We start from the raw sequence: 288,358 nt of genomic DNA on the forward strand, positions 1-288,358 counted from the left end.
AGCACGAACAAACCAGAGCACTCAGGAGGTCAAGAGTTCCTTTGCCACATGCATATTGAACCCTCAGGTAAGCACAATGTGCAAAGCAAGACAACCAGGGTAAGAGACAAAGTGGTAAAAAAATAGGTGACACCATAATATTAATGCCAGCCTTTGTACTTGCCACACTGAAAATTCCTCTCATGAGCGCCCAGCTTTTCAGCTGAACAATGTTTTTATCCTGACAAATTCCCTTCTTCTAGGCCATTTCTAACAGGTAGACTGTTGTCAGTGCTATTCTTTCTTGCAGTCACCATTGGCAGCCTTTATACTGCTGTATTAGAATCTTTAAAGTTATAACTGTAATTTCTAAGGTATACAGTGAAAAGTAAAGACATATGGCTACCATTATAAAAATTCAGAAAATGCAACTATGTGGTTTTGTCAAGTGACCAGATCAACCAGACACATATGGCAGTTGCACCTCAGCCTTCGTTCTAGAGAGAATCAAAACCATGACTAATGGACTCCTTAGGTGAACAAATTTAAAACAAGGGTTTTGCAGGCGTGGGACCCTTCATGGCTGTGAGAAGGAGGAATGCTGATAAATGGAACCCAGGGGCCAATAAACAACTATTAAATTTACCACACCCAAGAAAATGAAGAATGTATGAACAAAGCAATAATATTTCCATTTCATCTTACCCCAGAAATACACAACACACTTTTTTTTTTTTTTTTAATCAAAGTGTGAATAAAAGGGGAAGTGGGAATGTGCTCCTTTGATACTTTAGAAAGGTCTAACGTAACTCCCCTGCAGTAGGGCCCAAACAGTATATTCCATGGCATATTTCCAAGAAAACACATTGTGTTGACACACGGATTGTGCTGATACTTTACAGTGCTAATATTCAGTTGCAATAAAACTACTAAGACCTTGTGTTTATCCCTACAGTCCATGCTGTGACTGTAGATCACACAGTGTTCTTTGGACTAGTGTGAAATTAGCACAGGTGTTATAATATAGATGCTATTTATAAATTGAAACATTTATAAAATGAAATATTTATAAATGTTCCAAAAATAACAGTAATGTATTATGCAATGGAAAAAAAAAAAAAACCAAAAAACAAACCAACAAGTAAACAAACAAAAACCTAACACATACAGACACAAAAAGAGAATTCCTGAACAACATATCTAACTGTACTTGGAAGACAATGAAGAGATCTGTGACCTTCAGGAACAAGACACAATTATGTTCTGTCAGACTCTGGATTTGCAGAACAAAATGCAATAATGACCTGTTACAAGTTTCTCAAAAGAAGAAAAGAATTACCTTTGAGAAGTTGTCTGGGGAATATTATGATAAGTGTGAGACAGAACAGAAAGAGATATATTTTCTTTGAAAGGATGAAGTGTCTCCTTAGGCCTACTCAGACCCAGGAAGGACGGGTATGGGGGTATGTCTGGCTTGCTATTTTCAGTTTCTCTTAAATAATTGTTTGAATGAGTTATAGAATCACAGAAACACTGAAACAGTTGAGTTGGAAAAGACCATTAAGATCATGGAGTCCAACCATGTACTTTGTTGTAAATAACATTTTGCCCTCTGATCTCCAGTCTTCTGTTCTGCTGGGGAAGAGAACTGTAGGATGCTAACACCTCCTAAATCCTGGGAAACTGAAAGTCAAGGTGGGACTGGAAGTTAAGACCCATTTTAAAAATGAGAAAATCGAATGAGTGTGGCAACCACTTCTGTCATGTAGTTTGATAATACGAACATAATGAGGTCATAGGTGCATTCTGCCTATGGGACAAAATTCTGTATATACCTTCTTGTGTAAAAACTTATTAGAAGCTATGAGGGAATGATCAGCTTTCTAGGGTGTTTCAAGTCTAGTTATAAATTCTGTAATAGGGATGCATAATTCTCTATGAGATTTATTTTGTAGGAAGATTTAAAAATATACATATTTTCTCAACCATATTTCTTACATAGGACTCTGCAAACCCATCTGCCCCCCTTACTGCTCAATATACCAGGATGGACTGCAAAAAAGAGAAGTTAAGAAACTTAGTTCAGAAGAGAAGCATTAGTGGGCACTTTGAGTGTCTCAAAGGAATTCATTAAAGCTCAGAATCTGGCCCAGTACACCAAGTGCAGCATGCTTGGAAGAATTCCTGTGGGCTGTCACATACCATATAACTGTTATGAGTTGAACACTGTAACAATTAAAATGCATTTTTAGTGCTCAAACTTGTAAAAATTAATAATAACAATAATAATAATGTAAAGTAACAAATAAAAAATATTTTCTAAAAATTTGAAACCTATGATATGATAATCTGTAACTTACTCATTTTGCCTGTGGAGAAAGCAACTTTTATCTTCTTTATAGTAACAATATTAAATATTCCCATAATGTCTTGTGCAGACAGCTATTTGAAACTGAAGATGACAGGTCACATTTACAAAATCAATAAAATATTAAAGGAAAGAGTCTTCTCATATTAAATGTAACATTTGGTACAAGGTCCAGGAAGTTGAAATACTGTTACTGCACTCTTAAAAACAACATGAGCCTTGTAACAATTAGAACTGATTATAATCAAGTTCAAGGTACGTGACTTTTCCCATGACCTCCCTAAAGTCTTTGGATGTCCTTCATCTTATGTTGATTCCCTTCCATATGCTTCCCTCAGCTTTGCATGGGGCTGACGTTTAGGTTAGACTAGGCTTAATGTTTTCATGGCTGAGGTTTCTGTGGTGTTTTTGTGGGGTTTGCTTTGTTTGTTTGTTTTTAAATGGGACACTTTACCACTGCAACCTCCTAGAGAAAACGCTTTATTTTAAGGTGGTGTGGGAAATACATAGCCATCATATATGCCAGGCTACCAAACAAATATTTTACAAAATTGTATGAGTTGTAATACCTGTCTTCCTCAAAACCAGTCTGTTGATTAGGTCTCAAACCATCAATTGTTATCAGTAGCTTGTCAATCTAATTGTAGCAAACGGAACTCCTGACAAGCAGCCTCTTCCTTCAAATCAAATAGTAAGTGCACACTTAAAGGATATTTTGAGCTTCAGGAATGTCTATTAATTTTAAAAGAACTGGAGGAGTATTCATACACTCACTATTTCCACTCTGTCTTTCAGAGTCCCTCACAATTACAAGAAGGGGACACCTGCTAGAAATAAAAATCAAGGACAAAAATAACCAATGGTAGTTTCTGCTAGATTGTTGCTTACAACTGCAGGAAGATAATCCATCTGATCATTTAATTCCTACAGTGCATGCTCTTTATGTTCAACATTAATATCTGCAAAGTTATTCTTGCAAACTTATCCTACTGGGAAAAGATTTGATTTGGATTCTTTTTATTGGAAAACCTCTCAGTGCGTCAGGTAAAGGGCTCTCATTTAAAGTCCAAATAGAAGGCACACTTCCTAACTGTCACTGTCATCTTTTTTTTCTGGAAGACTGACACTTAAAAACTTGCATTTGCATTTTATTTTTATTTTTGAAATTATATTAGTTCAATTTCTAGATATAAACAGAAAGTATAATTTCATTGAAGTCACTCCTTACATACTGGAAATTTGAGAAAAACAAAGAAAAGCTGGGGAGATATGCAGGGTGAAGGAGAACATTTTCAAGGTACACTTAGATCCAAAGAAAAACAATTTCCAGTATTTGGTCACTTGCTTTTAAAAAACAAAAAATAAATGTTACACTGATAAGGACAGTATGACATTTACAAACATGTAACAAACAATACATTATTCTGTTGTTGGCTAAAACTACTTCCTAAAAAGTTCACACATCGCAGTTCTCTGTAAGAAGATTTTTACTGCACAGTGCACATTGCTGTTCATGCACTTTGGAGTAATGAAATAATAAAACACTTCTCATTCAAGCTTCAGTTTAGTAATTACATATTTTACACAGTGATTGGGAATATGAACAGATTTAAAGCTGAGCTCAGGCTTAAGCACCTTTATGAATTAGCCTTCGTCAGAAAAGAAACAGAACAGAGAAGGAGAAAGTTAAATAATTGCACAGGGAAATTTAAAAGTGTTTGAAGATATTTTACATACTTCATACAAAGCAGACATGATGCTTATTTCATCAGTAATCCTTTCATGATCAGGTGCAAGATTAGAAGTGAATACCATAAAAGCAGAAGCAGTGAAAGGATGTTATTCCATTGAAGATAGCATGTTTTCTCAGCTTATTGAAGTTCAGTACATTGTGTCCTAAATTAACAGTTCACTGAGGAAACCAGAAAGAAAATAAAGAGATTAATTTTGTTTTTCCCCAGTGTGCATTAAATGTTTTAATAAAGAACAAGAGTCTAAATCTAAAATACAATAAGTACCTATCATGCACTTAGAACTGATGTGCTAGTGTCCAAAATTCAGATTTGGACAAGATTACTCAACTGTCGCTCACAGATCCAGATGTACTTGACCTCCATCGGTCTGAGAGCCTTGGGACCTGATTGATGTGTCAACCTAACCAGACTCCAGAAGGTCATTTCTCCAGCTCAGGCAATCAACTAGGGGAGTACCTTCAAAATACTCCTAACACATACATCTTTCACTAAAGCAGGTCTCCCTGTGCAACCATCACTTAACCAGTTAGCAGAAAATATATTAGTATAGTAGTATTGAGGCGTCCCTCAGTTTATATACAGCAAAAAACATGTCACCCCCAAAGTGGGACATCAGACCCCACTTTCCCTTCTGCAAGGAAGATTTAAATCTTTGCCACCTGGTCTGCAAGACAACATTCCAGCAGGGGACTCTGGGTTGCATGGAAGGATTCAGTCTGCTGCCCAAGTTCCAGGTCAGGTCATGTGTTTGATATGAATCAATTACAGCCATGTCTTATTCACAGCTTATTTTGGGGTGAGGTGTGTGGGTTGTATTCATATATATGTCTCTATTTATGTATTTATAAATATGTATATGCAACATATACAACTTGTTACATAGGATGTGGGAAAAAAAAGACAGAGAATGGACCTATTTTGGAGGGATCAGAAATGCATCTTAGTGAACAGGATTAAGAAGATATTTGAAAAAAAAAAAAAAATTAAGGCTTTCTTCCAGCCCTATAATCTGCGCTTACACACTAGCTCTAAAGATGTAGTTCTCATTAGTCCCAGCAAACCATAAGATAAAAAACAAAGAAAAAATACAAAATAAAGCACAGAAGTGATTTAAACCCGTGACACCAAGTATTCACTGAGTCAGTACCATCCTAGCATTAAGGAAAATGTTGCAAGTGACTGATGTTGACACTAAAGGAAGAGTCCAAATTTAATTCTGCGGATGGTTTCTCTATACATGCCTAATGATGTCAAGGCTTTTCAAGTGCAAAACACTTTAAACTTTTACCCAGCAACAGTTCTATTAAAACCTTGGAGGGTAACTAAAAAGTCATATCCCAAACATTTTTTTCCAGATAATTTTATGCTTATTTGATATATTTCAATTTCAAACCTGAAAGGAAATAGTTTCTCTACACTGAGCAGATTCCCATTTACTCTTATCCAGAGAGTATACACCTGGAACGTATCATTCACTCCTGCTTTTTTTGTTGCTGTACTGCACTGCAGGGCTGAACAGCTGACACTTAGATAGAATAAGCCAATGGGTGAGAATCAGCAAAGATATAAAAATGAGTACAACTTTTAATTCAACTTTGAAAAATGATCATTGCTGGGAAGCATTCGAACTGTAGGACAACCTCAAATAGAAGTTCAATTGCCATTTATAGAGTTTGGTTTTTTTTTCAGCGGTGCTTCAGTACAGTAAGTCTGAATAATTTTCTTAATATTTTAAAAAGATGTGTGGCACACAGTGGTACTACAGAATGGAAGAGGAATCATAGTTATCATTTCAGATGAGGTGTGTTGAAAGACCTAGGACTGATGCAGTTGGCAGCCTTGGAGTTTCCCTTCTTATTACTACCATCTGTGTCAACTTCAGTATCCATTACAAAGAGAAAAAAACAGGAGTGCTTTCTTGTGTACGTGACCCCATTTACGTGCAGACCTTCAATATCTGCAGCAGAGACTGGAAGTGTGCTCATTCTCCACTAAACAGAGTGAGAGATTCCAATGGCCAGATAACAGCTCTGTTTATCAGCTTGTAAACAACATTCAGTGATAAAATTGTGCTTTTCTTCTTTTCCATAAATCTTTCCTCTGCATTTCTTTTTTCCTACCAGCTGTCATGGTGCTGATGAAAAACAATCTCTTTGCCTTTTTGAACCTAATGTCTCTTATGACACCAATGTTTTATAAAACCTAAGAGAGCAATAGAGTAGTGCTTTAAGGCTTTTTGGGGTTTGTTTTTTCTTTAATAAAAACAATCACGCCAGCTGAAAGTAAGCAAAGAAAAATTATTGCACCTAATATGTGAAACTGTTGGCTTATAAATAGGCTTGGAAGTATCCTGAATTATTTCAGGGAAGTTAAGTGGACTGTAACCAACTGCAAGTTTAATATCCAAAAAAATACTGCTGATACTGGATTTTCAGATTTCTTTACTTAGTTTGTAAGAAGATGACATCATTTAAAGACTTACTGGAACAATTCCTGAATGGCAGCTTACATACACCTTTCGAACTAGACCGAAACAAAGAATATATAAATAGGTACAGCATAAGGCATGACTAACTATGTCGTGCTTGCTGATGCTGAAAATGTGATGTTTTTCTTAGCAGCATTCATAAAGTTGGGTTAAACTCCACAAAGGTGGACCATAAGATCTTTGACAGAACAAATAGTCAAGCAAAGAAAAGCAAATGAGGAACTGGGGGGGCTGCTTGTCACGTTAAAATGTCGGGTTTTTTTGGTTGTTGGTTTTGGTTTTGATTTTTTTCTCTATTAAAATTTTACCTGTTCTTTCTGCCTCTCCCATTATATTCTGTTATAATCAGTCCTCAAAAGAAGACTGATTAAATGCTTTTTTAATATAGTGAAATACTGATGTTCCTAGAGAACTATTCGAGGAGTACTCAAATGAGAAGGGGGGGGGGGGGGTAAGGGGAGTTATTTTTATATGAATTCCATTCCCATCTAGCAGAGAATCTAATGCATGTGAATTCACAACAGGCATCCTCCTATTGCAGTGTAATTGCCTGTTACAGAGTAATTTCCTGTTACTGAGCACAATCCCTAATGGAATATAATTGTTGCCCATCACATCCAAACCATTTTTCCAACAGCAAACCTTGCTGGATGCTTCACAGAAGGGGAGAAAAAATGACCAACTGAAGATGTGCCTCAGAACATTACTACAGAAAATTGAATGGTCCTATTGGAAAATTATACACCAGCCTGAAGTTTCACAGCAAAAGGCAAACTCTGTACTGTTTTCATGTCTTGGAAAATGGTCCCCCCCAGGTGAATATTGGAGAGGACAGCAGAAAGAACTAAGTATGCTTTAGTTTCCCCCCACATGGCTGGAACACCTTCCTATGTGCAGCATTCTTCTTTCTCCAAGGTGTATTTTGTGTCCATGCAGATAGGCTTAGTCAAAGGCATGATAGCTCATTCTTCTAAAGATTTTCTCAGGTAGGCGGCATGTGAACAGGCAGGAATAAACCATATGGTGCATCATCGGAAAATTCTGGTAGCAAAGTTTGCATTTCAGAGATTTGACAGAACATGAAAACTGAATGACAATGCCTATTTGGAAGAACAGAATTCTGAATTTGACAGTTAACTTGGATACTTATCTGGTGTGTTAGAGGTGGGTTTGCTTGGCCAGACTACACCTATAAGAAGCAGCAAAAAATGAGGGCCAAAGAAGTTATACAAACCCATTCATTAAAAAAAAACAAAGAAAGAAAGAAACCACACACACAAAAAAACCCAAAACAAGAAAAAAAACCCCACCCTGAGATTCAAAGAATTCTTCCAGAGCCAAGAAGAGTAAGGAACTGTACAGTTGCATTTTTATGCCATAAAGATGTAAAAAGGATCATAACTTCATATATACTCTTCAGACTATAGCATCTTAATTTGCTAAGTTGCAACAGAACAGTGAATAAAAATAAAAATATAATTTCTGGGTATACAGTCTTTTCACATCCCCAGCAGCCTGAAATTGTTACAACTATTACAATGGTTACAAAAGAACAAGAAAGTAATGCAATTTACATGTCTATATTATATCTTTAACTGGCAAGAAATTCTATTCAACAACCAGCCTTCATGATTCTTGGAATCAGACTTCTGTAACAGGAATATTGGCTGCCACTGTTCTATATCTTGAAGTAGCACTTGTCTAAAACACAGGCAGCTACTTTTAAGTGCCTGTATCTTCAGAAGTCAAGCTCAGTGAATGATTGTGTAAAGTATATCTTCAGATCTACTGACAGTATCCTATGATTACACCTACTTTGTGTTTGTTTTTATGTTCTCAGATTTTCTGATATTTTTTTTCTATGCAAAATTCTAAACTCCCATTCCCCGGGTTCAAGTGACAAATCTTGACAGTATTTTGCTTGTATAATTATTTTGACACTCCTGAAACAGGTGTTGGAATCTGTTTAATAAGGAACCAAGTAATACCAAAGAAATAGATTCCTCTCCTGAGTTCATTGTTGTCTTTCTCAAATCTTTTCTGTTAAGTCTTGTCTCATTACAATGTGTCAGAGGGTTATATGAATCTCAGTCTTTGCACAACTCACGGAAAAAGAAAAAGGTAATGCCTTGTTTCTGGAGCACTGAATATTCAGAATGTACTGGAAATTTAACAAAGTAACCATGCTTTCATGCTGTTTCATTAACCTTGGACAATGGGGAAAAAATGCCCAGAAACGTACATTTCATTAATAGGTGTGGTAATCTCTGAGAGGAAAAAAGAAAGAACGGAAACATTTCCAGTTCTGTAAATCAGCCTGACAGAAGCAGATGGAACCACGTCCTATCTCTGATAAAACTATTATCTTCATTGTTAGGGCTTTTCAGGACAGCTGCAGAGTTGAATATTATTTTTCTAGATGGGGTGTGTACAAGGAAAAATTAGAAGCACCTTGCACTGCTGCACTTGCCCCAAGAACTTATAGATATCTGACAGCATTCATTTGGCATGTGCTTGCCCATGAATGATATTATGGGAAAGTCTGATCTCATCTCATGGTGGGAGGCTCAACAGATATCCAAGATAAAAGCCAGAATAATTATGGTAGGCTATTTTAATGGCATTCTTTATGAACCCTACTGAGAAATTTGACAGTCACAAGAGAGTTGACACAGATCCTTGGAAAGCATCAAACTGAAATATCAAGCTTTGTGACTAAATAATAACTTTTCCTGCTAATCAAGTTATCCACAGCATAATTATAGGTGGGTATGGGTGGGGGAGGGAAGGAAAAAAAACTCACCTTAAAATAAAGCTTGCTTCCCCTTTGAAGGAGATAAGAAGGTCTGTAACTGTGTTTGGTGAAGGAGAACTTAGAAAATTGAGAGTTCTGAAAGTTTCCTTGGGGAATTCAGCTAGAATTGGAGACATTTCTTATTTTCTCCAGAGAATGGGCATTTGTTAACTGCGTCAGCAACTCTGACCATAAGAATTAGTTGGGTGGTACGCAAGAGAAGTAAATAGGGACCATGAGATGAGTGGGCTAGAAAATGTGTTGTCCTGTCATTATCCAGAGAAGCAGTCACACTAAATACACGCTGAAAATAAACATTTAATGGTGAACTAGATATGTATATAAATGTCAGTGTCCCTTTTGTCATTCACAGGCTCCTACCCACATGTAGGTTAATTACAGGGCATTTGTTTATGCTGATAACTATTCCATTACACAGTTCTTTCTCTATACAAATAGGAGAGGAGTTATTTCAAAAAAGGTAGTTAAATTACATATTTTCCCTGCCTAAATGTACAGTAATCTAATTTACTGTCCTGAGGGGCCCTCTATGAATATATTAAAATTAATATATTAATTTTATTTCTCAGGAGTATAATAGACAAATAAAAGTACCCAGATTGGTACTCTTACATGCAGGTGTGAAGACAGGTCTTACAGAATCATAGAATAGTTAGGGTTGACTAGGACATTAAGATCATCAAGTTCCAACCCGCCTGCCATGAGCAGGGACACCTCAGAATAAGCCATCTCACCCAAGGCTTCATCCAGCGTGGACTTGGACACCGCCAAGGATGGAGCATTCACAACCTCCCTAGGCAACCCATTCCAGTGTCTCACCACCCTCACAGTAAATAACTTCTTCCTTATATCCAATCTAAACTTCCCCTGTTTAAGTTTTAACTCATTACCCCTTGTCCTATCACCAGAGCCCCTAATGAAGTGTCCCTCCCCAGCATCCTTTTAAGCCCCCTTCAGATACTGGAAGGTTCAGGTACTGGAAGGTTGCTATGAGGTCTGTTATGATAGCCATAGTCTGCCTTCAGAAACGTGCTGATTTCCCTTGAAAGCCTTTACAAGAAATAATTCACTATTTTAATCATATGCTATACATGAATAGTCTAGAAATATGAAACTGAAAAACAAATGCTTATTTATCTTGGTTATAAATTTATTTTTTTAAAAAAAGCAATACGTATCCTTAGGGTTGGGAAAGGTCCAAGCTGACAGACTGCTGCTCAGAGCTCCTTTTATTTTAACCTGAAGAAAAAAACCACTGGGAACTTATTGTTCCGGTGTTTTAGGGTATAAAGGGTATTTTCGGGTATATTTATTTAGGCAGAATAAAGCCTATATGACAGCTTTATGATGTCAAAAATCAATTATTATTCATTATAATTTTATAATTATTATAATAAATCATAGTACGCAAAGATCACTTTAAGATATCTCTCCTAGGTAACCTCTGTTTAATTTTCAGTACTTTTTAATTTTCTTTTTGTTTGTAAGGTGCAAATACAATCAAGTACTATCAAGGTTTTCTCTTACCTTTTTTTCTTTTTTTGATAGATCATTCCTTCTTCAGGCTAAGTACACACACAGCTAGCTTTCTATCCTTATATATATAAATAAATGGTTCATGTAGTCACTTTGCTTTCCAATGCGTTTGGCCTTTTTCTAAAGAAAATTGGTTATGTGAATTATCCATAAGTATGATGTAATTCATGTAGTTTATACAGACATCCATTTGTTAAGTTTATAACTTCTTAAAGTTCATGACTCAAAAATATTCTTCAGTCAATGAGTTACAGAATACCAGTAACTCCAAGAACACTGAAATAACGTTTGCTACTGAAGTCACATTACAGATACAGAGCAATTGTTATTTTGCTGCCTAAACCACTGTTTTCCCTTTGGTGCTGTGGAATGAGATTTGGGTAACTGGGCTTGGTAGATCCATTCAGTACCTGAACATTGTAAATCAGGCCAAGAAATACAAGACTCTCAAGTGAAACTAATTTGTTTCACTCCCTCTGCCCATATAACCACTGACATCCCTTTGCATTTAATGGGTGTCAATTGGACTTAGATAACCTAGTAAAGATTTGACCCAATGTGCAAGTTCAGTTCACAAAGATCATTAAAACAGTCATAAAACAGAACAGAATCCACTTTTAAAGGCTTTATCCCGTTCAGATGCATTTCCCTTTTTTCTCTCCCTACTAATTTGAATAAAGAAGGGAACAGAAGCCAGGCACATCCAGGTTTTTTGGATGTAAAAGAGAACCTACTTGGATTTCACATTAACTGCTGTTTTGTAAGGTGAGCCCCCAACAGTGTCCATAAAGAGTCATAAACAGTATTCATTAATGTATTAAGATGGATAAGGTATGGTTTTAAACTAGGATAGGCATCATAGATTTTAGAAGATTTAAAAAGTAAGGAAAACTCCTTTTAAGCTTGAAAGAGTTAATGGGATTTACTAGCCCATCAGTGCAAAAAATGTATTCTTGTCAAGGAAATAAGAGGTGGAGTACTCATGCATTTGCGTATCACCCAGTGATTACACTTCAGGAAGCATTATCTTGGTTGGTTTGGGCCATCCCACTTCCGACTGGTGCTTCCTCTGCAACCTCCCATCCTTTCCCTGCTGTTTTATATGGAACTCCCCAGCTCCAGCACTTTCCTTATTTAATTCTCCCTAAGGGCATCAGCAGTGACTGAAGTAAACAGTGTGCTCTTATTTCCAATGTGCATGCATGCCAGAGAAAAGGCTCAAATTTTGGCTTCCTTTGTGGAAGCTGCTTCATGCCAGACTGCAAGTACAAAGGCACTTCAAAGAACATTTTGGTAATGCCTGAAATTCCCCTTGATTGATAGAGGCTCTGGCTCTCTGGTACCCTGGACAAACAAGCATCTCTCCAGCTTTACCCCTATATTCGCACTTCAGAAGCTGTTTTTAAAGCACATCTAAGTGAAAAAAAAAAAAAGTACCTTGTGCACTGTTGTAGAGATTCGGTTATTAAAATGGCCTAAAGGAGGGCTTTTGCAACTGGATGCAAATTGAAGCAGGCCTGAGCCGATACGAAAGTATGCTGGGGTAGAGTATGCCAGGATACTGAAGGTAGTGTTCAGTCAGTTTTGTCCTTCCATCTCACATTTTGTACCATGTGAAATTTGGCTGGATCTAGCCAAACACTTTTACGCTCAGCTGGTTGCAGCCCACTGCTTCTCAGATGAGTTCCAAAAGTCCCCAGCCTGATTTTGGGTTTATATCAGTACTGGCACTCCTTCCTTCTCTTGTAATATGATACAAACACCAACTACGAATCTAAACACCAGTACAAAAGGTTCACAGGTTTTATTCTATTTTTATTTTGGATATTCCCTTCTACATATCCCTTCTAGGATGAAGATGTATTTTTAATAAAATCAGACTGGGTGTGTTATGGAATGCACTTAAACATGACAACAGATACATTTCTTTTTATAGTGCCTGCTGGAGTTGCTCTGACGCTTCTTGTTGCTTGGGCTGCATTCACTAGAACATTCTGAAAATATAATAATTTCTGAAGATAATGGAATTTATTTCAGTCATAAGGTCAATATTTTCATGCTGAACTCACAAATCACTCCCCTACACACCCGAAGTTTCAAAGTGACATTTTGCATGTAAGTGTTCTGTGGTGTGATATTTTGTATTACGCTTCTGTGTCCAAAGTGAAAGGTGTTTTCAGAGCTGTTATTTATATGTGCTGTTTCAGACTAAACACGCTATGTGGGTAAGTACCTCAGAGTTTGGAAAGAAAGTTTTCCAAAGAGGTCCTTAATTTTGAGAAAATTAACAGGCAGTTCTTAATAAAACCCACTAAGCATATCAGTTGTATGGCTGTGAAACAGCAACTAGTCTAAATATGTTTAATGTAGTCTTGTCCATCTTTGAATAATTCATGGGGAAACACAGAATCAAGTCTGCTTCATAATCCCAAACATAAGCCAAATACATCAGCAGTCCTTTCACTAAAACTGCAGGCTGTCAGATGACATCAGACTCTGAACTGGTAGGGTCTTCAGTTTGCCAAGTCTTCTTTAGAGAGGATGGCTAGGGACTCAGTGCTGTTTTTATATCTACATAGACACCTCCTTTCGCCCCCAAGCTTGGCTAGAACTCTGTGAAGCATAAAGTTATGTCTACTCAGATCTAATTGTAGACTAAGGGTCTTTAATAATTTATTTTACCAGTCAGGCCTGCAGGGCATCTGTAAACCAAAAATATCAGTGGCTTGGGGTTTCAACCCTAGGTCCAAGATCAAGGGAAAGAAGACTTGTACCTGTTCTAAGTTCATCTTCCAAGTCTCTAGCACAGGTGCACACATATTATAAAACCATCTTGCTTTCCTTACAGTAGCTTACTATAATCATACCATGTAGAGTTTTCCACTGACAGATATGAAAAGCAATATTTCTTCTTTAACTGATGCAGCATTGGAGGTATGTGCAGTAAACTGAAAATATCATGCCAAATATCTAAAAGCGAACTAAACATAAAGCATAGGGATTTAGGTGTAGCCCTTTTTATTTAGGCACAAAGACCTACATTGTTTTAAGGAACTGAGCTTACCTTATTTCTGACTTAATCGACCCAGGTTTGAAATGTTATCAGAGAACTGTGTTAGAAAAAAAGAAGTGTTCACACAGTGCTGCACCCTTCCAAATAGGGTTGCCATAAAGAAAAGAAATTTATCTCAAAAGGGATAGAGAGGAAGGGAGGGGAAAGACTCTTTTGTTTGGATCAGAGTGCACTTGCCCGGCTTTAAACAGCTTAACTTTGATCCAACCTTCAAAACCCCGGTTCATTTGCTTTTACAGTGTCTCTATTTCTCATCTTTAATTCTAGTTTGCAGTCAGGGCATCCTGCCAAGGAGAGGAGGAGAGCTCCACACACAGTTTCAGTGTTTGGACTCAGAAATTCAGACCTTCATCTCTCCGACTTTGACCTACTGAAAAAAAGATCTACTGAATTTTGAGCTGATAGTTTGTAACATACCAGAAAAACAAACACACTAGCAGATACCAGGAGGAGAGACTCCTGTATGAACAAAACAGCACAAGTACACAGGAAAATGATCACATAAGATCCTAAAAATTAATGAGACCGAAAAAGCACTGCAGACTGATACTTCCTGGGCTTTCTCACGTGGAGGAATAAGCTGCTGTCTTGACGTAGGCTTCAGGAATAGCTTACAAATACAAGTAGATTTGTGCTTGCAGTAAGTTCAAACTGCCTGAAACTTCATCACTGTGCATTTGGAAACTGGTCTTCTGTGTTCAAAATGTATATTTAGAAACAAGGAAATCTTATACATTTCCTGGCAGCATCATCCTTTCTCTTGCTCATGAATATATTCCTCCAAATCCGGACATTGTGACTGTAAAACCTGGTGTGACCCTTTAATATTAATGCCAGGAAAGATGATCATGTCAGAGAATTCCTCTGTTTGTCAGCTTGTTTGTTTTTGCTAGAGTGCTAGAACCTCAGCCCAGCTTCAGAGCTTCACCAAAACAAACAAGTAAAAATAAAACCCCCCAGTCTGCATGAATAATTCCTCCTCAGTTGTTACAGAATGCCAGTTATCAACACATGGGGTTTTAATTAGTTGGAAATTAAAATCAAGTATTGCTTTCTCCCCTTCCTCTTTCTCCTTAAATCTGAGCAATGCTCTAACTGATCTTTCCTAGTTTGTGCCACTGGTGTTGCCACTTGTTGCACTAATTTGCAAGACAATGAAAGAAAATTAAGGCTTAAAACCTGGTTGAAGATAATTCTTGATGAAAAAGCTTATTTCTAGATCAAAATGGATGTCTTTTCAGTATTTAAAGCCAAATATGGTCAGGAAGCAAACAAGTAGACTGTCAGATATTGCAAGTAGCCTGAGAGATTCACACAGGATTTTATTGGCTTCAGCAGAGCAGCCTCAGCCATTTTGAGGCAACCATTAACCCTGCACCTTGCCAGTTAACAATTTTGCAGCCCCTAAGCACTCCAGTCCTTCCCCTTGAGATGCAGCTTTTACACAAATAACTTTTAAGCCACTGTGTGTGGCAGCAGAACAGCATTCTGAAGCTTGGCTGAGTGCTATCAGTGCAGTAGCAATGTAATTTGAATAAGCAAATACATTTTATAGGGCTTATAAAAATTGGATTATAAAACATAAAAGAGTCATTCACTTAAATGAAGCTATTTTCCTATATGCTTTACAGCAGAGAAAAAAGAAGCACACACGCATGAGTGTGTGTGTGTGTGTGTAAAAACTGGTTTAGGCTTACAGTTTATGTAATAGTCAAATTATACATGACAGGCAAAATTTTATTCTCTTAATTCCTCACTTCCTTCTTCTTGAAGCACACAAAAAAAGACAAAATATTTGCATGAAGTATCATAATGAGTGTCTTGGATGACAATTTTCTTACTAATTTTTACTCACCTATATGGGAGAATGAAGACATGGTTAATAACACTAACTATAAAATTGTATATGTGTATTTTAGTCATGCATCAGGAATCTAATCTTACAGTTTATTCAGACTGCAATAGGAAGTCCCATGTCTGCTTAAAAGATGGTACTATCTGATTCATTCAGAAAAATTAGAAACATTAGAAAAAATCTCTTGACAAAATTTACTAATAATTTAACAGCTGTCTTTTACCTGTATTACTTAGCAATTAATATTTATATACCATTAGAAGTGGTCTTTAATTTAGTGGCATTCAGGAAACAGGACAAATCAAATTTTCTGCCTAGCCCAATCCACAGGTTTCCATACTAGGCACTGACGCAAACACTGAAATCTACACTGCCACGTAACATGGCGAAACAAGTAATGGTGAGTCCCACAATAACTCTTCCATTGTTATTTCTGTCTATCCTAGTATTTTAGAGAGAAATTTGCATGTGCTTTTTCTTAGTGGTAGGGCCCTCTTTTCATTTGCAGAATGAGAATTTTTCTAAGTTCTTAATGTAGGTCACAGTAAGCTCTTAATGATGTATTAAACCAAGATGCAGCTATTAAGCTTCCCTTTAAAACATTTTCATTTCCTAAGCCAAGAGCCCTGGCTTAGTGTTGTAACTGTAAATGTCAAGTTCCAAAATTGGCAAGTGGCAAAGGTGACAAAGGATGGAAGCACAACACACCCATGATTCATTATTCATTGAGTGAGACATAACATTGGATGAGAAAACCAACAAGCCCTTTATACATTGAGCTGATTCATCTGTTTCTACAAAATGCATAGAAAGACCAATTTTTATTAGATGCACAGTAAGCGTAACTCTCACTCCACAAGCAAAGATTCTCCACCCTGCATCAGCATGGAAAGCTGGTGACCTTGTTCTGGTTTAAACCCAGGCAGTAACAAAGTACTCTGCAGCCACTCAACCAGCTGAAATCAACCACCTCAACCAACCAACTCAAGCAACCAGCTCAACCAGCCTCTACCCAATACCTGCAGGGAGAGACTAGGAGAGATATGCTGCAACTGCAGGCATCACATAAGACGATATCAGTTAGCTTATTTAAGTGTCTGACAGATACCAAAGCTGCTAGATCATGGCAACAGTTCGACTTCTCACAGCAAACTTTTTCTTATGCCACTGAAATCTTTTAATAATATTTCACTTAAGACAACAGTTCTTTAGTAGTAGAAGAGGAGAAATCAAACAAAGAGAAAATTACAGTTTTTTTCTTTATACTTAACATTCTGGGAAAAGTTGGTGGATATGATGGAGGTCTTTTTCTAATCCAGAAATGAGATGAGTTACCCTAATATGAAGTCCTTTCTTCCACAATAAATAGGCTTCATTAAAATAACAAGGGAAAACCATTAATTTAATTCTTTCCTTACTAGCTGCTTGGCTGTGTTCCTTTGCTTTTATCATGAGCAGCAATTCCCCCTTGTACACAACCCCCTTCAGCCAGCAAGTTTCCACATTACTATTGTAGGACTTGACTGCTGTTTAGCATGGAACTAACATTGGTATACCCAGCTTAAAATAATATTTTGCTGGAGTTCAGTAATTTTAGTCAAAGAATGTTTTATTTGTTTTCAGGTAGTAAAGTACTAATTTTTCCTCTTTATACTTGAGGGGAATTAAAAAAGCCTAGGATCATAACAAGCCAGGCCTTTGTGTTGCTTAGAAGATCTGAAGCCTGCTTTAAAAAAAACAACCAACATTCAAAATTTTCAAGACTCCAAGTCATACCTGTACTGTCAGAGCTGGAGCTTAGTACAGAGCAGAGAACAGGAGGCAGCCCATAAAGGAACCATTGTAAGGAAAGCAGCAGCATACAATTATGCATTTATGGAGGATTGACTGTTCTCTCAATTTTTTAATCAAGCTTTGTCTCAAAGAACTACGGTCAAATATCCAAGCTGCACCTTTTCCTTTCAAGTGCATCCTTCACTTGATTCCCAACATAATACATCTTTCTTTATAGACACTCTATGCTTTGTTTTATTAATGAGATCGCCTTCTCCCCCTTCACCACCCCCAATGCCTTGAATTGGGCTTCTTTTTTAATCTACCTGACTGATTTCTGTTGCCATTTTCCTCAGGACTCGTTCCCAGCACAAGAACTGTATGAGAACTAAACAGAACTACATTTTTAAAAAGCTTTTAATATTTGGGTCTTGACAAATGATTACGTTTTCTTGGATGCACCTTGGAAGTTACAGAAAACAAACAAACAAACAAATGACAGAAAGGAGGTCTAACTGGTTTTTTTGCCTTTCTCCAAGCATTTTTTTTTTTCCCATAAAGCAAATGTGGAACTGAAAAATGTGATTAAAAAGATCTACTTTTCACACACGCCAAGTGCCAAAGTAACTTTATTATTACAGCTTTTAAATTGATTTACCTGAAACTGATTTTCAATCTCTTTACAAATATTTTTGGGCCATAAGGGTGATCAGGGGACTGGAGCACCTCCTGTATGAAGATGGGCTGAGAAAGTTGGGGCTGTTCAGCCTGGAGAAGAGAAGGCTGCGTGGAGACTTCATAGCAGCCTTCCAGTATCTGAAGGGAGACCTGCAAGGTTGCTGGAGTGAGACTTTTCATCAGGGACTGTAGTGATAGGACAAGGGGTAATGGTTTTAAACAGGGGAAGTTCAGGTTAGATATAAAGAAGTTCTGTACTGTGAGGGAGGTGCAGCACTGGAACAGGTTTCCCAAAGAAGTGGCAAAAGTTCCATCCCTTTCAGTGTTCAAGTCCAGGTTGGACAGGTTCTTTCCAACCCTAACCATTCTCTGATTCTATGATTCTATGATTTTGTAAATCACAGCCAAATTGCTATATACTGCATAACTGCGCTACCTAGCTACTACCTGTGCTCATTTGAAATCACTAGTTTCCACAAAGAACAAACAATGCATTCTCACTTCCTCTTATTCTATCTTTAACAATAGCCAGAGCACAGAAAGTAAAATTTCACTTTTTTAACAGATAGCCTTTAAAAATACCAATAAAGAGAGAGCCTTTTAAACACCATATGATGCATCCATGATTACAGCACACTGTAAGCATTATGGTTTTAGTTTCAGCAGCAAAAATCCTTAATTAAGAGAAAAGAATACTTCTAACTCTATTAGGAAGACATACAATGACAGCTACATGCAATTTCTTAATACTTATAGTTTTAATTTATATTCTTCATAAGGGTTGGCAATGGAAACATGAAAGAATTCAGAAAAGTTAATCTGTAGTACAACTAACATGGGACAGGCTCCCTGCCTGATAAACAGATTGTGCCTGGGAACCGGTATTACTCGCCTAACATGGCTTTGTTTAAAAACCTTCCCCTGACACCCCCACTCACCTAAGAACAGCACCTTCCAGCAGGGGGAAAGAGGATGTTACTGTCCTTTTTAATGCAAGTGTATGCTTGATTTCATCATCATCAACAAAATACTTAAGCACATGCTGTGCTTTTTTTTCTTTTTTCTTTTTTAATTTCAAGTGTCCTCTTCCACATTAACTTTCAGTCTGTCCTTAGTATATTTTTTAGAAAAGAGGGAGATTTATAAATGTTTTAATATTCCTTAGAGATCAGTCAAAAGAGAAACCAGTTTTTTATTTTTGTCCATCTGTCCAGAAAGTAAAAAAAAAAAAAAGCAAAATGAAAAAAACATACATGTACTATTCTTTCTGAGGAGCAAGATTTGCAAGACATATTAACTTTTTCTAGACTGGATGACACAGCTGGAATAAAAAAAGATGGCTTAATTTCAGTTTTTCAGCATGCAAACCCTTCAATTCTGAAACAGGAGCAGGAGTCTTGCAAAATAAAAGGAATTGTTCAGTTGAGTTTTATTAAGTTAAGCATTTAGATGTTAATACCTAGGGAGCTCACAGATGATCTGAGCACTTGGGGCTTTGTGTGTTCAGCAGCCACAGCCATAGACCTTCTCCCCCACTCTGTGAGCAGGATATGCAGTGGGCAGCAAGCTGCCAGGAAGGTCAGTAGGAAAACACCAGGGAGCACTGAGGACTTGTGCTGCTCAGGAGCTGTGTTTTCTTAAGGAAAACCTGCCTTGCAGCAGGGTTGGAGGCTTTGGGGTTTGGGTTTTTTGTTTTGTTGGGTTTGTCTTGTTTGTTGTTTTTTTTTATGATGACAGAGGACTTTTTTTTCCCTTTCCACAGCTGGAGGGACAGATCCTATGACTTTCCTTGAACATTTTATCCTAATTTTACAAATCTGTATGTGGAACCAGTCTGTGTACACAAAAGAACCCATTCCTCCTTGCCCCCTTGAGAAAAATGAGTCATCAGGGGAACATACGAGCATCAGACCAACATGGTTTCCCTGAAAGAGGCAAGCCAAGCGTGTGGAACAAAAACTTAGGGACCTTTTGCTAATTTCACATATCTTGAACTGTAATTCTTATCTGATCCAGCTGAAGTAAATAAAGGTGCAGATATTAGGAAATATCTTTATTTTCACTGGAGCAGGAATAAGCTGGAGTATGTTTGCCTCTGAACAAGCAAACTCTGCTACTAATTGAGCTTAGCTCACTTGGATAACTCAGATAAAACACCAGGCATTCAGGCCTTGATGTTCATACCTCAGTTACAGAAACACAGGCAGAAACTATCCTGTTATTATAACCTACTTATATTACTTGCAAGTATGGATTCATGGCAGCTTTTCTACTTGTAAGAAGAGAGCTCCGAAATATATCAAAGTCATTTTAAAGATTCAAATATAAGTTGTAAATATTGTTTTGTTTTGTTTACAAGAGGACAAACAGAGACAAGAAACATGAAGACCAGGACAAAGAGAAGAGTCTGAAAGAAGCCAGTGACACCAGGAAACTGAATGAGGGGTTGTTCAAAAGCAGAATAATTTGTAACTCTAAAGCACATTTTCTTCAGAGTTGAAATAAAATGCAGGACTCCTGAAGCTCAACATGCCTTCACTATCAGCATGTATTTATGAAACTCAGTGACAAAAGGCATGGTTCACTTCCCTTTAAGGTCTGTGCTAACATCTGTGTTGAGCAGTTAAGACGAAAAGCAGAGTTTCCTCCTCCAGATCTGGAGCTGCTGAATAGTGTGTGTGCCTTCAAGCAACTTATCAATAGTTGTAGAGCAAAGCTAACTTACTTATGTTTCTTCTGGCGGTAATAGTGTTTTTTTAAAGTGATGTTATTATTCAGGATTTTTTTCTCCAGTGTGGGTTAGATGTATAACCAAGTGCACCGTAAAATGGTATAAATATTCTTGCAGTTACTACATGATCCGCTGTTCAAAACACTCCCAGTTTCAAAAGAGGTACAGGCTCTAGATCTCTAAGAACAGGCATTATAAGAAAGTTTTAAAATATTAAGATGGAACATTCAATTTTTCAAATATATAACCTGCTTTTTTCCATTTTTATTTTTGCATCCATAGACTCTAAATAATAAGGAATACTTGCTACTTTTATTTGTTCCTGCCAAAGTTACTGTGGGTAGGTTAGATCATATGTGAAGGAAAGAACGTGTAATCGCTTTTCTTAGGACAGAGAGACCTTTTCAGGGAGTTTCCCTTCTCAGGAATATAGGAGCTATTTTCATTCTAGAAATGATTGACTTACCCACTTCATGTTGCATGTATCAACTGGAAACAATTACCTTTTGAAAGAGGAAGTTTTCAATTTTAGTATGAGTGAGCACCATCTGTAATTTAATGCCTTCAGGCTGCCTTAACTAAAAAGTTCAATAAGTTAAAGCCAGGAAAAGGGAAGAGGGAAAAAAAAAAGAAACTTCAAATTTTTCCAGCAAAAATGAATCTTTTAGTCTTTTGTTTGCACACAGATGATTATGGTTGTAAGTATTGGGTTGGTTTGGGTTTTTTTTTTACCATTTCTGAGTTTGTTTGAAGTGTCGGTGCTACACCATTGTGAGGATATAGACCAGATGTTGTCATTTTGAAGTTCAGGGCAGATGATGGATTATCCTCAACATTGTTTATAAACAGAGTGCAAACATAGCGCCAGCATAAGCGCCTGACTTGCCTTTAATTTTGGAAACATTAAAAAAACCCCATACAATAGTTTCTGGTTCATTCAGAGAGTTCTAGAAACTCCATTTAAAGAAAAGTATTTTACATAAGAAAAAAAAGCCAGAAACATTCACAGAAACATTACGTCTGTACACCAAAAAAAAGCTTCCTTTTTTGATCTTCATACAAAGCACTTCAATAACAGGCAAATTGCAAAACATGTCAGTTGTCTTGGAAGAAATACCTCAAAATGGGTTCTTATCTGAGTCTTATCCTAACTAAAGCATATAAACATATTGTTGGTCTGCAAAGAAGGTCTGGAGATAAAAAGAAAACAGGCTTTCTGATATGCTTTTCAGTCCTACTGTTTAGGACAGGGCTGGAACTACTGTTTTCATGCAAGCGACATGTTTTTAGAGTATTTTAACACTTCTAATCACCTCCAAAGCCACCAGAGTTGTTAGAAGAATTCTTTTTTTTAAATAAATGTGAAAAAATTTACCTGAACTGTACACAGTCAGTTAAAAGGGCTTTTGTGATTATTTTATACCTTAATCTTGTTGTATGATATGTCATTTACCTGTGCTTAACAATTAATAGTCTATTCAGCCATCAGTTGTCTATTGATTGTCTTTTCCAAGAATTGTTTAAACTTCATCTCTGGATATCTTGAAAAACACCTTGCCCTCTCCTTTCTCCAAGTACATGTGTACCTTAGTTAAGGAACTGTATCAAGTTATGCAACATCAAGCTTTTGATATTACATGCATTCATTCTTTACCTGATCATTCATGAAATTCAACTATTTGTTGCTGATGTTTGTAGTGTCATTCTTGGTGAATCAATCATAATATCTACTTTCAAAATTTTTTTCTCAGCTACAGTCAAAGAGCAGGCCCCATTCCTTTACAGATTTAAGGCTGGGGAGGGTGGAACAACAAAGGGCAAACACACAAGTGGTGTGACCCAAGGGCTGCACAGCTGCTGGCTCACAACCACAGTGTATAACACAGAACTGTATACACCAGCTACAAGAAGCACAAAGGGAGAGGACTGTGTCTGGCAGACCTGTACATCATCACAACTACATTAGGTTAAGAACAGATTCTTTCTTTGCTCTGGAGGGAAAACACTGATCCGCAGTTAGGTAGGAAGAGAGACCTTGTAGCTTGGGAAAGAAAACAAGGACACAAAAGATAAAGAACTAAGCTCTCAGAGGATGATGAAAATATAATATGCAGGACTTCTCTGTTCCTTCTCCTTGTGTGCAATCAGCACACAATTGTGTGGTCTGAGTTATTCAATCTTCCAGCAGTTTTCCTGCTATTTGTCTTCAACTTATTATTACACTTGTTCGTAATGGTGTTCATCTCATAACAGTAACTCATAAAGACAGAGAAAACACCTACTCATCAAGACACAATTTAATTTGTATTGTGGTTTTATGAATGCTGGTGTTCTCCCTAACATCTCTAAACTTGAGGCCTCTTACAAAGCAGCAGCAAATGTGACAAAATAGGCTCAGGATTCAGTGCACAATTCAGTCAGGCTCATCCATAGCTTTGGCAAGAGGACAACTGTGCTTCAACCATTCCTCCAAAGATCCAGAGTGCTAACAATGCACAAGAGAACTTGAGATAGCACTGCTTACGTTATTAAAAGCACCACAGAAGGTCCCTTGACATAGAACTGCACAGGCTTCATGACAGTCTGCAGCTGGCATTTAGGAAGGAAATGTTGCAAGAGAGGAGTAAGTCAGCCTTGTCAGTGCCAAAACAATATCTGGCACAGAGATGGCTTTCTTTCTCAGGTGGGCTGCTTCCAAGTTAATGCTTCCTAAGGGAACTAGGGAGTAGCTGAGGATTTCTATAAGAAACTTTAACTTCTTCAATGCAATACATGAAGATTAATGCCCAAGAATGAAAGGAAACTATTTTCAGAAGCATAATTGACATTTTAATACATTTTGGGTGCCAAGTAGTTTATTTTTTCATTAAAATCTTGCAACACAGGCATCAAATATTTTGCAAGTCACATCCTACTCGTTTTCAGTGAGAAGTTTCTAAAGGAGTTTCTAAACTTCCAAGTCAGTTGTGAAAAAGTATAATATTACAAACTGGATAACACCTTGCAGGGCCTACAATGAGACCTCTCAAAAGAGCTCTTACTTTCAAAAAAGTCTTACTTTGATGAAGATACTTTCATGGCAGATTAAAGTAAGAGAGCAGCAAAAGATTTTGAATCAGGAGTTTGCTAAGACTCTGCAACATTTTTTTTTCCTGTGTAGATTTCAGTGGCATCACTACTAACAGTAATCGCCTTAAGTTGTCATGACAGATTCTTCATCTGACAGAAAGAACAGCAAATTAGTTCTCTGATCAGTCTTGAAACAGTCAATCAACAATAAAAAAACCTCCAGCCAGCCTGCCTTCTTTTATTTGCCCCAGTGAGGACTAACATGCTATACCATTTCTAAAAACAAACTTTAGAAAAAATAATACAATGAAGAAAACCCTGTCTTATAAATCTGCATTGCTACATCATCAGAAGAAGGGCTCAGAACTCAGAAGGGACCAGTCCTTCCATACAGTTCCTAATTCTGAACAAAGTCTATCTCAGTGAGATTGGAAAGAAGGATCATAAATCGTGAATGTAACTACTTTGCATGGTAAAGTACCACCAACTGTATCTTCCTCAGTCAGGCTCAGTGTCAAGACCAAGAAAAGCATTTTCAAATAACTGACTGCATTACAACTTACTTAAATAATGAATATGCATTTTGAAATTAAAAAACAAAAGCACTTATGGGATGTTACAGATTTTCCCAAATAAAATACCACAAAAGCCAGAAATTGTGTGACAGAAGCATTTAGTCTAACACCTTAAAACACACACACACAACCCTGAGTTGCTACCAAAATAATAAAAGGCAGCAAATACAACAACGGTCTCCAAATCCTGAAATTCCTAGGCAAATGAGTAGATGTTATACTGAAATGTAACATTATTAGTGAATTATTAATAACTGGGGTCTATGCAAACTGGATTAAAAAAAAAGAATTCCTTCTGGCAGTAATGCTGAAATTGTAACTCAAAATTCTGTTAATGCTTTTGAAACAGCCATGTAGCACTGTCTTAAACAGTTGATGGCAGACCTGAATTGTCAAGGAGTTTACATCATGGTCTTTATTAAAAGCTTTGAATGAATCATCTTTCACATAAGCATATAATTAGTTTGGGGAACTCAGGGCTTTCACAACATGTTTTAGCAAAAAGTATAAAAAGATTCAAAGGTTTAGACTGGTAGAGGATGAGTGCATCAGTAGCTACTAAGTATTTTGGTCCAAATACAACTTCTCATTCATAAAAATCTTACACAGCTAATAAGCTGTTTCAAGTTGAGGAAAAAATCTATACATTAAATACTCTTAACAAGCTGGGTTTATAGATATAATTTCTTAAGAATTTAGTACTAGGCAGGGCTGAATATATGATGCTGAACTAGATAGACCTTTAGCCTGACCCAGTATTGAGCTCTTATGTAAGTTTTAATTTTTGTCTACACAATTTCCTTTTCTCCACCCTCTTCTCTGCATCATCTGTCCATACCCTTTTGCAATTCCATTTGTTTTTAAATTATGTAAAACTTTTTCGTCACTTACTGTTGTTAGTTATCACTTGACTACACAATTTTGTTCCAGGCCACAAACTCTTCAGAGAACAGAGACTTTCCAAGAGCAATGTTATTTCCTTGATGTCACTGCACTGAGAAGAGGAAAGTGGCCAAGACATCCATTGAAGCTATCCTGTACAATCAGGATGTTTTACTTCCAAGTGTTTCTATTTGCTTTTTGCAACAAATGCATGAGAACATACACAGTTCTGAAGTCCTGAGTATTTTCTCTTAAAGTACACTACGCCTTTTCAAACTGGCCACATGGTTTTTCTCTCACTGATGTGCACTGGAGCATTGCCATTAGAAATCTTGCTACTCACAAGAATTCCTTTAACAGGCAGCATATAATCAAAATTCCAAAGAAATTTTTAGTAGGAGTGAGGATATGAATAATTCTTTTGCAAACTTTTAAGGTCAGTGAATTCATTGAATGCCTACTGATTAGCTAAGATTCCTAGAAGGCCCAAGTTACAGTTTATAATAAGAACACCAAGACACAAGTAAACTAAATTCAAAGACATTAGACTGACACTCAAAAATCTGTTATTGACATCTTTGACAATTTGGCAAGATCAGCTTCAGCAACCATTTTAAAGACAGTGTTGCAGGTCATGAACCCTAGAACTTCCTCACAAAGGTTAATCTGGGGATATTTTTCAGGAGTACAAAATATCTATTATACTCTTTATTTTACCTGTGACTGCTATTATAGTTCAGCTAAATTTCTACACCAACATATTCCAAAATGCTATATTAAAAAAAAAAAAAAACAAACAAAAAACCAAAATCAAAACACTATTATTTTTATACCTAAGGAAAAAAGCATACTGTTTGCGACTAAAATTATCACACTCTGGCTTATTATATTCAGTTGTAGTTCGTGGTTTCTGGGGTTTGTTGCTTACAACAGAACTGTCTGAGTCTCAAAGTGCAGGTTTTATACTATTTTGGAAGACATTCTGTCGTTCAGTCAGCTTTTCCTTCTGCTTAAAATGTGGATAGTTTCAGCTATACATATCACTTGATAAAACATTCAGTCAGTTTACCTTGTTAAATTAATCTTTCCTTTCTCCAAGGGACAGTTTAAAGATATTAATGTTATGACTTCATTAAACTTTCTGCCATGTAAATGCTTATGGAGAAGAGGAAAATAGAAGCCAAGTTCCCTTGGTCCTATTCTAAACTCTATCACAGGTTCATTAAGATGAGCTTCATTACCCATACAGTTAAGGGGTAGCCTCATTTACCACTAAAAATTGAATAAACAGCCATGTGCATCGGAAGACTGTTTCAAGAAACTTAATTGCAGCTCACAACAGCAACTCATCTACCTAGATTGAGCATCACTTCCTACCTCAGTTTTCCTGGTTTTGGTCCATATTCACAGCTACTGAGATAAAAAATATTTTTATGACAAACTAAGAAAAACATTATCTCTTCCTTACCACAAAACATAAAGCTGTTGAAAGGACTAGGGAAGAGATCTACAGACAATCTTCTGCTAATACTTCTCACCTGTGGATAATTTTGTGAGCAGGCTGCAGGTAGCACACTCACACATCACCAGTGGCAAAACACAAAGCAGAAAACTAACCTGAATATTACCTTCTAATCTTGATTTATCCTGTTTTACACCACAGTCTCACTCCCATAATAACATCCCCTAGAAAATTCAATTCTAGCCTCTGTCATTCTCGAAAGTCATCAGCTTCAGTATACCAGCTTCACAAGGCAACAGCCCAGGAAGGACCCAAGCACATTCTTTTCTCTGACCTCCAATCCTGCAAACTTTTTTTCACCCCTGTATCTTCCTCACACCTCTTCCCTGTAAATTAGGCAATCTCCTGGCCTAATAAAACCTTTTCTCATAAGCCATCGGCTCTGATCCTTTGTGAATGACAGATGTTTCGTCTAAGGGTTTAGTGTAAGATTAAATTCATCTAGTCATATGAGGAAGAATCAGATGAGCTCCAAATCTTGTCAAAGGTGAGTTCATCCAGGAACAATAGTTAGTGCACTTTTGATACAACTGTCTAGAAAAAAAGCTGTACAATTATAATATTGTTCTAAAATGACAAATTATATAAAAAATTTAGTACATATATAGAATGTCCAAATTTTGGGGAAAGTCACATTTTGCAGAGCTGCTAAATTGCCTAGGGAAATCAAGTATTTTGCTGAAAATTTATTTGAATTTATTTTTTCCTGTCTTTCCCCTTCCTGTGTTTATTAAGTATTCTCACAGGCACTGTAACACTTTGAAACTAGGTTCTTCCCAGAACGCAATAACAAGTATTGTTTTTGAATAAAGTAGTGAAATATATAAGCCTTAGTTTTTCTTGCCACCTAATGTTCTTCAGTTATTTGGCTGATGTATGAAACTGACCAACCATGCCAATAAGCAGAGATACTACTTTCTCCAATGATGTCTTAAAAGCAAAAAGTAACATATTTCTTTTTAAAAAGCTGATCTATAACTCTACCCTACAGGTACAGCTCTGTACTCCCTGTGACATGAGTTACAGAACCTAATTTGTGGAGATGTGGGCTGTCTCTGTTGGACTCAGCATGTCCTACGGGTAAATTCTGCATGTCTTTTATTTCCACTCATGAGTCATTTCATTCCCACTTGAGACATCTGATTCCGCTCCACAGGGGTAAAGATCTTGAGAAACCAACACGTTCTCTGAATTCAGTACCGGTGTTAAGCAGTTAGAGATTCATTCCTGTAATACCAAACATTAAGCCTCTCTCTGCATCTAGCCTTTATTATCTTGTTGAAACCCCTGCATAAAAATAATTCTGCTGAATTGATCAGCAAAAGCTGACGATGTACTGATGTGAAGTCAATAACAGGTAGATAATTGCTATCTTCAGTGTGGAGTGGCAACCTGATATTAAGGGAGAGGTCATATTGGAGGTAAAAAGCATAAATATCTATGGATTAAATTAATTAAAATGTTCAGGAAAGTGTATGTTCTTTTTCTTTCTCGATCTACTTAGATTTATTGGCAAGCTTACTTCAAAATGAGTTTATTTTGTTATAATCAGTAGTGAAATCAATGCTATTAATCATCGTTTTAAGTATTTACTTAGCACCATGTCCCATTTAAAGAAAGATTTGGAGTGCATTCAAACAATCTGAAGTTTTGGAAGATATAAATTAAACAAGAGAATGCCACTTTGCCTTTGAAAGAAGGTCTTAATTAATTCTCTAAAGTGTAATACAGTAGGTAAAGTGAAAATGAAAATTAATTGAAGTACTTTCTCCCATTGAAACTTTGTAGTAATCTTATCTGATACTCATGACCAAATATTATTATTAGATTTTAAGTAATATTTCAAAGAAAAGGATGTAAGAATGGAGAGGAGTGTGAGGGAGAGGGGAAACAAGGCAGGCATGTGAGGTTAAAATACCTATCTGAACATGTTCAGGTCAACACAGTTTAACACTATTTCTTTTCCACCATTTGAAAAGCATATAAACATGGGCAAAATAAGAGCTGCTGAATATGTAATTATTCTTAGCATGGTGCTGACCAGTATCACTAAGCATGTTGTATTCTTCCATGACTGCTAAAGCTATAAAAGAGCATATTCGAATGTCTGGAGTAAGCGTCTTCTCACTCTTTCCTCACACACAGAGGTGACAAAGGTCTCACATTGTCAGAATATAATTTTTTTATGTGTAAAGACAGAAAACCAGACTCATTATGAACAGGATACTCTTTCATTGCTGCTTGCTAGTAACACAGTATGGATGGCATGCTTCGGAAGTTCAGTAATATGTGTGCAGATACACATAGATGCATGTGTTTATATATATTTATATATACGAAGATCTGGAATTCATTAACTTTTACCTTTAAAATATTTTAATGTTAAAAAAGTTTTCTATTGTAACTTTTTTTTGCACATGAGGAAGGCTTGAAAATGTGGGCCTGACACACTCTCCTAAAAATCATTGTAGATATTATAAGACTCAAGACTTGGCAAGACCTGTAAAGATCCAACCCTGGCTGTCCCAGAAGATGCTGTCTTGTCCGTGTTTGCAATCAGGCAGGAGCAGCAGGTTTTCTCTCAGTCCATAGAATTGTTAGGGTTGGAAAGGACCTCAAGATCATCTAGTTCAAACCCCACTGCCATGGGCAGGGACACCTCACACTAAACCATCTCGCCCAAGGCTCTGTCCAACCTGGCTTTGAGCACCGTGAGGGATGGAGCATTCACAGCTTCCCTGGGCAACCCATTCCAGTGCCTCACCCTTACAGTAAAGAACTTCCCCCTTATATCCAATCTAAACTTCCCCTGTTTAAGTTTTAACCCATTACCCCTTGTCCTATCACTACAGTCCCTAATGAAGAGTCCCTCCCCAGCATCCCTATAGGCCCCCTTCAGATACTGGAAGGCTGCTGTGAGGTCTCCACGCAGCCTTCTCTTCTCCAGGCTGAACAGCCCCAACTTTCTCAGCCTATCTTCATACGGGAGGTGCTCCAGTCCCCTGATCATCCTCGTGGCCCTCCTCTGAACTTGTTCTAGCAGTTCCATATCCTTTTCATGTTGAGGACACCAGAACTGCACACAATACTCCAAGTGAAGTCTAATGAGATGCTGGTCTCTCACCTAGACCCTAGCTTTAATCCAGCCTTTCAAATCAAGTATGGCTCCAGCCCAGAGACCAAGCTTCTGCATTTTGACTGTTGCAGGTCACAATTGGATGTTTCAGCACCAACCCATCTTTATCCATGGTATAAATGATCTATTTTGCATTTTTGATTACAACCTCTACAGTGGGGGGAATCAGTTTTTAGCAAAGGAATGTAGTGGCCAGAGATTACTTAAATAGGCACAGTGAGAATTATCTGCAGTAACAACTTCAAGAGAAGTGAAGTACACAATTGCTGGAGAGCAATTTTTACATTATGAGCTTAATGTTACTAAATGCTAGTATATAATTTTATACAAAATAGGGGACATTGCCATGGCCACTGTGACCATGGTTTGTTTTGATACTGGTTTTGATGAAACAGCATGTGTGTGCACACATCTTGCAGAGAAGCCATGCCCCTAGGATCAGCCCTCTGCCAGTCATATCAGATCATCTGGCACAAGAGCAGAGCATTTGACTTTGCTTCATCCACAAATGATATGTTGACAGGACTTATCTTGTCAGAGAAGCAGGCAACAAAATCATAAATCTTGCCTTGAAGAGCAAACTACATGCCTGAGGAAGATTTTGTGACCTGTCTTTCTTCCTTATGGGATCCTATGTTTGGTCAAAACATGTACTTAGAACAGATGCCTGCATGTTATATTCTTTTCCCCACCCTGTTTCTTGAACATTTGATAGACCGTATCTTTTTTTCTCATCACTCAAGAAGTTAGGCTGGGAAAGGGGTGAAAGGTGATTGCATTATTTTATTTGTGATTTCAGACCACTTTTAATGCTGATGAATTTGACAGGAGGGCATATAACAGCAAATATAATAGATAAAATTTTTCCTTCCATATTTTATATGAATTAACACGCTTCTGAGGCTGCTTATCCATGTATGACTGCCATTTCTAGGTCTGAACAAGTATATGGCTGCAGAACTCAGAAGTGTCTGGTGTTTATTAACAACCTATATATGGCTTTTTATACTGTATTTTTTTTCACAAGAAAAAAAGATGTTTTTGTTATGCAGATAAAGATGTTTCTGCAAACACTGAAGTATTTGAAGGACCTGATGTTTCCAACCTTTTAATCCATTAAAAGCGAGTAGCAAGTCATTACCATGACGTTATGCATGCACATTAGTTATTGTAATGAATAAGATTTAAAAATGCTAAATTCTTTCCTCTTCCCTCTTAAGTTTGAATGATGAGCACAGAAAAAAAACAATCATCACTGTACACACAAGCTTCCTGATAACCCTGGAAATTGCAGAAAAGGTATGACTCAAGTTTTTCCTGTTGTGCTCTTTGTGATCAGAAAATTATTTTAATTGATCAAGGTGCTATGGCAACATATTGCAGATGTTTCTAACTAATTTTTTCAGTAAAATAATCACCTTCCAAATTATGATATTTATATATGGGTATAAAGAATATCGTCATAGTATCTACAAAAAATTCTGAACCTTGGTAAAAGCTATGCTTTTATTCACATTAATGAACTCTTTCAGTTCAGTAATTACAATTTGCCTTATATTTCCTACTGCAGAAGAGACAAAACAATGATTCTGTTGTTATCTGTTCACCAAACTACCATTCTCACTTGGAATGATTTTTAATACACTGTTAAAAAAAGAAAATATTGCTGAGAACCCCCAAAGATTATTCTGTTGTAAACAATTGTTCAGCATTGAAAAATCCCACTTCATTTTTTTAAATACGAGTATTCTAAAGGTGTGGCTGAGTTAGGTCTAGCTTCCCAGTTGAGCTCCAATGTAGCACCACCTCATTTACCTCCGCACAGGCCAAGTGATGTCAGTTGGAAGCAGGCCTAACACAAAAGTGGGGCTTTATGAATTCTGATCCAGCACTGAAGCTGTTATTTTACTTCTAGTTTTCAAAATTTGCATATACTAGTTTTTCACTCTAACATAAGTAAGACTTCAGTCACAATGGGCAAAACAAAACTTGCATTTAAAATGCAGGGCCTTTTACAGACCACAGTTCTCTTGAGGCTGACATAAGAATATATCAAATCTTAAACGTAGCCTCTAATTCAAGCCTCTCTTCCTCCACAGTTTCACTTTATTTTAACGGACTATTCATTGTTAAACTTTGAAGACTATTGATTAAAACTAATTCAGTATTTTTTATTGCAATATGGGTTTCATTGTTAATGCTGACATAAAGGTATATTAGAAACAAAAATACTGTAAAAATGTATATTGCTGTTTACATTGCTTACAATTCCTTGAGAACTTGCTATCTTCTTGACTAGTCACATATTGTATGGGTCCATCCTACTTTTACATAAGTGGATGCAGTCTTGCCACATTCTGTTGGTAATACACTGAGGGTATTGAGAAAATCCAACCTGTTTAAGAAAGCTGTTCACTGATTCACACATACAGACACAGTGCATTTCCTCCATCCGCTCATTCGTGATAACTATTTTTTAACATGCAAAGAATCTCCTTAGCAGATCATTTATAATTTGTGATCTACCCCTGCAAGTTTTCTTTTTTTTTTTTTGAGAATAATCACATATGAGAGCAATTCATAATTAAAGTATATGTAGACATATATTATGGATGATAAAAATAGAAGTTTATCTACAATTGTAGCTGCAAGGATCTCAATCCTACCGCTAGTAAGGAGCTCAAGTGGAAGCAGAAGGCAAAATGTTTTCATTTTTTCCTCCTAGTGAACAAGAATTAAAAAAATTAAGTACAAAATATATACACTATTGGTAACCAAAATAGTACATAATGCTTATTCACAAAAAGGACAAATTCATCTTTCTTCAGCAAACTTTTAAGAGCATTTATCCACCCCTAATTATACTACCACTGTTGAATTCATCACAGAACATCACTAAGTCCCAAATTCTTATGAAAATACATTTTCAAGTTTCATTTTTTACCAATTCAACTTTACAGAATTTGCTTAAACAAAGCAAGCTGCAGGTCTTTAAGATCTTAATAGAAGCTGCAGGTCTTAATAGAAGATACCAACTTAGCCAAATAAGAAATGACTAGAGGCACTAGACTGTGTGTGGTCATCTATTACATTATGCTATCATGCTTGCAGTCCAGCTGAGAATAAAGATAAAAGCTGCTGGTAAAACCAATGAGGCAAAATAATGTCCATAGAAAACAGATGTAATTCTTTACATCTATGATTGTGATAGCATTAATACTGTCCATAAATCACAGATATGATATATTAATAAAGTAAATACTTTGTTGATGATTATAACATTAATTAATTAGGAGCAAGTGAACTAACAAGGTGAATGAAGCACCACTAAAACAAAGCTACAAATCAATGATACAATTTGAATTATTACTCCTCTTTGTATAATAAAGAACAGCTGTTCCTGCCAAGAAGGATCAAAAAAATATATTACTATTACATTAAACAATGTCAAGACGTAGCTGCAATTCAGAGTAAGATGGATGGTAGGTGTTCAAAATACAGAAATTTGTCATAAAGAATGAAGTTTAATGCCCAAAGGTGAAACCGAGAGGGAAAATTAGATGCTGAAAGAGAACAGAGAATAGTATGCTGAAAGTTTTATTTTTTGTAGTATCTTTCAGAATCTCAGAAGAGCTTAATTAGTACTAACTATAAGGCTCCTTATGTAGCATTGGAAAGCTTGCAGGCATATTGATTCTACCTATACACATGCAGGCCTGATTGTAAGCATTCCTACTGAATGGATTCTATGTCCTCCACATAGGTGGTGTAAAGAAATGCAGACAAGTAAAACTAGGTAGATTAAATGACTCTCATGTGACAGATGACATCTGTGATGATGGCAGGAGCTGGTTTCAGGAGCCAGTTTCAGAACAGGAAGAAATGCACTTTTTATCTCATATTATCTGCTGTGGACAGTTGACCTAGAAGAGTGCCCTAGCCCAGGCAGTGGTCTGGCAGTGGACATCAGCAGGAGTGTGACAACATAAGGTCCACACCAGTATGTCTTATATCTCAGCATCATGGGCAGCTCCAGCCATTTGCATCTCCCTGACAGCCCACATCACATGCATGCTGTGGTCCCATCAGAGGTGTTGGTATAAGGGCTCATTCCCAGCGCTGTCTCTCAAACTCTGCCAGGTGACTGCTGTTCAGAGAGACCAACTCTGATTGCTGGTGTTGATGTCGTTGGGGATGTGGATGAGGCTTCCGCCTTAAGGCCTTTACATCCTATGAGTTATCCAAAATATTTCCTGATGAGAGGTGGTGTACTGCCCAATAATGTAAAAATATTTAAATTCTCTAGATTGAACAGGCCCAGCTCCATCACCCTTTCCTCATAGGGCAGATGCTCCAGATCCTTAATCATTCTAGCAGCCCTTCACTGGGCTTGCTCTAGGAGCTCCATGTCTTTCTTGCAGTGTGGAGCACAAAGCTAGACAGAATACTCCAGATGAGGCCTCACCAGGGCTGAGTAGAGAGGGATCATTACCTCCATTGAGCTGCTGGCAATAGTCTTTCTAACATGGCCCAGGACACCATGGGTTTTCTTGGCCACAAGAGCACATGGCTGCCTCATGGACAACTTGTCCACAAGGACATCAGGTACTTCTCCACAGAGCTACCTTCCAGCAGGTCAGCCCCCAACCTGTACTAGTGCATGTGGTTATTCCAGCCCAGGTACAGGACCCTTCACTTGCTTTTGTTGAATGTCAAAACATTTCTCTATGCCCATCTCTCCAGCCTGTCTAGATCCTTCTGAATAGCAGCATAGCATTTGGAGTACTAGTCACTTCTCCCAGTTTTGTATCATTAACAAACTTGCTGAAGACACACCCTGTCCTTTCACCCAAATCACTGATAAGTTAAAAAATACTGGACCCAGTATTGACCCTTAGGGGACACCACTAGTTACTGGTCTCCAGCTGGACTCAGTGCTACTGATCACAATCCTCTGTGCTCTGCCATTCAGCCACCTCTCAATCCACCTTACCATCTACTCATCCATCCTACACAATAACTGTAAGCCTGATTACAAAAGATTTTAAGGATTTTTACTCTCCCCTCCAAAAAGCAAAAACACCAAGGAGCCAAAACCTTTCAACTTCATCAGTATATCTATATGCATAGCTATACACACATGCATTTGCCTTATTTTGTGTCAATACAGACTAAGTTTGAAAGATCAAATGACTGGTCTGCGTTCATTTTATTAGTCACTAGCAGAAACAGGATAGTTGTATGAGATGTTCACACTTCTGGGCCTCTACTCCGAATGCCACAAGTACTTGGGTCTGTCACCTTAGCACAAATTCGGACTGTTGTCCCCTTCAGTGACTCTCTGGAGGTTCTGGAAGTTGCACAATTACAAGAGACAAGAGTCATAGTGTCCTATAACCCCCGCCATCAACTTCTATTACTTGTATACTTTGTATTTTCACTTGCTTGTAAAGTTCAGTGGTTTCTGAAAACAGCCAACAGTTGGTAGGAGTCTGTCAATAAAAATCTTGCTATTATTCCTTTAAGTCAATGCAATAAGTAAAGAATTTCTTTGTAACTATTTAATAGAAAAGGAAAAAGGTGGATAAGATTTTCCTTTAGATAAAGGAAAGATGTGTTTTAGATATAAATGACATAGGGATTTTGAGTTTTGATCTCTGAAGTAACACTTCCTATATGTAATGATGATCTACTTTAGGATTCAAGGAGATAAGCACCGGAGAGAGTTTTCAGCATGCCTTAAGGGTAGCACTACCTGAAATACGAAATTAAGTATCTATTGTATTTTCCAGGCTAAATGTTTTTCAAAACTAGAGGAAAATCTACCTTAGCCTCTGCCTTCCAAATGCTGTGTTCACAAGTAAAATCTATCCAGTTTCATTTCTCTCTTAAAAGTACTCAAATTCTGCCATCTTTACTTAGGATGAAATGCAGCTTACTTCATTAATAGTGCCAGTTAGTTTCCATAGAGTGAAATACAAGTATGACAGATTATATTGTCTGTCCTCAGCTGCACTTTCCTCTGTAACTTTTTTCCCTCTTTTGAAATGCAAGGTGTAAATGCAAAACAATTGCTGAATGGGCTATTTTGTATCCTAACAAAACATAACTAGTGACAGTTAAGTTTTATGGTATAAAAGGAAAATAAATAAAAGAAGCATGCAGTATTTGGAATGGATGTAACTACAGAAACAGAGAAAGGAAATTATCCTTTAGAGATCTACCAAGTGAACTGCTATGCTACAAGTGTTTCATAACATTTCTGTGGAGAAAGAAAATTACATTCTTCCAGTCATTTTACTGGCATCTTATCTTTCCAACGAAATTTTAACACCAAATAGATTCCCTTCTAATATGTTAGTTAATTCCATTGGCACATGTAATCCTTATTTTAAATCCAATATCCTCTAGCAAGGATGTTAATAAAATTATTATTTATTTTTTAAAATTAATTAATTAATTTTAAATAAATCAGTTAGATTAACCAATTAAATCTACTTATGGGAAACTGAAAAGAACAACAGTTCAGATCATAAATTTAAGTAATCAACTTTGATGCAGCGACAAAAATTTACGTCCCTAATAGTTGTGTCTATGTTATTCATTATTCCATTCTGTGTGGTTGGGATAAAGGGGATGTTTCCCAACTGACTAATGTTTTAGTAGCCTGCCTTGTATATATTTTTTTTTTGAGGTTTTCAAAAGTCTTCAGATTTAGCTGCCAAAAATTGGCAGACTTCCTTCTGAGAAGTCAGTATCTATTTCTGGTCTTAGTCCAACTTTCTGTCGGCAGGAATGCTGAAAAAGGCTGCTGAAGGCAAGAAAGATATTAAATATCTAGAATTTTGATTATATGGACATTTCCACTTGAGGCAGTTCAAAATATTTGTAGCCATGGGGTGGAATGCTGTTACAGATTAAAAGCTGATTAAGTCATATGAAAAACAGAGCACAGATAAATATTCAGCTTTCAAAATGGAAAAAGTTTAGAATGGAGGTGCTCCAAGCTCCAACACAGGCACAAATGTAATTTGATATACTAATATAGATTTAAAAAACGTGATTACCATCATGACAGTGTTTACTAGCAAAACTCTGCAGGCTGGCATGAGTCTAAGAAATACAAGTAAACACAACACTTTGGGTAAATAGTTGATATGGTGAGCTATGAATGATGTAAATACATGTTAAAAGTCTATCATTCTTAAGTATTAATAAAACTTACTTAGTATTTTAAGAAGAAAGTAATCTAAAACATCAATGGGTACCTAAGTCAAATACCTAGCTCATTCTCCACCAGAATCAAAAGGACAAACAAGATATTAATCTGCATGTTGAAAAAAATAAAAAAGGGAATTATGCAATGCAATTCTGATAATTAAAAAAGAAATCATTGTTCCTTAAATTATTTCCTTTTGATCCAAACACCTCCAGTGTACACTATAAGAATAAGAATGGATTCAGAAAGATAATTATTGTGGGTTTATGAGTACTCCCTCTAAGTACTTTGATGGTGGTTGGATTATGTGCATGTGCAAGAACGCAGCAAAATGGTTTTTGCTCCTCTGAAACAGTTTAAAGTGAATGCAGTTCTTTATCGGAGTTTTTGAGAGTGTATTTTATACAATGTTTTGCAACACTAAAATGGCTAAGACAAATGTAAAAAAAAAAGTTTAGATTGGATATAAGGAGGAAATTCTTTCCTGTTAGGGTGGTGAGGCACTGGAATGGGTTGCCCAGGGAGGTTGTGAATGCTCCATCCCTGGCAGTGTTCAAGGCCAGGTTGGACGAGGCCTTGGGTGAGATGGTTTTAGTGTGAGGTGTCCCTGCCCATGGCAAGGGGGTTGGAATTTTATGATCCTAAGGTCCTTTCCAACCCTAACTATTCTATGGTTCTATGATATTTTCAATTGTAGGACAATACCAGCTCAAAAATTAGCCAACAAATGTTTTCCAGTTATCAGTTGTCAGTGTCACTAAGTATCAGATGTCACTCTCACAACAATATCATAAGAGATTACACTGTTACCATCCTATACCAAAAGACATCAAAGCAAATGGAGATATGACCAACAGAGAACTACAGTTACTTATTAAATGACAAAAATCCTCTCAGAAACTGGGCAAAATTAATAGCAAAATACTGGAAGAGATATTGAACTGTAGATAACTAGTCTTCTACCTTCTTGGCCAATTCCAAATTGAGAGTTATGATTCGATATTAAAGAAACAAAGGGTTATATTGTTTAAATTTCTGTTATTATGAGTTTGGACGGGAGATGTTCTGAATTACTGAAATTTGACAAGCTAGACACCTGCTTAGAATTTCTGTGTCTTTAGCCAACAAACATATTTTATCACTATGGTTGCAAAAACAAATACCAACTTGCAAAATGTGGTTAACTGAAATAAAATTATTGAGAAATAGTATGACACACTGTCTGAATAAGATAAACCACCAAAGTACTTGAATAAAACTGGATTAAAGTGGATGAACTGATGGAGTTTACTGTCCTAACTGTTATAGCAAGATACCTTTTCTTCTAAATCTGAATTGCAGGACTGGGAAAAATTCCTGTTTCCTTGATCAAAGAATACTGCCACACCTGAACAAGACCCTGTTATGAATCATCCCCCTACTGTAACTTCTTTTCCGTAGAAAGAAAACCTAGACATGTGGGCATGAAGTGAACTGCAGCTTTATGAAATTCATCTGTTCTTCATAATTCTGTTCCATTCCTCCTCATTTTCTCTTAGTGAGTCCCTTAGCACTTACAGAAAATAACTTAAATGGTCAACAATAAAGTTACTCTATAACGGAACTGTCAAGCATAAAGACAACTTTTTTAGATGCTATAGGTCTGGACACAGTGGAGTGTTGCTGAATCTTTTTTTGTTTTGGAAAAACTATTTTTTTCCATTGATGGAAGGGACACTGTGTAATTTGATCTACTGACAATAGACTCTTGTTCCTTGATCACTGGTGGGCCACAGGTTAAAAACTGCTGGTGCAGCATCTTATTTTTCATAGCACATTGCGCTGTAATTTACAATTAACCTGAGGAGCATACTGGATCTGCAGTACTTGACAGGAATTTCATCATTTACTGCAGTTTTATGGAGAGTCAGATGTTTTCTTTTGGGGACAAATAATTCAGAGGGAGTCAAGGAAAGTTAAGTTTGAATAATATGTGTGTTTTGAGTCTGATCCAAAGCACACTGATTGTCAGAGTATTTGCCCACATATTCCTCTACTAGAAAAGATAACTTTTATAAGAAGCAATCATTTTAATGACTCAGAGTATAAACAGATAATATGAAGTCATAAAGGTATTTCATTTCTCTCCCCTGCAAATGCATTGCACAGCACTACGTATGTAGAATGAGACAGACTATTCACAGAGGCACGTTTCTATTCACTATAACCTACAATGGCAGAATTCAGTCTTATATGGATAATTATTATAATTATGTCTCTATATAATTTTTCTGTAAATATTTAGGTATGCAACATTTCCAGAGGCAATATACTAGTTTACATGGATCTTTGTTTGAGTTACATTATGTTCTTATTTACAGTTATCAGTCAAGAAAACTATCACTAAGTTATGCATAATTTAAATTATGCATAATGATGCTAAATTTAAATTATGTTTGCCTCACATGAGTCAGTTCCTCAGCACTTTTCATATCATTTAGCATCTTGTTTCTCAAATAAACTGTGATTAAGTATTTTCTGAATAACTGATTGTTAACCTGCTGAGTTTATTCTAACTGAAGGAACCCACACCTATTCTAGTCTGACTGCTGCTCTTACAAGACAATGTTCTACAAGCTTCTTTTCCAGGTAATTCATACCATCACCATGACTGAGGTACTACCCTACTGAATTCACTGCTAGCTTAGCCTGTCCACAGCAGAGGACATTCATCTTTTGTCTACATGTTGTTTTTGTATGGAATAAGACTCCAGACAGGGACAGGCACCTGGGTCTCAGTGACAAGGAATTGATGCTGGGTTCGAGTACAGATATCAGTTTATATATGAATGTAAAAATCAAACAGATAACCAAAGAAATCCACAGCTTCCTCCAGGCAAATGTTTCATCTCCCCTCTTTTCAGCTAAGAGAGCAGAGAAAATGTCTTGCTAAATTGTACATGGTTAGACCTGCACTTTGGGTGTTCTTAAGCACTATTTTGACAAACGCCTCTTTCCTCTCTCAGTTTGGAGGCATGATCTGCTCTGGAACTTATTTGTCTGCTATAATTACCATATGTCTACTGTATCTAAGCCATAATTGTCAATGTCTCACTGAATACACGATCAACACACCAGAAAAACTCAGCCTTGGTCAGAACACCTCTGCTCAGGCTCTGCACATGTTTGTGAGAAAACTTCTCCAAGTGGCAGATGTGTATTTTGAACAACATGAGAGTCTCATAGCCATGCAGGAGCACAGGATCTAAACCTATATTTTATTATCATTTGCATTAAAATAGTACATAGAGACTCTAGGTAGACAAGACCTCATTATGCTAAAACCTCTGCATACAAAATCAGAAAGTGACCCTAACTTAAACTGTATAAGGTTTATAACCCCAGACATGCGAATGAATCTCATTACAGAATGAAAATGTTCATTATTTGTTCTTTAATAGTCTTGTTTCATAAGCAAGGTACTGCCTGATTACAGTTCACCAAGATGTAAAAAAATCAAAAAAGCCAAACTTTACTTGATAAATAAAACTCTTGGAATATAGTTTTAATTTTTACATCACTAAACATAGGAAAAAAGGCTAATAAAGAAAGATACTGCCTGTGTTTTGTATTCACACAATCACTGTAAGTTGAAAGTAATTGTAAAAATCCTGTAAGAGTTATTGAATAATAACTACTGAATAATAATAGTCCAGGTTAGAATGCAGCATTATTCAATATAAAACATGGAAGTCTGTGCTTAGTTTAAAGTATGTGTAATCTTCTAAAGCAAATAAAATTTCCCCCTCCCCAAAAAAATAGTCATAGATATGCTTAGGTGTTTTTCTGGATTGTGACCAAATCATAAGCTTTTCTTTCAGATAGTTTTATTTCAAAATAAATTGTATCGATGTATGTCTTTATTTAGACTACCACTCAGAATACTTGTTTGTTTGAAACCAAGCTATCTCTCCATGAACTCTGTAAGCCTTGCTTGATAACTCCACCAAACACTGAAGAGGAAATATGACACAGCAAAGTGAACAGACTGGAATTTCTTCAGAGAGGACATAAACTGGGAGGGTAGGTGGATAGGGACAGACAAATCAATCTGAGGGAGGTAACAGTTTCAGGAATGCACATGTCTGGTTAATAATTCCATTTAATTTTATGGATATTTTATTTATGTAAAAGGCAATGTGAATTAGACCCTTTATTTGCTCATAGAAGCCTGGAGTGTAGGAAATGGCTCCAAAAGTGTGGAAAAAGCAATCAAAGTGCCATTAACAGTGAATGGATCTCTGCTGCCTATAAAATACGGGAACGACCAATGGGGAAATCTGCCAATCTTGGCCATTGACCAAGTAGTGGCTCCAAGGAAACATGTTTTAAGGACAAAGCAAGAGAGAAGTGATATACTCCTTGCTTGCCTACCTGGGTGGAAGAGTTGTGGTTTTCTAACACTACAAGGGAAAGAAGCACAATGAGTGAAAGCAGCCCTTGGCACCATGAGGAGAAGAAATAGAAAATAAAGATTAATTCCCGTCAGCATATAGTAATCATTAGACAAATTCTGCTGTCTTTTGTCCATATGTGAAAAAATATTGAATAACCATTTTAGCTTTAAAAAACCCAAACCAAACCAGCCAACCTAGCAACCAAGCAAAAACCAACAAGTCCAAACCTAATAAAAGCCCCAGACCCACAAAAGGAAATTGAGGGTTGGAGAAGACTCCTTACAATGAGAAAGTGAGAAGCTCACTCATTATTTTATAAGCAAGAAGATGACTCGCAATATATGACTATCTATCTGAAGGAATTACTGAAAAGCTCTTTAACCCAGTATGGAAAGGTCTAATTAAAAGCAGTAGCTGTACACCTGTCTGACATTGAAAAAGAGGCAAAGAACATTTCAGCAGTGAGACAACTTTATAATAGAGGTGAGAGGTTCTCTGTCTTTTAATGATGTTAGAACAAGACTGAATTTCACTGTGCACTCAAAATGATGTAAAGGCATACTTAAATCACAGCTAATTAATTGTGGTGTGTATATATATATCTGTATATACATAAACGTTCTGAACCTACAACTTATGATTTAGAAACACACCTTACTAAAAAAAAAACCTTCTGAATTTCTGTGTTCTGTAAAGTGACATATTTCAACACTGATGGAATTCATTTTTTTATTAAATTAAAGAATGTATGGAGTGTACTGAAATAATAATAATAAAAAAAAGAAGTTATTTTTTATCTTCTGTTTGTGGCTAGTATTAGAGAATGGGAGAAAGAAAAGTTACGTAATTCCTTAGGACATGTAACTGAGCCTTTCCCTGCTCAGTTTTACCTGGATGCTATGAATCTCAGCTTCCTCAGATTATGTCAACTTCACAACCAAATTCCATCACCATGTGGTAATGAATGGACAGGTTTTTAGCCTGTAGTGTGAGATCACAGTTTTCGCCTAACTTTAAAATTGCTATAAATTACCAAGACTGTTTTTTCAGTAGATGTGTTCACCTTTAAAGAATGTCTAAGAGCTATAAACAACACTTAACCACTTCATGATTGAACTGGTGGAACGAAAGCCAGAAGTCAGAAGCCAAATGCTTTCACTATACACCATAAACATTCCTTTCAATAAAAGAAACGTCACCTACTTTAAAACATAAGGCACACAGTCTTCAAGACATAACAGTAAAAATCCACTGTGAGGACAGCCTCCTTTGGTAGATCAGCAGTTTTTGGAAAACCTCAGAGCAAATTTTACAATGTTTAAATGTACTGATTTTCACAGCTTATCCTTCTGTATCAGCAGAGAAGCTAGACACTGGGTATCGTAAGGTCATTTACTTGAATATGTGTCAGGACATGGACCCATTGTCTCTTTTGTCTTTTCCTGTCCCACCAAAAGACATGAGCACCCCCACGTCAGGTGAGCACCGCCAGTGCTCAGTGAAGTAGCTATTTATAGTAGTAGTTATTGAACAGACATCAGTCAATAGCTGAGATTGGAAAGACCAAGTATCCCATTTGTTTAAGACCAAAGGGCCTGATTTTGACTGAGAAGGGTTAGGCAGTGCCCTCTTTAACAGTTTAGCTGACATTTTCATAGAGATAGTGACTTCTTGCATGATGATGTTCAATCCAAACAACTATAAAGAAACAAGAGAATCCATGCTCATAAACTCAGAGGTTAGGAACACAGGTAAAACAAATCCAGATTAAGATTATAAACTAGGTACTTTCACGATGTTCTAAATAGGAGGTATATATTAACAGTTTAAAGATGCTGAGATCCCGGATTAGTACCTTATTCCCTTTTATCACTGAATTATAGCAGTGTTGAGAGGCTGGGTCTGAGCACGATTTTGTTTATTAGGCACTCTACCAAATCCAGCAAGCAGACAGTCCCTCTAGTGAAGAGTCTGCACTCTGAATTAAAACAGCAACAGAGTAGAAGCAGCCAGGAAAACCAGGGAACGGAAGACATAAATTATTTATGTAAATGAATTCTGGAAGGAATTAGTAAATACCTAAAAGTAGAAACATTTTACACTCCCTGAAAGTAACAAAGCCAGGTCCAAACCAAAGCAAAATATACTTACATTCAGCACTTTGAAATCTAAATATGAGATCTAGATCTAGACTATTGGGTGCTTTTTTTTTATGTGTGCGTGTGTTGCTTTGTTGTTGTTTTTTTTTCTGAATAAACCAGGGTCAGCATCCAAAAACCAATATTAAAAACCCATCACTACAATTATTCGGAAAAACCCAACCACCCATCCCCTCAAAAAAGTCTATTTTGTGAAGATATAAAAAACCTTTACGTTAAAAGTAATGAAAAATACAGTTTACTCTTATTTAACTACATTACAAATAGTGGATGTCCCATACAGCATCCCTTGTGTTGAGCTGTATCACAGTATGTGCAGCTCTCTGGATTGCAGCAGATTGCTGAAGAATAGGTATCCCTCCTAGCAGAGCTTTGATACAGGATGTGAAGGTTACTACTGATGGGATACTGTTATTGGGCAGGTGAATATAGGATGATAGGGTGGTGAGGCACTGGAATAGGTTGCCCAGGGAGGTTGTGAATGCTCCACCCCGGCAGTGTTCAAGGCCAGGTTGGACGAGGCCTTGGGTGATATTGTTTAGAGTGAGGTGTCCCTGCCCATGGCAGGGGGGTTGGAACTTGATGATCTTAAGGTCCTTTCCAACCCTAACTATTCTGTGATTCTATTCTATGATTCTATGATGTTTAATTTTATTGCTTCTTAGGCCTTGGATCTAACCTGTTAGATAAATAATTTTAACTGATCCAGAACTGCATATTTTTGTTATCTAATTTTCCATTCCTTTTAGGGGAATTGCATAGAAAAGATCCTTTTCTTAAAAGATAGTCCTTTGCAATAAAAGGTCAGTGTCACAGACCCTACATTTACAGTCGGTACTGAAGAAATAATTAATAACCTAGATAATGTTTCATTCAACCATTTCTTGCAGCACTAGGAGAGCCAGAATGTACCTTATCTATGGCACTTGGTCATAATTCAAGTATTCACACACACCTCCCATACAATGTACCTGCATTATATTTTCACACAGTCTGTGTGAAGTTTTACATATGCATACACAAACAGAAAGCACACATGTAAACCAAAATTTACAGAGACTGAAGTTTTTCATGAAAATACACCAAGTACCAAGATAAGCTAAGAGTTCTGTTTTCTTGTGAAAATGTTAGAAACAGCTTTTTTGCCTGACCATCATGGAAAAAGATCCATCTGGGGTGCTGCAGCTTGAATTTTGTTGTATTTCTTTTTTTGGCTTTCTGAAGTGAGGGAACAGGTTTAAATAAACATTTTGATTGGGTTCTACAAGGTCTTAGAAAAGGAGTAGTGTATGAACACTGACGTATTTGGACTTTACGTAAAGATACTTTGCCATTTTTGAAGCCAGATCTAACCTTTGTATCAACAAATCATACACAAAAACTTCAGTCTAAGCCTCAAGGTAAGAAAACATATACTTAAAGGGATCCTTTGTGTTTGGTTTTTAAAATACACTCATTTACAAGCAGATTTTGAATGTCTGCCACCGACTAAGAAAATAACTTTTTCATTTATTTTTAATTTTCTTAAAGATGGGTCTCTTTTAGAAATTTATAATAATCATATAGTACGTAAAATAACTTACAAACACATATATTATGAGGTCTGACTAAAATTTACAAAAGCATTTTTGTTTACGCACAGACTTAATCTCCTTTTGAAGGGCTTCAGGGCATTTATACTGTATTTTACACAGAAGTAAATTTTACAGATCATACAAACGAGTTAAGCAAGTAAATAGGATGTAATTTAGATACTCAGTGTTTTCAGTTACTAAAGATTAATTCAAGGTGACATTGCTTGATACTTATTACAGGGACTTCTGAAGATCAATGTTTGCTGCTTTAAATCTCTGTTAGAGTTCATGGAAACTGAAGTAAGTCAAGGACCCCAAAAGAATCACAAATGTGTTTGCATCATAGTGCTTGGCTTACACACACTTATGATGACAAAATAGCAATTTTTGCATTCCTTCTATTGGTACACCATCCAGTGTCTGTATGTGGTCTTCAGTTATGCCTTTCCCCCCTCTTTCTTCATGGTTACTTCAAAGCCTCTTGCCCTTTTCTTTGTGGGACCATAAATCTGTGAGGTTGTTGTACTTAGTAGCAGAAAATTTGACCATCTTTTTTTCTCCATATACAATTTTGGATAGTTTCATCAAAATAAATAAACAACTATTTACAAAGACAAAAAAAAAAAAAGGAGAGAAGAAAAAACGGGGATAAGCTATAAATAAAGCCCTGTCTTTCGCTTGTGGAAGAACATCATTATTTCATTTTTTATAAACTTTCCACCCTCAAGAAACAAAAATATCTACAGAAAATCATAATGAAATTAAAAGGCTTTCTAAGGTTCATATTGGTCCTGTGTACTTTTTATTCCTTTTTTTCACCTACTGAATGATGAAATACATACCTGTGTGTAATGGCAGCACAGTGTAACCGAATCCACCTTCTTTGACTTGATGCAGAGCAGAAGTTCTCAAGAAATAAGGGTATAAATGAGAATAAAATCCCCAAATTCCACACTACATCTGTAATATGACACTTGCAATGTGTGGCTGTACACCATTACAAGCCAAAACTGAAGTGTAGTAATTTCTTTTTAACTCTTCCGAGGACAATTTACTTTTTTCTCAGGGCAGGAGTCCTGATTGTGCCAACATATTTTATAAATACGAGCAACCCTTTCAAGATCAAAGTAACTAGGCACAAAGAACAGATTTTCTCCATCAAATCTAATGCAAAAGTGTATACTTATTCTTTTGGGTTTAAATTTTTCAAATTTTCATTTATCCATATTTTGAATTTTGTGTGGATTCCTGTGTGTAAAAGTGACAACTCTGATCCCCAAAATAAGATTTGCCACTATAAACAGTTTATGCAATTCTGTGATGCTGTCAGACTTTTTTTCTCTGTATAAGTATGCTGCTATATGCAACCACAAATATTTGACCTTTCAGAGTAAATATTTTCTTAATAATGACAATTTTCAGAAGAAAAAAGTAGCAACCCAACCAAAAGTAGTGAACTCCAGAAAAACAGTTATCACAAACCCAATGACTCAAGTGATGAACAAAGTAGTATCAGCAATAAAACATTTATATTCTGCCTCTGGGATCACTGAAATTCAGAGAGACACATGAAATCAGCAAAGCCTTGTTATTTGGCTGCATGAATGACCACAAACATATTTACATCAGCTTATTCTCACCTGTTCAGTGCAGTGCATTGCTTCATTTGTAAAAGCTGGGTTTGAAAAAAGCTGCTTGATAGGCAAGGATAAGAACACACATTCAAGAAATACCCCTATAGTTGGAAACATACACATGTTAATATTATCTTTGTCAAGCAATAGGTTTCACAGCTTCAATTCTGGATTGCATTTGTCTCTGGAAAAAATGGATAATTTCATTATTCCCAGATTTATATAGCTCCTATCTCTTCAAGGCAGTGCTGGCAGCAATGTGGTGAGCCTGCATTTGAAAATCCTGTCATCGACCATCAATTATTCTATAATTTATTAAATTATTTTCTGTGGATACTGGTGCAAAACCTAGAAAAGTCTATGGAAAAAATGCTATTCAATTTACTAAGCTTCTTTTATTTGGGCTCTAGCATATGATATTCTATAATAAGAAATGGGCAAAACCTCCACACTTGGTGAAAAGGAAGTTAAAATCTTCAAGTCTGCCTATGCCGCTTGGCTAGAGAGAGCTTTAGCACTGAATGTATGGTGAAATCACTGTCTGAGAAGGAAAGGGAACACAACCTAATGAAAAGCAAACATTGATCTGCATTTATGTGTGCTGTCATTGTGAGTGAAACACTCATATTTTTGCTAAAAAAAACCCAAAACATTCTATTATTAAGCAAAAGAGGACTTTTGTCCAAAAGTTTGCAAACTAGAGAATATCTCTAACAGAAATTATGTGGAATCTGGGGTTTCACTGGGGAAGCAGGATATCTCTATGAACAGAAGAAAGGGAAAAGTAGATTACTACACAGTTGGGTAGGCAGCTTGGATGGTAAATTGTCCATTCTAATTGGGGAAATTTTGCAAAGGTGAAGAGAATAAAACTGATTAGTGAGAGACATTTCACGGCTGTAAAAACCCAAAATCTTTATTATTGTAAAATGAAGACTTTCTTTTCTTCTTTATTTTTTTTTAGAATTAATAAAATATTTTCCAAACCAATGGAAAAAAAAATTCTAATGATCTCTCTATCCATGAAAGCTGGAAAGTTTTAAAGTTATACTAGGCCAAATAAGTGATTTCATGAAAACTGAAAGCATGGAAATATATGCAATTTTCTCTAAGTGCTACAGATGAATATAAAATATAAAAAAAATCATGTCATTATTAAAACAAAATATTTTAGTGAGCCTTTCTGTGCTGAAAAATGTTGTCTGAGTTTCTCAAATAGACAGTCTTTTCCATCAGAAAGTCTTTTCCACCAAAGTCTTGACTGACCAAAATTTTCCTAAGAACAACTAACCCTGGGGAAAATTTTATTGAGAAAAAGAGCCTGACTTCTCTAAGGAAAATGATTGTTTCACAGTAAAACCTGAGCACATCAGATCAAGAGTGAAGATTTGTTACTTGGGAAATGTCATTAAGATGCCTCACATTCTAAACTGGGCTCCTCATGCCCCATTGGCCTCAGGGTTGGTATTCCCCAGAAGAAAACGTTTTCATTCAAGCTGAATCCTTAAAAAACAGTTCCTAAAAAGGGCAACTTCAAAGAAACTGTGATACAGTATTTTAAAAGAGTCATAATAAACTCTAATTTCTTGAATATTTAGAAAATAGCAATATGCATATGAGGATTGTGTTTACTAAAAGAAAAGTGCGTTTTCAATGATCAGAATGTGTAAAATACTTTGGAAGACATTCACAGTCTTATGTTGGCTCAAACTCTGCTTCTGGCTTCCAAGCAAAACTTCCATTGATTACAATGCCTTAGAAGAGGAGTGGACAGATTCTCTGATCCTCTGAGCTGCATGCAAAATTCTTCATGCAGTCTAAAGTCACCAGATTTGCACCCCCTAACCTAAAAAAGCAAAGGGAAGGCTTCTTTCTGGCAATAGTCCATAGTTTAGCTACGGCTATAATTTTCCAGCCTTATGACAAACTCACTTTCACCATTCAGCTACTTCCAGAAATTACATTTACATTGTAAGGCAGTGAGGAGGAGACCTGAGCAAGCACCGTCACACCATCTGGCCTCTCTTACCTTCTTTTCTTCCTTCCTTACTACTTTCTTTCTTTGCTTCTTTCACTTTCCTTCTTTCTTTCTCTAATTTTCAGACAGGGAGCACAGGCGTATAAGGAGCTGTATGGGTTGTCTAAGGAGGACAATGAGTGAATCTGCACTGTGGGACACACTGTGAGATGCAGACAGCTCACAGTACAGGTGGAGACATTAGTGGATTTCTTTTAGAGTAATGAACTGAGATAATCAAGAAGCATTTGCATTTGGCTGTCTACAGAACTCCCTTTCTAGCTGAATCGTGTTGACCATGAAGGTGAGCCAGGCTTGAAGTGCCTGCTTCATCAATTGAAAATAAAGACATCTCAACACTACTATTTTCAATGTGAACATGTCTTTTGCTGTAACAGTTTGCTCAGATCCAGCAGTGCAGAGTTTTCTCATGCATTTTGTATCACATTTCCACTGAACTAGTATCAGATAAACACATGGGGTGGCTGTATGGCACTTAAACAAATCTTGGTCACCCACTATTTTCATGTTTTGACAGATAACACTAGTGCTTGTTTATTCCACAAGCCTCATGAGAAGGTAAGCATCTGCACATATCTGAAAAGCAAAAACTCGTTGTTAACGTGGTTATATTTGAGCTTTGTACAGGGCATATAAAGATTAAAAAGCATAAATAGAAGTCAAGCATTCCCAAAATAGGCGCAAAAGAAGGGTTTATATGATCATATGTAGCAAAACTAATAAAGCTGAAATAGTGGTGGTCACTGAGTAGTGACTGCATACTTCTGTATTTTACAGCTTTAGTGTTAAACTTGTGTAACAACTAACTTTTTTCTTGTATTATGCTAATTAAATGGTTGAATCTCATTCTGTCTTAATGGCTGATGCTACAACAATGAAGGTGATGTAAATCTGAATTAACTCTAGTGGATTTTGAATGAAATGTGCTTCACAGTCTCATTTTTTCTAGCCTTAATCCCTCCTTCTATGCAGGGTAAAAAAACTAAACACCATATTTCATTGATCTTTCTCAAATCGTTGGGAGCATTAATGCTTGGTTTAATATATTCCTTAGGTTTTAATACAAGTTTAGCAGTAACCCCTGAACTACGAGTCAGAGCACTCCAGTCTTCTAAAAGTTGAGTCTCTCTAATAAATTGGATGGTCTCTGGTTTTACTGTTGTATTTCCAATGAGCCCAATTCTCAATTTACTAGAAGGCTCAATTAAGGGACAAATTTCTAAATACAAATAAAGGCAATTTTCACTGTGTGTTCTGCTCACCACAGTTACATAATACTTGATATCTTCAGAGGTACTTAGGTGATAAGACAGTTTGAAGGGTAACTAAATTAATTTTGATTTGCTACAGGCAAGTCTCTGCATCTATTCTGAGTATGGGTCTAGTCCCTTTCTCTACTATTTTGCACAGTGAAACCACAGGTCACCTGAATTGCCAGTACATGATGTTACAAGTTCTCATAAAATCTACCAGGTATCTCAAGGCACTTATTTAGCAATTATCCAGTTACTGGTCAAAATAACAAACTAATAAAACACATCAGTCTTTTTTAGGTGGTTTTATCAGCACTTCTCTTATGCCTCCATGCAACAGTCTATAATATATATATATTTTTTAACAAAGTGTTTAAATACAGTGTGAGATTTTACTGTTTGAGTGCAGTGGTATTCTCCTGCATGCTTAGAAAAGTGAGCCAGTGATGGCAACATGCAGTAATGCCCTGTAACCATGCTTCAACATCCTGCAGTGGGTTGTATTTTCAGCATGCACGTAAGAAGTTTCTACATTAGTGAACAGGGCTTTAATTTTGTCACTAATACTTCACTCCACAGGATGACAACAGATGTGCAATGTTAGGTGTCACCATTCAGAGAATATGCAACTACAAGCACAGAACAAAATGACACTAGTACATTGTCTGAAGAAGGTTAATACTCAGCAGTACAAGACATTCCCACCTTCCACAGGAAAATATCTCAGTAGCTACACTGATATCCAGTTTAATCTCCCTCATAATAGTAACTTGGCTGTTGATTCAAATGAGAACATAATACACTTTTTTCCTCAAGAGAGCAAAAACTTGCTTTTACAGAAATATTTCTGATCAGGAGAAAATCTTTATCACCATTCTGTGCCACCCCTCACCTGTGCACCCTAAGGGTGGCTTCCCCCCCTTAGGTTTCCAAGCCTTGTCAAACTTGTCAGCTGTAAACCCAAACCCATCCAGTTCCCTAACAATTTACAGTAAATCTTGGCATAACGTGACCTTTTTCCAGTCACATTCAATGACAAACACAGTATTAGTTACACCCTGATCATTTCAGACCATGTTTCTTTAGACAGAGCCCATTTTTCTCCATAAGGGATTATTTCACAGCTTGAAACCACAGAGATATCAATCATTTCAAAGGCAAGGGATGTGGACAGGTGAGAGCATTCCAAGTCCTCTTACAGTAGGAACTGGGAGTTTCTTCTCATTTTTTGTTAAAGTAAGATCCATTGTATGGCATAGAGCATCACAGAAGTGTGGTAATTTGTGCTACAAACTCATAGAAATAAAAGCGTAAAAAGAAAATCACTATAAATTTACAGAAGGAGAGATGAAGTTCTCTCATATGATTATGACTTCTGGTTTTGGCTGTCATCCTGTTAGTGCTTAATAAAAAGCAGCTCTTCTTTTTTTGGCAGTCCCATTCAGTGCTCCGTTTATGCCCTAATGTGATAGTTCAAAGTATATATATTGACGAAATATATTTTAAATGCAGTTGTGGATTTCCTCAGTATTACACCTTTTAGGAGAACAAGCATACAGACCGTTAGCAGACATGAACAGAAGCAAGCTTTAACTGCTTTAGTGGCTACACAGATTTCTAACAGTTTGTTGTGTACACTGAAGACCTAAATCTTGTTTGGGGCCTCCTTTTTTTCATCTAAAACAATCTCTGTGCTCACGTATTTCAGCCTGAGTTCAGAACACAGCAACACACAAAGAAAAAATGGATGCAATAATATTGAATGGGACATGATTTTAATGAAAACAGCCAGACAAATCCCCTATTCTACTTTGTTTATCCATCAATAAGCATGTGTTTAAAGGGTGAGCAAGAAAATCCAGTGAAGTTACATCACAAACACACACACATTTATAAGACTTCAAACTTCATCCCCGAATAAGCACACTGCACACAGCCTCCAGCCATGTGTCGGGACTTAGTTTTCACTGGCATTTTTGAGGTTTTAAGGCAGGGTTTGTAATAGCCAGCAAAAGTGATTAAAATGTTCAGGGTGCTCTGTTTCTTTATCTGAAGAAGGCAAAAATTCCTTGAAAAGACATAATCTGTCATTGTCAAGAAAAATATGCCATGAGAGGATATCAGTAAGAAATGTCCCATGGCTTGACATCTCTCTGTTTTTATGGGTTTGCTTTGGCAGGAAAGGATGGCACTCAAGGAACTTTAATCCCTTTTAAGAAAAATGTTATTTTTAGAATAAACAGAGCTGGATGTAATTCTTGCCCGGATGAGCTTACAAGGTTAATACTGCTCCATGCATGTTTAACGTTTCATATTTCCAGACTATAAAGCAGTATGGGATCATGACTAAATGGTGTTACCCCATTTTGCTAATAAAGAAATAACCCCATAGCGATTACTGACTGCAAACCTAATAGAAATTTTTTATCAATCTAGTTTTTTTGGATTTTTTTTTCCAAAAGAAAGTGATAAAAAAATGCTGAAATATTAAGGTAAATGAAGGATGAAGAAAAGATGTACAAGCTGCATTATCTCTGAAAGTGCAGAGGGATGGCTGCAGAAATCCACCCAGGCCATGTGAAAGGGAAGGCTTACATTCCCTTACTGAAGATTCAGTCCGACTCTTGATGCCAGGCCCATGTAAGCACCTATGCACAGCACAAGACTGCACTGTATAGGTAACCTGACCCACACTAGCAAAAGGCTAAGGGTCTCTACACTCATTCCCCTTCAGCATTGCCCTGTGCTACTGCAATAATTGCAGATGGAGACTGGCACATGACAAAACCTAGGTTTGGAAATTGAGTGGTGCTGTGCAGACAGATATCAGGGACACAGTTAATGCATGCCATGTGAGACAGAAGCAGGGGGTAAGAGCTTTGTCAGTGTATTTCTGCCCCTACCAAAACAGCTCTTAGAAGAGCTCTGGGTCACCAAGGAATAAGCAAAACTTGTTCAAGCAGCCTCCTAGAAGGGAAGCTTTTTCACTTTTGACAAAAGAACCAACTCAGTTTTCCATAAATGATAAGCCAACCTCCGGACATCTTAATTTCGTTTGAGATGTGTTAATTTATTGCCAGGATAAAAGAAAAACTATCTCTTTTTGGTCAGTATAATTTCTAGCTGACATGGCAAATGCCTTGTCATTGTGTAAAGGGGCTTCCTTCCACTCTTCTCTCACTACAGTTTTTATTGACTCTTTCCAAAAAAAGATCTAGTAAATATTTGCACAATCATAATGGAAAAGAAGAAAAGAATAACTGTTGCACACATGTCACAGGCCATTTCAGAGTAGCTCATTGACTGAACCCAGGCTGGGAACCACCACTCCCAAGACCAGTATCCATTGACACCTCTGCTCTCAAAAAGAAAACCATCACTTACTTAGGGAAACATTCTACAAGTGGGACTTATAGCAACAGGATTTGTGGAAAAAGATTTTTATTATTATTATTATTCTAATTCCAGTTTAAATGACCAGCTCTGTATTTTGTTATGAACAAATAAATTGCATTGGAGGGCATCCAATACATGGATCAGAGGATGAGACTGCACTGGAAATCCCAGCTACAGTGTAGGATAGGATTTCAGCTGAAGCTCTGTGAGGTGACTCCTGACTTGTTTAGGAGAGCTATTCTTTACCCTAAACAATATTTATGGTTTTCCAAGCACTGGTTTTGATGAATATTACCCACACTGAAGTAGAAAACAAGCCTGCCTTAGGAACACTCTTTGTTCTAGTCAGCAACTCAGTTTCCATCTCCTGATGGAAAATCGTAGCAATTGTCTGTCTCTCCCACCTCCATCTTGACTGTGGGAAAGGTCAAGGAAACCTGATATAGAAGCTACTTTGTTTATGAAGTTAATGGCAGCTTTTTTTTACTGATTGGCATAAGGAAGTAAAGAGTTTAAGATGATTAATCTCTTTTTAATTGAAATGAAGAAAGAGGTCCTAGGTTTACTATCTTAAATGGAGAGAGTCTAGGGGGCTTTCACCAGAAAGTCCAACAATGACTGGGGGATACTTAATATAGACTTTTCTGCTTTTGCAAGAAGAAATAATAGATTTAGTGAGTTATTCAAGCCTTAGTCTTTAGTTTCATGATATCACTGCTGCAGAGTCAAACACAATTCAAATAAATTTATTTTAAAATGAAGTAAGCTAATCTCTTCTGAAAATGGCATCCTGAATGAGATGACATGGATTGCTTTTAAATCTGGAAATATACATTCATTGTCTTATTCAATATCCAAATGTACATGAATGACTGCCCAAAAAGGGTTAATGTACAAAAACAGAGATAAAAAATAGGAAGTGTCAGATAAAGTGTGAATCTAAAGTATTCTGTAAATAGTCACACAGCTGAACAGCTTTGGCTATCATGTTGCCTTCTTGTTTTGTTATTTTCCAGGCTGATGAGTTGTTCCATAAGTGCACTCTAAGAAAAGACACTTTTCAACAGGACATCATTAATTTCATCTTTCCTGATAGTTTCTGTGTCGTTTCCATACAAGTCTGAGAATCTTGTTCTATGATGTGTTTCTATTTTCCAGTTACACTTGACTGAGACTGGACTAATGATATTGCTTTGGGGCTTGTTTGTTGCTTTGTTTGTTTGGGTATACTGCCCCAGAAATGAGAATTTGAATAAAAATAATGTATTCTAACATTTTATCCTAGGAAGTGACTGAATTACTGAGACTGAAGGGGTCTATTGTTACTAGTGAACACTTAAAGTCACTTTAGTGTTCAGGTATCTGAATGTCACCCATGTTGTCACACAGAATTTAGTTTCAAAGCTTATGACCATGAAACCAACAGGAGTAGACATAAAGAACTGATGTAGCTGTATGAGTAAGATAAATCAAGAAAATAAGAGGTTTGAGAATCTCAATGGCAAACACTGAAACAAATACTTCAATTACCTGTGATTGAGCAAATTAAAGCTACTATTGATAAGTTAAATTTAACTAATGTGTCTAGGCTTCCTATCCAGCATTTGAGAAAGTCAGTCAAAGCAATTCCCATTGTATGTACACCTGCACATCTCAGAAAAAAAGTACAGCTGACCACTATGTTCCTTCAGATCTGTGTTAAATGCCTCAGCAGAGAGGAGCAGCAGCCCCATTGTGTATAATAAGGCTGTGGAAACAGTTCCACCAATTAACTAGCCCATTTTCAGGTGGCCTGATAAAACTAATTCTACCAAATCAGATGTAAGGTTTTAAACACACATTACCCAGACAACTTGCAGGCATAACATCCTTTTTCAAGAAAAAATTGTATATTCTATAAAGAAAAGACCATTCTGTAGCTGTAGAAAAACCCACTAGTCTGCAAAGGACAGAATAAGAGGATTAAAATGTAAAAGAAAGCCCAAGAAAATAACCCTTCTTTGTGCAGCTGCCTGCCTGGGTGTTGTGATTTGCAATTCCTTCAGAGGATTTGCTCTCAGAGGCAGGACTGTATTACTAGCTAAATAGTCACTTTAAGAGGATGGTATTTCCACTGAAATAAATAAGTATACCCACTGGAAACAAACAAGCTTCAATTAAACCCTTCAAATTAAAAAGTATTATTCCAGTAGTTTATACTGAGATACAAATATTAATTTGCATTTTCTTATTGGTACATTTAATAGCAATCTTTAGTGGCCATGACAGTGTTCAGGGTAAAGATCTCTTGCAGGAAGATAGTTATTAGTTCTCCAGATCTACAAGATTACTTATTTACCCCATTCACTCCTCAATTGTAATTAGAGAAGCAGGAACTTCATACCATAGTGGTTAAACTGAACTACCACTAATCTTTTAATTGAAAATAAATAATGGAGAGATAGCAAACGAGCAAAGAAAACCAAAAAACACAGCTTCCTTACATACCTACACATCAATCCACACTTCATCAGTAAATATACTGGTACTAACTATGGTCTACCTAATCCTTTCCATTAAGACAGAATACTGAATGCCTGAAGAGCAGTTTGAAAGCTTGACCTGCACCCTACTGCCAAACACTTTCTTCACTTAAAGGGTAAGGGAGATTGATAAATGTCTCAGAAAGCTCTTGAGTGCTCCTGAGTGGTAGGCAGAACCTCAGGCAGCCAGGAATCAGTCACTTGTCAGTGTTATTTCCCATCTCACACCAGCTGAGCATCTGTTTCCAAGTCTGGCAGGCAGTTTCTGACTAAAACCCTCTTAAGCAGGTCTCTGCTTTTGACAAGGAACAGTGGCAGGGTGCTCCTGGGTCAGGCTCTGCCAGAGCCCGAGTGAAAGGAGAGAGCCCCTGCCACTTCATGTGTTTCCATGAAGCGCTTCTGCAAATATATGTGTGTGATCTAGAGGTCAGGACACTGTACCACATGTTTTGAAAACACGTGACATTTCCCATGGGAGGTTTAGTTTACCAAGATCAGCAACGGCAGATGAACCTGACACTATCTGTTTTACAATCACTCTGTTAGTTGAGGAGAAAGAGATGATGGATATGTTGCATCCCAGAGATGCGTTGTTCCCTCTTGCCTCAGGGGGTAGGGCATCTGAACCAAAAGACAGTTATGGACTGCTCCCCACTTTTGTTTGCCATCTCTACTCTTAGCGTTCAAAACAGCCACAGGCTGTCTGCTCTCATTTCAGCTTTATAAAATTTACATTTCTAGAAATTTAGCTTGGTTTTGTTGAGTTTTGTTTAATTAAGTTTACTTTGGAAATTACCAGATTACTTCTTAGGAGATAAACTTACTTTTTTTCTAAGGTGGTTCTTCATGTGTATATACATATATATTTATGATAAACAAAGCATCATTTGAAACAGAATACATCCTGTGTCAGATGTCAGTATTCCCCCACATTTCATGATATAATTAAAAATGTTTAATTAATTCAACACTGGAAAGTTGTAGAGAGCTATTTTGTTGTTTGTTTAACTTGCACTTTTAAAACTTAAGCCACTTCTTTGGCCATCATAAATATTATGTTTTTAAGTTAGCTGGCTGTCTTTTTAAATTACTTGTATGTTTATTCTTATTCCCTTTTAAATTCACTAATCCTTTAGATTTATTGAAAAAGTTTACTTATGTAGCCTCAAAGTAGCCAATGACAATAATTATTTCAATGTTGTTTGCTTTTGGGGAAACATAATTTGTGCCATCATCACAAAAGGTTTCATTTTATGAAAGAAAACACTGAAAATACAAACATTAAACATTTAAATAACTACTGAGGAAAATAAATACATAAATATACATTCATAAATCACAAGATTGTATGAAAAGACCACTGTAGTAATTGAGACTATCATCTCCTGTACAGCACAAGTCATAGGATATTCATAAATTCATTCTTGTTGGAATAAGTGCATGTCTTTTATTAAAACGTTATACTTAAATAAAAAAATTCTAGTGATGAAAAATCCACCACAACCCATGTCAGGGTAGTCCAGTGATTAATTGCCTTCATTGTGAAAACCCTTGAGTCATTTGTAAACTAACTTTTTTTCTATGGTTGGCTTCAGTATAAAATGTACAATAAAATTCTTAATTCACAGATGTCTAAAAGAATGTAAGATGATTTTCTTTCTGGAAACAATGGATTCTTCCTGAAAAATCTCATATAATCTGACAGGAATCTACTGAAATTATTAGAATCCTATGAATTCAGAGAAAAAAAAATATCTTTTCTCATTTGGAAATGCTGTTTTCCATGTGGTCAACAGCTTTACCACAGAATCATGCTTACAGCAATACACTTGCTCTCTCACAGGCACAGGTGCAACCTCAGAAGTTCCCACAAGGTGTACCTGCAGGCATGCACAGTGGCTGCAGGTAGCACTACTTTCCTGATTTGGGTGGCTCTCCTTTTCACAGTCAGGAACCATGACAGTCCAGCTAATGCTCTGCTGGTAATCGTCTTAGTGCTCCCTTCTTTTGCAATATTTTCCCCCATTTGTACATGAACATGGTGCCTTGCAGGCCTGGAACAGGTTGAGGGCTCATCTTACCAGACCATAGTAGACCAACACATAGCAAGGAGCAGGCGCCCACATTCCCTGCAAATGAGGAGTGGGAAGAGTCAGAAGGCAATGTCAGCAAAGCTGTATTTCCCTGATCCTGGCCCTGGGGAGAGGGTAGCATGGCCCTGGGCTCCCACAAAGCAACACTGCTGTGACGCCAGCAACAAAAAATAGATGCAGTGGTGCAACACTCAGAGAAACTGCTCACACAACTGCCCTGCAGCCACCCTGGCTATGTCCCTCTGTGCTGGGGAGAACAGGCTGGGCGATGCATCGAGGACAGATGCTCTCACAGGCAGCCTGTGCTGCTCCCAAGGTCCCAATGACCATGCAACTGGTCTTCAAACTGAGTCCTCATCAGCACAAAGTTAAAGCTGGACAAGCTCTGTCAAACTGCAGTTTTATCTTGAGAGTCCACAGGTTTCCCTCCACTTTTGTTTTGCTGTCTTTCGTTAAAAATTAATAAATTAGGACAGAATGTTAAGTGTGTACTGTGTCATTTCACAGGCGAGAAGCCTATTGAGATTGCCACCTATTCAAATTTCCCACAAATGTAATTCTGATACACATGGACTTTTATTTACTTCATTTGCATAGTAGCTCATCTCTGAAGTCATTGTAGAGGTAATATGTTGAGGTAATATGTTGAGGTAATGCACAACAATTTTAAATTATGACGTATTGAACAACTTTTAAATTAATCACATTAAATTTAATCACATTAAATCAATGACATTTAATTTAAAATTAATCACATTTAACATATCTGAAGAAATAGTAGCTCTAGATGGCAACTATTTTTTTTTTTTAATTGTATTGGCTTTCAGGTCTGTAAATCTAATGTGCATGTTTGAGAGGGTGCTGGTACTCTGCCACTGTACAAATCTAATTTGTGATGCAATATGTTTAGGTCTAATAAAATCACTTTCGTAAATGCACAGTGGCTCCAGCTTATCTATCATCCTTAATGTTGAAAGACATTAAGTTCATAGACTTTGATCTGAAACATTTAAGAGTATGTTAAGCACAGATCACTCTCAATACTATAATCTATTAAAGCAGAAAAGTAATGCTCTAACTGCTATAAACAGCAACAGAACAGGAAAAAATCCTTACATTTCATTGCCAAAATTAAAACTTCCCCTCACCCCCCCAATATTAGCACTTTAGTCAGAACAGCATGACTTTTCAAGCATCACTTAATTATGTTTAAATAGCACTGAAACTCTTCTAATTGAAGCATGCAGCACTAGAACACCTAAAGAGGTGTTCTGTTGAGCACTTCAGCTATAGAGTATAAAGCAGAAGTGCTCTTTTTTTCAGTGTATATAAAACAACATTGATTCTTGATTTTGGTTGCCTAGTAACTTTGTCTTTGACCTGCAGATCTGCTGTTACATCAATGAAAAGAATAGAAACTTTGTAACTCTTTTCCATGAGCACAACTTCAGCCCACAACCGCTGGTGCAACAGCTGTGAAATGTCTCCGCGGCATCAGTCAGCACACAAGGGCCTCTAGCGGCAAACGCTTCTGTCAGAGCAGTGAGAGGGACGCTGTGTACAGCACAGCGGGACAATCAGAAATTCAGCTTTTACTTTTCCCTCATTTAGACAACTTTTTGCCCACCTTTTGTTTTATTGTTTTATAGCCATACACTAAAATAAGCCAATTTTTTTGTATGTGCAGAGAATTTGCTGCATTTTTTTTTCTTTCCTAAGGAATAACCATAAAAATAGATTATTTTAAAATAAACCTTTACATGCTTTAATTCTGCAAACTGTCCTTAAAATACGGATAGAGTTAGCCCAAAGGCAGCAGTACACTCCTGAGCATGCCAGCGTTATGAAGCAGCAGATCACGGGAATTTGACTGTTTGTCTTATTTCACTGGTCAGAGGATTATGAAGCTTAAAGAATGAGGACCAGACTGACATTGAAACTCTCAGTTATTTGACAGGAGATCATTTTCGCAGCAGTGTACAATTAATGTGCCTATTACATAAACCCAAATGCTTGCAACACCTGCCCATTCCTAAAGGCCACTTGTTTCCTGCCAAGTTTCCAGAACTCTTAAGGTTCGTTCCAACAGCCTGTTCAATGATGCTACACCTTTAACACATTGAAAATTGGAATAAATTTCAACATAAAATGAACATGATATGCAGCTACAGGTGCTATTACGTGGATACATGAATATACCCATTCCATTAAAACTTCCCCCCCCCCCCCCAGTTTCTAAAAGAAAGCTGTCACTATCTTCATCTATGTGTCTTATCTTATATCAGATATTCACATCTTTTGAAGCCAGTCTGCAGAAGAATCCACACCAGAATTTTTTCCCTTTGGTGAAAGTGAGCAGAGACTCAAAAATAGGTTTGACTTTAGGGTGTAGAGAACCCTAAATTCTCATCCATTTATAAGGACATTTTCCTTCAGACCACCTCACATGAGGTCCGTACCTTTCAGGATGGGGAGGTCCAGATACACATTGGTCTGTAAGGGTTTTTTGCATAGAATAATGAAGTGATGCAGGAGCAACCTACCGATCTGAGCTGTTTTTCCTAATTATTATATGCTCCTGGTATATGTGTCATTCACCTTTCTTGCCCAGACCACCTTAACTAAAGAACACCCACAGAGTCTGGGAGAAACTCAAGTATATTTAATTAGAGAACATCACTTCGCAGTCTTTCACTGACACCTAGTGGTCAAACAGAGAGGGTTTCTGGGAAACGGTAGAAAAGCTACAGCAGCCAAGTACAGGCCCAAGACGTGTTAGTGGAGAGCATTTATCTTGCAGTAGAAAATGTTGTTTGCTTAACTGGATAAGAGCACACATGAAACTTAGGCTTGCAAAATCAGCAGGTCAAGTTCTGTGATTAGCTTCACTTGGACAATATCTAGTAAAGTCAATAGGAATCACAACCAAAGGAAGAATCTAGTCCTAGGAGAGGATGTGGTTTTTTCCAGGCTCATTCCTTTTTTCTTGGCCCATAGTATCAGACATTAACAACCCCTCCACTAAAAAGGGTACAAAAACCCCTGAAACAAAAACAAAACAAAGAAACATCTTACAATGTGATTATTGTTCAAGATTTCTGACTAAGTTTTGTTTATATATTGTAGAACCACACTTCCATTAAAAATAAAAATAAAAAAAATAAAAAAAAAAAGCCCTTACAGGCCTTTTCCTGCATGGTAAAGTAAGATAGCTGATCAGCTAACATTCTGCCTTATGCAAGCATCACAGCTGTCTTTGATACTAAACAGAGCTGGACACTACCATGCAGAGAAAACAGGGTTATTCTGACCCCCAGCTCTTTTCCAAGCCTCTGATAAACAAGCAGCTTAAAAGTTCCCTCTGCAGCACTCCTCCCTCCACCATGGCCAGGCACAGGCAGCATCTGCTTTCCTTGTTAGGGGATGCACTGGGCAAGCAGTGGTGGACACCTCCTGCTGGTGACAGGTAACCAGTTTGGGAGGGGGGGGGGGGTGGTTAAGAGCGAGAGCAAAAGCAATCCTTCTTTTCCCCCCTGCAATCTCTGATGTCTGCAGAGACACAAAATGCAGAGCTCCCCAGAGGTAACACAGCTGACTACACCATCATTATACATCCTGTGGGGTGATGCTGACATCAGTGATGTCATCACTGCCATTCACAGCTCTGGCAGACTGCAACAAAAACAGTATGGAGGCTTTCATACCAGAACCTCTGAAACACATCTGTGCTGAAACAATCTGGCAAAAGGATAACAGAGAAAGCCTCCTGGCAGTACAGAAGACTTGATGAGTGATGGGTGTGGATACACAGCATATTGCTGAGGAACAATAAGGATAAATGATTAATAAAAAAAAAAAAAAAAAAAAAAAGAGAGAAATCAAACTGAAAACCCCAAGACATTATCAATCTTTATTGTAAAAGCAGAGCACTGGTCCACACCACAGTTCAACCTTATTTGCTTAACTTCAGTGGGAAATTGCAAAAGCAGACATTTAATCAGCACACTCTGCAAGGAACTGCAGCTGTTTATTTCTCTTCCCCGGTGTGGTTCCTCAAGGTTTCAGCTCCATTATCACCACTGAACGTTGTTCACTATTACTGGGAGGAGGCAGGGAAAGTAGGCAGGTACATCGGGAGTGTGTACCTTGGCAGGGTGGGCGAAATGCCACTCTACTTTTAACCTATGCTGACTATACAGAGCCCTGGGAAGGGGGCTGGCTGCTCTCCCTGCTGCTTAGGGCAGTCAAGATGACAAGCTATTTTTAGGGAGCAAAGCTAGGTCATTTAGGAGCAGTGGTGGGTGTCCAAGCCTTCACACTTCTCCAGTTGCAGCAGGACATGCAAGCCTTATTTTCTATGTCTAAATTTTTGTTCCCTTTTGCACACTTAGCTCATCTCCTTCTCCTCTGCTTCCTATTACAGGAGAAGCCCGAGTCTGGCTTTTTATCTTTAGGTAACAACATTTGGTTTTGCCTTCTTTACTGACAAGCTGGCACCAAACCAATGCTCTGCCACACCGCCCCGGGAGGTAGGGTGGGTTGTGGAGTCAGCAGGAGGCAGCAGAGAGCAAGATCTGCTGCCTCTGGTAACTACTCAGGCAAGCTACCAACACACTGGGACCCAGCAAAGAGCTCCAACAGCAGCTGAAAAAACTGATGGCAAGTTCTATTTCTTTTTTCATATTTTTAATGAACTTGTAGACTATCAAAACCACTTTGCAGTCCCAGTACTGTGTCCTCAGCCACGCTACTATACAAATGTTATTTGTATAGTGCATGCAACATATTACGCAACAAGAAGACAGTTATAGGGCAAACGGAGCAAGCGGTTTGCTCTATTACTAATGTATTATGTTACATAAACTTGCCCTTTCTGTATCTTTCCAGAATAAAGATCACACAAATAAGTTTTAGCTTGAACTCCAAGTGGAGAATGCTGTAGGCTCAAAAAAACTAGTCTTGCATCATAAGTGGAAATAGCGCTACTTCCAATGACGTCAAATACTAATTCATATGGAAAATCTCTGCCGAGATGCCTTTCCTGCCTCTCATGCCAAACTACAATATACAGATGAGTAAAAGACTAAACAGTGACCTGATAGCATAGCACACAATTTTTGAAAGTTTCATTTGATTTACCCTTTATGCTTTTACTTCAATATTTCATGTATTTCAGGACTCAGAATCCCTGTTACAGTTTTCTGTTATGATGCAATGTACCGTATGGCCTGCTTCTCATTAGTGACTGCTTTACTGAACTAGAAAACAAAACAAGTATCAGGCTCCATCCTGAGGTGTTTGAGACTGCTATAATTCATAACTTGCCCATCTCCATTTGAAGCAGGCACACATCATCATGTAACAATTAGCAGCTCTTGGTTTTTTTTCCTTTTATAATAAAATGCATATTCTTCAAAACACAAAAGTGAAATTACTCTTGATGTCTAATAGGCAAACATAAAGACTTTTATTAACAGAGCACAAGATTCAGACAATTATAACAAGTACTTTTCATCCTTCACATTTTTATTCTTTCATGATTACAGGACTCACCTGCTTTCTTTACACTGCAATTGGAAGTCTTTTAGCAATTATGTTGAGACTGGATACAAGACTGAGATGTAAACTGGATGCTTCTGCAACAAGATCTCCACCATAGCTGAAACTATTTGGAATCAACCAAAGAAACAGCAGCACAACTTTACCCAAAATAATCTGAAAGAAAGGGTGTTTTTTCAGTTGTTATTTCAATATGAATTATGCTGGGTTGTATTTGGGTTATTTATTTATTTCTTTTTCCTTGAGGTATAAGTAAAAGAGGCTGAGAAAAAATGAACAGGAAAAATAGTATCAGGTTTTCTACTGTGTTTCTAATGAGATACCTAAAAGAAAACTCCTGAAGTAGTAAGACTGTATCTGTATTCAAATTTGGAAATATGAAGAGATATTTACATTTATAGTTTTTGAGATCTCACTATCTAGTTATATCTTACAGAGCCTATGAGCAAAAAGTCAGAAGTTATGGGTTTAGACATAGACGTTACTTGAGAAAGCTTCACAAGTTTACATTATGCAAGAAGTCATAGATACTGTTTTCCAAAAAACTTTGTTCCAAAGTTATTCATGAACTTTAAAAATCCTAGCCCTCATTTTCTGCTACGCTATTAATATAGCTCTGAGGACTAAAACTTAATCAATTTATTTTTCTGTTCATGTTCATGTTATAGTCAGGAATAATCTCTTTTTTTTTTTTCTTGTGCTTCTTAAATTAAAGTTTAGTTTTTCCAACTCTACCTCAGAGCACACAGAAACCTTTTTTTCCTTCCCTGAAATGAAGCCGTTCATACTTCAGCGTTGCTCACTTGTTTGTCTTGCCCTTTATAAAAGACTAATGAGATAACTGAGTGATGTAGTTTGGCTGCTATTCAGCTGAACTCAGGGACACAGATTGAGAGAGAGCAAGCAAGTGTTCCCAAATGAAAGGAGGAGAAAGTGCTTTTAGATTACACAAATAATCATCATTAGTTTTGTTTCCTATCAGCTGCTGAATCCAAAAGCTGTTTTACCCAGGAAGATGAATGAAACTGTGGAAGAATGAGCCACTTTGTTACTTATGACAAGCTAAATTTAATCCAAATAATTTTGATCTCATGTACAAGAAAATATAGCCCATAAGAGAGGTTGTACTGTCCTGTAGGATGTCACAATGCCCTAACTCTCTCTCTCTCTGTAAGCTGAGATTAAGTTGAAGAAAATCTTCATCTGCAGTCTCAGAACTGTCACTAAGTATCCGAGAAGCTGTAAAAATATTGCTCTGAATGTTTTTCTTCATTTCTTTTGTACCCTTGATTAGTTAACCTGGGTGATGGTTCACAAGCATCGCACTGGCAGGACAACTGCTGATTTCAGTGGCAGGCCTTCCATGTCACTCACATATTTTGAAGACAGTATTCACAATACATCACACCATAAAAGCTATGTGTGCAAAATTATTGAGGAAGGACTCCACACAAAGTCATTGTGTTATAAGACTAAGGCACAGACACATTTTGGCAAGCCGAGTGTTCTGGTTTGTTATCTAAGTAGGTCACATTTTAAAAGATTACTTTGAATATTTGCAAGTGCGAACTAGATTGAAGCCAATAAACCCCAAATTCTGAAAAAAAAAAGCAAAGCTGACCACATGAATCTGGAATATGGTCAAATCCTAAAGTGTTGTATTGCTCTCACTGGTCTGTAACTATCTGACCTTTAAGAATGCTGGGACGGCATAACCCTAGCAAGTCATTGGAGCTCTGCCAGTTCCTAACATATCTGGCCCTTGGGTACATTTATTTTCTCGCGACCATTGCAAAATGCAAGAACTACTGAATGTGATTTGTCAAGAAGGGGGGGAGAAATTAGAGTTCAAATGGTCAGAGCATCAAATCACAGTATGAGTTATCCAGAGTGAAATTCTACAAAACATGAAATGACCAAATTCTGGCTACGCATAGTAAAGACTTGCAGCACAGTTTTTAGTCCAGTCAGACTTAAGGAAAACTATGCAAGGATAATTCACCACTTCCTGTGTAGTCCATCTGTTTTCTTCACCAGTAAGATGAAGTCTTTAAATTTGTCTCATTCTGGGTATATGGAACAGTAACATGAGGGTGCCAAAGAACATGTCTAATGTTTGCCTTGCACAACATACAACTGAGTGGTAGGGTAATGTTAGTAAGCCTCTTCATTGCTTTTCACATTGAGACTGTGCAAAGAGTTTGAGGGTACCTGGAGAGAAACATGTCCCATTGCTATACAAATCTCCATGCACTGAGTGGACCATTCTGTATATATCTGTTTATGCTGTCTTTCATCTGTCCTTTCTGAGTCATTTATTCCCCTTCTTCACAAACTAACCTCTATAATTATGTTTCTTTAAATCTCATTAAAAGTAATGCATATTAGAAGTGCTTGCACTATCTATGTGAGCAGTAATAGGGCATAAACAAACTGACAGAAAGATTCATCTGCAGCCTGTTTTGAGCTAGAACAGGAGACCACCAAGAAAAAAGCCAGAACGCTGCAGGAAACAATGTTTGTGACTTGATAGCTTAGCTCCCTCTTAGTTTTACTGGTATCTCTCTTTGGTAGCTTGGACTAAGATAGCAAGTTAGCAATATTCATCCTGTGCTACATTGCCTCCTGATGTAGAGTGGTGGAGCTGAAAAGAAGCAGCATGAAGCTCAGCCTTATAACAGCAAGGTTTTTGAGCTGTTTTGCTACTCTGAGTACAGGGCAGCTGCTTTATATTCTTGCACAGCAGTTAGCCTGTAGCTGATTAGGATGAGCACAAATCAAACTCTATTCTAGTCCCATTTTGTATTGCACTACAAAGCTGCAAAATAGGCTTCTAAACCCCAGTACACGTTTTATAAATCATGAGAATGCTGTGGAGTTAATTTTTATTTATATGACGTTTCAAGCAAAGTACATAAACATTTGTAAATTGTATGTGGTGAACACCCTTCAAGTATCCAGCAGAAGTGCCACAAAAAAAATCTGGGCCACTCGATGCTAAAGACAAAGGCTAGTAATATTCAGTGATACCAGTAATTTGCTTCTGAAGGCTTTGATTATTTCAGTGTAGGGTGTTAAGAGAGTGCTAGATACTTTGACTGCCACACCTGAAATTTCAGAAAGAAACATTGAATTGTTGACACCATTTTAATTCAGCAACTTGAAATTCTGAAGTGCTGATGAAGAAAGCTGGAAGGTGAGACAGTCCTTTCCATAGGGAGTGCTGGAGACATGATCCTTCCTGAATTACCTTTTATTACAGAATTTGAGATGCTTGTAGCTCATAGTCTACAGAATAGTCTCAGCACTTTCTTCTAATTAAGAAGACTAACAGAACAACTAAGGGCAACTAAGATGATTAAGGGAGTGGAGCATCTCCCTTATGAGGAAAGACTGAGGGAGCTGGGTCTCTATAGTTTGGAGGAGATTGAGGGGTGACCTTATTAGTGTATATAAATATGTAAAGGGGGTGTGTCACGAGGATGGAGCCAGGCTCTTCTCAGTGGCAAACAATGATAGGACAAGGGGCAATGGGTACAAACTGGAACACAAGAGTTTCCACTTAAACTTGAGAACAAACTTCTTCTCAGTGAGGGTGACGGAACACTGGAACAGGCTGCCCAGGGAGGTTGTGGAGTCTCCTTCTCTGGAGACATTCAAAACCCGCCTGGACACATTCCAGTGTAAACTTATCTAGGTGTTCCTGCTCCGGCAGGGGGATTGGACTAGATGATCTTTTGAGGTCCCTTCCAATCTCTAACATACTGTGATACGGTGATACTGTGAACAAAAAAATCACTCATATAAGAAAATCCAGGTCACAGTAACATTTAAATATTGGAAAATTCAACAAATTTTAATGGAGGTACACAGGCCCCAGCATTTGGGGAAAAGTTGGGAGTATTTCTTCATCAAATGTACTCAGAATATATAGGTCTTCTATGATGATGATTGAAATATCTCCAAACTCAAAAAATAACATCAATCTCCAAGTATTCAGATACTTTAGTATGAACTACAGGCAAGTCTAATTAAAACCAGAGTAATTACTTACATGTCATTGTTGTCATGTATGCAGTGTTTGAAGAACTGAAACAATAATTTATCAATACTTTACTTCTAACTGCAAAAATATAATCACTTCAAAGGGAGTGATTAATCACTATTGTGGGAGGAAAGTTTAGGAGGATCAAACATTTCCTGCATTTCATGGAACAAGAAAAAATAATAGTGTGATTCTCTTCATATGAAACAAACATGGCAGGCCTCCACAGAAAACATGCCTTATGTGAAAGGAATAATTTAATGTGCTGGCCAATAGGTCTGTTTCTTTAAAGAAATGGGGGGAGAAAAAAATCTACTTTTCCACTCCTCCTCCCCGCGGCCCTGATATGTTGTGCTTCAGCACACCAAAGAGAAGTCAGATACGGGCTTTAGAGGAATACTTTCTCTGCTGAGAGAATAGTAGTACTTAGAGTCTTGATGGTACTCTAGGTTTTTAATACCACAGCTTCAAGGTATGTTTCACAACAACAGAAGCATCACAGGTGACCTGGAACCAAACAGAAATTCTGCAGGACATGGAAGCTATCCGGTAGAAACCTATATTTCTTTATTTTTATCACTTGACTAAAATGAAGCACAGCACTTCTGTGTGTGAGGTAGGCTTAAACTGAGTAAAAGTAGGCATGAGCTTCTGCATGGATCTGGAGACGTGAACTACAGCTTTTACTGAGGACATTTTAGCTTATACATAGTGTTTATTGTAGTCAAGGTAGGGACTCAAGAATGGTCAAGACACCCTGACTCCCATATCCCCAGGTTTTCCATCTCACCTCCTGATATGGTGGATGCAGGGCCCCTCCTCCAGAAGAGGCAGGGCAGCAGGAAGACAGATCCCCTCCACACCTTACCAAGCTCTTGCAATAGCTCCTACAGATATCAGCAGGAGAAACATCTCCTGAAAAAAAGTCTGTTCTGTTCCTTTATAATCACCTACCAATTCTTCTTTCTACTGATTATTTGACTATACCTAGCAGATGATCACAGACTTCTCACAATTGACATTATCACTAAATCACTCTGGTAAACTGGATTTCTAAAATGTGAGCTGCTCAGAACAATGCCTATAGTAGAAGATGTAACCCAGTGAACCATCATCACTAGACTTTCTGCCACCTGTTAGAGTGCCAACACACCATGAAGATAAACTTTAGCAGAGAATTCAGAGGCTCTTACATGCAAAAGGAATTGGTATTCTGACACAGATGGCAAGTTTTAAGAGAAAAACAGAATGCCTGGCGCAGTAAAGTAAGACACCAGTAAGGTGCGTAAGCCTTTCCAAGTTTCTGTAAATGCAAGCAATTCAGAACAATATTTTAACCAGATTCAATAAGAAATCCATGCGGTTAAGGTCAGTGTGTATTTATATATGTGGGGGCTTTTATCTTTACTACAGTTTTCTAATTTCAATGAAGTGTGAAGGGTCTCAAATAGAAGTCTGACAAAATACTGAGTTCTTACAAGATGAGGAAAATAGGACAGTGACTAGGAAAGAGTCTATTTATGCCATCACTGAGGCAAGTGTTAACTTATCTGTTATTATACAGAAATGTGGGAGGAAACTATGGGGAAACAGTACTTTCTACTGCTCATTAAGTTGAGGTAGTCTAAGTTGAAAAGAATGCCATAGACCTTGACTCTAGTACTCTTTGCCTTTTGTATTCTTTTTATTTGCAGTACATAAACATACTACACAAATATTCTAAGAGCATTACTTTATTCCTTATTAGCTAATTGACTATTTCTTACATCTATTTGCAAATTTGTAGTCAGATTTTTCATAGAATCATAGAATAGTTAGGGTTGGAAAGGACCTCAAGATCATCTAGTTCAAACCCCACTGCCATGGGCAGGGACACCTCACACTGAACCATGTCACCCAAGGCTCTGTCCAACCTGGCCTTGAATACCCCAGGGACGAAGCATTCACAGCTTCCCTGGACAACCCATTCCAGTGCCTCACCACCCTTACAGTAAAGAATTTCCTCTGAACTTCACCTATTTAAGTTCGAACCCATTACCACTTCTCCTGCCACTACAGTCGCTAATGAAGAGTCCCTCCCCAGCATCCCTATAGGCCCCCTTCAGATACTGGAAGGCTGCTATGAGGTCTCCACGCAACCTTCTCTTCTCCAGCCTGAACAGCCCCAACTTTTTCAACCTATCTTCATATGGGAGGTGCTTCAGTCCCCTGATCATCCTCATGGCCCTCCTCTGGACTTTTTCCAACAGTTCCACATCCTTTTTATGTTGAGGACACCAGAACTGCACACAATACCCCAGGTGAGGTTGCACAAGAGCAGAGCAGAGGGGCAGGATCACCTCCTTCGACCTGCTGGTCACACTCCTTTTGATGCAGCCCAGGATAAAGTTGGCTTTCTGGGCTGTGAGCACACTGATGGCTCACGTTAAGTTTCTCATCAGCCAGTACCTCCAAGTCCTTCTCCGCAGGGCTGCTCTGAATCTCTTCTCTGCCCAACCTGTAGCTGTGCCTGGGATTGCTCTGACCCAGGTGTAGGACCTTGCACTTGGCATGGTTAAACTTCATGAGGTTGGCATCAGCCCACCTCACAAGCGTGTCAAGGTCCCTCTGGATGGCATTCCTTCCCTCCAGCGTATCAACTGAACCACACAGCTTGGTGTCGTCGGCAAACTTGCTGAGGGCGCACTCAATCCCACTGTGCATGTCATCAACAAAGATGTTGAACAAGACCGGTCCCAACACCGATCCCTGACGTTCACCACTTGTTACTGGTCTCCAGCTGGACACTGAGCCATTGACCAGAACTCTTTGTGTGCGGCCATCCAGCCAGTTCTTTATTCACCCAGTGATCCATCTATCAAATTGATGTCTTTCCAATTTATTTGTACTATTTATTTTCTTGTACTCTATAAAGGAGAACACACAGTATCCTCTTTAACAGAGTTTTTAGTAGATAATGGTTATGAAGCATATTTGTCATTACACTTTGAAAATACAATACACAAAACACACTTCAGGTCACTTTATATATGTTGTTCTTAAGAACAGAATAACATATTTTTCTGGTTTATATTATTTTAATGTATGAAAATGTTTTATTTAGAAACTAAGAAGTTTCTCAGGTGAACACATAGATGTGAAGTCAGAATCAACAAAACAGAAAACTTAGAACAACGTTACAGTTAATTTAAGATTTTTTGCTGCCAATTTTCCCCAGTTATTGTACTTTCTCTTCCAAATGTTCCTTATTTTTTCCCAGCAGAGTCATTTCTGTATTCATCTTTGCCAGAACACTAGCAATTCTGCCTACAAGGCAATGATTTTTTTTTTCTGGGTTTCTCCTTTGCTTTAAGGTTTCTCTCATTGTGTTTGTCCATATTATCATTAATTTCTCAGCTGCAGTGCAATTCTGTAAGAAATGCCCTTATTGCCTCCATTTACCACATGCTTGTTTGGCTCAGTGAGCAGTTTTGGTGCATGTCATTCCTGCCAGAGAAGACTAAGGGGTACAGCTACATTAGAGTTTCAGCTGGATCAGAAGCATAGGTTTGAAGGTGCTCTCCTAAATATTACCAGTTACCATGCTTTGGTTCACTTTGCAGAGAGTCTGATGTGTGACAACACATGAGTAGTATTCCTTTCAGATGAAAGCACATGGGAAGATGAGTCCGCAGAGCACATCCCATATACTTATCTACCAAACAGCATTTAGTTATCAGAACCAGAACACATCTAAGACAAAGTGGAACACACTGGCAGATCTAGTATAGGTTTAATCCAGCTCTCTGCTCTATGAATGTGCTCCTACAGGACCACAATAATTGCTAATGTAGGAATAACATGTTCTAGAAGAGCTGTCCTGTGTTTGCACTAAAAATGCTGCAGACTAAGACATGAAGATGCAAGACAGCAACTGATCTTTCAGGAGGCTCCAAACCATAATGCACAGTGCAGACAGTCAGTTAAAACGGATGGTCTCAGTCAAACCCAAATTATAACATAAGTCATATGCAGGGCAGATGTAGGGGACAGACCTCAGCCCCACTTGATCTACTGGTCTGCTCTTGCTCTGAAATACTAACACAGACATAGCCAATGCCTTCTAACAATCCACAGCTCCTGTGTTTCTCTTTGTTAACCAGTGCTTCAGGACAACTTTTCTTTGCATGGTCCCCTTTCACAAGCCACACTCTTGTGTCTAATGGCTCCCAATCCCAAGTAATGATAAACAGGAATAAGCAATGATATATACCAATAAGACTAAATAGGAACAAGCGATGGCATGATTTCTTACTGCAGTGCAGTCACAGTTGAAGTTACAAGTTCATGTAATATCTTGCTTTGAGTATTCTTACTGTGTAGGTTTTCAGTACAATAACTTCCCTTTGCAAGTATTTTACCTTGTTTGCTTGCTGCAGCAAAAGACTGGTAACTTTTAGGGCAAGGTATGAAGTAAGAGTATTTGGTTTGTGTCAGTCAGAGTTTATGTGCATTTGGTTTTTATTTTTCATTTACTTCTTTACTTATGTTGGTGTTCCAGACATTTTCATCTCAACCTTCATTTATGGGGTATAGCCTATCATGAGTTACTTTCACATGAATGGTTTTGATTTCTTTTTAAAGCACATCTACTGGAATTCTTGCCTCTGAATATACCAGTGTGAATGACTAATTCTTGACCTTTATGGTGAAACAAGGTGGCAAAGGGTGTAAGGAAGGGAACACACTCTGCTCTGATCTGCCAGATGTGACACATGACTGTGCTTTCCCAAAGGATAATACATATAATTTTCAAAGCAGAATCGAACAAGAACCAGTTGTGCCATGCAGATTAAACTTCCTAGCTCAGTCCTCCTAAGTCTTCACTTTTCCCTCACTTCTCTGATTCCATTCTTCAGAAACTTCACCTAAGCTAGGTAATCTTTTACATTTTGGTTAGACAGAGACTAGGTGGAGCATGGATTCCCCATTAACTGAAGATGATAACCTGCAACATGAAGAATATATCACCTAAATGAGTTAGTCCTGTGCCAGCCTACAGTACATCTATATGCCAAGAGCAGATAAGCTGTATTTAAGACATCCATACAGATGATCATTTTACAGTGTAAATTGCTTTCGAAGACTTAGTGTCACCCAGGGGACCAGAAAATCTGTGACCACAAAGTACCTCAGTGTTTTTTTCTGGTATGACTACCTAATATTGTTTCCCATTGACTCTAATTGCCTCCAGCAGGGACAACAGTGGCATTCTGCCCTGGTCTGCAGCATCACTATTTTTTTATCATTTTAGTTAAGTCAGCACTTTTGCTGAGAGAGACCTGACAGTGATTTCTATGTAGATATTCTGGTTTGGTATTAATAACACTTAATTGCAATTGCAATAACAGCAAGGGTAATTAATACTCGTGTGGCAGTAAACTATATTCAGTCAAGGAACTGCACATCACCTTGCTAGACAAAAAAACAGGTCCCTAGTCAGCCATGTGACAGAGAGCTTCCATACAAAAATCGTTAAAACGCCAAATAAATTGCCAAATACTGAGCACGTGCAGCATGAGTAAGGAGGACTGACAGAACAGAGCAGGTTCCACAGTTTAGGGGCCAGATAGGATCTTGCTGGAAAATAACTTCTTCCTGGCTTTTGCAGAGACTCAAAAAGGCTGAAGTGGTGAACAGCATCATTGCACTGCTAGTAAAGCCTGATCCAAACTGTTGCCGCATCTCCTCAATGTGATACAGGTAACAAGACTCTCTGGGACTTCTTGATAGATTTGTAGCTATGTGCTAAACCTACTTTATGCTTGAGCATATCCTCATCATTTCCATCCCTTTCCACATACCTTCCCATAAAAGAGAAATCACTTTTTTTCTGCTTTGTTCTCCCACCAGCCCCCACTATCTCTTTCTTCTCACATTTTTTGCTGCAGCAGTGAGCACGGTCAGAGGCAACCATGTGAGTTCTCTAGCACCAGAACTGAGTTCAGATTTTAAAAGCTGAATGAAAGATTAGAATTCAAGTTTTCTGAACCTCTTCTGTTAGGTAAGTAGGTTAATATCTTAGCTAATGCAAAAGTGGAAAACATTGCAAAAAAAAATACAGCATATGAAAAAAATCACACTCTTTTTAGTGAATTTACTGTTTATTGTTGTAATTTAGTCTAATTTACACTACAACTCCATTTCCAGACTCAGCAATTCATGGCTCTAAATTTCACAGCTATGAACAGGCATCAGCATGTTTGAACAAGGCAGTATACAGAAACATAATTGTATAAGCATAGAATAGCCAGCTCTTACCCACAACTTACAGGCTCTGTTGCCTGCTTCTGCACTGATTTGCTCTCCACCATCCTCTGTACTTTCTTCCCCAGATACAGCAGTTTCACTACAAAGGGACAAACCAAACCCAGACTGCTGTAGCTTACTTCAGGCTTCTCCATTCAGTGGTGCTGGCATCTTCAGGGCAGCCCTAGAGAAAAAGGATGCTACAGACCCATGACACAAAGCAGGCACCACAACAGCACTTACTGCTGGGAGGAGGGTAAGCCACAGGGTACAGATATATATTTCTACTAAGAAGATAGAAAAAGTCAGAGCTTGTGCAGATTCTTGATGAAAGAGTCATATCAAGGTCACTCCATCCAAACCATCATGTCATAGGTTGGATCCATATGTCCAGTCATGAAAATATTGCACACAGATGGCTTGAAACACAGCATGGATAGACAAAAGCCCTGCAGAGTAAACTTAACTGTAGGTACTATTATTTACATGTTCCTCTTTATTGATAACTTACAATAAGTAAAGTAAAAATACTTCCTGAGTGTACAGTCAAGACCTTGGCCATAGCAAACTCTAAAAGATATAATCTCAAATTCACATAGGTGTTGCTGAGTGCAGTAGAAGCACAGAAAATCTCTACTTCCTATCATCTGTTATAAACATTTCAATTGTTTCCAAACATTTTTCATTGCATAACAAGTGATGTTAATGTAAATTTTTCCAAAGGAAAAGTTTTCAGGAACATTAGGTAAAGCTTCCCACTTGCGTGATCCCAGGAATATCTGAAGAGCCAATAAAGGATGCATTTCAGGAAAGGTACACATGCTCTCCAGAATACTGAGAAGTTTAGAGTGTGTTGGAAATGCCCATGACAGATAAAAGATTTCAACTAATTTATTCAGAGACTTTGGAAAAACACAGAATGGAGTTCTTAAAGAAAGGTAGGTACTCTTTAACACCTCTTCAGCACGGTGCCTTGGAAAATGTAGGTATTTAGACAAAACAGTCTTGTACTTTTTTGTCCAGTGTTTGTTTCATTTTATCACTAGTGGGTCAGGTGCAGTGAACATCTCATTTTACACGTTATTGCATAAAAGCTTTGGCCTTGGAGCACCTGTTGGAGTTGTTTAAAGTTCTTTCTCCTGGACACAAACTCTCTCAGCTGCTAGTAATTAGAAAAAACAAAGCAGAACTACCACATGGACACAGGCCCTGAAAGTGGAATGCCAAAGAAAGCAGCACAAATTTTACAATGCATGTCATATTTTTTCCCTTGGCGATAAAACCTTAGAGCACCAGGGCTAATGCCAGCTACTCCAAGTGTCAAGCAAACAACAAAATTTGCTGCAGGTCTCATAAGGTTTGATCGGAAATGGGAGCACCTAGAGTCAAACCATAATTCTATAAAATAACTGGATTTATAAACACGGATAGAGAGATGATCTATAAGAAAAAATGTGTTTAAAATTTTTGATCAAGTGGAAGAGGATAGTTTTCTAAAGTCTTTGCAGTTGTGGACCTGCATTAGGATTTGTTTAATTTACGGTTGTTCTTGTAAGCTGTGTCATCAGCTGGTCTTTATTTGTTGCTGTAAAAATACTTTAGAAAAGATTTTTAGATTATGAAATTAATGCATCTGTAGAGGATTATCTATTTCAATAATTTCATCTGTGTGCAACCAGATTTACTGACTAGAGCACATTTTCTCTGGCAACACGTAAACAACTTTAAATTTGGCTTTTATCACTGAAATTCAATCCAATTAGGACTGATTTCCACAGAAAAATATGGTGATTGTAATAGGAAAAGAGTCAATTAATTAAGTATTCTGTGCTGCACAAAGTAAACTTAATGAGACTGGTGATATGGCACATTGCATATAAAATATTTAAAAATCAAAGAAATAATATTTTAAGTAATTTACTTATGACACTTATAAACCTGTCCCAGGGAATTTCACAGGAGGACATACCAAATAGAAGCAGAGTCCTCAAAGGGTACTGAATATAATATATTATTCTGCTTTAGCAGACTCCTGGCCCCACTAGTCCTAGGTCAGTTTTCCCCTCACTCTCAGTCTATTTGTGGGATGAATTGCCTTGCACTTGCTGACTCAGCCAATGTGCTGCTCTGTCAGCTCAAAAACATGTTGCTGAAGAAATGAGCAATTTTACTGTCTCATAATGGTAAAACTAATATTTTAACTAGATAAGTTATAAACCCACTACGGCTAAAGAATGAAACTTCAGGATAAGACAAGCAATAAGGATGCTGAAATTATACAGAACACATATTATAGACCTGAAATATATTTGAATCCAGTTCTGGCTGATGAGTGAATGAAGAGATGTGAGTGGAATCATTGCCATTAGAAGATGCTAAGCACCAGGCAAAATGTGATTTCCCCTGAAAGGCCAAGCACTGTCAGGAAGCTGGCATTAACTTCACAGGACGTGGAGCTACCCTTTTCTGGTACCAACTTTTTTAAGCTCCTGTTTGCTTTAGCTCTCTTACCTTGGGTAGATCATGCTTAAGCTATGGCAGCAGGAGAATGAGGCGGGGGGGGGGCCCGGAAGACATGGGAAGGAAGTATTGAAGTGATGATGTTAAAGCAACCCATTCTATCGTATGATAAAGGTGGGCTGTCAAAAGCTAGGAGGAGGGTAGCTTTTATACTCAAGATCACTTGTAAAGTTTTCTAAGAGTCTTTGTTTTGACTACTGTATCAGAGGAGGAAAAGAGAACAGAAAAAAACACTAAAAGCAACTTGACTTAACAAGGTGAAAGTAAATGATGGCATGGCAAAGGGCTAGGAGTCTGATAACCTTATCACTTGTGTAGCAAGTCCTATCCTACTCACGGTCAGATCTAATCCCTTTCTAAAACAAGCACTGGAAAAAGATGAAAGAGCTGATATATCTCTAAAGGTTTAGCAGGTCCAGAGACAGAAAGCAGCCTTCTACATGAGAATAATATAAACAAAGGAGATTATGTGTTTATAATAGTTCTTTGAGGGAAGGCAACAATCCCCTAGTTGGCACTACATTAAAATGATTTTAATCATCCTAATGGAGAAGGTAGATGCTTTGTGAAAGAAAAAATCCATAATGATACTTTTATGAGGGGAATTATTCTCCCTTTCTTAAGTAAAAAGCCTCTGGTTTATATTTATTTTTTTAAGCACATGAAAAAGGAAAAATTTGTCCAGTATAGAACTGAGACTATGAATAACTCCAGGTTCTTGAAAGAAAAGATAAGGAGAGAAGACAGCAATTTTTGCTTCAGTGCAGTCTGAGGTTTTGGTGGGTGAGGTTTTGGTTTGGTGTTTTGGGGGTTTTTGTTGGCTTTTTTGTTTGTTTGTTTTTAGTTAAAGGGCAAGGAATGCTCACTTTGTTTGATCTCCACTTCTCAACAAGTAGGAGAGATTTTTATGAACACCGGATTCCAGATATTTTCACCTAGAATTCATCTTACCAAATTTAGAGGCAAATGGCCTTGCCTTTACCAGTTGCTATGCTTTTGCTGAGAAAAATCAAAGATCCAGTCAGATTACTCGTAATGATTTCACACCGGTAGACTGTGAAGTTTCACCATTTCCTGCAACTTTTTACTACTAGAAGCCACATAATCATGGTCATGTAGGTATAGATAGAGCAGAAGACAGAAAAAAAAGGTCCCTATGATAGACTTGACCTGTGCCCTTTGGACTGAGAGGAACAGGAGGCTCAGCCCCTATCATCAGGATCAATTATTAGGTGTGACTTCCAAATCAGGCCTTTCTTCAAAGATGCAACAATAGTATGCATTTCAAAGCTGCAATAAAAAAAACAGAAACTCGAAGACCTGCTGGCTGGCTCAGCTATGTGCTGCTTCTTTCCACAGGCCCCTCTCCTCTCCCATTCTAGAAACCGTTTTTCCTCTGCCGTATTCTGGCTGGTGGCCAACTTCAAGGCCCCCAGATTCAACAACTGGAGCCCTTCCACTCTAGGGCAATCACTAACATCGCCTAGCTTGTTCTCCTCAGCAAAAGAGAAACATTTAGGCCAACAAGGTTGTGGACCACCCTGCCTGATATCTAGTCATGCATGTGTTTATTTTTCAGTTTCTTTTTTACTTTGGTGTAATCCTAAATTCAGAAACTTCTGCCTTCACAAGATAGATGCTGAGACTCAAAGTCCAGAAACATCCAATAGTTTATTGAACCAGAGCCATTCACCAATCACTTAGACTTTTAAAAGAAATTTATCATGCTTGTAATAAAACTTTGTTATTACTGCAGATTAACTTGGAATCTTATTGCACAAAATAATAAATAAAAACATCTGAGGAGCAGATGATCCCCTTCAGCCCTGGCGTATAAGGCAGGGAACTCAACACTGGCAATTGCATAGATCTGAACTTGGCCTCTCTCTGCTTTGGCTGCATATATTTCTGAAGATCATAAAGCAAAAAATTGCTGAAGAGCATTCAGAACTTCGTATTTCTTCAGGATATACAGCAGACAGTGTTGTTGCAGCATGATATTGCTCTCAAGAAAAAAGTCTTCCTGTGTTCCCATGCTGCTTTAGATTCCAACTCAGGATGCAGCATGGTCTATAGTGACCCGAATAACAGATATCCCTCGTTTCAGTGCAATGAACATAGACCCTATCAGGCTACTAATAATACTACCCTCATCCAGCTGCATAAAGAGCCCTCCATTTGGACTCTGCAGTTTTTTTGAGTGAGTCCTAGATTTTAGAGTTACTAATTTTTGCTTCTTTTTAAAATTGCAAAAAATTTAACACTTATCTAGGATTTTGAAGATGGTTTTATTAAACTTTTAGGGTCACAGCGTTTCATTCATGTAGACCAACTATAAAATAAAATACTCAGGAAATTCTAAGCAAGCTCTTGTTTTCTTTCATACTTCTTCCTTCATCTTTCTTACTGTTTCTTATTGTCATGTATTCCTGCATGCTCTGTGCTCTTTATTACAGAGGTGAAAATATTTATTTTTTTTTTTCTAGTGGAGACTTTACAGAGTTTATGGTTGGACTCAATGCCGTAAAGGTCTTTTCTAACCTATCAGATTCTATGATTCTATGATCCTGTGATTTTTATATCTCATGTGTAGTTTTCCTCTTAATCACAGTAACGTTCTGAGTCAGGACCCAGGCCTCACCAACAATTTGCCAGATATCTAGCAGGTTGAAGATGCTATCAGAAATAATGTTGCTTGCTATTCTTGTTTCATAAAACTAGAAAGATTTCTTGCTAGATGAAAATGGATGGAAAAGACACCCACATATATAGGTTGTAACCTTGTATTTTCTGTCTGGCTCTAAAAGTTAGTGTCTAAATGATGTGGCAGATGTACCGAGTTATGGCTCTTGGGTGGGAAGCCTGGCCTATTTTTGACTACCCATCAGGACAAGTTTTGGAGCTACACCATCATCCCACACAGCCTAGTGTGCCCTGGCGGAAAACCCAGGTGTGTCACTGGGAGGAAGCTGTGGTGGACCTCAGCCTTCAGGGCACTTGCTGTGTATACACTTCCTGCCCTCAGCCAGATTGCAAGCACCTTGCAACTCCATCAATATTCTGGAAGATGTACATTGTCAGAGCCATTGAAACAGCTTTTCTCAGGAGAGCATGTCTTAGCACAGACAAGCAAGCTCTCAAGTCATTGCTTTGTTACTGATCTTGCTTGAAAGCAGATAGCAGGGCAGTGCAGCTCCAAGGCACAGTTTGTGTTACCGTTTTATGGCCAAGATTACGCCTCCTTCTCTCAGAATTTCTGTGCTGCTGTTGTAATAATGGTTTTAATATTCATTTAAATTTGTTTAAATAACTTTAGCAAGGAAAAAGTAGAGCAAGAAGAAGTCAAACCTTTTGTGAATGCATAACAGATGCAGTGGTGCATGCTGGGATGAATGCAGAACAGACTCGGACCTGTCATCACGCTCCTCACAGCCGCATTCTTTCCCCCGCTCATGTGGCCTACACCTGGCATAATCTGGCAGGGAGGCTTGTTAGGCCCCCAGGTTCAAAGCAAATGTTCATACCTTTGTTCCTGCCTGCAAGTCTTTTCAATTGTAACCTTTTTCCTCCCTGTCGTCTGTGTTGTCTTTTGCTAGTAGTAGCTCTGACTACATACGAAGATGGTTTTTGTTTGGGTTTTTTTGCTGGCTTTTTTTTTTTGGTATAGATGATACTCATTGAAACAGAGTTATATTAAAGTCACAGAGAAATTTAAGTAGGTGAAAGCATGAGGATTCTTTTCAATCTCTATATACTTGTTATGCTGCATGAGTACAGAGTTTTCTTTAAGATGTGAAAAGTCAGAACTTTATTCTCGTTTCAGTTTTTTGTTTGATTGTTTGTTTTTTTTCTCCAGAAATAACAAAAGTTTCTTCGATCATATTACGTAATACTGAGTGATAAGGGTTAATGATCCACCTCTAAGATATTTTTAAACTGGGACACTAGTGTAAATTGGCTGCATAATAATCTTAGGTCAGGCCTTTGCATAAATCAAAGGCTGTAAAATGGTGCTGGTGCACATTAACCAATCATTGTCAGAAAGTTCTAAAATATCTTACTTGCATTAACAGCCCTTGCTTTTTCAGGAAGGGTTTTCTTTGAAAACTGAGGGTCAAAAAACATAGGTCCCAAAAACCTAAGGGAAAAATGAAAAAACACACCCCAAACAACAAAATGACCCAACCCCCAAAAATAAACAAACAAGGACAAAGCCCAAACCTAAAAATGGTATAGCAAGGCTTGAACACACTTTCCTGTTGCAACTAAGCCCAATAAATTTCTTTGACTTAGGATCTATCATCCTGTCTGCTTCCAGATAACCATATTGCAATATGTTGATATGTAGCTGGAAGTCGAAGTGTAACTAAGAAGTATACTTTCTTTGATGTTTTCCCTATTGGCTTTTACAGTAGAATAGCAACACTAAGAATAAAGCCCACATGTAGCTACAGCAGTATTCTGTGCACTGAGGTCTATTTTAGAATATGTGTTCCTTCTGAATCTTTCTTGCAGCTCTCTCTCTGACGCACAATACTGAAGTCAGAACAAAAGTTGCCTAGACAATGTCATGTGACCAACAAATTCTACACCATACACTTCTCATGCTTTACAGATTCTACAGAATTTTAGTAGTGTACTGAAATTAAGATCTCAATAATTAGAAGTAGAAGACATTATGCGTGAACTCAGTAGTTGCCAGCAGCCTCCAACTTAGTCTGGAGGTGAGGACTGTCTCCTCTGACGTAATGCTTCCGTATGAATAGTTATAGTAGTGAGTGGTTCTAAATTCTTTGGTCAGACTTCCAACACTGAATGATGACTCATATCAGTATTCATCCACTGCATTATCTTCAAACAGCAGCTGCTTGAGAAAGATAATATCATTCTTTCTTCTTTGATGTGATATTCTTGCCATGACAATTTCATCACTTTTGCAATACTCCAGTCTTGAGGAGCAAGTTTGATTTTAAAAAACATAACATTTCTTTAAAAAACATCTGTGTGTAAGAAAAGCAAATACAGAACCAGATATTCTAATAAATACTGCCCTTTGAATACACAAAAGCCATGGAAGAGTTAATGAGTTAAACACGTTTGCATACACATGCATCTTCTACATGCATGCATACCTCTTAAACTAAGATGGTGCCTCTAAAAATTGTTAAGTTGAATAACTTTGAGAAGCAAATTATGTTTCAAGTGAACATTCAGGTGCATGAGGCTTAATCTCACAGGAAATACTTAATTCAAATCTATCTTTATAACACTGGAATGAAAATTCATCAAAATAGAAGGTTCAGCTCAAATTTAATATGAGGAGACAAGGAATATGAAGTAAATGAATGCTTATGTAACTTCCCAAATTTAAATCCTAGACAGTGATATGTGGGACTGGCCAAATATTCCCTTAGGTACTGTATATAATTAGGGAAGAGGAATAAAGCTTTTTGCTACTTTTATTTTCTCTAGATTCTTACAGCTGTGTAAAACTCACTTTCTTCCACAAGTTAGAACAACTTAAAAGTTGTTTTATATCTGCCTACCAGCTTGGGTTTCTAGGGCGTTTTCTTCATGCTACTCAAAATAGTAGCAATTTCCTGCAGTACACAGGTAAGGGGTTGCTTTGGTCACTTCCGTCACTGTCAGTGATGACAGTAACCTCACAGTGGTGTATAGCCACACATAAGGCAACTGAACTGGGAGCACTGGCTGTTGTCTCATCCACAGTGTGGGCTAGTTATGCATTTAATCTATATAACATGTCTGCTTATTATTCCATAATCTTAGAATCCTCTCTCATTCATTAATATCTCTCACCATTTATTCCATGCAGCTAAGGACACAAAGGTATGTTTCAATAAATTACTTTCTCTTCATTACATGCCCTCTTCTTTGCACCAGTTTTAAGCTTTAAAAAAAACCCCATAACTTTGGTCTCATCTGGCAGCACTGAACTCCAAAACAGACCAAGAATTTTGAACTGTATTGCTGACAGCCTACAGGAAATGTGAACCGGTAAGAAGAAGATGAAATCTAAAACATTTATTTAAGGCAGAATAGACTCAAATACATCCTCAACTATCTGATTATCTGATTACAATTTCAGTGTAGTCCCCTTAGAGAGCTGTGTTACTTCTTGTTTCAGCTGTAGTTTGTACTACTGAAAATTCCCTTTTCTCACTGCAAACAATGAATTAAGTCATACAAGAAGCTCATAATATCCTGTAACCTTCAGTAACAACAAACCAAATCAATAGGAAGATTTTTCTGAGCTGAGTTTCCCAGAGTTGTGCATTTTCTATGAGGTAAGATGGTAAAAGAGAGGAGAATTTGGCTCAAAAATGAAGGCTTTTAATTTCCTCTTACCATCAGATACAAGTTTCTTTGGAAAGACTTGCATAAAATGAGTACTGTCTTGAAATGTTAAAATACCTTGGAACAAAGTCAATTGGATCTTGAGTTTCCCTCTTTTATTCTGATAAAATGTAGAGGTGTTATATCCTAGCAGAGTGTAACCATTTGCATTTTAATACTACACATCAATTTGTGTTGCTCTGTAACTGGTAATGGACGGTTATGCTCTGTTTTTTGAGTATTTGGTACTTTAACCTATTTACTATAGTACTGTCACACTTCACACAAATATCTGTGCAGACACTAAAGATCAAGCTCATTCTCTAGTCCTCAGTTTACACATTTACCCATTGACTTGACTTTTGGCTCAATGTTGGGATGAGTTATTTGTTTATCAAGGAAACCCAGGTTTATAGTGACTTTCTCCTTTGATTGTGTGCACAAATTGTTGTATAATCAAACTCAGTTGCCTACCAACACAGAATAACTTCTTCTTTGAACTCAAACTTTCCCAAGGCATGACTAAGGAAGGCAGTAAAGATGCAGTGTCAGTGCACCGGTGTGAAAACAAGACACATGGATGACTGTCACTCTGGAAACATATTTTTAAATCAGTAGGATTTAGGAACTGTCTTTATAGTATGGTTATATGCTAAATGATAACAAGACTCAAGTCCCTACTATGTTTCAGTTGGCTAACATACTCTGATTGTACAACTGTTCTTACATTTGATAAAATTGTGTGTAGACAGAGAAGGCTGTCAAATATAGCATTTCTGTCAGAGGTTTATGCTACATCATTGCACTTGGTGAGAAGGACTGTTGATTTAAACCTCAAGGAGAATAAATACTTCTAACACAATTAAGTTTCACATATGCTCGGCTTATAAAACAAGAGGTTTTAACTCAATTCTGGAGAGTAAAATGATGAAAAGGCCAGCTAGCATTAAACCTGCAAGTCATATAATACAGTAAGCTCCAAATTCAAGATACATAACATTATACAAAAGGAACATGTTCAGTGTGTCTTCACAACTCTTATGTGTCTTGCCATGTGAAAAGCACGCATTTCTGGTGAGATTTTCTCTTTCTTTCTATGCAGACTTCCACTTGTCATTAGAGGTCATTATCAATTCTTTCAAAATTTTGACTACATTCTCATGAGTTTTTCTACACATACCATAGCAGCCACCCTTTTAACCAGTTCTATTGCATGCAGGAGAAGGTCTCCCATTAGGAGGAAACACATGCAGCCAATAATGAGGAGCAAAGATATCCGAACACCCACCACCTACCCTGCATTTCATTTCAGAACAGGAGGGTTGTGTGGCCTTCTTCCCTGTAAAATAGCCATTAGTCCAAAAGCATACATTAAAGCAACTACTTTTTCTTGCCATTTCTCTCTTCTTCTGATTGCCTCTCTCTTCCTCCTTCTTGCCTTCCTAGCACCCTCTCTACTCCCTCCTATTATTTCAAAGTATGACGGAGTACTGCAGTCACATCATATTTCAAATCTGATAGAAAACACTTGAATATCTTCCAGCAATATCTTCCATGCTTCATTTTAACACCTGTAAGAAACACCATTACAAGAGCCACACTTGATACCTTGTGAAAGAAAAATTGGCATTTGACTTTCCAAACAGGAAAGTATGCCAATTTATGGTATTAGACACACATGTCATGTTAATAGCAACTACAGGAAACCTAATTGGACAAAAAAAGTGTGGCATAAGGTACAAATAGATTTCATGTCTTTATTATTAAATTCCCAGTCCAAATTTGACTAAACAAAAAACTTTCACACATGAGGTAGTTATTATTAAACTTTATTATATTATTAAATATTTATAGACATGACGAAACCTCTCATTAAGCATAATGCTGAAGTGATAATAAAATTCATAAAAACTACCCCTTTTTCCTTGATTGCTGTCCATATGCTTTTGTCACCAACCCCCTTTTATTCGTCCTGCAGTAGTGGCATGGACATAAATGAAGAAAAATACTCATACACCTGTTGTTTTTATAACGTATTCAAAATTAATTTTAATTTGTCCTCAGAAAAACATCCTGGAAACATGTAGGTGCTTAAACCCACGTATTTGGCACACAACCAAATCAGATGCAGGTGGAAAATTCCTGTGTGTATTTTCTAAATTTAGTATTTACTTTCTTATAATTGCAAAGACCTTAGATTTAATAAAGAAATGTCCACAGTTCTGAGTGGATATTTACTTTGCACTTAAAATTGAAAATGGCAACTTCAGGTCTTTACAAAGGTAAAAAAACCCAAAGATTGCTGGAAAACCTGGCTTCTGGTTACTAGTTAACAGGAGCACTCACCTGAACTTCCTTAAATGGAGATTCACTCTTAGTTTTCATAGTGGTGTCTTGGACAACTTTAGGACTCTGCAAGAACTGCCTATAGAGAGAGACCAAAAGCCTATTGTCATTTCAGGAGCTTAGGGGATAGGTTACAGCAAGAAGGTGGCAGCAGGAATGTCCCAGGCATCCCACCATCCTATGGATAGGCAGCCCTCTCCTAGCCTGGTCAGGCTCACCATCACCACTGGGCTTCTTCTCTCATTACCATATAAGAACTCCTCAACAGTCTCAGCACCATTAGAACTGCAGAACTGATCATCAGCTGGTGAGCCAGCAGCAGCTGAAAAGTCTCCCACAAATTGCTCTTGAGCAGTAGAAAGCTATTTTTCCTTTGTGGATAAGGCATATTAGACAAATTGTGTAAGCATTTGAGATACGGCCTTGTATTATGAAGACTTTGAAGCAGCAACACAAATATTATACATCAACTAAAACGTCAGGAGATAGAGTTGGAAAAGATTAAGAAACGCTCTGGTACTAACAGTGCTGGTCTGCAGTGGTATCATATCTGTCCAAAAAGCTATGTCATCTAGTGTGGACAAAGTGTACTACAAAATTAGTGTTTGTTTATTTTTGAGGCAAACATGTCTTGGCCTAAATGGAAAGCTGCATATCTGACGTACAAAGATTATTCCTGCTGATAAAAGAAGCATTCACAAACATCACTAGTTATCTGAGGCATCTGACGGAGCAGAAAGGAGGATCAGTAAGACTAAGGGGAAAGTACAGCTAGAAGGCAGTAGCTTTCAAGTTTTACTGTACTACAACCTTGTGCTGTTGTCAGATTTTCCTTTTATCCAGAAACGAAAAAAAAAAAAAAATGCTTCTGATTGTTAAGGAGAAATCTAAGCATTAAATAAAAAGTGCAATTATTTTTAAGATAAATAGAAATTTAAAAGAAAAATTCTATACATACTAGCAAAAAATGTGATCTAATGCAAATGATCAATGTTCAGTATTTAGCAATAGAAAAAAAAAGTGTAGATAAAAAAACGGAAATAAATAAACATATCCACAATTAAGTGCTTATTCTTGAAATAAGAAGCCCCAAATTCTAACTAAACCTTCATATACTCCAGGTAGTTGGGAGATCAACTGATACTTGCCTCCTTGCTATAGAGTACAAAGCATCAGACAGAGATGCTCAGAAAAGATTAACCTTCCAGTTGACCCTTATGCGTACTACAGCTTAGGGGTGGCCATAGAGGACAGCAGGTGTGCAGGACAAGTAAGCATACTGTGGTTTTCTTTCCTTGTCTTCACACTGAGCTAAAATACCAATTGCAAAACCAGAATGTTCATTGTCCTATAAGCAGTTTTATCTTATGACTGATATTAAAGATTAGTGGAGATCAGATAACTGATTTTCAACAATACGAATGCCTACCAATCTGGACTTGAAATCAAAACTTACTGTGTCAAAAAAAAAAACCACCCACATGTATTTTTCTGCCATTTTCCATAAAACCAGAAGCTATTTGAATTTTAATGTCTGGTCTGTCTATAAAGTTGTAAACTCTACTATCAAAACTGCGGTTCTCACGAAAGTTTATAGCTAAACCAACAACACTACAGTTAAGTTGTGAGTTTCAGAAACAAAATAGTATGGATTTTTCTGAACCATGTTTATTTTTTTGCAGTGCCTAGAAGTACTCAAGAATGAAGCAAAACTTTACTAACCATTTCAGAACTTGAAATGTGCATTGATCCAGAATGTATTGCCAATAGAATAAAAAAAAATAAAAAAAATTAGCTCATCTGTGTTCCTGGAAATAAGGAAAATTTTAAACATCCATGCCTGAACAGTGAAAAATATCCCTATTTAGTAGTAACATAGCTGAAGTTCATAATAGTGCATACCATTGAGAAAATAAAACTTAATACAGCTGAATTAGTTCATTTAAATGTTATATCTATTAAAGAAGAGTTCCCTTTTTTACACAGCATAAGGCTAGTGCTTCCTCAGATTTGACCTTTTCATTTTGAAGACTGTAGTTTAAAATCCTTTTAAAATATATATATATCCTTTTGACTTTTTAGTAGAATTCACATGGCAAAGGTCATTGTTCTTCCTTTGGACTTCATGGCTGTGCTTTTGGGAAGGAGGCAGGGTTCTGCTGACATCCCTTAGCAGCTGAGGCAAGACACAGACAATAATTAGTTGGAACCAGGGTTTTTAAGTTCATTTCTGAACTTACTTCTAGCAGCATTTCATAGGCGAGCCAGCTTTTATTTTAGGAAACCATACTGTAGGTCCTTACATATAAGAAGAGTTGTTTGAAGCAATAAGGATTTCCTTTATCTGCCACTTAGAAATTGCAAAGACTGATCTGAAGGCCACAAAAAGGAAAAGGGTGCAATTTCTCTGGAGAGAGACCACCGAAAGGTAAAAGCCCAGACTGAAAATTCAGATTAAAACTTTTGTTCTACTGGTAGACTAATATCAATCAACTGATTGCTAAATTTTCATGCAACTCTGTTCTTTGGTCCTGATTTTCAATGTCCCAGTTCTAAACTGAAATAAAATGTAGAATACATGTTATTAAAATATCAATCATTAAAGTGATTAACACTACTGACATTCAGTATCTTTCAAGTGCTATTGGAAGAGTTAAAAATTTAATCACAGGAGAAAAAGTCCATACAAAATACATAATGTAAAGAGAGGGAAAGCAAAAATTCGGAAGTGAGAAGTAATAACAAAGGAAACCCCTTTATGGTAGTTTAAACTCTGATCCTGGAGCTGAGATAAGGGAATATAGAATAAAATTAATCCATAAATGACAATACTAATGTTCTCTATGTAAAAAAAAAAGGTCAGAATATGATCCATAAGGTAAGTTTAATTTGTTGTCAGTCTATGTAATTGCTTTTAATGTGGTGTAAAATGTGATTTTAGAGTAGTCAACACATGAAGTATGGTTTGCTTTATTTACATACTGTTGATGGTTAACAGTGACCACTGAGGTAAGACAAAAGACTGAAAACTGGTATTTATCATTTGAGGACAGGGCTACATAAATAATGAAAAAAAAATGCTCCTTTGTGACAGCATATGAATCAACGGAGAGGGTAGTTCTGCAACAACTTAGTATGGAGATAACTTTGCTTTCCGTATTCACACTGTGCACAACCCTACTTCTTGAGGAGTTATGGAAGGTGTAAAAAGCTTTCTGACAAGTAAAGTTATTGCTACAAGTTTTGGCTGTATCATCAAGTGCCTTCTCCCTTCTGCAGATGCCCTGTTAAAGAATCAAAAGCAAGCCACTGGTTCCTCCATGCTTAGAGCACTACATATGCACACAGACATGCATGGTGTGGTGATGAAGATAAGAGCTATATGTAAAATCTCTGAAGGTGTTAACATACAGCTGTCTGAAGGACATTTTCTGGGTTTGCTTGCTTTTTTTTTTGTTTGCTTGTGGTTTCTTTGTTTTGTTTCTTTTTTTTTTTTCCTTTTTTTGTAAAAGGTACAAAACGATCTTATTCTGTAACATGGAGAATACTTAAGAAAAACAGCTTTCTTTTCCATTAAGTAGTGCACACTAGCATTACACTTTAAGCCTCAGTGGACCCTTACTCTGTTATACAGAGACTACAGCAAAAAGTGACTGACATCTGAAGAATAAATTAAAGGCCAAGAATTGGGTGGTCTCCCTTCTCTAACTGACCTTAATGAATAGACACATTGTCTTCCCAAAGCAATAACTACTGGAATGTATCTTCCTCAATAGCTTTAACCTACTGACCATCTGAAGAAGGATTAATTTGTAATTATTTATCATGTACTCTTCTGTGTAAGCTGATAACTGGCATATATGAAAAAGAAGCCTCTTTGCACTCTTCCTTGTGCTGCCATGACAGTCACTACACTGATTTTGCTCCTCAGTAAATGTGAAAGCCTATACACAGTCCTTTCTAGGTGAAGCACATTTGGTTAAAGTTTGATATTGTTTCTAGTATCTGGATGGTTCAGGAATACAGGAACAAATCTGTTGCTGGAGAACCTTATGTGTAAAGTACCACAATATTTACTTTGAACACAGTCCTGATGTCACTAAAGTAGGAAGGTGTTATCCTTGATATCCATGCAGGTCTAGGTACAGACTGAGGTTTTCTCAAGCCTTTTTCCAGGATTGGTTTCAACAACCTGTACTTCCAACTCTACTACACTATGACAATATTTGCAGCATTTTACAGCATACCTTTCCAAGCACTGAAGAATATACAAAAATTTAGTATCATATGTAGAGTAGGAGCGAGTTAAACATGACATCCCTTTTCTATTAATTACAATACTTTCATCAGTATTATTCAAAACATAGATGTTTTTTCTAAGTATCAGTTCTATGCACAGTATTCTATATATTTCTTTACATCATTAATATCTCTGTTGTATATAAAATTGCTCCAATGTAAGTTTTTTTTTAAATGGGAAGAAAAAACAGGAGGTTGCAATCGATTTCCAAAATTATATTCTTGAAAAAAAGAATCCATTTTCAACAGATATTTCTGTAAGCAGATTCTAATCTAAAGGAGAAACTGGAAGACAAGTTGTAGTTTCTGGGTTTTCACTGAAAAGCTAGACCAAGTTCTCATTCAAATGAACTTTCCAAAAATGTTCATTTTTCTCTCCAAAATCTGCTTATATTTTGTCCCAAAAAGAAGCATTATTACAAACTTCAGCTTCCCTTAAACATTGCTAGTCGTGAAACGCTCCCCCTACATGATATTTCTTTGTCATCTAAAGTTGCAATCATTCTGCCTACAACTAAGTCTACGAGCCAAGATAGAAATGCCGAAAGAGGGCTGCCCAAGTTAAACAGGATGTGGTGACAAGTATCTACTTATTTTTTTACTTGATGCCTGAGAGAAGGTAGTATAAGCTACTGGTGTAGTTTAAAGCAACCATGAGTATTACTAACACCATCAGGATGCTAGCCCACTGAATTCCTACCTTTAACACCATGCAAAAATTTCCCACAACATCATGGGCTTCTGCCTATGTGTCTGACCTGCATCTGCACTGCTTTTCCTGCTCAACCTCAGCCCAGGAAACTAGAAAAATAGGCAAATGCTCTGAGAGTCAGATTAGTGAAAGCTTGAACTAGGCTAAATTTAAATATAAACACCTACGTCTAGGATCTAATTATCCATTCTAGCACCTCAATACCAAAATAATTCTATTTGAGTATCCAGTTTTGAACTTTGACCTAACAGTGTTTCTCTCACACTATTTCTCCCTGCTTAAACAATAAAATTACCAGTAAATCTGGTACTGATTTTGTTTGTGTCCAAACCATAATTCCTCTTTGAAATACATTCCTTCTACCTAGCTACATGCTGTTAAATAGAAAGGTGATCATGACCATTCAGTTTTTGTAAAATTAACACCTGAATGGTAGATTTGCAAGGCAAGAGGTTTGGCAAGAGGATTATACTACATAGCTGGTGCAAAGTTAGCATCACTGTCACAGTTGTCCAAGGTTTTAAATCTGAATGTGGCCAGTGTGAAGAAGACCTCTTCAGAAGCTCGAGCTTTTAAATGGGTCAAATGACTACAGAGTTTATAAATGTAATGACCCTTTTTTGTTGTTGGCTTGTTTGGGTTTTTTTAATAAACCTGATTCTTCAGGGTTGAATAATAGGGTGCTCATTTGTTGTTTTTTTCTTGCTTATGCCCTTGCTGTTTCCCCATTCTGTGAGCACAGCATTTAGCACCTACCCTGCCATTCACTCTCCAGAGACTTATCGCTTATTTTTGATTCCGTAAGCACTTCAGCCAGCTTTGACTGCAACCATTCAGTGGCCTAGATGATTCACACTACCCTTGAGTAGTTTCCTGAACATCCGTATCCCATTACTTATTCTGTATGATAGATGAAACACTCACTTTGTTATGCTGTGTTCATTTCTATACCTCATGTATCAAACTTCATAATAATGAAGCCATGTATCACATATTTTATATATTTAGTGGTTATGTTCATTGCAGCCATTTAATTTTTGCCTTAAGAATGCTTCTTATAAATCTTTACTCTGTAAAACACAATGACAGGGCTTTGGATTAAATGAGCCTGATCTTCAGCCATGGAAGGATAATTTTGTTTCACTCCAGTGGGATGATGTTGCTCGAAAGCCAATTCCTCTGACCTAGAGGATCTTCCCTGACTTCATCTGCCCTGTTGGACTTTTCCACTTTACAATTCACCGGGTAAGAGGGAAACAAAGAATAAAGAAGAAGGAAAAAAATAAGCACTTTTTTGAGGTTCCAGTCCTCCGATCCAAGGAATATTTAATTATTAAGGCAAAATGGAACTACTTCTCTGGAGAGGCTGAGAGAGTTTCACACTGTGGTTACGGTCCAACAGAGAAAACAGATAAAGGAAACCCAGTGTATAAATCTCAATATAGAAAGAGGTACCTGCTAAGCTGTTTCGAACAACATAAATAATTATACTTACTAAGTAAGTTAAAAAGGAATATCACAGTTTATTAGAAAATTAATTGTCCTTAACTAGATGTTTCATATTTCTTTAAAAATATCCTAAATTATTCAGATAGCTATCAAGGAAGAAAAGCAATATGGAATTCCCATAATAAATATGGTGCATTTATTGTGATAGTTTGTCCTAAATTATGCTATACAAACTTTCTTAATTTTCAAAAAACAAGGGGGAGGTACCCTAAAAAGAAAGAAGAGGAAGATATTTCTGCTAGAAAGGAGATTTTTAAAGCAAGGATGATTAATTAGTGGTGTTACATACACTGTGTACCTTTACCAGTGACATGTACTGAATCCAGCTGATAGGTCAAATGCACAAGTGAAGTTTTTTAATGAAAACAGATGCCCAGAAGATCCTAGAGCAGCTGTGTCTGCCCATTGCTCCATGTGTGGAACATCTTCCTGTTGCTTTGCAGTTCAGCACTCCCCCACTTCCAAGAAACTAGGGGCCTCTTAAAACAAGGTTGAAAGAAGAAAGGCTTGCTAGTCAGCTGGCAACATATCTGCATTTTTAAGCTATCCTGGATACAGTGGAGGAGAGCTTAGTTTCTGCGATGTGACTGACCTCTCTTAGCCAAGTTCATAGCAGTGTGAGCTATCAAATATGACAAGCTCCTGGCAAGCATTTGCATGCTTTTGGCCAGAATCTCTTCCAAGCCCAGCTGGGATCAATTAAACTAAATAATAGTTCTTGCAATAACTAGTTCCTACCACACTCTTCAGAAATTGCTTAGTGTTCAAATGTAAATACTGTTAAGTTCATACCTTGCTTACCCTTCCCCCACTTTGAGGAAACTGTGACAGAACTACAAATCTAAGATGTTTTAAGGCAACTCCTAAAGACTGAATAAGCAAGAAACATCACATGTGCAGGCAACATTCTTGTCTTTTGGTTTGCCAACACTAAATTGATTCTGCTTACCTGGTATCCTAAATATGAATAAAAACCCCATCACACATTCATTTCTCTAGACTTCATATTAAATGGAGGTGTCATCCATAACTGATTAGTAAACTGGTCTAACTAAACTGTTCACAAATCCTTTCCAAATTTAGAATAATTGACTGAAAACCATCTGTTGTGCTATAACTCAAGTGTTTCCAGTACCAGGTAATGTTTAGATTAGAACAAAGAACACTTAAATACAAGATCAGATTTTCCTGCTGGTTTTAGTACTGCATGGAGATTTGCTGTGAGCAGCATCAATAATGAGCCCCAACTTTTAAAAGCTGTAAAACAATATAATTGGAGAAAACACATTAATGTTTTTCATTACAACTGAAAAGCAGAATTATTTTCCATTCAAGTTAAAAAATAAGAAGTTGATTTTCACAACCTAAAAGTCTCCAGATCTTTCAAGAAGAGCCCATGCTAACACTATGCATCCAGTTACTTTCCCTGAAGCCAGACAGTGTTTGCACAGTTGAAAAGTTCCTGATCATTCTATCAGTTACAGAAGAGTACAGTTTAGAAATACTTTTTTTCTTCTTTTCTCTTTTTTTTTGTAATAAATGTAAAGTAGTTTTACATGCTAGATTTACAAAGCCTAATGTAACACTAAGAAAGCACTTGTTCTGCTAGGCACTTGAATGCAGTTGGATGGCTCAGCTGCTTAAAGTCCCTCAATGAATGGAAGCCAAAATTTTTATGATCCTGCAAAATGTCCAGTGCTACCCTGGAATAGCATGTTGTTTTGTCATTGCATTCCTTGGGTAATGACTTTCCCCACCAAGTATTCTCCCCTTATTTGAGGAGCTAGAATAGCCTATCCAGCCTAGGCTCTATCCACCACATACTGCTAACCTGACAGTCCTCCCAAGGAGCTTGTAGAGCTTCTGCAAGAAGTCAGATCAGATCTGAAATACTGTTATATTTTAGAAGTATAATTTCTGAAAATAATGACTCACTTTAAATAAGCAGTATGAATAACATAAAGCCTGTAGCCATATGATTTCAGAAACAACTGCTTAGCTTCAGAGTCAGGGAATGGCTGAAAACACCAAGCTTTTATCTTAAGTCCTCCTCTGAGAAATGATGTGTAAACACGACTTTACAAGCCCTAATTTTTATGTTTTTTTTTTTTTTTTTTTTTTTACTTAACCTCGGTGAGTATGCTCATTTCTCTAGAAGAGAGAGAGTTTGTTGTAGTTGCCAGTTCTGTATGTTGATTGAATAAGAAAGCTTACAGGGTGAAATCTAGAAAACCTCTACTACCTCAAAGGAGGAGGTAGCCTTTGAGAACAATAACAATATAATTCAGTGGGTAAGGATTAAACACTGGAAGTGTATGTTAATGCATGCTTTATTTTTTGTAGGACAGAAGTTAATCCCAAATATCAGCACATTCCAGTGATATGATTCCCCTTACCATAGCTTGTCTTCTGGTCCAAATATTTGTTTAAAGAACAGTTAAAAAAAAATTCCATTATTATTCAAAGGAAATCCCTATTCCAGTAAACTTTCCAGTGTAGGACATGCCATGCAAAGTTTCAGTTACCCTTTTAAGGGAAACTTCCACGTTGAGCTTCTAAGCTAGAAACCAAGTGACATGACAGCAACTAGGGAATTCATCTCCAAACCAGCTCCTAGCCTTAACCTCAGTCTGCTGGCCAGCTATGTTCTTCAGATGCACAGAAGAATGCTACCACAGAGAGGCTAGCCCCTGAAAAAGACTAGATTTTATTGTGCCTGTGTAGACCACACCAATTCTTCAGGCTCATATAGAAACTCCCAGTTGGGCTGAGCTTTTCTGTGTACCCTGAAAAGTGTAGGTAGATAAAGATAGAATTACAATAGCTGAGAGCAGATACAGTAAGGTGGCACAGAGGATGTTGGAAGGCTTTCACTGTTGGGGAAAGAGTATGGCAGTCTTCAAGAAACAGATCTAGACAAACAAATTGACACACACATGACATGGGGAAAACAAAAGCATATGGACTTAGAGCAGTGCAACATAGGTATGAGATAGCCAAACAGATTACTCATCCTGTCTAAAGAGTTTAAAAAGATATTACTATGGTACAGCCAGGAACCACAAAGAGGGAAGGGATTAGATTCTGTTATAAATTACCATATATCATACAGCATAACAGTCTTACTCCAGATTTTCACCCATGTGGGGACAGGGCGAATGGGAGAGGAATTAATAGAGGGATGCATAGCATGTAGTCAGTGATCTGTACTTCACAGAAACAATAGCAAGCACTTAGAAACTGAGATAGAAGGACAAATCAAATGAGACAACCCAGTGTTGCAATACATAGTAATAAGGAGAACAAGGGAAAGCTGAAGGGAAAGGGTCTGTGCCTGAAGTGGAGTGTGAAGCTTGATGCCTTGCAGTTGTGCTGCTGATTGCCCCTGACCTGGGGAGGAGATGGCCTGAGCTGTATCTGTTGGGGAAAGCTTCTGGGAGATGGGGTGAGGAAGAAGAGGCAGAAGCAATAGGAAAAGGAGCAGAGGATATTCTCTATCCCAGCATTGATGGGAGGTGGCAGGGGATGCACTAAGGAGGCCCCTTCCCTTGTCTGTTTCAGCACAGGGTGCTGCTCTGCCTACTTCTTGCTTTACCACAAGCTGGCATCATTCAGAAATTACTTTCTTGACAGAGAACAATGAAAGGAATAAGAATTGTTCAAATCACAGAAGCATTTGTATAGACCAAAACAAATCCAGACGAGCTGTCAAGCCACTTGAACCAGAAGGCAGTGCTTTACCTAAGGGAGGGCCCAGCACTGCTTGCTGCCATGGGAAATGCAAGTCACAATCATAGCATACTTTTACCTGCCGCACACTGGTCAGTTACATGTGCCAGCAAAATGTCCAGTAATGGCGGAAAGAACTTGAAGTTTCCTAAAGAGAACAACAGATGAGGAAAATGAGAACCTGTGCTCTTGGGTAGGGAGTTGGTCACTGTGACAGGACTTTGATTAGCTGTAGTTTTGCGAAGAACATAAGATTTGTCCTTAAAAGAATGGCAACAAAATAAGAAAATGGGGTGAGAATCTAAAAAATCTGGAGTTTATGGGCGCTGAAACTAGAATTGCATGTTGTGGTTTTCTTATTTATTCAAAGAAACTCAATGAAATTAAAAAGATTTGTAAACTGACTCTGCCTCTTTCTTTGTATCATCCTTTCTCCTGGTCTTGCTCTCAGCCCAGCAGCTTTGCGTGGGTTTCTGCAACAATGCTATATGGTCTGCAGGAAAAAGCTCTTTGCTTTTCGTCCTTCCTTAGGCCAGTGCCATGACTACTCTGTCTCCCTGCAGTCTTTCAGGTTCTGCTTAGGCAGCATGTGAGCTCATGCCCACAGGCATGCACACGTGCAGACAGGCGTATGCTGTGATCTCCCTCTTTCCACACCCCTCCAGCTCTGCACTAAGCACTCAGGCCACCTTCAGATCCCCCACTTCATCCAGATCCAGAGGACAGCAGCTGGGAAAAGACAAGCCAGCCCTTCAGCTTTGCTGATTCTGGAGGAAAGTAACGTGCGATATACATAGTAGTCTATGAGCAAATGAAACAGCTCCAGTCTCTCACAGTCATTGACAAAGGGGCTAAAAGTCAGTTGGGAAGTTATGGAATATTACATATCAGCAATATGTAGAAAGAAGCTAAAAAAACACCTTTCTAATTAATACCATGTGTAATAACCTATGCTCTACATTACATTAACTCTTTTCTAATAGATCCACGTTACATCCTCAATGAAAAACTAGTTTATAATCTCAGTGGCTATTTTATGCTTATAAAACATTACTTCCAAAGAATTTCTTTATTTTAGTATTTAAACTATTAAGGTGGAGCACAAGTTCTGGAGAAGTGAACCCTGCCTTTGGCTGAATCATAGTGGATGCCCTGAAGTGCATGGGACACAGAGAAGAGACAAAGACATGTCAGGAAAAGAAAGATCTATATTATGTCATTAAGCTTTCTGTATGCAACAAACTGATGATATATTTAAATCCACCATCCAATTCCTATGATGTGTTTTGCTTTAAACAGGAATCAGCAGACACAATGCCAAAATACCGAATATCTAAGTGTAGTGTAATGCACCATATTAGAAACAGTCTGGTGAAAGGAGGCAGGTTCTGTATGCATGAAAGGTACATTCTGAGATTTCTTTAAAGCCTGTGGAATGCACACTATATTGAAAAATGTCTGAAACTCAAAATCACTACATATATTTGTTGAAAAAGAAGTAACAAGAGCGGAGTCAGTGAAAGTGAATGTGTCAGTCCTGTTGCATGATCTCCTGCTGGTGCTGGGGCCTGGAACAGCTGCTTGACTGCCATTCCTTTCATCTGTGCAAGCTGCGAGTGGAAATTGTTACCAAGTCAGAAGCGCCTTGGCAACGCATGTGACAAATCCTTGGTAATCCACAATACTCATACTATTCCTTTCTCGCAAATCCATCGGTCCTTCCGCTGTCCACCCACAGGCTTAATACTTCAAAAACACCCGCATTTGTGCTTTCAATTTCCTTTAAACTACCTGTTCATCTAGTAAGAGCAAAATGTCCTAGCTGGAGATTTTGAAAGTTGTTTTCTAGTTGCCTTGGTGGAGTAGAGTAGCAAGATTTAAGGTTTTCCAGTCCTTTAAAATCTGCTTGAGTGCACACCAGGGGAGGGGGTGTAAAGGTGGGGAATTTGGCAGAGAGAAACAAAGAGCTGTGGACAAAAGGACTTTGGCATTTTTACAAGAACAACTGCTTCTTTCTTGGGTGCCTGTGGCTCCACGGTGCATCTCCCATGTACTGCTAGACATACCAACAAGTGAGACAAAGATCTTTCCACATCACTTGCTCTAGCTGCAAGAAGAATGAGTTTTCAGGAAGCTGGAAACTTTTAACACATGCAACAAGGGTTTTTTGAATAAGCTTTGAAAAAATATAAAAATATGTAAAAGCATTTTTTTTTCTGGTTTCCCTGCAGTTCAGCTAGCCCCTGTCTTTGATTCATACAACAGTATTAGAAGGACTAGAACAAGGACAACACTTGGGGGGCAGAATCTTTGAAAGGCAAAGTGCATATGCCTGAAGAGAGAGGAACACAGAGGTTATCAAGCAGGTTTGAGCCTGCTGTGAAAGTAGCACACAGTCCCTTCAGTCTTTGTAACTGGTTCAGTTATGTTTACCCAAGTGCCACAAGAAAAGTGTCAAAATTTGATTTGATGCTAAAATAGTAAACTAGGACTTTCCATCTCAAGAGCCACAGAGCCATCTTCCCCTATGCAGCCAGCACTGCCCTTATTTTTCTGACTAGGCTGTAAGCTGCACATGATACAGTGCAGCATTCATGCCGAGATGCTGTCCTAGGCCAATGCCATTGCAATGTTCAGAAGATAACATACCCAGTCTCACCTCAGGGACATCTTCAATGCTCTCTATTGTGTGGTGAATTATATTAACAAAAAGCATTGCCCAACTTCTCTACAGAGATCTGCTTTAGAATTTGATTATCATCTCTGATCTTATGGGATTTATGAAAACATATGATCCAAATTCCCTCTCCAATTCACCCACGGTGAGTCTGGTCAATGCAGTACTTCCATCTGCCCTCTGTCTTTCACCAGCAGGATGTAGAAGCACTCCTGACACATAGGCATGGCCTGGGAAGAGCTGCTACTGTCCTCAGTAGATCCACCCAAACTGCAGTGTGCAGGGTGTAGACGTTGGAAAAACTGGGATCTGGTCAGGCTGGTCACGCTCCATCCTGGATATAGGTGTTTTATACTACAGAGATTATAAATTGTTTCACTTGTATGATACCTTTGTCATTCTCTCATTCTACAGTATAAAAAGTGAACATATATACAGAATGTTGAAAACGAATGTATGGTCCAGAAAAATATAAAAACAAATCCAGTTTAAACAGGAAGTTATAAGCAAGAGAATAATTTTATAGATGTCCTAACAGCTTGCGAAGAGACATGATGCTTCATGTTTCATTAAAAAATTACATTAAAATTCTTCCCTATAAACAAAGGTTGACAATTAAATGTTTTAATGACCGCCCTTATGTATTAGAGAGTTGAAAAAATATTAAGGAAACAGAACAACCCCCCATCCCACATTTTACAATCACTTCTTTTAAAAATAGTTTTGCTCATGGAAGTATCTTTAATCTATAGAAAAGGATTAGGAGACAATCAACCAGAAGCTTCACTCAGTAAAGAGCATATAGAATGGATCTTTTTCTTCAACTCTCGTTACTCACAGAATAGCAAGTAAACAGACATTTGCCTGTGAGGTGGGCATCCAGATCTGGATTCTTATTGCATGGAGTGTTTTAACCTCTACTGTTTGGAGAACTGAATAAGTATTTACAAACAGATTTGGAGCAGACACATGTATAATCTGGGGTAAAAAGTTTGCATTCACTGAAAATTTTACCCTACCTTTGTATAATCACTAATCTGAGATTCACATTCTGAATTTAATGAAGAATACTATAGTAATGATAATAACTTCAGTGTTTTAGCCTCCTTTTGCCTGAGAAATAATCATACAGATTGCTTGTTTCTCACTAACTAGGAACAGGTATTATATATCAAACTGTAATGCATAATACAGCATCCTTGATGATGCCTAGTTTTGCTTAACCATAAAACATTAGCTTGACTAAATCAGTATAAATATGTATCTATAGTATAGATACATTTTAAAAGTCAACACTGGCACATCTGTAATAGTGTGGTGCTAAGCCTGACCAATATACCCTCCCTCTCTCTCAGAGCTCAGTAGCCCAGCACAGTAGCCAGATTAAAGTCAATTTGCCATTAGCCATCTTAAAATGTGGGTTAATTGGGAATCAGCTGTGCAGAGCTGCCCCTGCTGTTATGCCCCATTAATTTGCAAGGTCCACATCACAATGATTAAAGAAAGCTTGGTGGGAATGAGGAACCGTTAGGAACCACTTCTACCAAAAAAATCATCATCCCCTTCCAAACATGATACCATACATCACAGTTATTTTTCTTTTTTGTCTTACACATGAGAAAACTGTACTTTTTCCCATGATAAATGGCACCCATCATCTATAATTAAAACAAAATAATCATTGTTCTACACACATTCTTCTTTTAAGAAGATAGGTACTTATGATGGCTATTAAATATATCACTTGGGAATCATTCAAGTACCATACTGATGAGAACAGTGCGCAAATTAGGACAGAAGAGAAGATGGATAAATTGGGTGTGAATGAAGGATTTTTTTACTGTCATCTTCAACAAATTAAAGAGTGCAACAACAGAAACGTAGGACACACTGGCTACATCCAAGTACAGAACATGCAGCAAAGTAATATTAGTCTAAAACTGGAACTCTGTGGCAACCTAAATATACCTAGAAAAAAAATAAAATCAGAGGGTAGGAGTTCTTCTCTGTTCCTCAGAGATAGTTTCCTACATTTTCAGTAACATTTCATTCTACAACAATATATAATAATTAGTAATGCCCTGATACTCCCAATAAATAATTTCATCAGAAAATCCATTAATAATTTAATAATAATTTTCTGAATAAGCTCAGTTATTCTGGTAATTACAAAGCTTGAATATTAAATAAGCCAGTGTTTTAAATCATGTGGCAGTATTTCTCAAATGCAGTGAAATGTGACTCCTTTTTTTTTTTTTTTTTTTCCAGAAGTCCTGATCTGAGAATTCAGCTTGAAATCTATGGTGACAAAAGGGAAAAAAAAAATACATAAATAAATTAAATCCCTGTCTCTCATTCTCTTCCTTATTCAGAATAGGCAGACTCCCTGCAGCACTGCAAGAGAGAAAAAAACACATGATGCTGATAACATAAACTGGTGGGTGTTCTAGAATTAAAAAGTATGTTTATTTCTGTATTTCAGCATGTGAGTTGTATAACTTCAGCTGGTGAAAGTAAATTAAAGATGAGATTCACTGTTATTCACTACAAATTTTATTCCATAAAATCATCCATGTGATGTTCTTTTATTACTGATAATTACTACCTATGGCATTTTCGCTTGTTTCATTAGCCTCTAGTATTTCTGTCTTACTCACTAAAAAGATATAATAATATTATTGCACTGATGGCCTCCTGGAATCCCTGAACTTTTCCAGAACCACAAACCTGGCTATCAAAACATAGCCACAAGTGCTCCTTGGTGAGCAATAAAATATTCCCAGCATTAGCACTGGATCCAAGCTTTTATAGACAATTACAGGATCAAATAGTTTCAGAGAAAGACATTTTCAAATACTGTTTGTGGCTACCTCTGTCAGTGAATAGCTACTAGAAATACACGCAGTTATGAGGAAACACAGGCATCTGTACAAATAAACAAATACAAGTTGCAAGCTTCTTTGTGAAACCCAGAACAAACAAATCCTACCAAAGCCACCTACAGTACTGAGCAAACATCTTATTTCCTTTATTTAATACCTAATTTTGTGCTTCATTTATTGACTGATTGACACTGGAATGAAGTAGTTATTTGTGGGAAGGGCTTGAATTGTGTTATTTTCCTTAAAACACACAGCCTTTTTCCTTGATGAGAGAAAGAAATCTAACCCCTTTATTCCACTTCTCCTCCTCTGTATAAAGTCAACAAGTAAAGTTAAACTATGGAAGATATTTTCCAAGCAGCACCATCTAGCACAAGTTTGTCAGGCAATGGACTATCTCTCATATTGCCTGTGCATTTCATATATGTTCATGTTGCTGTTGGACACACCAAGTTACCCCCTGAAGCCAGTGGGATGCCCACTTAACTTTTCTTTTATCTGAAAAACCTATGCTTTTTCCATGACAATGATAGTTAAATGATTCATAGATTAGATTAAGAGGATGTTTCATAGCCATAAAGAGGTGCCTCTCCATGCTCTCTGACTTATGTGATTCAGGCATACCAGTTCAGCAACCTGTTCCAGTCTAAGTCTTACAGCTGTCTGTCACAACGGTATTTGTAACTTGGCATCAGTCAGGACTTTTGGATCTGTAGGAAGGATTATTTTTTTGTCCATAGAGAAAGTGAATTGGGCAAATATATTTTTGCAACAATAAGGTCAACAACAGAAAAATCTGGTGGACTTGGATGACAAATTATTTCATAAGTTTGGTTCATGCTGCCCATGTACTTTGGCTAAAAACCATGGGGAGACATTTTTAAAAGTAATGCATCATTTTCCTTGGGTAAAATGTCTCATCTTGGCATTTCCAAAAAAAAGTTTCTTTTTCACCTTAGTGTCCTATAAGTAACTCCAAAATGTATTCAAAGATGTGATGCTTAATCTCTGTCCTTCTCAACAGAGAGGGTTTGCAAACAGTCTGAATTGTTCCATAGCACAAGGCAAAAGCCCTCCCACAGTGAGGCCAAGATTTCTTGCCTAATCTTGTTGAAGCTTAAGGGCACAGCATATCAGTACAACTCTCTTACCCTCCAGCATGGGAGCTTCCATGTCTTTATCTTTCCTGACACTGCCTAAAATAGCACCAGATGCTCCTGGTGGCTGACCCAAGGATGTGAAAGGTTTTGCAAAACAAGAGTCTTCATCTCACTTCTTGCATTACCGTAGCTGTATCCAAAATGTGCTTCTACAACCTGCCTGCCTTATCATCAGCACCCTGCAGGGACTACTCCATGGCTCCTTGCTCCTCCCCACCAGACCGTGACAATAGTCAAGGCACTTGACAGTGAATGTGTGAGAGCAAGGGGAGCATATGCTAATGCACAGCAGAATGGGAGCCTTAAGCCAGCCCAGGAGGGACAGTACAGAAACTTTTACTGAATCAAAAGAGGAGTGGAATGACAAAAGCAATAAAATTGCAACTATATAAGCAGGATTAAGTTACCTGGTAAGCAATATGTATTAATTAGACGATGCTTTAAACATCTAAGCATATGGTATAGGATGTCCCTTTGGTCAGCTAGGGTCAGCTACCCTGGCTGAGAACCTTTCCAACCTTTTGTGCGCCAGGCAGCTCAGTGGTGGGACAGCATGAAAAACAGAAAATCCCTTGGTGCTGTGTGAACACTGTTCAGCAATAACTAAAACTTCCTTATGATACCAACATTGTTTTCATCACAAATCCAAACCATAGCATGATACAAGATGCTGTACAGAAAATTAGCACTATCCTAACCAAAACCAGTACAGAAATTAAAAAATGTGGAACCAAAACATAGGTGTTGATAATTCCTAAGTACATAGGTAGAAATAAGGTGTGTCAAAATGAAGTGAAATTGTGGTGGTAGTCTGGAAGAAGAATCTTACATTCTTTCATAGCTGCCTAGCAGCTAAATATGAAATTATTACTGCTCTTGCTCAAAATGCTTGACAGACAGTGTCAAACAAATTCTCACAGTGATAACACTATGTTATAATATTATCTCTGTACTTTCTGTAGCACTTTATAGGACTTTTATTGAAAGCTTGTATGTATATGCTGGAAAATAGTCATCACTCCAGACACTTTTCACTCACTCTTCCACAGTCCTATCATTGTTCCTGAGTTTCCAGTCTCTTTCGAAGACTTTCACATTCTAGACATGCTCACTCCTTGTTTAAACATCCTGTTCAGTAACAGCTCAACATCCCCAGTGATTCGTATTGCATTGCATTCCAGTCCATTCCATGCCTCTCCATTTCATTCCACCACCAGGCAACTCAGCAGTCAGGATGTGCCAGGGCAGGATAAAAAGAAGCAGCCTCCATCATCCCCTGGCAGAGATGGCCAGGGGCTGACTGAAAGCATCCAAGAGGAAGTCCTTGAGCTGCTGGAGTTAGTTACAGAGGGCTGAGGGAGGAAGAATCAGCACCTGGTTGAGGCTGCTGGAGGTTCTCTGCTGCAAAGCCAACTCCTGGAGGGACCAGCTTCTCAGCTCATCGGAGGGACAGCAATCCTTTTCAGCTGGATAAATGCAGCCAGACTATAGGAAGGTCTTCTTGAGGAGCACTACAGAACTCACCATCCCCATTCCCCATGGAGGCAAAGGCAGTAGGCTGTAAATAATAGGATGCAGAGCTGTTTCCAGGGATACTGGTGCTTTGGAGCAGCTACTGGTGCCCTGCAGTGGTAGGAAGGATTCTTCCTCCAAAGATCAATCAGGCCAGGGTCTTTCGGCCACTCTCGCAAGCCCCTCCAGGTTGAGGGAGTGTAGGGCTTAGGCATCTCTTGGGAGGTGTGACCAGCCTGTGGACCAGGAGCAGGTCTTGCTCACATGCCCAGGGAGTAGTTGATCACCAGTGCTGAGGTCAGAAACGAATTATCTCTAGGGGAAGACTGGCACAGGTCCTGGGAGTTTTTTGTCTTCCTCTAAGCATAGAGCAGGATCACTTGTCAGGGCTCCTCTGCTCCATCCTGGCTGGGTCACTGTCTGTTGCTCTTGCACCACAAAGGTGGCCCCTCATGTCCTGCAGCTTGGGGGGGAAGGCTTTTTTTTCTCCCAGGGATGACCTGTAAGTGTCCCCATGTTGTTTTGCCTTCCGCTGCAGCTGAGCACAGCCCCTTGACATGGCTCCTTTGGAATACTGTGGACCAAAGGCTGCTGCTCCTGCTCCACTCAAGTGGCCCTCATGCCCCACGTCCAGGGGGAGGAAGCTTTCTAGACTCCCAGGGTGGCCCCAGTGTGGCCCCAGAGCTTCATGCTTGTTCTCTGTAGCATTGAGCACATCCCGTTGCCAGGGCTCTCGCAGTCCCTCTGGGCCATTCTTGCCATCCACTGTTGCACTTCCAAGCCACCACCCTGGCTCTCTCTGGCTCCATTGCCCAGTGCAAGCTTGGAGCCGGAGTGAGCTCTGCCCTTTCTTTGTCTCCACTTTCCTAGGGGTTCTTGCCTGTGTACAGCAACCTGTGCTTGGAAGGGCTTCAGCCTTGCTGCCCCATCAGCAGCTGCCACTTTCCAGCTCTCCCTGTGTGCAGCACCAGAGCTGGGCAGGCACAAGAGCACTTTTCATTTATTCCTGGCCAGGAAGCCCAATGGCTGAGCAAGTGTTAGAAGTCAATAGTGTGCTTGTCATCGGTAGGTGTCATGTTTTGGGAAGTACCTCAGTGTACCACACACCTCCTCCTTCTTGAACATTTGTGTGTGGTTGATCCTGATGCTCATACTTCATGTTCTCACTCTTCAGAAGACAAGGACTGCTCGGCTTGTCTTTCTTCTGCTGCTTTCCATGGCTCTGTGGTTTTCCTTTCCCAGACTGAAAGCAATGCTTTTTCATGCTAAGCCGAAGAATACATCAGCCTGATTCCGGCTACACATGTGCATTGCGTTGATGCTTGTGAGCATCAGCTCTGAAACAGTAAAAAAAGCAACCAACCCCAACGAAAGAAACAAATCCCCATAAAATAACATAAAGTAATGTAAAATAAAACTAAAACCAAATGGAATCATAAAATAAAATCCTGTTTCCATTTGCAAGCTTTGTGATTTTATGCCCTTGAAAGTGGTTTTGGAGCTGAAAACCCCTGGCATTGCAGGACAATAACAGTCTTGTTATTCAACTCAGGATGACCATAGAATGGAATAGTGAATGGAATAGAATGGAGCGGCACAGAACAGCATGCAATGCAATGCAATGCAATACAGTGCAATGGAAGAGAAAGGAATGGAATGAAAAGGGATGGAATGGGAGAGAATGGAATGGACTACACTAGAGTAGAATAGAACAGAAATTAAGTAGGTTGAGCTATGTTATGCCTACAACTCTGGATGGCAAGTGATGACCTAGATCTAAGGCATCTGTCCATAAGGGAAAATGATCTCAAGCTGACAGAGGATAAATTTAAATTAGATATTACGAAAAAATTCTTCCTAATGTGAGGGCGGTGAGACCCTGATACAGGTTCCCCAGAGAAGCTGTGGCTACCCCATCCCTGGCAGCGTTCAAAACCAGGTTGGACATGGCCTGGGGCAACCTGGTCTAGTGGAAAGTGTCCCTGTCCATGTCAGGGTGTTGGAACTAGATGATCTTTGAGGTCACTTCCAACCCAGACTATTATATGATTCTGTGATTCTACGTACATGCACTGTATAAAGTGTCAGCACTGCTAGAAACTGTGGGAGCAGTTTTTTCCGTGAAGGGATATAGCATCTGAAACTCATGGCTCTTCTTCTTCACTTCTGCAGGCCTTGAAGGCTCTGATTTAAACACAAGAACCACAGCTGATGTTGACCAAACCTGAAGTACTGCCTGCAATGACACATAGACATTTTTAGTTATTTTCACACTAAGAAATGTGAGATTTTGGTAGAGTTATTTTAAAATGAAATGATTTCATAGCTTTAGAGGTCTGGAAGTTTCCTACTATTTGTCAGTTTAATAAACTGAAGATTTTAATAGAGATCTTTTAACAACACATGCTGTACTCTGAAGGTGTGAATATTTCCTAACTAGCCAAGTTTACATACGACTCACACAGGAAAGTCATAGGTTTCTTTATAGCCTGACAGTGAAATTTAGCTATAACTAAGTAATACTAATAAAATATAATCTTTAGGACTTCTGTTATGCAAACTGTAAGGTTGTGCTTTAGAAGAAAATAGGTAAAAGTACCTTAAATTAGGCTTCTAATTCCTCATTTAGGATGAGAAATTCCTCAATGTCCTAGCAGTCCACAAATCCCAAGATATTTTGCTAAATATCTCACAGTACTGAAAGGCAAACAATTTCGTTCAAAAGCCTCAATATAATATTAAAGCCTAATTTTAGATTATATTAAGGGTATTATAATAGCGATCATCTGAAAAGGAAGCATTAAAAAAAAAAAAAGGGAAAACAGCCGCTAAATTTAAGAAATAATAAAAACAAATCCAAGACCTAATAGTTTAAGAAATAATAATAAGATAATTTAAGACTCCAATAAGATATATGTTACACAAACATATGCTTCTTCCCTGTCACAAACCAAACTTTGTGGTGTGGGTGGTAGATACCCATCAGGGAGCAAGACACTGGAATTTCACCAGAATTTTAAATTTCCATTGGAAACTGAATGCAAGAAACATGGTACTTCACTGGTATGAAACAACCCCAAATTTCACTTATTAAAGCATTTTTTTCTCCTTTGAGCCACTATAACAGCACACGAGCATGTATGAAAAGGCCATAACTGCTCAGTAACAGCTCACAGACTTTTTGAAGAAATGAGGTACAGAAGTAATGCTCCTTGCTCTATTTCAACAGCAGAAAACTCAGGTGCAAAAAGAGAGGGGATGGCACAGACACTACACCTTTGCTTGCAGCTAAGGGCTCATGTCCAGGAAGGCTGAGCACATTGGCAGCAGCTCAGCTCCCTGGCCAACCGACACCACCAGCACCCTCACTCCATTGCTGCTGTATCACAGATGAAAAAAGGGCAAATCATAATCCAGGAAAAAGGCCCGAAAAACTCAGCCCAGGAACTGGCTGAAGTAGATGCTTCACATGGAAGCTGTTGGACCAAATCACTTAATAGTTACCGCTAGCAACAACAACAATAACTTCTTTGGCAGGGTAGAAGAGGAGGGACAACAGTATAATTTTTTGGCACTTATGTTTTATACATAAAAGTGTGTAATTGTAATAATTTCTTAGTTTTGTATTGCCTGAGTTGCTTAAGATATATAACATATTTTTTCAGACCAGTTCAGGACTAAGAAAACATATTTCAAGATTTTGCAGAGTAATCAAGCTGAGATCTATGAGTTAGCAACAAAAATGACAGCTGAAACAAATCCATCAGCTTTAAAATATAGTTTGTACTTAGCTGGGCAAAGCAAGTACCTCGGAAAAAAAAAAAAGAAAAAAAGAAAAAAGCAATTTCATTTGTAATCAGGATTCTCCATAATGAAACTGAACTTTCTTGTCAATTCTCTTGGAAATTTGGAATTGCATTATTTTTTTCCTGGACAGGGACTACAGCTAACGTAATCCTGGTTTTGCTCACACTGTGATCAGTGAGTAGATAAGCAGAAACAAGAAGCACAACTAGTCCTTTGCTTTCTTTTTGGTCACCCTCAGCTTTCATTTTGGTCACCAAGTCAGGTGAGTTCCTGATGCATGCATTTAGAGACATTTACGCAACTATTGTGTTGGAAGACACATACATCTGTGACTGTTGGGTAGACACTGGTAGTAAGAAATAACATCAATGAACATTCCAGAACATGGAAATGGCATCTTCATCAGAACAAAAGATGAATGGCAAAGGAGATATGACCAAGTGTGAAAGTATCTGGGTTTTGCCTTACACAAGACATCATGTAGCTAGAATTCAGACTAAACAAATAAAACTATCTACTTTAGATATGAAATTTTAGATTTGTGGAGCTCCTCTAATGTCTGTGATGGGGTTAAACTAACCACCACGTGCTTATGAAACATGCTTTGTGAAACAAAGAAGGGAAAAGTCAAAGAGAGCTTAGTGGTTCCTGTTGCTGCACTTATCCAACATTATGTTTGCTTCAACCCACAGCTCTCTCTTAGACTACAAGCAATCATTCAAGTTAAATTTCCCAGAAAGGTTTCAAAATTGTTTTTTACCACATTTGTTGACTTTTAATATTGTGGGTGTCAGGTTTAATTTTCATATTTTCAGTGCTGATTGCAGTTGGAGATGACTAGTCCCTCAGCACAGGTCTCCTAAGGGAAGGAGACTGCTGCTGGAATAGGGGAAGGATGCAGCTCTTGTCACAGCCCTTTCCTCCCTCATGTCATTTCCCCTTTTTTGCTCCATGGCCCAAACCTGTGTGAAGGGAAGAATCATCTCACAGCCTGACCAATAGGGCAGGTGCTAAAACAGTGATCTCAGGGTAGAAGTTTCACTGAATGCTCTCTAGCTGAAGACTAGATTAGTCCAACCTCTTCCCATTCCTTGCTCTCTGTACCTCCTCTGTGTTTTAAAAAATTGTCAGGGGTGAATGCATTTTATGTTGGACACCATCACTATGGGCAAGGGATGACCAGAGGATGCCCACCCAGCCAGGATCCTCCTCACCATCCTCTGCCATCTTGTTCAGATGTCCAGCACAGGAACTGTCAACTTAAAGAAGGGAGGCATCATGGTTTGAGATGGACAGGTGGAAAAGGGTAATTTTCATGTTGTACTTAGGGGTCTTATATTCCACTAAGCCCCATTTAAGTAATTTTTTTAAAGCTGGTCCTACATATTAATATTCCATATTTAATGGTTCTCTTGCTACTTTTCCCAGATAAATGAGTCTTGCTTGAAAAGAGAGGGGTTTCAGATATACCAGGGAAAGACTTGCTTTTCATACATCTTAAAGCAGCTGTGCACTCCAAGAGGAGGCTTTGTCAGAAGTCTGAGTGTGGTGATAATACTGCCCAATCCAGATAATTTTTTTTAATGGAAAATGATGAAAAGTCCCGCTTTAACAGGATTCAGACACTGGCTCTTGGAAACAGGCTTTGGTAACCAAAATAAAAAGGATCTTAGAAACTTTGATGGCCTCCTTCACTAAAGCCTGGCCAAGCACCTTCATTTAATAACTGAAGCTATCAGTTTACTTTAAAACGGTGGATCTAAATCTCCTTTCCAATACAGACACAAAATCCCTTGGCTTCACCTCCTGTAGCTGGAATTGGTTGCGAATATATCTGTAAAAAATGAGAGTCAGTGATGGTAAGTAAAGTAATTTTGTCATTATGAGTAGAAGATGAGTAGGCAGTTGATAATCCTCACATCCTGGTGTCAATACAGTGTTTATAGGTGGCAATGAAATCACTGTGACCTCAGGTAGCTGACAGGGTCCCCTGTGCAGCTGAATGAGCTGCACAGAAAGGGCTCACCTCTGTCCCCAGCTGTTTCCCTGAAACCCGACAAGCTTCCTGAGAGGTGAGCTCTACTTCACTGTAGGCCAAACATGTCCTACTAGATAAACTCAGAATTTAGCCCAGGAAAGTTTAGATCTTGATCCCCAACATTTTAGAGAACATCTTTATGCTGTGTGATAAAATAAAAAATGATTGAATTTTTTGGTTGAATGCAAGTATGTAATTTCTCATTAGAACACCTGTTTTATATTATTTTTAGAGAGAAATATTACAACTCAAGCATGTATTACACTTACACCAAACTGGATCACTGACTGCTGTAGGCTGTACAAAAGGGGCTGCAGCACCATTGTCTGTCAGGAATTACAGATTATGACCTTCATCTGGGTCCTCACCTCCAGGAAGTCCTCAGATCCCCAAGATGTATTCTCTTAAAGAATTCCACACAATATTCGTAAAATGCACCTTCAGAAATATTTGTTTCTACATTAAAATACACATGCATGTAACTTTTATCCTCAGTTGCTTAGGTCCCAAACATAGAAGATCACCACTGGGCCCAGGAAAAGAAGCTGACAGTGAAATTTACTGGAATAAAAAATTTTATTCTGACCACTAAAACAGGAGTGAAATTTACTGGAATAAAAAAATGCTATTCTGACCACTAAAACAGGGTGATTGAAACAAACATTAAAAAAAAAAAAGAAAAAAAGTGTGGAACCATCTTCTCCAGCCATAGGCAGCTGGCGGCTGAATTAATGTTCTTTTGACTTACAAATTAGCTACTTTATACAATCTTCCTTTGAAATCTGTTGAGCACCCACATGTTACATACTGTACATTTGGTAGATGGGTGGTTTGCCTATGTCTACGGTAGCTAACAGGTTTAAAATAAAGCAGACATAGCTGATTTAAGCACCAGAAGTAGGAAAGAACAGTTCTGGAGGAATATTGCACTCACCAGATTGTCTTTTTTCCTACAAAAAACACCAGAGACCTATGCTTCTAATACACAGCACTGGTTTTCTGCACAGTCTATCAGTGTGAGTAGCTTACTGGTTACCACAAAATCAAATGAGCTACTTTGTGTTAAGTGTATGGTAACTACATGGTAGATATATTGAAAGCCATGATTGCTATTGCACAGTAACTTGTGGTATTGGTACAATATTGCTCTATGAGATAATAGCAGGGGGCAAAGAGCTGCCTTGCAAGGAGGCTTGGAGGAATACCACAGTCTGACTGGTTGCTTGAGATGTCAGCCCATGTCGTTCACTCTAGCAGCACTAGATCAATATTATTGGCAGCTGGGTAATTACATTATTTTCAAATATTACAAAGACTAAAGGAGGTTATAAAATATCCTAAAGGGCAGAATTAACCCTTGCTTAAAAATCCTGTGAGCTATGCAAAATGCTTACATCCTGATATAAATGAGGGTTTCCGATGACCCATCTGAGAACTGCCTGGTCTATTACAAAGTTTTAAACTGTATTGAGGAATTTTACTTTTTGTTTATACTGAAGACACTTCATGTTCTGGCATTAGATAAATTGGTTAATTTTAACCAGCTGATGATGAATTCTAAAAAGGCAAAGGAAAATAAACATGAGAAATGAAAAGAAGCTGCAAAAGTAGAAGGGACCAGATCTTTGTTCAGTGTAAACCAAGGGTGACCTGAGGATTCACATGGAATTACAGTGCAGCATCCTTGACAGTACACTGCGTTTAACCACTTTCATTTGGGATTACATACATTTGTAGAATCCTGAAAAAATAACCCTATTCCTATAACTACTCTTGAAAGGATTTCTTGTTCATGTTAATAACTCAGTTTTAGTAGCAGAAATAAAAGGGTTATCTTTACAAAACCTCAAAAATGAAGTTATGTAATATTATGATTCCACTTTAAGCAAACAAGGACTTTGAAATAAGAAGGCAATGTGCATCCATCACTAAAGTTAACACCAGATTTCCAGAAGAGATGGCTTGTAAAAATAAGGGAATTTACATGCTGCAGATAATTACATCATTTTGACAAATGCTACTGCACTGGAGCAACACAGACTCTTTCTCCATCTTGTCTCTCCCTCCCATTTGTATCCATATTTAATTTAAATAGAAATGTTCTGAAAAAATTGAACCATTAAAAAAAATAATGTAACAAAAAAATACACAATTTTATTTCCATGAGTTCAGTGTGGCACTACATCTTCTTAAACCACTGTAGTGTTATGTGTGACTCGCTGCCCCAGTGCTTCCTGTTTCTGTTTTTATTCTTGAAAGAGGCACATTATGGACAAATGACATGATAATGATCAAAGGAGTCCTACTATTGCTGGCCAGACTGGGCCACTAACAGAACTGCAGCTGTATTTTGCAGCAAAATGGCTGGTTCTAATACCCCTTTCACACAAAGCTGCATCTTATTCCATAGAGAATTCTACTGTGACCACTGAATCTAATTATGCAGAAAGGCTGGGGCTCAACTAATTTTAGCTTTCGTTAAAGCTAGTCTTCTACCCTCGCTCTGTAATCAGTGAAAAGAGATGGATAAATTCAAAGAATGGTTTAGTTCCAGTTGAGACAGATTAAAGTGCCAGATGCGGAGGGTCAGGAATTAGTTGAGGCACAGGACATTTATCCACAGTGCAATCCTTAGCACAGAGGGCAGTAATTTGCATCAATAGCCCTGGTACATGCAGTCAGACTACCCAACAGCACAGGCTGATGCAAACTGGGGTCAGAGAGAAATTGTTACAGGAATGTCTATAGCTTCCTAATAGAAAACTCTTCCTTTTAGAAACTGCTTTGATTTAAAGCATGGACATGCAGATTTATGTCAGAGAAAGTTCCTTCTTTCATGTAGAAGGATGGCTGTAGTGAATGCAACTTTCCTTACACCATACCTGGTGAAGTGCTTTGTAAGAATGACTCTCACAAAATAAAAGACGATTTCAATAGCTAACATGGCTATCTTGAAGAGATTTTTCCAAATGCAAGTATAAACAGGTTAGATAAATTAAATCTTAGTAATGAAAGATGTTGTGTTCTTAAATTTTTAAGACTGAAATGCAATGCTAACAGCCTAGATTAGCTTACTTCACATTACACAAAGTTCCAATAAAAAGATGGAAATATACAGATATATAAAAATAAATAGATATGTAAAACTATCCCTGCAAAAGGTTTTTTTTGTGTTTTTATGATCCACCAAATAATTCCTACTACAAAATAAAATGTTAACAATAAAAACTGTAAGAGGCTGAAGGAATTAAGTTTCCCAAATAATTAACACCTTCTCTCCCTCTTTACTACTGCACAATTAATCACATTTATTTTATATAAATTTCAGTTCAGTCTCTGTGTTTTAATAAGCTTAAAAATAGGCCTGTGTAAGCTTTTTCCCCTCCCTCTTTCCCCTCCCTCCTGTCCCTCAGAACATTATTAATTCTACTCTCCTTAACATACTCTCTGAAATTCTTGTTGCTGATTACCAAAGAAAGAAGTAGAAAACATTACTATAAAAATAACCTGTTTTCCTTTTTCTTAGAAGAGAATATGAATTAGCATGCACCTCTACTCTTGGTTACTGCCAGGTCTAGAATGTGTACCTGCTCCCATAACAAAATTACCCACAAAACCATACAACTACTTCTTGTTCTCAAGTAGGAAAGGTAAGTGATCACTAAAGATAAACAGAACTAATCTCCGCACTCTAAGTAGGGAGGAAAATTGATTTTACATCAAGACATATCCAGGCACTGAGCCATATCCAGGCACCAGGTTGCCACATCACTTGAACATATTTCCAGAATCAAGTTAAAAAACTTAAGAGCAGAAACAATAAGATGACAATGAGAAAACATCACTGGTTGGTTGTGCTCTCAGAGGAACATCATGCTTGCACACCTCAGGGGGGTTAAGTGAAGAGACAAATCCTGAATGAACCCAGCTAGGGATGTCTAAAGACTAGGGCGCTCTCAATATTTCCCAGGATCAGACACTCAAAACTGCACTTCAGTGTACAGGTCCTACATCAAGATAGGTGATTACACTGGTGAACCTGCAACTAGTCACTACACCCCTGCATTTGAGTCCATATGTATTGCAAAGTGAAATGTGGAGATTACTCCTGTGAAGACGGAGATGTTACCAAAGACACAGACATTGGAGTGAGCCAGATGGTCCTGTGTATGTCAGAATTTATCTTGCTCTTTAGCACAGATATCTTTAAAGTTTAAAAGTTTATTCCTTGAGATTGCATTCAATCTTCAAGTTTGTACAAACGTTTGATGAGTTATATATTTCTTCATTTGCTGTTTAACTTGTAGAATAAGTAAATGTGTCATTGCTTAGTGAATTTTAGCCTCTCTTGGACAAGAAAATACTAACTGCTTTGGTTATATATAATTCATTAAGCTGTCAGGAATATTCCAGTATACTTTAAATATTCTACTACAATGTAAAGAGAAATATAAATGATCTGTACAAAAAAAAAAAAAGAAAAGCAAATTACTATTACTTACAAAAGTGAAATTTCTAGGAAGACACTTTCTTGCTGAGTGAAAAGTTACTATCTCACATACACTTCAAGAAAAGTAGAGAGCTCTGTCTTACTATAAAATACTAAATACCTTTTTTTTTTGGTAGAAAAAGACAACCGAATAAGCAACTTCATAAGTGAACCCTACAGGAATGCTTTTTATGAATAAGGGGTAACAGATTAAGACAAAATGGCACCTTCCCTATTTCCAACAGAGAAGAAAATATTTTACTCATTTATGTGACTATGAAAAATTTTGTGGTTCAGAGAGAAATACTGTACAGTTGTCATTCATGTCATCAGCTTAGACTAAATATTTTAGAAATCTATGCTGCTATTTACATTTAAATAAATTCCCCTCGATTTAACCCACTTGATGGAGTTCCTTTATGAGCATGCCTTTAATATGCAAAGCAGGAAAAGTCTAACTGAAAGCTAAAAGCCAAAACATTTACTTGGAACAAAGAAGTCACTAAGGTTATACTATCTTCTTCATCCGCGATATATTACATGCCTATGATACGTATCACTGTTCTCCACAAATATAGGTACTAAACTGTCTTTTGCATCTCTGACAAATCTGCGTGTCATGTTATCAGACAGGAAAAATACAACTCCCCAGTCTCTTTTGCATGGGATGAAAAAGTACATGGTAAAGGTTTGCATGGTTAAACAAATATAAGCACTGGTTTTGAGTAGGAATGAAAGCACAAATTATGTATAGAAGCTGTAGACATTCCACTTGAATAAGTAGTTCTTTGGACCATTTGCCATTCAATATCCCAAGGTTAGTATAGCTACTTGTCTCCTTGCAATGGAAAACATCAGGATTGCAAAGTGAAGCAAAGACAAAAGATTATAATGCTCACTTCAAAAAGGGTTTTCACGGAAAATGCAGGAAGTAATTTCCTCATAAAGTGATGTGCTGTAAAGAAGCTGTAAACACCATAGATACAACAAAGTACCAGCATCTCTGTAGTTTTAAAGATAAAAAGTTTCAAAAATGGAGAACTCGCGTTTTTGATAAAACTTGCAGAATTTGGAAGATGATGGATGTTACCAAAGCAACAGAGAAGTTAACATATATCAAAATCATAGGCATGATTTTGCAGAGTCAATAACTGTGTTAGAGCTGTACATGGAGAACATAAAGCGAATGCTATCAGTGGTATGATTCTAGATTTGTGAGAAAAAGTAAATTTTTGTGCTACTTTATGATGGTCTTTTTATGGCAAGTAGCATACTTTACCCCACTAGAACCTTTTCTGACTTCATTATATGAATCATGATTCACTGTGAGTACAACTCCTTCAAAGATTTAGAATAAAAACACTTTCCTTGCAGAGTCAGAAGGCAGTGGAGCCCTTCCTAGCCCATCCTTTTTCTTGGCACTCAGGAGCTGGTAAAAGTCATTTCTTTCTGCTGCTGCACCTTCTTTCTCCCTCCTTGCTCAAGGACAGCCTGTTTGTATGGAAATGGGAGTGAATTCAGAAAATGGAATCTTAAACAGTGAACTGGTCAAAAATGCTAAAAGCTCAGACTGTATGGTCAGATATGCCTGAAATTCTGTGCCCTTGTTCTGTTTGTTTTAGTAAAGTGGAAATAGCTTTACTAACCTTCAATGGGCTTTGGACCTCAATCATGTGTTATAATTTTAATACTCACTTCTGCATACACTTTAGGTGACAAACTGAATGTCAATATTCTAAGTGAACACTTTGTTCCCTGTATGACAACAGCAACCTGATGTAGTTGGCCCTGCTTTGAGTAGGGAGTAGATAACCTCCAAAGGTCCCTACCAACATGAATTATTTAATGGTTCTATATTTGCTTAAAAAAAAAAAATAGAGATTAAAAAAGGAGTGTTGTGCTAGCTGGCCAAGGATGAGGTGCCAATTCATCATTTCAGTGTTGTATTTTATGTAAGGCTATCTCCAGATTTGTGTTTTTCTATTATGTTCACTGCTACATTTTCTTGGAATAATGTAGCACTGTGAATTAGTTACCTCACATGAGACATGAGGGGCAACATGTTTACTTATATAAATACATCCAAATCCATACCATGGACCACCTCCATAAAAACTTTAGCTCTGTTTTGTTTTGGTGAGTGAAAGCATTATGTCGTATGGACAGGTGAATTGCATGTCATCTGGCAGTGTTTTACAGTGTTGGCGTGGGGTGAGAGTCCTTGCAATGGCAATAGAATAGGCAAAAAATAACAGAAAAAAAAAAGAAAAAGAGAATGTAAGGCTGCTCAGACACACAGCTTTAAGGAGATTAGAAGTTTTTTTCTGGTGGGTAGTGCAGTGCTAGGGTCTGGTGCAGTGCAAAGACTAAAGTGGCTTTTATTAGGGTTTTTTTTATTATTATTACAGAGAGACTGTTAAAAGAAATGATTATTAGGAGGAAATCTGAATGGATAAGAAGTCTCCATTTGTTAAACAAGTGCCAAGGACTATTTTGGATGACTATTCCAGTGCTGTGGAAAACAGATGAGGAATATGGTTACAAAGGATTCACTTTGCTTTGGAGGAACATAAGTAATTGGGAGAAAGAGTAGGAAAATAAGTGATTCAGGGGATATAGCAAGCATGAAAAATGTTCATGCATGGAAAGGAAATGGAAGGAAAGGACAAAAGCAAGAGAAAGCACCAAGCCAGACATTTAATCATAGAAGGTTATCAGGTTTGTCAAGCATGACATCCCGTTGGCAAATCCATGCTGACTATTCCTGATGACTTGCTTGTCATTCATGTGCCTGGAAATAGCTTCCAGCATAAATTGCTCTTTTGTTTTCCCAGAAATTGAGGTAAGGGTGACCAGCTCATTGTTCTCTGAGTCCTCCTTCTTGCCCTTCATAAACACAGAGAAGTGACATTTGCTTTCCTCCAGTCTTCATGTGTCTCTCCAGGTTATGATGACCATTCAAAGATTATCAAGAGCAGTCTCACACAGACACCAACCGGGTCCTTCAACACTTGTACATCCCATCAAGGCCCATGGACATATGTATGTCCAGTTTGCTTAAATATTTCCTGACCTGATACTTTCCCAGTAAGGGTAAAATTTCATTCCTCCAGATTATCCCCCTGGTCTCTGGAGCCTGGGATTCATAAAGGCCAGTCTTGCTAGTAAAGACGAATGTGAAGAAGGCATTCAGTACCTCAGACTTTTCTGCGTCCTGCATCTACAGGTCCTCCACTTTATTCAGCAGCAGAATTATATTTTCATTAGTCTTCCTTTTGTCACCGGTGGACTTTGGTCATCCCTTCCTATTCCCTTTGACATTCCTTATCACATTCAATCCCAATTGGGCTTTGCCTTTCTAACCCCTGTCTCTATGATCAGACAGTATCTTTGAATCTCTCCCAGGTTACCTGCCCCTGCTTCCACCTTCTTTACACTTTTTCTTATCTTTGAATTTTGCTAAGAGCTCCTTGTTCTTCCATACAGACCTCCTGGTGTTTTTCTTGACATTCTTCTTGATGGGATGGACTGCTATTCGATTGATTCATGCTTAGTAATACAGGGCCAACTTTTAAGAAGATAAATCTAAAATCATAACATGAAAATATGTTTCAGTTGTGAAAAAGAGCAATAAATATCCTCATTTTATTGTTCTGCATCTGTAAAATCTTAAGAGATAACAAATCACATATATTTCATGCTGGTTAAAAAAAAAAAAAAAACACAAATGAAAAATCTGAAATTTCATTCTGTAAGAGGTAGTACAGCTTTTTCATTCAAAACCAGAACAGATGATGACATTTTTTTTCGTGTGTGTCTGAAACTTTTGGGACTATTTTAATTCAGAAACTGCCTGCAGTACCAAATGTCTCATGCGAACTTTACTTTGGGTGAATTATACCCAGGCTCTTAGCAGTCTGTAATCCAAGGCACTGTTTGTTTGGCACAGCACAGCTGTGTGATCTTGGCACAGTTTTACTTAGAAAATTGCTGCTAGGGTGTGAGAACATACGTGAACCAATGCTGTGCAAGATAAGCAAAGTGAAAACCTGGACAGAGGGTAGCTGTCAGCAGATAGTTAGCAGCTTACAGATTCAAGACGAGAAATGCTGGCACAAAAAGGCATAAAACCTCAAGTTAAAAAAAAAAGCAACAAAAAAGCCCAGTGGGTGGAATAAAGTAATTCACTGCCTCTGTGGATCAGATGACCAGCTTCCCCACCACCACTGTCTCATCACTGTCTCATGGGGGACGTGAACAACACAGCTATATGCTCTGCATTCTAACCAGTAAACAATTGCTTAGTGTTCCCTGTTTGTGTGTATCTAACTTGCGTATAAAGTCACTCTACACAGAGGAAAAGATGCTTGAACACTACAAACTCCTCGCATTTGTCACTATCCAGAGTCATGTCATTTGACATAAGCCTGCTCTCTGACATCTGCAGGTGGATTTTAAAAGGTGAAACCTCTTACAGGAAGAAAATCCACTGCACAGGGGAAAATAGTAGTTTTTTTGGGTTTAGCTCTTATCATATGGTATAGCACCATAAGAAGGTGCAGGCTAACAGTCTGACTTTCAACTTAAGGAGTCAGCCTAAAAGTTTCAAATGTCTTCTTTCTTAACAATAAAACTGAATTTTTTGCAGGTAAAAATACAATTTCACTGATACTATATGTTCAAAGAGGAAAAATACATGGAAAATGTCAGATCAGCTCTAATTTCAGTTTCAGCTCTAAAATTCTTTCAAAAGTGAATCCCTTTTTCTTCTCATAAAAATAATGCAAATGTTTATTGATCTGTAACAATGCTTCAGCCAAGAGAGCTATAAGATGATCTGATTTTGAAACCAGCATACAAACCAGTAATGATACCTTTGTGTAAGTACTGCAGTGTCCTTTACAGCTGCTGTACAAGACCAAAAGCGCCTTAACGAGATCATCTCTGTGACCCCAAACTCATCTTTCGTTCACACAGGCAAGAGGCAGCAGTAGACCAGCATCAGTCCCAGTCATATTCTAATGAGCTCTGCTCCAGCCCCAGTCTTTCCTGATGGAAGAAGCTGTATCCTGTGGTTTCCCTCATGTGAAAGGCCAGTCTGCCAAAATTCCAGTGCAGACAGATCCCCACCAGCTCCATCAACAGCGTGGGATGCTGCTGGGAGGGTTTTCTCCTGCATGAGTCTCTATGGTATAACTGCATGAGGCCACCCTGCGCAAAGTACAAAAAAGATGTTTTGTAAAGCTGAAATGAGTAGGCAGAGAAAGTAAAAACATAACTTATTGCTGAGGCTGGTGTAAGGCATTTTATGAGTCATTACCTCAGAAGGATTTTATTGTGGTTCTGGGAAATCAGGAACTGGGAGCTCATTTGTAAGGCTTTCAGAGCTGCAGGTGGAATACTACCTTTAAGAGATGTATTCATGAAAGTCCAGACTGGAAGATGGCACACTAAAGCAAATATTGCTATATTAGTAGATCAGCCTTTATATTGGTAAAACGGTGCCCCAGGGAAATCTGAATGTTCTTTCACTTTCTGTGAATGAATTACATCATTCTTGTCAGAAGCTAATGATTAACTAAACATTTTACTGAATGTAGTTTTGTGATCCTGTGCTCAGGAACAAAAGTCACTTCTTGTAAGCAATACTGAAGATGCATCTGTTGTTTTTTTTTTTTTTTTGTGTGTTAATCTAAGCTCAGGAGTAATTGTAAAAATTGAACACTTCCTCATTATACACTTCACCAGTAAATCTTTTTCATAATCTTAAGGGTTGGGGTAGGCAGAAGATTAAAATCACCTTGTTGCACAAAGCATACTACAATCATACACCGGTACCTACAGTACAGGCTTGAATGGCTCCTGTAACCAGCCCACACACAGGGCCTGAAGTTTTACTCACAGCAGAAAACAGAGAAGGGAGAAAGAAAGGCTCTTTCTTCAAGACTGTTATACTGAGGCATTAATGAGTGTCTGGAGAACCCCAAGTCAGTGAGCCATGATAGCTCAATTTGAACTGAATTACCAATTTCGGAATTTCAAGCTGAAATTTTTTTCTGTACCACTCAGCTAAGGTGAGTGATGGCATTCCTCACTGCCCTGTACATCAGCCGTGACCTTCTCACAGGAAAATGGGTCAATGCATCATCTTCTGCCTTCAGCCTCAAAACTGGGGGCATGTAGCAGAGCTGATGCTTGGGGCAGTTCTGTGGAGGCAGAGTATGATCAGTGCTGGAACAACAAAAAAATTTATCAGCAAATCTTTCTACAAGTTCTGCTGTCTTACTGCTAGATAGGGACTATCAGAGGCTAAAGTTGAAAGAATTCCATGAGAAAGGCAAAAGACATCTTTAGTGCACTAGGGTTTCTCCCTGTCAAGTTTGAAGCTCCTCCTCCAAATAGTAATGGTACCATAGTGTTACTTTCACAGTGGTGGAAAAGTTCCTCTGGCCTATGTAACAGTTAAACCTTTGCCAGCAAAACATTCAGCCTAAGGCAGAAAACAATCATGGAAAGTTTCAGCCCAACCCGTTAATGTTTGGCAAAGCCATAATCAGTTTATAACAGAGGCTTGTAATTAGAGCGGGTCGGAACATTCTCAATTAAATGAAATTTCATCGAAATAGGCTGTTTCACCCAAGCCAAAACATTTTTTTCAGAGACATCTCTGTTTCCACAAAGTCTTTGCTGGGAAAGCTGAGAGAGAAAGCATGCTCACTGACTGTATACTGAAGATTAGGTCACTAGGGATGAGAAAGAGTCAAGTTTAGGGCCTGACTCACGTTTTACTCACAGCAATAAAAACCAGGTCTCTGCATCAGGAAGAGTAGGTACAGAGTAACCCAAATGCCAAAGTATCGCCTAGGCTAGGTTATCTAAAAAAATGACACATCATGAGAAACATGCTTTGATTATGATGTTGAAGAGATTTTATGTCTTCAGGTGTCGCACACAAAGTTATATTTTTAAACATTGTAAGTTCACCTAACAGAAAGCTGACCTCTTTCAGAAGTCTGCACTTCTAACAGGAAATGTTAGGAAATATTTAAACTTTTAAAGCTCCATTTAAATTGGCTAAAACTAAAGTTATCAGAAACAATTCCTTTTATATGTTCCCCGTAATTTAAACAGAATACTTTGCAACAACCATCATAACAGATTCAGAAATAACTCATGAGTGTACTTACAAAAGCATTTTACTGAATTTGCTGTGCAGTGTCATTTATCAGGCTAAGGTCCAACTAAAGCCCTCCCATACCTCATGTTGTGGAGGAGCTCCTGTATGGAGCAGCCACTGGTAGCCACTGGCAAAACAGAAGAGTCAATTAGCTTCTCCTTGTACACAAGTTCCCAAGACTGTGTGCAGAACAGAACATGTCAGCAGGGTATATACAGAAAACCAGACAGAGCGCTGCAAACAGAGAGGGGAAGCAAACCCTGCAAACTCTTACAGGTAGGAAGTTCTGCAGTTGAACAAACCAAGAAAATTTCTTTTATTTTCCAATGACGGTCAGTAAAAAGGGGGAAGATTCATATTACCAGCTGAAAAATCCTATTTTTCTGTTCTTACATATTTCACGTTTCAGACATGCAAGTGAATTAGGGTAGTAGCAAGAGAAAATATGTTTGCAATTAGAATGTATTTAATACTGTGGTAGGTCCTTCCATCAATTACAGTGAGGTTTGAGGTCTACAGGTCTTGTCCAAATAAAGAAAAGATCAGAACTGCTCGTCTCTAAAGGCATAAGCAGGAAGTCATTGTACTGCCGAGTTGAGCTGATGTAAAGCTTTACTTTCATGCATTAGTGCAGTGTATTTAATTGTGCAAATATTTTATTTCCTAGAACATCATGTTTGGTGCATACCTGCTTTTCTGAAGATTATCCAAAGGCTTTTGGACATAAATACTGGGCTTATACCATTCACTGCTCTACTATGTTATTGTACGTGCCAGCAGAAAGAAGTAATGTGATACAGAAGACTGGGATCATACTTAGACAATTTCATGTAAAGAGCAACACCAGCACATTTATTCTAAACACATATTTTCTCACTCAGCAACACTGGATCCTCTAAGTTGTTTGATACCTAAAACTCTAGATTTTTTACTAAAATTCTGTACCAAGGTTAGAAGTAGTGAATGTGCTTGTGTGTCTCTAATTACACCACTGAATTTAGAATTAAATATTAATTGAAACATCCTTGAATTTTCATTTGCTTAGAAGTATCAAAAAAGAACTATTGAAAAAAAAAGTGTTTTATTTGTCCTTTGGCAAGCGCGTAAATGTTAGTGTGGAAAGCTTGAAGACACCATACATCTTTTGAACTGAAGAAAAGTGCTTTTCTCAGAAAACAGGTATGTCGTGCAGAGCTGGTAGAGCCCAAGTATGTGATTTAGGTGCATTTTACCAGGAAAGGGAAGTGTTTCTCCAAAAGGCTGTGATACTTTCAATAACGAGGACATGTTGGCAGAGTGTGAAGTTTGGGAATTATTAACCTCAGCTGAAGCAAATAAAAAAGTGTAGGCCATAGTCATTCTGCTAGACATAGCGAAAAAGCAAAACAAAGGTAAGGAAATGTATTTCGTTTTACCCATGCAGTGGAATATAAAAATGTGAGTCACATGTTTGGCTGGTACACTGCAATAGGTATGCGCAAGGATTTGAACAAGGCAGTAGGAATACAACTATGTAATACAGGAAATGTCAAATAAAAATTGTAACTAGGGAAGAGGTTTACTCTCACAAGAAAATTAGTTTGATTCCATTTTTGATAAGTTACTTGTACCTGTCCATTTACTCCCAGAGGACATTCCCTAGTCGTCTTAATTTATATGCAACACCTTAATTCCATGTGTCTTGAGGTTCAGTATAGCCTTATTTCCGTGGGTGATCTGATGCACCCCTTGGGTACAGATTCTCCATCTATTAAACCTATATGGAAATCAGACATGATAGCTCAACTACATAGTTCCCAAATTCAAGCAAAAATTCACCCAAAAGGTAAATGCATTCTTTCCTGTCACTATGAAACTATTCCAATTTTCAAGAACCCTGAATTAGGAATTCACCTGTTCAGGGCCTAGTGACTGTAGAAGCAGACAGACACATCTATCTTTTCTTGTGTCTGTTACCCCATTATGTTACTGTGGTGACAACAATAGAGAACCCCTGATATCAAACCAAATTCCTAAGCTGCATGTATACTTAACCTGTTTCCACATATCACTCAATGTGCATTATAACCACCAGAAAAAATTGCCCTTCAGCAACAGCTTTTCACCCATGTAGATCCTCTGAATTCTAACAAGATCTCTCACAGGGTTTTTCCCAGACTTTAGCATTCATCACCTCTTTTTGCCATGGATTGTTCAGGTATGAGAAATTTAAATATTTACCTAAAGTGTTACTAACTCACAGGGCACAAATTAAGAAATAAATCTGCATTTGCTTTAGTGCACAGAGAATTATTTGGCCTCAGAGAACCCTTCCAATGTACAATATGTAGGGTTCAGTACACATTCAGTATCACTTCTTAGTCAACGTATTTGAAGCTATCAAAAGTGTTTCAAGCAGTCAGCTCTAGATACTGTTGCTAGCAAGCAGCCAGCTTTAGCCGTATAAAATACAAGTGTGTAATTACAAAGGCATGTACATGTTCAATCACACATAATCACACAATTATCAAATAAAAAGTCAATTAATGTAAATAAAGATGAGGTTTGGCACTTTTTTTCCCATCATTAAAAAGGATGTTATTTAGTGACATCATTGAAATACAGTATAATTTTTCACTCTTGACTTACTATCCATTTCAAATTATGCACAACAACATACTACTTTTTAAATTCCCAGTGTTGTTTGGTATGGCGCAAAACAAGAAAATATAGAGAACTCCAGTGTTTGACTACCTTTGCAGTATTTAATTTCTGTACCTTTCCTACTATAATAATATTTCCATATTTACTACTATAATAAATAAGTTTCCATATATGAGACTCACGGAAGATGCACAACCCTGAAAGTACATTTGTAACATCTTTATAAAACTCCAAGAATTATTACAATGGGAGTTATGAACTTACTATATACTCGTTATCCTTAACAGAAGAAAGTTATCAATGACAAGAATGGAACTGGTCTCCAAAGCATTACCTTGTAACATTTTCAGGGATCCTGAACAGCAGAAAAATTACTGACCATCTCAGAAGTGTAGAAGATTGTCTGTAGTTTATATGCCACCAATGAAAGAAAAAATGGGTCTGTGTTTTTTCCTGAACAGTTTCATTATTACTGATAGATCATTTTTTACCACAAGAGGTATGTCAAGATGATCATGTCAAAAGATTGACTTTGAATTATGGTATCTTCTATAACCATTTATGGCACTACTATAATAACCTCCTAGCCATGTGTAAAGGCTGTATTCCCCATTTTTTCTGAGAAAGGTGGCTTGTCAGATGGAAATATCCTATAGGCCAGATCTAGCCATTTGCATTATATGGATCCAATCCTAAAACTCAGTATATTCCACAACAGTTTCTGCTTGGATGTGCTTTTTTCTCTTGAGATGTTCAAAAAACTGGGTGCACAAGAGTGCAATTTTTCTTCAGTAGCTTTTATGGAAATAAAATTCAGTGCTCATCAATTGCAAACTTCAGATTTCTCTTTCAGTTAAACTTTTAGGGAAAAAAATATGGGTGTTACTGTGGTCATGCCTTAAAATGCAGCATTGTGTGTTAAGAATCAGATTTTGCTAGCTTTCAGGAAAAGCAACAACTTACAGTGCCATAAATATTTGTACAATATTTAAGTTAGCTCCATCAAGAATAATTGCATAGGCTTAAATAATGGGCCAATCCAATTGTCCTCATGGGATGCAAATTAAAATGTTTGAGGCAAAAAAAAAGAATCAATGTTCAGATTCTAGAAAACAAGTCACTCATTTAATATTCAGGCCAATAGCTTTTCACACTTCCTTCTACCTGAAAGCACATTTAATTTTCTCATTTTTTTAAGGCTTAAAAAATTAAAGCATAGTAAAGAGGAATTTAATCTCCTTAAAAGCTTTGAGAAAATACAGTTTCCAGGAAGAAGAAGTTTGCAAGTTCTAACATGCTGAACCAGATTAGTGTGGCATGTTTTCTGTTACTGGCTGGCACTTCTCAAAACCTAGGGACCACGGTTATAAACAAAAGCCTGGTGTCAAGCTAATGATTTCCTCGGATTTTGTGATAATTCCAGTATCTCATTCTGTACCTTAACGCAGCCATCCTAACGGCACCCATGCTGCTAGCACTTTTCTGGCTCTCATATACTTCCTTTTGTAATTTTAATGATTAACTTTGACAGAGATTGGTGTAGTTTATTAAATGTATTAATTTTAATATATTGATAAAGGCAAGAAATATAAATGTGAATGCATATATAGTGAGTAAATGAAATATGAATATATAACCGCTAAGTATCCAAAGAGTTCCCAGTTTTTTCTGAAAAAAAAATCTTAATTTACTGCCTTAAATTTTCTACAAGAGATTTGTAGCTTTCTATCAAAACAGAGGTGAAAACTCCTTTCACATACTGAGCACACACATAAAAGAACATGTGTTATTTATTAACAGGAGCAAGCATTTATTAAATTCTAACCTGGCTTTGAAAGTAAGATGACTTCATGCACAGGAAGAAGGTGTATACGATAAGTTGTTATTTCAGGATTGTTTTGAAAACATTAAAAAAGGGGGCTATACCTATTTTACATGCCAGTGTTAATCAACCTAATTTCCAGCAGGAATTTGATCAGTGAAAAGATGAAGCATAACCTTAAGGAAACCCTAAGCACCACTCATTTAAAACTCTTTATGGCATAGTAATGTTTCTGGTTTCAATACTTTATGAACTACAGAAGTGTCAAAAGATTTTTACAGTTTTTATTGAACAATCTGAAGGTCTATTTCAATTCTAATTCTAAAATGTCAATATTGGCTTGAACAAGATTAGAAAAATAATTCTTACTTCTTGATCTTAATCTTTCAGTTTATTCTGTCAAATGTTAAGAGGAGAGTGTAAACCACAGTAGTTACAAAAACTCAAGTAAACCTATATTCCACTGAAAACCTACCTATAGCAAGATATTATGTAACATTTTCCTGACATAAATATCCTGGTCAGATTGCCATCAGACTATTTCTAACTTGGCTATTTAGCATTTTTCCATTTTGTTATCCACCTCCTTCACCTAAGTAGATAGCAGTCTACATGATCTGTAAAGTAGTGATTTTCCCGAGTTTTGTAAGTAGAAGTCGGGCTCAGTAGTGCCTTTCATGCTCCAGAGTATTGTGGTAAGCATAAATGGAAATGCATAAGTACAGTCACTGGGAGCTGAATGAACCATAGGGAGAAGGAGAAACCAGCAGAGAAAATTTAAAAGTGAGTAAGAATGGGATTAGAAACACAGACTGGACCCAAACAACTTTCTTGATCAATCTGGCTCTATTTCTCTTTGCCTCTTACATTAAATCACTACACTACAAATGTATATGCTGCTCTTGTCTCTTTAAATTCAATGAGTAAAGTTGTCCAGACTTCCTCCCTCACTTTTCCCTTTGGCATTTTTCTCCGAAGACTTTTTGTAATTATCCTTGCTATATACAGAGAAGGTTTTTAAATGTAAAATCAATAGATGAAGGTGGAAGTATCCCTCATGGGCTAACAGATACAGAAATAGACAGATAGATATGTATACACACACACAAGCACAGATGCACACATGCATGTATATGTGCATATGCATTTGTGTATGTGCACATATATATATGTATATAACTATACACAGATACTTATGCAGACAAGTGCACAAGTGTGTGTGCAAATACACATGTGTGTATATGTATAGCAATATATAGACATATAATTATTGATATGTATAAACATACAGCCACCCAGTAAAGGGTATAGGGAAGAATGCCCAATTCAGGACATATAAGTGGCTTTAGGAATTTGCTGGCACTGCAGAATGTCTCTTAAAACTTTATCTGAGCACATTCACCTCAGCTTTTATCATTGTGCTACAAAGCTCTTTGGAATTCCTCAAAATAATGGAAGCTGATACATGAGTTGAAAGAAAAAGCACTATGATCGTGTACTTCATTATTAAAGACTTAACCTACACAAGCATGTTTGCTGTGAGCCCTCATGCACATATGAATCTAATTTGAACATGAGAAAGAACAGGGTTTGTAAGCATTCTGAAAAGCAGCTGTTTTCACTCAGGGGATATTTAGTATTTGTGTCTACATGTACTGATGACAATAGATGTCTCCTCCTCTTCATGATGGAACTCAGAAAAGTGTCATGTCAAAAATGGTTAAATACAATCTTACTGAATGTCTTTGAAAATATAGAGAGCTGTGAAATAGCTCTTTTTGCTCTTCAGGCCATGGATTTTTAGTGAGCACACTTGACATTTTCTTCCATCTATTTCATGGTAGGCAGAAAATCTTTCAAAGAAAGGAAAGGGTTTTCATGGCTGAGCGCAGGATCAGGCTGGAGATCATAATTACAATTACTCTCAGATCCTGAAGAAAATAAAAGCTGATTGGTTTTACTGGAAATGCCCTTTGACACCACCTACGGGCAAATCTACCTCTAACTGGCATCAATACTCTTCAAAAGGTTTTTATTTATCCATGATGAGCCAGCATTGAATAATCCTTATTCTCTCCAACCGAAAAAGAAAGTAACAGAATCCTGAAAGCTAATTCAAAGAAAAATGGCAAATTTTCACATCAACTCACTGCAAAAAAACATAATCACTCCATTTCGCTCCCTCTCAATCTCCTTTTGCATAGCCTTTTGCAGAAGCCATTCTATACTTATCTATGCTCACATTGCCTTTACTTTTTTTGATCATATTTTCCCAAGCAGCCTCCTAGTACATAAAAGTCACTAGCTTGTGAAGTCATCTTTGCACTGCAGAGAAATTAGGATGTGTTCCTCCAGAAAACTAGACCACTGATGGAATTTCTAGGTCTAAACTGCAAACTACTGTTTTATTTTAGAACAGCACTTCGTAAGCATTGCATGGAAATATTCTCACATAGACAAAAGACAATAGAAAAAAAAGTCTTGTGGAAAGAGTAGAAGAAATACAGAATAATGCTTTGCATATACTAGCCTTATATGTAGCAGGCCCAACACTGCTAAAACATTATTTCTTGGGTCATGAAGCAGGTCCATACAGTGGACATGCACCAGCAAAGGCTCCTCACCCAGTCTCTGAGAAACTCACAAAGGGACATAAAAAAACCACCATATCACTCTGGCTTTGCTCTTACTGTTTTTTCCTAAAATTACTAGATACACTTTCTTTATTCTCATGCAGTTTTTCGGAAGATTATCTCATTTTACTTCCCATGTTATTGTGTAGATCAGATTTTCTAAATCTTTTTTTTTTTTTTTTTTACAGCTACAGATACACTAAAATGTTATTAGTGTATCTATTCATTTACTTTCATGGCTTGACTTCGCGAACGAAGATTTGGGAAGGGCTTTTACCCATGCTTACTACAAGCGCGCTGATGACTAAGAAGGCCAATGTGAGATAGGCAAATCCGGCTACAAAAAGCACAGCAGAAGGTCTCCTTGGGTGAAACAGGTGGGGCGCAATTCTTCCTGCGTTGTCTTTTCTCCTCGAGACTAGTTCTTCGTGAACTCTCAAAGGAGTCAGCGGCATTATGTATGGTGTGCCTCCAAGTCTCCCGATTGGAGGCCAAGGTGGACCACTGATGGTAGTCAATATGGCCAAGGCTAAGGTATTGTTTCAGGGAGTCCTTATATCTCTTCTTTGGGGCACCTCTCCTGCAGCTACCGGTGGCAAGTTCACCGTAAAACACGATCTTGGGGAGGCGGTGATCCTTCATTCTAGAGACGTGCCCTGCCCAGCGCAGCTGCAATTTCAGCAATATGGCCTCGATGCTGGTGACCCCTGCCTGTTCGAGGACAGTGACATTAGACACATAGTCAGTCCAATGGATGTTTAGAATTGTACGGAGGCAGCGCTGATGAAAGCGTTCCAGGAGTCGCAGGTGATGACGGTAGATGACCCATGATTCAGACCCATATAAAAGCGTAGACAATACAATGGCTCTGTAGACACTGATCTTTGTACTTTTCTTCAGGTGTTTATTACACCAGACTCTTTTATGGAGTTTTTACTTTACATTCTTGTAATAAAGAACTATTTTAGCTTTTTCACAATAACTGAACAACAAATTTACCACTAAACAATAAAACGACCATTGAATTAATGTGGAGGTAATAAGAGGTGACAATTTAACATATGGCTGCAAATAAGGAGGTGTCTTCCAAACTTTCATGACCTCAGTGAGCAAGACTACCAACAAACTAAAAGTAAGGGAATGTATAAATAGGCATGGGAATATTATATGAAATAGAAGTAATTAAATTTCATTATTATAGTTCCCTGGTTTATAAAGAAGCCTGTAATAAGAATAGTTTGTCATTGAGGATGAAGATTACAACAGTCAATAAACAGAAGACTTTATGGTTTTAGTTGATGGCTGTTTTTTTAGTTCCTGCTAACTCACTGAGTGTTTTCAGTTAAAACTAACTGACATGAACTAAATGAGACTAATTTAAAAATAAAATAGAGGAATGTATCTTTCAAAATCATGTTACATTCACCTGTTTAACAGTATCATAGGTTGAAATAAACTGAAATTGTGTGACATCTTATTGATGGGAGAGTATAGCTAAGAGATGCTCATCTTTTAATCTCTTTCTGGAATACTTTAGGTTTTTCTCTGAGTCAATTCATATGAATCACAGCTCAATCTTTTTCAATGAGTTTAAAATCTTGATTACTCAATATTGCTTCATTTCTTGTCAGAATAGAGATGAATCAGTAATATGTTTTTAAATCACAATGGCATTATTTCACAGTTCAAGACTTTTTCTCATCCAAAGATCCCAAAGTTCTTACAAATAATAAAACAAATAATACATTTACAAAGAATTAAATATCAAAGTATTAGGAACCATTGAATGTGTCAGAGTAGTGCTCAGAGTGCAAGTTGTACAAAGAAAGGGATGAAAAGAAACTGAGTGAAAATGAAATCCAAGTATCTACTGGAAATATTCTCTAAATTATACTCTGTCAAGAGAAAATTCCTCTTCTGGCTAATAACACTGAGATTGATATTAAAAATATGTTCTTCTATCTCTAGTCCATGGTATATGCAATTTTGTAGATCATGGGCTAAGTTTCCTGCAGTGCTGCTTACACCAGCCCAGCATATTTTAATTCAGCAGTATTTGTTTGCATATATTATTTGAGGAGATACTGCAGAAGATTTTTTTTAAAGTGCTGACAGAAAACCAGCATTTTCAACATACAGGAAATTCCAGTGAAGCACTTTGTCTTGATATCAAATCAGGACAAAACCCCAAAGTCTATATGTATTTGTTTTCCTCACATAGCAAAACAGGCCCAAATTTTTAAAAATGCCAACTGTTCTGAGTAGTCTTAGTTAAGAATGACAGTAATTTGAAACAAAACTCTCATTAAAAAAATCTAGTTTCATAACCTGCATCTCCATTTTCCCTTTTGACTTCCTTGTACAAGTTTATTTCCCTGAGAATGCTGCCCCTGAACTTATGCAAGGGAAGATTCACCTGCACCTGCCTATTTCACTAGACACAAATATATGCCTACGGAAACATCCAAATTGCTTCCAAAACCACTAACCATGTATACACTTTAACTCTCATGCCAGATAAAATGTACTGTTGGAACTATCTATCTCCCTTGGTAGCTGAATACTGCAAATACTAATGCAAAGAGATTTTGGAAAGATGTTCACCATACTGGAATGGCTACCCTTGACTTTGTTAATAGATAAATAAAGTTGATTACAGAATACATAGCAACATCTGCAAGATAATTAAATATGTCTTTCTAAATTCATAAATAGCTGTTCAGATTGCAGCCTAAAATATGCATTAGCTATATTAGTATTGCTCACAAGAAAGTTAGTGAGATTTATTTTTATTTCGCAAGGGTTGACCAATGAGCAATGAATGTATCTAAGAAGTCTACAAAATACTTCATGAGTTATGCCTCAGATGTACTGTGCTCCTGAGATGGACTTCTCTTATGCAACTCTCAACCGTAATATTCTTTATAATTCTCCTGACTTTGTTTAACTCCACATCTTACACACAAAACTAAAAAAGCAAACAACTCCTTTTGAATACAGTGCTTTGAATAGTTCACACTCCTGGAATTTCAATAATTTGTATTATAAGATGTGACAAAATTCCTTTTGCAGTAACTACAGCTGTATTGTATTAAGCATAGATTTACAACACAACACACTTTTCCAGTATAAATCAGTTTGAAAAAGTCTTATCTCAGAGGAGCATTACTATTCAGTTTCTGGCCTTCCAGCTTTTGTGTGTTTAGTAATTTTCTAGATCATTCTACAAACTGTTATTTTTAACAGAAAGTGTATTTTGGGAATAAAAATCGTAGTATAAAAAGACCACAAAATGATCTCATTTCTGGTTTTAGAAAGACTTCCTACTTATACATAATCCCAATTAAGAACTGTCAGGATTTTTATAAAAACTTACTACCACAGAGGAGAATATTCCATTTGATTTTGATAGGATCAGATGTATGCTTATTGAATTTGTTTGCTTTTCAAATTTAATTAAGGTCTTAAAGACTCTTCATGAAAATATTGAAGGTGAAAGTGAGAAGTGATTCCTATACGATGGTCATGCATGCTATGATGTACAGAGGGGGTTGGAGAGAGATTAATTATTTTGTATTTTATTAGCTTCCTGGGGTTTTTTTTTCATTTTTTATACATACATGTTCATTTGATCTGAAAACTTATTGAGTCACTTTGTAGTTAGTAGTATCGTTTGTGTTCTCTGCCTTAAAATGTAATTTGGGGTGAAAAATCTTGTCCCTAATGAAAGCAACATCCACAAAACTCATCTGACTTGGGTAGGACCAAGACAATTGACCCTGCTGATTATTTTGTCACAGTGATGCCAATGCCTCTTTTTGTTTTACACTCCAGCTTTACAGCCCTGTGTTCTTAGCCAACAGACATATATATCATTCCTATGTCCTTGACAACTGAGAGTCAGTCTATGAAGTTATTAGGTTTACCACTTCAGCTGAAGTCTGAAAGAAGTCACAGTGCAGTCTGCAGAGAGATGGGGATACAGGCAGGGAAGCAGTGGGCACCATTTCACTCCCACTAGGCTGGGCAGAGTCATCACACGACTACAGTGTCCTACAACAGAGGACAACGTAGGTGCAGCAGCATCTTGAGTATGAAGGGACCATTCCCTTCCTGTATGGAGCAGACAGGCATGAGGAAGTATTTTCTGAGATGTTGCCTTTTTACAGTGCTGTTTCAGATGAAGCAGAAAACCATACAGTAGGCAAGCCAGGATGCATCTCCCTCTAAACAATCCATAGTGAATAACCATTTCCTTACATGCTTTTGATCACAGATTTCTGTGGACAGGAGCTCACTCTTACCAGATATCTGCAAACAGACTAACACAAGACTCTAATCTTGGTTGGGGTCTGCGAGTAAAAACCTAGTGCCAGAAATAACGGATTATTAATCTTTCCTAGGATGATTTAAATGACTATCAGAATATACAGTTTGGACTAACACAACAAAGATTCTTTCTTTTTAAACTTTAGGTTGTTCTTTTTTTTTCATATGCTTAAATAATTCAAAACATAAGTACTTACTCTTATTTTTTACTGCAAATGATATCTGTTCCTCATGAATTCACAGAGTCTCGTGCATGATATTTGCTATGCCTGGATACTTTCCTTTGAAACATGCGCTAACCAAAGATGAGCTCTTATTCTGAAACTTGACGAAAGTTTTGATCAGTAACAGAGTTGCAATGAAAGGGCTGTATTGCACAATATTTAAACTCACAGTCTGGGCAAAATTTTCAGTCTGAGGTTTTTGACTGGAAAAGTTTATCTGAACAGGGCAAGAGGAATATGAAGATACTGTACTGACGCATCAGAATTAGTTCATCCAAGACTAAGGTAAAGCTGCTGTCATTCCACATTTCCACAGCATTCTTTATACATTAGTTCTGTTTCAGTTTGCCAAACCAAAGACACAAAAAGAAAACAAAATATGTACTCACAAAACACAGCTCTTCCCCCCTCCCCAAAAAACATGTGTTTTCATCTAGTAACTTAGAAGTCATACGTTGCTTATTCAGAACATAGTAAGACTGTAATCAGAAGCAGAGCTGCAAAAGAGCCAGCCAGCAAGGCAGAAACAAGTTTCTTGCTCTCATGTCATATAATCCAGGGTGGTCTGCTGTTATCAACTTAAGGACCTGGATCTGCAATTCAAAGGCAGCTCTATAGGCAATGACAGCCACCAATAAAAACCCTAGAGCTTTTGAGCACTGCCTTCCATGGTTGCATTTCCCTCTTGCCAGTGCTATCAGGGGCTGTGCAATTGACCCAAGGAGACTGTATCAGGAGGGTGGCCACCATCTAGCTGAGATGCTGACATTGACGATGCTGCAAGGGGCCAAGGGATTTAGGCAAAACCACCTCCCACGCACAGCTGGAGGGATCTTTTTCCACCATTGCATTACCAGGTTGCAGGAAATGTATGCAAAAGTGCCCAACTTTTGGGACAGCACAAGAACTTACTTAAGGTTTTCTGAACGACTGCTGGGATTGTTCCCCCCTAGGAACTGATCTGTTCCTGAGAAGAACTTGACCATCTTGCACTGAAACACAAACAAGGATCTGATTAAGTAAAAAGAGTTTCAGATTATATCTGTGAGAGGTGTCAATTTGTGAAGGCAAGTACTTCATCAGGAGCCTAAAATACTCAAAAAGGCCTCTCCTAAGCTCTCCAAAGAGAAATAGCTGAAGCTGAGAGAATGAAGCTCTTTTTTCCTTCTCAGTTTTTAACTCTAAGACAAAAACTGGAGCTCAGTGCTCTGAAGGGTTGCTTGACTGAACACTAACCTGGTCCTCCCTCCATTTCTCCTTCCAGCATTGGCAAATGCAAGAATTTTTGCATTTGTTTGATACTTACATAAGAAAGCTGCTTTTTATGCCCACATAGTTTTTTCAGTGAAAAAACCCTTAATAGACTATTTGAAGGTAACTTTATAAATACATATTTCACTGGAAGATACTAGCATAAATGTATTGATTACAAAATCGTCTTTCTTTTTTTTCTTGCACATCTCTGATGGCTTTACCTAGTTGTCTTGTGGCCAGCTATCTAGATCTTTGGGCTGGCAAGTGCTTCTATGCTGCTCCTCTGTCAACACTGCATGCTTCTCACAATGACTCTTTTCTGTGGGGAACATGAGAAAATTTCATCAACAACCCAAGAATACACTTGACATCATTTCTCTTCTTCATGTTTTATCAATAAACCTAACCAGGCCTCCTCTCTGATTCCACCCTTTTCCTCTTCACATTTCCGTTGTAGACTTCAGTGCAGAGCTGCTGCAACTGAAGGAAAAAGAAAAGAAAAAAAAAGCTACTTTTTCCTCATTTAATAATTTTTTGCGTTCATATCAATGAAGGAGACATATGCTGTAAGAAGTATTTAGTCATATTTTCAGGAAGTTAATTACAGAATGTAAGCATTGCAGTAGCCCAGTCAGAACTAATGAGATGACTTGATGTTCCTTAACCACACCTCCTTAACACTGGAGGTTAATTCTGCTTCACTGCATGTTACCACATCTGTATATGAGGTATGAGAACTAAATTAATCATGTATCTTTATAGATAACAATTTCAAGGAGAGTCTGATAAGCAATAAATACTGAAAGACAATCCCTTAGAAAAAACATGGTACACCTCATAAGAATGTAGTATTAGCTGACAGCTCTGATAACAGCTTTACAACAAATCACATAAGATGCCATATTATGCCTTACACAATCTTTGGTGAAAATGTGGAAAAAAGGTTAATGGTCAGAGAGAGAGGGGTATCAAGGTTGGTGAGGTCTCCACCTAGGAAGTGATTTTGCATCTCCTGATCCCAAGTGCACTAATCCTTTCATTAAACTACACTACACTAAGGAAAGTGATAACAGATACAAACCTACACAAGATCAAATGTTAATTGCAAGAAAAATTGTGCAAATAAAAGCTCGTCTTCATCTAACATCATGTCAGAACAGACAAAACAATTTTCATGAATGAGACTATTTAGGGTAATTTCAATTAAAAAGGCAGGGAGCTGTGTTTTGCAAGACTCTTTGTTCTTTCATCTTTACATCTGGGTCTGCAGTTACATCAGAGATAGGACCAAGATAGTAGACAGAAAATAGCACACTCCCATCAACCAAAGTGCTGTCCAGCCACAGTGATGGAGAGACAAGTGGCAGCTTCTTAACTGTCAGTACCTGCATAAAGGGTTGAGATGTTTCTGTTCTGTCTTTCTGGATTTGCATTTGTTATAATGAAAAGGAATTAACATATAGAATATTTTCACTTTTTTTATCAAACCAAACTGAGTATTGTGTTTCTGGGTAACATCCTGATCACACTAAAATACCTAGAAATCATTAGAGGTTCTTGTCTGTGCAATTGATAAGGAATTGAAGGAATCATGTCCAGTAAGGGTACGACATGTGGTAAAACAGCAGGGTTCAACACATTTGGAGTTTTTTTCCTCAGCCGCTAGCCAGGGTCAAATCCTGCAGTTCAGGTGCAAACTCAGGGTGCCACAGTTTGAATTTAATGCCTTGAAGATCCTTGGGGTGACCCAAATTACAGGTCAGAAGTCAACAACGACCTTCTAAATGGATCTTAACATAAATGGTGAGAGAGCTACGTTTCACAGAAATAAGAACTACTAACTTGATTCTTATGTGTTTTTGAAGACCATATTTAAAGCCTGTTTTAAAAGAATTTGGTATTTTCATGGCACTTTAAAATGATTTGTACTCTTCATGTGCAGATTTGGTTAAAAATCAGCAAACAAGCAAAAGACTGAGAGTTTTCAAAACTCTGTTGTGTTAAAAAAAAAAGCAAGGAAGGAGGGATCAGAATGCATTGGTGGGAAAATAAGTTTTCAGAGGAATTCCTGTTATATATCAAATACTATTGGGATTTTTTTACATATGAAGTTTAACACAACAGTAGTAACATTTCATATTTATGTATCGTATGAGGTAATGGGCATTTGTCTCCAGGGGCATTTGAAAGATTATCTTTCTACTTTCTAAGGTATTTTTAGTCTTGGCATTTTAATAAACAAGGTAAATCATGAATTTTTAGAAGATAATACCCAAGCACATTGCTGTTCCCCATAGGAGCAGTTATTTCCAGATGACATGCATCCAAAGTGCCTTTGTTAGAGTACAGTATGAATTAGTAAATCTATAATACTACTGCAGGAGGATTTTCCCTGACTTGCTCCTTTCCCATGGAAGCATTTTTTTCTTGCCATCTGTAATATACATAAAGAGCTGATATTTAATTCTGTGGATTCAGTATAAATTAACTGAATTAGAAAGTTGAACTCAACCAAAAGACTAACAACCTAAATAACAGTACCTCTCAATAAGACAGCATGAGAAAAGACTGTATTTTCTCTCGACATTTGTTTGGGTTTGGTTTTTTTTAGTCTAAAAGTAAAAAAACATAACTATATGATTACATACATGTATAGTATAAATATGCCAAACAGTTATGCAAATTCTCCTCTAATATTGCTGGGAATGCCACCTTTAATCAAAATGGATTTTCCACTGTAGCTGTGCTGGGAATTTTTTAATGAACAATACAGTGTAGCATTCCTTAAAAACAAGCACTTCCTTATCAAGTCTGTTTGAAAACATATTTAATTTGTTACTCATATTTCTGCAATAATTTTCTATGGCATTTTGCCAAGTAGGTCAGTTTGATTATATGGCATACCACAGACTCTTTTCTTGATTGTATTCATTTAACTTACATGGTTAGTGTTTCATGTTTAATCTAAAATTAAAGGCTTTCTGTTGAGTGACATAACACTTCTGCAATGACTTCAGAAATACACACACAGTGTAATCTCCACGGCTTTGCAGATGACAGCACTTCACTTAAAAGCCAACCTTTTTGCCTTCTCTTTGTGACAGTAAGTGAATAGAAAGATGTCAGAATTTGTCTCTTCTCTCTCAGACCTTCCCAAAAGAAACAGACTTCCCTGTCTTGTGTTCGTGGGAGGGCTATGCGCAGCTGCAGCTCCTGATACTGGACAGAGCATCTCTTTCTTCCACAAACTGGCAATATACGGAATTTTACTTTGCAGGCCCATGCTTTTTTTTTTGTTTTGTTTTGTTTTGAGAAGACAGAACAGCACCTTAAAAGAAATCCTCACTTCTTCACAGAACCATTTATACCAATACCAGTTAAATTGATCACACCAGGATTCTCTCTTCTTCTTCTTATTTCCTCTATAGTCTCCTTCATCTACAAACTCTTTCATATAACTTAGTTTTCCTTACCACACTGCTGTGAATTGGTTCATACTGGCATTAGTTTTCATGAACCACCCATTACTATCTCATCTAGGCACATTGATTTGTTTTTGGAGTCCCACAGGCCAAAAATGCCTAAGAGTTATTATCATTTCCAGAGAAGATGAAAAGTATAATTTTGTTTGCAGCCACCTGCCAACTTAGAATTGTCGAAATTGCAACCAGCTTTTGATTTTAAAAGCCCACATTTTAATGATAGCCTATTGCAATCTCTGTTTTCCTTTACAATTCTTTAAATGCCAATTTTCCACCATTCATTCTCTACTTGGCACTCTCTCTTCCCACTACCTGGCACAGAGAACTCTAGCCTCGTCATTAACTTCATTCCATGGGGGTACTCCCAGCTTTGTGTTTAATAGATTTATGTTTTCATTTTGTTTGCTTTAAGTTGTTGCAAGAAGTACTGTAAAAAGAGACAATATCCTAGAACAATTTTGCAATTCACTCAAGATCTCATTGTTACTGAAATAGTAACACAAATTCTTCTGGACCAGAATTCACTGGTATTAACAGCAAATCTGAAAATAAAAGCAGTGCTTCAAGAAACAGCTGAGCTGCAATGGAAGAGTTGCTCTAACATTTAGTTATCCTTCAGTTATCTAAGTCTCCAACTTTTATAATAACAGGAAACAATCTAGCCTCATTCTATCATCTAAATCAGTCTGGTGGTGTAATGAAGTACCCAGTCTTAGTCATTTCAAACTCACTAGTTAGATGATATCTAGTGGTTAACTGCTAGTTCTTGAAGGTTTGATATTTTCATTATTATTTATCCAGGATGCCTCACATGCAACTACTTTTATTTAATTTCTTCCCTGATACTTCAAAGTTCTGTAGAGGGTGTAACTTCATCTTGCCTTCGGTGGTGAGGAGGAGGAAAAACTTTATTTAGAAAATCTCATTTACATGACACTGACATATAGAACCAACTCTTTATTGATGCCACTAAACATCTGATATCTTGAATGTGTGTGGCTTTCTCAATGCTGGAAAATAGTTACTGGCTGCCCCTGTTATTATAGTCATAAAGTTGTTCCAAATTTCCAGCAGTTGATATGATCTTCCTTTTTGTATAGCTGGTAGGAACATACATGAGAATAAACTCTAACCACATTGGAAAATCTATACAGAGAGCAGCAGATAAATGTACATTTGTTTATTGTGAGATGTCTGGGTTTATTAAAGTCACCAAGTGATGATCAAACCCAGAATATATACAAGTAAATTTAAAAAATCTCTTGGAGAACGCGAAATACGTCTGCAAAACATATTTGACAAAATCATCTAATAATCAATGACCTTAGTATTAAAGGACATTTTACAAGAGAAAAATGAGAGAAGTCAAATCAAAGTAAAAATGTGAAATACTGGCCATGGCAAAGTTTGACAATGGCCACTATTAGTTACAGCAGAACTGTTGAACAGTGACAGCAGTTAAAAACGTAGTTTGTGTGACTGTTCTGCAGTATCTAAGATTTACCAGGGAGACACAACTCATCTTTTGCACCACCGCTATAATTGTTTCCTGCTCTCAGGCTTTCAACACAAGAAATTAATTCCACTATAAGTGCCTTCTGGTCTGACTGTTAATTGAATCTCATTTATTTCAGACATGAAGCCTAAAGCACAGATTCACACTTTTTAATCACTGGATTTGATTCTTTGCAGGGAAATATTTGTTGTCAGATAAGCCACATTGCTTTCCCTCTATTTCAAAAGGCCACTGAATTTTAGTCCTTTGAGTATCTTCCCTGCATTAACATGATTATTCTTCCCAAAATAAGTTCTGGTGGAGAAGCTGTGTTAAAATCATAGCATTTTTTTCCTGACAAGAGGTTAAGCTGGCCACATGCTCTGAAATTGTGTTTATATAACTTTTCAGAGAGGAACCCTCTTCTTCCTTATTTCTACAAAGTCCAAGGGAGTTTGAAAGTGTGATCCCCCCATAACGTCTTTATAAAAGGCTGTGTAGAATTACTATTATCCTTATTATTCCCCTGAAAGTTGCAATTTGAGCATGCAATAATAGAAGAAAATATTTCCATTAACTCCTCTTACAGATGTATTTGTTCTACATAGCTTCAGAAAACTCAGTGAAAGAGATGACAAATAAGAAGGTGCATTGGTTAGAAAACTGAAACATTTCACATGAGTGTATGCACATCTCTTTGGAATTTCAAAGTCTTTTATCCAGATCTTCAAAAACTGTCACTGATTCTGAGTAAGTCTTTCTGCTCTTCTTCATAAAGCTCTAATAATGCAAGATTTATAACTTCCTTTAAAATATTTTCCCAGTTCTTTCACCTTAGCATATTGTACAGCAACTCACATAGCAATACATAAGGCTTTAAGTTTTCACTGGGATTTAATTAGGACCAGTGCCCAGGGAGCCTGGTCATTTACCTTACTATTGTAGCCTCTGCAAGTATACACACTCTAACTGTAGAAGGGTCTAACTGATCTCTATATTCTTCTCATTTTGGTTTCTCCACAATAATGTTAAAATGCATCTTGAAAGCCCTTCTTTCAGTCATCAGGGATGGAGTCACAAATACCTCAAAAAAAATAATAAATACATAAGTGGGGACAGGTGAGGGGAGCTGTTAGTTTTTTTAAGGGTCTCACTAAAGGTGGGCCATAAGTTTCTTCCTGTCTCTGAACTTTATTGAACAGCCTATGAGAGTGTCAGCTCATAAATCAGCAGCAGCAATATTGAAATACCACTGCTGCTTCCTGGTGTCTGGGTGCAGAGTCCTTCAGACACTTTCCACCCACTCAGCCTACTGGTAACTTGCATTTGGCCTTCAAAATAGTAGTGGTTGCCTTTTTGAACAGATATTTCCATGTCTGGCAGGGGAGTGAGACGGGTTCTTTTCTTGTCTTGTTTTTCATCAAGATGCGCGAGGAACAAAGTGTGATTCTGGAGCTGTCATTCACCCTTAAAATGTGTCTCAAACAGTAAAAAACATGGAAGCAGCAGCTTCCCATTTATCATTCATTACCCAGGATGAATCTTTGCTGGCTGCCTGAGAGCCCCATGATATACAGAGATTCCTACGGAAATGGAAACCTCTGACGACACAGAGAAGTTTTCTGGCACTTGTGCGTAGCTGTGATAGGCACCTGGGCCTTTACTGGAGTGCCTTGAAAATGCTTTTAGTATGACAATGCTGGCAAAGCCCCTTTGAAATGTCACTGTTTCACTAACTCTGGGAGCTTTTGAGTGCTACTTGCAACATGTCTAACTCGAAGTACCACAGAACAGAGCTTTCAGACAGCTGGAAGGCTGCAGTCCTCCTGCTCACACTTTCCACTAGGCTAACCTAGCCCAGGGGAATCTGCCTTGAGGACTGATTTTCAAAGAAAATAAATTTAAGACTTTTCTCACTTCTTTATGTCACCTAAAACCTTTCTTATTTTCCTGTGGTCTGCTTGTGGAGTTTTTACAGGAAGGCAGGTATGTCTGCTTTAGAAAATGTTAACATCAGCACTGCCACAGAAGCATTCTCTGAGTCAGGTATCATGCCAGACAAAATCCACACAAAGGAACTAACCCACAGAGATGTCATCAGTCTATGACACAACTGAGCTAAAACAACCATAAACTGTGATACAATTTTTCCAGATCAGTATTTTCTGCAGACACATCTCACACAAAATCCTGTTTGTTCAAAAGAACAGGTTTCTGTTAAAAGACCATTTTAGCTTGCCCTTTTGATAGGCCAAAGTTGCCTTATAAGATCAAAGACACAAAAAGGATTGGCAAGGAACAATTTATAGCAGTTGCAGACAAAATGAGGCTTATTAGGTTCCACTAAGCCATCAACAGCATGGTTTGATTGTCTAACCACGGTTTTCCCAGTCTCTGGAAAAACTGAGAGTTTCCTGGAGTAGACCATCAGAAACGATTCCACAAAAAATTCAGGGCAATTGACATGAAGCTCAATCTAAAAATTAATTACCTGCTACGAGGAGGATCTATGCATGCATGACTCCTGTTAGCTGTCCTCATATTTCAGCAAACTCTGCAATAAAGTATTGTTGTGAGACTATTTTTCATGTTGAGAGATTAAGTATTCAACAAAGACTTAGCTTTGAAAAGCAGAATTTCTGAAGAACATTTCTTAGAAGAACAGTTCAATGTGGTTGCTATTCAAGTGCCACATACTTTGATGAATCTGGCCACATCTCTGAAACATCATGACTTGAGAAACTCTTTGAAATCTTTGCTAACTCAACTGTATTGTATACAGTTCAATGTACTTATGTTACTTACAAATGAACACTTCTGTGGTATAGAGAAAAAAAAAAAGGCAATATTTCCCTTTTTTTCAATATATAGTTCAGAAGACTTCAAATTCGAAAACTAGCACTATGAAGCTATTCTACTTTCCCTTATTTAAAATTAAGAAAACAGATCTACTGTAAATAACAAGTATTTTATGTGCAATCAAAGCTATCCTTACAATTCTCTCAAAAATGTAACTACTTTAAATAAAATTGCAGATTTTGTTAATTTTTTGAGAGCCAAATCCCCTAAACAGTCGCTTAAGATAGTGTTCATGATACAATTAATGATGTCAGAAAACTAGCCTTATTTTTGCTACTTGTTTTAGTTAAGGGAAAGCTGTAGCTACAAGATAAGAAAATACCACATACCTAAAAAAGAACAAAAGAACCTTACTGATACATATTTCCTTTATTTTCTTTCTGGAAGCAGTGATGGCTGATAGTAGATTTTTTTGCAGGGACCTCCAGTGTTTAAAAGTTTTTTGTTCTGGTTGGTTTGGTTTGGTTTTGCTATGACTTCTAGATTGTGCTGCTTTCATACTTCTCCTACCTGTCAAAGATTGAGTGTCTTTAATTTGAAACCTTTTGTGTAGCTTATCATTTGACTGAACTTGAGGAGTGTCTGTTCCTAATTTCCTCTGCAATATCTCCCCTTTGATTGCAGTTATGAACGGTTCCAGGAGAACATGGGGTAAACCTGCTCCACCTTAAGTAAAAATAATCTGTTTATTTAAGTAACAAACCCTACTGGATATCCTGATGCATGTAATACCTTTACTATTCTCCTGAGCGAAGCAGTGCTAGAAGTTCACTTACTATCCATTCTCTAGGTTTTAAAGAGTCATCACACAAGTCAGGCCCATGTTTCAGACAAGTACAAAGTAGAAACCAAATTTAAGACTTACTTGGTACATTGACCCTATCCTACTTACCTTACATATGACAAACAGTACTTTGCTCATCATGACAACAATAGTCATGTGCGCTACTCAATAGGTCTAAATTTGGCCTCTAAATTTGGCCAAATTCATGGGACTAAATTCAGATACTTTTAGACCTCTTGGAGGCTGCTGAAGATTACTTCTGGCCTTAGGTGTTTCTAAAGCCTTATTCTCCATGTCCTAATGTAAGCACTTTACCTACCTAAGCAGGTAGTAGCAAGACTGGTTCAGAATTGCTGCATCCCGGGACCAATAATTTCTTTCCGTTGACACTAAAGACAGTCCAAACTGTGTGTCTCCAGCACAGGCATCTTAAGTCACAGGAGATGAATTTCTGTCTTTCTGTACCAGAGATGCAAAGCACAGCCTGGCATTCACATACAAACAGAGAAAAGAATTGACAAGAAAAAAAAAGACAGTACACATTTGAGGAGAAAATACTGCCTAGGAAATAATGTGTACGTGGTGGGCAGATCAGATACCTGTACCATTTATGAATTCAGTGCTCTTCCTCCATTGGAGGATGTTCAAGGGGCTGAGGCACAACCTTTCTGAAGCCCATTAAAACCATGCTGATACACTAACACTGTGAACTGACAACACAATTTTACTGCTAACGTGTCTTGCTGAAATGGCTGAATTATCCATGTCATAGCGAGAGATGATATGTCATATGGGTGCTATGTGACATCACGATATCATAAAACTGGTATTATGCAAGTCCACAAAGTTGGAGATGTGGTAGAATACCCCTTTAGTATTACCCCAGCATGTTAGGGAAATGGTGAGCTAGAAATGCCACAAAGACCACAGGTAGTTAAGAAACTGGTTTTGGACGTGAACACTTACACAGACCTCTGCCTGCGTCTAATCCAGCCCTGACAAAATATTTAACATATTTTCTGGGTGCTTCTGTCCTGACAGCCTAGTAAATTCAATCCAGAAATATAAAAGATGTAGCTGAGCACAGAAGTATTGCTGAAGCACAAAAATCAGCACCAGCCAACAAATCGGCATCAGACCTAGTAATAGCCTCTAGCCAGAGCTGCTAAGAGAAGTATTCCCCTCTGGCAATTTTAAGGAGAATTCCAAGGACAGAAGGTGGTCACAGGGGAAAGCAATAAACCACGGAAGCATCTGGCCCAGCTGGGAAGCTGAGTGCCCACAGGTAGCTAAGGTTAATGGGCTGGAGCATAGAAAGCAGCACTTTTGTGCTAATTCCTATACTTTGTTATCTCCCATATACAAGCACAGCTTCTCTCACTGTTAAGGCACATTATTCTCTGGACCAAACATACATAATGTCACTGTCCCTTGAGATAACATAAAATTCTCTTAATTGCACAAATGGAAGTCAGGTAAAGAAATCCACAGGTGATGCAGTTTTCTCATAACACAAACCCCACACTTCTGTCAATCTAACTAATCATATTTTTAATGGAGGTATCTCTCATAACATTAGATAATATCCATACTGCATTACTGAGGTGTGAGTAGAGGAGAGGAAAGTATGGACAAGTTTACCTTGGACTAACTTGTTCACTTATTAGCCACCATGTGTCATGCTTTGAGACCATCCGGAAAAGGCCTGGGCAGATGATGGCCATGCTTGCTATGATAGAAAGAATCTTAGAATAGCAAAGTTTGGAAAGGACCTTAAAATCATCCAGTTCCAACTCCCATGGGAAGTGACACCTCACACTAGACCATATTGCCCAAAACTGTCCAAGCTGGCTTTGAACACTGACTGGAAGCATTCACCACTTCTTCGGGCAACCAGTTGCATTGCCTCACCACCCTCACGATAAAGAACTTTTTCCTTATATCTAAACTAGCTATAACCTTACTCCTACCGGCAATCAAGCCAATTAGTTTTTTAAAAAGGTTCACATGTGTCTTTATGATTGCAGTCATACCTCATCCAACTTAGACTCTGTATTCTGCTAAAAAAATAAATAATGCTATAGTTTCCATCTGGCTTTGTATGGAAACATCTGACAGAGTGCTGTTATTCCGCAGAACCCAGCTCCTTATCCATAGCTCTGTCCTACTGTTTTTTTTAATGCCATTTGCATTTCTAATAGTGCTGATGTCAGTTTGACAGATATGATAGTTCTGTCATTAACCAAAAATGAGACATAACTTGTCCAAAGCCAGTAGATTTCACTATTATCACTTGCAGAGCTGGCAGTCTGGTTTGGTACACTTATCTTTCTTTCATTCTCTGGATGAAGTCAGACACTGAATACTTAATTAACCAAATGATTGTGGGAGTGCACATTTTCATGATGTATATATATAAGGTATGAAATGTTACAATCAATTTCCATCCTCTAATAGCTGGAAGGTATTCTGTGCAACTCTGCACTTTTAGAAACAAAGAAAACTATAGGTTTTAAGGGAGCAACAGAATGGTACCAATTGCTGAAGATGAGCAAGACATTTCTACTTGCTGAAATCATGAAGGGCAAAAGCACTCAAGAGCAAGTTTTGACCCAAGGAGAGGGCTTCATTCTATTACTTGTTTTTATAAAGCTGTCAGTGGGTCAATGACCTGGTTTCTCTGTATTATGTGCAGGATGATTAATTGCATCAAAGGCTGCCCCTTCAGAACTTGCCATGTCTTCAGTCCTGAGAATAAATGGATTTGGGGTATAAAGTTGAGCATTCAGAATATGAGTCCAGGGAACTACAGAATAAGGTTGCTTTTCATGGCATTGACTTCCAGTGTCACATAACAGGTGCAAGCACGGGTATCCTGTCACCTCAGATTCTGTCCGGCTGACAGAGAGAATGAGCATCTCTGTTACAGCCCTGCTCAGACCCCAGGGCAAGGAGACCCCTGCATTCTCTACCAACCCTCTGCAGGGTTCAAGGAGGCTGCACGCCAGAAGTCTTCTCGCTCCGAAGCAAACAATGAAAACAGGCGGTCCTTTGCTTGATGTGTCCAGCCAACAGGATAGCCAGGTGTGCGACTGACAGCCCCATTCGGAAGGGTAACTTGATCTCTCACAGGATATCCAGCCAGAGGAGCCCGGCAGGAATAGATCTCTTTCCAAGGGTATGTAGCCCAAAGCTATGAGCGAATGCTCAAGCTGAAACTAGTTCTTCCTGTGTGTAGTGTAAATCAACAGGGGAAGGTTTAAAATGATCTGTAACACACAATTTGTGCTTTTGCAGTCTTTTATCTTTCTAGTTCCCTAAGGTAATGGAGTAATTGCAGATAATTATTTCAGAGATTATTATCTAATTCATACTGTGAATCTACATGACAGATACTCATTTAGCCAACAAGCACAGATATTTTTAATTCCTATTCAGTCTCAGTTCATCCTTTCAAAATAAAATAGCTCACTACTGATTCCACTGATTCTTTGTGCTACTGGCAAAGTACCAAAAAAATTTATGTGGATAAAATGCTAGTGTTTAGCAAAATTGTGAATATGCCTCAATAAATTTGCTCTCCAAGTTAACATGAAAATTTAATATGTTTGCATTGAGTCTTTAGTATTAAGAAAACAAGGATTGTATATTTCATTTCTGACTCCTGAAGACAGAAGTAACATTATATTTATCTGTGTCTTTTCTATTTCTGTCCCTGACATTCAGATCATTATGGACACTTTCCTCATAAACTCCCTTTTTACTTTTTTATCAAAACCCCCTACATTTATTTTGTGACATTTTCATCTAGAACCAAAAGTACTTTAAAAAATATAAGAGCCATGTGACTGAGTTCCCAGCTGAACAGTTCACTATGCAGAAAGCTTTTGAACTTATGAGTTTACTAAACACAAAGAATAATTGAAACCATTCTAACAGCTTTTTAATTATTTATGTGATAGCTATTTTGGATGACTCAGAAATGTGTGCTCAGAACTGTTAAATTGTGCTTAACTTTTCTTTTTCTGATTAAAATTGTTTAATTGAAAAATAATTCTGTCCTTTCATGTGTATAGATCTATCCACAAGTTTCCCTTTGGATCGCAACTATGAAATGGTTTGAAAATTAAAATAGCCTTACACAATAAGTAAATTCAAATCTTACAGACTTAAGAATAAAGGCCTAGGCATATAATGTAATAATTATTATTTTTATAAGTTTATAATTGCAGTTCATTGTCTATATTAGTAGTTCCAACATTTAAGCTGCAATAACAATGTAATTAATTGATTTACTCTTCAATAGTTTTTTAACTGATATATGATCAACAGTGAATATTCTTTCCCATATTAAAAGATCTTATAGAGTACTAACAGCAAAATAATAACTAATGCATAAAGTGGAAATAAGATTTGGTATTAAACATGAAAGTGATTTTCCTTCAGAATTACAATTTGGCAATTCTTGTACTTAGCATACCCTTACATTCTTCTCCAGCCTTCAGCTACCCAAAGCCTAGGTTTTGGCATTTCACTTTTAGCTAGATTCACAGCTATATATGGGAGAAATGACAACACAGTTCTTCCACCAAGGTAGTGAAACTTATATACGAAAACCATTTCTGGTTTTCTGTGTTTCTATCCATATACCAGCACATCAGTAGAAACATGTGAAAATAAATAAATGCAATTTTGTTATTTCTTTTATACTCCCTGCTTACATTTGAAAGTTGACTTTAATTCAAGAAAGGATTGTAGTGCTCCCAGACCTTTAAACCATTATTAGTAAAATAACATTTATAAAGCAAAAGTCTGACAGAAATGCCTGTTCTTCTAGCTTACAATATGCCAGGTATTTTGGACTGACAGTCACTTTTAAACTCAGCTATTCTTCATTCCTTAGGCTGCTTATTCACTTCTCCCCCCCCCCCCCAAGTCACTCAGTTAAGAGAATGTTATTTGGATTTAGAGTGATGTTTTGTATACCTGGTTATAAGACTCAATCTCAAACTCACTAAATCCAGTTAGGAAGACTCCCACTGGCTTCAATAACTTTTGATTATGCTCTGCTTAGGTCACTGACCCTGCAGTTTCCCAAGCATATATATATATGCAAAATCCTAGGGTGGGGATTGTTGCATTTCTGAGCGTACGTTAAGACACAACAATCTGCACAGTGAACCAATCAAACCTCCATTGCAGGGGAAGCTGAGATACTGTCATTGCTTCTTATCTTTTTCTTTCATATTATATTTTGAAAAATTGCTGGGAAAGTAGCTTTGCATCCTCCTAACACAAGAATAGCTTTTAGAAGACAGAAAAAGACTATGAGCATCTTTGTTTCATGAGTCACCTTTAACATTTTTATAAGGTAACAAAATGGATAAAAACCACTTATGTTATTTTCAGGGTCATGGTTCAGTTTTACATCTTTTTTTTTTCCTTATTTGAATTTTATGCTTTACTGATAGCTGAATGAAATTAACATTTTGATTTTAATGAAGATCTCTGAAGCAACTGGAAACTATTTGCAATGACAACATTTTGCAGCATTGAGGTGAGTTTGGGAATATTATTAGAAACACTTTTTACTATTCACACATTTTATCAATTAATAAAGTAAGCATTTAAGAAATAGGTACATAAGATCTGAAGTGGAATAGCTACCTCAGGCTCTGCTTTACAGCACAAGCAGCACAACAGTGGAGTGGACAGGACAACACTTTTGCCAGGCTTTATACACTGAGTAGAAAAAGATGCTTTGTTGTCACAGTTCACCAAATACCAAAGAAAGCTTCAATCTGGGTGTATTAAAAATTCAATGCACTCTGATCAGATGTTGTGGTTGACTAAAGTTAACAATTTCCTTGCTTCCCACTCTATCGAGCTTGCATTTCTGACACACACAAATGTGTGAGCCCACCCTTTTTCCCAATCTCATCTATTTACCACAGTCAGCAAATCCTGTCCAAATAAGTGGCTTGTTGGCATATTGCCAGTTCCTTCAGGGGTGTATCTTGCTTGTACAAATGAATGTCCTGTCATGTGAAGCAGGGGGCTGCAGCCCAAGAGTCTGCAAGTTTCAGCAGGCAAGCCTCCATCTCAGACTCTGCAAGATAGATATTAGTTTTACTGCAGCTATTTCACTCAGCACCGTAATGGCCTTGCATTCTGCAGGAATATAATCCCTGTTGCTCCACTGATTTATTTTTCTCTTCTTCTGTGGAGTTGTTTCCTAGTCAATGTAAGTACGTACTTAACCTTGGGGTTGGAAGAGTGAAAAGTGTTTTGCTATAATTTTTCCTAATTTCACATCTGAAGTTCAATAAGCAAATGCAACATCATTGACAACTTCACATAAAAGCCATTTTCTTCAGATCATGCTGTTTATGTCATTGATTTTGCAATCAGATGAAACAGAGATGCTCGCCAAGGACTTCCCAGAGCATTAGCTTTCTCAGAGCCAGGCAGCCAGTCCAAAGCACACACTCTGATCCCCTCCAGCAGTGTGGATTATGACATCCATCTGAGGAGGGAATGTCAATGCTGCAGGGCAAGCACCCCCTTTCTATCCACAACTGAGGAAGCCTAGATAAGATGTCTGACTTACACACACCTGAGACTGGGCAAAGGAAGTCTCCTCGCACCTTTGCTATCTCCTGGTGCCCACTAACATGCATTACATGCATGGTAGCTGAATCCTTATAGTCACTGCTGGCATGCTCAGGGTGATATTCATTGCTGGGTGCTGCTGGTCAAACATGCAGAGCCACTCAAGCAAGAAGACGGGGATGTAAGGAAAAGCCTGGTAAAGGAATAGAGAATGGGAAGAAAGCTCACATAGGAGCAGGTTGATACATAGGTTGCTACTATGCATGCTCCCTGAGCAGTTCTTACATCAGGTGCAGCGCCTAACATATCTCATGGGGAGAAAGAAAAGCAAAGAGGACAATACCCAGAATGGAGCTGCAGGAATGCAAGCCAGAGACCGACATATCCAGAGTTTTGTCTGGCATGAGGCAATGGCTGAACACAAGTGACTAGGTTTGAAGGGCAGAGTGGAAAAGGTGTGAAGGAGAGCTGCCATCTGTGTTTTGCAGAAGCTTTGTTGCTGCTGAGGCAGGAATATGCTGTGCCTGTGTGTGTCTGACATGGTCTAATGCACCAGGCGACATCTTAAGTGAAAGCTGAGCTTGAGTAATATCAGCAAAATAGCAACTTCAGGCCGAAGAATGAAGGCAATATGAATCAGCTATCCTTGGACCACAAGACACCAGAAATACCCTGGATCCTAATCATACCATTGTGAAAACAACCGCTAATTAGAAAAGGCATAACACCTGCTTTTAATGATAGAAGCTTTTAGATAGTCCTCAGGGGAGAAAGCTTCCCCTGAAGTATCCTGGTATGTACTTGAAGATTATGTGGTTCTTGTCAAGATAAGAGCTAATCTTCTCCAGGGAAGCCAAGGTCCCCAGCGTGTCTGGAGAGCTGTCCTGTTCTGCACCAATGGCAGATGTACAACCTTTTGAGCTCTCGTACCAAAGTCAACCCATCCCAGGCTTTCCCCAGTTGCACTACCGCACTAGCAGGGAGGCTGTATGCAAACACAGAGTTGGAGCAAGACAATAAGATATTTCTGTAACACACTGTCCTAGGCTGGAACTCATCCCGTGCCAGAATGCACAATGTGCTCAATGCAGACATTAGAGAGGTCTGGGACATGGGTGCAGCTCTTCAGTGTCCTACATTGTACTTTGGGGAGGAGCAGAACCTGAGAAGAAGGCACCAGTAACACATTTACTCACACATCCCTTAAAATTATTGTAGTTGTCGTTTACCAAATCTATAAATAATTATTTTAACAAAGCAGCAGTTTAGATTAAGAAACATGGATTCCTCTCTCACAGTGCATGTATCATGTAAGTCATTGCCTTGAAATACCCAAGATTGTGAGTTTGCCACTTCTCCACATGTCTGCAGGAATTTGTTCCTTGCTCATAAAACCATAAGTATTTCCATCACTGTCCACCAGGTAACTAACTGAAATTAATTTACTTGTTATATTGAATGTGTGTTGGGCTTATGGCTGATTAGGGTATATCTTGAGGGCAGAATCTGATTATTTTTTTCCTACTATACAGTCTTTTCAGCGCCAATAATGGCTTGCTTGGGTAAATACTTAACTTTTACTGCGTTTATTTGATTGTGTCCACAGCTGGATGGGATATTGACACATTATTTTTTAATGTATATTCTACCTTTTAATGAGTGAAATTATTTAAAGGATTTTTTTATTTGCCTTTTTTTTTTTTAATTATTATTTTGTCATTATATGCCTGTAGCTTGAAACAGTGTTTGAGAATATGTCTCTGGCTTTCACTGTCTGATTCAAGTTACTGTTACTGTGCAAAAACCAATTCAGTTAAGGTTTTATATCCATGTAGGCATGGATATGTGCCATGTGGGCTTTTTCCTCTAAAAAGCATAGAGGCAAGCATGTAAGGACATGTTGAGGATGCACTGACAAGAAATATAAACAAGTTCTTTTCCCATCAGTTACATAAAGGCTTCTTGTTGGTTTATATTTGTTTCCCATTTTATGTTAACTTTGCTTATCAGTGTGCAGGCTCTCATACAAGTTCATTCTTCAGCTTATAATTTACTCATTGGAATTTGCAAGTAGCTTTAAATTGGCATGAATAATATGAAATAACATCCACATATGTTCTATCTATCTTCATGTGAGTTCAACAGTGTTTGTACATGTGGTATTTGTAAGAGAGAAATTTTACCTTATGTTTTGTTTTAATTAGCTTCTTGAATTTCTCTTACGGCTTATAGGATGCTGCTCTCTGGAAAGCATGCACAAACAAGTAGCCATGAAATTATATGAAAGTTTCTAAAAGAAAGCAGTCTGGATTTAGTATCCATTTAAATAAACATTTCCTATAGTTTGTCTGTTTTCCTACAGTAGTCTTCATAAATATGCCTAGGCCAAGATTTTAACACTAAGTCCAGGTTATTCTGAAATTTGCTTCCAGATAAGTAACTTTATTGAGTCTCATTTTTGTGTGCTTAATAGTTTTTTATTAATTCATTTTTTTATTATTTACCCAGGCATAGACTGAAAGACTTTAAACTTCTACCACCTTTTTTCTCGAGCTCTGCATACTCTGTAGGCTCAAGAACATCTCTCAATTCCCCAAACAAGATAGTGCTTACTGACATTATTTCAAAAAGTCAAAACAACATAAAAAAATACAAAATAAGAATTCTGGTTGTTCATTCTGGTTGTTTTCAACCATTAACTGTGTACGTTACTATAAACAGCATACATTAGGCTGAGTTTGCTTGACTTTTATTTATGAAGCAGTTGCTCCCCCTCCTCCCCTTTTACATAAAACAAAAAGAACAATTACGTGAAAGAAGGTCAGCAGTCTAAAAGATCAGAAGATACATTCTAGGAGTAAGAATCTGGAACTTTTTGAAACATTCTCAGTCTTTCTCAGCAAAAAAAAACATTTCATCAAAACAGTAAAGTCTGCAAACCACATTGTTTTCTAAAAATTTTAACAGAGAAGTTCAACTCTTTCCTTCAAGTTTGGTGTTTATGCCATAGTTGTCTTCCTCTTTTACTTACGTCCATGCACCAAGGTAATGTCTTTAAAACCTGTGCAACCTATATATAAATTGTATTCTATATATCTTATAAAAAATCCATTATGAAGAAGAGAGAATTTTAAAATGCCTAAAGTATTTAGAAAATATTTTTTTCTCATTGCTCTTTTTATTGTCAATGGATGGATTGAGGGTTTTCAGGGGACTATGACATGCACTCCTTTATCACTTTTTTCTCCACTGGCTATGGCTTTCCTTTCCCTCCTTAATACTGAAATGTTAAAAGATTTCATTTTATTTCAATTTTAGAAGCAAAATACACTGCGAAACTTCTAAATTCCTTGCAACAGGAACTGTTGTTTTAGAATATTCCTGGGAGTTCAGATGTTTAGAGTATTCTAGCCAGTTGCTCCAGATGGCGTGACTTGGGGCTAGAAATAAGGAACACATACTTTCCTGTTCATTCTTTCAGTTCTCATTATCTTCTCATTCTTCTGTTTCCATTCAGATTGGGAAAAGTAGGACAAGTTCAGAGAGTGTGCCCAAATCCAGTGTGAAAACAACAGCATGATATACTTTAATTGCAACTCCCAAGTATCACAACGCCACTATCAGTCGTAGAACCAGATTAATAATTGAGATTCGGAGATATGGGGGAAGTAATTCTGTATTTTCCAAGATTTACTTAGACATTTTTAAATACAAAATGCAGCGAGTTTTCTTGTTTCACTTCTATCCTTAACATAATATTTTCCACTCCCTTAGTACCCATAAATTCAAAGAGCAGACAAAAAGCCTTACATATGATTTCAGCTGAAGAACAGAAAAGATTTAAGGAACTCCCAGCTGCATGGTGACAATATGGCTGGATTACTAGTAGTGGCTCAGGCAACCCCAGTGAGAATGTAGCCTACTGCTTTCAAGGGTGAAGTGAAAGGACACTAAAATATTAACAGGTACATTAGTAATTTACTATTTTACTAATACATGAAGTGCACAGTGCATGTATGTGTGTACATATGTACCTAATTTGATATTTCTCTCTGTATGAATATATCTGTAAACTATTTTAATAAAAAATAGTTTTCTTGCCCTAGTTGCCAGGACTGGTAAAGAACAAACACATATTACATAACGTTTTATATTGGACCATGTTTTATAACTACTAGATTAGCTCTGGTTAAAAGTTTGAGCCTTACACAACCACTAGTTTTATTTCACACAGTTTTGCTTTTGATTTTTATGATCGCTTTGGGATAGGAATCATGTCATCTTCTATGTTTTATTTCAGTATAAGCATTTCTGAGCACAAGGCCAAATTTTAAACAAATGCAGGACAAAAGTGTTCCTTTGGACAGCATGATTTTGTAACTGATGTTAGCACACACCCAGGCAGCAGAATATACATTGATATGAAGATGGAGCCCTTATATGACATTCCCTCTCACTATGTGACTAGTTCTGTGACTGAAAAAGACCAAAGCTTGTTAAGTAATCAGAGGCACAGCTCTTGCCTCTTTCACCTGCAAATAAAACCTAACATCTTATTTCACATGGGATAAACAAAGAACAAGCATCAGTTTCCATAACCTACCTGACAAGTACTAACTCATTAACTGCTTCACCTCATTGGCTTGCAAATGCCAGTTCACTGCCTAATGTTAGTCATTTCTGGAATAGTGGAATAATAGGCCATAATTTCAATCTAAATAACTGTTGATAGTGTGCAGGCTTTTTTTTCTTTTTTTCCAGCCAAGAAGAATCACTCTCCACAACTTAATCTGTTGAGGACTCACACATCAGAAAAATTAAGGTGGAAACAATGTACAGTATAATGCAGCCACGAGGGGTTCCAGATGTCTTTCTTCATCAGTTCAAAGTATTTTAAGTGTGTTTTCTCAGATGCTATGTACAGATAAATCATTATGTATGATGTATATATCATTGTATATGTATGTCATTATGATGATAAATTGCTTATTGAGTGGTATCATTTTTTTTTCATGTAACAGTAGCACACACTTGTAGGATATCCATGAAGCAGGCATACAAGTAACTTCCCATGGAAACTGCATCATATAACACAAGAAAGTATGAAAAAAACACTTCGTTTGGGGTGTTCATATTCATAACACACTGTGCCAAAATGTCTCTGTTTTTCTTAGTCTGATAGGAACTTTTGAAGATGTTGCTAAAAGGGCATGGAAGGTAGGCACACAAGATGAGAGCTTATCACTATGTTAATGCATTTTTTTGTGACTTAAAGACAGAAAGCCACTGAAACCAATGTAGATCTTTCACATGATCCACTTCAGAAGTAAATCAAAAGAAATTTTCTTACTTGCAATGTATAAATAGTTACATTTTTATATTTGACTTATGGACTATACAAAGCATTTAGTCTGTTCTGCTTTCTAGTCAATAACTTAATACCCAGTTTTAATCATCCAAAGTTGAAAACATAGTGCTTTACACGAACATCTGGTGACAGTGACGAGAATAAAATGAGGAGGAAAAGAAAAACCACAGGAAACAGAGTTCATGGTAAACCTACTGAATCACATTTCTTTTTTATATTAATTTTGCTTTGTGCTGAAAGAAACCAAGGTTCATTATCTAGCTGTAAACAACCACCATTCCAATATAGCAAAGATTTACTGAATTTGGTACATATTTCACCAAGGGCTCATGTTTATAGAACAATCTGCCACTTAAATATTCTTACAGCCCTGTGGTGAAATTCCTACTCTTCACACGTCATATTTACCTTGTTCACTTGAGCAGGAAAGTATAACCTTCTTTCCATAATTCATAGACCACCACCATAGCCCCTATTAAAAGGAAAAGATTGCGTTCTGGGTTTTAGGTTTTGTTGATTAAAGCATTATTCATGGCAAATCACAGGCTGTCCCTTCAGAGGGTGTTACAGAAGCTCTAGATATAAGGCAAATTTACAGCTTCTTTGGGCAGTAGGTGAAGTTCTTGCAGTGCATTTGTTTAGCTAGATACACGTTGGGCTATCAAATTCTCCTTTTTGCTCTAGAACACAACTAGCACACTGACAAACAACAGATGATTACATTTTGGCAGCAAATTAGAGAATAAGGATCAACATGGGTTTTGCAGCATCCAAGGGGTCTTCATGGGATTGAAACCTGAAACTCTCCACATCTCAACGTCATGTTGCATAAAAAAAAAAAAAAGAAAGAAAATTCGCTTTAGAGCACTGACAAATACCCAAGTGCTTAGAGACAAAAACGACTAATGGATTACATCTCTAACACGATATTAACCACAAAAAAGTCATAATCAACATCAAAGCTCCTACAGCAACTTTATTACCCCTATTTTTAGAAAACCTAAAGGCCCCAAATCAGACTTTATAGTTTTGCTGGCTATTACACAGAGGTGGTTCAGTCCGGCAGCAGTAACAAAGGATAGGAAAAAGCAGTAGATTACCATTACCCCTCTTTTACAAGTGGGAATTGACCCACAGGGTGACCTGTGGTCATGCTGGACCGTGTCACAAAACTGGAAGCTAAATTGAAACCCAACTTCCTCCCTACATTTGTGTGATAAACAAATGCCATCTCAGTATGTCTACACTTCTATTGCATATGAATTTGCTCTGCCTGTAGTCCAAAGTGACGAACTCTGTGAGACTACAATAAGACAAAAATAAGAAATCATCTCTGCCACAGGTGGCACCCATGAAATCCAAGCGCTCCAGCTTAGACCTTGTATGCTTATGTCAGTTTAACTATTCTTTTTCTGCTTTCTTTGTCTTTCACATTTGGTTTATTTCATGACACTTGTAAGGGAGAAAAGCAAAAAATTTGACCTTTTTTATACAATGGTGATGTTGAACAACTCACAAATTCTTCCCAGCTACTGTTTTTGCCTGTTATATTTGTTACTGATTTATCAACCTGGGTACCTATTTACATAGACTGTGACTGCAATCACTTTTTCTAATAATTTAATGAATTACTAACAATTTTTAAAGTCAATTCTGCTCTCTTGAGACAATTGTCTTGAGACAATACTCTGACAAACTAAAATACTGCACTTCCAACCACATAAGCAGCCAACATTTCAATAGCATTATCTGTTAGTAAGAATGAGGATAGTCTTCATTAGTGCTGTGTGTTTCTTTCAATTACAGGATTATATTGTGCTTCCTCAGCTATCAACTGCTAAGACTTCACTATGAGGTTGGTGAAAGACTGGAACAGGTTGTGCAGAGTAATTGTGGTTGCCACATCCCTGGAATTGTTCAAGGCAAGGTTGGACGAAGCTTTGAGCAACCTGGTCTAGTGGAAGGTGCTGGTGGCTTGGAACTAGATGAGCTTTAAGGCCCCTCTCAAACCCAAACCATTCTATCTGAAACAAACTTTTTCTATAACTGCTAAAGTAGAGCAGTATTTTTTTTTCATGATGATGACACTGGTGAACTTTTTGTATTGTTGAAGTGAGACAATTCAACAGATGATAATGGCCTCGGCCATGTATCAACTCCCAAAATGTGAAGCTACACGGGGTATGGCTACGTGGCTGGTGCCAAAGGCAGGGGTTTGGGTTTTTCAACCACAGTCTGCTGTATGAGACACCTGGTTTGCTGTCGGCAGCTGGGATACACCAGTCCCAGAGAGGGAAAAGAGTTTTGGGGCAGGAGTTAGCAGGGCTTATTGACAGGGCTTTAAACTAGATATGAAGGGGGGAGGGGATTTATCTGGGCCTGTTAGGGATAAGCCCATGAGAAACATGCTAGGGCTTAAAGGATGGCAGACTAGGGAGGACTATTGTTCTAGTATTAATGAAGACCAGAAGGCTTCCTGCCTCCCGAGGGAGCCATCAGCATGCTCTGCTTGCTCCCTGAAATGCCTGTACACCAATGCAAGCAGCATGGGAAATAAGCAGGAGGAGTTAGAAGTCTATGTCCAGTCTAAAGGCTATGATCTAGTGGCAATTACAGAGACATGGTGGGACAGCTCACATGACTGGAATGTGGTCATGGATGGCTATGTCCTTTTTAGGAAAGATAGGTCAGCAAAGCGAGGTGGTGGAGTTGCTCTTTATGTGAGAGAGCAACTAGATTGTATTGAGTTCTGTCCAGGGACAGATGAGGAGCAAGTGGAATGTCTGTGGGTACGAATTAAGGGACAGACTGGTACGGGGGATAGAGTTGTGGGGGTCTATTATAGATCTCCTGATCAGGATGAAGGAGTTGATGAGGCTTTCTACAGGCAACTGGAAGTAGCCTCGCGACTACATGCCTTAGTCCTCACGGGGGATTTTAACTATCCCGATATTTGCTGGAAGACTCACACAGCCAATCATTCACAGTCTAGGAGGTTCCTCCAGTGCATTGATGATAACTTCTTAATACAAATGGTGGACAAACCAACTAGGAGAGAAGCACTGCTAGATTTAGTACTCACCAGCAAGCAGGGTTTGGTTGAAGGGGTGGTGATCAATGGCAGCCCTGGCTGCAGTGACCATGAGATGGTGGAGTTTAGGATCCTGTGTGGGAGGAATAGAATACCTAGCAAGGCCACAGTTCTAGATTTCCGAAGGGCCAACTTTGGCCTGTTCAATCAACTGCTAAGATAAGTCTCATGGGAAAGGGTACTAGGTGGTAAAGGGGCTCAAGATAGTTGGTCAGCATTCAAGGACCGCTTCTTCCAAGCTCAGGATCTGAGCATCCCAATGGTCAGGAAATCAAGTAAGGGAGCTAGGAGACCAGAGTGGTTAAACAAGGAGCTGCTGGGCAAACTCAAGTGGAAAAGGAGAATCTATGGATTATGGAAAGAGGGGCTGGCCGCTTGGGAGGAATATAGAACAGTTGTTAGAGGATGTAGGGAGGCAATTAGGACAGCTAAGGCCTCCTTGGAACTTAATCTTGCTAGTCGGGTTAAGGACAATAGAAAGGGCTTCTTCAAATACATAGAAAATAAAACTAACACAAGAGGCAATAAAGGCCCACTGCTGAACGAGGTGGGTGCCCTGGAGACAGAGGATATAAAGAAGGCAAAGGTGCTAAATGCCTTCTTTGCCTCTGTCTTTACTCCTGCAGACTCTCCCCGGGGGCCCCAGATTCCTATTGTCAGGACAAAGGAGGAGTTTGCTTTGGTAGATGAGGATTGGGTTAGGGATCAGCTATGCAATCTGGACATCTATAAATCGATGGGTCCGGATGGAATGCACCCACGAGTGCTGAGGGAACTGGCGGAGGTCATTGCTAGGCCACTCTCCATCATCTTTGGTAAGTCGTGGGAAATGGGAGAGGTGCCTGAGGATTGGAGGATGGAAAATGTCACACCAGTCTATAAGAAGGGCAAGAAGGAGGACCCAGGTAATTATAGACCGGTCAGCCTTACCTCCGTCCCTGGAAAGGTGATGGAACAACTTATTCTTGACTCAATTTCTAGGCATATCAAGGATGAGGGGGGTATTAAGAACAGCCAACATGGTTTTATGAGGGGGAAGTCATGTTTGACCAACCTTATAGCCTTCTATGAGGAAGTGACTAGGTGGAGGGATGATGGTAGAGCAGTAGATGTGTTTTTTTCTTGATTTCACTAAGGCATTTGATACTGTCTCCCACAGCATTCTCATAGATAAGCTAAGGAAGTGTGGGCTTGACGATCAGGTAGTGAGGTGGATCAATAACTGGTTGGAAGGAAGAAGGCAGAGAGTTGTGGTCAATGGTGCAGAATCTAGCTGGAAGTCTGTGACTAGTGGAGGACCTCAGGGGTTGGTGCTGGGACCAGTGCTGTTTAATATTTTCATCAACGACCTGGATGAGGGAACCGAGTGTACTCTCAGCAAGTTTGCTGATGACACTAAACTGGGAGGAATGGCTGACACTAAACTGCGAGGAGTGGCTGACACACCAGAAGGCTGTGCTGCCATTCAGCGAGACCTGGACAGGCTGGAGAGTTGGGAGGGGAGAAATTTGATGAAATTCAACAAGGGCAAGTGTAGAGTCTTGCATCTGGAGAAGAACAACCCCATGTACCAGTACAGGCTGGGGACTGACCTGCTGGAAAGTAGTGAAGAGGAAAGGGACTTGGGAGTCCTGGTGGATAGGAGGATGACCATGAGCCAGCAATGTGCCCTTGTGGCCAAGAAGGCAAATGGCATCCTGGGGTGCATTAGAAAGTGTGTGGTTAGTAGGTCAAGAGAGGTTCTCCTCCCCCCTCTATTCTGCCTTGGTTAGGCTGCATCTGGAATATTGCATCCAGTTCTGGGCCCCTCAGTTCAAGAAGGATAGGGAACTGCTTGAAAGAGTCCAGCGCAGAGCCACAAAGATGATTAAGGGAGTGGAACACCTCCCTTATGAGGAGAGGCTGAAGGAGCTGGGTCTCTTCAGCTTGGAGGAGACTGAGGGGTGACCTCATCAGTGTTTACAAATATGTAACGGGTGGGTGTCAGGATGATGGAGCTAGGCTTTTTTCAGTGATATCCAGTGATAGCACAAGGGGCAATGGGTGTAAACTGGAGCATAGGAGGTTCCATGTTAACATCAGGAAGAACTTTATTGTGAGAGTGACAGAGCACTGGAACAGATTGCCCAGGGGGGTTGTGGAGTCTCCCACATTGGAGATATTCAAGGCCCGCCTGGACAAGTTCCTGTGTGATGCACTCTAGGTTACCCTGCTCTTGCAGGGGGGTTGGACCAGATGATCTCTCGAGGTCCCTTCCAACCCTTGGGATTCTGTGATTCTGTAATTGGGCTTACGGATATGTAGTAGTGTTTATGCACGCTGTATATTTTTCATGGTTCAATAGGGATCTGAAAGTAAAACCTGAAATCAGTTGAGATTCATCCTAAAAAAATTGATGAAAGAAGATTATTTTGTGTGGTTCTAACAGTAGGACAATGTACTAAAATTTCAATTTAGCTTCTTAGTGTAAGCAGCATGTAATACATTAACATACTTTTCTGTTCTCCTCACATAAATTCAAAGCATCAGTCTTGCCTAACAAAATTACATAGTTTGATTCTACAATAGTGGTTTTTTTTCTGTTTTATTTTTAAAATCATCATTAAATACTGTGGATAAATTAGTGGCAGTTTATGGCTTGGTATTCACAAAGAACATACTTAGAAAAGACATTTTTCTGTGTTGCATATTTCTTCTGCATTAACAATCAAACTTTTACAGCTGGTTGGGTTTATCTAAAGCTATTTTTAAATATTTTTCCTCCTACTTCTGAAAAAATTATGCTATCGATGGCCAGAACATTTGCTGTTAAGATACATGCTCACATCATCATAAAACATATGACTGGTAGATTATGTGCTAGTGAAAGAAGATATGATGTTTAAGCATAAAATTTAACTGTTGAGTGTTGCAAGAAACAATTAGATCATAGTAATATTTTAAATTACAGGAGTTTAGGATCACTGATTAGGCTTTTACTGTTACATTGGCATGGGGTTCACACTTTCCATTTTAACACTTTTTTTAATCCCAGCTTTGTCACTGCCAAATTACAGAAAAAGTTATGTCAAGAAGTACTTGTTTATAAGATGATGGCTATATTTCTATAGTTAGTCATCATGATTTCAATAACAAAGTGTATTCCTAAACTGGAACACTAGTGCCTTCATTGTCAACTTAAACAAACACCAGCAAAAGCAGAATATCTACCAACAGAAAGAAAGGGATAAAAAAACCAAACAAAATCAACAGTCAAACACAGTTTTTTTCCTAAGACTCAGAAAAAGGAGACTTGACAAAACTGAGAAAATAAGTTTTATAAAGCTGCGTTAAATGTACTTGAAATCTTTCTGTTAAGTGAACTGACATATTGCAAGGAATATGTAGACAGTCCAACCAGTTTGTCCTCTGGAGGACAGGAGGCTGCAAAGAGCCCAGCATACCCCTTGACAACAGGTGGGACCTCTTTCGGTCTTCTGGAATATCATCCCTGAGAGCTTTTTGCTTTGTGCTCTGGCAGCTTGCAGACAGATGTGACAGCTACAGAGGCAGAGCCGTGCCAACTGCATGCAGCAGACAGAGATGGACTGTGCCCACCATCCTTGCACCACCATCCCACTGGGCTGATCTCCAAGCTGCCACACTCCCTTCTCAACCCAATCACAGTCAGCCACAGATCAGGAAGTCTGATTTTGCACACTAGCAGATACAGCTTAAACATTAACAGCTGCCCATTTCTCACTTCACACTACCATGTTTTTAACCCAGTTTCCCCATGAACACTACACACACTCATACACACTCTGTGGGCGGGTTGTTAGACGCTTTCAGAAGTACTGTACATCACAAGGAACATAATTTGTTATGCTGACAAGCACAATTTATCGCTTCTTCAAGTCTGTCCATGTAAACTTGCCAGTAATTTAACAAAACGTTATGTATTCATTTGAACTCTGTGTTCCTTCAGCCTCTGTTGGACAAAAAACATGACCAATGCTACATGTTCCAGCTGCATAGATTTTTAGTCTCAAAATATATGGGAGGATGACTAAAGGTTTAGTTATACACAAGACAGAGAAATGAACAACGAGGTTTGCAGATTCTCATTGTTTAGTAAAACAAAACAGCACAGACCATTTATGGCAGCTCTGAACTGTAAGCACAACACATTGAAAGGTAAGACTGTGTAAAAGCACCAGTCATTTCCCTCACACTCTCTTTGGCAAAGACAAAGTTATTTCCAACAGGAGCTGATATTTCTGTGCACCCTGGTTCCCTTCATATCTTCCACTTGCTGGGGTTCTGACCATAATAGCCCTTCAGCACATCCTTAATATTAGCCCATAATATTAACCGTTAGTTCTTAAGCTAGTCAGCATAAAAAATCTGCTTAAACATCTGCTTAAGTCTCATTTATTAAAAAAGGAAAGAAGACTTGGAAACACACATAGGTGCTCTCTGAAATTAAGGCCATAGATTGTAACCTCAGAGAACTGGAGAGTTTTCTTTCTTCCATTAAATTCAAAGGAATTACGAGAAAAAAAAATCAAACTACTATAAATCAAATAAACGAATACAGAGTGGTTTCAGCTTCCCTTCTCCCCTATTCTCCTACCTCCCAGTTTTGAAGTCTGGCATTAAAGTCTCAAAAGTGAGACAAAAGCTCTCTGAAAGGTTTGGTTTATCTGGCAAGCAGTGCAATTAATGTGATGTACGAGGTGACACTGGACCATACAGGTGTCTGCAGCAGCATATTTAGGACCTGTCAAGTTCCAGTAGCTATTTAGGGTTTTCTTCATTTTAATGTTAAGCACTTCGCTTCAGCACAATAACATCTGCACAACATTTTTATTGCATCTACAGTTTATTGCATCGATACATCATTACCTTTAATACATTTACTTCTTGGAGATTTCTGGGATTTTGTGGTCAGTGCAGTGCCTCTCCCTGCCTAAAACACCCTCTTCAATTGTCATAAATCCTGGAGCTGGCAAAGTGGCTAGCAAATCATCTGTTATGAGAAAGATGACAAAGGGAAGGAGAGATAATCACAAGAGCAACAGGGAGATGCATCTTCTCAAATGTGCACTAAAAAAGCTGGGATACCTCCAGGTGATTTTTGTACTTCCTAAGCTAATGGATAACCAACTGACTGGAAAGAACTGGGCATAATGAGCGGAACAAACTACTGCAGCCCTGTTTCCAAATTGCCGCCTGCCCTTTGGCTGCCAGCAGTAGCACTGCTTTCTTCAGTCCATTAAGATGTAGAAGCTGCACTCTCTCCATCGCTCCTTGCTGGAATAGCATACCTCCAAGGAGATGTTCAAAAGACAGGATGGAGATACCCCGTTCCCCGTCAGTTTCTTGCCATCCTCACAAAATACAGTATGCCAGTCACCTCCATGCAAACCTCTACCATGGGACAATGCTATAAAGTGTTTCAAAGACTATTAAATATCTCTCATATTAACAATGAGATATGATGATAACTGCCAGTTGTGAATTTAACTACCCTTGGTCAAAAATCAGTTACTTTTTTTATACCTTACTTTCCTTTCCTCAGTAAGCCTGGCTACAATCTAGCACACTGAGGAAAATCATAGGCAGGTGGGATGCAGTGTCCCTGCTTGAAAGCCTTGTGGAAAACAGAGGGGTTCTGCCTGTCCAATACACCAATACACAGAAGGGACCACTGGCTCTCTGAGATCAATGTTTACAGTTACCCCCATGAATTCAGGGTGAGTGAGACATCAAAGACGCACATTCAGATATTCATGCCTTTCAAGATGACTTGTGATAACCCATCTCTATGATAATTGCTGTTGTTTAAGTTTTTGCAGTTCATCTAAATACAAAACAGCTAAAATAAAAAGTCTTTGCAACAGCAGCAAAAAGATAGCATAACTTCTCTGCAGCTGAGCCTTGTCAGGCAGAGCCAAGAGCAAGTCATCTTGGACAACTGCTTAAAGTTTATCCTTCACAGTCTTATCCAGACTCTATCTCTGACACGACAGCTTTCACCCCAAAGATGCATGGTACCAATATAACAGGACATATTCAGTAATACAGGAAAGAAAGTGTTCTCAAGAGCCTAAGATGGCAACCTACTTGCATATGGTGTATCAATAAGATAGGAAAAGATTTTAATGAACTTTGAACATCTAACTCCTTCCAGCAGTATGGAAACAAAGTTGTCATTCATTCTACAGTCTCTATCACAGCCAAGTATATCCAGCACTGGAAAAAAATCTGTAGAAAGGTACAAAATGAAAGCAATTAAATTTCCAGTTATCACAATATTTTCTCAAATATTTCTCTCTGACAAGCCAAAGAGATTTATTTCAAACAGGATCTGCTTCCAAAAAGGCAGAGAAGCCAAATCTATTAATTCAAACCATAGTAGAGGCAATTTTAATGTTAAAAGTAGTTCCCACACTTTATAACTGTTTTTTTGCAGTGCCTTATAACACTTTTGGTATAGAAAATTATATCCTAAAAACGGTTTGACCACCACCTTCTTGAACTAGCAGCTGTGTGTTGCCTAGCACTGCCAGGCACCGATCACAAGGCACTGATCTGTCCCTTGTCACACTATTTTCAGTAACTCCTGCTTCTCAAAATTACTAGTGAAACATTTACTGACTCAGATGATGCTGAGCTTTATCATAATGCAAGATTAAAAGAATGAAACATGCGCAAGCCAGAACCTCAGAAGCATCCTCCCAGTGGTGGGAGGATCTACAAGAAATAGATATTCCTCTAAGCAAAAGCAATTAACTTTCCCCTGGGTGAGAGGCTTATATCTGCCCACCTCTGTAAGCCAGAAGACTCACTCCTTAGGCTTTAAAAAACCAAGGATAAATTGCTGTGAATATGGTCCTCTGAAGGAAACCTTACTAGTTTCATCACTGGACTGAGAAATACTTGGCCATGCTGGCTACGCAGTGGAGATCTAAGGTCATTTGTCACTGTCACCTTCAGCTATGACTGCAAACTCATTGTCTTCCACAGCCAGGAATCCAGATTGTTTAACACTAGTGCCACATGCACCAGCTTTGCACAGGTGTACTAATTACGCAGACGTGCTGCGCTACCCATGCTTCAACTACTTGTAAGCCACACAGAAGTCAGAGGCTGTCCCTGGTTTAAAAAAGTTGTATCTGTAAAAATGCTAGCAACATTTAAACACTTGCATGGAGCTGGATTCCATCAGGAAATTATTTTTTAAAATACCTGGAGTTATTTTAAAATATTTTAATAATATGCAGAGAGCATAATAAGAGCCACATATTAGACACATATTTCAGTATATGCTACCTGTCTGCCTAAATGAGGAAAATCTCTGGGCACACAGTTTAAAATTGTTGCAACAGTACCAAAAAAAAAGGATAAACAATACAAATCAGTGCATATTTTACAATAGTGCAAACTTTTCTGACTGTTTTGATGCAGTATGTTTCAAATATGCCCTGACCAGAGTAATATTTAATAAATGAGAAAAAAAATTGCATTGTGGAACTTTTGATGGCACATATTCATGTCCAGTGCCATAATTCTCCCCGATACACCTGCTTCTTATTTCCTAGCAGAGCCTCTTTTGCTCATATACTCCTCAGAGTACAACAGCAGAAAAAAATATTTAGAAATATGAAAAAGTAGCAAATTATAAGCTGATAAAATAATTTTTCTCATAGACAATCTATGAAACTAAGTGCAACACAATAATATAGAGACCAAGACGTTATTGGATGTAAAACATGATATTGATCAAGAATAAAATATTGCAACATATATATTTTATATTATATATATATTATGCATTATATATATTATATATAATATAATTAATATATAATGTTAAAAAAATATTGTATTGCAGAACATGAATCATGCTCTGACTCATGATGGGACATAGAAACTATGTTCTACAGGCTATTACTAAGCTGGGCAAAATAGGATTTAAGGCTGCTTTACAGGAAGATGCCCTGAAAAAACAGTCTGATTCATGTCGCTGCTGCCACTGCTGAAGAGAATGGGGTGCACAGGTAGACTCAAAGGACCTTCCAAAGCCCTGGCTCCAACTCCAGCCCACACAGCAAAAACACTCCAAAATGGGCAAAAATAGTGGAATCCAGCATTGGCCTGATAACTCTTCTGTGCTCCTCTGAGATGGATGGCATTGAAGATCACTGCTGAAGGGAGGATTCTGGAGAATAATACTTTGCCACACTATCAGGACACTAGCAGTAGTAATCCCTCCCTTCCTAAAGGCGATGTAAGATGTTCAGTTTCTTGTATACCCATCACTAAGAGACAGCTCATCCTGACATCCATACTCACATTATTTTACCATTTTTCTCAAGTGTCTTGCTCAAAAAAACACAGGTGACATCAATTACTTTCTGTCTGGACAAATAATAACACAACAGGATTGCTCTCTATAGCAGGGGTAGTAGTGACTGCCTTAGAGTCGGCAATGGCAGTAAGGAATGAAGGAATATGCATAACAAATGCATGACGGAGAACGCCTGGCAGGAGGAGATAATGGGTCCTGGTTACAAGGGAAGGAGAAATCCTAAGGCAGAAGAAACAGAAGGAAGAAAGATGTAGGATGGAATATGAAAAGGGGAAAGAGGAACACTCAAAGTCTTCAAAGGAAACAGTGGAAGTGTAGAAAAGGAAGGTATATTCTTTGTTTGAACCCTCTGGCATATGGCTGCAACCTGCAGATGATATTAATGCAGATTGTCAAGAAGCATATACAATTACAATAAACCTGACTGGGAAGCTGTCAATCCTTATAGCCCATCCACTCCGGCACCAGCAGCAGCAGCAAGAACCACCCTGTTCTGCTGCCATCCTTCAATATTTTTTACTGTGGTATATGAATTTCTATATCATATGTAAGCAATTAATAAATGCAATAAGTGTTTTTTTTTTTCTTACCAGAGGTCTAGAGACATCACCTGGTGCAACTTCAGTGCAAATGACACAAAAAAAATGATGATATTAACATGAAACCGTAACTGAATAGCAGAGAATGTCAATTCATTATTCTAATCAACAAGGTTAATTTACTATGCTTCTCTGAACTGTTAATATCTGAAGTGGAACAAGAATGACTAGGGATAACATTCTGTGCAATACAGTATTAACTACTTCAGCTTGTTCTGGTCACCCATTATCTTAAGCTACATTTTATGCTTCCTTATGCCAAATCTTTTTCATCACTGAGTACAAAGGCAGGTTGAATTTCCAGAATATGCCTTTAGAATTGTAGAAACCCACAAGTCTATCAAAGATTTAGTCTCTACCACTGACATAAAAATACATCCATCTCCATAAACTGACTGCAAACCAAAAAAAAAAAAAACAAAAGAAGGGTACTCCACTGATGTGCAGTCTCAAACATATTTACACAACAGTCAGGACAATGAGTGCCTAGTACATCTTGCATTGCAGGCTTGCCACATACTTCTGTGCCCTAACTGATTGTTTTCTTCAAAGGAATAAATCAATTACTGCCAGTGACCATACCTTGACATACAGAAAAATGAATCTTTCCACCTTTAGGATTCAGTCTTAATGGTGAATGCAATATATTTGATTCTCTGCATTTCTTTCATCACATTCAGTTTCCCTGGATTAACAGACAAAGCAAGAAGAAATATGTGCCATTGCATAACTGTTTCATACACCAAACGTACATTACTATCAATAAATACAGCATTCAGTAGAGAAAGCCATAACTGCATATATGTCTTCCCTAACATCAGATGAACTATATGCATGTAACTGTAACCATAAGTCACACAATCCCTTGTTGCAACTTTTCCAAAACTTTTTTTATTTTTAAGAGAAGCAAACTGGGAAAGCAGTTTTCAATGTGTCTTTAAAAAAAAAGTATTTATAGTTAATAAACCTCAGTGGAGAGAAAAGAAAGACATCTTAAAAGCAATACAGCTTGATAACCTTAAGGCTTTTTGTCAGCAAAACACTGTACTTTAGTTGGTAAGAAAAGTCAGGCAACCCCAGTAGGTCTTGCAAGTAGTGCAGGTCAGTGGCTATTATAACAGAGATTGCTTGGAGAACTGAGGCACACAATGTGAAAATCCAGCTTTTTCTGGCATTTGCTGGTTGCTCTGGATGCTCAGTCACCTCATTGATTTGAACTGACTCTTGTTTGGCCTTTTCTGCTGGTCTCCCTTGGGAGGGGTCCATCACACCTAAAGTTAGCACTCCAGATGTTAGGCAGTCATCCAGATTCCTTTACAGCAGGAAAAAGGGAGCAGCATCTCCAGAGGGTGACTCATCTCCCATAGCAGATATTTGTCTTTCAATGGGATGAACAACCATTTGCACATATTTGTCTTTCAATCTGGTCTTTGACTACAGTGGAAGCCTTGTTGAGTAGCACCAGAGTAGCTGTGGCAGCATAGGCATAAGGACTTAGACACAGCAGAGCTTGTCATTAAACACAGTACCTTTTACTAGACCACCCTTTATGTCAAAACGTAAAAGGAGGTGAGATTAATCTCCATGGATGTACCTGAGAGCAAAAGAGGACTCACAACCTCTTAACAGGTGTTATTAATCACACAGATACTTACACACACACCAGATTCAAGACACACAACCACGTAAGGTTCTTACTCTCAGTAGGACTATGTCTGGATGTCAAGGTTTATAGATTTTCTATCATCTTTGCAGAATTTTCACCATTTATGTCTCAGACAGTGCCTGGAACCTTTAGACTTGTCTGTAATTGACCCTAATTTTACCAGTGTTTCATGGAAATTCAGCCAGACTCTATGTGACTTTATTAATCTTCAGTCACTCTATGTAACTTTATTAATCTCACAATAATGCATTAATGTCTGTCTTCTATAATTTATGGCCTCGTTGTCTCCCCAGGGACAGCACTGTATGTGCGTGCGCATGGCAGTGCACTGATAAAGTACACATTACAACATTGTGTCACTCTCTTCCAGACTGGGATAGGGCTCCTAGCAGAAAGGAGTGTAACCCTGTTTGCGTGAACATATGTGCAAGCTTGCTGTGACTGAAGAATCCAATAACACAGCTAAACTACAGCCTGATGTGAGGGTTAGAAAAACAACATTTAAGAAAACAGAAATACTCGCTGCTCAGAATCAGTGACTTGCCCACTTAAGCATCCTACATTTTCTTCACAGAAATTATTCAATTATGAGAGAATATTTTCAAATACTGAAAAAAAAAAACAGCTCAGTTAGAATGTAACAATTATGAAAACCCCTCTGTTTCCTTCACTTTCTCATACGTAAGTTGGGGGAAAATATTTCCTAATACTGGCATAAAAAATTATATGTAAAAATTCAAGGTGGCTAGAGACACAATTTTCTTGCAGATAAATGTTATCTGAGTTCACTGAGTATGAAGCTATTTAAAGGTCCAGCTTGGGACAGGAAGGAGTACATGGAAGAACTGAGAAAAGCAACTATTGTTTCGCTACATTTTCATTTAGTCAAGAAAAGCACATATTTTTCATTAAACGTTTCCAGAATATTCTCAGCTGTTTTAATCTGATGTTTGAGAAGTTTGAGAAGACTGGAGAGGCCCCACTCTCTGTCTGCTTGTCTGTATGGAGGCTGCCAGTGAAAAGGGCCATTTGTCAAAACACATCAATTGATTTACAGGGCAAAACATCTGTAACACTATTTTAACAAATGTTTTTTTACTTAAAACCAAAAAAAAAATAAAAAGGAGGGGCTTTCATTTACAATGGCCTTTTACATAGAAAAAAGTTATATGAAAGCAATAGCTCATTTGATAGAGTCATATCGGATGCCCAGTACTTTATGGGTGGTTAAAGACGAAGACCATAAATATACCTGAATTGTGACAGCATATGGTTTGACTAAGCACCTTAAGATTATTTATGTATACCAAGCCTATATTAGTGAATTTCTTTGTCTTCATTATGTTGATACACAAGATTCATATATAATATCTTACCAAAATCAATTTGGGGGAATTTTTCTTCATCTTTACAAAAGGAATAATGCAATCATGGCTGCCAGAAAAGGTTACTCAGTGACTGACTCCATAAGTAAGACACATTTCTGATGTGACATTAAAACGTGAGTTCTTATTTTCACTAAAGAAAAACCCTTTGGCTTTCCACATTCCTATACTAGATGTCTAATCCAAGGTAACTTTTTAAAAATAAAGCTGAAACTTTTGTTCTTCTTCCAGCTCTCAAACTTTCAAAAGTCGACCACCTGCTAGTACATTTGTTTTGATTTAGTAGCTTAAATTTACTCCACCTGCTTACTTTTATTTTTTACAAAGCAATAAACCCCCCAAAACCATGCAAGTTATCTAGAAACAACATAGGAAAGATATTTCTGAAACTCTTCCTCTCCCCCTCTTATATTTTACTTGGTTTACATAAAGGAAATTATATTATTGTTTACACTAGAAACATTTTGGTGAAGCCACTGTGGTCACCAGAAGCAAAAATCTTCTGATATAAATGATAAAAAAAGAAAAAGAAAAAGAAAAAGAAAAAGAAAAAGAAAAAGAAAAAGAAAAAGAAAAAGAAAAAGAAAAAGAAAAAGAAAGAAAAAGAAAAGAAAAAGAAAGAAAAAAAAAAGAAAAAAGAAAAAGAAAAAAAGAAAAAGAAAAAAGAAAAGAGGAAAGAAAAAGGGAGAGGAGAGGAGAGGAGAGGAGAGGAGAGGGAGGAGAGAGGAGAGGAGAGGAGAGGAGAGGAGAGGAGAGGAGAGGAGAGGAGAGGAGAGGAGAGGAAAGGAAAAAGGAAAGGAAAGGAAAGGAAAGGAAAGGAAAGGAAAGGAAAGGAAAGGAAAGGAAAGGAAAGGAAGGAAAGGAAAGGAAAGGAAAGGAAAGGAAAGGAAAGGAAAGGAAAGGAAGGAAAGGAAAGGAAAGGAAAGGAAAGGAAAGGAAAGGAAAGGAAAGGAAAGGAAAGGAAAGGAAAGGAAAGGAAAGGAAAGGAAAGGAAAGGAAAGGAAAGGAAAGGAAAGGAAAGGAAAGGAAAGGAAAAAGAAAGGAAAAACAAAGGAAAGGAAAAAGAAAGGAAAAAGAAAGGAAAGGAAAAAGAAAGGAAAAAGAAAGGAAAGGAAAAAGAAAGGAAAAAGAAAGGAAAAAGAAAGGAAAAAGAAAGGAAAAAGAAAGGAAAAAGAAAGGAAAGGAAAAAGAAAGGAAAAAGAAAGGAAAAAGAAAGGAAAAAGAAAGGAAAAGAAAAGAAAAAGAAAGGAAAAGAAAAGAAAAGAAAAAGAAAGGAAAAGAAAAGAAAAGGAAAAGAAAGGAAAAGAAAAAAAGAAAAGAAAAGAAAAGAAAAGAAAAGAAAAGAAAAGAAAAGAAAAGAAAAGAAAAGAAAAGAAAAGAAAAGAAAAGAAAAGAAAAGAAAAGAAAAGAAAAGAAAAGAAAAGAAAAGAAGATTTAATGACACTGCATATATAAATGCACATTTTACTGTTTACCAAACTATTGTGATACCACAAACCAAACAAGGATCTTCAGTTCTATCCATGTTTTTCCATCTCCGCGTGTTAACAGCATAATATTTGTCTAAGAGCTATGGTAGGCTGAGTCTAGGGTAAAGTACAGTCTTGTTCTGCTGAACTGTTGCCTGAAAAATATCTGTGTGTGAAGGAGGCCTTAAGGTGTATGAAATAAGGCAAATGTCCTTATTTGGACTGCAAATTAAGACTGCAAAATGAAGTTTTCAACTAGGTATCAGAGTACAAGTGTCAGCATAGTGTGAGTCTGCACTTTTAGAACTGCTCTTAAAGCTATCTGTTCTTGATTTTATGACGTGACTCTTCCATACCTCTTCTCTCAAGAATCACCATTATTCTATTCCTTCTTTCATCCATTGCTGTATAGCCTCTGCCCTCACATATTTTGGTTTGTCTTTCTCTTCATTGACATGTCCAAAGAATTTCTAAGGTTTACTGGACAGGAACTTTTCAGGTTCAAGGAATTATTACTTCTAGCACCACACCAAGACAAAAATCTTCATTAATGTTTTCTAATTAAAAGATGCTAAAAAATTACATGAAACCTTAACAAAGAGATTTGCGGAACATAACAATAGGCAAAGCTTACTGTTATGTCATATGAATGAAAAGAATAAATTAAGTTATAGGATAATTTTCCTTATTACCATGAAATTCGATCTATCTAGCCATTATTTCAAACCTCTCCTTTTTCTATAAATCATTTGCTTTAGCATATGTTATTTTATAGCTGAATGCTTTATTAAAACCTTTGATATTATTTCAGACTTCATTGTTTCTCTTCCAGTAAAAAGAAACCACATTTTGAAAAGAAGCATAATTACTAATAGAAATACATTTCCATGTTTTTCTGTAAAATAGCCATCTTTCCTACCTATCATTAATTTTTCTTTCCTTCTCTCAAGACCCTTGAAAACAAAATGCTTATGACCTGTTTACATCTAAAGTATCCTACGCTGCTCTTTTAGTAAGCTAGGATGATATTAGGTCATAAGCTATGGAAAAATTAGATGAACATTCAACTGTAACAGCTACGTGATTTTTTTACAAGTGGGCTTCTATGTCTGTTGTATGCATTTATAGCTTATTTATAAATTTTACAGCTATTTATCTGGGAGAGAGTTTTACTTCCCTGAACACCAAACTAATGGCTGTATTAAATACACCACTCAGCAGTGCAGCTACCAGACTGAATGAAAAATCCAGTCCCTCTTGTTTCTGAAGAGTCTGTTAAGATAGCAAATGCCAATTATCGAGGAAATGCCCTGGTGATGTATAAAAAATTGAAAACAGATCAGTACTAGTGATACATACACTTTTATCACTAGTACACACAGTATACAGCACACACAGTAAGCTACAGGAACATATACAACTGATTTATAATTTGATTTTTAAATTCCAACACCATTAACAGCTTGGGAAAATTATAAAAATGCCATGGAATAAAAAAACAATGAAGTAGAAACAAAGTCAAGTGCTGCTAGAGTGCTGGGGATTATGCCTCTGTTATCTTGTGAGATTTAAGGCTTCATTGTACAGTCCTAACATATGCAAACAAAACCTTAGAATAGTGAAAAAGCTCACACCTCCAGTACTAAAGTTTGGCTAGATGCCACAGATCTATTAATAGAGCTCTTAAAACCTAGGGAGGGTCTCTGTACTGTCTAAGGCACTGCTCTCAGAGTTGACAAGGTTAGCTAAAATTCCCGTGTGAATTCAGGGACTGCAACTGCAAGGGCCAAATTCCTCTGGACACATCTAAGGTACACTGGCATGAGAAAGTGATAAAAGAGCCACAAAACCCATCTTATCTCCTCCAAACCTGAAAACATCCTTTGAAAGTTTTTTTCACCTTGTGTTCCCTTTCATTTGACCATTAGCCAAATCACTCAATAATCTCAACAGCTCCTATTAGGGGTAAGTGGATTTACGTCACTGCTTTCCCCAGAGGAAACCAAATCACAGCAGGTTGCTAACACACTTTCTAGAGCTGATCATCAGGTCACGTTCAACAAAAAAACTTTCAGATTTTATTGCGATTTGTCCCTTTCCTTGTTTAAGCTCTCTACTGAATTTACAGTGTTTTCTTTCAGTAATAATGCACATCTGTGACAGTGGAGAAGCCAAAATAAACCCAGTCAAGGAAATTCTATGTAGTTATGCTAAACAATTTTTATTCACAGGTTTAGGTTTCCTGTTAAAAGAGGCACAAAATGTCTTCCTGCTCTGGCTTAACGTGTTATTATATATATATTACTGAAATTATGTATGTATAAAATACCAAAGGGTTGCCATATTCTTAAGATGATTTTTCACTCGTATTCTCCTGGAATAAAAAGCAGTTGTGCAGCTTTCAAGTCATAACAAGGGGATCAATGCTTATTGTGTGAAATGTTTTCCTTCACCATTATGATGAAAACCAGCTGGTGCTGGTAGGTAACCCACTACAAGCAATTCAGTCATCAACCATTATCTAGGGCAAGTGTTGACCTGGCCTCAGACAAAATCCTTATTGTTCTCTTTGTTGTTCCTCTCTCCCTCCCTCCCTATGTTTACTTATGATATACAAATTGTACATGAAAAGAAAAATCCAATCTAATTCACTCCTTTCCAGCTGAACAGTTGGAGCTCCACAAGTCATAATAAAGTGAAGTTATGATTAAGCCTTTTTGATTAGGCTACTTTTGAAACATAATGTGGATTTAAAAAGAGACCAGTGGTTTGTACACTCATTTCATTTTTTTCAGAAGTATACATATACATTTCCTTCTTTAATGCTTTTAAATACCTTAGTGCTATTTGGCTGTGACAAGCACTTTAGATTTCTAATGCACCTACAAAAACATATTTATTATGTGCTGACTTGCAGTATCCAAGCAAGAGAGACCCAGACACTTCTGTAGACTTTTAGGAAACATCACTGCAGCTTATTACTATTGCTTTTCCTATTTATCGCCAGTACATTGGCTGAAGACCATCTTATTGGCTAACCAAATCCAACTGTTGAAAAACAAGAAGTAACTGTTTTCTAAGGATTGTGGAGGAAAAGACAGAAAAACTTTTTTTTTAGGTTAGTAATAGCAAGTGTTGCATCAAATTACTCTCAAATATTACAAGAGTGCTGGAACAAAGTAATTGTTTTATGAGATACACTAGTGAGTTTATATGCTGATTTATACTTTACATTAAGAGGCTCCACATACAAACCTATAGAAAAAAGTATTATATTCAGTTACAGGAAAAGACAGATTCTGCCCCAGACAGAAAGTAGTGGACTTGCAGTTATGGAAAATAACCCAGAACAAGCACGTCAAACCATCCAACTTCAAACCGTTACCCAGCCGTGAATATAGCTGGGGTGTTTCAGTCTATATAAATGACATAAAGAAACTGCTCCCAAAGAGTGTCTAGCTTTGGCTTTTATTTTTTAAATATTTTTTTATCCTGTTAAAAAAAAAAAAAAAAATCTCCTGGTTGGGTTGACCTCAAAATGCTCCCTTGGTATAAAGCCAGCATTGACTACTCGCTAAAGTTAATAAAGAAGTGATTACACAAGAGAGAAACGAAGCTGAGAACTCTAACTCTGTTTCAGTATTGGTTGGTTTTCAAACAAATGAATTAGAAGATATCGTTCTACCCTGTGCTCGCAGGAAGACATGTGTGGATTATATAAACCATAAAATCCACATGATCCAGAATATGAGCCAGCTTGCCCCAAGTGGAAGGAGACAATCTCTCTTTTTTTGCAGAAAGACTTTGTCTTAGAAAATGAGGGCTTTGTTCACCTTTAAAGCATCTGAAGGTGAACGTTGAGTTTATTAAAAGAAAAAATCACTCTTCTCACCTGTTGTCCCTCCAGAGCTGGCAACTCTTGGATGAGTAGGTAAAAGGAAGAGCTGCACCAGTATTCACAACAAACATTAATAACAAAACCCATGCTTTTAAAATTATCTTTTCATATCACATATAATCCACAATAACTTTCCTTAAAGCATGGCTTGGTAGCCACGTGTTGTGAACATATTTCAGTGTATGGTCTGCGTGAAAGCCCTTTGCTATAAGAATAAATACTTTTTTGTACTTCAGCGGAGAAAGGTCTCACCCAGCATAACAGAGAGGATTGACTTGATTGACTTTCAGGAAGTCAGGACAAGGAAGGCACTGTGTAGTTTCAGTTTGCTTACCAATCACTGAACAGACAGACAGGCACACTAAGACCAAAAGTAAAAACTTTTGTAATACTGGAGATGAAATGTCATATCTACTGAGATGCAATTTGACTAAAGAAACTTCAGGGATCTACAAACACCAGAAATAAATGTAACCCTCCTATTATAAACTTTTTATTTGAAGTATGAAGTGATTAAACTGGTGAGAAGAGTTTAATAAAATAATGACCTGCTGTATCAATAAGCATTCTCTTTTCCACATTCTTAAGTCATTACAGATTTATTACAGGATACTAAAGTGACTTCTAACTAATCAACATAAAAGAATAAGTCGCCTCTGCCAAGCATACATAAGCATTTTTACTGAACAATTACATGGTTCTCAGAAAGCACTTTGTATGTCTCTATCACCGTAATGTAATCAGTGCTCTGGAAAATATACTATTTAGAATGAAGGATTAAAAAAAAACAAACCTGCGCTTCAGTGTAATGCACAACAGAAAATCATCATTAATCAAACACGAATGGGGAAAAAAATTGCTCAACAAAATATATTTTCCTTTTAGTTTGTTTCAGGGAACTTCCAAGAAGTAGAAGAATCTTGAAGTTGTATGACAGAGAAATCTATTTTAGAGTTAGTATGTGAAATTAAGAACCCCTTCAGAAACTTTAGTGTCAGTGGATATCTGATTGCTTTTACACACTTTTCAATCAGATTTACACTGAAACCTGACTTCTTCTGAAATTCAGAAAGACAGATTCATAAAGATCTAGTTAAGAAACACCTTCATAATCCCAAAAGAAAACCTCTTCAGGTTAGGTTTTAAATTAAATTATTGAGAAAAAGGTTACTAAAAAACCTCAGCTGTTCTGAACCAAAGTGTCCAGCTGCTCCAGAATTCTCTAATGACTTTTGTTATAAAAGCTGAAGGTAAGGAATTAATACATTCACTCCATCTCACTTTTGTTCCTGAGTTTAAAGTCATCTTGATGTGAGAAAAGGAGGTAACCTGGAATTTTTTCTCCCACCTGGAGTTCTTCCCTCCAAATTCTATCTCCTCATTTAATAAATCAAAATAAATTTTAATCTGTATGATTTATTTCAATTTAATTTCCTAGTTCTTACCCAAAACTTACAATTCCTTCCATGCCTCTGTTGCCTTTTTGAAGCTACAGATGCAAATTTTGCATTAACATGTTATTTACAGAGACCACTATAATTTAAAACATGTCTTGAGTTGTTACAGCATTCTCACCATCATCACAGACTTCACAAATCCCACCCTTTTGCTACATAAATATTAAAGCTGGTAGCAGAATAATTGATCTTAACCATCTCACCCTGTATGTTTTATCAGGTCTGTCACATTTTTACTTGAATTCTATCAAACTGGCCTTAGTGTTCAAGACAATCTAAACAGTATTAAGTACATCGAATGATACAAACTCATTTCTGGCTCCAGCTTTTTCTTTTTTTTTTTCTCATTTCAACAAAATTTTCCTAATTCTAGCCTTGCCCAAGGGTATCATACACAGATTTGTAGCTCTGAGGATTTCCATTACAGAAATGCCTCACATCTGTATATAAAATCAAATAAGAAAATGTCTGATCAACTTAAATGGTGCAAAAGATTCTCTAACTTAAATATTTTCTTATTACAGGAAAAAACTAATGTATAAAGTTAAAAGAACATCTAGCATCTAAAAAGTTGAAGATTCCACATCCAGTTAGATGTTCAGTTTCCAAGTTTCAATGTTTGGATCAAAAGACTTGCAAAAAAACCCCCAATCAACAGTCAATCAAAGGTCAGTGAAACTACAGCACTGTTAGCAGTTTGCTCTATGGAATTTTTTTCCTGTAAACCTTATTTTTTATCCAACATATCATTGTTTAAAATAGTTACTTTTTATGGTTAGCTCAGTTCATCAGTAAAAGAAAACCCCAATAAAAAACAGTATTCTCATTTAAATTCTACCCAGAAAAGGATTTAACATTAGGAAGATACTAACCACATTGCTTATCAAGGCTTTTGTCCTAAAACCCAACCCAATAAAACCAGAAAAGATTTAACAACCTTCATCCTAATTTTGCCCAACTAGGATCTACTGGCAAATGGAATAGTATCCTACAGGGATGTATTGAAGTTCTATGTATTTGACACATGGTTACCTCAAATGTAGTATTTTCCAGTCTTCTATAATTGAAACCAACATATTCAACCTTTTCTGCTCAAGAGGTATCAACTGTGGAAGAATGACAGTAGTTTGTGGGGACTTGGTTAGTCTCAGGGAAAGGGAACAAGTTTACTAGCACATCCATAGGTTCTCAGTTTTCCAGCAGGATGTACAGGCTGAAAATGCTAATATTTCACAGTGGAACAGGAGCTGATGCAATTTCATGGGGCTGGGAATGAAATAGGTTTCAAGTGGTAATGTGCCAAATGCCCCCTGGGGCGCATCACTGAGGTTCATGGAATTTTGTGGTTTTCCTTGCAGTTTGCTTTTAAATAAGATCAAATTAGAACCATGACTCCTCTGAAGAAATCTGGCACTACAAGATATGTAATGAAAGTTATATTATGTACTTTAAGCTCCCTATAGAGGGTAGGCTTTTAATTTTTGATAACTGGCTCAATGTTCATTAGCATGCCACTGCGTATATTTATTGGGCACGTCTCTGCAGTTCTTCTGAAATAGCATGTGTGTGTAGATTTTATTAGAAAAATAGAAAGAAGTGGTTGAATAATGGGGCTTCAAATATGCTGAAGACATTGTATGGCCCCACATACTCAACCAAGACAAGAATGGCTCTATGGTTACAGCATTACTTTGGGTCTTGGAACTGTTCCATGAACTTCTTGTGTGGCTGTGAAGAAAACCTTGACTGGTTTCCTCCTGGTGGAGGAACTAGCAACCTGGACCTCAAAAAACTTCAGGTCAAAGTTTCAGTTTTGCAGTACGTTCAGTTTCTCACAAGTTGGTCATAAATATAATTTCTTGGATGAACACTGGTGTTATGTTTAGCATCACCCTGGGAACAGTCCACTCCTGAAGGCAAGGCCTGTGGGTTCATAGTCACAGAAAGACAGGACAACAGACCTGAATTAGGGCTGAATGACAGCATAAGTTCTGAAAGATGTTTCTTCATTTCTGTATGCTGCTGAGTTTCATACTGATGAATTGGAGGAAAAGTTGAAGTGATGAAATACCATGCGAAAAGTCACTCTTTCAGTATTCCTGCCCTGACCAGAACCCAAAAGGACTAAATAGTTGAAATTTCTTTTTCCAATTTTCTGACTCTGCAAATTCGGCATGCAACACATGTAAACATCAAGGTCCAAGTTCTAAGAAGTGCTAAGCACATACAAATCTCCCTCAAGCTAATGGAAGTTACAGGTGTCTCCAGCAATGGCAACAGTGAAGGTATCAGCACAAGTAAAGGCTGTAGGTTCAGACTGTTGCTCAAATCAGACTGAATTTCTCTTAAGAGCAATCTTGTTGCTGAGCTAATTTCTAAGTCTTCCTGCCCTTTTGTATCCTCCATTAAGAACTTCTGTTTCTTAGCAACAAAATTGGCAATTCAATGAGCAGATTATCCTCTTTTCCACATTTCAGTGCTCTGGAAAGCACTGCAAGTTCAGCACTGAGTTTTGCCACAGCACCTACTAAAGCCTATGGAAAGACTGCCACTGACTTCACAGAGATTAAGTCATGCAGGCTGACAGATTTTTATGATCTAGATCCTGAGTTGTTGAAAATTCACATCTCTTTATTAGCAGTAACACCAGCTGAGTACCTGGCCCTCTGCTGCACATTGATTTTTTCATGATATCCTATACATCCTCAAGTTTAGCAGAAGTTGCCAGCTGAGACCACCACTTTCAGAATGGGCATTTTGCCTCAATACACTATACTTTAGGAATAAGTTCTTGAGTGTTAAGCATAGATGACTTTCAGAAAAAGTACCTTTGCCTTGAGCTACTCTGTCTCTTTACTGCAGACAATAAAGAGCTCTGTTCTTGCCCCTCTTTCCAGTACTTTGCACTTCAGAGGCATACAGGTCTGTCAGACGTTTAATCACTGAAAGTATTTGGTTTCCTGAATTTAAGAAAATTTTATTGATACAGTTATAGACATTTCTATTTCAAACAGGAAAAAAAAATATGCATTATTATAGTCAGAGTAAACTTACAAAATTGTTCTATGATCTTGTGGATGATGGTACAATAGAATTGGAAAAGCACTTCCGTTCATAGTGACAACCAGGAACTGCAACAGTTTATGATGTGTGGCAGACCTCTCTCTTAAACAACTGATAATGTATTCACTGTCTATAACATTTAGCTTTTTCTCTGGGACAAGTGGACCTCAAAACATTCTGAGATTTGGATCAGCTTGTGCAAGCTTCCATAACCTGAAGGATGTGGGTTTGTGTGTTTTATTTGATTGTTTTTACTGCCTGGCTGAACAGTCTTGGTGAACAATTTGGCCTAGAAGGAGGATAATGTTTTTCATAATTTCCCAGTGTTTGCTTGTTTCTAACATGTTAGCACAAGAAGGACAGCAATACTACAAGGAATATAATCTTGGCAGCATATTCAGCACAACCCAATTCATTAGTATTTTCTCAAGCCCAGCAAATACTGATTTTGAATATTGAATTAAAACTAGTGGTACAGAATGTCCAGATAATCTGATCACACTATGCTGACTTGCAGCTTGTATTTCCAGTTTTAAGCTTTGTTTTAATTCAGATTTATATCACAAATGCCTGAGAATTCTCTGTACTTTGTGAAACACTGTGTGCAATGGTAAAAAAGGTATATTATTTTCATTATTCATAGGTGTATTGCTCTCAGTTGTGATAGATTCAGAATAGTGTACATAGAAATATAAATGCATAAAAAGTGTTACAGAACCTGGAAATGACCCCAGGCCTTAAAGTAAAGTAGTTAAAAGGAATATGCACAAACCAAATTTAATAGTTTTCAGAAAATACTCTGAATATTAGTTACTGTTTTTTTCTTTCATGTTTACAAAGGAAGCTGATTTTTACTCAAATTTGTTAACTTTCCTGTGATAAAACCAAAAAAAAGTTAGAACAAAGGGCAACCCAGTTCTTTAGATTAGTCAAAGTAAATGAAAGTGTTCATCCTAAGTGGTATACTGTACTGCAGGTGCTGTTATGATCAAGTATCCACAGAAACTAAAGGAAAGTTTGTGTATCAATTAAATTTTAAGGACTTTAGAAGAGCTTAGAAAGATAATTGAAAAGTAAGTGCAATCTAGGCAACAATTCCTTTCATCCCAGTGAGGTTTAAAACAGATCTTACTATTAAAATTATATTAGCCATTCAAATATTAAAATTTATGTTCGTACACAGATCAAGCTACACATAACAAGATTAGAAATATTTTCATGTTAATGTGAAGATGGACTTTGCAACTAGAAGCCATTTAGAAAGTCCAGCTGGAACAACGGGCTCTTAAACACAATAGCATTAAAATTAAGCAAAACAAAACCATGGAAAAGTAAAGTTACCACTTTTGCTGAAAAAGGAAGTATGTATACATGAATGTTATATAAAGGTGACACAAGTTTTCTTTGATCTGTTAACAAGAAAACTAAACAAGCTGGTGAATATTCTCCAAAAAACTTGTCATTATTGGACTTTTAGATTATTATTTTTTTTATTTTAAATGACTGAATTCCTTTCCAAAAAGAGCAAAGATGAGTCCTATGGGAAAAGAGACCTGAAAGCCAGAAATAATCATTCCCCACACATCTTATTGTTAGAGGTTACCCAAGATTATGAGTTTTGTAGGACTAAATATAAAGACCATTTAGCTCTGTTCCCTCATATGAATTCATATGAATAGCAACAGGACTGTGATTTAGAGACGTAAATACTAAACCCTCTGGGTCTGTGAATTTTAATTTCTACTTCTACACTGCAGGACTACCATCCTTCACTCTTCATTTAAAAATCCAAGTTTTAGGATAAAACATCAGGTTAAGACAAATTACTACTTTATGATTTACTCACCATAAGCCAGCAACTACTAATGCAATAGGCTGGTGGGTGAACTTTTCTGGCTTTAACATAGTTTCACAGAGCAGCATTAGGCAGTGAGACTGCCACTGAAGCCCAGATATGAAGAGGTGGCCCTGGAATCATAATGTATAGCAATAAATGAAACCCTTGTCTTTCTCCCTTTGCAACACAGCAGTGGGCAATATAAGTGCATTTACTGGGCATTACAGAGCTCTATAGGGCTGCAGAAGACAATGAAATTGTTACTGAATAAGGGTTTATCAAGGAAGGGTTTGTTTTGAGTAATACATGAATGGCTAGACCCTCATAAGAATTGCTCAATGAATGAAGGGAGGAGAGTCTTTCCTCAGTGAGTAGTGTGCAGATCAGGTTTTATGATCAGGCATTACATATCAACTCCATGGTCTGTCCCATCTCTGACTTCCAGATTCCAGACTGGTGATACTAAAAGGTAATCTTGCAATCATGCCTACCCATCTCTCCATACCTTTTCAACCTTTTTTATTCTGTGAGTTAGTTAGAAACACAAATTAATGCTGGATTGTCAAGTTATGCTTGAATAAATCATTATTATTTCCTGATAGACTGATTGGAAAGATTAGCATTTTCTTCAGACTGTTTGTATGTAAAAGAATTCAGAAAATCCAAATACACACTGCTCCAACTGAGTACCTTTAGTAGTTCCAAATGACTCAAATTGTTTGGAAAACAAAGTAAAATAAGCATGAATGAAGACATTTATGTCTTGCATTTTAAAGTTAGTAGTTTTTGCACTGATGGGGAGCCTTGCTGTTATTTAACTCTACTCGGATGTTCTAAAAACTGGATTTGCGTTGCTAATGGATTTCTTCCTCATTCCTAATTTTAAATAACTAAAACTGGTATTCCTATCAGCAAATTCACTTACCATCATTGCTATGCTTGAATTAAGTTGCAGCTTGTTTCCAATTTATCTTACCTATTCAAAATAGAAAAAGAATTACATAAAATTCTTCCGTTTGAGCTCTGGGCCAATGACTAAAGTCATATTCAAAATGCAGGACATCTAGTGTCCTGGAAGTATCATTCTTGAATAAACAGAAAAGATAAGCATGTTCACTAAGGTCAAGTAAATACTGTGAACATCTGACAGTGACTTAAACCTGTGAATTTTTTAATTCTTTTTTGTTTTTCAGAAGTTTCATCTACAAAGACTATCCTACTGATGCATTCTAGGTAGAAAAAATACTAACAAGTCATTCAAAAGGCTGTGGCTTCATAGCATTTCTTGTTTTGCAATGAAAAATGTTCCAAAATCACTTTAGTGGATGGTGCTATCACTTTACAGAGTACAGTGCCAAACAGTATATTTAAAAAGACATTGTATGCAACTAATTATCAGGCAGGAATGTGAGGTTAGGGAAAAAGGTGTTGGAATGCAGTAATGAATGTAGAAAAAACAGCATTTATTTTGACAGAAAAATTAACACACCAAAGATTCAATTCTGCAAGTGTAGCACTGTGTCTTAAACTTGCCAATAATTTTAAGAACAATGGAGTATTTAATTCCATTTTAAATTCTCTGATTAAAAATGTCAAAAAAACTAACCAAAAAAATCCCCAAACAGTCCTTGATTTATATAATATGTTCTACACAAAAAAAACCCAGCAAAACTAAAACTTTGGACCATCATAGATATTTATGTGTAAGGAAAGAATAGTTGCTTAATCAATGCCTTCATATATTTCCTATCTGTTATATACACCACTGTTTTCATGACAATGCACAGTCATTTTACTTAAACTTTAATTAAAATTTTTAATAAAAGGCACAGGTTTTTATGTTCAAAAAATCCTGAAAATTTCAGAAAAAGAGATAACTTATATTGCTATGAAATTCCTCCTAGCCTTACTTCATGTAATCATCGAAAGCATAAAGTATCCATTATCAAGTAAAAAAATGCAACATTTGACTAAAACATACATTTCAGAGTTCTAAATCTATTATGAAACACAGTTATTTAAGACATTTCAGAAAATTAATGTAAACCCCTAATACAAATACCATTAAAAAATTTATAAAGCTTTTCAAATCATAGTAAAGATTAATAAAGTCTCTTTAGACTTTCTGTGAAGTCTTGCAAACTTTCAGTCTTTGGTACACTATTTCAATTGTATATAGTCTGTTTTGTGAATTTATAACATAACAACAACAACAAAACCAGCAAAACCAGTAACAATAACCCCAAATTCTTAAGGCCTTATTATGTTTTCACAATTTTCTCAAAGCTCCACTTATTGGTTTTCTTCTTTTCCTGAATTATAATCATGATACTCCAACAGGAAGGTTCACAGGTTGGCTGTGAGCAATTTTTCTACATATGGTTTGTACTTCAATATATTAGATATTAAAGTCTGCAACGCCAAAGAAAGCAAATGCCAAGAAACTGCACATTATTAAAAAAAAAAACCACACCAAAAAAAAAAAAAAACAAATGCTTACCATGCTATTTGTTTATTCCTTTCAGTGATTTATGACCTAAATGAGACATTAAAGTTTGTAATAAATGGCATTGACACAGAGTACAGCCTATGAAATTAAAGCCTCCATACTGCCAATCAACACAGAAACAGCATTGCTCTGTTGATGTCCATACAAAGTCCTACTGAATTTCAGTGAATCTCTTTGTATGATTCCACATAGTCAGCAGTCTCTAGGTCCAGGATTTGGTTAGGAGTCACAGATGAGCTTCAGGCCTGCCATCTTGCAGTGATGTCCATGAAGACAAAGCTCACCAGTTGTGAAGGCTGCATCCACATTGTATTCATTGCATGATCTTGGATTCAGCCTGCATATTAACAGAAAATACCAATATCGCTGTGCCTTGATCTAGCAACACTTATCACATCAGAGTTCCACAAAAGGAGCATGAAGAATGGTTGCTCATGCAATGCTTTCTTCCTTCAAGAAGGTAACACCTAAAAGCATGCAAGATGCATTAAACAAGGAATAGATACTTTACAGCTGACTGTTTGCCATTTTTATCAGATATTTTTCATTCACAAGAATAGTGGTTACATTTTCTAAAATGTATCCCAAAAGAAGGCATCATCCATTTTCCTTGGGCCAAGATGTGATCATGATCAAAAGCTTGTGTAGGGTGGGTGTAGGAGAGCAAAAGCCAATTTTAGTAAAAATGAAGTATGAAAGAATATCTAAACTACAAAATCAATATTATTAAATCCTGCAGAGCTATAAAGAAGGATATCTAAAAATCACATTTAAGTTAATTAAATCAATCTTATTAAAGTTTCTTTTATGTTCATCACTAAATATTTATCATTAGCTAGCAACATAAGAAATAAGGGGAATTAGGTAACATACACTGTTTTTCTTTCAGTGACTTTCTTATGAACCTAAATTGGCAGAAAAACTATGCTCAATATAAGAAAACAAAAAGTTCTGTGGCCATCCTAAGGTTGTCTGCAGCATTTTAATATGGTTAAACCTCTATACCCTTGCTTACTTACTTCTAAATATAGCACATTGTTTTGTTGTTAAAAATAGGCTTTTTTATTAATCACGTACTCGGTGAAACGGCGACACACTGTCTGTTCTTGCACACAAAATATGTCATATCTTCTAGCAACCAGCAGACTTGAGAAGAAAATAAACCTGAGGTAACTATTTACAGTGATCTGCGGTAAACACTCCACGTTTCTTGTTTATTTCCACATCAGGAAGAATGTTCCATCTGCTTCAGGTACAAAGGGATTCCTCAGATATGATAAAACTTCAGCACTGAAATAATGTGCCACTTGTAATACAATGTACAATTGGAAAATACTGCCAAAACCTCAGCTGCTGTAACTCTCAGTGGAATTATGCCAATTTACAATCATTAGGTCCCAGTGGTGTAAAATGCTACATAATAAAATAAGGTACAATATCGTTAACTCTTTCTTGCTATAATAACCAGCAACATATCCAGAAGTTTTTATCCACTTTTCCCTAGAAATATGGCAGCAGTGTATTGCTCAAAGCACTGCTTTTGAGTGTTGTCTTTCCTTTAGATAGAAATATTTTCAGAAAGGCAAACAAACCCATGCTAGATTCAATAGAAGTTAAATGCTCAGAAGCATGATCAAAACTGGTATATTCCTGCAAGGTCTGATTTTTTATTTTTATAAAATAATGTCATGGAAATATCGTGACCTAAACCAAAAGTTAAAAAGGACAATGACTTTTCTTAACAAGGAAAAATAATTCAAGTTTTACTTCACAGAAATAAAAAGCATTTAAGTTAGAATCTTTTGGTGATTAAATTAGATTGTGAGCCAGAAACTTAAAACAGTAACAGGGCAGACGCCCTTTGTATTTCACAGTCCACACTACTGAATGTGCCACTCGCTATAAAAAAAATAGTTGATGGTATTTGAGGGAAGTAAACAGTCAGTCCAAGCCCAGGAATCCAACATGTAATAACATTTGCCTGCAAATCGGGAACACTTAGCTATAACTGATGTGCTGAGAGAAAGCAAACACAGAACATTACTTGAGATTTCCACCAGAGACCATCTGATTTTGATGTCATCTCAAGATATGTTTGTCTGGCAGAACAGCCATTTTGCTCTAAGTTACGTAGACAGTTAATATTAATTTAAACATAAAGTCACTAGCAGATATTAAACCAGTGAATCTGCCTCCTCCCAGCATGTGTAAAAGAAAAATTATGTGGAAAGAACCCAGGGACTGTAAACTTCTAAGGTCTTTTTTCCTTTTATTACCAATCATTAATCTGAGAGATGTCACCCAACAAGCTGTTTATTTAGCTCTTGATCTTTAGATAAGTGTCATCATTTTATAGATGATTTTTAATTCCTCTTTAGCTAGTGTTGTTCATAAAGTTTCTGAAGTGAATGTTTTTATGGCTTATTTTTAGGCCTAACAAATCTTCACCCTGCAAGGAGTGCAGTGTAAAAACTCCTGAAAGACTGGATCCTAGAGGATTTAGCTCATATTCTTTCCCATATAGCTAAAGCCCCAAACCAAATCAGTTTATCTCCAGAGAAATGTGTACTTTAATCAGATCATTCTTGATCAGCTTTATGCGCCTAGTGATAACTAACACTAAAATACTTGAGTTTACTGTTAAAGCAATGTCACGGAAAGAAACTTACATTAAATATATTTATGTTAAATACAGTTGCACACAAATACACATAAAGAAATAGTTTGCTAGTACAGTTCTTTATGAAAAATTTTACCTAGTAGTGGTGAAAGTGTGTGCAACATGTGCAGTGCAATACACTGAATGGCAAGAATCATTGATCAATTAGAGGACATTCTTTAGATAAGAATAGAAGGGGGGAATGAATTCTACAAATTTTGGTTTCACCCTGCAGGGATTCTATTGGCAAGCCTCAAAACCAGGATTTTTGTCATATGTGTTGATGAGATTTTAATACCGATAAGCTTGTAAGTTAGTATAACACAATGTAGTTTACCAGCAAAGATCACCCTGTGATTAGAGATTAAAATACTTTTTTTTTTTTGGTTGCATTATATGTCCTGGCACACAGAAATCAGCCACTACTTTTTGCTGTTATTAAATTGCTCTTCTGTTTCTCAGTGGGGAACGAGGTAGGTGATTAGAAGTCCTGAGCAGTGAGATTATTGATGCTGGAAATGTTACACCTAACCATTTTTCAGCTTTTTTAAGTGGAAGAAGTGAAGTACCTGCAGGGAGCAGAATGGGAAATTCCTCCATAGGGCAGCAGCTTGGAGGTAAGAGAAGTAATTGCTACTGCTGCCTACTGGGACTAATGGCTTTGGTCCTTTGTTGTGGCAGTGTCAGCCTCCCATCGTGCCAGGGCCTATTCAAAACCAGAAAGACAAGACAGTGACAGCCACATAGTGCTTGCATTTTCCCACACAAACCCGGACCTCCTGCCAGGTCACTGCAGAGGAAGGATGGGGGGATATTGGAGGAGGGATGAGGATAGTTACATGATAAATATTTTCTTGCCATCATCACTACTGGAGTCCTGGGATGTACAATGGACTAGCAAAGTGATAGGCAAAATCTTGAGATACAGAGATCTGCTCCCACATTCAGGGGGAAATGACTGTCTACAACTGCGTGAGAGCAGGGAATACTGTACCTCACTAGTAACATTCTTGCAGGACAGAGGTCTGCACAAAAATCCTCATTTTCCATACGCAGCCATGATATAATACCAAAATTTTAACACTAAGGTGAATCCATGCAACTGAAACTCTGCTTGTTTAACGCACAGGCAGGACTACATTCTCTATACAGCCAGCCAACACTACTTCACTTTCCTAAAGCACTTACAAACTTTAAGAATGTAAAAAAGTGCTGTATTTCTTTGTTTGTAGCAAGAAGGCAACTTTGCAGTGTTTACTTTTCACAAGAAGACTCTGATAACCATGCAGAGCAATTGGTAGTCAAGCAACTCCTGTGGAGCCAGGCAGTTCTACTAACATCACTATGCATAACCTGCTGCTGTCTCTGCTAGTTCTTCCCCCAGTCCCCCTGTAAATGCTGTTCTGACTTTTTTGCTATCACTAGTTGCTCAGTTTTGACATGGTCAAGTAGGTTTAAGAACAGAGGGTACGTGTACAGGGAAGGAGTGTTGAGCACTATTAGGATAAGGAAGTGACAAACGTTTTATTTTTTCATGATCTATGAACCTCACTTCTTCAATATTTTCCTCACGAATCCAGAGTTTATTCAAAATGCACAAGCTGATCAACAGCACCTCCTCTAAGCAGACTTGGTTGTCCTTATTGGGTAGGAACTGTGACTCTGTCCCTCAGTTCAGTCCCAGACATTACCCTCTGCACTTCATGCAGACACTAAGAGAACAGCCTATTCCGTAACTTTAATGATACATTTCCTGCTTATTGCTCTAGTTCGCCTGTCCTTGCTGTGGGGCTTTTGCCAAAACACTTGGAAATGTATAAATGTCTTCTATACGCAAACACTGTGCAGTTTTTATGGCCTAGTACCAAATTTCTCTCAGGCAGAGTTCTTTGTATTCACACAAGACGATAAAATGTTACTGATACTTGACCAGCTTGAAATAATGAAACATATGAATTGCTGGATCTGAGGACATTTTGTCTCCAAAGATATGCAAAGTAATTCTAAGAGCTGCTCTACAGAGCTTAATTTGATAACGAATCAGGAGGATAATGTTCCTAATGAAATTAGGCCTAATCCTGGATGTTCTCTTTGACATAAATACTCCCACAGACCTCTAAAAGAAAAGGAAATAGGAGCCACAGGAACAGGACTTTCGCATTAAGTACTCAAGATCTTCTCCCATTTTACCCATGCTGAACAGAGAGTTAATCTAATAGCAGTATTGCTTACATGATGTGAATCAAATCACCTCATGTGGGCCCCAAAAAACACGCAAAATTTGCAATTGACTGTATTAAATAGTCTTGCTAACAGGTATACTACAGTTAGACATGGGAGTCGTGTTTTTTTCAGGTATGGTCAAGTTTGGCTTCTCATTTTCAGTATATAGTATAAGGCCATAAAAGCAAGCAATTAGCCTACACAATAAGGTATCCTAATATCTCTACTCAGGGAATTAATTTTGCCTTATTTCAAAAATAATTGCCTGGAATTGTTATGTTACTTTTCCCTAGACATTAAACCCAAACTCTCCATATCTATCAGCAGGTTTTCACGTTTCCCATCTGCTGTAAACTGGCTTTCTAAAAAAGAGAGCCCATGTCTCCTACAAGAGATATGAGTTTGAGCCATTCCTGAATTACACAGCATGGAATAAGAAGTCAACGTTATGCAGCTGTAACAGCCTCCAAATAATAGGTGTTATTGGATTAATAATCAGCAGTTATGAATGTGTCACTTTGCATGCTAATATTACTACTATTGCTTTGGTAGTACCAAGCAAATAATAATAATGTCATGCACCAGCAACAAAACACCACTGTTGATGAACAAGGGCAATCCTGCACCCATTAAGAATGAGGGAGCAAGTGGACATGAAACTGGATGAAAGAGTAGAAGAGGGGTTTTTGCATTTGCTAAGCCCCCAGAGTAACAAAGTAGTTCATATCAAGACAAGGAAAACAACTGAGTACGCATAAGAGAAAAAACAAATGTGTGGGATGGTAGTTGCTGCTGAACTCTATTCCTCTGGATCAGCACCAGTATATGGAAGAGCTAGTACCACAGCAGAGAGCAGTGGGAATTCCCCCAAGAGAACAGCAAGATAAAAAATATTAAGTGGAACTTGAAATAAAATGTGTGGACCCATAAATGAAAAAATCCAGACAGAACTCTGTGAAGGGAAAGTAAAAGGCCAACACACCCTGATGTCTTTATTCAAATGACAACCTAGAGCTGGAACAAGACATTGTTCAGGTTGAGTGTGAGTAGGCAAAGCTGGCCCATAGGCAACTGGCAATAGTAGGCACAGCAAAACTTACCTTCTGGTGCTCTAAAACACTTCAGGGCAAAAAAAACTGTATCATGACACAGGGATAACTGTACCAATTGCTGAACATTCAAACCAAGCTGCACTTTCTTGACTTCCTGCTGAAATTCCAGGGAATTACTAGCTTGTGAATACTAGCAAGTACTAGCTTGCAGGAGATCTCAGTCATGCACACTGGTGCTTTTTGGCTTAACAGGAGAGTTACGTTGCTCCTACCCACTGTCTGTGTATTAGCCACAAGAAAATGAACAAAAAAGCTTACACTGTCACACCTGAACAGTATCTTAACTTTGCCCTTCAGTGAAAGCAACTCACAGCTTCCTGCTTAGGTGACACCGGCACTGTATCTTTTATTCTTTGATTGCTAAATACCACCTATGTTTGAAAAAACAGATCATTTCTCAGTATAGTGCATCCTACACCAGGCTATTCTATTTTTCATGACTTTGAGGGGAATTAAAAACAGAGAGAGGGACAGGCAGACAGAAGAAAGGTTTCTTTTTTAGTTGAAAGTTCAGGAAATGTTTTCCCAATCCAGGCAGACTATGCCTGTAGCTAAGAAGCTGAAGAATAGCCAATCATTAGGATAATTTTTTTCCCTTTTTTCATCCCTTCACTAGCCCAGAGATAGCATGCCCCTGCGGGGCCTCACTTGTAACTCTCTGACGAAAGCAGAGCAGCCTTCTGAGCCACAAGATGAGATAAAGCTGCAGTTATGAACAGCAGGGCAGAAGTTCTGGCATCTTTCCCTCCCACAAACCTCCATTAAAGGTCAAGCAAACTACTTAGGCCTGCTATTACAGAGATAAAAGAACAGTTTTGCGACATAGATGATATATGCAAATAAATGAAACAGGAGAGACAATTGAGTCTTCTTGATTCCAGTTAGCAAAACACAAAAGGACAACTTTCACACCAGACTCCATTTCTGGAACGTTTTGCAACCTTCTAACCTCAAAGACTTAAAGTTCAGGAAAATATGCTTTGTCACACGTTGCCTGAGATCAGTGACTGCAGCAGTAAATTAATTCACTTTTTTTTTTCTTTTCCCTCCACTTGTACTTTATTGGGTTACAGTGTGGCAAACTCTGTCAATAAAGGTCATAGTGAACACCAGTTTGACAGAAAGAGTTTGCAGTTCTCCTCAAGACATATCAGAGGAAAAAAAAATAAAAACAAACAAAAAAAACCCTATACCTAGCTTTTTCAGGTATTATCTCTACAATAGAAAGTAGAAATTAAGAAAGGCTTATAACCTGGTGCAGGGTCAAGTTTTAAAACAGCAAAGGTAGAGTTTGTGCTGTCTTCTGAACTGAAGCTTATTACTTCTAGGGTAGAGGTTTGATATTGCTTCTTAAAATACTCATATAGTTCCATTTGGGAAGCTGTAAAATGCAATTAAGATATAGAAAGAGAGCCATACTAACTCACATATTTTCCATTTAAAAATAAGCATTAAAGATTGCTTTTTTGTTTCCCTTCACCACCAGAGAGATACTGTACAGCCAAGAGAAGACAGAAGCTGCTGCCTGGTTCCTAAGATCCACTTGAACTGCAGAACAATTCACTGTATTTTAGTTAGAAAGATGTACTAAAGCACAGGGAAGCAAAGCAGCTTAAAATCATTGCTGCTCTATGAAGCAGAGATGATATGACGATTTAACATAGTAGGTTGATATCTTACTACTCTTCAAGTCCAGTCAGTTTGTTTATGACACAGGCACTATAGCAAACAAACAGATAAACCTGGCTATAAGTTCTGTTCTGCCTACAACGAACACCAGAAGGTGAAAGGAAAATACTTTCAGGTCTCTGGGAGCAACCTCTGTAGTACCTGTGCCCTTCTCTCTTCAGGTGATTTCAGAGGTAGGTTTTCATAGTGAGTATGGACTTTCTCCGACACAGTCTGTACTTCTACCTAGGAATTTCAACTAAGCAGAAATTAAGCACTCTGAAGTTTTGTCTACATTGTCCAATAAGGCCAGACATGTCCTTACAAAAATGCATGAAGAGCAGCTCTAGTGCACGTGCACAGCCTCTGGATTCACACACACACAGACTAAATGTGACAAAAAGTAGACACATGGGATACATTGCCCGCGCTTCTGTGCATATGTAGTGTATAGTAAGACCTATGCAGCACACTAAGAGCTACGAACATACTGCACACTTGTGGATAGTTTCCATTTAGGAAATTCAAGGGGGAAAAAAGCAGGCAATCAAAAAAAAAAAAAAAAAAAAAAAGCCCAAACGTAGGTTGCTTTATATTCCTTTAACAGCAGGCCTAAGATGTCATAATTTTTGGTTTCCTAAATAATCCAATCTATAGTTTGTTTACATCCATTTTATCCATGCTAGTATCATGTCATACTACCTTACATTCAGTGTTTGTATTTTGTATTGGCAGCAAGATGAGCTTTCATGGCTCAGATGACTGCTACACTCACTTATCCGATATGGTCAAGTAGAGGTAACGGGGCCAGCTACCTGACAGAGAAAAATACTAAGTTAAACTGGCTGCATCTCAATTTAAAAAACCTTGGAGATAAGTTTACATGAGAGGACACATCTGAAATACATGAGGTCTGTTTGCTGAAGATATACATCTACTGTCAGTTTAAGCTGTCAGTAGCAGTTAAAAAAGAAACACCTTGCTTGGTCAGACAGATACAGCCATTGCAGTGAGAACTGAGGACCAGATCAGCACTCACAGAAACCTCTCCTTTTTTAAGTTCTATTGCATAGTAACAGGGCATAGAACCTAAAGTTCTGACAGCAGCACTCACAGAAACCTCTCCTGGTTTAGGCTTTATTCCCTAGTGAGTGCTTCTTACTTGAGTGAGAAGCAGCTCAGACCTCTTTGTGCTTTCTTGCAGGACATCTGAATAGGCAGCGCATAACTGGACTAACCACACACATAAATCTGAATTTTTTTCCCATGACATTACTCAAGACTGTACAGGTTTGTTACCATTAACTTAAGAAACTGATGTTAAAATGCAAATAATTATTTGCATAATCTTGCTTATTTGTTCCAGAACTGTGCAACAAACTGTGCTTAAAATTCCGATCCCTTTTTTCTCTAGATGGTAGGTGCTCATGCATTCTACTGCCTTCCTTTTACTTAGCATAGACTCCAGGTCAGCCTTGGCCCCCCCATTTTTTACATTTCCCACCCAGTTCGTGCTCACAGCTATTAGCATCCTTCTGCATCACATACATACAAACACTTTGAAACCCAGCTGTGATACCCAAAGAAAAGAAAATAAATGCAGTCAGTAGTTGCCATCCCCTCTAGAGTTACTGATGTCTCGGGTTCTAATTTCAAAAGAGGAACAATCTCTACATAAGCCCATCCTGTTCTACTTTACATTTGTTATGGAGAAATATTTTGTTGCTCTGATACTATTGCATGGTCCCATGCAATAGGTCACCACCCTGTAAGCAATTAAAGCACATTCACAGGCTTGGGTATTGTGGTACTTTTTCAGCCACATCCCTGTTGCCACAAACTCTGTCTATATAAAGATCTCACTGGAATTTAGTGATATTCCTTACTGACCTGGAGATATGCCTGATAAGGATTTTTATTTTTTTTTTTTTTTTGCAAGACCAGGACCTCTTACATCAGTTTACACTTACTTCTGGTGTGTAGGAGTCCATCTTTCACAGTTCAGCTCATTAAGTGACATTTTAGCCTATCCAATAACCCAAAGTGCTCTTTTCAGCAGGAAATACTTTATAAGGTCCACATCCTGCCATCAGCCTAGGCACTGATCTCCCACTTGAAACAGTAGAGAGGTCTGTGTAAAATATCACTGGCAGGATATGGGTAATCACTGATCTTTTTCTAGCCAGCAGTAGGAGTAGAAATATGCTGGTTTTCTCATATTTAGCAGTTATTTGGACTGAACTCATTATTTACCTGTATGTTATTAAGGGTATTTGAAAAGGCTTGTTTTCTTCAGATCCCTGAAGGGGAAGAGATCCACGCCAAGTCTACCCACACATAATTACATATTTCTGCAGCAGAACTGTTTGAAAAAAATTTCCTTGCTTCAATGCAGGGATGGAGAAAAACTTGTCTCCTTGCCAACTCCAGGAATCCAAAAAAATAAAGACTACATTTTGCTAACTTCGGTTCTAAAAAATGTTGCTATATATCAAGATTCTGTATTTATTTACCAACTGATAATTACAAGAGTCAAGACTAAAGTATTGCTTCCTTAGGCCTAAGACTCTAGTAGCGAATAAATTGTTATGGAAATAATGACAGGATACTGTGCAAGGTTAGCAGGGCTTTTATGTGGATATATTTCTCTAAAGGCACTATTATGTTATCCCTGTCAACTGTTTATTGGTTTGTGTGAAATCACTTTTTGAAAGCTCTTGAAGAGGCCCAAACAGAAGAGGTAGCATCTAATCACAGCAAGTGATCTACTTTTTTTCAGAAATATTCAGATACCACTTACAGTCAGAAAGGGTAAAATAGCAAAGAAAGGGAAGATTTCCCAAACCCTAATTTCAAGTCTATGGCACCAAATTATGCTTTGATTTTAAGCTGTACTTAATATCACTGCTTATCATAAGCTTAACAGCATTAAAGGGATGTATGTAGCTGGAGGAGTGGAGAGATTTCTCCTGTTCCCCTTCTGAAGGCATATGCTTGCTTAAGAATATCACCTTTCATGTTTAAAATGTTTCTAAACCTCAGAATTACAGGAAGTTCTTGAAAGTATGTCTTAAGTACAAAGAAGGAAAATTAAAGACATTCACAAGTTAAAAAGAACACAATGTTTTTTTACTACAGGAAAGTAGAGGAGGGAATAGCTGATAGACCTTTACAGGGCTGAGGTTACCAGTGCAGGGTCTATACTCAGTTCTCTCCATCTGCAAGATAATACTCATGAAAACAGGATACACAAAAAGAAATAGGAAGACAGGAGAAAAGGGGAAAAGGTGATAACTGAAGGAAACCTTACTCCTTTAGTCAAGAATAGAATTGCAGAACCATTTAGGATGAAAGATACATTTAAGATCATCAAATCCAACCATAAAAGAGAAACAGTTGTTTCTTCTCTATGTCAGTGGCACTAGATAATGGTCCATGGTGCAACACACAAAATTAGAAAAGTACTGTCTGAGGCTGGTAGCTCCTCCCCGAAAAGCCCCGCTTTGGCTCCTGCCTGGAAAAGTCCTGAATCCTGGAGACCTTTCTAGATATAGCTGGCCACTTCTTTCAATGTAAGCTGCCCCCCTACATCAGAATGAGTGTGCATTTTTGCTAGTGTAAAAGCAATTTGTGCTGGGGGAAGAGAGTATCTCTGGTATGAGGAAAAGCATGCCACCTGAAAACACAATGATACCCTCAAGCTGGCATCAAATCATATGGTAAACCATTGACATAAGCAGTGCAGCTCATGCAAAAGAAACAGATTTGGTAAAAGAAAAAATATTAAAATTTGTCCTTATACAGATTCACCAGATTCACAAAATACCCAGCAGTGCTTCAAAAATAGATGTAGAGGTATAAGCCAGTCAAGAGAATCAACCTCCTGCTGTATATGTAATACAACTTTTATTCAAGCAAACAGAACTCAGATGCAAAAAACCCTGTGTGTCTCTTACCACAAAGTTAGGTTCCTGAAAAGGCAGAATGAAGTCTGTGGGAAATGGAGAGACATAACTGCTTACATCAAATCACCATCTTCCGCTTCATATTAGAATCCAAATACTAAATTTGTGCTACGTACTTTATTCTTGTATGTTGGACTATTTGCTCTTTTTCTAGTTCAGTGAACTGAACTGGCTCACATGAGTTAGGAAGAGGCTAGGCTGGATGGTGAGAAAAAGGAGATGAGAAGCAGGTACATCTCTTTCTGTACCAACGATGTATTAGATCTGTTTATCCAATCAGATTGAAATGCCAATTAATCTTTCACAGATCAAAGTCAACTGGATTGGATTGTAAGAGTGTACCTGTGCATTTTCTATGTAACCCTGATTAGCTCCAAATTGATCATTAAATTAATAACTGAGGTAAGAAAATACAGTCAGTTTCAACTTCTCTCACTTTGCAGCACATCTAGAATAGAAATATTCTTAATCAGACAGAACAAACTCTTAAAAGTTTTGAACTTTAACTTAAAACTTTTTCACTTAAAAGCATTTTGAACTAACTTACAAGTTCATTGTATTGGGGCTGCAATTCATGTTTACCAAACAAACAGATCTCTCAGTTAAAGATATCTATACTTTCTACCAAAGTTTCTTGTCCCTGTAGAATAGCTGGCAGAAGAGCATGTCCCCAGTACTGCAGCCATTGTCACTTGGAGAGATTTGTCTGAATCCACTCAAAAGTCACTGAGCTGGTGGCCTAGCAGGTTGCAGTGACATAAAGATAAATGTAGTGTTGTACCTTGTACAGCCAGCACACAGAATAGTTTATGTGTGACTGCAAAGGCATGCACAACTAATGTCTTACATGTACTGCATGGCTTTTGTCCAGCCTCTAAGACTTAGCATAATATTGTTCTTTCCCATTTCTGCAGAAGATATTGCATGTCTCACAGAGTTCTGCTGACAGGCAGGGTATGTAACAAAATGACCATACACTACCTGTATAACATGCATGGTTTATTAAACAAGCACACTGAAGTGACTAAGCACAATAAGGCAAGCAAGCACACTAATGCAAATCAGGTATATATCTCTCTATATCTAGTAAAGAAGTACAATAAAACAAATCATATATATATGTATAAGTAAAGTACAGAGGAAAATTAGCAATGCATGAAATCATCACTGCATAGAGATAACAGAGATCAGGAAGAAATACATCACCAGTCAGCACTGAATCATCATCCAGGCCCACACTTTAAGCTCAGAAGCCCCTTTGCAGCTGATACCAGGAATCTCAGGTAACTGGGGAAATTCCAACACAATGCGTTCACCCATAGATGAGTCTTCAGATTCAGTCACAAGAGTGTCCTGCTTTTATACCCTTAGGAAAACAACCGGCAGTGCAGTTTCTCATGATCTCTCTGTTGCTCATGCTGAGAGCATTGGCCAGGCACCCTGGTGTGGCCAATTATGGAGGTCATGGAGCAGCTGCACACCTATCCTTTCCTACCTTCTTCCAGCAAATAGTCATGATGAACATAAAGATATATACTCCACCAAATACACTGTATCAAAAAACAGAGAATTATAGAATAGTTAGGGTTGGAAAAGACCTTAAGATCATCTAGTTCCAATCCCCCTGCCATAGGCAGGGACACCACACATTAAGCCATGTCACTCAAGATTCCATCCAACCTGGCCTTAAACACTGCCAAGAACGGTGCGTTTACCGTTTCTTCTGTTATGTCTCTCAGTCATGAGAGGGAATCGACTTCCCATCCATTACACACAGATTTGAGATAAGGGCCATATTCTGATTATTAATTTTACAGGCTCCCTTCCCAAAACTGTCATGGTTTGCAAGAAAGAACTTTGACCCCAGTCACCTCTGGCTAAGTCTGAGCCTCGCAGGCTTACCACTCCCATGAAAACAATTTGCAAAACAATGACCACCTTTATTTTTCCATTTATTTGAGACAGGATGATCACAGCCTGCTACGCAAACTTCCAAGTTTAGATTTGGTGTTTCGAATTAACTGATTTTCACATCCAAATCATCAAAAACTGGCTTTTCAGTTGATTAAATTTTACAATGCTAAAAACTGAACACACACACACACACACACACACATACAAAAAAAAAAAACAACCAAGAAACAAAAACCCCCAGAAAAAAACCAACCACCACCAACACAACATCTCTGTTTCTTGGTTTATTTTTGAAAACATATTGAAGTCACTGGTTGGATAAAAGTACCATCACCATGACATATCTGCAGTATAAGTTATATACAAAAAGGAGCCAGTTAGTTGGACTAAACAAACCAGTTAGATAATGCAAGAACTACCATGGAGCCTTCAACTCAACCTAAAAGACCCCTTATCTCTGACAAGTTATTCTGAAGAAGCAGGCTTAATGAAGCTTGCTTTATATCTGGTTTATGTTTGATGATGGATTGGATTCAATGCATGGAAACTTCTGACCCACCCTTGCTTCCCCTGAGCTCTTTTCCCCACAGCTCAACATTGTAATGTTTTTCTTTTGTGTGAACTTGCCAGTGCCTACGGCAATCATTTTGATCAATTTAAGCCAACATCAGGAGTGGAAAAAGCAGTCCCATCCTTCTCTTGTACTGGTACAAACATTCATACTACCACACAATAAAAATGGTTTGGATTAAAATTAACCTTTTTTACTATTATTTGGTAGGTTATAGTATTGTTTAACAGGAGAAAGTTGCCTCACCTCTAAGTTGGATATATAAAAGAAATAAACCTACAGTTAATGAGAATTAAAAAAACCTGATTTAAACAGATGGCAATCACTATGAAATATATTCAGTTTTTTGTTTCTTTACTGAAGTATTTGGAGTATGTGAAAATAGCAGGCATGTGAGATTTAAGATAAACCTGAGTCAGACACATTAGGCTGAAGGCCATTTTCCAGTCATAAGAAAAATATATTTAAGTGACTAAAATAAACTTGTCATGGCATTACATGTAAATAATCACAATTACCATATGATAAGAAATGCCATGGTCCAAGATGCAAATGAGAGAACACTACTGGGGAGTCATGCAGGGACCTACGGAAGAGATTTGCCATCTCCAGCGGGTCAGCAGCAGGTTTTTATTTGTGAGAATTTGCACGGATTGTTGCCTGTGCTGAATCTAGTAGATACTTTTAAAATGTATCATGGTTGTCACTCTAGTTCATAGCACAACCAATAACTTCATCTTAAAGAAATGGGGAATAACCTTTTGTTATTGTTACTGTCCTAACCTACAATTTCTGCACATCATCTGTACTATTAGCCTGCTTTGTCTAGCAAAATACAGAATTAAAAACATTAAATGGTCCTGTGTGTGCATTCATTAATAATCAGACAGAAACACTTTCCAGTAGATGGCTGAAAATTAAGGAACTTTTCTGGCAGGCAATAGATAGGAAAAACTTAAGTGAGCCAATGCAAAAATGTCAAGCTGTTGTTATCAGAATAATAAAAATATTATGGAAACACACTTTTTTATTGAATTATGACGAGGAATGGGATTTTTTGTTGCTTTTTTGTTGATGTTGCTGCTTAAGAATTTATGGTGTCAGGAAAGACACTCAATATGAGTCCATGAATCTTCCCTTCCTAATCTGTTATAAATTTTTTCCTTTTTTATTTGTTGCAACTTATAGAAAGCCCTCTAACACAACTTGGAAAACTCATCTCCTGAAAAAATCAAAGTTCATTGCTGTCAGTAAATGTTCAGAGAAGGCTTGATTTTGGCTTTAAACTGCATGCAAATCAGTTTTCTTGGTCTTAAGCATAGAAGTTAATTAGATTCACTCTCAGGACCTTTCCATTCGCAGCTCTGAAAATTCCTTCATCCATAATTTTATGCAAAATTTTAGAAACACTCTTTTATATTCATATATTCTGTGTCTTTGCAAAGTGCTGAAACGGGTTACCTATATCTATGATAAACTAACTTCAAAACTGTAATGGAGAGTTGTTACTATTTTTAAGGGTTTAAAAATAATAACACGAAGGCACAGAAGTATAGCAACTATTGATATTCTGGTTTCACAGCAGCAAAATTCAGATGAGATATTGCTCTCCACTCATTGTTTTGATCAAGCTCCCCAAAAGCAAGTTTCATTAACATGTTAAAAACCTGCAGTTTCCCATACCTCTCTTTATGCACAACCCAACACTACTTCCATAGGGCAGATTTTTTAAAGGGGAAGTGCACTTACACAGAAGAAATCATTTTGCCCACAGTTGAATTCCCAAGCAGCCACATGATCATTTTAGCCGAGTATCAACACTAAGTTTAAAAAAGTCCTTGTAAGAGACAGTTTACTAACTAATGCTCAGGGCCGCTCTAACACATTTAGGTGCTGGTTTGGTTTTTTTCACTAGCATTGTCCATAAGCAGAGTTAAGCTTGACTCTCTCTCAGTACTACCTAGTGCAACAGTATGGCTTTGGAAAAACATTATAAATTTGACAAAATTGAAAACTGTGGAATCTTGACACCTCAAGCTCAGTGAGGTTTTTTTACATTGTGTTTGGTAGAGCTCAGGTTTCACTACCTGTAACTCTGTGGTGGAACAAGAATTTATTGGTTAAATGAGACTCTTCTTGATTTTGAAGATGACTTATTGAGTCACTGAAGGCAAAGGTAGAAGAAAGGAACATCATGCGGGAGGCAAGCCTAGGCAATCACTGGCACACAGCACGGGAGCTCAGAATCAGCAGTACTGGTTTCATTGCCAATCCTATACATGGAAATAGACCTTTGACAAGGTCTATTTAATCTCTGAAATCAATTCTCCCAGTCCATAAAATGGACATACAGCTTTTCAGGTTGCTTCAAGATATCTGTCTTCAAATATATATATCATCACATTCTTGCATCAGAAATCATTTTCTGTACCATAAAAATCAATAGATGCTTCCTACTACTGTTCACTTTCTACACTGGTGTCAAAAAACATGCACTCCTTGATCCAAGTTTGTGATTAACTCCAGAGCTCTAGCTGTTCAATCACAGTATGAAGGTGGAAAGGAGGAAAAGGGCAGGTTTTCCTGACCAATGTTTTGTTTCGTAGCTTCCAAGCACCATCTCTAGAAAGGTTTTGCAATACTGAGCTTTCCAGAAAACCAAAAGCAAATGGTCTCTGGCCCTTATTTCTCTGTATAAAATATATAACTCTTTCCAGATCTCCAGCTTGAAGTGTAATGTTTGCTTTCCATGTCATCTGGAGTTCTGCTTTCTTGAAAGATGGACTTAGGTAAAGCCATTGCAATTGCTATGTGAAAAGATTACCTCGTCCACGGTGTTTTAGACCACATCATTTTGGATGTTGAGGATGATCATAATAATAGTGACTTGCTTAATTTGTCAGTTCTATGCTTAATACGTCACCACTCCTGGCTGTTTGGCAACATTAAGTGTAATTAAATACCAAACAGCATAGCAAAGTAGCATTAAGTGTACAACACCTTGAAAGTGATGAATTTGTGAGGATCTGTCAGTTAAAAAAGAGATGGATTGAAATTATAATGAAATAAACCACAGAATTTATCATTCAAAACTATCTGTCTCATTGAGTAGGTTTATACTGACATGATAAGTTTATCATCTTTGATGTTTAGTTAGAGAATATAGCATTGACCTGTGGCTGGTTTTATCTATTATGTTGTGAATGGCTCAATGTTCTTGGCAAGAAAAGGAAAGCTTTTGGCAGAGAAGAATCACATCTAGATTTGTAGATCTTCTGGGAAAAAGTTGTGTCATCAGGGAAATGTAATACGACATGTATAATGTTTCTTTAATACCAATAAAAACATATGCAGGGTAAAGTTCCTATTTTTCAGTTTAGGCTTTTAAAATCTTAATTGTTTTTTGTTTGTTTGCTTTGCTTTCAAACAAGTCTGCTTTGCTAAAAAATCTTCTTAAAATGTGTCTGAAATCCCCTGCGCAGTGACTTAGTACACCAACAGAGGAGTGCTTATAATCACACACACATAAAGTGTTTGTACACAAAAACCAACTTTGCACACACATACCATAACAGATACCAAATTTAGCTGTTTCTTATAGATCTTGCAGAAATTAAATATTACATCTTTACTGGTTACATGTATGTTCTCTCAGAGTAACCGTTTATGCATTTTTGTTTCAGATATGTGCCATTATGATATTAATATCTGTTTCAAGTACAACAATTTGCCAAAATAAGGTATTATTTTCAAGGCACTGTACTAAAAGAGAAATACATCCCAGCTCACAGCAGAATCAGAGTAGTCATTTTGGTTGTTTGTCTTCAAGATGCTATAAATTCCTGACAGCTCTTCTGTGTACATTTTAGAATTAACAGTGAGCTTAAAATAGGACTCAAAGAATAAAGCTTATGCTGACTATGGCCATATTTGTATGTAAAACATCATGGCAGTCTGGGAAACATTACATGTACCAGTTGTTAGAAAGCAAACAGAACCCTCTTGACCCTTTTTCTTATGTACATGTCTGTTTAGAGAAAGAAGTACTGCCTTCACTCACTGGAATTGCGTTTTGACTGCAGATCACATAATTTTTATATAGGTGCAATAGATCTTTGTGATCTTACAGGTTCTTGTTGTTCCTTCCTGCTGCTCCTATATCCTTGAGGATCCAGTGCACGTGTCCAGATATATGAGTACACACTTTAACGTGTAAAAACTGCTGCTGCATTCAAGCACAGCAGACTCCTGAGCCCATAGTCCTTAGAATACTTCATTATATTTGATATTACAATATGCATATGACCACAAGAGATCAAATAACTTATAGAGTACCCCACATTAAAAAAAATATTTATAACCACCATTTTTAGTGAAATGTCATCATTCCACCAATTGATGTAGCCTATTAACAAATATTTTGTTTTTCTCTGTATGTCTAATTTTTCATTCTGGAATGGTACATTATTGCACGCAGGAAACATAACATTTAAGGAGTTGGTTAAAATTCAAATAAGGAACATAGGGTATAAAGAAAGCTTTTTAATTTAGAAGTCTCCAGTGATTTTAACAAGGTTCATTGCCAAAATGTCCAATGTGTTGACCACATGAGCAAGGAAAAACTCAAAGGAGATGGGGCAGTATTGCATTCATTTTAAGTGGATGGTCTTGTTCCTGGGTCCCTATTGAGATATTAAAGATAAGCATTGCATACAAAGCTTTTGATGTAGTTAAGATTGTGGAGGTATCTCCTGCAAGACTACTAAAATAAGTAAGGTAAAAGAAAATTAGAAGTGAGATGATACAATAAAACCATTTGGGAAAAAGAATGCAAAATAATCATTATGAGTTATGTTATTATTATACAAAAATCTATGATTATTCTCAAATATTCTTGTCAAATGGATTATTGGTTCTTTTTCTCCCCTCCTACTCCCCCTTCCCAGAATACTTTACAGGGACTTATTGCTCTTCAGAGAAGAGTTTTCAAGAGTTTTCAGAGGGTGAATTATAAACAGTAGGTCATTTTTAGCCAAAGTACAGCCATATATGAATACTGGGAGAGTCAATTACTTTCAGGAATCTCTATTGGCCACCAACTGCTTAGATCAATTACAGGACAGGGAAACTGTTTTGAAGCATGACAGTTGTTTGCTATAAAAACACAATGCGACTGAAAGAGTCAAAACCAGCCACAGACTTGTCAATATACTGAATACTCATATGTCCTTTTGAAAGTCATGGGAATTCTTTAAAGCAAGTCATACGCTCCCAGTATTTGGTGCTGACCTTAAGCCTGGAGTACAACTCACATTTTAAGAAGTCTGCATTAAAGAGTGAAAATAGATTCTGTGAGAAGAAAATTCAGTTCTGAGATGGATTATTCTCTTCAGAACTTAAAGAGTTAAGCAAGTAGTCATTCACATTATAAACACATGTATCATGATTTAGATTATTACCTACACCTCCCTTTTCTCAACAATCCCTGCAGTTTAAATCAAGGGACATCCTAGAAACTGTTTGTTCTCAATGCTGAACATCAGCTACCTACCTAGAAAGCAGTTCCCACTTGAAGATCCAGCTAAATTGGGAATAAGGCCACATGTATAGTATCAGGAAGAAAGCAGAGCCAAGCTGGGTGTTACTGGTTGCAGTATCTCACAGGCACAAGGACATGGGTCTGCTCTACAAGAGCTAGTCTGGGGTTAAAGTTCACAAACCCCTTTCTTCTCTTGAATTCATAAAACATGGCCATCCTGGAGAGTGGACTCATTTTTTCCAAAGTGTTAATACTACCATTACACAAGCGGCTGGGCTTCTGTCAGGAATAAGAGGGCCAAAGCACCTCCCATTCAGTTGGTAGCCAGTGGAACATCACAGACCTAGTTGCTTAATATGATCTCACTGACTGTTTATTGGCTTGTGTTGGAAGGGACATAAAGCCCAGAGAATAGTTTATTGAGTGCATTATACTTCATAAGAAGTTAGGGTTCGGCCGTGAAAACATATCTTGTGACTGGAGCTAACTGGCCTGAATAAATCAACAATCAACAGTCCTTCAAGCCTATTAACTATTGATAACTATTAACTATTGGTAACTAATCCAGCAATACACCTGAGTTCATTCTTGCTGCCCAGCAAAGTGGAGATCCCTATCTGATTTCACATGGATCTGTAAATGAAAGCTGTCATTTCCGTATTCACAATAAATGAACCTTTTCATCTTTCCTTAATTTAGTATTTTGCTTCCCAAAAGAAAAATCCTTTCCCATGCACTCACTAATTACCTCCAATCCCTTTTCAGGAGGTGAGTGGGTTCATGACCTCTGTTGTGCTTCCATTTGTTTCTGTGCTGTCCTTTGCCTTGCAGGAGCATTAGCTGACTGTTTTTCCCATCTTTCAGAGGGCCACCAAGCAGGCTTCACGCCTTCTCTTTGCACTGAAGGGTGCCAGAAAGCTGGGTTTCTCTTCCATCTTCCTTTCCTTAGGTCTCACGGGATACAAAACAGGAAGGCTGACAAAGACACCTGGCAACAATCTACCTACCTCACTGTTGATCAAAACAACACTGACTCAAGTTTGCATATTTAAAGCAGCATCTTATTCAATTCAGATGGACCTCAGAGTCCATGTAAATATTTAACACTTTTCTAATTACCGGTCTCCTGCCTACATCGTCCATTCTTCTGAATCAAAATAAATCTGAGGGACTGTAATAAAACACCTTGGCAGAATCTTCAGGTTGCAACAGCTTACTGTTTGGCTATGCTTACGTTCTTTAAGTGAAAACCGATATTGTTCCACTGGTTACTTCCAGCAGGCATAATTAATTCATATTCTCTGAGATTTAAAAAAAAAAAAAAAAAAAAGGGAAGAAATTGTAATACAAACAACAAATATGAAAAGTTCTGTTTCAGCCAAATTAAAGTGAAATAAATGGTATCTTTGCTCTTATTTCAGCATGTTTCATATTCAGTGTCTGAAGAATCAGGTGTCAGATCAAAGCCTAAGGACAGCAAAAAGAAAAAAAATAAAGGGAAATATGTTTCTATATATTTTTGAGGAAGAGAGGAACAAAGGGGGTTCCTTTCTTGAAGCAAAGTACATCATAAAAAAACTAGCACACATCCAACACAAAATGAGGCCAAATCCCATTCTTTTCTATTGTTCCAGGGAGAAATCTTGATTTCTCCTAGTCTCCTATGGTTTTTAGTGGATTTAGTCTTTATACTAGTACTCTTGAGCTACCACCAGCGTGCTGAGTACGTCAGCCTTAGGAAAATATGTAGATCATATGATCTGGAAAGTTTTTTTGGCATAATTATATCAGTATTTCAGATGACCTTATAAGATTGGACTCATTGGCACTCCTTTTAAATCAGAATTCCTCAGATTTCCTTCAGGTCTTCAACCTGCATGCTAAAGAGCTCAGCTAGATGTTTGTTTACTAAATACTGCAAAATGACTGCAATGCAGATCTTGAAACTTGTGGAGACAGAGATTTTCAGATCATCCTCTCTTTTGAATAGAAGCCTTCAAAAAGAAGCTAACTGACTGGAGTATGGTTAGTGCCACCTTCAAAAGTTTTGAGACAACCCCCAGGCAGCCAGTACATGTCACAGGATGTATTAATTTTGAGTTAAAGTCATGCTATGAAACTACTTCATGGGGTAACATAGACAACTGGAATCCCACACTCATGTCTGCCCTGGTATAAAGGGATCAAAAACTTTAACATTCCATCAAAGAAGTACCAAGAATACATTAACTCTGCCTTAGATGAGAGGATGTAAGTGAACATAATGAATCTATACCTTCTAGAACAACAGAAGTAAGTTTCTACACATAAAGAGCTCAAGGGGTACCCTTTCCTTCACACAGAGTTTCTTTAGAGTAAAAAAAATCCTCTTTTCCTTTACCAAAGTTTACTATTATCTTTAAAATGGAGTTTAAAGTTGTTTTATACAAGCAAGATTATTAAAGAGCTGACACTGTTCCTGACATTTCAATTGAAGCATGCTTCATAACAGAGAAGGGATCATCACACTTTTAGTTTTTTCTTTTGAGCATGACAAAAAAAAAAATACATATAGATTTAAAAAAAAAAAAAAAAGAGACCCTTTTGGTTATGCAAGACTCTTATCTTTGATTCTTGGCCAGCTCTGGATCATGATCACTATTATTTCAAAATATGATGCTGGAAATTTTGCCGGAATCTTACTAAACAAATAACTGCACCGATGAACTGCAACTTCCCTGCTTGAGTCCAACCTTCTCCATCATCCTGGAGACTACATTTCATCAGAATAGTATCCACCAATATTTGTGAAAAGCCTGAAGAGGAAAAAAGTATATTTTTTTTATAAAAGTATAATAGCAAAAAACATAGCTACAATTGTGTCAGACAGCACCATGTTGACCTGCAGTGACAGGAAATTTGTGTCTTTGCAATATAAAACCTGTTAACCAGGATATAAATATATAAATATAAAATTATATAAATATAAATATTTATGCAATATAAAACCACCTATAATGCAATATTTATTGCATTATTAAATGCAATATTTATAGCATTATTAAAACCACCTATAATGCAATAATTATGCAATATAAAACCACCTATAATGAGATAATTCTTTGTACCAGGACCACTTCAAAGTATAATCTTGGAAATTAAAAACCTTATCTAATCTTGAACACAAATCCACCTAGTTCACTAGCAGTGCTCTAACACCACTGTCCACAGACTTCAGTGAGACAAAGGTTTTCACTCCAATCAAGACAACATTTCTAGAGGAGCCTTTGGCATATCATAAATCTGTCTAAAAGTAAATGAAAAAATATAAACTATGTGTTGTACTATGACTTTTTAAGCAGTTATTCTTTAAAATAAGAATACTGATTAAAAGGAGAGGGTGTATTTTTTTTCCTCTCCACTTTCATTCCAGCATTTCAAAGGCAAAAAACCTCCATTTATTTTCTTGTGAGGACCTTTTGTCTTCCTTTCCAAAGACCATATTTTTACCCGATTACTTCCTCATGATCAACTGCAGTCAAATTGGTTGCAAACAGAACAAATACCCCAGAAATGAATCATAATTCAGAGGAAAAAAAAAACCCATAAACAAACATTCAGCTCACAATAAACTTGTTTCTTGCCTTGTTTTTTTCAGTCTCAGAAGACGGAAGCGTTGTAATACAAACACATACTATTAGTCTCTTCAGGTGCACAAAGCCTAATAGTAATTTAATCTAAACCATATTTGATAAGTAAAGGGCCATACACAAGGGCAACACTGTGGAATAGAATTATCTTCCCCTCTCTGAGGTCAAAATTTAGTTTCTCAAAGCACTGTTATCTGAGGATGCAAGCAGATATCCACTTGAGTTTGCAGGTTCTTCTCTTCAGTAGTTTTACAAAAATTCAGAGACATAGGAAGACCAAAAAGCTAGATAAGTACACGCACAGATAAACAAAAACCACATCAGTAATGCATTACATTTGGAGATTTTAAAAAAATCATGACAAAAATACCATAACCATCAGAGGTAGGGCGTGGGGGAGGATGTCTTTTGGAGATACAGACAAAGGCTCTGGCAGATGTGTTCACATGTATTCTGTTATCACATGGAATTTATTTCTATATGACTACATGTCCATTTGAAAAGCATGTTCAAGGCCTCTGCAGCTGTCTACTGCTCCTTATGTCAAAGATTTACAAAAGTTTTCCTCAGTTGTACCTTGTAATAACATTTTCAGCTCAGGTTTCACCACAGAGATCAGTTCAGGTGCCACACAGACTGTGTTAGATCTCTTCAAGTCCTATCACCCATCTTAAACTATAGCTATGTTGCCTTAAATTTGCAAGAACCTGCCCTCAAGTAGAGAACTCAAAAATAGTTTGGTCACATTCAAGCCAAATTTGCAGAGAGTGATGAAGTTATGGCAGCACCATGCTGTGAAATAAGAAAATCCCATGGCTCTAAAGCATGTAGACCTGGGCATTCGTCAGGGGCCAGAGAGAGCTAATACTAAAATCAAAAACCCAAAGCTGACACTCTCTCACATAGACAATGTGTTTTAAGGTGATTCATTATCCAGTGAAGACATAGATTTTGAATCACTTAAAAAAGTTACAGAATCATAGAACGGTTAGTATTGGAAGGGAGAAGACCTTAAAGCTCATCTGGCTCCAGCCCCCCTGCCACAATCCACCACCTAGACCAGATTGCTCAAACCCTCATCCAAACTGGCCTGGAACACTTCCAGGAATGGGACATCCACAACTTCTCTGGGCAACCTGTGCCAGTGTCTCATACCACCCTCACAGTGAAGAGCTTCATCTTAATATCTAAATTAAATCCATTTTCTTTCCATTTAAGGCCATTCTCCTTTGTCCTATCACTACATGCAATTGTAAAATGTCCCTTTCCAGATTTCTTTCAGGCCCCCTTTAGGTACTGGAAGGCTGCTATGAAGTGTCTCTGGAGCCTTCTCTTTTGGAGGCTGAAAACTTCCAAATATTCACATATAACTGATACACACAGATTAAAGCTGTAGATTTAATAATGTGCATTAACCCAGTGTTAGCAACACTTGATGAAGTATATTTGCCCCAGATATTCAAGCATGTAACAGGAGAGCAGAGCAGAAGCTCCAGCTAAGCTTCTTCAGCAGTCCTAGATGTGTTTTTTATTACGTGCATCAGCAGTGGCTCCAGCACGCACAGCACACCAGAGATTTCATCTGCACTGGCAATGCAAATGTATCTCATGCATGGAGGTGAACCCACCCGTGTTCCATGCTCCTTGAACTCTGCTCATGTACCACAGGTCTGAAGCAATAGCAGTGTCCACTGTGTGTACAGCAAACCTGGTATTGTCCTTCAGGAAATATCCATGCAAGAGCCACATACATTCAGATTTCCAACACAGAAATCCAGCTGCTCTAGACAGTTCTTCTGTAATATATAGGATGGTCTTGGCTGAGCAGGATAATTTTTTTCGCTGTGGATGAGGACTGTATGTGCCTCAGTATAAATATGCACGTAATACTTCTGATAAAGTCAGCACACTGGGCTCACTTCCAAATAAGTTGCTCAAAACACACAGTATTGATGGATTAAGGATACATGAACTGAGAACTACTTGGACTCAAATACATTTAATAAATTTTTGTTTGTAATGACATGTATTATGTATAGATCTTTTGACACCAATGCAGTCTAGAATGCAGCTGTGCAATGAAACTTGGTAACAAAAGATGAAGACAGACCTGCAGGGAGAAAAAAAAATAAATAAATTAAAAAAGAAAAAAAAGAAGGAAAAAGGTTATTGTAGTTTCTGCTCTGAAATTGAAAAAATGTGTTCCAGAGAAAGGCATTCTGGCTGATGAGTCAGTGTACACTTCAAATCCAAGAAAAGTACTGAAATTGGAGCTAAACCATAATAAAGATTTTATAAGAAAGCAAATTCTTATGACATTTGAAATGGACTTTGCAAAACATTACAAAAAACAAGCTTGCCATGCAGAGTTGTGCTGCTTCTCACGTCTCTTGCAAGCAAGAGTTGTAAGAGATTAGATGATTGATGTGGAATTTATGGACTGACACTAGTTTACATATGAACAGAAACCTTAGTTTCTCAAGAAGCTGAAGGCTGAAATAAAATCATTTTTCAGGAAAAAAAAAAAAGGTGAAAAGGAGAGGAGTATGTTTCCTGCTCCAGCTTGGAAGGGTCTGCAGATATAGTTCTTTCTGGAGATAAGAAGTGTCTTAAAACAAAATACATAAGGTAAGAAAAGATACGCTTTCTCTTTACTTTTGCCTACTACACTGGTAAAGCTATCCCTGTGACTAACAGAGTAATCTGGAAGCCATCAAAATCAGAAAAAAACAAAATCAAACCAAACCAAAACATAAAAAAAACCCCACACCAAACAAAATTACAAACTCAGCATTAACTCAGGTGAAAAACACAATTCAGACACCCTCCCTTTATATCATATCCCTTTCTCTAAGCATTTAAAAAATACTGCCTGTTCCACAAGTTTCAACATAGAATCCAGCTATATTTGCATTTCTTTCTCAACCACAACTGCAAAAATTTGGCATAAGGAATCCTCACAGAGATGCCTACATAAAGGTAAAAAACATTTGGGTTCATCATCTGATAATAGTTTCAGAGTTATAAATTAATTTTGCCTGTAGAATATTTTCTATAGTTGTTAATGTGAAGAACCTCAGGTGAACTTCTAGGTCTCATGAGGAAGACACAAGGCTGTTTTTGTAAATTAACATCTGCTAGCAAAAAAGCCAAACTGGACACAGCAATAGGTTGCAGGGGCTGAGGGAACATTAAAAGGGAAAAAAAAATCCATAGTGTCTCCTCTTTTTTTGTTGGAGGGGAAAAAAAGGTGTCTTTTCATAATAGAAATCTATTTTGTCTCAAAGTCACTTGCCAAATAATTTACCTTTTCTGACATTACATTTTTACCCTATTTTCTCATTCTCCATGTTGCCATATAGTAGGCAATAAAGTCAAACTTTCCATTAGAAATCTTCAGCTTCAAAATAAATTGCTCTACTACTAGACACAGCAATGTTGGATTTGTTATTCTTCTTAAAATAGGCTAGAACAGGATTTTTTTTCACCATCTTGTTTAGTTCCGCCACATACTTCTGAGACCTACATTGTTTCTCCAGCATACCAGCTGAATTACATGGTATCTTAAGAGACAAAAAGTATAGGTAAGTGGAGAATTTGCTTAGTAAAGTATTTCCTTATTGATAAAAGAAAAAAAATCACTGCTAATCTAGTTTTTCACAGAAATAGCATCCTTTCTGTATTTGTGCTGGTTTTTAACAAGTAATTTAACTAAATTCATGCTTTTAAAAATTCAGCATCTTCATCTAGACATATCAAGGATGAGGGGGTCATTAAGAGCAGCCAACATGGTTTTACCAAGGGGAAGTCATGTTTGACCAACCTTATAGCCTTCTATGAGGAAGTGACTAGGTGGATGGATGATAGTAGAGTGGTAGATGTGTTTTTTCTTGATTTCAGTAAGTCATTTGATACTGTCTCCCACAGCATCCTCATAGATAAGCTAAGGAAGTGTGGGCTTGACGATCAGGTAGTGAGGTGGATCAAGAACTGGTTGGAAGGAAGAAGGCAGAGAGTTGTGGTCAATGGTGCAGAATCTAGCTGGAGGTCTGTGACTAGTGGAGTGCCTCAGGGGTCAGTGCTGGGACCAGTGCTGTTTAACATTTTCATCAACGACCTGGATGAGGGAACTGAGTGTACCCTCAGCAAGTTTGCTGATGATACTGAGCTGGGAGGAGTGGCTGACACACCAGAAGGCTGTGCTGCCATTCAGCGAGACCTGGACAGGCTGGAGAGCTGGGAGGGGAGAAACTTGATGAAATTCAACAAGGGCAACTGTAGAGTCTTGCATCTGGGGAAGAACAACCCCATGTACCAGTACAGGTTGGGGACTGACCTGCTGGAAAGTAGTGAAGAGGAAAGGGACTTGGGGGTCCTGGTGGATAGGAGGATGACCATGAGCCAGCAATGTGCCCTTGTGGCCAAGAAGGCCAGTGGCATCCTAGGGTGTATTAGAAAGTGTGTGGTTAGTAGGTCGAGAGAGGTTTTCCTCCCCCTCTATTCTGCCTTGGTGAGGCCGCATCTGGAATATTGCATCCAGTTCTGGGCCCCTCAGTTCAAGGACAGGGAATTGTTTGAAAGAGTCCAGCGCAGAGCCACCAAGATGATTAAGGGAGTGGAACATCTCCCTTATGAGGAGAGGCTGAGGGCGCTGGGCCTCTTTAGGTTGGAGAAAAGGAGACTGAGGGGTGACCTCATCAATGTTTACAAATATGTAAAGGGTGAGTGTCAGGATGATGGAGCTAGATTTTTTTCAGTGATGTCCAGTGATAGGACAAGGGGCAATGGATGTAAACTGGAGCATAGGAGGTTCCATGTGAACATCAGGGAAAATCTTCTTTACTGTGAGAGTGACAGAGCACTGGAACAGGTTGTCCAGGGAGGTTGTGGAGTCTCCTACGTTGGAGATATTCAAGGCCCGCCTGGATAAGTTCCTGTGTGATGAACTCTAGGTTACCCTGCTCTTGCAGGGGGGTTGAACTAGATGATCTCTTGAGGTCCCTTCCAACCCTTGGGATTCTGTGATTCTGTGATCCTAGGAAAGGTTTCTTATAATACAGATTTTACTTTATACATCCTTTTTCAACTGACATTTCAATTATTAGGCCTTAAGCTGTAGCAGTGAAACACACAAATTTGCACTAATGAAAATGTACTAAACCAGGGAAATACAAATAGAATCTTAAAATCAGAATTTGACACAGTGAACAGTGGCAGTCACAGATATTTGCACCGAGAACAAGACATGCCTTGAATATTCATCTGAATATCTAACAGTTCACCCAGTGAACCATCTTTCCTAATGACATGAGGTTTGACTTATTTTAACAATTTAGTATTTTTCCCACCAGTTTTATTTTGCTTGTCTCAGAATTACTTACAGTGCAACACATATTTTTGCAGGTAGGAATTTCAGTGCCTTTCACCAAAAGCAATAACTGCAATTCTGCATCATTCCCAGGTTTTCCACACAACCAGGGGTGGCTCCTACCTTGGATTTAGTGGGGTTTATACCCATGGTAACTTTACATTCCTTAGTAAAACCTTCTTATCCTCCCTTGCATCAAACCTGGATTGTGCACATGCAGGCACCCTAGCCTAGCATTATGAAAATGCATTGGGAAAGGAAGTAGCCATAGGACCAAGAAGTACCCGGCGCTACTGTGGTAGAGTTTAGCAGGGATTCCACTAGCAGTCCCCATGCTTTCCGCTACAGATATGCAGCCACCTGGGATACACACAGCAGCAGAAAATAAAAGAAAGTTACAAGGTCTTTTACCAGGTAACAGTCATTCTTTCTGTTTTGTAACATGTAGAACTAAATACATTTAGCTTACATTCACCCAATGAGTCTACGATACCACTAACTATTTTGTACCATGCTGTTCTTAAACCTCCTTTGCATTGCATGAATGAATATACTACTTACTTTTCTGTTGATATTTTCACCAGCCAAAATGCACTAGAGCCAACACTACACTCAAGCATAGATACCCCCCCCATAATAATAAATCATTTATATTTAAGTAAAGAGGATCTTAAAGTTGAATTTGTTTGTACAGAAGTTTATACATTGGTTTTATTTGTGTTTTGAAACCAACATTGATAAAAAATGGGCTTTACAAAATGAAGAAGAATATAGCTATAATTTATTAATTACAGCTATAATTTATTACTTATAGCCATAAATTATTAATCAGATTGGCAGTCAGGTGATTACAGATTATCACTGATTCAGTGAGAAACAGAAGTCACTCACATCCTTTGCTATCCACTAGTATTCCCAAGTCCTTCTCCACAGGGCTGCTCACAACCCCTTCACCCCCCAGTCTATGAAAATTTTGTTTGTCCTCTTCTAAAATATTAGTCTTCCATCTTAGGTTGACAGTCACGATTTATTTTGAAGTCCCCATGTTCTTTTTCTGACTTTGCTACACTACTCTTTGAAAGCCTTTTAGCCATAAGTAGGTTGTAGTAACCCTCAACATAAGTCAGGCTTGAAGTCTCCACTGAGTGATTATACTTAAAAAGTCTTAACTGGCTAAACTTTCTCCCATCTCCTTGCTTCAGCTCATATTAAACTGACTTCGTTTATAACACAGTTGGCTCCAGCAAGGTATCATCCTGTTGCTGATCATGACCTGGTACAAAGTTGACAGGGTACATGTAACTGAATGTCTGCCTAGAGATCTGAACGAGGTGATAATCCAACACACCATACACTGTGTTATGTGCTTTCTCCCAGTTTGTACAGTATGTACACAATGCAGAATTGGCATCAGGTAAGATTTGTGCTCCATGTGCCAAAGTGCTGCACAGCTGCTTTTTCCCTAGCTTAATGCAGTTTGTTTTTCCAGAACACGTTCCATATGGTTTAGCAATGAGCTTATTCTAACTGCCCCCTTCTGGTATGTCAAGATCAGGCTTTACAGACACACATACAACCTGCCTTTTATTCCCTATAGTGTCAAACGTCCTCACTGTTGAAATGGTTCTATGGAAAAAAAAAAAAAACAACACAGTCCTACTGCCTGCATCCATTTGAGTTTGCAGACCACTGGAGATTGCACTGTCTAAAGGGCTTATGTTACATCAGAGCCTTGGAGGAAGGAGAGAAAGGAAAAATTTAAAAAAAAACATAGAGACCAGCCAGTTGAAGGAAATATCCAAAATCTAATAACAATGATAAATTTAACCATGGGGAAGGGGTAGAGGGAAGCAGGGAAAGAGTAAGAGTTAAAAAAAGAAAGAAGGAAAAAAAAACCCAAACCACAGACAGCAGCAATAACCAGATGTCAACTACAACTTATATCTTAAGTCAGAACATCCTTCTATTCAAGGTGAAAATGTTGAACAAATGGGTGCAAACAAAATAGTCAGGGGTCACTATCATACAGCACCATTGCATCATTTCAATACAAGGGTTGCATTGAAGTCATGCAGCTTCTTATTTGCCAGAAAATGTGTTTTAGGGGGTAGAACAGGAAGAGAGAGAGAGAGAAAGAATAGTTCAGTATTTATATTTTTTGTAATGTCTGATTAAAAACTATTGCGAGATCTTTTGTTTGTAGAGTAAAAAGAATGTTTTAGTTAATTAAAGAAAAACAGGGCTTTGGGGGAGAACAGGGGACTAAATTATCTGAACAACAGACAAAATTTTTATAAAAAAATGAAAATGGGATGTGGGAGTGAGAGAAGGAAGAAAGAAGGTCACTTGTGTGCACCCCAGAAGACCCTTGATGTTCATACTTAGCTCAAGCTAAGAAATTCCTCATACTTTAAAGACCACTGAGATTGCTTTAAACTAGGGTCAAGCCTCTGCTTCAAAAATATCCAAAAGGCATACTGCCCCAAAGTAAACAGAATAACAAGATAAGATGCTGGCAGTTGACAAATTGACAATGGTAACACACCAGTTTAATTTTGCAGTGATTATCTGATGATAATCATGCAATCAGTTGAGAAAAAAAAAAAAGAAAGAAGAAAAGAAAATACAGAAAATAAAGGCATTGGGAACCACCTTGCTACCGATGACAATCAAGGACATATAAAGGGACTTTTCTGACCTAAGCGTCAGTATGGGAATAGAGGAATTGCCTACATGGACACTCCAGGAATATGAGCTCTGAAATATTGTAGGAAGAAAGGAATGAATGCTCAGGGATCCAGCTGTGACCCCAGAGTTTTTCCCAAATTCCTCTCCCATGTTGGTGCCCTGACCTCATCCCCATTCCCTATCACAGAGAAAAATAGTTGCTCACTATGTCCATCGCCTAAGAGCAGGAAACCTGGGCATTGAAGCTGGAAGGAAGCTACAGGACACAGTGGTCAGTTTTCTGAACACAGCCCAACAGAACAAGTCACAGAGTAGGAAATTAGTCATCCTATTCACTTCTTGAAAGGAAAAGAAAAAACGAAGGGGGAAGGCAGAGAAAATATTAGACAACCTTTCTCCCTTCACTCCCCCTGGCACCACCAAAAATAAAATCACAGATGGAAAGTAGTGTTTATAGGGAAACAAGGGAGTCATAGGATTTTGGTAAGCCTTCCAAATCTTGGAGAAACTTTCTCACTGTTGGAAAGTCCACTGATAGTTGTTCTCCTATAGAGGTCCCAAGACACATCATCTTAAATTTGTCCAACTGGGAAAATTATCTTCCATTACTGTTAGCAAACACCCAATGGCCCTGTACTTCATACCTCTAGGGTTTATTGCACTATTTTTGCTAACTAGTTTTTACAATCAGAATATTCAAAAAGTCTTATGAAATAAAAAAAAGAAAAAAGCTTTCTTATTGTTTCTCTTTCTCATCAGCTCTCCCTTGTCTTCTCTTCGCTCCCTGTACTACACTCACATAAGGATAAGAGAACCACAGCCTGGTTGAGATTGGAGCTCTGGAGGTCATCTTGTCTGACTCCCTTGCTCAAGCAGGGCCACATAAAGCAGGTTGCCCAGAACCATGCCCAGACAGCTTTTGAATATCTCCAAGGACTGTGACTCTACAACCTTCCTGGGCAACCTGTGCCAGTGCTCAGCCGCCCTCACAGAAAAAAAAGAGTTTCCTGATGTTCTCTCTGGGTAGAATGCAAAAGATAATAATATAGTCCAAAAAAAGCAATTAGTACATGAGTGATATTCGAGATATATCTATTTCATGACCTGTGGGGAATGATTAATCAATCTTAATTATGCAATAGATTCAGGTCTGATTTAAAGAAGGAAGATAGTTTTATTAAATTCTGCAAGTAATACCAAATTCTTCAGTGATCATGGAGCTCTTATGCTTAGAACAGAGAGGTGAATCACACTTTCACAAAGAAGGAGATAAATTTCCCTTCAAAGAATGTGTTTACCCAGAAAGATAACACTTAATGGAAAAAAAAAAAAGAATACCCGCTACAATGTTCCTATCTCTTCCTCCAGCTCAATGACTTAGTGTGACTACATTATTAATAACAAGCTATAATTGTTTTGATACACTATTGAGGTATATAGTTAAGGTTGCACTGAGATTTGCACTAAAAGCAGAATTTAAAATCCCACTTACATTTTTACTATGAAAAGTAGTCTTGCCATTTGGCATCGTACCTGTGAATAGTGTAATTTTACAGATATATTAAAGCTTTTGCAAGCTTTGCAAGAGAAACAAATTTTAAGTGTTCCCTTTTTAAAGTGTTGCCATTTGGCTCAAGAATCCTTGAGTTCCTTTAGCTAAAACTCCACTTTCCCCACAGATTTCCAACTTCTTACACTCATGCTAACAGCTCAGGCACAAGCCACTCTGGGAAATTCAAAATTACAGTCATTCCCCCTTGGCATGCAAAGCTATGCAAACAAGAGGAGATGAAACTGTCAAGTTTTGCCAGGTCTTCAAGTCTTTTTGCATCTTGCATCGCTCATGCTCCTCTGCTGCATACTTGTAACTTCAACCACCACAAAAAAAAAATCCACTAACTATAATATTTTGCCTGTAAGTCCTACAGTCCTATGATTGATTGTTCAGCACCCTGTTACATATTCTGTGGTTTACTTCCTTCCATCCATGATCAGCAAACATAGACTATCACAAGCCAATAACTAGAAGAAGCCATAGCTAGCTTTCCCTGATCCCTCGTTACCTTACTGACTTGAAAACACAACTCCAGACATCCCTCAGATGGACTGCATAAGGACTTTTGGCTGAGTTTTTTTCAGTTGGTAAGATAAAAACTGTCCTTGCATTCTGATGATAGCAAACTCAGGTGACATTTCCATCAGCATGCTTGCAGATGTTGTGGGCTTGGATGCTAACTAAAGAAACTGGAGCTGTGCATTGTACAGACTTTCATTTTAGACACAAAAAAATGTTAAATGTATGTGAAAAAAAAAAAAAAAAGGTGTTTTCTTGACTGGCAAAGCATATGAACTGAGGTAGCCCTGGGTGTGAGTGTTATTTTAACTAGTCACTGTCTTAATGACATTGTGTTGATAGAAAATAGAGTCAAGCATCTCCAGTATTAATTGATACTTTTCAATGAGAAGATGTCATTTCAAAACTTGCCATTGGAAGACTACAAATAAAGAGGTGCTGGTTGTAAAACAAGCATTGCACTATAAGTTTCTATTTTTCAATTCAGTTTTGTAAGATCTTGGGCTTTAAAGGGACTGTTTTCTAACAAAATAGTTTTAGGATTTCAACTTCATGAAGCTTTTTGCAAAATGTGTGTCTGCTTTCTGCTGGAAGTTGGTTCCTTCCCAAAATATGAAAAATAAAGCTATCAAAAAACTAAACTCAATAATTTTTAGCACCTAACAAGTTTTATAAGACAGAACAATTTCGGTAAATGGAGCAGGTCCTACAACAGGAAGGACATGAAGCCCTTAAAACACATAGAGCTCAGCCTAGCCTTGACCAGATGGAAGAATAGGAGAAAGGGTTATCTGAAGAGTCACTCCTATGAGGCATCAGAGCAGCCCTGAAACATGCAGCCTGACATACTTAAATTCAGTTTCTACTGAAAATAAACTATGTTGCTTCAATCAATTTCTACATAGAAAGTTAGAAGTTTGGGGAGTTTCAACAAATGTCAAAATACTTCATGGTAAGGAGAAAAGGAAAACTAAAATAAAGCCAGACCAAACAATGTATGATCAGTTTGAGTACCAATCACCTGATGCTATCAGAGATTAAACTGTTCCAAAACTGAGATCTGCACAAGAATTATGTGCAGTTTTACTTTATAAGTCTATTGCAACAACTGTAAATAGAACTGGTCAAGTCTTATTTGACACTAAACATAAAACAGTGACCTGGTGATGAGCAGAATATCAGTATTCTTCCCCAGCTACAGGTTCAATTCCCAATTAATTTCCACTAAAGCTGGTTGCAAAAACAGCATTCCTGTCACAAGATTAGTGTCTGACTTTAGTAACATGAAGTAACTGTCTCTGTACTAGTCATATAAGGAAAGACTGAACTTTAGAACACATTTCACCTTTAGGCTTGATTTTACACTCTTGGTCTTACATAAACAACCTGTATTCGTATAGGTTTTCCTATTTTATGTATGTTTAAGTTGTTAATTACAGCTGGAGTCTATGTTCACCTGTCTGCTCCTGCTGTAACAACAGACAATAAAGCACTGGAAAAATCCTACAGTTGAAATTGATTCTTTATACCCACAAAATAAAAGCTCACAAGTTGTATAACATCAGTTGATCTTATATTTTAACTGAAAGAAGTTATGACTCCTCTCACATCTTTCAATTGAATATCCAGAGGAACCGCACTTCCTGTGGAAAACAATATTTACCAAGGTCATAAGCCAAATTACTATCTCACTTTCCACATCTTTCTCATTCACCATTCCAGGCACACCTCCTTATGCTACAGCAAGAACTTTTGCTTTCTACAGAACAGGGATGATTCACCTTTCAACCTTTTGTCAGAGTTCATCTGCTCAGAATGTGCAATAAAATCTGGTAGACACAGACATCAACTCTCCCACTGCCTTTTCTTTCAAGGCAAACACTCCCATGAGAATTCAGCCTTCATCCATCTTCAAACTTTGATCTTCCATTGATTTCAAACCCCTTGGCATCTCTCAGCTCCTTTTGAACTCTCCCCTTTGTTAGTTTAGGCAGATGTGCAGCTTCCCAGTGCCTGGGGCTGGGATTGGGATCCAAAATTACCACTTAACACCAGTCTCCAGCTAGAGAAACCCATCAGATTGAGCTACCTACCCCCAAGCAACCAACCAGCTTTTTCTTCTATCTGTGCCAAAATCTGTTTCTTTTGCTTCAGAGCTCCTTTTCCACCACTCTTTCTCTTCAAATCTTGAAAACCATCTGTGGTGGGCCCTGTGACTGCCTGCCCTCTGCCTGAGTCCCACCACTTGGGATTCAGGCTAACCAGACTCACCTAAGAGCTCAGGTTCTTTTTCAGGGTCAACTTCCTCGATTAAACTACTGTATTCACAGCTTTAAAATTTATTACTTAGTACAGAGCACAAAACTGGGAGTCTGGTCGCATTGCTAAGTTATTGTGCAGTATCACTCCTAACCTGAAGCCAGCGTGGACACCACAAAGAAGAGGACATCTTGTCCACCAAAGTTACTCAGCCTTTGGCCTCCATACAAAAACTGCCAAGCTGTAATGATTGATTTAGGCCTTGGTCCAGAAAGGCCCCTAATTGTCTGTAAAATTTTAACCATATAAGTAATCTCACTAAAGCCATGAATTACTCATGGTTAGGGCTAAATACTTGCTCAAGTGCTTCTCTAGATCACAAAATCAGGGATGTGGATACTTATCCACTAATACGTGAAGACACATAACCAAGTCTGCCTTGTTCAGCTTCAGTAAAATTGCAGGAGATTTAAATTCCCATGTCAGTGGGGTAAGGTTCACCCACCCCGTACACAAGAATGATGCTCCTCATGAGTGCTATAATTCACAAGAAAGTAACTTACATCATAGGCCTAATCCTGAAGACCCATAAAATATGTGCAGTGCTGTTATCAGCTGTTAACTCACAAGTGGTAAAGATGTACGTAGCCAAGAAGAAAGTATAATGTCTCTTCTGTTCCAGGCAACCCCCTAGTAAACATAGTATTTTAATTATATGACTACTTAGTCTATCTGAGCTTTCATTACTGGCAGCATTCTGCTCTTCAGAGCTTCAGTGCTGTTAATCTTTCCATTTTCCACTAGCTGTTTAAGAAATGCAATACTGCCATCTAGCATCCACAAAATGTGATGAAAATTTCTTTTCACAAAGGCTCTCACAGGTGCAAGTCCATTTTACATGAGCTTTGGGGATCACAGGTTATCACCAGGATAGTACATATATATATAATGTACATAGTATGAATACTCTTTACACTCAAAATGTATTATATATATACAGTATGTAGTATATATAGTGCTATATACAATACTTACTATATATAGTGTATATATGTACATTGTAAGTATATGTGTGTATATGGGTTTGAATATATACATATACATAATATTTATACATATACAGATAGTATATATACCCTAGTGTATGTGTGTATTATTCATGCTGTATAATGTACTATATACAGTATATATATTGTATAATATATATACAAGATACTGTATATACACTAGTGTATACACACACTATACATAGTGCATATATGTATATAGTGAGCACATGTATATATATACACACACAGGCTGTGATCCAAGGACATCAGCTAGGACACAGTTAAAGCAAAGGACACGTGGGCTCAGCAGTGGACATAGAGGTAAAGTAAGCTGCAGCTTTCCTTGGGCAAGTGCCAACATTTCCTTCCTGAGAAGCATGTTGCACCACTGAGAACCCTTGGCCCCAGCCTGAAAGTTACCCTGCTGCTCCAGCTACATGCTGCTCCCAGTGCTACATGCTCATCTAGTTTTCTTCTCCCTGCAGTGGCAGCTCAAACGCTTCCCAAGGATGTTCAGCTGTCCTTGCAGCCTTCACAGAAACAATGGCCAAGACAGCTGCTGATGTACATTCAGAATCGCTCATGTCTGCTGGTCTAGGCAGGCATTATGCCTCTGGGAAACAGAGCTATGTGATAAAATCAGGTTTTTTAATTCATTCATTATTGGCCTGTCCGCTGTTTAGAGACCCATCACTGACAGGGTTTTGCCTTGCTTCCCAAATAACTGAATGTATTGAGACAGCTATATGCTCAGTCTCACGTACTAAAAAAGAGACAGAAAGATACAGAGAAGGGGAGAAACACAAGTGTTAACCTGGCAAATATCTGAATCCTCCATTCCTCTGCAAGGAGAATTTCTTCCACAGAGTTATAGTGCCCTAGGATACAGAGCAACTATTATTTTCCCTCTAACCACAGGGCTGAAAGCTGAGATCCAATACACATTATCTCAGAGAAGCTGTCAGATACGAGGTATAAAACATAGCTGTTGGTATACACAAAACATTCACCAGAGGCTTTTTGTAGCATTTCCTAAAGACTGTTCACTGGATTCATAGTACTAAGACATCTGGATTTATGGTTTCATTTAATTTTGCCTAAGTTCAGATGTATATAAAGTAACATTTATGTCTGAGCCACTTGTCTAGACTCTTTTTACACTTGGTGGAGAAAAATAAGCACCGTTTCAGATGTCTACATTAGAGTGAGATGAATCATGACCTAGAGGTGGCTATTCATCTCCTAACAGTTACAAAGTGGTCCTAGACAGCTAGCTTGGGCATGGACATCTGCAGTGATGATGTCTAGCTGAGGGTAAGATTAATCCTGGAGAATCAGGGAGACTGTGAGCTCAGTTAGTCCAAATATTCTTTAACACACATCAGAAACATTCGTCCAGTGATGGCTCTTTTAAGATTGATATTTTGTATTTGTCAAACAAATATTTTTCAGAATGGCACCCGGCCTGGATTCAGAGAGTTCAACCAATGGACAAGTTAGTTTTGCCAAATAGCACGTTCCACCATCACCAAACTGATGTAGCATGGTAGATAAGGACAGGAAGAATATCAGTTCAGATTTTGATTTTGCCTTTGATTCTACAAGAAAATGTGAGATAGTGAGAAATCATGTAAAAACGTACAGAGCGCATAGTAGTTGAAAGTGGTTTATATTTCATTAATTCCCTATAGAATTATTTTACGGCAACATTAGAAGAAAGTGAGGGGCAAATCCATCCCAAACTAAGATCAGAGACACTTCTATGATAGAGAACCATTCTCTGTGGAAGAGCACTTTTTACATACATTGAAGAATGTTTTCTCTATGAACTACCTTTAACATGCATATCAACTTCTTGCACATACTGAGAGAGGAGCAATTCACCCACTTGATCTATGTCTCAAATGATGATTCTACCTCAGTGTGAAAAAGAGAGATGAGTGCTACTTCTAATATTAGCAGCTCTTTGATTTCTCTGTTAGGAGGTAGAATTAGACAAACACAAAACAGTGAAGAGAGATGAAACACAAGGATCTCCCAGTGTAGCATGCTCACCGAAGATCCTTCCGTTCCACTAACAGGCAACAGCCCAATAACCTTTAGCCCAGGTACCACAATTGCTTTTGGTAGTGAAAAAGTGTAAACTGTATTTATAAAAGACAATATTCACAAATTATTCAACTACTAGGAAACATTTTTGTTTGTGGCTTTTGGTCTTTTTTTGTTTTGTTTTGTTCCTAGGTTATGGAGCTAATTATAAACAAAGCTATATTAGCAAACCTGAAAATCACAAACTTATGCTGAAATCAATTATTTATCATTAGTATTACAAAATTTGATTTCTATTAACAAATTACGACTTACAACTGTTGAACTTACATAGGACTTGAAAACTGATAAAAATCATTATTTTTATTCTGGATGTTGAAAACCACGAAGCTTCATTTCTCATTAGGACATACACAGTGAGCCATCACTATAACGATTCGCACGTTTGTCCCAAAGATTTATGATTCATATCATCTAAACTTACTAACCACTCCACATATCAAGAAGAAGCCTTTTGTTCTTCCTTAGTTACTAAAGTATTTATTTTGTGTGACCTCAAGTCTTTCTCATTTTAAGTTCACTCGACTTAGCTCTGTGTGGCTGACTTTAAAATATTTATTGAGATGTAATAGTAGCATAGGAAGTAAATGTCAAATTCTCTCAAAACATTTAAAAACAAGTGTTCTTCAACCTCACCTTCCTTCAGCATTAAGGAGAACTGTCTATTCAAAGCATGTGGTGACATTTGCCATTACTGTCAAAGTAGTCTTTCAAGTGATGAATTCAAGATGTAAATACATGTCTGCAGTTCACGGCAGATTTCAAAACTGTCACTCAATTAGAATTCCTGCAGGGGCACAGGAAGAAATTCTCTGTTTAGTGATTTCATCAAAGGGAACAAAACATAAAGAAATCACCCTTCTTTCCCTTCTGACCCCTAAAAAAATACTTACGTAATTTTGCTGAAACAGCAGCTGTGGTGAAGCAATTCATCCTGGGTATAAACACATAAAGCAGTTTGGAATACTTTGGAGATGTGGTTTAGGATGAGTTATAGCCCTGAATAGAAGTCTTAAAGTATTTGATTGAGTCCCCAGATTTAAATATCAGCCTAGACACCACTGTTTCACTCTCTGCTTTGCTGCTAAGATATCAAACTGAGAGACTTGCCACATGCAGATGTGTAGGTTGAAACAGCAAGAGCAACACTAGATGACAATGCATGGGCATTTGCTATGTGTCCCATGTCATGGGAGAAGAATCGTGCAGGACTGACAGCCCAGCAAGGAAGGTATCCCCCAGTGCAAATATATGCACCTTATGGCAGCTTGCTAGCCTTGTGGCATGAGAAGACAAACGTTGATAAATACAAAGGAGAAAACACCAGGGCCTTTATTTCAGTATCTGTACAAATTTAGCATGGTTAGTGTACATGCAGACAACTATCAGAGGAAGTTTTCTGGTCTGGTGCATGCAACAATGCACAGAAGTCCCCCCTGGCCCTAGAATATAACATGCACACATTGCTTCCCTTCTGGGAGAAGCTAGCAAATTAAATAGGGAAAGAATGAGTGTAAGGGACAAGAAGTGAAAGCATTTCATTAAAACCTGAAAATGCAATATTGAGAAAAATATTCCCAGTTACTAGGCTGCTAATTTCATCACTGTCACTTCTTAGGCCTTCCTGTATTTCTGGATGATTTTCAGCAAGTCTGGAGGAGTTTCCTTGTTATTCTTTTTGGCAGCGACCTTTTGATGTGGAGGGGTGGGCTGGCTTCCTGATTTATGCAAGGAAGACAGAAACATAAATGAGACTTTATCCATATGGCACTCCTGCAGTCCCATTCCTTCTGGGAATGGGCAACCACACACTCCTGTTGTAGGCGAGGAGGATTAATCTCTTAATATGGAAGTTTAATTTGTACTTTAGATACAATTAAAAATAAACCTCAACTTCAGTAATCAGGAAGAAAGCAGAGAGAGAGGAAGAGAGGTCTCTGTGTGCTTGCTGTTAATAAATGCTTGTATTAACAGGCCACTTAAGGTTAAATAATGGGCATCCTCGGGTTGTATGAGCCATTTGGGAAAGTCGCAAAAATTTTTTTAACAGAGTTCTAGTTTCACCTTCACAGAAACCATGATGAATGCAGGGGCGGCTTTTGACTACCTTTAAAACACTTATTTCCACAACATAATGTAGAGTAGCCTTAGGAGCACCGGAATTCATCCCTTCTTTCTAGCAAAACCCAACTATGTTCATGGTGCCACAAAGTCACTTAAATCTTCAAATAAACAGGAATGACTGAACACAATATAGGTTTCATTTTAAAAGTTGCCCTTTAAAATACGAGTAATAAAAAAAAACAGAGCAAGTGGGACCAGTGTTTCTAGCTAAAACTATTCAGAGCCAGATAGAGCTATCCTCCCATAATGCCTCTGAACATCCCACTGCCATAGGTCATATAAGTAGGGACAGTTTTGAATGGAGATTTTATTCCACAGTACCAAATGCACCAATTTCATACACTACTGTTCTTGACAAAGTGTGTGATAGGCCTTTAGAAAAGATGCTTCTATGAAACCTGTGACTTGAAGGAAAAGCTTTGCAACAGCAAAGAAGCATTCTTCAGAGGAAGTTGAATTGAGACTAAAACTTAATGAAACTTACTGATGGTCTGATCTAGGGTGCTATACACAGCATCTTGCTTCGCCATGCATTTGTCTTTTAGAGTATATGGTGCAGTGAAACAGGAGTTGAATTTGTCCATATGTTCCATGACTAGAAAACATTCTGTATCAGAATTATCCTTACAGTCTTTAGCACTGGTAACTCTGACAGTAAGATAACAGTAATCAGATATAGTACTGTTTAACATGGGTAAACTTAACAACAGATAGTTTGTATTTCAGCATAAATCTTTTTATTAAAGAGAGTCAAGAAAAAAAAATTGAAGGAATTGGGTAAAAATATACTTATGACTTTTATGAGAATCATAGAAAGAATTTACCAGTGTGGGTAGTTTGTAAATATTTTTAAGTGGTTACATGCTTATTGCTTAAGTGTTTCATTAATGGAAGTCTTAATACTGACTTCTGTCCATCCTAAGCCCATCTAAAACTATTAAAGGTACTTTGTTTTCCTCAGAAAGCTGCTTTCTGCTGAGGTACTGACTTTACAAAAGTGCATGTCAAGTTCTGTTAAAGAACTTTCATTTTCTCTTTTTTTTTTTTTTTTTACAAGGATTGAAATTAATGGCAGTTTCAACTTTTTACTAATTCATAGTAAAAGACCCTATTGCTGAATGGAAATCTAAAGGCTCCTCTCTAGAAAGAGAACAAAAGAGAAGCCAATAGACATACCAGCAGAAACTTGATGCATCTCATTCAGGAGGAAATATTTCCCAGCCAGAAGATAAACAGGTTAGGACTGAGTGAAGGGAGGAGGCCAGATAAGTAGTGACTACACAAACTGAAATATTTACACTCATGTACATTATTAAATATATAAAAATATACATGAAGAGAGACAGCTGTATGGACTATATGCTGTCGCACAATGGATTAAAAACTTGGAATTGTGTTGGAAAAATGAGAATCATTTAGTAAATTTCTGTTTTATATGAAAAATTACCTTGCATAGTTTACGCATAAATTTGCCAACATTAAAAAAGTCATGAGTTAATTTAGCAAAATATTACAGTGCTTGCTGGATATCAGCATCAAAATAGAAGTAGAAAAATGAGAAACTTCACTCTCAGAGAATGGAAAAGCCTGACTCTTTCTTTTTCCACTGTGTAACTCCCAGTTTCTTGATAGGAGTGGAAGAATGCTTTGCAGGATTTGAGGCACTACTTTGTGGTTATTGCTAGCAATCTTGTACTACCTAGGAACATAAAATGTTTTAATTAGAAAATGCCAACAAGTTGTGTTTGCTCTCAGCAAAACAGAATAATTAAGAGAAATCATTAATGCTGTTAAAGAAAATAGTCATAGGAAGCTTATTTAACATATTTGTCTAAGAATCACAATACAAATAAAGACCTATTCAATGACACTGAATTTATGAATTTATGAAAATACTGTTCAGGATTCAAGAAGTTATTGTAGATAATTGCATTAATTGACAGTCCTGCTATGGCACCACACTCACAGCAGAATATGTCATGAATCACCACTGCATTCTTAAATGTCAAATACCAGAATATTATGTAGTGTCTTCTACTGCAGCATTATACAGTACAGTACTTGATTTCAAGTGAAAACAAGGAAAGCTTTGCACATTGATGTACAAAGAGTCCTTGCTGTGAAACTGTGTGAAGCAGCTTCCATCTCTTGTGCTTGGTTTGGAGCATGAAGTCAGGTTACGTAACTCTTGTGCTACTGTTGGCACTATACTAAGTCCTGACATCTTTAAGACACATTCCTTGTGCTGTCCACCTCCTATTTGTTTCCAGGGCACGGTAAGCGATGATATGATCTTGGAAGTAGAAAGCACTATTCTGCTAAATATGCCTCATCTACCTTCTCTATATTTCTTTTGTCTATTTTGGATATTCATTTTCATGATCATGGTAATTCTAGTTAATGTTGACTTTTATACAACTCAGTTGTTTCATTCTATGCTAAATATATCAACATGTTGAATATAATAAGTACAATATAATAGTTAGGTATAATCCCATATGGCAGAGGAGGTGGTTTACAAATGAGGATTAATTCTGTATACTGACTCCAAATGTTCTATCAGTAACAAAATAAAAGCCCAAACAAACAAATACATCCACACAGGTACATATGCTATCCTATGAATAATAACATGCAAGTTTTACATGTGTATATGTTTAAATACATTTTATTTTAGACCTATACCAAGAGATGCATATCTATATAAATGTGGGGTTCTTTTCATTTTTAATCAACAAATAAGGTCCCAAAGGAGGATTTAGTCAATGAACCTCTAAACATATGGGTGTTTAATGATCTTTATGCATATTTTTATACATTAAAACTGCAATTTGAACTTTGCCAGCAGGGCATTTACTGCTGGTGAAATAAGCATATTCTGCCTCAGCTGTTTAAGTCAAGGCACAGTTTGAACAACCACAAGAGCAATAGCAAGTGAGAAGAAGATGTTGCACATAGCTCTCAAAAAGCCAGAGAGTTTGGAATCATGCTTGTAGATTGCTTACTGTTATTGATAGGGATATGGCCAATTTAAAAGAAAGTGTTCCAAAATAAGATTCTATTACTGAAAATTTGCTGGGTTTTAAATACTTCAAATGACTGCCAACCATCTGCCAAAATTGTCGTGAGGTAGAGGTACAGTAGGTAGCTTCCAATGAAAACCTACTCTTTCTTTTGCTTAAAGGATGCTCTCATATTTCTGAATTTCCTTATACTTTATATGTGTCTTGATGAATTAGGGCAGTTCAGAACTGTGGCTATATTCATTCTTAAACTGAGACACGTATTCAAATACTTTGCTGAACTGCAGCCCAGGTTTTAACATGGGTGTTCATAAAAAAAAAAAGAATGCTAAATTAGTATGAATTGTTAACAGAATGGGAAATGTTCATATATCAAATGTTCTATATATAGAATAATAATCAGGAAACAGTAATAAAAAAACAGCTGTCTTGGCAAATGGACTTCCATGAAGCTTGAGATCCCACAGGCCATGGAAACATGGGGTGGTTAAGCCATATGCTACAAATAAGCATACAATGATATAGCACTCATTCCACAGATACCTTTGACGTCCCTTATTTCTCACAAATGTGACATATTCATGAATTCTGATGCAGAAACTAATTAATAACTTATTTACAGAGTAACAAATGAAAGACAGTTATAAGCAGGGAAATCACTGACATAACAGAGAAAAACTGAGGATTTTTTGGCTCAAGGGCCAAGCTACAAAAAAATCTCATTCTGATGCTAACTATACTGGAATAAAAAGTTCTTTTGAAATTCTTATTACCTATGTTTAACCCACACCATGCTTTTGAGGTTAAATTTACAAATACTGACTGATCTGAACCAACTCCTGAGCCAAATCCTTTGAAAGATAAGTGTCTTTGTGCTAAAAATTAGATTCTTTCTTTCATATTTTATGACTTAATTAAGTAGCTTTATTTTAAAAGGTATTAAAAGATGGAAAGAGACATTTAAATAAAAATGTCAGCCACTTCAGCCCATCAAAAATTGTTGCATACCTGAAAAACTCTTTGAGACCCCAAGTTTGAAACTGTGGGCTATTATAGTAATTAAATATAGAATTTGACAGTTTAGGTGGACAAATCTTGGTTTAAGTAAATATGCACATATGGGATCAATTAAAACAAACAAACAAAAAAAAAACGAACAGACCCCAGAAACCACAAATCAGAAACTGCTCTCTGTTGCACAAAGGCATGTACCTTAAGTATAGCTTTAGCTACCAATGGCAAAGGTTTTTTATAGGTTAGAAAATACAGAGTACTATTTTTGCTTGCATGGAAGTCTAGTACATGCAATTAGTTTTACAATTTACTCTTTTTTTACTGCCTAACCACTTCAGGTCTGACCTAAAGTTAAAGCATGTTCTTCAGGGCATTGTCCAAATGCCTCTTAAACACTGACAGGCTTCAAGTATGGAACACCTCTCTAGGAAGTCTGTTCCAGTGTTTGACCATCCTCTTGGTAAAAGAATGCTTTCTAATGTCCAGTCTAAACCTCCCCTGGCACTGTTTTAAACCATTCCATGCATACTATCACTGGCTCCCAGGGTGCAGAGCTCAGCATCTCTCTTTCCACTTCCCCTCCTCAGGAGCAATGTAAAGAGCAATAAGGTTGTCCCTCAGCCTCCTTTTCTCCAAACTAGACAAGCCTGAAGTCCTTAACCGCTCCTCACAGGACATGCCTTGCAGCCCTTTCACCAGCTTTGTTGCCCTCCTCTGATGCATTCAAGGACTTTCACATCCTTCTTAAATTGTAGGGCCCAGAACTTCATACCATACTCAAGGGACCACTAAATACAGCAGGATAATCACTTTGTCTGACCAGCTGGTTATGTTGCGTCTGATGCACCCCAGGATGGGGTTTGCACTCTTGGCTGCCAGACCATGCTGCTGACTCCTATTGAGTCCACTGTCATCTGGCACACCCCAGATCTCTTCCTGCAGGGCTGGTTTCCAGGGACCCATCTCCTAGTTTATATTTGTGACATTACTCCATCCTAGGTGCAGGATCCAGGATTTGGACTTGTTAAATTCATTCCATTGATAATTGCCCAATGCTCCAATCTATCTAGATCCCTGTGCAAGGCCTTTTGCCCCTCAAAAGAGTCAAAAGCACCTCTCAGTTTGGTATAATTTTCCTCTTTTCTCATTATGTTTTTGGTGATGTCATGGAGCAGATCCAGAACCGCACTGAGCTCAGTGTTTCCCCTGACCCACTCAGAATTCACTCTAAAGAAACTGGATTCAGGGAGTATATCCCTCTTATGAAGAGTAAAATCTATTTATCTTCCTTTTTCCCCAGCCATAGAGCCCAGCTCAGATTATGCCTTTTGGGCCAACACAGATAATTCCAAGGATAACGTCGCATGAGATATTCTTAGAAGGCAGCTACTGGTGCAAAATCTCACAAGTGTCATCTCCACTTCATCTGTCTCTTTGGTATGTTGTCAATATTTGTGATACCTCATATGGAATACTAGTCATCTAGGTACTCCCTCCTCCACTAAACCAAAACCACCCCTCAAAGTAAATCACACATATGTGACAAGGGTTAAGTCTGAAATTCAACAAAATGTCTTCTCATGTCTTAGAAACACAAAACAGCTCTTCTGTGTGATCTCTCAAGGATGTTGCTCTGTTAGGACATGCAGAAGAGAGAGCTGCAAAATAGCTACACAACAGCCCCTCTGCTGCAGACTCTATGATTAAGCAAGATCTGAAAACCCTTAAAAACAACCCTCATTAACTTCCCTTTATCATGTGGCTCTTTTCAACTACTTATGTACATATGTTTAAAATTTTCCTGAAGAATGTGTTTAAAAGTTTTCCTGACGTGGGGCCTCTGTGAATAATGCACTGTTCAACTGGTTCTCTTTTTCCTTGTCTGTTCCCATATGACTGCTCAAGCCTTTATGAGAAAGGGTCATAGATTCGTATTCTAATCTAAAAGATAAATATGAGTTACAGAAGAGAGGACAGGTTATTTTCTTGCACACATCTTGTGTATCATCATCCATTTTGTAGACAGCAGCGTCTTATCTTTCTGGATGCTCAGGATTCTGAGCATCTGTCACTGTTCTGATACCCTTGTATTTTTCATAAAAAGCATGAGAAAGCAGTTTCTGCTGATAATACACCTTCTTTCACAAAGATTCATAACTGTTTCTACTGAATTCTTCTCAAAAAAAAAACAAAAAGAGGTTCTGAGTCATACCTGTTCTGAAATCAATTAATCTTAAGAATGAATTATTTTGTACACTCTTCAACAAGAAGAAACATGCTCTAAATGGAATACCTTAGTAGTTAAAACTATCCTCCTTTGTTTCATAACACTTTTTTTCAGATACACTTTCACAAAGTGTAACTGGAAAATTGACAAAGAATTTTACTTCCCACAAAATATTTAAAAAATGATGAAAATCAGAACTTTTTATCAAAGCACTTCCTCAGCCTCAGCTTGAAGCCTAATCAGCTGCTATAAAGTATGCTTGTGTTGGCTGAATTTATTCTGTATTGAGGAGGCACAAATGTGCATACAAAAGTAGGAAGAGGTGGAAATACCACTGAGCACCAGTGCCTTTGTGGGAAAGAGAAAAGCTGTGAAGTTATATACAAGTTCAAAGCCTAATTATGTAATTAGTAACTGAAAGGTCAAAGTCAGCCATACAGAGAGATAAGCCTTATAATAAAATATAAACATACTTATTAATAAAAAAAAAAAAAAGGACACAAATTTCAGGAACAAAAAGTATTCAGGGCTTGGGGCTTTTTTTTTTCTTTTTTTTTTGTCCTTTCAAAGTCAGTTTTCTGAGAATATATGTCACAGTTACTCAGGCCTGGATCCAAACAGCAAAGCAGAGAGCTGTCCTCTAGCCTGCCTCCAGTGTTTGCTTCTCTGCTCAGTGAAGTCCTAGGTGTTTAGAGCTGGCTTTAACAAGTTACATCTGGATTTAAGTGCATGGCTTGATCTGTGACTGTGTGTATGGTGCTTGACTTTGGTGCAAATGGCAGGCTTTGTGGACTTGATCACCACCTAATTTCAAGCAGTGCAGACACTGGCCTGCTCCTATACCACTGGATGGGTCTCCATCACCTAGAAATGTCTAAAACAGATTGTAACAGTCGTATTGTTATACTCTGGTCTCATGAGACCCCACCTGGAGTGCTGTGTGTACCAGGACATGGAACAGAATGACATGGAAATGTTGGAGCTAGCCCAGAGGAGGCCACAAGGATGACAGGGGCACTAAAGCACCTCTCATACAAAGGCAGACTAAGAGAACAGGGGCTGTTCAGCCTGGAGAAGAGAAGGCTGCATGGTGACCTCATAGCAGCCTTCCAGTATCTGAAGGGGGCATATAGGGATGCTGGAGAGGGACTCTTCATCAGGGACTGTAATGATAGGACAAGGGGTAACAAGTTAAAACTTAAACAAGGGAAGTTCAAGTTAGATATAAGAAAGAAATTCTTTGCTGTGAGAGTAGTGAGGAGCTGGAACAGGTTGCTCAAGGAAGCTGTGAATGCTGCATCCCTGGGAGTGTTCAAGGTTAGCTTGGACAGAGCCTTGAGTAATCTGATCTAGCTGCCCTTCTCAGGCAAGCATTTTATGTCTTTAATAGAGGTATGAGCATTGTTATAATGGTGGAAATGACTGCTTGTCATTTCAGCTTCATTCAGTGCAAGAACCAGTGAAGTTCAGTTGCTGGACAATGTGAGGTAGGGATATGTTTAGCACAGGCACAGGCCAGAAAGCCTAGTTTGTGGGAACCCATTGCTGACAACTTTTGCCAGCACTGGCTGAGTGTCCTCATAGGTCTAGGACCAGTGTTCAGCATTTGATTTGCATATATTTTGCTGTTTTCCAGATCACTGCACATGCTAGCCAGCTTAAAATTGAAATACAGCCCCTGCCCTGGCAAGGGCAATGTTATCCGTGAAAGGCACTCAGATTCTTACATCAATTTATGTGACTTCCTGGGGCTTGTGGGTGTTTGATTTGGGTTTCAGTTGCTTAATTCCCTGTTGTGGCTGCAAGGTTGAATCTGCAAAAAAGGTTAAGGTTTAAACATTGCCCTGTGTGTATTTGCCAGTCCTACAAAGCACCAGGTAACTTGGTTAAGGCAGGCACTTTTGACTTCCTGATGATTTTTCAGTCTGGCACATCAGAATTAAAAATGAAAAAATAAAAATAAAAATTAAAGAGGAAATATGGGGTCTTTTTGCCTGTTGTGAGCATCATGACATCTAAATGGAAACACAACAGGAAAGCTTTTTATGTTAGTTGCTTAATACCGTCAGAAGTAAAATAAAGGCATTTTTAAAAGAATAAAACTAAGGAATGAACTTTTATTTTTTAAAAGACTGACTGCACCTTTTTATTAGATATTGTTTTTTTTCTTAGCTGGAAGGTTTTAGGAATAGTCTAGTTAAAAGAAAAGTCTACATATTTGAACTATTGTGTAATCCCCTATTTGCTGAATAATGATTGCTTTGTTAAATAAGCTTTAATTCGAAAGCAGCTTTCCTACCTCACAGGGCTGTAATATATCTTGAAGAAAAGTGACCAGAGGGGAAACAAAAAAAAGTCTTAATCTCTCTAATGTTAACTTTGTAGGTTAATAATGCCATTTTGATAGCTAAATAATTAACCTTACCTGATCACTTCAGTGGGAACATTGCACTGTTCCTGAAGCACTTCTCTGAAACCCCCAAACTGCTGCCCTTTACTTCCCTCCTTACACCGCTAATCATATCCCAGCCCTCCAGCAGGCAATGCTGCTCATCACACCCAGAAGCGAGAATAGGGTAAGCGGAATCTACTGCAGGAGTACTTTAGGGCCCTGGTGGGGCTCAGCAACTTCTTTGCTCTGAAGCATGTCATTTTAAGGACATCAGTCTGTTTTCTACAGCACAAAGGAAAATGAACACAGACACAAGAATATGATGGTTTTGCTTAGTACTGTGTGGCATTTCTGCTACATTTTCCCTGAAACATGGAAGGAGGATCCCACTACATTTGCTATTCAGGGTTTCCCAGTTTCTACCCATATTTATTACGTCCCTAGCACTATAAAGACAGAGGTAGGAGGACATAGTGGTGGTGGGTCTCACCTTTACATGCTAAAATTTGCCCATAAATAAATTCAGCAAGTTTTGAGAATTTCTGGCCCTATAAGCATCTGAGAATTGTTATTGGCTTCTGCAGAATGTGCATTTCACTTAAAAGGCAAGGCTGGAGGATACCTGGGAAGAAAATTTTCTAAATGTAAGGAAAGTGTTTCCTGCATAGAGCTAACTCCTATGTAGTTCATATGAGACAGAGGTGTTATCCCCAAATTATATCATCTTAGTAATAAACACCAGCCTCTCTAACAGAATCGTACAATTATTTCACTTCACAAAACGATATACAAAAGGACTCACTCACTCAAGAAACCCAGGCTTGTTTTCAGGATTGCAGTCTGAATCTGAAATTCTAATTTTAGGTATTGTTTGTTTGCTACTTGTTAATGTTCAATCATTATATCCATTGAAAATCTACCAAACAGGGAGTTGATTACTGAGTGGCCTGAAGAAATATTTGCTTGAGAAGTTTCGCACCATTCATGTAAGTAGGATGAGGAGATGCCAAAGTAGGAAAATTAAAATATTAATACTAAACTTAATTCAGGAAAGCATCCCAAGTGAAAAAATATTGATCAAGTGTTTAGGACATTCATTAATGACCAGAAAGTTACAGCTGAGTTGAGCCAAGGGCTCCACCATATGCAGTCAGCACAATCACTGCCATATGTGGGAAAGAGAACATTAAATTGAACAGGGTTATACAGAACTACTATAGATTTGCCTTAAGATCTCCAATAGTCCTTGCTGAGAGTAATTGCTATGCGTCATACAATGCAGAAGGATCAACACAGCAGCTGCCTTCATACATATCTGGCACCCAGGTGTTCAAGCAAGTTGCCAAGATGCCTGTAGCAGCCAGAATTTCAAGGCAATCACACAGCTCAACCCAAGTTCTGCAGCGACGTAGACAGTTTGTACTGCTGTAAGCTCCTAGTATGCAAAACTGTGTTTGTGAAAAGCTTGCTGCTGGTCTAAGTATTTGTACTGGGCAGGCAAACCCATGATTTCTCTTCTGATAACAAATTCCCTCTGTAGTTTTAGTCTTCCCACCTGTAAGCTGTGGGCACTGAAAGAGCCCTTTAGCTGAAAAGTAAAAAACATATGCATATACGGAAATATTTACCAAAAAGCTAAGATGAAAATCATGCCTTTGGCAAACGGTATGCAGAACTTTTTTCTTTTTTTTCAGGAAAGGAAGCTTTGTGTTTTCTTGAAAGCAGTGATATTCCATGTACCCTCAAAGGAAACTTCCCCACAAAGCCTGATTTATGTGATTAACGGCATATCACAGCACATGGTTTAGGTTTAAGAGAACTGAACTACTTCAAGATTGTTTAAGAACAGCAAGCAAGCCCAAACTTTGAGCTATTTGTGTCCATTCTACCTTGCTACTCCCTGTGATAACTTGATCTGAGTTCCTTGGGGAACAATTTTGTGGTTGCTGTCAACATAAACATGTATAGATTCTTTTGTTTTCACCACATTCCAGCAATTCTCAGCTTTTCCCATGACCCCATTTCCACTTGCACTTCCAAGATCATGACCTCCACTTTGGAAATAACATTTGCTCAAAGATATATTCTGCCAACCAATGCGCTACCCAAACAAATGAGCTATGTGTTGAGCAAAACCACATGACCAGGAAAAAGGGATCTGAAATAACAGTCATAGCTCCAAAATCTTTCCCTAAGGGGAAATGACTTGTGAATAATCCAAGCTCCATTCTGTCAGCATTCTTAACAGCATATACATTATGTCATGAAGCTATGGGTTTATATCCCTTATGTGACCTCCCCAAATCTACTCTACTATTTAATGAGAATGAACTCAAAACCAGTTGTCTACAGCAGAAGGTACATCAACCATGGGTGGTGAAAGTTAGCCAGTGTCTTTTATCCTCAATTAAAATACCCAGCAGGATTACAGGTTTTAATTATATTTAGCCCATGAGGTAATATTATTTCCCTATTAAGTGTGATTTATCATGTCCATCATTACTCTGAGCACCCTAAGTAAAGCTGCTATACCAAGACCATGTAAATCCTCCCTGTATTTACAAAGTCTAGAAATGAACTTTCTGTTTATGATTTCAAAATCACCAATGATGGATTTTCAAAGTTCTGGTTCAGCCATTCAAACCCACGTAAGGGAATAGGGAGCACAATGACAGAAATGACAGACCTTTGCTTTCCAGTAGCACTCTTGAAAATTTGTTCTGAGAAGGCCCAAGTGCTCCACACCCAGTTATGCTTATTAAACCTGGAGTGGTTCCATTCATGCCAGCACAACAGAAAATAAAACCAGGCTAGAAGCATTGGATCTTCATGTTTCAGCTACTCACAGCAGAAGAGTTCGTCAGAAGTTAGTGCTCTTACCATGTGGTCCGGGATGAAGTAATTTTAGCCCCAAAGCAATAAAATACACGGAAATGGCTACTTTGAGCTGAAGTCAATATTGAAGAATAATAGAGTATTGGGTTGTTGGCATTATACCTATAGCTCCATAGGCATAGTAACTGTGGTTGCTAGAGATGGCTGTCTACATGCATCTATCAGAATGCACTATTGATGTATGACCTAAAGACAGCAGAATTTCTCTGTCACTCCATATGCTTCATACTTCAGCTCTCGCAGTCCTTTCATTGCACACTAATATTAAAAGGACCCTCAATCTAAAGCAGGAACAGACGGGAGAACAAGCAAAAATCCAAGCCAGCAAAACTAGCTACTATGGCAGTCAGCCTTCATTCCCTGAAAGGATTTATGCTTTGTCTAATTTTGAAATTGATGAAGTGTCATTGAAATAGCAGTTACTGAACAGCTCTTCTGCACAGAGTATGTGACCTGGTATGTACATCAACAGAAAATTCATCAGTAGTAGGCAGAAAAGACTGTTTCTAAGCAATAAAAGCACTCAGTTGTTTGTATCTGTCCTAGCCCCATTTGGAACGGGTACATAAATCAGGAATGCTGAACCTCTCCTGTCTTTTTGCAGAAAGGATGCACAATCTGTCTGAGCAGGCATCTGGCAACGTATCCAAGTTTTACAAGCAATCTGGGAAATTGTTGTTTTCAGGAATTATTTGGTCCATGAGTAGCAGCAAAATTGTTTTTTGGTTTTAGGTTGGGGTTGTTGGTTTTTTTTTCAAACATAACAACTCAGTCTTCCCTCACAAGAAATGGGAATGCAGGGAAACCATGGATGAATGTGTAGAAAAAATTCTATGGAAGTCATGAGCTATCAACACCAGTGGCCAGAACAAAACATACATGAATAAACTTGTTGGTTGGCCAGACATGGAAACCTTCAGTTGCCTTACACTTCTTCCTCAGGTTGTTGCTATGAACAAGGGCAGAGAATTGTTTTCAGGTAGGAGAAGCTTTTGAAGTGTCTTGTCGCTGGTCCTGTAGACTTCAATGCAGTGATGCCAAATTACTAGATCTGAACTTAACAGGACAATCCCTAGTATTAAAAGGGTGATCTTGGTTTAAAAGGACATGAGAGTTCCAATAATTAGGAAGTCTTTATACCACACAACAAAGATCTCTTGGGAAAGATTTACAGCTTTTCAGCTGAATTTCTGGGTTCCTGAATATGAGCCACTCTCAGAGTCCAAGTTATCAAGGGTGGCAGATTGCAAGAAACCAAAGACAGGCAGATGCTGCTGCCTATGGTCAAATGGACGGACTGCTTAATCGGGTGCGCAAGAGTCTCGCCTTCATCCCAGCTGATCTTCTAGGGAGACCCAAAGAGGAGAGGAATCTAGAAGATGGCACAGAGGCACATCTGTTTTCCACAGGGAAGGAATGTGAGCTGAGAGCCCATCACAACAGGGAAAGCACTGATCACACTCATCTTTCTGTCCCTGAAGAGTTTCAGTCTTTGGATTTTTAATCTTTTTCATCCCATTTTCCTGTTACATTGCCAGTGTTACACCAAAATGGTGTATATGTTTTGGTTCTGACAGTGTAAAAATTAGAAGAATCAAATCTCCTTTCATAACTCATTTCTAATGATGTATACACTTCACAGAGATCCAAACCTATATTAACTTTCTGATTGTTTATATTTTAACTGTAGACTCAACTTCAGATTTCCTGCCTTTCCAGTATTTAATAATAGACAATATTTTTCCTTGTTTTAGTCTACCTGCTGCATGCTTCTCTGCTTTTGACACTCTGTTCTTGCAGTGACCAGGAGAGGAAAGGGAACTTTCCTAACGCATAGGAACATCTCATAATGAGTGACAATGTGAATTAAGTTTCAATATATACAACATCAGCTAAAACACCTTGTTATAAATCCTATGTATAAAATAAATAATTTTTAAAAAGGCTTTTGCAAACTTCTTGCAAGTGTTTGAAGGAAAAAATAGTGTAAATATTTTTTAATAATCAACAACTGATGGTGCCTAGAGTTCTTAGATAGACCAACTAACACTGCAAAAATCTAGATAACATCAATATCTTTTATATTTTAAATGAAAACAATCAGCAAACAAACTGAATGGAGGATGTCCTAGACCTTTGCACAAAATGGCACAGTGTAAACCACAAGAGCTGAATATTTTTTTGTGTTATACATTTATCTCTCTTATGTCTCCTTTAAATTAGTATTCCCCTAGACTTCCTGAGAAGTCAGTAAAATATCCTCTGAAGTCAACATGAATCTTCTTGTGTCTTCACAATTTCCATATGCCTGTTTCCATAAAAAACAACAAAAAAGTAATATTCACACACTTGAAAAGCTTAAAAAGCACATAAATATCAGATATTATCATCTTTAAACTGTATATAATTATTGAGCTCAGAATCCTTTAAATAAAGCACAGGAACAGAAAAGCCGTCTTCCTGTGGTATAATGTTACAATTTATATAACCATCAGTAATTCTCAACAGAAGTTTTGATTTTGGTGGTAAGCTGGACATGTTTCACTTTCTGAATTTGTACAGAAACTTAAAATCTAGCCATTTTTTAGGTGCTGAATGTGGGCAAATAATAAACGGAGGCCTCTATAGGCACAGTCACTTCTGGAGCTTTTAGCCAAGCTTACATCTTATAGTACACAAAAGCTGTTACCAGCCATGACCTTTGGACACAGATTTCAGTACGCATCAACATCACATAACAATGTTGCATAAAGGGAGAAAACTAAGGATGACATAAGTAAGAAATATAGCTTAACAAAGTAGTTCTGCAGGAGAGAAACTCAGGTTTTCCTATTTCCTTGGCAATGGCCATAGGCTGTAATGTTAACTACTTGGACATCTGCATCCTTAGAACAATTTATTCCTTTAGTAACCAGAGTAAACAGTGGTGTGCTGCTAGGAACCAGAATATATCACTACTCAACAAAGGCAATTGAATGAAAGGAAAGAACTCAATCTACTCTTAAATTTAATAATCTTGATTTTAATGTCTGGAAGAAAATGGATTTTTTTTTCTTTCTTTCTTTACACAAAACTTAGAAGGCAATTTTTAAGGTCACAGATTTCCTAAGCTTTGCCCACTGTGGGTGTTTTGAGGTTTATTATATGCATGTGTTCCCATTCCTCCCGCTAGAACTATTTTTAATTGTTATTAACCTCGAGCGCAGCACCTGATAAAGGTTAAATCTTGCTTGCAGGTTGGAGCACACTGGCAGCAGTGACACAGAACCCACACCCCAAATGTCATTTCACCCTCAGAGGACATGAGAAAGGAAGGGAAGGAAGGGAAAGAAGGTGCCAAACAGCCTACGTGAGTCTGTTTCAATTAGCAAGCCTCCTTGCCAGCTCTGCGTAACTGAAACAGGCATAGCATAAGGAATAGCTTTCTCCTGTGACCCTGAGCCACTTTCTGCTTAATTGCTGTGGCAAGTGAATAAGGCTGAGTGACCATATGAGGACTATTTTTTTCCAGGTAAGAGAGGAGAGGACAGTAATTTATATACCCAAGCATATAATTCACCTACTTCATACTGAGAAAATAACTACTCGTATCATAAATGGATTTCTGATGCTCTGCGTTACCTGTGTGGGTCATGTGCTCTGATCCTGAAGCAGGATTCCCATGAGAATTGTGGGGATGGTATAGAGTAACTGTTACATTTTTACCCTCACTTAATTCCCGGTAGCTTGGCTTTGTAAAGGCATCTCTGATTCATAAAGGAAATGCTATGAAGTATTGGATTCTAGAAGAAAACAATCAGCAGTGGTGTCATGATTTTTTGTGTACAGAGATGCCCCCCCACGTGGCAAGTGAGTGAGCAATCTGGTGCTGGAAAAGTACAACAGGCCTGTTTTGCCAGGGAAACCTGTAGTCAGTATGCTAAGTCATCTTCTGAACCTTTTATCATTTTTCATGGATACAAAGGCAGACTGATCTTGGTTGGGCAACCGTGTCTTGCTCTGAGAGGATGAGTTGGGGCAGAAGGAACTCAATGACTCCACAGCGGTAAAAAAATGGCAAAAAACATTAATGATTTTCTCTTTGGTTGTGTTCATATGTTTATTTCTATTTTACTCACCTGTGTCCTCTGGAGTACATTTTGTGCTACACAGCTTGAAGTATGTAATAGAATAGGAGAAGCAGCAGCAGCAGCATGCTGGGAACACACCATTTCTTTGACCTCCATGAGACATTGCCATGTTGGTAAACTGCCACTAAAAATAAAACAATTCTGAGATCTGAAGACTTCCTGGAAGGGGCGGTTTCCATGAGTTCACCATGAGTACACAGCTTCAGTTTATTATTCACATTCTCCAACTAAAGAAAAAACATTGTTGGTGAAGAAGAGGATGTATAAAACTCAGTAATCAGTCTATTACTGTTCATGTACTACTCATAAAATAATGGGAAGAACAAGCCCAGAGGAGATCTGTGATGTGAACCAACCATTTGCTGTAGGTAATGCGTCACCTGGGACCCCATCCTGCCCATGTTTGCTTCACTGTGAAGGCACAGGAACTCCTTTGTGTTTAATGGGGTAATAGCAGTTTTAAACTGTTCCCATCACTGATCCAAGTGACAAGATGGCACACATAAAGATTCTTTAATGGTTCAGATCTCACTTTCTAAGCTTTTATTCACTGAACTATGGAATAAAAGAAAGATAGAAACAAATAGTAACAAAGGAAGATGTGTAGCCATGAACTTCCAAAACAATTTTAAGGAAAACATACTAACAAGCACCAGCAGTTCACAGGTCAGCTGCGCAATGGCTCTTATTCCCAATCTGTGAAATGGGATATTTTTCTTGTACCCAGTATTCGTTTCCCATAGCCCAAGTTTTATAGTGCCACCTGTTCTGGACCAGCAACTGACATTTATAATCTTACTGAAAATAAGCTTGCCAATACACATTTCAACTTATTTCACATTTGTTCCTGACAGGTTTTTCAGATCCCTCAGGGCAAAGTAACACTGAGTTCTCTGGAATGTTATTTTAAATTAGCAAGATTTTTATAATGTACTCGGAGTACGCAAGTGTGAGAAAATACAAATGCCCTAAATTAATTTGATTTTCAGGCTGTCCTTGAAATGCTGAAAAGGAGCGTGACCAGCAGGTCGAAGGAGGTGATCCTGCCCCTCTACTCTGCTCTCGTGAGACCTCACCTGGAGTATTGTGTACAGTTCTGGTGTCCTCAACATAAAAAGGACATGGATGTGTTGGAACAAGTCCAGAGGAGGGCCACGAGAATGATCAGGGGACTGGAGCACCTCCCATATGAAGATCAGCTGAGAAAGTTGGGGCTGTTCAGCCTGGAGAAGAGAAGGCTGTGTGGAGACCTCATAGCAGCCTTCCAGTATCTGAAGGGGGCCTATAGGGATGCTGGGGAGGCAACTCTTCATTAGGGACTGTAGTGATAGGACAAGGGGTAATGGGTTAAAACATAAACATGGGAAGTTTAGATTGGATATAAGGAGGAAATTCTTTCCTGTTAGGGTGGTGAGGCACTGGAATAGGTTGTCCAGGGAGGTTGTGAATGCTCCATCTCTGGCAGTGTTCAAGGCCAGGTTGGACAAGGCCTTTGGTAATATGGTTTAGAGCGAGGTGTCCCTGCCCATGTCAGGGGGGTTGGAACTTGATGATCTTGAGGTCCTTTCCAACCCTAACTATTCTATGATTCTATGAAATTATTTGCAGTTCCCTCCTCTTGTTACCAGTTTGATCAACATATTTGTCCACTCCATTTTTTGAGTCACTACTGTGAACTACACACAAACATCTCATCTCACTCATATCTCTAATGGAAGGCAAATGAATATTTGCAAAGCCAAAGCTATATTAACCAGGATGCCAGCATTGATACTGTATTCTGTTCTACTACTTTAACTCTTGTTGTTGTTGTTGCTACCATGCTTTATCTGATAGTAGTGCTAACTAGCAAACCATGCTGCCTTAGAAAATACTTTCCCATGTGTGTGTGAAACAATGTAAATACAGTGAGTGTAAAACCACAGTGAGAGAGTCCAGACAGAAAAGGGCAGAACTCCCTTGTTCTCTTTGAAGATGTATCCACTAACATTGCACATCCATTGAAGTTGGTTAGGTATTCACGTATTGTAAGGAAATAATGCGAAGTGCTAGTGGATTGAGTTTTTAAATTCTGCTCAGAACAATACATATGATCTTCATATTATAATACATCGCAGCGTAGTGATAATCTGCTGAGAGTTTTTAAAAGAGCTTGCAAACCACAGAAAATCGAGACATGGTAGTAACACAAAATATGAGCTGCCAGTGCAGGTTTCTGTGGGGTCCTCTGTTTCGCCAAAGAACTGTCATCGGTACACCAGTCCTTGAACAGGGACATGTTACTGCTAATACCTTTGTGGTTCATGCTTCTGTATGAGCTCCAGAAATTATTTTTCCAGAACAGTTAGCTATCAATAAAAAATAAAGATGAGATGAAGTGGGAAAACGTTTTTCCTGCCTTCACCCACCTTCCTCCTCCACACTGTTCCTGTTTTCTTTGCTATACAGTCACAAGGCTCATGGGGACAATGGATGAGCTGGTGGCAACAACAGGATAGCCCTTTGAGAGACCTCCTTTTTTAGATTTGCCTTAGGTCTTCTGAGATCCCCAGACAAATCTGAGGCTGTTTCCATCTCATCCTTGTGAGAACTATCTTGCCTCCTTCCTGCTCAGAAGACAGCAGACTGATTGCAGTTGTTAATGGACGTGTGGGAGGGGGACAAATAGGGACATACAAATCTGTCATTGTCATTTATGCTATCTTTGAATTATTTATTCCTACACTGTCAGTCTGTCTTTTCCACTGTCCAGTGGTCAAAACTGAGAAAGCCATTAAGTGCATGCCAGGCAGCCCATAGCTTTTATAGCTAGAAGATAAGCTTCCCTCTCATATGGCTATTCAAATAGTTATAATGCTATTGAACTATATGCAAAGATGTTTTAAAAAGTGAAAAAATAGGGTATCCTTTTATACGTGGCATCCTGGTAACGGAATTTATCAAAAGATCATGTGGATCATCTGTACACGTTCCACTATGAGATTATATTTTCAGAAAGAATTTGAACTGGCTACAGGCAAATGAGCAACAGGAAAAAACCCACAAACTGATTATTTTAAGATGTAAGATTTGAAGGATAACATACTTTTTTGTGTAAGATACCACACGCTTTTTTGGTTTTGGTTTTGTTTAGTTTCGCCAAAGAATCTTTTTTCTGCAGAGCAACTTGCAGTGACATAACTTAAAAATCCTTTACATTCATACACACAATGTCACTGAAATGCATTTAGGGAATAAACACTGCCAGGTGGCTTACTCGACCAAGCAGGCTAAACCCACAGTCTGGATTTCAATCATATAAAATTCAGGCAAGTGAATTAGTTTTAAGCCTTGGGTTTGGGTTTTGATTTTCGTTTGGTTTGGGGTTTTTTTCCAATTTTGAAAGATTTAGAGCAACAATGGAAAAATTACAAATGTTTTCCCTTTTTTTTTATTTCTAGAATGAGAACAAAAGCACCTGGCAAAAGTATACTAAATACACCTGAAATAAAGATTATTTTATGCTCTACATAATCTGGAAGTCACTAGTTCAGGGACACTACTATTTAAGCAGGAGTTTTGAAAAGCTGGATTGGTCTGCTTGAGAAGCAATAACATGGAAAGTAATGCAAGCTCTGGCAACCTATGCAAACTATGGTAAAATAGGACACTAAAACCTCACGCTGCAGGGCTTAAATTTTACCTACCAGGGAGTCCAGGAAGCAATTTTTCTCCTGATAACACAATGTAATTGAATAAGTAGACAGTGGGTCTGATCCAAAGCCCAGTGTTGCTAATGAAGCCCTTCGTATTTATTTTCCTGAGCTTTGGCTCAAGACTGTTGTCAGAAAGCTGCTCATCTTCCTTAGAGATCTGTGTAAATTTGCCATTGCTGGAAGCAACAACACAGACTAGGTGTTTGATAGGCAATCAGACTAGAGAAGAAAAATGCTAACTATTCTTGCAAACTCAACCCATGTGAAGTTCCCAGCAAGTGCAGAAGTTCAAAGTATGAACACACATCTGTGATCTCTGAGCTTCTTGGCTGCTGAATACAGCGTAGATTCTGCTGGGTTACTTATAGATCCTTTCCTTTCCATGAAGCTTGGCTTCCTGATCTTGGCACTGTCTGAAGGAGAAAGTTCATACGTCCTTTAAGCTTTTCCTAAGCTTCTTTAATTAAGAGGATGGGCTTGAGGGAAATAGTAGGCTCTCTTACTAGAGGTGCCAAAAGTAGCTACAGTTCATCATGCAGATTTTGTTAAGCCAGTTCTTTCCACCTGCAAACTGTGGAAGGGCGTGTATTAATCTGGTGAATGCAAAGGCGATGACAGAATAAGCCAAAGCTGCAATATCGGTACTACCTGGTGGGACATACATGCACCTGCACCTGCTCCCACTGCCATCAATACTTTCACAGCCTATGGTTGCCACTGGCCTAAAATATGGATATCAGCCAATTTCATCTATCAAATATAAAGTCAGCAATGAGGTTTGTGGTTTATTTGGGGTTTTTTCTTTGTCTCTGCACAGAATGTCCAATAACTAATAAATATTTCCTATCGGCTGGGAACCTCTCAATGTGAAAAATTAACATAAACTACCATTAAATAGGTATTGCAAAATCTTCCCTCAGGCTACTACCCTGTTCCATCAAGGTTAAATGCCAGAGTAAAAAGAGGACAGGAAAGTTAATGCAACCCAGTATTCACCAGCAGGCTGAAAAATGAATTCAGGGAGGAAAGGAGACAGCAAAGAACAACACAATTTGTAAAAGCACCCAGCCTCCACTTTAAAACATGGCCCGGTATTATTGAGCTCAACACTCCTGTCCCTAGCCAAGTTAGCTGGCTTGAACCAAGGAAGTTTAGGTATGCCTTGCAGTCCTCCTTAGGGATTTGAAAAAGATTCATTTCAATTAGTGTGCAGGCCCTGGGTGATTAACAATGTCTACTGATGGTAGAGAGCAAATGGTAATGCTGCCAGCCCAGGTGAGTATGATGCTGGGTGTCGCTGTTTCCTGCCGTGTGTCAGCACAGCGTGAGGACTCTGCTATCCAAAATGTTGCTGGTTGAGATCAAAAGGAGCTGACTGCATGAAAAACATTTCACTAATGCTGTCTCCTAGCTTTTAAGCTTTTTTCAGATTACCTCAACCTCTTCCATGGCCCTGTAGTACCAGTCTGTCTCAACTTGGTTTTATCTGGGAGGTATAGGTGTAGAGTTACACCTTGCTTTTGGGCCTCTTCTGCTTTGAACACGCTACTCCACCTCATCTCTCTACACACAAATCCCCTTCGAACACAGCATGTACTCCTCTCAGGTGGGGGGCGCATCACTCTGGAGTCACTGTGTACGCATGGGAACTACACAGTATCAGGGTGAGACATTAAAATGTCCAGTGGTAATCTATATGCAGGTTGATTTCAAGAGGTCAGCTTTCAAAGGAGGAAGCGCAGAAAAGGGGTGAGCATCTGTTCCTTACACCAGTGCAATCAAACTGCTGACTTTCCCAGACTGAAAGAACTACTTTCATTTTATATTTTCAAATTGGCACAAATCAAACCTAGATGCTGAATTAATGGTGTCTGTGTGAATGAGCCTTCAGCTTTTTAATTACACTTTGTCACGTGCCTTCGCAAGATCTCTCAAAGGAAGCCAAAAGTCTCAGTCGTGCTATTACTTTGTATCTAGGAAATGCAGAGTAAACTGAAACTGAGTGACTCCAAAGCAGAAGTCCTTAAGAATATATTTCAGCATACACAGCAGGGTCCTGTGGTTCCACAGTGGTCATTATTGTTCCCTGTGGCAAGAAAGTGTCTCTCTCAACAGACCTTCAATTATTTTGGAACATAATTTAAGAGTTTTCTGTTAGTGCATAGTCTGCATCACATAACAATTTTTTACATCAAGTGTACTTGGGTCTCAGGAATAATTTAAGAAGCCATTCATTTCAGGGAGAGCAGCAAGATAGATTTATGTAACTAAAGAGGAATGTTAACAATGTTCTTTTTTGTGTCAATATTTGCTGAAATGTCTTAATGTAAAAAAAAAAAAAAAAGCCACAAAAAAAACCCAAAACAAACACAGATTGAAATAGAAGTTTTTAGCCATTACTACCCACTAGAAAGTTATCCTGCCAATTGTAGAAGAGTATGAAAACTATCTGGTATGAGTTTGATTATTTATAGTACGCATAAGTATTCGGAGATAAACAGTCTCTCATAGGCAATGTAATTGATTTTATTTAACTTTGCATGTTCCAGGACCCTAACCTTTTCCCTAATGTTTTTGTTCCTGTCTGAGAAGTGGATTAACAAAAGCACTGGTTTTTAAAAGTGCCACATGACAGAGCTGCAACATGATCAGCCCCAACACCACTGCAGGCTGTGAAGATATGACTCTGTTGTTGCTCATCTGGCTCATGTGATGCCTGAAAGCTCCAGAGACCAAATTAACTGATGTTTCAGTCTGCAGTCACAGAAAAACCAAAACCTGCGAGAAGGAAACTGACAAGCAAACAATCAGCAGAGCTTCTTCCTAGATAGAGACAGACACACAGCCAACCTGCAGCTGAGACTCCTGCCCAGCCTCACCTGAAAGGACATGGTTGTGTTGTCACCTGCCAAAGCAGCTGGCTGCAGTCTTGTTTGAGATCAGCTCTGGGCAACCAAGGCTCTTGATGAAGCAGGGAGAAGGGGTTATCTGCATTTTTCTAGCACTTTTCTCTGTAGGTCACCATTGCAACCTCCCAAGTTGTTTTCCCCATTGCTTTCTCAGTCAGCTTGACAGCATTAGCAAGCACTGAATTAGTTCTTGGGTTATTTTTCCTTCTATAAGCAGAAATCTGTCATGATCTCATATCTGATGAATAACAGAGCTAAACCGCCAGCCTATTTCAAAGCCTTGGAGAAATGTCCAAGTAGGTACTGTATGTTGACTGGAAACTGAAGCAACATTCAAATAAGTCCTCCATGATGTTCTTCAGGGTGATGTTGAGCCTCTTTCCCCAAATCAGGCACCTTCATGCAGACAGCCTAGCTGTCCATTGGTAGATGTCACCCTGGGAAGAATCTCACAGCCCACTGGGGGCTGTATTTTGCGGGCTGTATGGTGACACACTGGGAACCCAGGAGAACTGGCAACTGCTCCTGACCCAGCCATGCATTCTTCTGTCCTGGGGAAAGGTGATAGACTCAGAGTCTCAGTTCAACAGTGTCAAAGATGTCCACCTCCCTGGAGAAGGGTTGTAAGGAGTTTTGGAAAGGGAAAGGGTCTACCAAGGTGATAATGGGCTGCCTCCTATTTTCCATGAAGCATCGCCCACATCACATCCCTTCTCCACTGGAGGGAAAGAGTTCAGTCCTTCCCCTTCCTGTAAGTAATTTCTGTAATCTGAGGAGCATAAAAGACTCAATACGGAAGATCTGATATTAGACCACTGTGTTTTGGGCTACCTTAAGCAATGTAGTAAGACTGTGAGGATATGGGTGTGAATATCCAGGTTTTTTGGCTTGGCAAGGAGGCAGAGTTCTCCATCCCTACAGCTGAAGGGGCTGGTAGCTGGAACACAGGCCTGTGACCCTTATAAATTAAAAGTGCTCTAGTCAGGATATATATGTTATTAGCTACCATTGAATCTGAATATAAGTATAGCAAAATCGTTTAATAAATGCAGTGTATGAGCATTTCATAACACTGTGGTGGCATGTAAGTATGTGAGCAGTCCACCCACCACAGGGGCAAACTGTGGCTGCATGCAGGAGACACAAAAAGTTGCTGAAGGACAAGATAAGCAGAAGGGACAGCAAATAAGAAGGATATTCTGCCAAATGCACAAGTAAAATGACTGGCATAATGAAAATATATGTAGTATCAGGAGCAGAGGATATCACCCCTTTTGGGAGGGAGGCAGAAGAGCACTTTAAACTTCAAGCTCAAAAAGGAAAGACAGAGAAGAAAGAAGACAGCCACTTTGGATCTCATCAGAGAGATCTCAAGCTTAATCACCTGCACCTCCATGACAAAGAAACACCAAGGACTGCAGTTGCCTGCACTTGCTTTACATTGTCATCTCCATGATACTGTATACTTACAGCTGATTCAAAATATAACTGTTAAAGCCTGAGCTTTATTTGTATGTGTAGCAATGATGATCAATCACGCATAAGAATGAACCATTAGCACAAAAATTGTTGTCAATTAATGAATTTTGTAAAGTTTTGTTTTAGAGTTTCAAACTGGCTTAAGTTGTCAGTATTCTAAAAACTCTTACCACAGTGATATTTAATACCTTAGCTGCTACAGATGTATATATATGTATATATATAGTTTCAAAGAAGTTGAGATCTGGGAGATAAAGGGAACAAGTCGTATAAGAATCAAAAACAAAAGCCAATAAGCAAGAATTTTCTAACTTATATTTTACCTTCTATGTTTATATAACAGAGCAGCAATATTGCAGAGAAAAGGGTTAAAAGTGTCAATAATCCTCCTTCCATGCTAGAATGTAAACCTCTGCTTCCTTCGGAAAGAAACTATGCACATGAGCAATACCATATGAATGCTCCAAGAGACTGTCTGTACAATGACCTGCTTATTAGACAAGAGGGTCGGCAAGTCAAGAAGTAGCCTAATGAAATTTTGTCAGAGTAAAGATTATATCTTAATGCTTCATTTGAAGTACACTATCCATTAATCTGGTTTAGTTTGTTTTGGTTTTTTTTTGCAAGTGCGTACAGATTATATTGCTTGACCCTTTTCTTGCATACACTTTCGAGGAGTGCATCAGGTCTAAGTATAAATGAAAGAACAACTAGACCTATTTAATTAGTAAACTTAAAGTAACTGCAATTTACAGACATGGCAGCTCAAATGGAAATATCCCTGTAAGTTTACTAGAACATCAAAGATCAGCAACACTTGCAAAACCTACTGTTTTCCTTCAACTCTTCCTGTATTAGTAGTGATAGGTCTAATAGTGGGTACTTGTGTCCACCTACCTGCCTTTTTCATGCTACAAGGCTCTGTCTCACCAACTACATCAAACAACTGGGCAGGCACTCAAAAAGAAATTAAGTGCCAAGCAATATTATGCTCTGAGTCAGTAACAAGTACTTTATAGTTATCACAACTTAGTCAATGTTTCTTCTACTGAAAAGTATCAAAGAACTGAGAAAGAAACCCTGTGTGTAGTCAGTCACTTGCACTGTATGTGACTTCAGTCCCTGACATGAGACTAACTAAACTCCACTGTCAAAAGAGGTAGAAACCATGACTTGGCAACCTTGGTGATCAAGCAAGGACCAACCATATCATAGAGTTCTACTCTTTCAGACATACTAAACATAACTTACCCTGAGTAACGCTATAATGATATCTCTAGTGAAATTTACTAATTTATGATTTGGCCTAAAGGTTCTATTTACGCTTTTCAGGAGGTCAAGGGACCACAGTGTTAGTCAGAAAAAAACTTACGACATTTTTTAATAAACACAGAGAGCTTTAAAGTACAGCAAGTGGAAAAACCAAGTTTACTGATGCTCCTCTAAAAAAGAGACATACTTATAAGGAGAAAACAGGAGTGCAGTGGTATGCAATGAAAGCAACATAAGAGAACAATAAATACCATAGTTACTTCATGGTCAGTAATGGGTTTTATTCCCATGTCTATGTTCTGTTATGTTCCAGAAGTATAGTTTACTAATCAACTCAGATGAAATTTACAAAATCAATTTACGACTGCATTACAGGAATGCCTTTTGTGCCTGTTGAAAAGAGTTTATATGCATGTTTAAAAACAATATCTCTATAAAGATATTGCATCACACATTAATGTGCTAGATTTTGTTCTCTGAAGTCAAACTTAGGTGATTTTTCTTATGAGTTGCTACCATTTAGTCACAAAGAGTGGGCACAACAGTTATTCAAAATTAAAGCAATTTTTTTATCTTTCCCTGGTCCTACATGGCACAGCATTCTGACCACCCTCTGAAGACATCCTGAACTGCTTTCTGCTTCAGGGGGACAGCCTTGCCCATTACAGGAGGCTTGAATCTCTCAACAGTTGATGTAACTTGTCAAAAGCCAGCTTGAATTTGTTGATGCAGGTAACCATTATTGGCTTGGCAAGCCTAGGTTCTGTTCAGCAATAGCTCTTTTACAGTTCATTGCAACATCAGATACCTCAGAGTGGTTTTCAAACCTATGATGTTTCATCAACAAGAGAGTTTACAAATCAGTTTAAGAAAGTTTCCATACAACCCTGTATACTGGCTGTTCTCAGTCCCTTTAAAGCGCTTTGAATGCCTTTCCTTTTCTAGTTTTCCACCAGGCATCTGGGATATTTGAATGCTTTCAAGCTTCTTCCAGTGGCCTCATTGGTCACTGCGATTCAATACCATTTAGATCATCAAGAGCAGCACCTACATCTTGCTTCCAGATGAAATTAGGACCCTCAGTAGATACAGAAAAGAATGTTAATTTCATTTCAATTTCTCTGTCTTCCCCAAAGCTTTGAGTACCATTGTTGGTTTTAGAACATGGAATTGGGTATTAAGAATTTCTGTATAAGAACAATTTATTACCTGTTTTGGGGGAATCTTTCTGATTATGACTAATGTAAGCAACCTATTGAAATCATCCTGGTTTTGACTTACTTATCAAAACTGTGTTGCAAAAACATTGCTGTGAACTGGAAACTTAATGAGTTTATTTCTTACACTAGGAATTCTGTACTGAAATTTAGAAACAAAATCTGCTTATTTACTAGAAAACCCTAGGCTCTTATTTCCAGAAAAATTCAACTGATTAAATGAACAAACAGCCTAAGATTCCTTTGTAAACATTGATGACTTGATAAAATCAATGGAATGTAGGCCACAACACCTCTCACCTTACAGAAAACATCTAAACCAGGTCAGAGGAATCCTAAAACTGCCTGGTTCTTTCATTTGACAGTAAAATGAGCCTAGGATTACTGGTTAGAATGCTGACATCTACTTTGTAAACAGCCAAGCTCAAATGAGATTAATCTTGCCTCTCCTGGGAATAGGAAAACAATCATCTTCATGAGTTCTGTGCACAGATTTCAAACTTTTCTGATTAGAATCAGATTCTGATTTCTAAAGTCACACTTAGACTTTACTAGTTACACCCTCCCAACTTGTATTCACAGTAAATCTTCTTCCGTGTGCCTTTTTTTTTTTCTCATGGTGTGAACTATCGTTATTATTATTATTATTATTATATCTCTGAAACTAGCTCTAACAAAATTCCAAAATATATAACATGCATTTTTGTGTCTCTTGCAAGTGTTTGATGAATAAACAACTGTCACTGCACTCCTTGCAATCCAATTCAAAACTATGCTTGTGACACACACCTGGGGAATTTGCCAATCTTAGTTTCTCTGGTTCTCTACCATTTAACAGTCTTCCCAGTTAAAATCTAGCTTTGCAAAATCCATGCCGTCCACCCCATTTTTCTGAAGTTACTTTTCAAAAATGAAGAAGGAGGAGAAGAAAGGAAAACACCTGGATGAACAACCCAATGGGCAGGAATCAGAAAGCAGAAAATTTAACCACATTTTCCAGGAGGACTACTGAGCCAGGAAGAATACTGACATAGTGTTTTCTGTTATGGTTGAGCAGTGGATGGGAGAATAGTGACTCAGAAGCACTTGCACATGAGCATTATTACTCAGCTTTCCTATGGGAACAAGCCATCTGGTTGCCTAAATTCCACTCTAATTGTACAGGAGTTGGCAGTCAAAGTTTACTATCTTTCTTTTAAAATCCTAACCCAAGGTCACAGAAATTTAAGTAAATTGTATGCATGAATTGCCCAATTACTTGTAAGCAAAACTTCTTAGAGGATTAAATGGCAGTTTTATTCAAAATGGCCTTCTTCAGATGTCATATGCCTCTCTGAGAAAACTGACTTAAGGTTAGTTCCCAAGATTTACTGTATTTTGATACTTCTTTTTTGTTTAGTGCAATATTTCTTCATGTCAGAAGAAAGGCTAGATAATTGTTGTTCTAACTTAGACATAAACTATAGAAAATGACAGTAACAATTTTATCTGAAGCTGTGATGAAATGCCAGTTATCATATGCTCACAGCAGCTGAGTATAAAAGTTATCAGTCATCCGCTTTTCATTATTAAAGATCACAGTTTTGCATTATATTTCTGCATACAAAGATAACTCTGAAAATCTTCCATAAGCAGATAACAGGCACTTGGTTGGCAACAAGGCTGCACAAGCAGGTTTCATGCAAACACGGGTATGTGTGGGGCATGGCACAATAGTGTCCTTTCAGACAAAGTCTGCTAACAGTGACACTTCTATTTGTTCTTTACACTTAATACATAAAGTGTGCCACTCTTGTTTCAGTGGCAGCATGGAAACAATATATAAGATTCATTTTTTTACACTGCAAGGGAGGAGTTAGATTTTTTGGCATAAACGGTATTTACTTTATTTACATGTCTAGTAAAGGGCTGCCAAGGAGCCTCCATATGAGCAGCAGTCTGGGTTCTCAGTATAAAGGAATAGCTCTCCTCCTGACTCCCTGTCAAACCAGCACGTTCATTTCAGCTCCACTGTGTGGGTAGAGGCTCTTGTAATTGTACAGCATTAGAACCGGGTATAACATATTTTCTCTATGTTCTCTGGTGTCCAATAGCATTATATTTAAGAATCAAAAGAGTGGGATTCCCTCTGCTGGGAACTGAAGCCTGAAAATGATTACAGCTTTGTCACTGTCAATATTTGGACTGAGTCAGAGGCACATGCTTAAGCAAATCCAAGCAACTTACTTTTAGCACACTTACAATGTTGATTGTACTTCTACTAGAACAGAAAAACACATGTTTTTACCATATGTAATAAAATGGCTATGTACAGATCACATTACAGAAAAGACAAAATGCTGGCATCAGACTAGAATATACTTAGTGAACACCAGCAAAGGGAAATTTGTTTACAGCCATGCCAAGAACCAGTCTCAATATGCTTGAAAGTCCCAGAAAGCTGGTGTTTCTCCCACTCCAAACTAAGATGATAGATTTAAATGCAAATAGCAACACAAGAAGGAAGCCATTAGACATTTCTTTCTCTTAAGTTGACATTAACCCTCCAGCAGCCCTAAAAAGGAACTTTACTGAGGCTGTTCCATGACTTTCTTATCTACTTCTAGCTCCCAAGCAGCAGAGCCCATGGGCAGGTTTCATTTCTGGTGGGATGCATGGGGAGGTAGCTGAGAGCCATCAAAACTGAAAAACCTTCTTATTAGTACCTAGCTCAAAAACTGTTTATGGTTCCAGCTCCCTGCACTGACTGCAGGCAGGATGGATATTCTCTGATTCTTAGTTCCATGACACTAGTGATCTCACTCACACAGATATTTCTAGGGAGCCCATGTGAGGAGAGCACTAGTGATCTCCACATTTTACAGATATAAGAAATGACAAGCAAGGAACAAGTTTGCATTGCATAGTGAAGTCCAGAGTGGATATAATTAGAAGGATAATTTAGCCATTTGAAGATTTGGATTAATTATAACCTATAGTGCTCCTGACATGGCATAGTGCAATGGTGAATTACACAGATAATTTATGCAAAATTGTATCTGAAATACACAACAGATTAAGGAACTAAATACCTACCTCTGGAGCTCAGCATCATAATTACAAATCCATTCTCCCAGATGTCCTTAAGCTCAAATATTATCTAAAATAGTTATGATGATTGAGCACCACTAGTAATTTACTTTAAAAAAGAAAAAAAAAACACCTGCAAACTTTCTTTACTTCAGTCAGAAAGACATTTGCCATTTACTGCAAAAGAGAAAAGCTTTTATAGCAAAAATCTTTGTTTCGTGAATTAATAGCCAAACCAGCCCTGTCAGGACCAAGTCAAACTACTAGGAGAAGAGAGTGATTGACAGCTTCAGGAAACATCAAGATGCAACAAAATGGAAGTAGTTGTGCTGAATGAAAGGGCAGCTGATTTATTCATAATAGTCACAGAATCACAGTCTCAGAATGGCTGTAGCTGGAAGGGACCTTTGGAGATCAGCTAGTACAATCCCCTTGCCTGCTGACCTTTATCCTGTAGCTGGGCACCACTGAAAAGGGTCTGGCCCCATCCTCTTGACACCACCCTTAAAATATTTACATGCATCAATAAGATCCCCTCTTAAGATCTGGGCTTAACAGGCCCAGCCTTTCTTCATAAGAGTGATGCTCCAGTCCATTAATCAGTTTTGTAGCCCTCCACTGGAACCTGTTCACTAGTTCTTTTCCTCCTGAAAGTTACCTGCAGAAAAATAAATATTGCAATAAAAAACAAACACTAAGAAAAATAAAATATTAAGCAATGAAGGCATAGGAAGTATCTCACTCTGCAATACTGACATCTATAAGCAACTGATCAGCTCCTACATTTACACTGCTTCTGAATATGACTCAAGTTGAAAATGCACTATTTAGATTTCATGATTTGTTCATGTGTCTGCAAGTAGTTAGTGAGAAAAATGTCTTTTATTTGATGGAACAAATGTATTCAGGTGTATTCATGCTTATCCTAGCTGTGTTTGGGGGTTCTTTTATTTATTTATTTTCCTTAGACAATGCAATGGGAGAGTGGGATGCAAGTCAGTATACAGAATGTAAAAAGTTACAGGCAATAGAAATACTACATTTTCCATTCAAATTAAAGCCATAGAAGGACATGCAATTCTGTTGTTCTCTAATCCCATAGCATTCCAGCACACAAGCTCACAATTCTGTGAAGCATACAGGTGTTCACTGAATTTTACTACTTTGCTATTTTTATTTCCATGTAATCTTATTAGCTACTAATTTTGTTTCTGTTTCAAACATGTATCCACTATTTAAAAATATAAAGCTCTGACATATTTGCATACTTTGATTCACTGATTTGATTCACTGGAAGTTCTGAGAAAATAGAAAATTGTTTTCAGTAGGACCAAAAAAATAACTTTCAAAATTTCCAAGTAAAGGACTTTTTTAATACTTCTGGATTGAACAAAATGTTTCATTTTCATCCCGATAATTTTAAAATTGAATTTTTGTTTAAATCAAATGAGAAGATATTGCATAATAAGCAATTGCTTCCAAACAAAAATGAAGTTCATAAAATAAAATACTCTGGGTTTTTTGTTTGGTTTTTCTTTTCTCAAAAAACAGCCTGTTTGACCAGCCCTGCACTGTGCTTTTGCAGCAGCCCATCCAGCCCTGTGCCACTCAGGTACACATGGTCCCCCCTCAAAAGCGTGACCAGCTGCAGTACCAATTGTGCAGCATATATTCAGCTCGGTGCAGAAGTCTACTGTCAACATGGGTGTCAGAAAGCTTATTGCCTGTCCCATCTGTGACCAGGGCAAGCACAAAGGTCTTTTCAGGGTACAGTCTTTCTGGTCAAGGGGACAGCCATACAGTTTGCTGCCTGTTCCAACTGCCCAACAACTGGAAAAGCAACCACACTACAATAACATTGGCTTGGTAGTCTAGCAGCAACAATTCACTCACATGGGACAGTAACACAGGGTGATAATGCTGATGCCTTCAGATACTTGATTCTCTTAAGTTAGCACTCACAACCCAGCTACAGACAGCCATCACCATCACCAGGATTAAAAACTGCTGTGAACAAAACTGCATAACTCTCATCCCTTTGTGCCATGCAGCCTCACTTAGACAGCTCTAACTTTCCAGCTTTTAGCTGGGCACTTGATTCCTGCATGGTGATGGGATGTGCATGCAGGGGATTATCTGTAAAAGAAAACAAGACAGACAGCAGGAAGGAAGAAGCTTCTCTGTTTCTCCTGTGTCAGAAATTACCTATTCGGGGCACAGCTCCTTTGTATTGATTTCTAAGCTGACTGTAAATTGAAAAATTGCTAATGAGTCAAGCATGTTTTTCCTGTGTTGCAATGTCTCAGGCCACTGTGTACTTGGTTTCTGGGCAGAACAGTCGTGTCTGTGTTGCAGATCTTGTCTCCACTGCTTGTGACTACATTGGGAACCTAATGCTCTCTGGGAAATCAAAGGACTGGGGAAGGAGAAGGAGCTGCTGGGGAGGATTCTTGAGCCTTCATGCTCAGGAAAGCTCTGATCTGCCATATCACAGTATCACAGTATCACAGTATGTTAGAGATTGGAAGGGACGTCAAAAGATCATCTAGTCCAATCCCCCTGCCGGAGCAGGAACACCTATATAAGGTTACACAGGAACGTGTCCAGGCGGGTCTTGAATGTCTCCAAAGAAGGAGATTCCACAACATCCCTGGGCAGCCTGTTCCAGTGTTCCGTCACCCTCACTGAGAAGAAGTTTCTTCTCAGGTTTAAGTGGAACCTCTTGTGTTCCAATTTGTACCCATTTCCCCTTGTCCTTTCATTGTTTGCCACTGAGAAGAGCCTGGCTCCATCCTCGTGACACTCCCCCTTTATATATTTATATACACTAATAAGGTCACCCCTCAATCTCCTCTTCTCCAAACTATAGAGACCCAGCTCCCTCAGTCTTTCCTCATAAGGGAGATGCTCCACTCCCTTAATCATCTTAGTTGCCCTGCGCTGGACTCTCTCCAGCAGGTCCCTGTCCTTCTTAAACTGAGGGGCCCAGAACTGGACACAATATTCCAGATGAGGTCTCACCAGGGCAGAGTAGAGGGGAAGGAGGACCTCTCTCGACCTACTAACCACCCCCCTTCTAATACACCCCAGGATGCCATTGGCCTTCTTGGCCACAAGGGCACAGTGTCGGCTCATGGTCACCCTGTCGTCCACCAGGACCCCCAGGTCCCTCTCCCCTACACTGCTCTCTAACAGGTCGTTCCCCAACCTATACTGGAACCTGGGGTTGTTCCTGCCCAGATGCAGGACTCTACACTTTCCCTTGTTATATTTCATCAAGTTATTCCCCGCCCAACCCTCCAGCCTGTCCAGGTCTCTCTGGATGGCAGCACAGCCTTCTGGCGTGTCGGCCACTCCTCCCAGCTTAGTGTCATCAGCAAACTTGCTGATAGTACACTCAATTCCCTCATCTAAATCGTTGATGAATATATTAAATAATACTGGTCCCAGAACCGACCCTTGAGGCACTCCACTAGTTACAGGCCTCCAACTAGACTCCGCCCCATAGACTACAACTCTCTGGCTTCTCTCCTTCAGCCAGTTCACAGTCCACCTCACTACCTGATCATCCAGACCACACTTCCTCAATTTAGCTGCAAGGATGCTGTGGGAGACGGTGTCAAACGCTTTGCTGAAGTCAAGGTAGACCACATCCACCGCTCTGCCATCATCCATCCACCGTGTTATTTCCTCATAAAAGGCTACGAGATTGGTCAAGCATGACTTCCCCTTGGTGAAGCCATGTTGACTGCCCCTCATAACCCTCTTATCCTTGATATGCCTTAAGATGGCACCAAGGATAAGGTGTTCCATCACTTTCCCAGGAATGGAGGTGAGGCTAACCGGTCTATAGTTACCCGGGTCCTCCTTCTTGCCCTTTTTGAAGACAGGAGTGACATTTGCTTTCCTCCAGTCCTCAGGCACCTCTCCCGTTTCCCAAGACTTGGTAAAGATGATGGAGAGTGGTCTAGCAATGACCTCAGCCAGTTCCCTCAGCACCCGCGGGTGCATCCCATTTGGACCCATGGATTTATGGATGTCCAGATTGCTCAACTGGTCTTTAACCCATTCCTCATCGACTAAGGCAGACCGCTCCGTTGACCTATCTTCATCCGAGGTCTCAGCAGTACAGGGCTCTTCAGGACTGCCTCCGGCAGAGTAGACAGAGACAAAGAAGGCATTCAGTAACTCTGCCATCTCTGTATCTTCTGTCACCAGGGCACCCGCCCCGTTCATCAGCGGGCCTACATTGCCTCTGGTGTTAGCTTTATCTGCCATGTATTTGAAAAAGCTCTTTCTGCTGTCCTTGACCCCTCTCGCCAGCTTTAATTCCAAGGAGGCCTTAGTCATCCTAGCAGCTTTCCTACATCCTCTAGCAGCAGCCTTATATTCTTCCCAAGTGGCCAGCCCTTCCTTCCATGACCTGTAAACTCTCCTCTTCCACTTGAGCATACCGAGCAATTCCCTATTTAGCCACGCAGGTCTCCTGACCCTCTTCCTTGACTTCCTACGTGTCGGGATGCTCCGATCTTGAGCTCGGAAAAAGCAGTCCTTGAACGTCAACCAACTATCTTGGGCCCCTTTACCTTCAAGCAGCCTAGCCCATGGGATTTCCCCTAGCAATCGCTTGAAGAGGCCAAAGTTTGCCCTGCTAAAGTCCAGGGTTGCGATTCTACTTGCTATTCTACTGGTCCTACCACACAAAATCCTGAATTCTACCATCTCGTGGTCGCTGCAACCAAGGCAGCCCTCAACCTTCACTCCTTCAACCAGACCCTCCTTGTTAGTGAGGATGAGATCCAGCAGCGCACCTCTCCTGGTTGGCTCATCCACCATTTGCATGAGGAATTTATCATCCATACACTGGAGGAACCTCCTGGACTGCCCTGGCAGCCAGCATCTGATACTTGATCTTCCACAACCTCTATATAAACTCTTTCATATATTCACACACACACATATATACACAGGAACACCAGGAGCTGTTTTCTGTTACATAATGCCCAGAGGACCTACAAAAATATGTGGGAAAATGGCCTTTGGATCTGTTGCAGCAGATTTAGCCTCTGAGGAGAATGAGGACCAGTCTTCAGGAGGACCCTTTTTTATCATCATGAAGCTTCAAAGTGGCCTAGATATAAGCACACTCTCTACCTGCCTAGTCAGGGGACTAAGCTAGTGAGAACTTCACAGCAGCTTTCAATTCAGTGAGTTCCTGGCAAAAGACATAGATTTGATTCGCAGCTTCTGCGGGTCAGCTCAGGACTCACTTTAAAGTACAAATCCCTAAACGTCTTCATTTTATACTCTCATTGGTATGCCAATGACGATGACGATTTGGACCACATGCAGAAATCCTACTAAGTGGTGCTTGCTGGGTAGCTGACCTTAAAATAAAGCATTTCCAGACACTGACTCTCACCCTTTCCCTCCAGCATGCAGGCACTCCTCTCTGCACACCTAGCTTCCACAAGTATGAGAGGCATGCTTTACAGCCCAGCAAACACCTGCGTATATATGCATATGTACATATATATCTACATCTACCTATTAATATATGTAGCTAGGTAGATGGTTAGATTTAGTAGAATGCAGGGGAGTAGAATGCAGGAGTAAACAAAACATGGACATACCACCTCTTTTGTATCTTAGGTATCTAGTACCCACCAGAGTTTGACCCTACTAAAGCCAAATCGAGCTTTTGACAACATATCCAACTACACGTGTAAGGAAATGCATGTACTTCATTCATCTTGCTTTCTCTGTGGTTTCTGAGCACCCTAAGTTTAGTCCATTCTTCTGTTGATCTTCACAGCCTTTCAAGCAGAGTTTTGTTGCTCCTTTAAAAGTGTCATACTATCATTTTCTTCTATTTTCATACATAAAAAGCCATGTGGTCTTCTTAGATATTTTTAATAACAAAGAATGTTATTTTTTTTTAATCTTTTAAACTTCTGACTCAGCACATTTTAAGCAAATGCTGAATCTTCTAACACCTTATGTCTTTACTCAACAGAACAAATGAGTATTTGCATGCACAGTTAGCAAAATTCCTAAACACTTATGTAAAACTACATAAAGCTGGAGCCTAATGACTACTTCCCTACAAGATTATGCAGTTTCTACATATCAAGAGCCAACTCAAAACTCTGAAAATAAATTCTTGGATTGAATGTTGCCATTGTTGAGATTAGAAGCCATTAGTTTTTACTATACTGAATTTTGCCATAACACAATTGTACACGGCTTTATGGCACCACCTACTGAAATATTAAACTTATGCAAACCAGTTTAAGAATTAGTTTGAAAATATTTAGCTGGTTTGTGTGTTCAATTTGAAAATGTAGACCATGGCAAATTCCATAACTAAAGGTTGAAATTTCATTTGGATCTTCAATACTTTGTTCTGTCCAGTGGTTACAAAAACATTATTTGACTTAAGGATGAACTTTTCAGATGACTGAAAAAAATAATCCTGATTTGAATTTTTATGCTAACCTTCACAAGCAAAATTTTTCTGCAGAAGGCAGAGATAAATCACCATGAAAACACTGGCAAATACATCCGTAGTTTACTGTATTTTAAAAAAAAATATTTACTTTCTTGCAGAAATGCATAGTGAACATTGAATAATATTTTTAAACTTCAGTTGTTTTGGTAAAAATATCTTCTTTTTCAAACAGTTAATAATCCTGAGGAAAATCCTCAAACAACACATTGAGTCAAAGTGTACCTGCAGTAGATTTAAGCAAAACCATACAAATAAATAATTTCATTATACAATTTTTTCTTCTCTTTTTGAAAGCAGACCACAAACTGAACTGAAATAACTTGTGTTCAAATTATTTCCTTCTTACTAGGGAGATCTGAAATGGACTACATTCAAAATTTGCCCTAGACTACTTTCATGAAAATATAGATCCAAACATACACAGTGATCAAATCCTTAGTGGTTTTGGAAAAGCCTAAAGAATTACCTTAGAGCCTTTTTTCCCTCATTTTATTTACAAGCAACAATGTTATAAGGAATCGTGTAGATGATCCAATAATCAGTGAATTTAATCACATATTAGTCGTGCCATTGTGCATTCTGACACTGTTACTTACCATATTATATTTTTAGTGAAGTTTTAAATTAAGGCTTTCCTGGCTTTTCCTCTTAAAAGTCAATTTATTATTTCACAAATGCACGGCTCTTTGGATAATCGTGGTTAGGGCTTATTTTTGCCTTCTTTCACTCTTCTTGTATTACTCAAGCAGCACAACTTCCCTCACCGTGTCCCAGGAGACTGGAGGGCAAACATAATTACGACCTGTAACTTCTTTTCTTGTCTTGTGACATCTAAGGCATGGTGGGAAAAGTTAGCGTGCTGTGCTCTAACTGTCCTTAACCCATGTGTGTGCCCGTTATTGCTGCTGTCATCTGGGATGGGTCAGGGATGCAGTAAATGGGGATCAGCTTCCTTGCTCTCCCCCTCTTCCTGGAGCTGCTTCACTGTGACTGTGAAAACATGAGTCATACTGTGGTCAGAGCCTTCTTAAAATCAAAGCCAGGCAGTCAAGGCCTTGACGAGTTTAATGCAAAGATCCCAAAACTCTTAAGAAGTAAACTCAGGGGAGTCCCTCTCCCACTGTGGCACATCCAAAGAGGTAGCTGCTGAGCAGCTGAAGCCCCCAGGAGTAAGGGCTAGGGGGTCACTCACTGTGCACCCCAGCACCCTTCCTTCCCCACTATGGCAATCAGCACATAGCCATTTGGAGAATATTCCAGAGACTACAGAGAGTGAAAGGTTTGCTGGAAACAAATGGATAACACAAGCATCAAGCTAACGCTTCACTGACCTTGGTACACGAGTGAATACAGCAAGCATGTTTCTGTCAAAATTATCATGTGAATTTGTGCAATCTAGGATTATATATTACATCACTGTGATGCAAATTACAACTTGCAGGTTAAGAGCTTAATGAGTTTGCATTAAGTATGAATGGTCAATATATCATCTGAAGGGGAAATAAGCAAAAGATGATCAGCAAGATTTTATAGAAATGTAAGTAAATTGGATGTGAAGATCTGTAAGTTAAAATGTACATGTATAAATACAAAATAGGGTTTATTTTTTTCATACAAGGCCTACAGACTCTAAGCAACATTTTGGAATTGGTAAACTGAAACTGTATTTTGATATTTACAGTATTATCTCAAATAGTAAATTGATTTTCTTAGTCCAGGCGGTCCCCTGGACACCATTCCAAACTCACTGCTATAATGCAAGAAATTTTTTTCCCCATTCTAGGTAAGTCATTTGGGATATCCGAAAATTATTATACTGGGAATGGTGAGGAAATGCTTCTCTTATAGTTTCTTTTGTGGCCACAATTGTGTAGGTGTTTAGAGAACCTCAGTGTTTAAATAAAATCTAATTAAGAGGAGGAACCTGGGAGCAGATATAGAGCTCAGGCAGACACAGATGTCTCATCAGCTTGAATGTACTGTACTTGATTCTCTTCCAAGTGCATGCTAAGAAAATACATCTACAAACAGTATTACAGATACTTTATGCTTCACTTATTTTATTCCTAATATTTGCATAAAACATAATTTTAAAATGCTGCTTTCTTTAATGTGTAAATATATGAATGTATACATGCTGTATACAAATGTAACAGCCAAATTCTGCCCTCCAAAAAAAACATGCAACTTTAAGGGAAGTATTTGGCCACTATATTGTTACACAGCTGAGTGAAAAATAATACTGTAGTACAAACTAATGTAATGACACTTTTTAAAGCAAAGTCTATGTATATAGCAGAGGGAAAACTAATGAGAAACAGATGTACACAGGAGAGTATTTTGAGTTAAATGGTATGTGTGGTTTCATTTGGGCACGTGTTTCTTCAGCACGTGGAGAGTACATATAGTTATGCAAAGGAAAATATTACTTGTTGAAAAATGTGTATGCTATCAGGAAAAGCATACTTTAAAGGGGAAAATATTCACATGGAAAAGCAAATTCTGTGAGTCTCAGGAGAGCTCAGCACTTTTAAACTACAATAAATTAATTCTGTTGCATTCCAGGAGGCCAAAACAAATGAAAGGATCAAATCTTTTCTGTACCCACAAAACAGTGCTTGCTGCAGCTACAGCCACGCCAGCTGTGATCACCACTGCTGCTCCGTACCAGCACAAAAAACTGGCAGTGGCAGCACTCATGTCTCCCCGGGCAGCACAAGACCCCTGCAGGATAGGTCAGGGCTGCCCCAATTCACCCTTCCTGGGGAGCAGTACAGCTCATGGTACTGCTGCAGCACTGCAGAAACCTCCTGCACATCCAGTCAGTGCCTGGCTTGAAAACCAACCGCAATATTAACATCCACTGTGCTCAAGGATCTTGGCTGGAAAAGCAGGTGACAACTTCTTCCTCCCAGTAGGGAGGAAGGAGTTTGCTTTTACCAATAAAACATAACTTTGTGCTTTTCAATAATGTGCTAAGGCAGAAATCTTTTTTATATTATTGGAGTAGTGAAATAACATGATAAACATCTCAAGAGAAAATTAATTTTTCAAGGAGAATTTGGATTATAGATTTATATTTTACTCACACTTCTGTAGACACTCAAAACTGAAGAAAAGGTTTTTAGGTTCAAGTTAGAAGCAGTGTCTAAGTATTTCACTGGAAAAAATATACTGTGAGCATAACAGCCATCAGCTTCACCTGTATCCTTTACACATTATTCAACCATTATACAATGTAAAAGGCCTACACGAAGATGCTGCAACTGCAAGACCAAGGTAATTTGCTTAGATTTATTTTATTTTTTTATAAATGCTCTAATTCTACTACAGATTGTTTCTGAGAAAATTTCTGTTCCTCTGCTATACATTATCTCAGCCTGACTACAGTTAGTGTCTGTCATTCAACCCTTTCACAATCTTACTCCCCATTATGCAGATTCACAGCACTAACAGGCAAGCAATAAATATATAAATATGTAGTCTGCCCATCTGTGTAGCAGTGGGCTCAGCAGTTAAACTTTAAAAGCTTTATGCATTTTCCAAGGTCTTTCTTCTCCCTGAATCATGCTAGTACTGAATATCTTTATTCAAAAGAATACAATATGTTCTTCGAAGACATTGTCACCAGCTGTGTAGAGCAAACTCTGCTTAGCCGAATCCTCCATAGAAATTACTAGCTATTGCTGCTCTCACATTCAGAGCCTCACAACCTATCTCTTCCTTCTTGAATTCCTTCTCAATTATCATGACAACTTTAAAAACTATAAAAGCCACTTACTACTTTGCAAATCCATCCCTCAGGGCTAATTCGCAAACAGGGACCAACAGATTAAAAGTCAGCTTTACCATAGGCTGCTTCTGCACACATAATCCATAAAACTATTCCATTCCTCTACTAAAAGAAACAACATGTAGGTGAAGACCCAAAGGGAAGTCAACAAAAAGGTGAAACTAAGGGAATATATTTTTCTTAACGGTCTTCTCAGTAGAATGAATTCCATGGACTTTGGATGGGGCTCTATCAGAGTCCAAAGAGTTCAGCTTTTCCTAAGTGATTGTCATTAAAGCCAGCAATGGGTTGGGCTGCTCTGCTAAGTCTTTCTGAACATCAGTAAGAGAGACCGTTGTTTTCAGGCCTGATCTTTCACATGCAAATGTCAATGGGATCACAGTAAAAAGTCTCTAAATCATTATAGTTTTAACATATGGGTGTTCTCATTACCACTTGTTTTCCACAGTAGCTGAACTGCTTTAATTCAATTCTCTTCTGCTGCTTTCAAGAGGTCTTCCTTTATGTCATGCCCTTCAACCCCTGGATAGAAAAATCTGGCAAGCAGGTCTTCCAGCAGTGCCTGATCCTCTTCTAGAGCCACAGGGCCAGGATTATTTCCATACAAGAAGAGAAGGGTGGCCTGGCACTGCCCTTCTTGCTTATTTAAAGACTACACTCTGTCTGCAAAGTGACAGAAGACTTGAAACCCACATGAAAACTACCAACCCCATGAAGCCACAATCACAATCTCAGTTTTCCATTGGCCATGCATATTCCACATCAAAGTCCTCAAAGCAAACTGGGAGTGCTTCACTACCCTCTTTGCTTAGTAGCTGAATCATATTTTGGAGCAGTTAAAGTAGAAAAAAAAATAATCCTTTGGACAAGCTTGGATGAAAACATCAGGAATAAATTGCCATTTCAATAACACTGAATCATAAATAATCTACAATTTGATACTGTATGGTAAAGAACAGGGTAGAGATAACAAAAATATTTCTACAGCAGAGAAAAGGAAGCGAAAGTCCTTTTTTTAATGAAAAAAAGGGAGTACATAGTATTTAGGGCAGGGGGGGAAATAGAATACAAAGTATTGGGTTGTTTTCTTCTGGGAAGTATTTTCAGCAGTCTTAGGCTGTGTCTTACTCCATAGGACTGCTGATACATTTTGGTCATTTTTCCCACTACTATGTGAAGAAAACGAAAAAATCCCTGGAATTCCTTCAATCATTTCAAAGGCTTTAAATGTAAGTCCTTGGAAAAAAAAGTAGATGTAAAGGAGGCCCATTGTCTAAAGTCATTTAACAAATCAATACAAAGTATCTGATTCCTTTCTTATTCTTTGCCTAACTGCTCTTGTAAAGCATATTTTATCTTAACTTGCATATTGACAGGAGGCTTTTGCCAGTTTAAACTTTTTCTTCTCTATCTTTCATCCAGTGGCAATTCAGCACATTAACACCTCTGCTGCTGCAAGTGCTGTCTCAAGATTCTCAGGCAGTTTCTAGCTGGGAAAGCTGAAAATTGTTGCTATGCATCCTGAGACTGGGAATGTAGTGCTTTTGGGAAGCAGTTACCAGAGATGGGCAAAGGAATGCAGCACTCTCCAATTGCCTCCTCCAAAGAATGTGGACTTAATGTGTGTATCTAAATTCTCCATTGAACTGGGGATAAAACTCAAAACTGTTGAAACTTTCTTAAGAGTCTTTTGCTATTTTGTTTCCCTTTATTTTGCTGCAAAGTACCTCAGAGTGCATATAGAGAAAGGGGAATTAGTATTTGCAATGGCTGAAATATATATTTTAAAATCATTTTGGCTGTTCCATTCAGAAAACAGCCAACTGTTGTTCTTACTATCTCCCCCCAGAAAAGTCTGTTTACTCCTTCAGCCTGTTGGCAGATGTGAAACCCTCAGCTGGTAGAAGCGCAGTCTCGTAAAAGATTTCATTTTTCACAGGCAAGCATATAAGAAGTTGTGGTTGTGGTCTTTGCTACCCAGTGACCTAATTTTCTTGCTTGAATAAGACAGAAAGTGGGAGGCATACATCTCAAAATTTACTGTTTTAAATAGGTAACAGAATATGGTCTGAAGAGCACACTTGATTTATAATTAATCTAACTGGTATATGTTGAGTTCCTTAAACAGCCATGCCAAAAATGAGTATTATGTGTACTACTGATTGTGCTGGATTTCCTTCCGACTCCTTTCATTAATATGTTCTATTCCAGTAAAAGAAAAACATTTATATTCTCACATGTACGTCAATGGCAAGGGGATCAGTTTTCAAAATCTGTCCTGTTTCCTCAATGACTCAGCTTCTCAGCATTGCACTGTTTGCATAATGACAGTAGCTAATCCCTGGAGTAACGAGACCCACTACATGTAGTCCCTACCAAACTTTTATCATTAAAGGTCATGTAAAATGACTTGCTTCCTTATATACTTCTTTATATTGTTCCATGTGTGTCCTACATCTTTTCTTTTTTTTTTACTATAGTTCATGACACATGACAGGAGTGAAAAAATACTTATATGGACTTGGTTTTGAAAACTAAATACTACTGATATTCAGACAGCAATAAACATGCACTTGCCAGTATTCAGTTTACAGAGGGAGAAAAATAAGTACCTTACTTATATGACATGATTTTGATGTACATCTTCACTTTATGATGTAAAAAAGCACTTAGTCTCTGTATTACATCCTTTGGAGTTCTGTGTTTTACCTCATCTCTTCATATTACAGTAATGTACCTTCTTTGATATCAGCTACAAAACTGTACATCAACTACTTTTCCTGATTGACCAAAATTTATTAAACATATTCAAACATTAGACCTAGTTTGCTAAGACATATCCCCCTTTTACCAGAACATCTCTTCTGAAGTTCATGTCAGAACTCCAAGGTCCAATATAAATGTTCTCTTTGTCTTGGGTAAAAACAGAGGCTGTGTAAACACACAAGTGTTTGCTCCTTAGACACTGCAATACAGGTATAAGTTCCCTGTTACAACTTTTTGAGGGAACAAGTGCATATTCTACTAATATCTCACTCAGCGATCCCTGAGGTCAGTAAGAAGGCAATCATCAATTCAACTACAAAGTGCTGGTGAAATGTATCCAGTTGTTGGAGTGCACTTCAAATCTGTGTTTCTCATATGTTGCAAAACAGAGAGCATGTGCTTTATGGGCAAGTTTCCAGGGACTTCTTACTGTGAATATTTTTGGATTTACATTTTAAATACAAAATGACAGTGTAAAACCAAATTCTGCAGTTATTGCTTCAGAAAACAACTTATTCCAATGACAAATACAAAAAGTGCAGTTCTGATCTCTGTTTCTTTCCAAAGATTAATTTCACTAGCTCTCCTAACACCACTGGAAAATGGCTTATAACCAAAGGGAGCACAGACAACTGGTACAAATGAATTACCAAGAATGCAGAGGTAGCTGTGCTTCAGAGCCAAGAGAAAATTCAACAGCGCTTGTCCCCTAGTTCTCATCCAGAACCAGTACACAGTATTAGCACTCTTATATTTTAAGCAGGTATGTTACTAGCCATTTATTGCACCACTTTCTTGGTTCATTTATTATTTTAGCAGCAACAGCTAAAAGCAAAACAGATCGTACCTTTTCCCAGAATGTCAGCTTTGCCCAAATACTTGCACTACAGAATCTTTAGGGTAAATTGAGGTTGAAGAAGATTTAGGTGGGGATTTTGTCTCTAGATTGTTTTACCTATAACAAAAAGAAAAAATAGTACTGCAAAAGAAGTGCAGTGGAAGACAGCACTTCATGACATGGCTGGCCTTATTCTGGAAGAGGTATTTACTTCACAGGCTGTTACTGAAAAGGACAGGCTTTGCAGGGTATGCAAAGCCTGTCAACTGAATAGTAAAGTGCTACCTTATCTCAGAGGAAAGGTATGGTTGTCAGGCTCCGAAGTTGTACTAATTAAGAAATTCAGAAGACATTTGAAGAACCAAATCATTATGTAAATCCTTAAGTATTGCACTACATCCATTGTTTCAGTTTTATTAGAGATGTTAAGATGTATATTTCTAGCATAAAATATTTGCAATGTATTCTACCCAATCATGAAATAAGAAAAAAAAAAAAGAATTAAAAAAAAGGGAAAAAAGGAGAAAAAGGTGTTAGGAAGCCAAAACCCAAACCAAATTAGTATTGCACAAAGGGCAGCAATCCTAAACAAAATTGTATAAGTCATTTCCATCTCAGGCAGACTGATCCTCCAACTGTGAGCTGAGGACAAAGATGAAGGGGTGAGAGGAAGAAATTTTCACCTACAGCAATATAAATAGAGGTGAAGCCAAACGACTTAGCGTTAAACACCAGAGTTATTGTTTTTGCAGCAGAGGAGCAGTACCCTGAGCTTCTGGGTTATGGGAGGGAGGATGTGGGGCAGAGTAGACTGTACCACTCAGCTCTTTGAAAGTGCTGTGCTCTTTGCTTCTGAGCTGGAGGGATCCCTTCCTGCTGTGTTGGTGCAAAGCAGACAGGCAGGAGCAATGTACCTATTGCAGTTTAACCCCAGCTAGTAGCTGCATGCTACACAACCACTACCTCAACAGTCCCATACCACATAGCCAAAGGTTTCTCACTGACTTCAACAAAATGAAACAGCCCCCCACGTTCAAACACATCCACATGATTTACAGGAGAGTCATTGTTAGGGCTTTGCCTCCCCTAACATTAGATGGTGGCAAAGGATGACTTCGCCAATAGCATTTGACAACTTCACCTTGCGCTTAATCAGACCCAGGTTAGGAAAGCATACGACTACACAAGCACTTGATTGCTGCCTCTGGCCAGACATCACAGCTATTGGACCTCTTTCTTGTGAAAGTAACTTGACCCAGACTGCAAAACACTTGGATCTCAAATATGCCAATGAACATCCAAAAGCCATTGAAATACTTTGACACAGTGACCAGAACTGGCCAGCACAGAAACAAGAAAAAGGACTAGTAGAGATGTCCAGAGCTGGAAAAGGCACCAGACTTTCAGAACATGACTGTACTTTGTGGTGTACTGACAGGCTACCCAGCTGCCACTGAAGAAGTCAGGATCATTAATGGAAGTGGTGTATCCCTGTTAGAGCCATGTTTCATTCAAGCTAACTAGTCAGGCTGTGAAGGAAATATCATGAGAGCAAAAATCAAGATAGTATCATGGTAAGCATGACTGAGACATACATTGAGATATTTCAGTCTTATGAGGAAAAAAAAAAAAAGAAAAGAAAAGAGAAAAAAGTCAAGAGACAAAAAGTGCCTATGCATTTTCAGTGAGGGAAAGACAGACTTACACTGAAGTAACTGAAGTATCCTAAGGTCTACATTGTTCAGGTCACTATTCTACTGCGTATGTTATGGTAACAGCTTATGCCGTCTTTCTTGTTCTCATGTGATCCAGAAATATACCCCATGAAGACATCTACAAGTATAAGTCTTCATGAAAAGCTTTGGGTTTTTACCAAGAAATTTAAAAAATTACATTTTCCAATGAAAAATGATTCAGTGGAATTTCCCAACAGGTTCCAGCCTAAAGATGCTTATGCACTAATTTAAACCCCAGCAATTTTAGTATTGAATAACATGAAGCCTAAACTTTTCTCATATTTTCTTTCTGAAATTGCAGGGATTTTTAATGCTGATCATGGGAAAGCAAAGGTGAATCATTAACAAAGGTATAGCTTTCTCTTCTCCTGAAACATTACCTTGAGAAAAAGAAGTCCTTGCCTCCCGATATCTCCTACAGTGTTGCTGTTGACAACTTAATAAGAAGCACACAGAGAAAGAAAAGAACAAAGGTATGTACTAAGCAAGTCATCAAGTTAATGAGACCAAAGAGTCCTAATAAATCTCAGTGTTGCCAAAAGATAGTTCAGTCCAAAATATCTGAAACAGTAACACAAGTAAAGACACGTTTAATCCTTCTTTGGTCACATCAGTTGCATTTAAAGGACAAACAAGAGTCCTGAGTTTACAGAGAGTAATTCCAATGTATCCTGTCATTTCTGTAAAGTGTAATGGGCTTTAGAATTCACACACACAAAGCAATTTCTGTTTTATTTTAAGCTTTATCCTATTTTTCTTTAAGTCAGTCATCACAATGTATCCCTCTTTTTGGGACTTATGAGGTATTGTTTATCTGAAGGCTGCAAGATGTTCTTATACAGCATCAGCTTCGCTGCTCAGAAGTAGGAGTTAATATTGTCTGGGGCCTGGGATAGTTCAAAGACTGTGAACGTTGTGCAGTGGGTTTGGAAATAGATCAAAAATCCCAAAGGGATGAGGCCAGGCAGCTGGCAATTGATTCCAACTATACTGTGCAGAAAGTTGAAAAATGTATCTCACACATCTCACTGTTAATCTTTGGGATCTTAACTGAACCTTGACCTTATGTCTAATACCTTAACAATCCAGCATTTAATGACAATACAGCAATAAACTGGTTGCCTTTTTTTTCTTTTTTAATTATTGGTTGCCTTTTTTTTTATTATTCCCAAGTTCATATATACACACAAACACAAAGATACTCACAGACTCTTAGCTAATTCAACTAATTTCTTTGACTCCATGAAACTGACTGATTTTCAACAAAGCAAACCGAAGTAAACTGATCAAAGAAATCAAATAATTTATATTCTTTCTTTGGAGATAATTTGCTGATATTGATACTTTAAACTGTGCCTAATGATGCTATCTCTTTGTCTTTACAGTCACTTATATAGAGAGGATGTGTGAGTTTTAAGGTGAAGGTAAAAGGAGAGCTGGATTTCCTTTGTAAGAGTAGATGCAAAATAAGTCAATTGTCTTTATGGAAATGAATACTATCTTCCCAAAGATTATGGACTGCTTTGCATTTATAATCAATAGTTTAAAATAATTCTTGGCCAAAACCAACAGATGATAATTTCAATGCTAAGGGACCTTAAATACGTTCCTGAAATGCTTTTACAGAAGCCTGATTTCCATAGAATGCAATTTATGAAAACCAAGGACCTCCAGTGTTTGTCAAACAGGACATTGAAATTCATTCCAACTAACCTTTCCAAAAGTTTACTTGTGACTGCTTATTCCTCTCAACTCAGATGTATTCTAGTCAACATATTCAAGTCTGGGTGCTCAGCAATAACCAACTAAAAGGCTGAACATCCTGTACAACCTGATAATATATTGACAACTATGCCTACATATGAATATTAGCATCTAAGAAACACTTCCCTTAAAAATGTTGAGCCTTAAGGCAGCCTATAATCTAGACAAAGTCTGTGACTTTATATAACACATAGGTTGCAGAAAAGTGTAGGCAGTTATTAACGTGCAGGAAGTAGTCCATAAAATAGTCAAGAAAAAAAAAGAAGTCATTTATTCAAGGCTGGAGAGCATTGGTGAGGGTGTGTTTCTCAGATACCAGGAGTAAAGCTCTTCCAGTACAAATAATCTCTTCTTTTCCAATATCCCTTTGAACCTAAAAAGCCATTAACATTTAATTTCACACATCTTAGCTGAAGCCAAAGTTGTCAAAATATCTCTGGTAGATCAGTAAATATGACCTCTATCATTCATCATTCTTTTTAAATGATTGATTTTATGACCTCTATCATTCATCATTCTTTTTAAATGATTGATTTAAGAGGCCATAAAGCCAAATTCTGTGAGGAGGAGATTTCATGTCTAGTTATAATATAATCCACCACCTTGTTTGTAAAATAGAAATACCTAAAATATCTAAGGAAAATATTTTAAAAATGTGATTTCACTGCAATTTAGAACAATATATACCACATGCTGCTGATGTTACTTGTGATGACTCTGCTTAAACTTTAGCAATGCTGAGGTCTCACAATACAATAGGATTATGGGAGGAACAGGCTGTGTCAAAAAGATCAAAATGTACTATTCAAGGGACAGACTGGGAATGCAGAGATATCCTGAGGTAGGAAAGCAAATTAATCTGTTCACTCTTCAGGTTATGCTTATATCATACTCTTCTATGGGACAACAAAGATCTTGGGAATTCAAGACAAGAAGGTGTCTATGCATAAACAAAGCAATAAAGAAATTCAAAAACTTGGTCAGGCAAGTAGATTCAAAGGACACTAATGTACCTTACCAGGCACTTAAAGTGGTAAACTGGAGTGCCTCCCACTTAGAAAAGATATCTCCCAGAAGGTATCACAGAAATATCTCAATTCAAAAAAAGTTCTGTTGTTATGTTTTCTTTTGCAAATTAACAACTACCTATGTGACTTAAATATGTAATTAGACAAAATTTGGTTTTACAAGGCTATTCTGCAAAGCTATGCTTAATCTTATTCCAGAATAGGTCTTTTTTAGGTATTTTATACACATGTGAACATTAAACGTATACACGTGAACAGTTCTGAATACATCTATGTAAAGTCACTAATCCCAGAAAAAAAACCCAAGTCCTTCCTTATCATAAGAGTGCAAATTCCTTTTAAGCTTTTTTACAACACATTCATTTTCTAAATTAAGTTCCTATACCCAACACATAAAAGTAGGCTAGTGTGAGATGTTTTTAAGTATAGCACCATGGGTTCCATTAGAAGCTCAAAGGAATACCTCTGAAAAAGGTGTTTAAATGCGGAAATAGGAAATTTGTCACTTTTACTACAACTCTGGAAAAGGAACAACAATCACAGCTAACATACAGTAAGAAAGCAAGCAATGATTTAGGAAATACCAAAATGGAAATCTTCAGCTTGCACACAGTGCTTCACCCAAATCATAGGCACAATTTCTAACCCAAATTCTGACTAAAATTCCTTCAGTTGCATCATTATATCCATAAAGTTCAATAAGAATCCTGAAGGAAATAAGGATTTCAGGTTTTACCCTTAATAGGTGAAGCCTACAGAATACTTAGTTATTAGACTTGTCCAACTTGAACTGTACTAACAGCAAACACAGTGAATTAACCTTTCCTTTCAAAGACATATGAAAGACAGAATGAACATTTTGTTCAAATATACTTTTATTCTGCGACACTACGAAAAGGGAAAAAAGAAAGAAGCCTATGATTTATTCAAATCCCCATAACGTAACAGCCGTAATAGATGTGATTAATCAGCTACAACCATCAGACAATACGTGGAGGACACAGGCTGCACTTCCATCAAAAATTCCACCAAATACCACAGTCTGCAGTATATCTACATCCAAAACCACTCCAAAACTAACACGACATTAATCATTCTTGGCCATCCATTATAACCTGATGAATTTGCAGAGTTTGTATTCCAGTCCACTGGAGACTTAAAAATAATAAAAATAAAAAATAAGCTGGAGGAGCAGATATAGCAGAGGCCAAAAGAATAAATAAAGCGTAGTGACTCCAAAGCCCAGAATCAGAATGAATGACCACTAGACTTAAATGAGCCGAGTAGTGGCTTCTACTATGTGTACATGTACTTTTCATTACAAAATAAGGCTAGGGCTAAAATGAGTTCACATGAGTTTTCTGTACAAGACACAAAACAGTGGGGATGAAATAGAATAGATTATAATGTCCCATAAAAATATCTCAAAGCACTTCATGAACTTGACTTGACACAACCTGCTTTCTTGCAGGGAACATAATAGCTAACATTGACATCCTATAGATGCTCAAACTGGGATATCCCTTTAAGCCCTAAACCTGAAAATATGGTACACTCACCTAAACCTGATGTGAGCAGTCTCATTAGTGTAACACGTAACTATAGTTAAGCTTGTGGTTACTAAAAAAAAACTAACTGCAGCAATGGAATATGAGCAACTCTTTAAATGTCTCATTAAGTAAGCCCAGGTTTCCTTCCTCCAATCTCACCCTTACTGACACACAACAGGCATCAAGTATCTCCCATTGTTAGTGTAGCACTAATATCATTGAAAAAGACAGCAGAAGAGTTATAGCTGCTCAGAAATTTTCTAAAGACAAGTTTTCCATCACTAAATGAGGATTCATCAAAAGCAGAATGTTTTTCAGATTCTCAATGCAACCTGGTAGGTCAGCTCTCCCAGGGTGTGTTTCCTCAACTGTCTGATCTGAGAGTCTGTAAATTCTGGCTTTTGACCTCTCAGGACCATGGGGTCTCCTGGGTTTACAGCTCTGCAGCACCCTGAGGCTGGAGAGGTACATTGGAAGGCCTAGCTTGAGCTTCTAGCATACTTCTTCCTAGGAGACCTTGGTCCCAGGCTCACGGCTCCTTAACATTTGGGATCCTGGGCTCCCCAGGCATCCAGAGGTGAAGGCTGCAGGAGGATTGCAGGAGGGAGCAGCCACTCTTCCAGCTGTCCAGTTCTTTACTTGGTAAGACTTCAAAATGTTTTATGGAGTGAAACAAAAGGTAACATTGACTTTTCCAAATTCCTTGAAAAAATCAGAAATTTATTTTTTCTGCTTTGCTTTTTAATAAGTGCAATTGCTGCTGATGCTGTTAAGTCCTTCCCAGGGAATGTGAATTCAAATTTATTTCCAGTCAGACAAGAAAATGAGAAAGATCCAGCAACAACTGGGCACTGTTTTTCACTGTGCCACTTTTGCTCTAGGTTTTTTAAATCTCCACAAAGGTTCTCAGTCCTTAGACAGGAAAGCAATCAATGGCTAAGATTTGGAAGATGATATGCACTCACTTTCATAGCACAGCATTCCAAACCTGACTTTTTATTTACAGCGTAGGTGCTCATGAGACTTAAAGCCTTTGATACTAATATTAAGCTACCAATACCTTGGACAAAATCCCTCAAGGCAAAGAACCAAACGTGTTTCCATCAAGCAAGCTAACATGCTGTATTATTCCATTATTATTTGCACACAGACCATGTGCTATATTAGGCTTTCATTACTCCTTTTTATTACAAAAATAAATATATGGATTTTAAAATTCTTACTATCATTTCAATCACAAGAAACTGCATTAAATTGTTATGTTGGAGGAAAAAAACATGCCTAGTCAGCACAAGTAAAACAAACCAATTTGACATACATTAATGTTAAATCTTCCAGCATAGGAAAGAAGGCAAAGAATAAACTTGATTCTGTTCCTGTTCTGTTTTGATTCTGTTGTTGTTCTGCAAAATCAAAAAAAGAAAGATGACAAAAGATGACAGCTGCAGAACAGGAGTAAGTTTAAATAGAAAATATTACAAATATGTTACATGAATCTTCAGCAGAGGAATCTAATCTTTTCTTGTATGATTTTTCATCTTTTAACTGATCACATACCAAGAAGACCTAAAATAGGTTTCAACCTTCCCAAAGAATGACTCCATATTGATGTTTACCTGTTGAACAGTTTTTTAAACCTTATGGGACTATCCACAAATGCAGATGGGTAAAGATTTGCATAGCTTCAGTTAAGATCTGAAATCAAGGATTAATGGGGAAAAGTACAGTTAAAGAAGATAAAAATCATAACCTCTACTAATTTTTCTATCAGGTGGTTTGAAAACAGAGAGAAGAGCAAAGATGGACAAGCTATACTCCATTGATAAAAAAACCTAAAACATTCCCATGTAATTTTACATGAGATATGGGAAAGCATATCATAAATTTATGCGGTAAAAAGGGAATCATGCAAGTCCTTAAAAAAGTAGTATTAACAAAGTTCACTAGAAAGTTCACCAGGACAGAACTGATAAAAGATTTAAACAGATACACACATACGCTTATATAAATATATATCTTAACACATACATAATTTTTTTTAGCATACAGTTATTGAATCACTTTAATATCTTCATAAATTACAAGGGAAATTTAACTGTCTAAGTCTAGATTAGTTTCTTAATACAAACTAAAGGAAATTGGACCAACATTTTTAAAGCCAATGAATTTGAAGCTGCTTCAATAGGTCCCACATACTGGTTTGATGAGTTCTTTTCCATTATTTATTAACAAATCTGATAGAAGACCAACAAGTATAAAACCAAGTTTGCAACAGCTACATGCAAGGTGTTGATTTTGAACAGTGTATATTCTTTATCATTTTACAGGCATAACCACAGAGAGTCTTCTGCACAAATACAGATTAGTCACTTGGAAATTACCTTTCCTTTGTACAGAGATTTTTAAGTAGATTTACTACGAATGTATCCAATGGCTGAAATCAGATGCAAAAAGTTAAAGGGGAGATTTCTTGCATTTTACCTAAGCTGCATGATATATACTTTTAGTCAGCTCATTCTCTCTAGAAAGTACCTGTTGACTAATGTACCATAATCACTTCTAATTTACTACTCAACTGGGATAACAAATTATGTTAATACATATAAAATTGAAAACTAGAAGATTCTGATTACCGGGTTAAAAAAACCAAACCCTACTAACTTCTTCCCTCTTAAAAGGAAGAGTTAAATGAGATGTGACTTATCTGCAGGGCCATATGTGATCTACTCAAATCCGTACGCTGACATGATGTGAAATATCCCAATAGTAGGAAAGTCTGTATTGCTACAGCAATGGCACTGCTCACAAAGCAAGATGCTGGCATAGGGAGAGCTAAGCATGCAGGCAGACTTCAAACAGTTCTGTCTTGGGTGTATCTGTATATTCAGGGCTTAGATATTTCTGGGCTTGAGTTCATAATTATCAGCACACTTGTATGTACTCTGCTTTACTAGGTGCAACTGGAACTTTTGTATTACCAGTACCTGTTTGCTAAGGGACAGTGTTGTGCAAGGCCTCATTGAAAAGAATCGATGACAAGATGTCTCTGAACGCTCTACACAAAATCTTTCTATTACTTGTCAATATTCAGAATGCTTTCAATCACAATCTGCACACAAGAAATTCCTCATTTCCAAAATCATAACCAAGACGCAAATGCCACTTTTCACAGAGTAAGTGTGGCCTAAGAACAGATTCACTTTGAGGCAGGGCAGGGAACGACCTGCCCTGCCACTTTCAGAAAGTCCTCCTAGCGAGAGGCATGGGAATCAAACCTTGCAAGCATTTCTTCACGCACAGCACAATCTTCACATCCTGTTCAAAAGCTTTGAGGGGCTTCAGCTGCCACCACCACCTCGGATCTTCTGTCATGATTTTCTTGTGGCAGTGCAGGAAGACCTGCATTGATAGTTTCCCCTCCTCCCAGTCCTTCCTACTGTTGTTTTTTCCATCTGATACATTCAACCTTTTCCTAAACATGAAGTGAAAAATCTTTTATTGGGAGGGGGGGAGGGAGGGCAAACAGATTCCCACAGTACCCTGACACCACCACCACTATCATTGCAAAAGATACATGAGGTGCTGACTTAGATTTAAACTCAGTTTTGGTAACGTTTAAAATAAACCTGAGTAACCTTTACAAACATATTTCTGGAAAAAAATAAGTGAGCTACTATTGGTCAGTGTATGTAGTTCATCTACTTTGACATTCTTTGTTATGATATAATAGTACTTTAATTCCTGGAATATAACAGATCATATATTCATTTTTGCCCCTTATTGAAAATCCACATGTGAATCTAATCTATGAGTGTATATATATACACATGAGTTATATATATAACACAAACAGGGCCTGAATCAAAGACTTATGAATACAGTGGAAAGATTCCTAATACATCTCATGAACTCTGGATCCTTAAACAAAAGTTTCAAGCAGCCTCTTTACAATTCCTCTGGACTAGAATAATTCAGTCTATGAAACTGTAATGCAAGTGTCATTGTGATAACACAGGCTAAACATTTCCCAGCAAAGATCTGTTTGTCCTTTTTTCCAGGTAGTCTGCTTGCATCACACAAAAATCAATCAGCACATGAAGAAACCTGATGCTAGCATTTTCCATTTTCAGCTCCGTGATACTCTCTGATGTCTCTTATTCTGAAAATATGGCAAATAGCTTTTATCAGCTTATTCTATCACTGTTACAGTAAGAACAGTTGTGGGAGCAGCAAGTTTTATCTTTTCCAGATTCCTGGACAGTGCTGCATTAAATGTACATTCATTAGCCGTCCTTCATTTCACTATGGATTGTGATTGCAAGTCCTTTCACTATCTTATCCCACATTTTCCTGGAAGCAGTGAGCATTTTTGAAACAAATCTGTCCATCAAGTTCATTTAAAAGTAACCAACAGAATCTGGAGCAAGTGGGGAAGGAATCACACACAGATACAGAAAAACACTGCTGGTGCACACACATGTACAGCATAATCACAAAAAAAACCCTTAATTTCCTTACAAAACTGGGCTAAAAGAAATATCCTGAGGAGTTCCTGTGAGATGAGAAAAAATTAACAATATAATGTAGTTTAAAATCAAAACAGCAAAACCAGCTTTGCTCATAATTTCATTTAAATCCATCCATTGCTTTTATTATTATTATTATTATCCTGGAACTAATGAGAATCTTTCTGTTGACTTTACCTGGATTTGCATTGTGGCGTTTATGATTTTGTAGTTGCCATCTTTTCTCCAACTCTGGATAAATACCTCAGTCAATGTATATTTCAGTCATAGTACTCTGGAGTACCTAGTCAAATAACTGATTTTGTGTAACAAAGAACCTGGCTGGTTTGTAAATCTGATCTATAAAATACAGGAGTTATTTCTGTCTCTAAAGAGCAAGTATGTTTCCATTGCTGTCAAAATCAGAAAGATACTATGTATATGAGAAGCATTAAGCTTAAATTGGACAAGAATTAAGTAAAATGGTATTTTTCTAAAAGAGCAAGCTTCTCTATCTGTGAAACTATTCTTACCTTCTAACATTCAAAAAAGCCATTATGATAGACCCAGCACAACTCCTAAAAATTACTTCCAATATATGTTTAATAATCTACATAGACTAGAGTTAACAGCTGAGAAACAGCTACGTTTTCAGGGTGGTTTTTTTCCAATTCTCATTACTTTACAGGAAGAATAGACAAAAATTCTGTAAACATTGTAAATGTTTCATGTATTTATATTTGCACTTTTATGTACTTTGCTGTAGCACTCTGTAGATGGAATAAAAAATTTTAGTCTATTATACCCTTTGATCAAAACAATCTCAGGCACGTAGTATTAAGTCAAGGTAAAATTCAGTGGGCAAAAAAAAAGGTCTATAGAAAAACCAGGTTGTGTCCTTGTCCACGAGCTGGATTTAGGCTTCAGGTTAGCCTCCTGCACAGCACTGGAATTTGCCTATTATATGAAGAATTAGCCTCTAAAGACAATGTAAATGTGAGATCGAAGTGGAAATGGACATTTGAATGTAAAGCTAAGACTTGGGCAGCATATAATACACACACTCTCTTTTCATGCTGAGTGTTTTCTGTTTCAAAAAATAAAAAAGTAATTTACTCCCAGATTTTATTTTCAGTTCAGTTCAGTTGTATAAAAATGTCACAAGGAATCTGTTTTACAGATTAGAAGGGAGATTAGGTTTTCTTAAAACAGTTGCTTGAAATTATTGCACACTGGGCTTTGCTTCGGATCCTTCTTTCTGGGAATTATAATGACTGTTGCCAAAACAAAATCTGTTTAACTGTTCAAGTGAGACTTTCAACAGAACCTACTTCAGTGCAAATAAGATCAGTTTATTAGATTTTAATAACTATAACACAGACATAGAAATACAGGGAAAAGAAAAAAAGACTTCCCTTGAAACATTATCTTCCTCCCACTCTCATTCAGATGCATAGCCAAGATACTTTTCATTTTTTTAACTCAGGAAACATTATGGGTCTTATGTTAACTGGACAGTGCTTCTCTAGAGATCTCTTCTGAACTACATGAGCAGTTAACCTCACTGGTCCAAACTGGTAACTTCCCTGCATTGCTGTGGAACATTATCATGGCTGCTCTTCAGAGTACCGAGAAAACGTCTGATGCTAGATCCTGAAAGACCTGTTTTGGCAGTGTAAAACAGTGTCTGTAAGCAAAATAGGGTGAAAAGAGCTTTATTTCTCAAATGTGTCCCATATATTTCTTGAAAGTGTTTCCATTGTAACTAAACATATCAGAGCTGGCAGAGCCCAACTTTGCCCGAACAGCTGTTTCTACGAGAAGGTGGCCCAAGAGCACAGGATGCAGGACGCTGGACTGATACGTTCAAAGAAACTATGTAAAGTCAAAGATCACAGGGAACTTAAAACCATCTAAGATGGAACACAAAGAGCATGACATAAGCATGCCCTGACAACTTGAAAATGGCTAGGAACATCTAGAATTTGGATGCTACCTGCAGGAAAAAAGAACAGACAAATCTACCCCTAGGGATCTTCTGTGCCCACAGCAGATGGAAAATGAGCATTCGAAGACAGGTCTGGATGAGTTCATGGACAAAAGCTGAGGGTGAGACATACTACATGACTGGGAAAAAATGAAAAACAGGGAGATTGAGATCAGAAGAAAACAGAACAAGATTTCCCAATGAAGGAATAAAAAGGGAATCAAGATATAAATAAAGAAATAAAAATGAAGTCAAGACATAAGTGAAACAAAGAACAATCTATCTGAACCCTGCAGTGGCAGAAATTGGAAAAAGGGATGTGAAAGGAGGAGGACAATATAAAGAAGAAAGTACATTACTTTTAAAGATGTTCTTGGAGAAGATTATTACTTTATGCCCATTTTACTAATTGCAAAGGCTTTGATTGCTGTCCATATTTATCAGAAATAACGTTGCTTTTAGCACTCTTTGTTTCATTTTCTCCTGTTCCACCCAGCAAAAAAAGGAAGAGGGAATTATTTACTTTCAGTCAGAGTGCTAAGACAAGTAAAGCCAGTCTTGCCAAGATCACGTCTCACACCATCAGTATAGCCTATTGAGAGAACGGCTACTGGCTGAGTCAGTTCTGGGAGTCGTTTCTTATGATTAACTTTTCCAAGTCATGATGGCTGGAAGAGGAAATGTTTGGATTAGGTTTGCAATCACGTTCCAGTGCCTCATAATTCAAAGTATATGGTATATTTTCAATACTAATGCTACACACAAACCAGTAGTTTGTACATACTGGCTCCACTTTAGATACCAACAGTCTCAAGCAGATCTGAACACCACCAAATTGGACAGCAATAGATGCCTCTGTTTTTTCACCAAGCTTTCAATGCTGTTTTGTTTTTCTAATGTTTAGTAACACTGGTGATGATTCATAAGGCCACACTTGAAATAGGGGTAAAAATCCATGGAATGGTGTAGCTTTACATTGGCAGAGAATCTGTCCTTCAAGCTCCTGATTTTGGAGAACACCTTCCACAAAGACAGTCTTCTTGCAGTATGTAGGGAAGGTAAAGCACATGCATTCAAAGTTATAATATGGCCAGGACCATCTGGAGAACATGAGAGTAGTGACTGTAAGATCAGATCCTGACAAGAAAAACACATTGCTTACTTGCTAGCCTCCACAGCCACAAGATATCCTCACACTTTGCAATCTGTATTTCAGCCTAACAACAGAAGTAACTCACCATGTCTCCACAATGCTGAAGAACCACATTTCTGGGGGAGATATGAAATAGACCAGAAGTGGGGTTTTTTTGGTGAAAATGTGTCTGCTTTTTGTTTAAAGGATTCTGTGTAGCATGGAAGATGTGCACGCCTTTCCCTCAGCTAGACCTTCATGCTTTGCATGCCAGGGAAAACGCAGCTCAGAAATGAGAAGACGGGCTTCTCTACAAAATGAAGGAGTGAAGAATTTTACTACAACAGTTCTCTTTCTGAATACAGAGAGAAAAATCCTGTCAACATTTAGCATTATCAGAATGTATTTAGGTGTGCAAGAAAAATCCAGCGGAGACCAGAGACAATGAGCACACTAGATTTAGGTAGCTAACTCTTATTCCTGCTTTGTTTTCTTAGACATCAGTATAATCGAGCGAGTGAGATTTCTGAGAAGGGCATTTCCAGAAGCGAAATGCTAGGGGTCTGTCTCCGATGCCAGTGCAAAGAGCACAGGATGCCTAGTACCACAGTTCAAATACCACATTTTTGTGTTTCCTAAAATCCACCCTGCATCTAGCTACAGAAGAAGGTAAAGTTCAGGCTGTTTGGAACCAACTAACTAACAAGATAACATGGCAAAGAATGCAAAGGGAGAGCAAATGCGCAGGAAGATGAAACAAACAATCCAGGTCCACTCTATGAAAGAGATGCAGAGACAAGATTCTTGAGCTTGTACCTATTTGCCAGCCCATATATTTACCAGTCAGTTGTGTTGCTTTTGTTTTTAACCAGGAGAAAAAGTTGAAAAAGTATTCAAATCACTTTTTTAGACTTTTTTAATAACTTGAATGTTCACAGTGTGAGTGTAAACTCATATTTATCTTCATAGATTTTGAAGCAAGAGGAAAACTGAGCTATCAGAATTCTTCAGTGCATGTTAAAGTAACCAGAGAGAAAAAGCTTAATGTGATAATTGCTGAAAACACAGAAAAATTCCATTCCCAGAATTTGAATTCCAGATACTTTTATCTCTGTGTAGAAGCATAATGGAACTAAAACACATTTATTTATCCCAAAAGATTGGTCAAGATAAACACATGGTGTTTGTTTATTTTTCCTAAATGTTATTTAAGTAGCAATAAAAAGATACAAATTAAAATTCCAACCTAAAAGATATAGCCAAGCAAAGAAACCAGCAATGAACAAAAGGCTTGCCAGCTCAAGAGAACTGACTTGTAAAAAAAACATTATTTAAAAAAAAGGAAACCCACAAGGTAAGATTTCAAAATTATTATTTATTTTTTTTCCTACAGAAGTGACAAGGTATGCACTTCATACAATGGGTAGGGAGTGGTGTGTACTTGTTGATAGAGTTTTAACAAAAAAACCCTTAGCATTAATATGACAGAAAATGTATGTCAGGCAAAGAGGGGGAGGTGTCCTTCTGAGTCTATAAACCGGGGGAAATGTTTTCAGGTCAAGTCTTTTATTTTGTAGGAAGTATTTTCTTTCTGTTTTCATATGCAATTTAAGCAAATAAAAATTTAAAGATTCTGACTTCACCAAAAGTACTTTCAGGATTTAATTCCCAAATAAAGCAATTCAACAAATTGAATGCACATAATTTCAAGTAAAATTTTTTATTCAGGCAAAATATGCTTTGTGGGGGTAAGAAAAAGGTGTTCTCAAAAGGATCACTATTTCTTGTCACACTGATTTAACTCTTCTAACCTTGAAAACGGGAATTTGGAATTAAGGAATTTAAGGATTCTCTGGAAGTTATCAGAACTGGCTACCCTAGATTTGGAGAACATTGAGTTTCTCATTGACTTTTTTGCCTCGGTCTTTACTGGCAAATGATCTGACTACGCCACCCAAGTCTTGGAATGCAGATGCAAGGACTGAGAATGAAGACCTTAGGCCCACTGTAGGACAGGATCTGGTTCAAGACCGTCTTAAGAACCTGAACGCGCACAAGTCCATGAGACATGATGAAATCCATCCGTGGGTCCTGAAAGAGATGGCAGATGAAGTTGCTAAGCCACTGGCCATTATATTTGAAAAATCATGGCAGTCAAGTGAAGTTCCCAATGACTGGAAAAAGAGAAATATAGCCCCCATTTTCAAGAAGGGGAAAAAGGATAACCTGGGGAAAAAGAATGACCCAGGGAACTACAGACCACTCAGTCTCACCTCTGTGTCTGGCAAAATCTTGGAGCAGATTCTCCTAGAAGGCATGCTAAGTCATATAAAAATCAAAAAGGTGCTTGGTGACAGCCAGCATGGCTTCACTAAGTGAAGATCCTGCCTGACCAATTTGGTGGCCTTCTATGATGGGCCTAGAGAACTGACGGACAGGGGTAGAGCAGTTGATGTCATTTTACCTAGAGTTGTGCAAAGCTTTAGACACTGTCCTGCATGACATCCTTGTCCATAAATTGGAGAGACATCAATTTGATGGATGGCTGGATGGTTGCACAAAAAGAGTTGTGGTCAATGGCTTAATATCCAGTTGGAGACCAGTAACAAGTGGTGTCCCTCAGGGATCAGTATTGGGACCAGTCTTGTTCAACATCTTTGTCATCAACAGGGACAGTGGGATTGATGCACCCTCAGCAAGTTTGCCAGTGACAACAAGCTGTGTGGTTCGGTTGATAGGTTGGAGGGAAGGAGTGCCATCCAGAGGGACCTTGACATGCTTGAGAGGTGGGCTGATGCCAACCTGATGAAGTTCAACCATGCCAAGTGCAAGGTCCTACACCTGGGCGGGAGCAATCCCAGGCACAGCTACAGACTGGACAGAAAAAAGATCCAGAGCAGCCCTGTGGAGAAGGATTTGGGTTGTTGGTTGATGAGAAATTTAACGTGAGCTGGCAGTGTGCACTCACAGCCCAGAAAGCCAACCGTATCCTGGGCTGCATTAAAAGGAGCATGATCAGAAGGTCAAAGGAGCTGCCCCTCTACTCTGCTCTTGTGAGACCCCACTTTGAGGGACTGCAGCAACAGGACAAGGGGTAACAGGTTCAAACTTAAACAGGGGAAGTTTAGATTGGCTATAAGGAGAAAGTTTTTTACTGTTGAGGGTGGTGAGGAACTGGAATAGGTTACCCAAAGAAGTTGTGAATGCTTCATCCCTGACGGTGTTCACAGCCAGGCTGGACAGAGCCTTGGGTGATAATGGTTTAGTGTGAGGTGTCCCTGCCCATGGCAGGGGGGGTGGAACTTGAGGATCTTAATTTCCTTTCCAACCCTAACTATTCTATAATTCTATGATTGTATAAATGAAAGTTGAGTTTATTTTAGTGGCACTAGTCTGTATCAATGCCTCAATATGTTTATGTTCTCAAACTCACAGAATGGCTACTCTAGCTGATTTTAAACTGTATGATGTATTCTAATGCTATTCAAATTAATGCCTTAATAAGTTAAACATAAATATCAATTCAAATTCTTCCTTCAGTTGCACACCCATTGTGAATTTCACCAATATAGCCAATAATTCTCTAGAAAAACTTGCATTCACATAGTAGCTATTTAACACTTCTTAATAGGGTTTTTTAATGTGTTTTACAGAAGTTGAAAGCTGTCCTCATAGTAGAACAATTAACTTGTTTAAAGTCACAGGTGGATCTGCTTTCTTCACTGGATTGAAGCTAATTTCCTTGGAATATAATTTCCTGTCTTTTGCTTTTCCATACCCAATGATGAACACAGAAATGTTCCTGTGTACTATCAAAGCTTTTGTCTCAGCTTGCCAGGATTCTCCTTGATCCTTGGTTATTAACATAGCAGTAGCAGTATCTCAATGTTATCAGTGTTTCATCCACCATCCGCAGGCAATTATGGTCTGAAAAAAACTGGATGCTGTTCTCCAGAGAACAGCTGTAGAAATTTTTGCCAGTTTTGTGACAATGGATACATCTTAAAAGCAGGCTTCAAAGAGACAGTGGTGTTGCAGCAGTACAGATCCCCCTTACATTTCTTCAGCCTTCTTTGAAGAGCACAGAAACAGCTGTTCAGCATAAATTCATTACGGGCAAGCTGTTTAAATAGGTAGACATATCAAACAGATTCCACAGAAATCCTGCGTTATATGTAGTAATTACATTAATCTAATCCATGCATGCCTTTTGGGGTAATAAATTTTAAAGCGTAGTAAATTGCTAGCCCTTTTTTAGAGACCACTAAGCCCAAACTACAACTCCAACGGTCATAACATGGCTAGAAGTACTCCACTTCAAGAATACTTCCAGGTAGGTCTAACAAAAATGTATCTTAAGACTTTTTTAAAAAGTCTGCTAGGAAAATTATTTGAGGTGAAAGAAATACGCCATTAATAGAATGGTGATTTCTATGCTCAAGATAACATATCATAGAATCACAGAAGAGTTAGGGTTGGAGAGGACGTCCAGTTCCAACCCCACACACTAAACCGTGTCACCCTCTGTCCAACCTGGCCTTGAACACTGCCAGGGATGGAGCATTCACAACATCTTTGGGCCACCTGCTCCAGTGCCTCACCACCCTCAACAGTAAAAAAATTCTTTCTTCATCTAACCTAAGCTTCCCCTGTTTAAGTTGAAATCCATTCCCCCTTGTGCTGTTGCTACAGTCACTAATGAAGAGTCCCTCCCCAGCATCCGAATAAGCCCCCTTCAGATAATGGAAGGCTGCTATGAGATCTCCAAGCAGCCTTCTCTTCTCCAGGCTGAACAGCCCCAACTTTCTCAGCCTGTCTTCATATGGGAGGTGCTGCAGTCCTCTGATCATCCTCATGGCCCTCCTCTGGATGTGGTCCAACAGTCCCACGTCCTTTTTATGCTGAGGACACCAGAACTGTATACAATACTCCAAGTGGGGTCTCACAAGAGCAGAGTAGAGGGGCAGGATCAGCTCCTTTGACCTTCTGATCATATTCCTTTTGATGCAGCCCAGGATACGGTTGGCTTTCTGGGCTGCTAGCACACACTGCCAGCTCACGTTAAATTTCTCATCAACCAACAACCCAAATCCTTCTCCACAGGGCTGCTCTGAATCTTTTTTCTGTCCAGTCTGTAGCTGTGCCTGGGATTGCTCCCACCCAGGTGTAGGACCTTGCATTTGGCATGGTTGAACTTCATCAGGTTGGCATCAGCCCCCCTCTCAAGCGTGTCAGGGTTCCTCTGGATGGCATTCCTTCCCTCCATCTTATCAACCGAACCACACAGCTTGTTGTCACTGGCAAACTTGCTGAGGGTGCATCAATCCCACTGTCCCTGTTGATGACAAAGATGTTGAACAAGACTGGTCCCAATACTGATCCCTGAGGGACACCACTTGCTACTGGTCTCCAACTGGACACTGAGCCATTGACCACAACTCTTTTTGTGCAGCCATCCACCATATTCTTTATCTGCCAAGTGGTCCATCCATCAAATTGATGTCTCTCCAATTTAGAGACAAGAATTTAATGTGGAACAGCATCAAACGCTTTGCACAAGTCCAGGTTAATGACGTCAGCTGCTTTGCCTCTATCTATCAGTTCTGTAGCCCCATCATAGGAGGCCACCAGAGTGGTCAGACAGGATCTTCACTTAGTGAAGCCTTGATGTCTGTCACCAGCAACCTTGTTTCTTCTATGCCTTAGCATGCCTTCTAGGAGAAACTGCTCCAAGATTTTACCAGCCACAGATGTGAGACTGACTGGCCTATAGCTCTCTGGGTCTTCCATATTCTCCTTCTTGAAAATGGGGTTATATTTCCCTTTTTCCAGTCACCATTAACTTCACCTGACTTCCATGAATTTTCAAATATGATGGACAGTGGCTTAGCAATTCCATTCACCATCTCCTTCAGGACCCACAGATGGATTTCATCAGTTCCCATGGACTTGTGCATGTTCAGGTTCTTAAGATGA

The sequence above is a fragment of the Neopsephotus bourkii genome, unplaced genomic scaffold (genome assembly GCF_033783945.1).
Source record: "Neopsephotus bourkii isolate Nb327-2 ecotype Australia unplaced genomic scaffold, CSIRO-AGI_Nbou_v1 NB_962, whole genome shotgun sequence".
NCBI classification, from domain to species: Eukaryota; Metazoa; Chordata; class Aves; order Psittaciformes; family Psittacidae; genus Neopsephotus; species Neopsephotus bourkii.